Consider the following 288,358-nt stretch of genomic DNA (forward strand, 5'->3'; position numbering starts at 1 on the left):
GCATTTTTGTGGTAGAAATAATGCATCTTCTTGGAGAATGGGGATTGAAGCGTCACTGTGACAGATTCGTTCTTTTTGGCTCTTTTGACTTATATCTTGCCCTGTTCACCCTCAGCTGTGTATGTGCACCTCTCTCTTCTCTTCTCCTTTCCTTGGAGGGTACCTGCTTGTTATCCACTGACATCACAGTAGGATCAGCAATTTACATACTCACCCAGGCTTGGGTCAGCTCTGCTCTCATCACTTCTGTCCATCAGTCTCAACAAGAGTTGGGTTCAAGACACATGATACCCCTGGGAATTACTCATGATCAATCTAGGGTTCAGATAATACTTGATCAGGTTTAGGATAAGCAATAAGGAGGAATAAACTATAGCCATGCATCTTTGACATTAGTAGTCAAGAAGCATCCCAGAGTACTATTTCATTGATTTCAGTGGAATTATGTCATGCATTAATTTGAGCCAAAACCACAATACATATTTCAGTGCTCCTGAAAGCCCTGTTAGAATTTATTCTCCAGTGGATGTTCCATTAAAAGAAAAATACACGATTTTTAGCCATTGATCAGAATATATTGTAACACATCCGAGCAGAGAGATTACAGAATACCTCATGGAAGAATGACCTTTTGATGTGTGACAGAAAGATTGCTGGAAACGAGGGAACAATCCAAGAGTTATTAACTGAGAGCACCCAGGGGCATTAAAATCACTGCATTATGGCAGGCTTGGACTCTCGCCGTGCCCTTTATGTGCAGCTAAAAGAGACTTGCAAAAGAAGCTCCTCTGAAGAAATAGATCCAATATTTTTGCAGCCAGTGACAAGAGAGTTTTGACAAATTTTAGATCAGCTCACTTGGAGGGAACAAAGGCTGCCGAAGCGAGTCAAGTTCACTCTTCAGTAGCCATGACAACACTTTCAGGAACTCACAATTTAGGGAAGAAGAAAAGGAAATAAATACTGATTGGAGACACAAAGCTATCTATTATTGCTTGTACGTTATCTCTCACCATCCATATGGCTCTGAATGTATGAATCCAATGCTTGGTAGCATCCTGGGGGCCAGGCATTATGTGCTATATCACAGCTGAGGTCAGAGCTCAGCAACTGCTGGGTAAATGTAGGATTGCTGAGCAGAAGTCTCATGGTCAGAGCCTGGGATGTTGTGGATCCATCATGAGAGCAATGGAAGAGGCCAGTTTCAGCTCCTTCCAGCTCTTCACCTGCATCACCATGGGAGACAACAGCATTGGTGGACAAAGGAAGGGCAACTGATGGCTACCTGATATCCTGGCTGGCGACCCTGTCCACAGCAGGGGGTTGGAACTGGATGGGCTTTAAGATCCCTTCCAACTTAACCTTCTTTGATTTGATGTTACGTCTCCCAGGGTTGCATCATAGGAACACACTGGCCATCCTGAGATGGTGATAGTCCAACAGGTAGGTCCAAACTGCTGTGGCTAATGCAGAGCAGTCAGACTTCACACTGAGGGCAATGAAGAATGCCAGGCATGCTTCATCCTGCTGGCCCCTGGCCTGGCCACAGTGTGGTTACAGAAGGCTGGAAGATAGGAGTATCAGAAATGACTCCAATTGCTTGCTGAATGGAAGTGGATCTGTGCAAGTGCTTGCCTTGCAAGTCACATCTGCTCTTTGAAAGTCTATTTCCCTTTTTCCCATTCCCCCAGGAAGTTTGCTAGAGCAGTATTAGATTTTCTTTTTCCTTTCTCTCGCTCTTGGTTTTTTTTTTCCCCTTCATCTCTTTAGATGTAATAGCTTCCCTCCAGCTAAATCTCTTCTTTGCTTCTTATCCAGACAGCTTCTGCTAATGACCAGCTGGACTAATTGAAACCAGAGCCCTCGCTGGGCAGTGATGGGCCAGTGGAAGCTGGAGAGGCTGCATGGCGGGGGAAAGGGGGTTGGGATTGATAGTCATGGTGTCCAGGTTCCCTTTTGCAACCCCTAAATGGAGTTGGAAAAAGAACAAACATACAAAACAACACCAAAGAAACAAAATCATAACAAACCAAACTGAATAACCGCTACCCAAATCCCAAACTGGAACAGGTCACAAGCACAGGCTCTGCAGACTGGTTTCCATGGAAGATTCTCATTTCCTCTGCTCTGCTTCAGCACAGCTCTGACACCTACCTTCAGTGTGCTACAAACAGATGAAACCATAATTTCCGTAGGCACCAATTATGTTTACTATTATATTGATCTAGAACATGAAATTTTGACTACCTCTAAAATGCTTGCTAACAGTGAGTTTAAATCTAGTCCTCAGGCAAACAAACAATACCCTCCCCTTCTGGTGAGTCAACCAACTTGGCTGTACATGGAGGTAATTCTCATCACCACAGTGAGAGCCAAGGGGAAAACTATTGCTATAAGCTATACAGAAATCTGCAATTCTGATACTGAGTTTTGTTCCAGACAGGATAAACTTTCCAATCTTACCCACAAATAAAAATGCAAGTTTTCCATCAGGCCAATGAAAACTTCCTCCTCTTCACTCAAACAAAATGTTTCACTTCAATTTCAGTCTTTTTATAGGTTGTTCTTTATCACGTAAAAAGATAACGCAGATTTCTTGCAGTTAAAATTATATTCAGCAGCAAGAAAATAGCCTATTAGAGGAAAGACATGGTTATAGGTATTATAATGCCTCTACCAACACCATAAATGTCAAATACCTTCAAATCCACGCTGTATTCCAAGAAGCAACAAATAGTATCTTCTGTGAATGTCACCACAGAGAATATGGCTGCATATGGCAGGGAGAGAAAAGTGCTGCAGGGCTGGGAGAGCCACAGGTGTTCTCTGGGTGGTGTTAGGACTCATTAGCCCACTCACTGCCGTTTTAGCTCAGGTGATTCAAGTTTTAAGCACAATGTTTTCCTATCAGTAACAATGCCACTTGTCTGTCTGCCTGGAGCTTTGCAGCACGTGGATGGACTCTGGGTTAGCTCAGAGGGGGTCGTTAAGGTTAGAAAGGATCTCTAAGATTACCATGTCCAACCCCAACCCATCCCATCATGCCCACTGTGTTTCTCAATGCCACATCTCCATAGCTCTGGAACTACCCCAGGGATGGTGACTTCACTACCTCCCCAATGCCCAAACAATCTTTTGGAGATGAAATTTTTCCTAATATCCAACCTGACGCTCTCCTGGTGCAACTGGAAACCACTATCTCCTGGTTTGGAAGAGAAGGCCTTGACCTTTCTGATGCTTTTGTTGAAGGGATTGGTTGAAATGAGAAGTGGAGTTAATGGCCTAAAAACTGCCAATATTCTCTACAAATCTAAACCAGGAAAGATCTGCTTTTCTCCATCTTGGAGTCACAATAATAAAAATGAGACTGAGCAACCAGTAGACTTGATTGTGCTTTTTTATTCTTTCCCCCTCTGTACCTAATGACATCAGTGAAAATGTCAAATCTTATAGCAGCTCCTTCCTCCCTTTCCTGTTTTATAATCCAACGTAAAATGCAGTTAGAGGAGAGTCTAGAAGCTGGTTTCCATCCCGACACACCTATCCTTGTAATTTTCCACACAGAGCTAGTATTAGACAGCAAGACTTGATATTTTAACCCAAAGTGCTCACTATTTCATCTGCCTTCACCCATGCCCAGCAGCTGTGGCCTCCAACCTTTACAGACCAGCAGATTTCTCCAGTGCTTTTGGGTACATATTCTTGGCAACAGAAATAACTCATTGGGGAACATCTATTTTTCCAAACCCACGACCCAACCTCAGACTGTGGTTTGGAAACCAGATCCTTAAACAAAACACTTCCAAGCCTTGAAATCCCTCCTTGTGCCTGGGGCTTTGCAAACCTCCACTTCCTCTTGGCATCCGTCTCCAGATTGTGTCACTTGCCAGCTTAGTTAAGAAGCTGATTTGAATATTGTTTTATCACACTGTGCTTCTCAGACAGCATTGAGTCAGCTTAAAACCAGCGCAGTGTGTACTGGCTCCCAGTTAATTATAGTCATAAAACATAATTTACTCCAGCAGAAGGAAATACTTGAATCTGGAGGGCTCTTTGCTGCAGACGCCGGATCCTGAGTTGGGTTTTCTTTTCCCCTTTTACTACATGGGGCATGACGTTAGGGAGTGAATTTTCTGACTGTGGGATTACAAATCACCAAGGTCCACGTCCAGACTACCCACAGCGCATGGCTGATGTTTTGTCTCCAAATATCTTTAATGCAGCCCTGGGGAGGAAAGAAAAGGAAGCTGCGCCCTCAATAATTAACAGTTTGCATCTTTATTGGAATTTCTTGGCAACCACCAAAGTCCCCAGGTACCCAACCTCCCTCTAGTGGGACCTAGCTCAGTCCCCAGTGGAAACCCTTCACAGGGTTGGTGTTTCCACCCATTTTAGCTTTCCAGGGATCTGAATCATCCCACTGCTAGTATTCTAATGGAGAATTTGTTTTCCTAAAGGCCATGTTCTCTCAGTGCAAAGAGCTGCATCCTGTTTGTTGTCCCTACCACAGCTGGACTGAATCATTTCATTCAACCTATCCCTTACATCCATGTCATTAAGCAAATCCATCTGATTAAGGCACCTGTTGGTTTGAAAGCTGAAGGTGGAGATAAGGAGAGATCAGCGCCCTCCTTGCTGTAGACGTAGCTCTTGGAAACATCTCAAGTACAGGACTCAGGGTTATTTTAGGATCATTTGCATGCGTCAGAATCTCTCTGCCATTGTCCAGAAGGGGATTTTTGGCCAGAAACCAGGTCTAAGTTTTACACAAGAGGTTCAGGCTTGCACAGCTCAGTGTTTTCCCACCAAGAGGTTGCCTTGGATGAGTGCCCAGCTACAAGGAGGCAGCTGGGGAAGGAGCGTGGTGGAGGACATACGGTAGAGCTGCAGCAACAGCAACCCACTCTCTCCTTCAAGTTGTCATGAGCGTTTGAAATAGGTGGGAGAAGTGTGGGCACAAGCTGGAATATCTTGTGGGAACTCCAATGGGAGCAGCTACTGCTGATGGGTGCCTTGGAGGGGGCAGCTTGTTCCCAACAGTGTTTGAGGCATATAGGAAGGGTGAGAGCAAGGTGGTCGTGATTTGCTGATAGAATGACATATAATCAAATTCCTTATCCTCACCTCTTTCTTTACTCCTCACTGCTGAATGAGAAAATCATCTCATCCACCTGCTTTTTTAGCTAGTACTGCATGAAACTGTGGTGCTCTCAGATTTCTTCCCTCCAGAGCCCTCCCAAACCAGAAGGAAGAGAGGCAAGTAGAGGATGTGTTGGCCATGACATCGTGATGGTGAGCTTGATCCTCTCTAAATATTCCAACAGATTCCCTCCTTGTTTGTTTCTCTAGCACTGATGCAGGGGTGGTGGGTGGAAAAGCAGCTGTCTTGGGTCCATCTGGTCTATATCTTGTGTCTGTCTTCCTCAAATCCCAGTAAACCCTTAGGAGATCCCAAATAGAAACTGCCACTTGTGGATTCAGCAAGAGCAACCAGCCAGACACTCTCTTTTATGTTTAAGTGCTAACCAGCCAGAAATGTGGATCTCTTCCTTATGGATATACACCCAAGTCCCATAGTGTCATTTACCAATGTGTCCTCTGCACCTTCATCCAGCCTTGTTGGGGATGAAAGGAGTTGCAGGACAAGTAGGGAAATAAAAGCAGCTAGAAGAGAAATGCACCTCATATTTCCTATTTATCATCTTTCCCCTTCTGCTTTTTAATCCAATACTAGGAGATGGGAAACTTTGTTCCGAGTTTGGACAGAAAAGACCCTAAGGATGTGAATGCCAAAAGGAAAGGCAAGCCACCTGCAAGCCAAAATCCAAAGGGAAGCTGTGGAACTGCAGGCAGATATTTGCAGAAACAAAGCAAGGGATAAAAATAAAAACAAACAAACCACCAAATTTACCCTTTATTTGTTGGTTGGTTTCTCTTGCAGTTGGTTTTTCAATTGCAGAGGATTTTGAAGTTCTCCATTTCCTGGGTGTGTTACAGGAGCAGCAGAGTTGAGACACAAGCTTTTAATGAAGTTTATGTAAATTTGGGTATGTTTATATTTAGCAAACCAGATTTAGGAGCACTAATAAAGCAGCAGATGAAGCGTAGAAAAAAGCTGGTGCAGTTTTCCACCGCTGTCATCTTTTAGCTTCCTCCCACCATCCCCAACAAAAAGAGTTTGTTTCTGATGCTGGTTTCCCTTGCAAACAAGTGATTTAAAAAAAAGCCTTTTATCACTGAATGCTGTCTCCTGAGAAAGCAGCAGGGTCCGTATCTGGAGGCCATGGTGAAAAGGAATGTGAAGAAGGAGGAAAATTTGGAGGTGCCAAGAGTGGTGTGACACCAGATCCTCATGCGTTCCAAGGGAAAACTGGGTAATTAACCATTGCAATTAGCCTAATGACAGACATGAGGTGTGCCCATCCTGTCCATCTGCACAGCACAACAACCTGGACATTCAGTTCTTGGATTCTGGGAAGTAAGTGTAATTGGACAGACTGAAGAATGAAGTGAGAGCCTACAACGACCTACGTGGGGCTGAGATGGAGATACTGGGGAGCCCCATGGTGTTCTGATGCCTTGCTGCAACTTCTTTGAAATACATAATTCATCCAGTCCAACCATCGACTCATCAACACCATACCACTAAACCATGACACTCCATGCAACATCATCTACTCTTCTTGAATCCTCCAGAGATGACCTCGTGGATAAGAACCACAAAGTGCCACTTGGCATATTCATGCACTTGGGTGGGGTTTCTAAGGAGCAAAGGGTGATCCCACATTGAGCAAGCCCTTCCTTATCAGAAAAGAACAGCACTCCTTTGTACACACTGAGGAATTCATGTTGAATGCATCTGCCAGTCACAGACATAAGCCAAATGAGATTTATAGGCTTGTGCCTGTGTTGGCTTGATGACCGGTGCTGTTTGGGCTGCATCCAACCCATCTTAGCCATTTATCTGGTCCTGTTGGTTCCCTCTCTGCCACAGGGATCCCTCACTGTGACCATAAAACTGCTCCATTTGGGGAAAGAAAAGAGTCATTAGTACTAGAAATTTCTACATTCATCAGAGGTTGGCATCAGATGCGGTATGACAAAGATTGTTACAGAATACTGGGCAAAAAATGCTACAGAAACGCAAATAATTTCTCCCGTTTATGCCATATCCAGCTTCTTATTTTATTAACAAAAGGGACAAAGTCTGATTTTAGGATTAGCATGGTCATAGCTTGGGTTTGAGATGGAGCTTACCCACATCCCATCTCAAAAGAGAAGCAGTGCAGTACAGCTGGTGATACAAAACAGCAAAACCCAAGCATTTCCTATCTGCTTCTTACATCACAGCAAGGCCAAATTGCTGCCAGGCAGACAGATAGCCAACAGATGGGAGCTATGCTTCTTGTCTACATGATTTAATGGGCAGTAGACATGCTGTATGAGAAAACCACAGCCTCTTTCCTTGAACCCAGCCTATGCTAACCAATGGTTCTCATGTTTTCCTTAGGGATCCCATTCCTACAACACAAAGAGAGTTCTGAAAAACAGTTTAAAAACCTATATGTTGGCAAGCACTCGTGATATATATACATTTTACAGGGACCAACCATCTGCTTTAACCGCATTCACTGGTGCTTTAATGCTCACCAGGGAGGAAGCTTGCCAATGCTGTGTGTTTTAAATCAACACCACCAAGCTGAGCATTATATCCATATTTTGGCTGAAAGGCTCTGACATAGAAACAGAAGCATAGAAACATAGATTTGTGTGAACTGGAATGGAACTTTAAAGGTCATGAAGTCCAACATGAGGAGAATGGAAACAGGCTCCAATCATCATTCAAGTATCTTGACCAGGGAGCTTTGTTTCTAGTTGAACTTTGGGTCATACAGTGGCTCCTGGGTCCATCTGAAACCTCCTCTTCCCTTGTAGGACTTCAAAGACTCAGTGCATCTGTGCCTGTGTGGCCCATTAATGGATGCAATGTGGTCACCTCCTTTTTGCTTCTGCTTTTCTTCATCTTATCAGGGAACAACCAATCGTCCAGCTGAGTTGGTCACTCTGAAAGGGCTATCTAACATCCACATACCACAGGTAAGTAACCATGAACATGTTTGGTGCATCTGCCATGCTCTGAACAATTTGAACTCATGGTGTTTGTAAGCATCTCAATTAATAAGCATCACTTCCTTGGAGTGGGAGGTACAGCCCAAAGGTGTCAGGGGAACCTGGGTGGGCATCTCTTAGGAATGAGGGTTTCTTGCTTAATATAAGGCATTTTTTTGGAGGAAATGGGCTTTTCCATGCCATCAGCACTCAAATGTGGTCTTAGACTCTTGAGTGATCCAATTGCATGTGGTGATGTGGAGATAGGAAAACAAAGTGCTCTCAGGACTGACAGACTCACAGCATATGGACCAAATGCCCAACCTCACTTGATTTTTCAGCTGCAGGTTTTTTTTTCTAATGCATATCTCTATGTAATATCTCTAATATCTCTATTTTCTCTATATAATATCTCTAATATCTCTATTTTCAGGTGCTGGAGGAAGAGGACACTTCTGGAAAAGAAATTTTGGATCCAGGAACAAGCAGTGATTGCTGAACTAGAAGATATGGACAAAAAAGGGGAAAAAAAAAAAGCCAAAAAAGCCAAAAAAGCCAAAAATACAGCCCAAAACACAGGGTCTGCCTAGGAGCTGTGTTTCATCTTTAGTTACTGTAGGCTCATCCAACACAAGGAAGAAGGGCACTGCCATCACAAAGCAGACCTACAAGGTTAATGCCTATCTGAAAGATAAAAGAGAGCAGGAGAGAAGCCAGAAACATCCCACCTGGTGACATTTGGCATCTGGTTGTGGTGGTCCAGAAGGGAAGGAACAGGGGGAACTAGTGGACATGTTGGCCTGGTGATGCAGCAGATTAATGCCTCCAGCTCCCGACATGTCAGCAAGTCTCGTTAATCCAAGTTTACATTTTAAACAGAGAATAGGAGCTTCCAACCAAGAGGATTTATACGCAAGGACTTAACAGTTAAATTTATTCATGGCTAAACTGAAAAGCCCAGAGTTATTAAGGCATGAAATTGTGCCAGTCAATTAAAGCGTCAATCATAGCCAGGCTCATTTAGTAGAGCTGCTTTAATCCCAAGAAAGGAACATTTTTTTTTTGGCCTAGTGAGAGAACACACTGACTTGACTTTGGTTTTAGTGAAATAACTGTTCCTCAGTTACTGCTTGCAGATCTGCCAGTTTTTCATTTATTAATTCATGTCGGTGATTCTGTGATTCTGATATTCTGCTGCCAAGCTCTTTCCAAGGTGATACGTACCATGCTTGTGTAGAGACATAGGTGCAGTTTGAGATGGAGATGGGGTAGCTCCATTGAGCTACACAGCAAATAAACCAACAGACAAGAAAACGGAACAAAGAGGTATTTAAACCAGCAAATATTGCAACTTTGGGTCACTTTCTGCTTTTATTCACATAATGATTCTTCACTTCTGTTTCAAACTGAGCAATTTGATTATTCTACTTGTCGTTTCATGCAAAATCTGTTTGTTTTATTTCCTCTTCAAACATTTTTTTTTTCCTCTCTGATCCAAAATCCCAGAATGCTGATTGCATTCATGGTAAGGTTTTAACAGATAATGACTGTCATTTGGCCTTAGGTGAAGCACAGCTATAGAGGGCAAATCTCATAGCATATCGTAATGAATTTATGGTCAGAAGAAACATCTCCAGAGGTGGTTTACATGGAAATGCTGGAAGAAAAAGAAATAAAAGACCATATTTGGCATCTGGGCTCACATTCATTTCTGACTTAGGGCTGGAGAGTAAACAGGAGCTCAGGGAGTCCAACAGCTTGGCCAGGCTTGCACTGGAAGTTTGCAACTGGAAGTTGTACATGGAGCTTGATAGAGAGATGGTTCTGCTTCCAGTGCATGAAGCTTATGTTTAACATGGAGCCAGCACACATCTTTAAGCAACTGACAGAGCCCTGCTGGCAATGCAGCAGTCTCTAGGACCACATAAACAGTGAATTTCGGTGACTTGATTTGAAAATTAAGTTCTCAGGCTTAAGGAGGTCATTCTTCTCAATATCTACTGTTGGAGTGGAGCATGTAGTTGAACCAGTCCCACCTACAATAGTAGGGTCTGTTGTAATAGGACCAGAGGAAATGGCTTCAAACTAAAACACGAGAGATTTTGATTGGATGTAAGGAAGACGTTTTTTATAGTAAGGATGGTAAGGCACTGGTACAGGTTGCCCAGAGAAGTGGTGGATGTCTTATCCTTAGAACCATTTGGGTCAGGCTGGATGAAGGTTTGTGCTTCTGATGGAACCGTGGGCATCCCTGTTCATTGCAGGGAGTTGGACTAGATGGGCTTTAAAGATCCCTTGCAACATGATTCTACCTCCTCCTGCTTGTTCCAGGGTTCTGAACAGCTCTTGCCCACATCATTGATAGATGGGTTTCCTCCTCTTTCTTTGGGAAATGGTTTAAAATACTTAAAATTTTAAAATACTTAAAATACTTTTAAATGCTACCAAAGCATGGCACAAATTAAAAAAAATAATACTAATAAAAATAATTTACACGTGTTTTACGAAGTACTACTATAATTACATACCCAAACTCATATGTTTATGTGCTTGTTACAGCCACATAGTTGCTATATGAGTCCCACATAAGATCAAAACCAACAGTTGTACTGTGTGGGCACAGATGTAGTAACACTGAAGAGATTCACCTTGAGCACTGTGGCTATGAAACCTTGGCACTGCTTGGCTAAAGGGCTGAAGATGCCTTCCAGGAGTGAATTCATAGAATCATTAAGGTAGGAAAAGACCTCTAAGATCTCCAAAACCAACCCCAACCCATCCTACCATGTTCATAACCACAACCTTCAATGCCATGTCCCTGTGGTTCTTAAACACCTCCAGGGATGGTGACTCCACCACCTTTCAGGGCAGCTCTGCTAATGCCTGACCACTGTTTCTGAGAAGAAATATTTCCTAATATCCAACCCATATTGTTAAGAACCCTGGAGGCCTCCCCAGTCCTCCATCCCTGCCTCCATAATGAAGATAATAGCCCTTCAAGCCTTGCAGGGGGATGAAGCACTGAGTACATTACAGATGGAAGAGTGCTGAGATGTGACAGTGATTGGAGCATTATATATACCTGAGAAAGTTGCATCTAGCTGTAATTTGCAGAATTAAAATAAGCCTATTTAATTACTAGGCTGCAGACTATTTCTTCCTGTTCCCACCTACCATGAGATATTGTGAGGAAAAAATAGCACATGTGCATAGAGAGCCTTAATAAAAACTTGGGAGAAATTTAAGTGGGTCTTATCTCCGTAGGTATCCAGGTAACTCCTTTTAGTACTAAGGAAAAAATACTGAGGTAGGCAGTTTGATTTATTGTCTGGGTCTTAAACTAGAACATTTCTGTCTTTAGCTCTGGCAGTAAGAACAGAAGTGCTAAGTATAAGATGTCCACATTGTGTTTTCATTTTGCTGATGGATGGCTTGACAGTTGAGAGACTTGTCACTGTGATCTTTTCCTACCACTGATTTTTATAGCAAGTTGGCGGGGGGACAGAATTAAACTTCCCTTCAGCTGGTGGCATCGTGTCCGTCAGGTTTTTTGGGTTAAATCTCAAATAATGTCCTGTCAGCTTTCTAAAAGCTGCGATGTTTTTCAAGTGCCACAGCCTTACATTCTTTGTGGCATGCAAAACGTTGTCTGTGTGCATCTTTAATCACTGACTTAAGTGAAAGTTCTTCCTTTATTTAGGATGACCTTGTTTAAATCCACTTGGACCATCCTGGGTCAGGTTAGCAAGGCTGAGTAAGCTAAATTTGCAAGCAATGAGACTTCAAATTCAAGCAGACACATCTTTTGGGTCAGTGCATCACTGAAGGGAAGACTGGTGTCCCACAGTCCCTCTGGGTACATTTACATGGCCAGCTAAGCATTTGAGCATAAGCCACACTCAAATTAAATCACAGAACTGCTTTAAATGGCCACTTCAGCCCAAGACCTCGAGAGTGGGCAAAGAAAGGGGAAACCAACATGATGGGCCATGACTCCCCCTGTGTCTCACTGTACAGAAGTAGGGGGAGATATATGTACAATGGATGGACACTGCAGTTGGATGCACTGGCTTTACCAAGGACCAGCCCTTTGAGTGCCCACAACTTCCCCATCAATTTAAGGGCCTATATTTGTTATATCTCTCTACTTTTCTTTGTTATTTACTGGATGGAAGGTTTCTAACTGATACTGCTGTCTGATTTTAACGACATCACGGACACAGACTATGGCAGTCCCTGTGTATGTGCTATTTCTGAGTCACCACCAGACAATTCTGCCAAGTGTTTTGACACAGCTTTCCAAGACATTGAGATGTACACAGGCAGGATAGAATTTATCCATTCAAATGCAGGTAGCTCCAGGGTAGCCATCTGCTCTGGGCGAGTCCCTGTGGGCTGTTTTATAGAGCTTGGAAACAAACAGGCAGTGAAATGCATCTCATCTGCAGCAGACAGCTGATTTTGGTCAGAAGAATAACTTCCTTAAAAGCTTTTATTCCTCCACAGCAGTGGCAATAGAAGCATTGTGTTACTACCTCAAACACAGGCATTAGGCTTAGATGACTCTGCCTCATTGGTCCGTGGGCAGCTCTAAATGGAACCTTGATGGAGTGTTTTGGTGACCCTGGGTGCCAGAGAAGTCAGTGGAGGTAACTGTTGTATCATTGCACTGCATGGGATTGGGAAAGGTAAAAGAAACTTATTTTCCAGCCAGCTCTGTTCATATTCTTTTGAAGCATTTCCTGAACGAGATTCAAGGAAGCACACAGCCTTTTGTGTCTAGAGATAGTCCCCTATAAGTTTAGATCCTAAAATGCTCTCTTGGGAAAAAGATGTGGGAAGAGATGGCTCTATCAGACTGTGCCATGACCCAGAAGAAGAAAGAGAGTGCAGCCTCTTTGAAGAAGTTCCCCTTGTGCCCTTTAGTTCTGTTTTACTCTGCTGAATTATTACTGCTATTCTAACAAAGCCCATTTGGATTGCCTGGACCGAGTGCTTTAATTCTGTGCAATGGGAGTGAGGGCTCAGCCATGGGAGCTATGCTGAGGAACAGGTTGTGGCTGCTCTCTGTGCAACTCTTGGTACAAGAGAAGCTTGGATGGGTGACATTTGTGTGACAGTTCTTAGGCAGAGAGGTTGCCAAAAGAATATCCCCCCAGGCTACAAGTGTCCTCAGTGCTGTCTTGTGAAATCATCCATTAGAGCGTGGGCTGTGCTGAATTTTGGCTAGCAATTGGCACATGGAAGTGGCCATGCCAGGCATCTCTCACCTTTAAATCTGAGCACAACTCATTTTTATCCCTTATTGCCATGTCTCTCTGGAGTAGGGGAAGGCACAATTCCCCTCCCCGTTCTTCTTCCTGCCTCCTCTTGCAGCTCTGTTTAGTGATTTAGGAGACTGAGCCATGGAATTCAAACCTAATAATGGGGTCGTGGTGATGTATTGATTTGCTCTACATCTGATGAGCAGTGCTGCTTCATTCTTCTCTGGGCTCAGCAGTATTACTTGTAGTTCATCTTCGATGAAATGACTCTCCTTGAAGCTATTTTGAAAAATGTATTAGTGAGCATCATAAAATGCACATGCAATATAAAAACACGGGGTGAAAATGTACTACATCACACTGATTTCCAAAAGCAACACATCCTGGGTTGTTATTCGCTTCATTTTCTTTCCTTGATCTTTGGTTCTTGCAGCATTTTCTCACAGCGGTGCTTTTGCTTTCTCTGTAACATTTCTATTACTCCTGCTAATGTTTTTCCAAGCATCTTCCTAAAAGAGGTATTATGGAGTTTTCTCTATTAGAAAACAACCTTACCTTGTAATCTGATGGGACAGAGGAAGTCTGAATCTGTTATTGGAGGGCATTTGGGCTAAATTATTATTATTGATGTTATTCCTATTACTATGATTATTACTATTGTAAAGAGAAGGAGGAGTATGGTTAGGGCCAGTTCAGATCACTACTGGATGCCTAAGAGAGAGAAATGTTTCTCCTTTCCAACACTCTCAAATGTTTCATAATGTTTGTGTTATTAAACTGAGGACTCATCATCATTAGACTTTTCTCATTGGTTGTTATGTAATTGCCAGTGGAAAAACATAAAGAAGTAAGTGAGGAAAAGCAGCCAGCCAAACTTTAGGCAATTGGTGTCCTGATAGGGATTTTAAATTAATTTGGCATTGAAACTCGCATGGGGTGGTGTGCAATGAAGTCTACACCTGCTGGGGACAGATGCCTCTTCAGTCACAATATCAGAAGTACTTTCTTTTCTCCCAGACAGACACAAACATCTCCTTATAGAGACAAGTGTTTCCTGAATCGATTTGATTCTCAGCTATTTTGAAAGCCATTTCATCCCCTTGGTTTGATCCTGCAGTCGCGAACTCCATGCTAATTACTCTTCATTTAGATGATGTATCAGTTTATTTATACCATACAGCCTTGAGTTTGGATTTCCAAAGTTTGGCAGCAGCCTTGAATACTCAGAGAATCTCTTCACCCTTCTTCTCCTGACAGCCCCCCACAACACCAAACCCAAATACCTCCAAATACCAAATCCAAAGGGCTGATGGAGTGGTTTCCCCATGGACTGTTGTGTTGGAGGTCACGTATGGGTGGGTTTGGAGGTCTGGATGAGCTGACAGTGAATCCCAGGGTGCTGGGAATTTGGATGGCTCCCCAGGGCATTCTATCTGCAGGCACCATTGAACTTATCTGTCTGTTAGTGTGTTGGATTTGTTCTTGCTTAAGGCTGTTGGCATTCTGATGTTTTTTGAAGATGTAATAGAGAAATGAGTCCCGAGGAGTGACAGCACTAAACTCTGAGTAACGTCTCCGAGGACCTAGATACTGAACCAGAACCGTTTTCTTTAAGCTGCATCAATTTCCATATGCAGCTCAGATTTTCTGACAGTGCTGTAGGAATATCATGCTTGGTTTATTATGAAGAATGTTTCCCCTTCAACTGTTAGGAAAAGGCAAAAAACCATCTGAAATCCTTGACAAATAATCCCTGAACATTCTTTCAAAAGTAATTAAGAGGTGACATTCCCACCCACTCCCATCCACTCTCACCTGAGCAATATCAAACGCCCTCAGCCTGGAGACTTGCAGACAGTTGTGAGATGAAAGGGAAAAAGGAGAGTGATGGGAAGGTAAAGACTGGTGGAAGCCACGGGTGATCATAGAATCATATCATAGAATCATAGAATGGCTTGGGTTGAAGGGGACATTAAAGACCATTTAGTTCCAACACCCTGCCATGGGCTGGATGCTACCCACCAGATCAGGCTGCCCAGAGCCCCATCCAACCTGGGCACATGGAGCTTTACTAGGACGTTGCTGCTCCCAATCTGCTGTAGCTTCTCATGTCAGGAGAACATCTTCCAGACCCATGGCTCATCTGGGTGTGTTCATGCCAGGCACATGACGTAAGCTGCTGCCCAGAGCTTTGTCTGTGAGTCAAATGGCTGAGGCATTTAGGATTCTAAAAATGCACATTTGGCATTCAGATTGTCTGCATTCAACCAGGAAAATCACAGGCTTGGAGCAGAGTCCTTGTGAGCTGTGCTAATGGTTTACAAGCATGAGGCTGTGTTACCAGGTACTGTCACCAAATGTCTGGCATGTGGCCACTCTCTTCCTCCTTCTTCTCCTAATTTCTGTATTAATAGACCACTGAAGGCATTCAAAGGCTCAGAGATATGAAGCTGGGAATTAAAGAGAGGCTGAGAAATAGATCTAAGCAGTGTGGTTCTTAGGCAGTCTTATCACCTGGAAAGAGTTAATGTTCATCACCTTTTGCATGGGCTGAAACAAGGGAGGTGGTGGAGGATGTCAGACCCTGTTCCAGTTCAGGATGCACCTAGAACCACATAGACTGTGACACCATGCCATACGACACTCCCACATTCCCTGGGCTGGGATACTTTTGTCACAGGGAAGCAGATATCTAAGTAGGAAATGCATGGAATCAGCCCTGATGGGAGTTTTTGTACGTTGTGAACAGCTACTTTTTTCCTTGTGTTTTGCTTAAGCTCTGTCTCAGAAAGATGCACAAGATGGAGAAAAACATCCGAGTTCAACGACTGAAAATCTATCATGCTGAATATGAAATATTTGCAAATCAAAATGGCAATAAAACAAACAAATGAAAATCATTTCTTATGTAAGAACACAGGCGGAAAGTGTCACAGTGCTGACAGTCGTATCAGATAGGCAGCTTAAATATTGCTAAGAGAAGGTTCAAAACAGAAGGAGCTGTTTCACAAAGCAGGTAGGAGAACTCTAAATTGTCTTGCCCAAGAACGGGGTTGCTAAATATTTACATGAGTTTGAGTGGGAGAGCAGGCAAATCATCCGATTCAGGAAATAACTCGGTTGGAAGGGAAAGCTTGGTATCTCTGGTCTGATGAGCTGCTCAAAGGAAAGACAGCTTCAAAGGTAGATGGAGTTGCTCAAGGTCTGATGCAGCTGAGATCTGAATGACTGCAGATGTACCCTTGGGTGCACCAGGCTCAGCACTGTCAGCTGGTAGAGCACTGAGATGCATCAAGTGAAGGTCAGATGGGGTTTATGGAAAGGCACTGCTCCATAGGGCAGTGGGCACAGCCCCGAGCTGCTGGAGCTCAGGGAGTGTTGGGACATTGCTCTCAGCCATAGGGTTTGGGTGCTGTGGGGAGATGAGAGTTGGATCCAGTGATCCTTGTGGGTCACTCTCAGCATCCCACTGATTAGGGCATCCTCTGGGAGAGGCAAGACATGCTGTCCCTCTATTTTTTGCCCAAATACAACTGGGACATTCTGGCTACTGGGAGACCAAAAGGAGAAATAAGACAGAGGTCAGCAAAACCATAACTGGCCTGGGAATGGTATATGGAGATGACTGGTTCCAAACTTAAAGAGGGTAGATTTAGGTTGGATATAAGGAAAAAGTCTTTTACAGTGAGGGTGGTGAGGCACTGGAACAGGTTGCCCAGACATGTGGTTGATGCCCCATCTCTAAAGACATTCAAGGCCAGGCAGGATCAGGGCCTGGGCAGTCTAATCTATCTGTGCTGTCCCTGTTCATTGCAGGGGAGATGGACTGGATGGCCTTTAATGGTCCCTTCCAGCTCTAAGGATTCCATGATTCTATGATCACTCACTCACCTTTCTAATGGCAGGTCTTGAGATGAGATGAAGAACAGCTTTGCTCAATGTCATCGAACATCTCCAAACCCCAGCTGGGGGGTGGACGTAGGGGTTTGTCAAAATTGTCTTTTCTCCCCAGATCTCTCCTCTGTGTTTGTTTCTGCACATATTTCCACTGCATGCAGAGTGGGATAAAAAGCTGACTTGAGACCTACTCATTTTATGCCTGAATTACTCCAATTTTCTCTGCCCGAGGCTCCTCATTCTTTTCCACTGCGTTGCTACTGGTCTGCTGGGAATCTCTCCTTTGCTGTGAAAGTTTCTTTTCTCCTCCAAAATGGGCACTTTTCCCAATGACCTCCAATTTTTTGCCTCTTAAAATCTTATGCAGATCATTCAGACACTTGTGTGCGCACGCCCAGTCTCAAAATGGCTCGGGTTTATGTTAAGCCAGTGATGCATTGATTCCTATCTGATATGAAAAAATACCCAACAAAACAAGGGTGTATTTTCAGCATGGTTTAGCAGTGCCTCTATGAGGATCTCGAGTTGCTTAACTAAATTACTGATGCTCGCTTGGGTGTGGAAAAGGCCTTGGTGTCTTTGGATGCGTATGACTTTATTTAACCTAAGTGCAGTCAAAAAGCAGAAGGTTGAAGTTATGTTAACACACTTTGGGATAGCACCATTGGAATGTTCATACAAGATGCCTTACTATTTCGAGCAAAATGTTTTGTTTTAGTGAAGTTATCTCCAGAGTCTGGGATTCTCAGAAGCCAGTCTTAGCACTAAAGAATGAAGCAAAGAAGTTATTCAGCTGCTCCACCTCATTCAGAAGCAGACCCCCATTTTCCCTGGTCTTCCTTTTGCTATTGACATACTTAAAGAAACCTTTCTTGTTATCCTTGATCTCCTTTGCCAGATTTAATTCCAAGTGGGCCTTAGCCTTCCCTGTCATATCCCCGATGGCCTCACAATTTTCCTATATTCATCCCAAGGGCCCAGACCCCTTTTCCCTTGTCATTCTAAATACTTTCTTTTTCCACTTGAGTTTTTTCTTGAGCTCCTTGCTCATCCGTGTTGGTCTTCTGCCACCTTTGTGTGACTTCTTACTCTTCAGAGTGCATCAATCAGGAGCTTGGAAATGGTGTTTAAGTATCAACCAAACATCTTGTGCTCCCTACCTTCTGGTTTTGACCCATGGGCATTCCATTCCAGTACAAACACTGATTTTAAGACAAATCATTCTTCATGACCCTTAATTTACAAGAAGTTTTGTACTGGATCATCCAGATTCATATTCTTTGCTCTTTTTTCCTCCTGAAGAACCATCAGTTTGAAAAATGAAAAACCCCCACCACTTTTCATATGGTTCCTTTTAACTCTTCATAACCCTTAGCTCTTCTTAGCTCTTCCACAATCTGTTTTTAAGCAGTGATAGACATACCACCAGAACAGGGATGTTCAGTGGAATTAAGCAAGATTATGTATTTTGAAGACAGTTTAAGAACTCATAACACAGAAAATTAGTATAAACTTGCCACTAACACCTTATGCATATATATATTTACCACAGCAGAACAAACCATACTTTTGCTATGTGCTGAACATTAAGTTCTCCATCTTGGGGGTTTTTGCACCCTGGCAAGACATTCTGAATTAGCATCTGATTAGTTTTAATCCTGACAGTGCAGTCAAAAGGGCATCATTATCTCTATGGCAGAGAAGGAGATGGAGAGCTTAGGGAGGAAATCAAACCCTAAAGCAAACACACACCCCTGTGGCCAGCCAGATCCACTGACCAGCTGCTGCTAAAATGTTGTGACAGAGCTGATGATGGCCCAGAGTGTTTTCTGGGTGGAGAAGACTTGTTTTTGATAAGTCAGTCCAGAAATGGGCAGTTAAAGAATGAATCTGAACAGTAGGACTTTCTTTCTGTTCCAACATCTGACCCCATGGAACAGACACTGTCTACATCCTCTTTCTATTGATGCAAGTTTGATGCAGCAGGGTTGGTCAAGAGCAAAGATGAATGCAGAAAGACAAACCCCACCAGTGCATAAACACAAAGAGACACCTTATAGCCCAAATACCCTGAGAAATCACACCGAAATAAAGAAACCAGTCTTGTATATGCATTTTTTTTTTAAAAAAGATACATCACTTTTAGTGTATTTGTTCAAGCTGGCTGGACACCGTACTGAAGCACTGTAAAGCTGTCAGAGAAATCATATACTCTTTTTTTTCCCATTGTCAACCAAAGCGTGCTTTTATGGAGTCAGTTAGCCACAGATTATGAACACACATCACTTGTCTGAGAATGAATTACAGCATACCCTAATAAACATATCCATCTTTGCTCACTGCTTATCCCCATGATGGGGATGGCATCAGATTTTCCTATCCGACCAGAAAGGAAACTGTGTGTTTATTTGTGTTTCATCCTCCAAGTGTGCCTCCTTCAAATGCAGCAGTGCTAAAGTGTGAGGGGAAAGAGGGTCATTGGTGTTACTGCTCTGGCGTGCAAACCTGGACACGAGCTTAGTGTGAAGACTGCATTTACACTGGTGGAAAGAGTTCGTATAAGCTGGTATGGCATGAGTGCTTGGATCTACAATGGAGCCTATAGCTGCTGTTGTATCTGATAGAGAATTGCAGTCAGCATCATCTTTACATGGTATATCAAGTGGTTTCCACCGACCTTAGAGCCCTTTATGAAGGTGGAGAGCCACAGTCCTATCAAGATACTTTTTTTTGTTTGGGTGGGGGGTTGCTCTTTCTTTCCTCTCTTTTTTTCATTTTATTTTTAACAGGTGGGGAAACTGAGGCACAGAAAGGTGGTGTGATTTGCCCACAGTTGGTGGTAGACCTTGAAACCCCCGGTCTCTCTCTCAGCTGCTCAACTCCCACCTGAGTCTTGGTGGAATGGCTGCTTGCTTGGTTCTCTTGAGGAGAACTGCATCTCCTCCAGGAGAGGGGGGAAAAGTGTCACTCCCAGTGGCAATGTCTGGCAGAGGGCAACAGCACCCATAGTTTCTGCCAGCCCCAAGAGGCAGGAGAAGCAAGGAACCTGAAATGGATGGGCAGGAGTTTGCTGGTCAGGCACTGAGTTGGAGGACATTGCTCTACAGGATGCATTCGTGTCTCTCTGTGGCTTTCAGGGCCTCGTGCATGCTGGCGGCAGAGAGTCTCCTGTTGATATTCCTGTACCTGCACCTCAGGAGGTTCCAGAAAGTAGTCCTCAAGTCTCGGTTAAAGAAAGCATAAATTAAGGGGTTGATGAGAGAGTTGGTGTATCCCAACCAGAGCAGAGTCCTCTCCAGCCTCAGGGGCAGGCAGCTGCAATGTATACCACAGATAAAAGGCCGAGCTGTTGACATAAGGAAGAATGGAAGCCAACAAAATGTAAAAGCCCCCACAATTATACCAAGGGTCCTGGCTGCTTTTTGCTCCCTTTTGAAGATGGAAATATTCTTCCGGTCTTGCCGGAGCAGTTTGGAAAGCGTGGCACATTCCTCCACTGCCTTGGTGCGCTTGGAGCTGGGATGGCCACGGCTGGAGGCTTCCAGGCAGTAGACACCCTCCTCTTCGTAGTGTTTGGAGAAGTTCATGAAGCGGTGCTTCTCAGCACTCACCTTGGCAGCTTTGTAGATCCGGCTGTACATGACGAGCATGACGGCCATGGGGATGTAGAAGGCAACCCCTGTGGAATAGACCGTGTATCCAAAGTCCTGGCTGATCAGGCAGACTCTTTCCACGGTGACGTTCTTAGCCCAGCCAAAAAGAGGAGGGAGTGTGATGGAGGCAGACAGGAGCCAAACGATGAAGACCATTTTGGCCATCAGCTTCCCATTTTGTCTCACAGGATACGTGAGTGGCCGAGTGATCCCCAGATACCTGGAAGAAGAAGAGTTGCAAAGTGGGTATAGGTGCCTTGCTCTTTGCATTGCAGTTGAGGCACCGCTACTTCTTACAGAATCATAGAGTCATTAGGGATGGAAAAGACCTCTAAGATCATCCAGTCCAACTGCTCACCTGCCACTAATATTGCCCACTAAGCCACGTCTCTGTGTATCACATGTACACATTTTGGTTGGCATTGGGCAATTTTCATTCCTAGCTAGTGGTTGCACTGGGAACAGGTTGCCCAAGGAGGCTGTTGGATGCCCCATCCCTGCAGGGATTCAAAGCCAGGCTGGTTGTGCTCTGGGCAGCCTGGGCTGCTGGTTGGTGACCCTGCACATAGCAGGGGGTTGAAACCAGATGATCATTGCTGGTCCTTTTCAACCCAGGCCATTCAGTGATTCTATGAATTTCAGCCTGGAAACAGAGTAAGAAATGAATTTCCCAAGTGAAAACATTCCCAGGGAACTGCAGCATCTTCCGTGAAACTTATTTCACAACCCTTCAGCTGTCTTGCTTAGAGACCCTGTTTCAACTATTCCCTGCTGCTTTCTTGCAGCCTCCCCATGCATAACTCAAGAAGTCATTGAATTTATGAGCACAATCTGGGATCGGCACGGTTTCCTTGGGAATAAAAATAAAGCTTAGTTTTCCACCAGAGATTGATTGTACAGAGAATATGCAACAAATTCCAGCAATAAGATGTACACACATAGAATGGTATGAGTTGGAATGGACCCTTCAAGGCCATCTAGTCCCACTCTCCTGCAGTGAACAGGGACACCCACAGCTCCATCAGGTGCTCAAACCCCCATCCAGCCTGACCTTGGGTGCCACCAAGGGTGGCCCAATGAATGGAGATCCTTATGGGAGACACCAAAAGCACACAATGACCTGTAGGCAGGTGTGTTTTAGCGGCTGGAGTTCTGAGTTAATAAGATAACTGTGTGTATCAACCGCCAGCTCCTGGATCAACAACAGCATGTGATCTTGAAACATCCCCAGTGTTGAGGGGTGTTTGTATGACTAAGAAATTGTGTCAGCTGTTAGTTGGGAAATTGCAGTTGTACAAACGGGTAGGGAGTTAGCCACTGTCAGCAAGGGCTCCTGCTGGAAAGCTTCTGCTTCCTATTCAGCCCCAGTATATGCAGCAAAACCCTCCAGCTGTCGTAGGGATTTCTTTCAGGTTATGGCCTCTTTTGTACGAGCCCTGCCTGCTGTCAGGAATTTGTAGGCATTTTTTAGGCAGGATGGAATCACCTCCCAATTGTCTTGGATAAACTGGGTCAGGCTGGGAAGGAAGTGAGAACGGCAGCTGTACGGGCAGCTTTTTTTGCTGAAAGCTTTTCCAGGGAATAGAAAAAAAAAAGCCTTTTTTTTCTTTTTCTTTTTTGCCAAAAGGAGAATTTCTACAGAGATGTAGAAACTGATGTGCAGTTATTTCTTTCCAACACTCCAAACACCTCACTGTAGGTGTTAGCAGGTTTTTTCTTCCCTGATTCTTTTCCCTTCTCCAAACCCTCCCCCAAGAGTGGAAAAAGACAGAAATAAACAATAATAAATAATCCAATTCTCCCTTCCCTCGCCAGCGCCAAATAAATTCTAAGCTGAATTATTCTCCCCTGAATTCTAAATAAAATGGGTTTTATCCCCATTGAATTGTTCTTTACCTATTTTTCTGTATTTTCCTCAGCTGGCCTTAGCTGCAAAAAACAAGCCCAACCTTACACAACCACCTACACTGCTGAATGCCTCATGCTTGCACAGGCTTAAGGATGGTGTTTGTAGGCACAAACTCAGTGCAGCCTCAAACGAAAGCACTTGTAATTCCAACACGCCATGAGAACCTGCCTGGTCATTGCAGGGGAGTTGAACTCAATGACCTTTAAGGCTCCCTTCCAACACAAATTATTCTATGATTCTGTGCATTGAGAAGGATGAAGATGGGCAGTGGGACTGGATTTGGTGCTGAGCTTCCAAAAAAAAATGATCTTCTCCATCTTCCTGCCTGATCTGAGCTTGGTGAGAAGTGATGAGCTTCTGCTGCATCCCCAAATCCAGCACCAAAAGAACTTTGCACACTGATATATGCTGCACTGTGTGATATCCTTTGTTACGCTATTACCCAGCTCTCTTTAGAAGCCGATCCACTCGGGATTTGCTGAAACTTCAAGGAATTTACAGGCTAGCCAAGCAAAATGCACAGTGATGAGATCTGGAAGGCAGGCAAAGCCAACACATCTCAACTGTGCCATCCCTGCTGGAAGAAATGGGGCTGTTCTGAGGTCTACACCGATGGCTGCGATGAGAGTGGAGAGACCTCAAAATAGGGCAGCGTCTGCCACAGAGCAGAGACAGGCACTGAAATTCAGATCAGATTCCCTCGCTTTGATTCATTTTCGTGTGTCTGTCTGCCTTGTTGTTAATCACGTTTAGTGGTAACGAGGAATAAAGGGCAGTTCCCACAACAGGGATTTCCTCGTGATTTGTGTGACTTTGCTGCTTCATCAGTTGCTCCAGCCCCCTGAACTTCAGCACATTCATTCCGTGCCCAATGGCAGCCACTGGGTCCTTATGTCAGGGATTAAATAATAAAGGGAAGGAAAACCTCCCCAAGGTGTCCCCTATCTCCATGCTGCAGCTCCTGAAGGAGGAGAGGAAAAACAGCACTCACTTGGGTCAAGATGGGATCATTTCAAGCTGTGCAAGGGAAGGTTCAGATTGAATGATGTTTATCCTCTGGAAGAGAGGCTGGGCACTGGCACAGCTGCTTATGGAGTGGTAAGATCACCATCCCTGGAGGTGTTCAGGAGGAGATGAGGACCTAAGGGACATAATCAGTGGGCACGGTAGGGGTGGGCTGGGAATGGACTTGATCTTAGAAGTCTTTTTCTACCTTAATGATTCTATGATTCTAACTGAGCCCAAATGAGCCCAGAGTTGAGGTTTCTTGCACCCCACTGTTTTACCTGCCTATTCCTTGTGGCCAAATTCCAGATTCCAGGATGGTGCTTTGCCTGCCCCATCCTCCTAAGGGAGAAGGGACCTCCACATGTAGGACAGTGGGCAGCTGGAGGTTGTGGCTTCACACATCCATCCCCAAAGCATCACTGGGAGATACTCATCCTGCTGGTGATACACCACTGGGGCCTCCCTGGCCAGGGTTGTATTCCGATGAAGCACAAGGGCAAAGCAATGCAGCAAAATACTGTGCAAGTTTCATCCCACCAACACTTTCATAGCATCGTGAAGGTTGGGAAAGACCTCCAAGATCATTAAGTCCAACCATGAACATCACCCGTGCTCTCTAAACTTTCAAGAGGCATCCCTTCCATTGGGGGCTAAACCAATTCAGAGCTCATTAAGCTCATTATCTGATTTGGGGTAGAAAACACCAAGAAGAAGGGAGAGCCCCACAAGGATTGCCTGGGAAATGGATGGGGATTTCATCCTCCATTCCTCCACTGGGAAAATATACAGCGTTTTGAGGGGCTTCGTTTATCCACAGCTTGGATTCTTTACGGAGAGCTTCTTATATTCTGAATATCCAAAAGGTTTTTTGTTTAATTTTTGCCTTTATATATATATATATATATATATAAATATATATATAATAATGATAATAATGGATCTATAGCTTTGGCAGGCATTTATATAAGAAAAATGTAGGGGAAAGATGGATGTTTCCAGCATTTTTCATTTTTGATTTAAAGGAAAATCAATCCAACGCCGCTTCAGACAAGATTCGTTCTACCAGCTTCAATCAAGGGGCTTTTAGAAAGCGCTCTGCATTAATAATCAATAATAGCAGCCTGTATTTTATTAGTAGCCATCATCTTGGGCAAACCAAGCATCTTTTATATCTAAGCTAAGCAAAGCGTGAGGACACTTCAGCCATCAATAAAAGGGCAGAACCAGGCAGCTGCCCAGCAGTGCTGATCAGGTCAGCATTAAGCAGAGCACCAGAGGAAGAATTCATACACCATAGGACATGCCAAAGGAAGGAGGAATGGTTGCTGTCCTTTCTTCTTGCAGGGCAGGAGAAGCAGCTCTGTTGAAAATTCCAGTTAACCCCTCACTGCACAATGCTTTCATTTCTTTTAAAGCAAGTATTTCAGACTCTCTGCAAGCTCAGCAATCCTTGTGCTTCAGCCCTGCTTTGCATTAGTATATGAGATGAAATGCTCACCTTTGGAGCTGTTTCTATCAGGGGTTAAGCCCCAAATCCCACCCATCCCAATGTCCTGGATCCACTCTTTCCCTCTATCCACCTCCACCAGGTGCCTGACAGGAATAGAGCAGATAATGGCTTGATGAGGAGCAACAATGACTTAAAGGATGCTTGAGGCAATCCATGCAGACCACAGCACTTTCCTAGGGATTCTTAAGGGAGAAAGCAATGGGATGGTGCCTCAGTTTCTCCTCAGGGCACCAGAGGATGTTCAGAGTATTCCCCTTCTTTAGGCATGGGATAGGCTGAGCTCAAGGTGGGTTTGACAGAGAGGTTCACCCACCCATCCCTCTGTGTCAGTGGTCTGGCACTGCCACAGGCTGCCCAGGGATAAAGGAGCTTGGAGGCTGCATGAGATGGGTACAGGTGTGCTGCCCCCACTCCTGGTCTCTTCAAGCCCAAATCTACATGTCCAGTCCAATTTCAGTGTTGAAGGGCAGATCAGTGTTATCCAGGACATTTGCTTGCACTGTGCCTGCCCACATTGACAGTGGTAACGGGCTAGAGGGAAGTGGTTAACGTGTGGGATGAGATGCAGTGATTTTCATATAGGGTCTGTCCTGTTTGCTTGTGTGTTTGGGAGAGTGGTTGTATGTAGGAGGGAAAGAGATAAAGATGGAAGGGAAATAAGGAAGGGGAAGAAGGAAGGAGAAAAGAGACAGGGAAAAGGGAAGTTTGGAAACTGAGGCCAATCTAGTGAATGTTCAGCTGCTGCTTCACTCCTCACGCATCAAGAAGAGACATTCAGGTATCTCATTACTGCATTTGATCTCTTCCTGCTGACACAGACACACTTTTCTCCTGACCCTGCATACACTTGCTTTTTAGGAACAGCCTGTTTGTGAAAGCTACCAGCTCAGCAGCCGAGCTGTGAGGTTGGTGGAGATTTTGCTTTCTGAGCAGCACCCCATGCAGAGCAGCAGCTGGCAAAGGGCTCAGGAGCAAGGTGCAGCAGCCAGCTCGTGTCTGACCCTCCTGCTCTGTCACCACACCTGGATGAGCCACCAGGGAGCTGTTATCGTCACTGTGGCCAGGGCACGCATCTTGCCAACCCTTTCCCTTCTCAAGCTGCTTATCACAACCCAGCCTGGCTCAGTGGTGCCAGCATGAAGCCAAATCACCCCTTCCATAAAGCCAGCATGCGTTTCAGTTCTGGATCCGTCCCACCGGCTCGTCAGCACAATGTCCCTAATGACGCAGGCTGCTATAATTAGACCCAGGGGGTGCTGGCTTGCCCGAGTCGCATTGCTTTGCCAGACATGCTCAGCCTTTCCCTTTGCACTCCAGGTGTGGGAGCTCAACCCAGAAAAACCACACCGAAGCATGAACTGGGCTACACTATGGTTTTATTGAACTTGGGATGGGGTGGGGAGATGCCAGCACTGTTGGCCAAAGCACAGGCCCCGTGAGCAGCAGAGCATCCCATAGGGTTGGGCTACAAGAGCTCCATAATGTGGTTGGTTCTGAACCTGTGCACTTCTTTGGCTGAATAATTTCATTGAGTTGGACTCCATCATCTTTGCGGGTCCTCATCTGTCCCCTCCAAAATCAGGATATTCTATGATTCTAATTTTATGGGCCAACCCCCTTCCACGGTGATATGGATGGACAAAAGGCTCTGTTCTGCAAACCAAGAAAGACCAACATGCTGTCTGAAGGGGAAGGATGAAGCAAGAACTTCGAGAAGTTACTTGAGCTGCAAAGGGCACCTATTTCATACAGAAAACCCTCACTCACCCTGTACACTTGGAAAACACATCCAGCATCGCTGCACAGAGAAGCTGTGGATACCCCATCCCTGGAGGCATTCAAGGCCAAGTTGGATGGGATCCTGGGATGTAGTGTTTGGCAGCCCTACCCATAGCAGGGGGGTTGGAGCTCAACGATCTTTAAGGTCCCCGCCAACCTAAGCCATTCCATCATTCTATGATCTTGATTCTGGTGGCCCTCAACCAACTGAAAATCCCCATACCCAAACATGCAGCTGCCCCATTTTCCCTACCTGTCCACGCTGATGACGCAGAGGGTCATGATGGAGGCGGTGCAGCACATGACGTCCATGGCGATGAACACATTGCAAAACACCTTCCCAAAGAGCCACTCTCCCCCCACCAGGTCCGTGATGGTGACAAAAGGCATGACAGCAAAGGCCACTGAAAGGTCAGCAGCAGCGAGGGACACCACCAGGTAGTTGGATGGCTGCCGGAGCTTCTTGACAATGCAGACAGAGATGATGACCAGACCGTTGCCTGCGATGGTCATGAGGATGATGATGGAGAGCACGGCTCCGATGACGATCTTCTCAGTGTCCCCATAGAGCAGGATCTCCTCGCCGCAGTCCGTCGTGTTGGTGAGGTTGGAGGAAGGCAGGTCTGGCTCGGCAGGGATGGAGGGTTCCTCAGTCATGAATGGATTTGGGAGCAACTCCTGAGCTGGGTATTGCTGCTCTGCGTTCTCCACAAAGAGAAGATGGTGCTCCAGAAACCGCCGGGGGCTGCCCCTCAGCAACATGCTCTGAGCTCACCGCAGCGGGCAATGGCACGGGCTTTCTCCCAGCAGTGACACCTCCAGCAGCAAAGCAGAACATTTTATCACATGAAGCCTAAGGAAATAAAACACCACCCTCCAGCCCCTATCTCTTGCCTCCCGGAGCTGCAGATGGAGCTCATGTGCTCGATGAGGAGCTGTTTCCCAAGTCTGCTGAAAGATGCACAGTTTGTTAGATCTGGAGGATGCTCGGAGGAAGCTTGCTCCACTTCTAAAGGAGCACAATCTGCCCAATCTTCCTGCAGTGACTGCCTAATTGCCTGCATGCTTTTCCAGCAGCACAGATAGCAGCAGCTGATTGCAATTGCTCATGGTATTAAGCACTGCTGCCAAGCTGTGCTGTTGGGCTCGCGCTTCCCATGCGCATCCGTGTGCCCTGCACATACTAAAAGTGAATGCAAGAGAGCGAGTGACAGCACAACCCTCAGCCCCAGAATGATGCCCACACACTGCTGGCTGCATCTCCTGCTTGTGTCAGTGCACAAACTTCACCCTACAAATCCATGCAGTGCCAACATGCACACGCAGAGCTGCAGCGGCAGCACATGCAGCATCACTGCCACCAGTACTACATACAGGCAAAGGGAGGGCTGGGGCATCCCTGAGCTGTGGGGTACCCGATGTGAACACAAGCAAGCAGCAGAGCTCCCATCCATAATATTCACCCCTACAAATATTTCCCCACCACCAATGGGGAAACTTCGGGGCAAGGCTAACCCTAAGCAGAGCTCCGAGCATCGCGCACGCCCTGCATCCTCCTCTTTCTGCTTTCCCCTTGCAAGGAGTTTTATTTAAACCCAAGGAATCCCGCAGACCCCTTTTCGCATTCTCCCCTCCCACCCCCCCGGTTGTGACGGGGGTCCCACCTTACCTGTGCCGAAGGGGTGAGACATCCTCCAGTCCAACCCCGAGATCTCCAGGCGGGAGAGGAGCCGAGAGCCCCCGGAGCATCATCCTCTCTCCCCTCCCCGGTCCCTCCCACCGCCACCCCCCCCCTCACTCCTCTCCCCGTCTCTCCCAACCGTTCTTCCCGAGCCTCAGGAAGAGCAAAGAGAGCTCAGAGTTATGTCCCCCCCATAACAAAAGCAACGGCTGAACAGAACCAACCCTACCAGTGGAGAGCTGGGGGGGCACAGCTGGAAACTGGGCAGCCACCCCTGAGCGTGGTGCTATGGATGAAGCACAGCTCTGGGGGGGTGCAGGACCATCAGCATCCTACCCTGTTTCTTTCTGCTCAAAGGAATTACCTTGTAGGAAGGGGTTTCTATCCCTTTTCCATGCTGTTTTTTTCTTTTCCTTCCCTCCCATATATGTAGGAGGTCCCATATTCATACAGCTCTATGCTAAGGGGATGCAAACAGCTCAGACTGAGCCTTCTGTTAAGGAAATGGAAACAGAGGTAAATCCAGCCTAGTAAAAGCATGCAGCCACCTCTGTGGGTTCAGCCTGGGAGCAATGGGTGCCCCTTCCCTTGGGGGGGACAGAGTGGGTTCACATCCTTCTCCTTGCTCCATCCCACACCCCTTGGAGAGGAAAAGGAGCACACAGAGCAGTGTCAGAGCACTTTGCACACCTGGAAATGGATTCTCAAGGCCCAGCTTTGTGGAGAACACACTCTGGGTATGCAAGGTGCATCTCCTAGCATCCTCTCTTTGCCCACTTCTGCCCTATGCAAGCCCTCCCAGTGTGCAGCACCTTTGCTTTGATCATGGGGGAAAAGCAGCTTTAACCCAAGGTGCTGCACACTGTGGTACATCAGGTCACTGCTCCTTTCAAAGTGCATCTGAGAGTGATGCTGCATTGAGCTGAACCGGGGCTAAGGCTGAGTTTACCACTTGTGTTTCTCTTTGCTGTGTGTGTGGGAGGATGGCTAAAATAGCTGCCTTACCAGGGCAAGGCTGTGCTGAAACGATGGCTCTTTTGCTTATTGCAGTAGAGGAGTGGTTGCTGCAGCTGGGTGGTAGGATGGGATGGGGTCAGCAGGGGGCTTGGAACTAGATGACCTTTGAGGTCCCTTCCAACCAACCCAAGCCAGCCATGATTAGGCTCCTCTAGTAGAATATCACCCACACACCCCTCAGCAACCAAGAGCTTCAAGGTGAATGAATTGCAACAAAATCCACTTTTTGACCTTGTGGGAGGGAAACATGCACCAGAAAAGTGTCTCTGCACAGAACTATGAAGCACATTGGTTTTCCCCTTCCAGCAAACAAGAGGTGAAGTGAGAGCCCCAATCTCTGCCCACCTGTGTTCTTCCATCTTCACCAGTGGCCACTGAAGCGGCTGTTTTAATAGATATTAATTGTCAACATTCATCTCCATCATCTCTAACGATGAGGTAAAAGTTATTAATATGCAAATTCTGAGAGATCTCATTAACTCCAAGGTCTTCAAGCTCCCAAAGTTTGTGGGATTAGCATCCCAAATCAAGCTTTCCTGCATTGCAGGTGTTGATATTTCTCCCCCTGAGGAGGCAGAACCAGTCCAGAGGGATAAAATTATTCACTTGGCCCTATCAGTTTAGGTCAATTTATCAGTTAGACCTCCAAGACACGACACAGAACTGCAGGAAATGAACCAGACACTTGAGATGTCCAAGATGGTAATGGAATACAGCCTTCAAAAACCAACCTGCAGTGCTCCGAAGGGAAAAGAGTGTTTAGAGAGTCACTAAATGAGATACGTAGACATGGAAAGGGATTGGTTTTGGTTGGACCAGGACAAGATTTCTTGAACCTCTTCCTCAGCATGAAGTCCTCAACCCAGACTAGGATTCTTCACCCTCCCATGTCATTGGCTTCCCCTACAGCAGAAATACAGGGCATCACCTTTCTGCAGAATCATGGAATCATTAAGGTTGGAAAAGACCACTGAGATCATCAGATCCAACCATCAACCCATCGCCACCACAGTCACAAAGCCATGGCCCTCAGAAACTCATCCACAGGGGAGGAGATGGAGGCAAAGTGATGGGACGCTGCTCATAGAGCCCCATGAGGACTCAGGGTCTGCTCCCAAAGAGGTGGTGGGTTCCCACATCCCTGCAGACACCCAAGGTCAGGCAGGATGGGGCTCTGAGCACCTGATGGAGCTGTGGGTATCCCTGTTCATTGCAGGGAGTGGGACCAGATGACCTTTAAGGGTCCCTTCCAACTCAAGCAGTAAGATCCTATGAGATGGGTGTTATAGCATCAGGCATGGCCACACTCCCTCTGCTGGAGCCTGCACAGACAGCACTCAGTTTACAGCATTCAGATAGCCAAAGATGTGCATGTTTTGAGTAACCAGGAGAAATCACCATTGGGAGTTATCTGTGCCTCCAGCAGTGCAGCCAACCCACGTGCTGGTGGCATCACTGTCTTCCTGATGGCCTGGAGAGATGGAAGTGACTCATGGTGGGATGGGGATGAGGCAAAGGGACTTTCACTGCAGGATGAGGAGGAGAAGAGCCCCCAGCAGTGCCTGGTGGTCTGCAGATCAATAAGAGGAAAGAACTGCAGAACTTAAAGAAGAAAGGGTGAAAAAAAACCAAGTGATTTAGTTGAAGTTTCTAATGCAAACCCTTCAGGCGCACAGTATAAGGGCATAATCACCCAATTGCCAGCTTTTTATTAGCAAGCTGCTACTGTTACTACCCAATCTTTACTCCAAGTGGTGGCCACATGCTGGATGTGCAGCATTTCCACTGACCGCCCTCTAATACACCACCTCTTGGGTACAGCCTGACTTTAGATACCTGCAGTGCTATAGGGACTGTTTTATTTTGGGGTGCCCCTATAAAGAACATACCACCCTCCTCAGTGGTAGCACAGGTGTTCCACCTCCATCCCATCCAAACAAGAGACGGAACAAAGCAGGTGATGCAGAACACGGTTGGACTAGGTGATCTTGGTGGTCTTTTCCAACCTTATTATTCTATGACTCTCCTGGTTGACCCTCCTCTACATCTCAGCAGGATACGGCCCAGGAGGGAGGTTCCTCCAGGATGCCCCCACCAGATGGAACCAAAGTGATGGGGCTCACCATAGTGGTGTGGGCTGAGGATCTTTGGAGGTGGCGGAGGTGTTGGGGTTGAGGAGCAAACAGCACCGGTTTGGAAATAAAACCCTCCTTGTCTTCTTTGGTCTGTCCCCTAGATGGCACCTGCTCTCAGCAGATTAAATCCCTGATGGAAAGCAGTAGGAAAAGGGACGTTAAAAACAAAGCAAAACAACCCCAGAAAACTAAACAGCAACAAGTCGAGAAAGGCAAAGAAAGAAAAACCCAAATATCAGATATATATATAAAGAATTTATAGCTATTTCTTTGTCTCCTAAAGCAGGAATGTGACATACCTCGCCCCTACATCATCCCTGCTGCTTTTTCCTCTCTGAATGTTCAATTCCACCCTCAAAATGCCATTGGGAGAAGGCAACAGGCCTTATTCTGCAGCAGTGAGGGGACATTTGGAGGCAATAATGGCCCCCATCAGACCTCAGTGCCTCACTGAACACTTTATCCATATAGTTTTTGGCAGAAGGATGTTAACCCCCCCCCCCATCTGGTGGGTAAGGGAGGATGAGGTGCAGGGAACATGCCCCCATCTGACCCCTTCCTTCCCAAGCACTGAACGGTGCTGACATTCAGCCTGACTATTCTTAGATTTGCTTTGAACAGGGCACTTGGCACCCCATAGGGTTGTAGCCTTGCCAGGCTGATGCCCAGCAGCCGCAGCCTCATGTGGTGACAGCCAGAAGGTGATGTGTCCTGCCCACCTCTATCTGCTCCCCATGTATTTATGGTTCTGTTATAACACCAAGAACACCTCCACAATGCTTCAGTGTTTCTGCAGCTTTCCCAGTTCACCCCCTGCACCCAGAATGGACCTGAGGGATGTCCTGGTTGAAGCCTGGTTCTATGGGGCTGGAGGATGACAGCTGAGAGACCACAGGGGAGGCGCAGGTTTCCCTCTGGAGCTGCTGGATTCACAGAGTGACGCATGAAGGTCTGTATAGCAGCTGGATTCTCCTTCCTTGGAGAGCCCATCTGCTCTTGGTTAGCTCATTCATGCCTTCCCAGCCATCATTGCAACCTCACACATAGAAGAACATCATGCTGGACCACCAGAATCATCCAAAGCATTTGGCTTTGACAACCCAGGAAGTACATCCAGCTCTGCCCCCTCACCTCAGACCAGGGCTTCCAGGCTTTCTTTGGTAGGTTATCACTGCAGGAATGCCTGCTTTAGTAGAATCATCACACTTGGAAAAGACTTCTAAGATCATCAAGCCCAGCTGTCAGTACATCAGTATCACAATGTCACCCCTGTCAGGCTGGATGGAGCTCTGAGCACCTGATGGAGCTGTGGGTGTCTCTGCTCATTGCAGAGGGAGTACAGGTGGTTGGAAATCACCCCTTACTCCTTGTCTCCATTTTGGGCAATGCCAACAAAGTCAGAGCTATAAAGGCAATGGTAGCCAGGCCTTGACTCCCTCAGTGCAGCACATCAGCTGAAAGGTGCAGTTATTTCTTACTCTTCCCCATTAACCATAGAATATCCCCAAGTTGGAAGGGACCCATGAAGGATCATCACATCCAACACCTGTCTCCACCCAGGACTGCCCAATAAGGCATGAAGCAACCCCACTTAGGCTGCCCATCCTCCTACCTACAAGATAATGCATCTATTCACTGTCACAGTTGAGATGCTCAAATGCTGCAAGCGCTGGGGATTACAGAATTAATCTCAGCTATAGGGATTCCCGCAAATAAGCAATGAAATACATACAAAGATCCAGGCTGTGCTGAGAGCTGAAGGTTAAATAAGGGACACCGATTAGGCACGAAGTAGAAATATATAAACAGTATATTTCTTTTTATTTTGCTTTTAAATACAACTTCCTTACACAGTAAAGGAATTCCCTTTACCTCCCACCTTCCCCCCAACCCTCACATCCCAAGCAACTCTTATCAAAAGAAATCACCCCACTGTAAAATCAACACTAGATAGAGGCATGCGCTTTGAGAGCATACTTAGCAAGTGCAACATCTATAGGTCCTATCTCCGTAAATAGGAACGTGTGTGCTTCCCCTCGCTTACAATAGTCCCCCAGCAACCTGGGGTGGAAACCTCCCACACACCAACCAAACCCAGAGGGGTTTAACCAGTTATGTGCCATGCAGCAGGAGATGTGGCACTGAGGGATGTGGTGGGGATGGATTGGGGTTGGACTTGGGGATCTTAGAGGTCTTTTCCAACCTTATTAATTTTGACAGCAGAATGGGGGGAGAAATGAGGATGCGCATGAGATGCAGCCCCTTCCTCAGGTGGAACCAAGGGGAAAGGGGTTTGGTTTGCACTGCACATTGTAGGAGGGAGGGTTTCCAGCTGCTTTACTTTAAGACAATTCCTGTTTTTAAGGGTAATTCCCACGTGGGGAAAAAGGTACAGCCCCACATCATTGAAGAGGATGGAGAAAACCAGAGACTAAACACTTCTGAATGTTCTAACAGAGCACAAAGCCATCTCTGACTCATTGAACCAGAGCAGCTCCACCAAATGCACGAGGCTGAGACCTTCCAGGGGTCAACAGCACGATGGGTTCCTCACTCTCCAGAGGCTGCTGTGCTCTGCAGCTGCTTCATGCTATATGGGGCTCCCACCTCAGGCAAAGCAAGGGATGCTGATGGCCTCTGTGTAGCAGCAAGAAGTGCCACGTGGAGGGCAGAGATGCCCCCCTCCTCCTGCGAGCAGATTTCTGCAGCAGAGATGCAGATGGGGAGCAGAAGGCAGCACCGTCCCTTGGGACAAGCTCTTAATACTTAACACTGCATCAGAACTGTGCCAAGCGATCCGAGCTCATGCAGAGTTTTCTACAAGGGAGGGAGTCACAGCCAAGGATTGTCTTTGCTTGGAAGGAAAACACACAAAAGCTGAAAAGGAAAGTGCTAATTTGTAGTTCTTAAGCATGTGCTCAGGCAACTCCCTTGTATGTCTGCTCTTTACACCATATTGATGGCTCGCTCTTTGCGACTAGAGCCAGCAGTATAATGGTCAGGGTTGGTATTTAAATGCCTTAATTAGATATGAAAACAATTAGAGAAGACTATTCTCTTCTAACATCCACAGGCCTCAGCACAGATAGAAAACTGGGCAGACCCCACCCATACTGCCCATTTAAGTTGTTTTGGAAGCTTGACAGATGAAAAAAGACGACAGCCCAACTGGAACACTGTGCCATAAAGTAATCAACTAAAGAGATGCAGAAGACAGCACACAACAGCAGGACAATTACAAATCCTTCCTAATTGCCTATTATGGCAGAGCGAGCCCCAAGGGAGCAGACGCTGCCACGCTGCTGCTCAAACACAGTTCTCCAGAGAAAAATACCCACTCAGCATTTTGGCAGCATTCCTGCAGTTGGGGATGCCAGAGAGCATCACCAAAGGATGAATACAGAGAACAGCGAATACGATTAAGGATAAACATGGGCACGTCCCGACCCATAAAGCAGATCCTAACCTGTGACCCTTTAAGCATCCAAGTGGAAGGAGCTTGAGGTGACGTAGCATGTCTCAGGTCCCCTCCAACATCTGCAAGCTTCTTGACCAACTTCATGTGTTTTTGTTGTTGTTTTGCTTCTTTCCACGCAGAGGAACACAGTTCAGCAGCAGTTTCTGAAGCAGGGAAATACAACATGCAGTTCACAAGTCGTTTCAGTCTTCTGGTTCAGTTAGTGATGGGGACCTTTGGGGAATAATGGTTTGGAACCACAGTATATGGGTGTGTGATCATCTACCGTACTTGTTTTTGGAGCATCCCTGTTGACATGGGTCATCCTGAAGCGTGCATCACATCCCACAGTTGTTGGATTCATCTTGAAACACTTCACCAGATGGTACAAAACTAGTTGAATTCACTCACTCCATTCCTATCCTTCCACAATGATGCCTTGATACATCATCTGACTTGAGCTTGACGTTTATTAATAGCTTCAAATGTTGATGCCAGAGAATGTAGGGGGTTGTCGTTAGTGAAGCTGTCAGACTTGCTTCCTAAGCAATCCAGAAAGTGCTATATTGCCTGTTCAGCAGTCCATGTTTCAACAACTTCCCCTTCGTTTACACAGAGAAACAACTATTTCCATACATCAGTGCATCAACATCATCTTTGAAGGCAACAAAATGAGTCTCAGACCAACAAAACTATTCAGGTATAAATCCAATTTTAATTATCAAGCTAATTTCTAGCTCCTACATTCAGTGCAAGGATCAAAAACTACAAATTTGAGAAGTTTATTCTATTCCCAGTTCCCCATTGCTTTGGCAACTGTTAGAAGATAACTCCCAAAAATCCATTTATTTCAGAAGCATTCAATGACCTCTGTGGTTCCAGGTGAGCATCACGGACTCTCTCAATATCTACCGACATCCTTCAAACCCAACTCTTTGGCAACAGTTATACATAGCATTGTGCGTATATAAAGAGCTTATAATAAAACTTCTTTTACATTCTAACTGTCTTAACCTTCACAGAAGTATTAAAGTGCTCGATCGACTCTGAACAGTCCCTCCCTTCCCTAACTAGCCTACTTCATGGAGACGCTTACACATACATCAGCAAAACCAGAAGCAAACAAGAGAAAAGGTACTTGTAGAAGGAAAATCCTCTGCAGGACTATTGAGACCCCTTGACAGCCACGAGGCCTTGGTAGCCTCACATCTCTCTGCTACCCACATCTTTAGACACGGGTCCAAAACACACAGGCTAAACCAGCCCCATCACTTGATTCTTTGGCCCGTGCATTCTGTAGAAAGAAAACTTTGCGAAACAGAACCTTAGGGATGCTGAGAAAATGCAAATGCTGAAGTCATACTGGTAAAGCAACAGCAATGAAAACCCACCCAATAATTGTGATGGTTATTTCCTCCCCCCCCCACACACCTCCCCAGCCATCTGAATTTTAAGTGACCTTCAACTAAGTTTGACTCTGAAATTGACATTTTCAAGTTGTCATAGTCCCCTTTTGGTCCTTGGGAGCAGAGGGTTGGAGGGTGCATCTCTAAATTAAAGCTTCTTGCAACACCTGCACGCCAGCCCATCTCAGCTGCTCTGTATTGAAGGGGGATTTCATCCAGGACCTCTGTTCTTCCTCACATAAGACCAGAGGTACATCCCAGCAGGCACACTGTCTCCTCTTTCCAACCACAGCATCCACAGTACAGTTCAAACTACCCTGAAGGGTGACTTCTCCCAGCCAAGAGCTGAGACACCTGCAATATACTCCCAGGACACCTGCAGGTAACATTTTACTTGACCATAAGTTAATGCTTCGCATTCTAGTTCTGGTTAAATCTAACATCCACAGGAAAAAACACAACAACAGATTTAAGCATTGTTAATTGTGCAATTGCTCCTTCACAATAAGTATTTGTTGCTGTCATCCTGTTCTGTTGACTGGAGATCAGAGATGCTTTTACTACCTTTACAAGGTCCCCAAAATCCTGTTTGCTGATTGCTCACCTTCTCTTTCTACATGTTGGTAACAGACATCAGCAATTTCACCACCAAAAATGACTCAAAACCTACAAAATATTGATGAAGGCAGTCAGAAACCATGCACAGATTTTGCACTTAGTGTCAGACATCACATGAGTTACTCCTGCTGCCTTCTGGACCAACCGAAAGCCCAGTGTGTGATGGTTACCTGCTTTCATCTACTGGAGTGTCACCCTGACCTGGAGCCTTCTCAGCATTCATATGAGAATGGGCTGTGATATGAAGGCTTTCCCTGCTGCTTGGCTTGCTGTGAAGGCTGAAAGCTTTCCCTGTGATAGCTCTGGGACATTAGTGACCATGCCCACAAGAGCATACTCTTGGGAGCACATTTAATGCCCTCTTTCATTAAGATGAAGAGATTCCAGAAGAAAATAAACCTTTACACACACATTTTAACTGTAGGCAACTACACTGAGATGAAATACCACCTGATATTTAGCACAAAGACACCAAATCTTCAGTGGCTTGAGCCTGTTCATATCATATGCTGAGAGGTTTTCTCTGCAGCTCTCCTCCCTCGTTACAAAGTTGGCCTTCCTCATCATGCAGAGAAAGGCCCAACCTGTAGGGAACCGAGCAAGCAAGCAACATTTATCTCTGCTAATTCACAAAACAGTTTCTCCTTTCCTCATTTCTTTTTTTGCTGTTTTGAAAGCTTTTTTTTAATCTTCAGGACTCCACTTTTTCTTGAAGTTTTACCTGCAATCTGTAGCGTGCAGCAATGGGCAAGCATTGAACTAAAGGGCAGCTGGTTTCACAGTACTTCAGATAAGGAAACTGACCACTGTACAAGCAAAATTAAATAAACTGAAGTATAAAAGACTACAGAAGTTAGATTCATCCAGAAATATAATATAATGTCTGGGAGCGAGGGGAAAAAATTGGAGATTAGTTACAGAACAGAAACAATGAAATGACCAACAAATATTGATTAGGAGAAGGAGGAGAACTTTCACTGCATGCTATACATTAAAACTAAATGCAAAATTCACGTATCAGACCATCAAGACAGAATGATGAAGGTCTCGAGCCATGGGAAGAGGAAAGCAAAGAAATGTATTGAATAAGGAAATGTGGAAAAAAAACCAGTAAACAAACAGGTTCAGAGGGAAAAAAAAACAAGTGACCGTACAACAAATAAGGAAAAGCAGCACTAAAGCAGAGAACAAGAATATGGTCAAGACACCACAGGTAACACTGATTGCACAAAACACTTCAGATATTTTTTGAAAGAATCAGGCCTATTTGAATATCTATGCAAAATATATACACAAATCCATATGTATATATGTACACATAGGCACTACTGTACATATGTATATGCAATCGTTAACACAACTGCCCTTTGAGTTTCAGCATCTGACACCCGGTGCGAGCAAAAATGTTGCAGTTGTGCAAAACTACACTTCTGTGTTTGATTACCAAGTGGTAAAATTAGACAGAGCCCAAATAATTCCCAAGTAGCTCAGACCCAGATGCAGTTCCACCAACATCACCCATGTGAGCCCAACTGCTGAATGCTTCCAGGTCATCTGTAGGAATTAAATACTCATCCAAAGCTGTGGGTTGTATTGGTACAAACTAACTTGTTTCCGACCCTCCTGCTAATGAGTCTGAAGAAGACAGTCAGACATTTCCCCTGACACAGTTTACCATGAGGCCATCCCACCTGGAATACCAATATGGGAATACTGGATTAATAGGAAATAGAATTCAAAGGCCAAAATAGGACTGTCATCCTGTAAAAGGGTCAGCTGTTGTCCTTATAGTGCTTTGGAAAAAAGGGACATGATGCATACAAAAGGAATTTCTCCCCCACCCCTCAAACAAGGGAACACACAACAACTCTGAATGCATGCTCCAACTCTATGGCATGCTGTTCTTTGGGGTTTCCAGTTTCAGGATGTGAGAAGTGGCATTTCCATCGAGCTTGCTTGCCTCACAGCTCCAAGCAATCACTGGCCTCCCAAGTCCATGGCTGTTTTGGTCTGACACTTCAATGCTCAGTTGGTCTTTGATATGTGCATTACCAATGCCATATTAGAGCAGAAAGAAAGTGGTGAAAGAAAGAACTGCAGATAGATTGTTCTATGCCTCAGCAAAGATGCTCCATCCATCTAACTCCAAAAGAGCCATCCTCATAGCTCCACATGCAGCAGATCTTGTTTAGTGCTCTGCATCCATAGCATCCAAATACTTGGCTTCAATGATTCTCGGGAGCAGGTTATACCTAAGAATGAACCAGAGAGAGTGAATTAGAGCCTATTTAACTTAAGTGTTTTGTTTGTTTGTCCCAGGTCTGACCCACAGACATGCTCTTGTTTTGTGCATGCAATAGCTTCCTGCTGTCCCCAGCTTGCTAGTATATGGATTACTCATCCAGAAGTCACTGTTTATATCCTGTTTCTATTTTCTTAAACACTTTTACTGTGGTTTTCCAATACACAAACCATACCTGGTGCAGCCTTACATCCAGTACAACACTTTCAACAGCAAGCACTGAGAGCTCACAGGAACAAACCTTCCCAAAATTACAGGGCTGGCACAAGTGCCAGGATACAGGATACAAGGGATGTTTCTCTTGCACTTCCTCAGTCCTCCAAGTACACCAGGTCACTCTTTGCAGCTCTCCCCATGAAGAAGTTTCAATAGGAACCCAGCAGCTTCAGTCAGTCTTTTAACAAGCACTGAACACATCAAGACTTGAGATCAAGAGGCTGAGCAGGGCAGTGACATTCCAGCTTGTTGGTAAAGCTTCACACCTACCTGGCCCTTCACATCCATTTGATCATGGAGGTTATGATTCCCCTATTCCCCTACTTTCCTCTATTTTGGTGTGTGTTGTGTAATTTTTATGAACACAAACATCTTCATGAATGAATGTATTTGGGTGAGAAAAAGCCACTAAGAACATGGTAGGAGGGTGCTCTCATCAGATCCTACTGCGTATTTGTAGTTTGATACTTCTCTTGCTTAAGAAAGAAGCGATTCTTCAGCTGTTCTAACAGTGCATAGTACTAGAAAGCCAGTTTACAAGCTGAAGGGTCTTTTCAAGAGCTAGAAAAGAGATCCCAAACAGCACTCACTGCTGAGAAACACCCCACCTGCTTGGACTAACCTGCCATGAAATAAAATGCTTGAGATCCATGGAAGCACAGAAAAAGAATTTAGAAGAGATTCTTCCTCTCTGAGCAACCTTAAGTATGCCCCAGGGCAGGGATAGGAGTGTAACCAAAAACTGGACACCCTACAGTTTTGGTTCAATACTTGGAAACCCATTTTCTCTCAACAAACCATTACTGAAAGTCACTGAAATCAGTTATTTTTCACACTGACACTGGAAAAATATTGGACCCAACGAATGACAATGCAAAGCATGTGTTTAATGCAGTTGGAAGGAAGGGAATGCAGCCTTGAGACAAGCAAACCATATGGCAAGTTTGCTGGATGGGACACTGAGCTGTGACTCACTCAGCTGGGTTTGATTCTCGACTTTGACCCCTGGCTACTCTCCTTTTCCTCCCTCTGCTTCTTTTTTTCTTTTAAAGTGCATTTCTTCTTTTCTGCCTCATCAATTTAGAGTGCCAGATCTTCATGAAAAAGTCATTATTTGCTACAGAGCTATGCATCATGGTGCAGCCTTCCCAGCTGGAGCCCACAGACATTGCATGAAGGCAATGTGGAATTCAGAAGAAGGAAGCAGAGAGCAAGTTTCCATTCTGGGTAGTATCATTTTCCCCTTAGCAGCAGGGCTAATTACAAAGGCTATTTGGAAAAGCTGCTCTGGAAAGAGGAATGACTTAACAGATATAGCATAAGATGACAGTGCCTTGTTTACTCAAAAAAAGATGTATCTGCACCATTAAATTACCTATCTTTTTTGAAAAATTCAGGTTCTTTGACACAGCACTGTCCATGGTAATTTACCTTATAACTACATACATTAACTAAATATTTATATCTGCCCAGAGGCTGTGGATGCTCCATCCATCCCTGGAGGTGTTCATGACCAGGTTGGATGGGGCCCTGGGCAGCCTGATCTGGTATTAAGTGTAGAGGTCGGTGGCCTTGCCTGTGGGCAAGTAGGGTTGGAGATGCATGATTCTTGGGGTCCCTTCAAACCCAAGTCATTCTATGATTCTATGACTTAGGTAAGAACACCCTGGATTTTCTTTTCTGTACTGAGATACTCTGCAGAGGCTCAGAATTCCCACAAGAGCAGGGAATTCCAAGATGCCATTCAACCAGGCATCCCAAATACCACTTATGTGAATGAGGGGAGAGAGACTCCTACCATAGGAGCAATCATTTCAGTGCTTTCTACTGTCTGGTTCATCTTCAAATAACCTGCCAAAATAGCTCTAATCGGGATCCTGTTGAAAGCCATGGCAGCTGACATTTGCTTTTGTTTTGGAAAGAACTGAGCCCAGCTTCACCAGCCAAGAGGATTGCCACCATAATAACTGCCTTTGCAGATTATCACATCAGGAGACCTGAGCTTCTATATCAGATGGAAAACCTCCAACACAGCAAGCTCAAAGACAACTAGATATCACTGGATGCCATACAGGCCTAAAAATAATCAAATAGACTGGAAAGAGATCTGTTCCGTCCAAGATCTTATTATGGCTTCTCATTACAGCTAAAGAACAGAGAAGAAAGCATGAATGATTTAATGGAAGAATGATGAACAGTCACTTAAAGAACATTAGGAAAAAATTCAACTTCAATGATTCTCTTTCAGGGGTTGGACATGATGATCCTTATGGGGCTCTTCTAACTCAGGCACTGCAAAGGGAGACCCAGGTGCATCTTTGCCAGCTAGGTGACTAACCAGACCACATCTCTTCGCACAACACTTAATGTCAGTAAAGTCAAAGGCTCTCTGTGCTATTCTTCCTCAAGCCATCATCTACTCAGGAGAGCACTATTTGTCCTTCTTAACCACTCAGGCTTCCAACAGCTGGAAGACCAGCATAGGACATGGGAAAAAAATACAGCCAACAGTTTCTTACCTGATTGGGATCATTCCTATCATGATGAGAGGGAAGATCATCTTCATGTAGGGCAACGGTGACATGCCAAAACCACAGAGAATGAGGAGCTGCAGGACCTGCAAGCCTGTGAAATAGTGGATCTTCCTCTGGGGCACTCTGCGGATGTAATGTGTCGGAGGATAAGCAGTCTGGGAAGAGAAGAATGACATCTCAGAAATGCAACAACCCGGACTCGTGACTGCAGGATGCAGTGTGGGCTTCAAAACAAGGGTTTTAATGACGCCAATTTACACTATGCTGTGCATTAACTGTCCTTCATGTGTTCAACAGCTGAACGTAAGATCTGTAGGGTTAAATCGTACAACAAACTGACTGCATTGGCAACAACACACCGAAGATGACTGGGCATGAGAAACCCAGGGGAGAAATAACACACAATGAAGACTGCCTCAGGGAGCATCTGGAGCGCAAGAAAATATCTTGATAAGTACAGTAATGAGATTCCCCTGAGTAGGATTATCAGGGCTTTGCAGCAACACATGAAGTGCCTGAGGGGGGTGTGTGCAGAGGGTGATGGGAAGCAGAAATATTCATCCAGCAGCCCCCACCACTTGTTTCTGCACTTGAAACCCAGCTCTGCATTATTGTATAGCCTTTCTCCTGCTGATCAGATCATGCTTGCCCTGGTGGGTCCTATTTTCCACCTGAACCTTGGTATAGGAACAGCAAGAGTTGAGATTATAGAGGAGCTGAAAGAGGCTGGACTCCAACTGCCATGATTCTCCACTTATATGAACTACTGTTATTAAGAAAGAGCAAAAAGTGACATTAATAGGCTAAATATTACTCGCGGTTTCTTCTGACAGTTACTTGCTCATGTCTGAGCACAGGCTTTGACTCACTGTCTATACATCAATGAAGAGTATGAGCGACTGTCTGCTGGCACTGATACAGACTCAATGGATTCAGATTGTGCCATGACTCATTAAAAGGTTTCCACAAAAGTGAGAGTTCCATACTTAAGATTACTTTTTGCTTGGAAAATTCCACAGAATTTGTATTAAAACAGAAGTAATATCACTATTCAACCACATAACTACTCAATCTCCATAAAAAAAAAAAATCAACATGACAAAGGTAATCTTTACCCAGATTTCACAGTCTTAACCTCTGAGATGTAAAATCAGAGACCAAGACAGATTAACAGAAGCACCAGGCTTGCTAAGCCCTTGACCCATTACATAAGAAGAGGTGAGCTGGAGACTCATTACTGCTCCTAGGTACAGCCCACACTGCCAACTAGGGCCTTAATGCACTTGTCACAGAGATGGCTTGAAGGCAGATTTCCAGATTTGTTTTCATTCCACATCAGAAGCATTTCAATACTGCAAGTCATTTGGAGTATAAAATGCTTTCTAGAATCATAATCACTCAGGTTGGAAAAGACCTTACAGATCAAGTCCAACCACAACCCAACCATGCTACCCTAACTAACAACCCTTTGCTAAATCATGGCCCTGAGCACCACATCCAAATGGTTTTTAAACACATCTAGGGATGGTGATTCAACCACCTCCCTGGGGAGCCAATTCCAGTGCTTAACCTGATATCCAACCTAAGCTTACCCTGGCACAATTTGAGGCCATTTCAATGGTCACAGCTCTCCTGGTTCCACCCATGCACTCATTCCTACCCACCTGGAGAAAGGTGTTCTAGAGCAATCCTGAAGCAAACTGAAAGGAGTTGGATTATCTGAGACACTGCTCCAAGCAAGAGAGCTCAAATGCTTTCACAGCAGGGAAACACAGAAAGCAATTTATGCAGAATTTGAAAGGAATGAGATGAGGTGTAATCCTCTCAACAATTTAGCTACCACCTTTTCCAAACCTAACAATAACCTTGCCACTTCTGTTGCTTGACACAGCATTATTCTCTCACTTGTTCACCTGCCTTAATACAAAAGAATTATCTTGCTCATGTCTCAGTGACAGCCAGACTCACTAGAGACATCACGTTTCGCTCCCTCCCTTCTCTGCAGAAAGGTGAAATGGATATGCAAGGTGCAGGCGGAAGATGGAAAATGGAAATCAGTGGAAATCAAGATGGAATATGGAAATCAGCCTCATGAGAAAGTGAATTTGGGGGTAAGACCATTCCCAGCACCACCAGCTTGCCACACCGTGTTAGCTCTTGATGCTGGCTGGCCCCTAGGTAATAAATATGACTTATTTACTCCACACCAAGCCAGTGCAACAGTCTGTATTACCTGTTCTTTGAGCAGCAGAGCCACCCTCTCAAAGAGCTGGTTCCCATCAATGGAGGTTAATGCAATATAGAGGAAGAGGCCATAGAGGACTGGTTTGGGGATCCATTGGAGAGGGAAAGGAAGGAGTAGGAGCGAAAGGCCAACCAAGAAGTTCGCCACCAGACTTGTTAGCCGGGTCTCCTTCACGCTCACAATCCTGAAAGCAGGAAAACAGGAATTAGTGGAGAAGAACCCCAGTACCCACATAAGCTTATTACCGGGGCGCACGGCTCAGAGTGAGCTCAGGACACGTGCCACACAGGAAAGGGAAACTCATCTCCACCACACTGAGATCAGCACTTCTGGCCCCACGCTGACACTGAGAAGGCAGAGCTCTACTGGATCCAGGCCAGGCACTTAATCCACAACTCAAACAGAGCACCTGGAGAAAGGCCAAATTCCCCTTCTCTGAAGCTGCACAGATCCCATCCTGAACTAAATTGCCCTCTAAACTAATTCTATTCAGCACTTTGTGAGAAAATAGGCAAGAATCCTCTTTCTGGGCATTAATCCTTCCCTCGATTTACCCGACGCATATGCAATTGGCTTTTATCCAGAATAAAACTCATTGGCTTCTACAAGAACTAATGAACCTCTTGGAAAGAGAAAAAAAAAATGGATCTGCACTCTCAACTGGGAGTCAACGTTTTTGATGTATGTGAGGATCTCCTTGTTTACATGGAGGGAATGCTGGAAGCACTACGCAGGGAGCAAGACATTTACTGCTGCTGTGGATTACTGCAGTCATGCTGTGAACTGCCTACTACTGTGCAGACCTTGTAATTCACTAATGCAAATTTCATAGAGTTGATGAACAGTTTTTAACTAACGAGAATAAAAGACGGACAGGAAAGCATGCAGCAACTTTCAGAGTCTACTCAGGGGCGAGAGGAGGCGTTTTTGTTTTCTTTTCATTCCAAATAAGCCCAAAACAATGGGAGGAAACAAAACCTTCATCTCTCAAGGGTACTTAGAAAGGAGATTCTTAATGTAATTTATATGTATACACATATTTAGAAGATAAATCCACAGAACGAGCGGGTGAATAAATCCCCTATTATAGGTGAAACTCTTGTCACAGGCTCTCTAGGCATCATCTGGTGGCTGCAAGTCATTCTGAATTAACCCTCTACACAAAGCACTCTGAGGATTAGCACAAGATCTGTGAGAACGTTTCCCTCTTTTCTGTGTACTGCTGACACCTGGTAATCCCTTCTGTCCTAAAGAAGGTTCCCTTCCTAGTGAATTCTATCAATATTGAGAGCCTTCCTTTCAAATATGCTCAGGTTGAACATCTGAAGTTCTGCTTGTGCATTCAAGAACATAATGATGCTGTGGGGAAGATGGAATCTTCCACACCTGTCTTTAGGGAAAACACAACAGCCCAAGGTTTGCTCTTAGCACATGGATAACATAGAATTTACATGAGACCTAAGGAATAACAACAAATATTACAAACAGAACACCAAGTCCTGAGGAAAACACTTAAATTCCCTGGTGAGCATTGGGGCAGACTGTATATGTTATCCAAGACTACCAAAAGAGGATGTGCAGAAGAGACAGAGGAGTTATTAACCACTGTGGAACTCCCCCTTCTTCCCTAATCTCTAGATTTAAACAGTCAAAATCACAGCCTTCCTCCTTTCAAATACACTCTTACAAGTTTCCTAATGGGACATCCCTCCCATTGCCTTGAGAAGCCAGAGGAGGAGCACTGCTTCCCCCCTGTTATCTGCAAACTGCTCCACCAGCTCTGGAAGAACAGGAACATCAGCTGGGGGATATTATTTGGCATCATCTGCACAGCCTCCAGGCCTGCATCACTGCAGAACAGAAGTCTCAGAGAGAATCAAGCTTTAAGTGCAACTGCAGGGGCTATTTCAGATTAATCTGATAGTCCAATAAGGAGCAGTCAGACCACTTTAGTGCCATCAGAACCACTATGAGCCTCTTGAGTGTCGCAGTAAAGCAGGAGGGAAAGGATGCACTAAGTGATTCAGTCCATCCACGTACAGGAAGAGCTCCCCCAGCATTGTCTTTGGGCAAGCTACCAAAGAAGCATTTCTTGTTTTGGGAAAAAGAACATGTCCACAATCTGCAAACAGAGCATATACAAGGCTGCTAAGTTCCTTGTGAATGCAATGATGGAAACCGAAATGCTCGGGATCATAGTTAAATATTAAAACAGCATATTTCAATAAGATACAAGCCTGCAGTGATTGGAACAGCCCAGAGCGGCAGCCTTTTGGTAATGGATTTTTGAAGTTCATCACATTTTGCCTGCCTTCTTCTCTTGGAGATGCAGCAATCACAGCACTGAGGAGTGTCCAAATGTACACAAGTTCTTCAATAACTACAGTCACTTGCTGTTAATGCCATATAAAGCAGTCTGGAATTCCTAACCAAAACAGTTAAAATTGCTCATCATTCATAAAATTTGATGATTTTTAAAGTAGAACTTCCCAACATTTAGATGCTCCTTTGTCAACTCTGGCACCTTTCTTATTTCCAGGGTGAAGATGACAAGAAAACAAACAAAAAAAAACCAACAAAGCAGTTCAGAATCTGGTTTGTCCCTTGAGGAAGCAGTTCCAGAAAGCCTGCACTGCAATGGAAATGATGTAATTAACAGAGATTATAGAGCATAATCCAGGCTTGCTTCCCTGGGATCCTTTAATATGGTTAGCATGGGATTAACCATCCCTTACCTCCTCCCCCATATGCCTATTTGCAGATTGCCAGATTCCCATCAAATTCAAGTGGTTCACCCACAGGGGAGAGGAAGCAAATTTTGCTTTCATTGTGACAGAGCTTTTTTCCTGTTAATGCCATCATCTTCACAGAGCTTTGATTCGAGTGCAGGAGAGGAACCTGCCAAGGGAGTCAACACCAAAAGAACCCCTGATTTTCCAATTGAGCTACATTACGTTTTCTTTCTCAGCAGAACTAAGAGAAAAAGATGACAGTGTTGCTCAGAGCCTCCTGTTTATGGCTCAGTGCTCTGCAGAGAACAAGCAGCTTCAGTCTCTCAAAGGGAGTTCAGACAAGCAGGCAGCCCTCGTTCCTTTCTCTGCTCCCTATATTTGGTTCAAAGCACAGATTTACACAGAGGTAGAGCAGGGCCACAAGGGTAAGTACCTGGAGAGATTAGGTCATCTCTCAGTTCTTTTTAGGGTAATCACTGGACCTACATCTATGTTAACAAAGCCAAATAGGGCTCTGTGTTATTTTGGGGGCAGCTGGGTGACAGAGCAAAGGACAAGGACAGAAGGCGCTTAATTCACACAAGGAACCGAGCTTTGCCAGGAGAAAACAAAGCAAAGCATAAAGACAGTGGGTGGCAAAAGATGAAAGGAGCCACTAGGTATCTGACAGCAGAAAACAACAGGGAGGCTTGGCTCATGGGTTTCAAAGGGAAAATTGCGCATCCCCTGGACTACAGATGTCTATAATCTCTTCTGCAATACACCAAAAGAAACAGTATGGATTCTAGAAACATTTCTCCTCCAAAAGAGTGGTGATGCACTGGCATCACAGGGGAGTGTAGTGGTGGAGTCACCACCCTTGAAGGTGTCCAAGAACAGTGGAGATGTGGCACTGAGGGATGTGGTCAGTGGGTATTGGTGGGGGTGGTTTGGATTTGATGATCTTAGACATCTTTTCCAATATAACGATTTGATTATGTGAATACAAGCCTATAAAACTGATTAAAGAGACTCAAATCTTACTCTTCTTTTTTCCTTCTCCTCATAACATAAGGTTTAGCATGGCTCCAAAGCAAAAGATATAGTTGTGGGAACAACTAATACCAACACATTCTAATGGGAATACAAGCCCAGGAGCTGATATCCCGACAAAGGGCTGCAAAAGCACTGCAGGGGATAGACAGGAACACCAGCATATGGCTGTGGTATGTGAAATCTCCACCAGCAACCCAGAAAAGCAGACAAGCCCAACTAGTTTGGGGCAACAAGCACCAAGAACATAACAGAGAGATTGAAATTAAAAGGCAGATCCAGACAGATCCACTCCATTTCCCCACAGTAAATGACCACTTAGTCTCACTTTTGAGAAGTGAGGATCCTGAAAATGGAAACAAAAAGATAGCATAATTAAAACTAATGGCATGTGAGTGGAAATTACCACTTCTGAGGTAAAAGCGTTCAAGTGTAATGTACCGAGATCAAACAGATCAGATAATCTCTATTCTGGAGGAAGTTTCATAAGAAATTGGATTTTTTTAATTATTATTTTCTTAAATAGGCCTCTGATAAGAAAGCATTTGACAACTCAGAGCAGCAAAAAAATCCTGTCTTAAATAGAACAGCATGACCCAGGCATGGTTTCATTGCTGTTTTTGATAAAGGAAAAGAGAATTTAATAAGCCTCTCGCCTTTCCAAAGCATGGTGGAAGACCATGGGAGCTCTGAAAAGCCGCTGCATTTTTCCTACCCTTTGTAATAACCACTAGACAGGTCCCATGTGATGAATCAGACTGGATTTTTTCTGGTGAAGATATCTAGATAAGTCTGGCCAAAACATCTCCTCAGCTTCACACAGCAATAAAAGCAAAATAGGCCTTGGCTGACTCTCTGCACCTAAATTTGCTGAATTCCTTCAGGCTACTTCCTACCACTGAGGAAAGCACGCATCTGTGGCTCTTCTGAACCAAACGCTTTGTGGAAGGGGGATGAAGCAGAGCAACAAAACCATGGTGGCTGAGGTAGCTTTGTTTGCTCCATTTTCCCCTCCACCTTCATCTCCCACAGCCTTCAAGACTACAGCTACCTCCCCACCCATGATCTACATCCCACTGAACACAAAGGGTAAGGAAAGCACAAAACAAACCCAAAAGATCCAAGACAGCTTTGTGGTTCCTACTTACGTCTCATAAATGTGCCCATTTTCAACCCTCTCCTCCACGTAAGCCAGAGCACGGACATGCATTGGAGAGTGAGGGAAGGCAGCATGGATCCATGGAAGGCCAAAGATGGACAGCCCCGTGTTTATCAGTGCCACGAGCAGGAGGTCCCAGTGGTAGGCTGTTCCCTTCACCAACCTGAAACGGGGTAGAGTTGAGAGCCATCAGACCTGGTGCTTACAGCAGCAAGGCTGCTCTTGATGAACCTGAGCGTGAATGTTAAACCAAGCGCACTTCCATGCACAGAGCAATTTTACACACCTCCTGTTTTACAGCTAACGCTATGTGAACGCAAATGGTAATGAAACTTGATAGCTTTCTCCCAAAGCAATCACCTTCTGGAGAGAGCAACGCTGAGCTAAAATGCAACCTGCTAAAATAACAGCCCACGAGAATCACATCAGCATTTTGCCACTATGTTTGTTGCTGAGTCAACTCAAAATACACAGGTGTGCCTGCTAACAGAGCTGACATGGGCAGGGTGAAACTTGGGCATGGGTTGTCAAACCAGCAACATTGAAGTTTCCCCATCTGCCTTGCTTCTAACCCTGATCTCTCTCCTTCCCCACAGGCAGACCCAGGAGCTGAGCGCACATTTGGTACACTGCAGTAATCTCCCACAATTATTGCTTCTGCATGATAAGAAAATAGGACATGAATTCATTAAACTTCAGCTCTTCCTCATTAGTCAGCACAGGAGATATGCTCCTAGCTTCAGTTAACGCTGCATACTCTCCCCCTAACTCCCTTTAGTTTAAAGGAAACAGCCCTTAATCTAAAAAGTTAACCAAGGTGTTTAGCCACATCACATTCACTTAGCAGCTGCTCTCTATGAAGCCCATACACTGAACTCACACCTCTTCTAACATTGTCATTTTTGCTAAGGTCCCCCAACCAAACATACCCCATCTGGTACCATGTGCTCAAACAACTTGAATAAAGTTTAGATAAAGGCTGTGTGGGGAAATTCAGCCTTCAGACTGTATTACCTAACTTAAAGGTCTATCAGTCATAGTTCTGTCTCTGGGCAGCAGAGCAAGATAACACTTGAGCCTGCTCTGGCACAAGTAGAAATGCTCTGAAAGCATGATCCTTGCCCATGTGCTGATTTCTCAGAGCAGAGGCATCACCCAGCTCCCACAGGGTTATCTCTTATTTGTCCTATCTGCTGCTTTCAAAGGGTTTTCAGTGTAGAAAGGCCATATGCTTAGTAGCAGTATTATTTTAATACTTGTCTCAGTCACACAGCATTGGCTGCACTGTATACACACACTCCTGAGTTTCTGTCTAGCTCAATATACACAATAGCTCTAGGTGTCTTATCCTGGGTTATTCTCACACTATCCAACCAGTCCATCATCTCTTGGACTGTCCCATATCTTTCTTCTATTGTTCTTTAGCAAAGCAGTGTGCTCTCAGGTACATACCGCATTTTCCCAGCTTATTCTACAGGAAGAAAATGCTATATTTGGTAGGACACCAAAAACCATATTCTGTTTGGTTGCAATTGGTGATGGATTTTTTGTTCTGTGATGACACCAAGAACAAACTGTCAGGTTCTATTTTCCTCCTTTCCAAACCCTGACATCTGATCAACATAAGCTCAGCCTCGTACACAGCATTATGAAAAATGCTACAAAGAAATACAGAATGTTCTACATTCCTTAAGGGCTCCCTATAGGAAACAACAACCCATACTGGGATAAAGATGACCCACTTACATTACAAATTTATGTAATGCTTTACCTGAAAGGGGGAAGATATTAAATCAAGATAACAGGAATAATCATGTAGTCAACGAAAACCAAATTGGTTCAACTGAATTTGAGCTTGTCTTTTCTCCTCTAATCGTGTCACTCTAGCTACAGCATAAAGTGAATCAGTGTACAAGGAAAACCCTCCCACACACCACACCAGTGAAAAACCCTGAGACATGGTATTTTCTTGAAAGAAAGTCATGCACATTCAACTTTCAATATCATCTGATTGCAGTTAGAAGAAAAATAAATGAATATTTTCATAATCTTGTAAATTTAAACACAAATCAGATCTACTAGATAGAAGTGAAACTATGTCAGATATAATATTTTACTTCTCTTCCCCATTCTCAATTAGAGATTAATAGCTTCAAACACTTTCCTAACTCCCAGTTGCAGTGTATGATGCTATGACAGTTGTGCAAATCACTGCCTTGTCATTTACAAAAAGGCATCCTGTCTGGGAGAGCTGTGCACACATCTACGTGGACCAGATGCTCCATGAGCCATATGTGGACGTACATCCATAAACAAACCATACCAAACACCTACAAACTTTCTTACGGGGGGAAAGAAGGAACAGGCTGAGGCATTGAGCTCAATGCTTTGCATTATTTTTTGATTCAATGCTACAATATCAGGCTTTAGGGGATGGTGATAAGATCTGAAAGAACACATCCTGAATACCCCAATTTTCAGGCTGGATTTCAGATAAAGCTGTCAGAAGACAAATTTACTTGAGGAACAAAGTGTAGGACATAACTTGAGAATCTCCTTCTGTTGTTGTAGCACTAATTGAGATCCCATTGCTACCAGTCAATGGGTTAAGGAAGAGGTTTGAGAACACCCCTCCAACACAGGGACAGCAGAAAGTTGAAAGCATTACCTGTTCTCTGGAGCGTTTGTGAGCGATGCCACAATGTTCTGCTCTATGAAGAAGAGCATTGACAGGAGGAACCCCAGCCCCATTGCACTCATCACTGAACCAATGGAGAGGGACTGGACAGGAGCCAGCACAAACAAGCTCTCAGATGGGTTGTAGTTAAATTTGGACACTGCAAAGAGGAAAGGAATGAAATTAGGGTGTGCCTTTTTGCCAAACCATCTACAAGGACCCACACAGTTCTACACACGTTATGATCTACAGGGAACCAACACAGAAAATAAGCCGTGATGCTCTGACATATGGGAGGCAGAAGGCCATACCAGACAGGTCCATCTGGCTGCTATAGTTCAGTTTTCCCCCATCCCCTAAGAGCTTGGCTACCATCCTGACTTGTTGGGTTATGGCTCGTTCTAGTTAGGCATTCCATATTTTGAACAAAAAAAAAATTGGAAACATTTTCCACAGACATGAAGATTTTTTAGATTAGAAATTCTTCCTTCTAACAACTATCTGTAGCTTCCTTCTGCTCAGTTCATCAACTGGAAGGGGTATTTTACATAAAACTCCTCCACATGCAACAAGTTACGCCCCTGCTTTCTGCCAGGGGAAGAAATCTATCAGTATGGGTAAATTACATATGGCCAAACATCATTTTGCAATCCAACTGAATTGAATGGTCATCACAGAAAAAAAAAAAAAGCCATTTCTTATGCGTTTCCATACATTTCCTCACATCACCCACTCACGTCACCACAGGACAATGCAATTCCTGTCCCCATTATCACTTCCTGATGTGGAAAAGCTGATCTGTGTGGCCAGTGAATGGTGTATCATTTTTAGATTTCCTCATGTAACTTAAAACTGCCCAGATGCTCTGCACCGTTTCACCTAAATTAGGAAAACGTCAAGTGGAGACAAAGAGGACAGACTGGGATCATCAACTCTACGTCTGCACAACTGGCAACAAACCCTTCCTGCCTGCTAATTACTCTGCCCTTTGTTCTTTGCCAGAAATTGTTGATTCTCTTTATTGTAAGAGAGATGCACTTGAATTACAATTAAATGAAAAGATGGGCTGAAATAATTCATCTAGAGACTTTACTCAGTCCTGCTTGATTATGGTTCAAATGGCTTATATCTGATACTGATGAAATTAGGACTCCTGAAGTGGACAGCAGTACATTCAGTGCTCGTAATATTATACAGGGGATCGTAGATGTTTATTTTTCATTTACTTATAGCCAAACTTCCCCAGATTTAATTCCTACTTTAATTGCAGACTGAATAGCATCCCTTAGCATTCCAAAGAATAAAAACACAACTTACTTTCAATTTCCTTGAAGATATAGGAACCCACAACAGAAAAAGTCAAAACTGAAATTGGTAAGGCACAGTCGGACAGAATTTCACGGACTCTTGCGTGCAAATATGGGCTGTAATTTAAAGACAGAAAACTTCCATCAACACCACACTGAAGGGACAGGTGCCCAATCTAGATAGCATTAACATTAACAAATGAAAAGTAAGTCCAATCTTGCCATTCTAAAGAGACATTTGGAGCAAAGAAAGTCTTTAATTCAGCCTAAACCCTGCGGAACCTATCATCTTTGAAGGGTGATGGATACATAAGCAAAAACCCAGAAAGGAACAAGAAAATAAGACGAGCTGGTCCTCTAGCACCAACTGGCATCTAATTTCCACAGTAGTTTTAATTACACTTGCTTGGGCTTTTATAAGAGTTTTAAAGGCAACAGTATTAAAACCCACATTACAAGTGGGCATCTGACTTCCAAGAGCACAACAGAGGTACCTTCCCAATAGGTTTTCCTACACCATCAGGGGTTTTGCCCCCAAGAATGGTTTAATGCTTATTTACGAAGAGTTCCAAGAGTTCCAAATGTTCAATATGATTCATCCAAAGCTTTCCAAAAACTCACCTGTGATGCCAAATCAAATACGGAAGGGCATCAGTCAGTGACAGAACATTTTGTCCTGCTCTAACATTTTCCAGGTGGCCAGCCAAGGTCACGTCTGATTTTGGCTTCCACCACCACTAATGGGAGAGTTCCACCTGATTTCACCGGGTTACAAGATTTTGGACCTAAACCGTTATTGATTCCTCATAGGTAGTATTAAATAATCAGTAGTCTGAGCTCTAAGACTAAAGTAACTCACCTTTTCTTAAACTGATAGAGCGTATGACCAAGCCAAAGGGTACCCAACATCAACATGAGACTAAGGACGGCAGTTTCACGTCCATAATGCACATCATGCGTGCCTGTTTGATTCTCTAGGGACATGGATCTGCTCACTGATGAATTCATCAAGAAGGTGGTATTGATGCCGAGGCTTGGAATAGCATCAGCTCGTGCTTTTTCCAAGTAACTGTCTCCTGTGCGCCCATGGTAGTAATATTTCTTAAAAACTGTACAAACAACCAACAGGCAAGCATTAGGATAGGTTTGTGACAATCAGAGCAAGTAAAATAATGTGTTTTTTTCTTTTCTTGCTTGATCATGCAGTATTATTAACGTTATGCTTCACCAGGTTTATAGCTCTACCCCTCAAGCCAGAGAAAACAAATCAGGAGAGCTGCTTCTCTTACAGAGACAGCACTTGACAGATTTTTCTTTTCACTTCTTTTACAAAGTAAAAATTACACTCATCCAAAGCAACAGATACGAATTGTAAGAACTTATAGTGCTCGTTATTTATGTGATTTTGTTCCTCTCACTGGAATCACTGCTCTTAAACATAAACAGACATCAAATTTCAGCAGGCTGCTAAAAAATTACAACAAGATCTCCGAAAAAAATTAGGAGCAGACAGACTACTTAGACCCTTAAGAGGAACTACACAATGCACAGTAATTACTTTTCCTCCAGGGCTGCTCCAGATTTAAAGATAAGTGTTGATGATATGCAAAACCTGGCAGAACATTTATAATCACACTGTAAATTGAAATGGAGTTATAGAGCATCTGAAGTAAACCTGTACAAGTGAAACAGCAGTGCCTCTGGAACTGCCCATAAATGTATTAGATTAGCTCAGTTAAGAGTCATTTATACAAGTAATTAACAATTGTAAATGTACTCTTGCTCTTGAGTATTTAGTCAAGATCCCATTTGTATGGCGTTGTCTGGCTCTGAGCATACAAATGCAGTATTGGGATAATTTCACCTCTTTGGGGAGTGAAAGCCTGGAGGTGTCACAAGGAAAAAGTGAAAATAAATGGGCATTAACCCCTGTAGTCTTGCTACTTCCAGGACAAGAGATAATGGCCTCAGTTTGTTCCAGGGAAGGTTCAGATTGGATATTAGGAACCCAATAGAGTGGTCAGGCACAGGCTGCCCAGGGAGGTGGTACAGTCATGTCTCTGGAGGTGCTCAAGAAGATGTGGAGGTGGGCAAGTGGAGATGTGACACTAAGGGATGTGGTCGGTGGACATGGTGGGATGGACTGGACTTGGTGTTCTAAGAAGTCTTTTCCAGCCTTAATGATTCTGTTGTGACTGGAGGCCAGCAGACAGCACCTGCTCTCCTCCCCGACACCAATAGGAAAATACTGGAGGATGGAAACCACCATGTCAGAGCTTGGCAGCACCTCTGCCTTTCTTTGCTTTAGGCAAAATATCCCTTCAAGCTTCACAAGTAAAACTCAGAAGTTAGGGCAAGAGCATCTCCTTTAGACAAAAATACAGCAAACTCAGTTCAAAACAGCCTTCACAGCACTCTGTACCCCGCACCCTCTCCACTCCATGAAAAACCCCAAGCATTTCGTTTTTTTCTTTTTTGGTTTGTTTCATGCCATTCTCACATTGCACTTTCAATCATGAGAACCTCCCCCCCATAAGGAGCGATCCTGTTACCACCTCCCTTCACACCACGTACTTCTGCACTGTGTGCTACGGAAGAGGCTCTGCTGTTATTTCCTCCCTGTCCTCACAGCTGCATCCAACCCAGTCAGGACACCCACATTTGCTTTGCAAACAGGTAAACTGAGGCACAGAGCACTGCTGCAACGTGCATGGAACAGGTTGTTGGAGCATTTGCTGTTTCCAGCTTTGAATGTTAAAGGGTGCTTTTGTCATCACAGAAGTGATCATGGGGGTATTTCCTAGGGATTAGCAGCTGGCCAGGGCTGAAAGGCTGCTCACTGTCTAAGCATACCCTCACTACATACAGTCACTAAGTCCTATAGATGTACACAATAACTAAGCCTATGATAAACCAGCAGTTGCAGAATTGCATGTGCTGTGCAGAATACACTGATACGCCTCCATTTAGATTTGAACTCATACAAATAAAATTCAAGTTCTTTATATAGCCATGTTTTGAGTCTTGGGGATTTTCTCAGTTCCCCACACTATGCTGCATTTCCCACGTATTTTAATACATTTAGGGTTGACCACCTACGTGCACCAGCTCTTGGGCTGCAACTCAATTTGCACCCACCTCAAAACCTGGTAGGGCTGCTCTAGTTAACCCTAGATATAAGGGGAAGAAGCTTTCTGGCTTATTTACTCTCATTTTACTTAGTGCACAGAGGATGTGTCAAGACAGTAGTGTACTGAGAGCTGTTCCCTGAACAACTTGCTCTAAAACACTAAATTGCTGCAGATTTTGTCATTTTTGGTTGTTTTTCTAACTGAGAACTATGTGGATCTTGCTGCCCCATTCAGAGCAAAGCAGGTGGTGCTCCAATTGAAACAGAGCCATCCTCAAGCCCAGCGCACGCTCAAGTTCCTTCCAACAACATTAACTTGTGTTGTTTGCTTCAGCTGGTTGGTCATCGTTTCCTGCAGAGTGCAGATGTCAAGATCAAACAAATACAGCTTTGGTGGCTGGGCCACACGCCGAAAACAGTGTCAGTAGGGATGGCTGGTGCACCTGGCCTAATTCCTCTGTACAGGGTTGCAGCCCTCCCCCATCTCTTTCCTGCATGAGGGAGTAGAGCATAGTACCTTGCAAAATACAAGGCATGTAGAAGACTAAGAAAATCACAGACCCTTTGTGAACAAAAGAAAGTTCTACCGAAGCTTAGGAAAGCTGCTGCTGATAGCTTTTACTAGTATCAACTTCCTCCTTTTACCTAACTGTTCAATCCTTACATTGAGAGTTAAGCAAGCAAGTATCACCTCCTGCTATAATACTGGAGCGGAAGAGGAAAGACAAACACGTAGCTATACTGGTGTCATCTGTTTAAATATGAGCACCAAGAGGGTTTAAGATCAAGGCTGTGCCTGCCAGCATCACTGCCCTTTTGCACCTGGGAACCTGGCTGGACATGGGGTCTCATCTGCTGATGAATTCAGTGCTCCCAGATGCAGCTCCAGCCAACAGGAGCTGGCTTGATTTTTATTACCATTGTTCCTACAAACAGCCCTTTCCAAGTTCAAGGGAAAATTAGACTAATAAGACTAATTCACTAATCACATTAACATCCAGCCTCCTCTACCGTTCCCAGTGCAATACACTGATTGAACTAATACTCGCATGCTCCTTGAAAGCCTGGTAGCAGAGATAAATGGATGCTTTCCTCACCTTTAACCCATACCCCATGCCCTTGCTGTGCAGAATTACTCTGCTCTGCAAACATGTACTGATTTTCAAAGAGCAACTGAATACTGCCGAGTAACAACCTAGTGCTATGGGAAGAATGCTCCATGCCTTCAGAGCAAGGCACTGACAAAACACACTTCAAGTACCACACAGCTGCACATTAAGCATAAAGGCAGCAAAGTATCCCAGAGCAGCTCCCTCCTTCACCAAGCTTTGCCTTTACAAGATATTTGATAGATTCTTATTAAAGCCAGGAAATGTCTTGCCTTAAAAGTGCTTTGCAGCCTCATCTTTGAGGGTGTTCTCCTTGCATACAAGATACCATGAAGAGCCAAGCCTCAGGGCCTGGAGAACACGTTGCACGTTCAATGTGGTTAAGCACATATTGAAGGATATCAAACTTCAAATGGTCAAACAATTGATCATGAAAGCAACATAGACTTGCTCGTTTCTCATTGGGATGAACAGAAAGGCTGGCATCCAACATGACACTGCAGTCACTAGGTTACCCTCAAGGGAGAAGGAGATCTCAGCTCATAAGGATGGACAATCCCAACACATCTTTTGCTTCCCATTTAACACATTCAACAATGTGGCGTGGAGCAAATTCTGCATTTAAATAAGACTTCTATGTGGAAGGACCATTCAAAAAGAATGGCATCACAGAAATGTTAATATGGTTTCTCTACCTAATCCCATCTCAGTCAACTGAAATGAGAGCTAATAGAAGTGTTGCATATCCAAGTAAACTGCTGACACAGAGCTGCGTATGTCTCAAGCACTTTGATTTTCTCCCAAAGACTCTGAATGAACACGGATCAAGGCAATGTCATGCATATTTGCAGCCTCATATTTCCCTGTGGCAACAAAGCAAAGCAGAGATCTGGACTGAAGAATACAGTTGCAAGACTTACCTTTAATAATGCCTTTGAAGGCGTCAAGCACAAAAGTGATTGATATAAAAAGTGCAATTATTTCTTCTGTTGACCTGTGGAAAAATTGCATGAATTAATACAGTTATTAGCAGAGCGTGCATTCAACTCCATTCAAAGAAAATCAGCATATTCATGCATTCACATCAAAATACACAAATTATAGTCAGACTCCAACTCAGGAAAGAAAACCCAGTGAATCTTTCAAAGCTTCTTTCAAGCTGGAACAATAAGCCAAAATGATACTCACTTCATCTTGAAAAATACATTTTTGCAGCAAGATTGTAATTAAGGAGCTTGTGGAACGTGCAATTTTTCCATTTGCTGAATAATCTGATCAAAATATGACTTCTTGAAAATAGCTACCTTTTAAAGAGCTTCATCAGAAGACTGAAATTAAAGAGGGAGTACATCACAAGGAAAAAGCTGTTCCACAGTCCAATCCAAGCGTAGAAAGCACTGAAATCCAAGTTGTAGTCATCACAGATTCCTCGAATGACTGCAGAATTGAAACATTCGCACATCAAATTAAGATGAGATTCTCACTTGCTTGATGGCAAACAAGAACTAATTTTAAGACTTTGCCCAACCACACCTGTTGTGGACACCATTAAATTTGTTCTTATACTCCCTGTATGAGCACTGGACCAGTCTTTCTGTCTCCTCCCACTAGCCACTAGAAATAGGGCAAAAAAATAATGCATGAAACACAGTCTTCCACACTGCTCAAAGCATCCTTCCTACGTATTAAGGCCACAAAATCCCCCTTAAATTTACTTGTTATGACAACTCAGGTGCTGTCGGAAAAAAAGGATCTCGTGTGTTTTTGAACCACGTTTACTCTGTCACTGCACTGCAAACTAAATCTTTCCAACTTAATTGTAGTCCATTCAATTGTTTTTAGATATACTGAGTGAGTTTGCTCCTTTACATCTCTGGCTCAGTAGCGTAATCTCCCAGCTGTAACTGGAAAGCTACTTATCACACTGTATCAGAGTGATAAAGATCCCTCATTACAGGCTCTTATCCTCAAGGTGCTGAAATGCAGCTCTGTGAGAAAATAGCCAGGCAAAAAGATTTCTCCCTTGAAGCAGAAACGTTTATTCTCATGACTCTTTCTTTTCCCGGGATCATTCCATTCAAACCAAGTTCCTTTAACTAAACATGAATCAAGCTGCTTCTCTCAGCACCAAAAGTAGCCCTTTAAAATTGACTTAAAGAAATGCAACTAGAACTCTAGTAGGGTTACAAGATTCTCACACAGAGCCACTTTTCACTAATCTCAACCACATCAGCCTCCAGTGTACATGCTTAACAGGCTTACCATTAATGTACAGTGCTAAAGGAGCTGTAGTCAGGAGCACGACGAGAGGTTGCCCAGAAAAGAGTGCATAAAGCAACCCTCCAATACACTGGCCAACGATTGTCTTCTGCACATCTGTGAGTAATTGGGAAGAAAGGAAAGAAACATTTCTTATTCTAACCAAAGAATTCTATGTTCACAGAGCAGACACTCACTGATGAATAAGAGGAATACTTAGAATGCGTAGAGCTGAGACATGAAAGCATGAAGTAACCCCAATGCTGGCAAACTAGTATAACCAAATAGCCAAGTGCAGGACCTACAAAAACCAAGTCTAACAGTGCAACAATTTAGGATACCAACAAGTTTCATCCAGAAGATCATTAGAACAGAATTTTAACTAAATCTTATGAACTTCTTCAGAGACACAACTGGGACAGAACAACACATCCTCCACTATACTGGCATTTTGGACACTGCTAATCAAATCTGTATTAAAACCCAGGAGCCTGCCTTGGGAAAATGTACATGTAGTACACTGCATAGCTACAAAGCAAGTGCTATTTAAATAAAACAAGAGTATAATTCTAGCTGTTCATGTCTGATATTACCCCCAAATCGTCAACTTCTCAGAAAAACTGTGAACTTAAGATCAGTCAGTGATGCTTTACTCAGCAAAGAAAAACTGTAAAAACTGAGTGATCAGAGCTACCCAACTTGAACACATTGGATCCCTAAAGAGACACAAAGAGCATAAACTTACCAATCGCTCCTCGGGTGTTTTCATCATTGAGGGACCCAAATGCAATAGATGGAAGGAGGCAGGCAAAATAGAGAAAGATCATAGTTGTGATGTATTTTCCTATAGCCTTGTTGTTTCCAATAATACCTAGTGTAAACCCAAAAAGTTGTTAGTGCTGCACACTTGGAAATCATTGAAACCTTGTTCAAAAAAGGTGTATGTGCTAGATCTTTTAATACTGAAACATGCCAGGAGAAATGTAGCCCACTTTAGTCTAAAAATATAGATAGTCTTTAGCACTTGCTTTTGCACAACTGTATTCCTGTACACCTAGTACCAGAACAAATACCACCAGCAGCACCACCATAGAGGCTGCTTCAGCTGACACTTCTGGCATCACCAAAACAGAAAATCCCAGGAGCAGCTTGTTCACTTTCACAGTTTAAGCTCAAGAAAAGACCAAAGCAGAAGCCAGAACCTTAGGGTTCATAAATCCCCACCTCCTGCCTTTTTAATGCTAACTTTATAGGTATTCCGTGCTATATCCCTAACAAGCTTCATGATAATCATTCGCCTTTGCAACTCACAATGCTCAGGGCAAGAAAACATGTAGCACTTCATTTTTCCCTAGGTAGAAATCTGAGATTATAAGGCTTGAATCAATGATGTGCTTTTCTGAGCCAATTAGTGCTAGCGGACTTATCAAAACAAATAGCACAAGAGGTCAGGAATGCGTACATTAAAAGTTTTGCTTTAAAAAAAGCCCTTCTGAAAGAATGGCTTCTTTTCCAGCCACTCACCCCTTCTCATCTCCATCGGAAAAAACATACCGAGCCATAACAAAAGCAGCCAGAAAGAGAATTAAAGTGTCATAACATGAATTTAAGGGCCTCTGAAGTAGCTTCCCTTCCCTTTCCTGTTTTCAGACTGATGTCCATCCCCAGTGAGCTTATATCACCCCTAAGAGAAAGGATATGAGATGAGAACAACTGACATTGCTCAAGAAGAGCAAGAAGCATAAGTTTTTGTGAGTTTTTTTTGGGGGGGGGTTGTTTTTTGCATTGAGCAGCCTTAGAATGGTTATAGCAGAAAGAATCTCCTCCAAAATAACTTTTAAAAGCCAACACAACCTTCAGTCTGCCTGTATCACCATCCTCAACGATGCCTCTGCTGAGTCACTTGGGCAGATTAAGAGACATCCACACTCCCCCACTTGTGGAAGCCACATGTGTAGGGAGTTCCCTTGCACCTGCCCCTAAGCTCCCAAATACCCATCTAAGCCTCTGCTACCATCAGGCTCTTGCCAAAGGAAGATACTAGCACAAGAGCTGGATCTGAATACAGCGTTTTTCATCTGAGGCTGTTGGTGTCACACATAAAATCTGGGCACTGCCACAACTGACTGCTCTTCACTCCAGCAATTGTCAACTACTCAATGACTTCCAGACCTTATCTAACATCTGCTTTATGCACTGCTTGTAATGCAGAGATAAAGGCAAAAGGAGGATGTAAAAGGAAAAAAAAAAACAACAGAAAATGTGTAATGATCAAGCAGCCACATGAGTAAAGGACACCTTGTGAAGGCTCCTATTTGCAGACCTGAGAAGTAGACATGAATAGGAATGATGCTCAGCATCCTTAAAAAAAAAGTAATAAGAAAACAGGGAGAGCTGAAACTTGACAGGAGACATCTCAAGCATGCAAATATAAGCCTGACCTTCCAAGAGTCATGGGACCAGCTGTTTCAGGGCAGATTCTTTTAAGTTTACTGTGAAGATTCAGAAACCACAGACCACATTCCTGACCACTCTTGGCAACCACAAGGCCTGAAATGTCCTTTTTTCCAGATAAAGTGTTCTCATGTGATCAAGCTGAACAGCTACAGGCTCCCACCTCACACCCCCAAGTGCCTGAGACCTTTAGAAAGGACAAAAGGTTCTGCAAGGCAAAGAGGAGACTAAGCATTAGTTTTACAAGTAGAGATTATCACTCTTTGTTTTGAGAATGATGTGGCTCCAGAGCACAGGTTTCTCTGAACAAAGGAGCCCTTCCAACATGAAAGATCAGAAGCAGCAGTGCCTGAAAGCTTTGCATTCATAAAAGGACAGGCAACCAGGACTAGAGAAGCAACAAATGAAAGAAAAGGCTCATTTTCTAAATACAGAAAGGTTTGTAAGTGGTAAGGTGCTGGTAAGGTGCTTCCTAAAATCTCAGTTAAGTTAAACTATGCTGTAAGCAGATGGAAGGAAGAAGCCTTGAAGGGCACCGCTAAAACTTCTGCATGGCTTTTGGTTTCAGCCTTATTTTGCAAGCAAACATTAGAGCAGGAGTCTTTGCTGATCACAGAGATCCTTATGCAGCATTAAGGCTGAGTCCAAGATTCCCAGCAGAAGCAAGCTTTTAGTCCATTTTCAACCACAGGAGATCCAAAGAGCAAAGAAACCCTTCCGGTGGCAGAAAAATTCATTTCATAATGGAGATAACTACATCAAATTTAACATACCCTTTCATAAATATTATTGATCACTCTCTACTTGCAGTTAAAATCATGAGCAAGTACATCCTCCTTGTACAGGCTCCTCTGAGACAAGCACTAAATTCCAGCATTAGTCACAATTTACCTTTTACCTTTTTGAAATCAACATCTGGCTAAACATCATCAGGGTTTATTAGCAACCTGCAGACTGTCATTACTTCATTTCTGAAAAGGTGGGCTGCGTTACGATAGCATTTCACCCGCAGCAGGCTCATAAAGCTATTGAAAAATGTGTCATTCCAACTGCAGCACATCAAATTGTAGCCAAAAATCAACTTAGTTCAGCTGTGAAATTTGAGTAATTAACTATTACAGAAGCAATCCCTTGAAATTAAGGTACATCTACGCACTGAAAGGGGAAGTGATTACATTCATCGACATGACAGTTCTATTTTACTTGCTTGAATTTCAGAAGTGACTTTTTCTTTTAAAATGACAAGGTTAGAGTTTCAGAGAATAGCACGTGGTTGGCCTCACTTTGCCTGGTAATCTGTAACAGTAATTTAAGACTTACAGGCCCAGGGGCTGGGACTGAAGCTCCTCACATCTACTAATTGTACACCTACTGAATCCAACTTGAGATGGACAGTCCATGATTCATCTGACTACTGAAGTTCCTTCCCAATTCTCAGAAACATTTAATGCAAAGTAGGTTTAATTAAACCGATTTGCATCACAGCAGCAAGGATATGTCTATTCAAACCTTGACAAAAGAAATACCTTTCAGTGGTTAGAAGCTAATATTAACACTATCTATAGCTTTCCATGTATTAAGCCATAAAGAGGCAAAACATTATAAACTTCCACTAAAGCCCTCAAGATGGGTTTTCACTTCTGTTAGCAGCCGCTGGACTCCACTCAACTTCCTAAGGACATGCAGAAGATGAATCTTCCATAAGTCCTACAAAGAGTAAATTATATTACAACAAGCAAGACTGAGAACTGGAAAAGTAGATCCAGCTGATCTTGGGGCAAAGACAAGAATACGCTCAGACTAGGGAACAGTGAATAAATCAATTTGTACAAATGTCACCAACTCCTGAGGATGCTGCTGGCAGAGGAGCTCACAAGAACTGATGAGGGACCCCTGCAGGACCAAGGACAGGGAGAAGTCAACAGTTTCAGCCAACTCTCTACCCAACACACAGCTAGAGGCAAACAGGGATGACAATCAACCTCACTCTTATCTCTTCTGTTCACCTTCCTTCCCTGAGAGGTGAAGGTATACAGCAGAACCCAGCGCCAAAGCTCATCTTAAGAGCTTCAGACACCACGTGTTCCCCCCGAGAACTCCATAAACTGTTTTTATTCCTCCATGTTGTACCAGGAAATATAAACCAAAGAATAAAAGTAGGGTCTTCAAGGGGTGGCAAGAAACTTGTAGCTGAGTCCAGGTACCTTCTAGGAGTCCCTTCTTTCATTCAAACCAGCCTCAAGTTCCAAAAGTTTCAAGAAGCTCCTAAGTTTTGATTGAATTTCAAAGTAATAAATAATTGGTAACAAGTGTTTTAAAACTGTTGACAAGATAAGGAGGTTCTGTACAAGTTTTGCTTCAAGAAAGAAAGCAGAGCCTTGAACAACACAGTCATTAAGAAAAGACTACACATCAAATTGACTTAACCCTAGCTTTAAAGGCAAAATAAACGTTTTCCTTAGACTCAGCATAATCCACTTTTTCACCTTCAGATGCTCCTGCTAAAATCCATTTACGACAAGCAACTTGTACCATCAGTTCTGGAGCAAACCTTCAGAAAGCTCTTTGATCTCTGAACACTCAGAAGTTGAAGACTTCTACAATCCAAAGCAAATTTAAGCTTAACTAATTCCTAATCTGGGGGAAACTAAAAAAGATGACTCCTTTCTGCCCTCTCCCACATCACGGTGGCAAAGGATAACTTAAAGGCCAGCTTTCTGCAGCATGTGAATAAGATTAATCACACAAAAAAGTCCAACTGACAATATACTTGCTGGCCATACAAAAGCCTTATTTATCACTCAGCTTCTTAATCGGTTTATCTATCTCAACCAAAATCCCAGGATGCTTCTCAGATTAAGGATTTAGATTCCAACCATTCAGCAAAGAGGCATCTTTGCTATTCAAAGTTCTTTGATGATGCACGTGTGATTGTCTGGAGTGCAGATATTTGGATAGCTCAAATCCCCAATGTTTTGGAGCACTGCTGCTTTGAGATGGTCCAGGAATTTCACATTCTTGATCACCTTCAGATTTGGTGGTTTATGGCAGATACTTTCTACTCCATCTGGTTTTCAATTCACAGCAATCCTTAAAGAATTTATCTTAATTTCCAGTTTCTGATAAGTAGCACATTAAAATACTTCCAGGTTTTTAGACTTTCTCCTCCTTTCCCTGTATCATACGTGGAAGAGAGGATGATTCCTTCTAAGGTGAACTTCACATTTGAGCTGCCAGAGTTCTCAAGTTCTGCTCAACTCTCTTCTGTATATTTTCTCTCCAAGAGCTGTATAATGCAATAAATGACTATACACTATATCTACACTTTACACCAGAACAGTTCTCTGCAATATTTACAATGCTACATTCTCACCACAACAGTATTTCACCAGATGCAGCCAAAGGAACAGTTCTCCCAAGCCAGCCAACCCCAGCATCTTGTCTAGGGCAGTCTGGATCTACTGCATGCATTGGTGTGTAAAAAGCTTGCCAACTTGGCTATAGTTGGCAGGGTCAAGGCTGAGAAGCAGAACACAAAAGGTTACTTTGGACACATGCAGAGCAACAACACGAACCCCAAAATGGGTTCCCAAACCTGCTGTCAGCCTGTGTTGGTTATATGACTATCATATAATGCACTTCTGCCTGTCAACCTGCTGTACACTCAGGATATGGACAGCCATAAGCATAGCAAGAAGACACAGCTAAGAATCAGCATTCCTAAAATGATGCTTCTCTGTGCTGCAAGAAGCCTATTCACTTCCCTCCCCTTTACAAACAGTTGAAATCTGGCAGCCCTACAAAGCAATAGCCATGGAGACGACAATCATCCTGAAACCACTTCAGCCCTCTAGCAGAGCTGATGCTAGTGATGCACTGGCTAAGAAATCATGTTTGTGTTGTTAATCAGGCTCCTTGCTGCTACTGTGAAAACAATTTCTTAACATTTTTCTTCCTCAGTACTTCACATAGAGATGCCCTCTGTTCATCTTAGGCCTCATAGAAACAGTTCCATTCCAGCAATTACAAAGCTCCTGTAGACAGTACCCAGCATAACCACAGTATTAAGCTAGCAGCTCATTCTGCTTCATTCTTTCTAGAAGAATGGGTGCCACCAACTGCAAAATGCTTGTGTATGCACCTTGTCTTCTTACGTCACACCTGCTCTTTAGCCCAAGGCTCAATTAACAGAAGAAAGACATTTCATCTCTCAAATTCTCCTTGCCTACACTCTACATCTTTCTTTTATGCAAAGTTTTTTTTTTTGGTGTTGATTCCAGATGATTATTAATCAACTCCCCAAAAAACTGTAAAGAACTGAACAAGCTTTGATGCCTGGTTGAGGCTCTGAAGACTTTTCATGGCTTAGAAGAACCTCTAGAAGTAAAATCCCAAAAGTAGAAATGGGAGCAATTCTGGAAAGCAACACTGCTATTGTGGGAACAACACAGAGCCCCACACCTGTAGCTCAGTATAAACACCATATTACTGCTTCTATGATCTGACTATAGAAGACAAGCCATATCCTGTTTTTAAGAGGCACTGAGCTGAAGTTACTGCAGCTCAGGTTTTGTTTAAGCACTCTCCACTCCCACTGCATCACCATAATTACTGTTGATGGTGGCTTGCAAGGACAGCAGAAAGGGTCTATTAGGCCGCTACTGACTAATTAGGTTGTGTTGAGTTGAACTGTATTTGCACACAACAATAATCAATCTATTTAATCACCTCATAGCTTAATAGGAATTAAAATCCTCATCTACATACAGCTATTATCTTCATTAAGGGAATACTGCAAGCTTCTCATCTATAATGTGCGCTGCTGCCTATTCATAGGCTTTAATCAACATACTTGTTTAAATAAGAAATAAGAGAGCTATTGCACATATCAAAGAACATATTCAATGCACACTGTAAACAGGACATCGTATCACAGAAATTCAAAATCAGGCCAATGTTTCCATAAATACTGGCCAACATACCGTCAGTGAAGTCCAACGCGTACACTGGAAATCTTCGTGCAATGTCATCAAAAATCCCCTTGCCAACATTGAGAAACTCATGCAGCTAAAGAAAGGAAGGAAGTGCTGTGTCAGTTTAAAGGCTCATGCATTGTCAAAGAGATTAACCTCCTTATTCAATACTGATAGGAGAAAAACTGGTCATTTTGAATAGGGCATTCAAATTGGATTTCGTAACGATAATAAAAATAGACCCTTCACTCTTCATACTATATCTTGAAAAGCATTGTAAGAGAGAAAAATCCCCCAGACCACCCTATTATCCTCCCTTCCTTCCCTCTTTCTCCTCCTATTCATATCCATATCCCTGCTTTGTAGATGAGGGAGCTGATGTACAGCATGGAAGAGACCTGTCAAAGACACCCCTTGGCCAACAGCTGGATTAGACCTCAGGGCATAGGGATAACGTGGGTACCCATAGGATAAACACAAGGATAAGGAGCTCTCCCCACTGCTCCAGACAACTTGTTGATATATCCCACCAAGAAATTCTTCACAAAAGCCATGTGAAGTGTCTGTAAGAGGGTCTGCACAAAGTGTTCTTTCCTTTAGCACGGCCACAAATGAGAACGCCTCAAACTGGTATAGACCGGGAGCTAAAACTGTCTACATCCCCACAACTCAGCTCAAAGGGAAGATGCTGAAGTAACTTCACACAATCAAATGGTAGTTACTGTCTATTAAAAATCAGTAAGATCATTGTGAAACAGTTCCAAAAACCTGACATATTCCCTTTTACTTGTGGTCTGAGGGCCTGCAAGGTGCAATATGCTTGTTTATATGAACTGACACATAACACAGGCAACAAGGAGATTTATAGAAATGCAAGACAGCTGTTATTGACTTACAGCTTCCCAGTTCTCAACTACATTATTAAGAAAAGCACATGGAAAGCATCAATGTAGACAACACTTTCGTTTCCCTGTTACCCTCAACTCAGTACACGTCCTACTCCAAAATGAAAACACAGCCTAATTAACACAGTGTTAATCACCCCAACTGCCTCTTGAAAAACACTGCAGGCTGCCTGCAGAACACGGGACACAAGATGCATCACCACTGCTAGGACAGTGTAAAGGGAGAAGAAAGTCACAGATCAATTCTGCATTAACAGACCACCTCAAAGCAGCACAGAGGCCATCTGTCTACAGGTTTGGCTGTTTTATGTAGAAATGGATGGAAGCTATTTGTATGGGAAGGATTGACCCTGCCCTGCTCTCTTAACAGACACACAGCTTTGCTTTTTCTTACCTGCCTTGCAGTAACTGGAAATTCAGTCATGTCACAACATCAAACGGAATAAGAAAATGCCTCTTACAAAGGGAATACACCATAGAACATCAAACACTCAAGGTTTTTGGGTGCAAAAGATCTCTCAAAGCTCTAACTCCTTTATCAGCCCTTATCACATCTTACGTTCCACATGTCATAGTGTTACATTTTGCCAATATACCTTTATTACTTGTAGAGACTTTCAGCTCTCTACAATGAACAACCAGGCGGAAAGGAAAACAAATGGCAGAACATATCTGCATTTCAAGTATTTCTGGAAAAATACCAACGAACTATGAACTCAAATCAACAGGCATATTTGGACATCAAAGCCATATGCACTTAAAAAGCAATTTAATTTCTCCCCCCAGAAAGACATTCCTAAAGGCACGAGTCAGCCAGAGAATCACAATGGCTTAATGACTAATATGTTTACTTGTCTCGCTGCAGTGACTATGGGAAAAGGATGCTCAGAGCTGCTCACCTTTGGGGGGAAGAAGCCACATACTCACTGCTTGCCTGAGGCTGAGCAGGATGGGGACGCTCACGTGTACTACCTGCTTATAGGAAGCAGGAAATGCAAAAATGTACTGATCTTAGTGTCCCAGAAGGCATACTGAGGCAGATTTGAGAAAAGGTGAGGCAGCAGGTTATGTTTGAGACCCTTGAACCCTTCTTTACGCATTTATTTCTTGCCTGCGGGCAAGTTTGGCTTGGAGTGAGGATGTCAAGCTAAAGCTCAGTGCTGTTTCTATAGAGACCACTGACATCAAATCTGTAGCTAAATATGGGGAACACTGTTTATCCTGTACAACTTAACCTCCTCTTGCTCTAACTTAACACTCAAATCTTCTGAGTTTGAGGCTCCCAAGATTTAAATATATATACAAATAAAAAGGACAACGTTGGCATTTCATTAACTTCATACTTCAAAGAGGGAGCACTTTGAGTTGCTCCCTCACACCCTCAAGAGCTGGTGATTTCTTGGGTTGCCATTCCTTGCTTCTTTCCCTACTAGGGGGAAGAGTTTGGCTGGACCTCTTTTCCACTCCCATTCATGGTGGCAGCTCTCTCATATGGCCCTATCATCTTTTTGACATGACATACAAATCCCAGGTGGCCTTATCCAGAAAGATTTTTCTTACCAGAGCTGCATCCCCACAGCAAGCTCATAGCTTTACATCTTCAATTCTACAGCCCCTTCCATGCTTCTTTCACAAGCTACCATCACTTGAGTTAGCCTATTTCTCTGAGCCAGTAATATAAGGGATAGAAGAAAATATTAATTGTGCTTCTGTTCCCTCAACCAACCACCCTAAAGCCCAATTTCTCCCCCATCACTGCAGGATCGAGAGAAAAAGGGAGTTAGGAGGCAGATTTTTATGCCATCAAGACTTCACTCTCCTACAGGCTTGCTTGCTATTAGAAGCAGCTTCAGATTAGGGCATTTATTTCAGTCAGGGGAGTTTCACAGGTTGAAATTACACCCTTGGTCTCATATGAGCTTGTTCTCATATTAAGTGGTTCCTTTCTGGAAGACTGTCACACAGGGCAGACAGGAGGGGAGGGCTTCTGCATAAGGCTTTCATTAGAACTGATGAACGCAGGCTACAACCTCAACACAACCTCACTTCTCCAGGCAAAGCTTTGCCTACTGGGGACATGGAAAGGGGTTCACAGCCCATCTTCCAAAATCAATTCTGCAAAGTCCCATTTCAGACAAGGGCAGTTTCTTTCAAGAGACACGAGAAAGCAGAATTACTACTGCACAGCCTGCATCCCTTGGGAGCTGGAACATCTCTAAAAGCAATGAATCACTTAAGTCAGACCAAGAGCAATCAATGCCAAGAATAAGTGTTAAAGAAGCAAGTGTCAGTGTTCCCTGTGCCAACTCAGTGCTGTGGAAGCTCTGCCTGGACATGGTTGCAAGCCCAGCAATGCAGGCAGAAAACACCACTTCAGGGTCCTCACCTACAAGCACTGCATCCAGCCCTCCTGCTCACCAGACCAGAGCAGAAATGCCTCCACATTTTAAGTAGGCTGCTCTTAGAAGACAATTTCTTTTGTGGGTATAAATCAGACACCTAAAATTCTCCACCAGCACCACATTTTGGAAGACCACATGAAAAGAGTCAAGATGGCTTTACCACAATTACTCCTAAAACCACCACTCTGAATGACCTGTGCTTGAGAGCATTGCAGGACTTGTCCTGCAAACTTAAGGGCAGGTATAGAGTCGAGCAAAATTAAGTGCTACCTATAAGCAAGGGGACTATGCTGGAAAAAGAGAGTTGCTCATTTCCAGATGTGCAGGTCAAAGCCCCTTAAGTCTAATTCAGTTTAAGAAGTTATATGTTAACCAGCCTCTGCACTAGAGACAACCTCAAGGTTATTTGCAATTCAAGGACAGGAACAGCAGGCTAGGGATGATACAGTTTGTTTTTCAGGTATGCTGCTTGTAAAGAATGAAATTCTGAACAGAAAAGCAAAGCAGGGACCAATACACAGGAAATTCCAGAAAAGAAAGTGGAGTTACAGCATTTCCCTCGAACTTTAGAGTACAAAGCAAGTAACGTTTTACAGAGCTACAGATCAAACAGTGGGAAGTCAGGCCAAGAAATGACAGGCAACTTTTAAGTGAAATTACTGTGCTGGGACAGCCAAGAAGTCTTTTGGCTGCAGGAAAGACAAGCAGCAGCTTCTTCAGAGACTTCTGATTGTAAGGATTAAGTACCTTGGACTGACAGCACACAGTGATCCATTAATCCCATCCACAACTAAGCATCTGGATTCAAAATCCTGTAACCATTTCAACCCCCTACTGTTCTGCATCCCCTCAGCACCTGCATCTTTGAAGTGTTTTCTTGAGATTTACAGCAGGAGCCGAGAAAGGTAGATATGCACACTGGAAACACAGCAACCTCAGTCCTGAGAGACCACTGAGAAAGCCTGATGGATGCACGTACCACAAGTGCTTCATCTCCTTTCCTGAAAACCCATGAATGCATTCATTTTGACACCAAAACAATGGGAAGACTGTTGGAGATGCTGGCCAGCCTTACCTTGAGTGGCTTCGAACCATGCGGCATGTGCCCGTCGCTCATTGCTGAGGGTCTCTGATTCACCACCGTCAACAAGTGGCGTTGGTGGACTAAGGCTTCCTTGAACTCCTCTTCAGTTTTGGTTTCTAGCAGTTTCTGCCGAAAGGTTATATCCGAAAACATCGTGGCAAAGGTTCGGCCCACTTCTGTGGCTGTTTTAGTACTTTTCTGAATTAAAAAGAGAGAAAAGCTTAACTTAAACTCAAAAGCTATTTTGTTTCAGTTCCAGAAGGTAAAGCTGCTGTTTTGCACCATATTCCAGGATCCCTGGGATACTCATAGGAAAATGGCAGACTCCCTCAGACACACCAACCAATGTCTAGGCCCTGATCAGAAATACAGATCAGCTTGTCTTGATTGACCTGAAACAAATCTGAATCAAACTGAGCATTAATTTTATCTCCTAGTCCTTCCCTTCAAGGCTGAGCAGACAAAGTAAGGGTCTTTGCTAGCCCTAATGTATCTCAGCATTACTGCCACTGGAGTGTAGGGACACTGGAGGCTGCTACAGGTTGAGATGTCTGATCTGTTCAACTGCTTGCATGCTTTGGGTGAGGCAGAGAAGTTACCTAACAAGTTACAATCACAGCTCCTTAAGAGCTTCTTCTTGAGGAACTGTTTTTAACCCCCACTTCTCTCAACTATATTCAACAGCCATAATGCGGCCTTTGCTTGAGATACCCAAACAATCACCTTCTTTTAGACATGTTCTTAACTTCTTGCATTGCTGTATGAAGCAGTGGCAAGCACGTGATTAATCTAAATCAGTTATCATGATACATAACAAAGTAGATGAACAATTTCTTCACCAGCAATTCAGTGCTGCTTAATGCCGAGGCGTGGAAACACAGGCAGCACTACGCTAGTCCTAGTCATTACTAACACTATACTTGCTTTGTCACTCATGGAATCATTATGCTTGGAAAAGACCTCACAGATCCTCAAGCCCAACCCACCACTCCATGCCCACTGATTATATCCCTCTGTACCACATCTCAGAGATTCTTAAACACCTCCAGTGACGGTGACCCCAGCACTTCCCTGGGCAGCAGTGCCAGTGCCTGACCACACTGAGAAGAGCTTTTTCCTCATATCTAACCTGGATGACCCCAGTACAACTTAAGCCTACTACCTCTCATCTTCATGTTGCCCTGTGAGGGCTCAAGTCTTTCCATCCTATGCGTTAGAAAAGGACAAGGAACTGGGTTCCTCAGTACAACAGATGCTCGCTCTCTGGGCTTTTTCTCCCCCCTCCCCAAGCAAGGCTCATTTAATCTGTTAATGTCAGCAGGTTAATTATTTTAACTGCTGTACCAGAAATGCGTACTTAGAGCTGGCTAGATACAATGATTTAAAATAAAGCACATTGGCAACCGTGGTTCTGCTTGGCGTCCCCTCCCTTTCCTTAATTTGATGCTGTCCATTGGAATTGGAAACTTCCAGGATACGAGCGGATGCAGAGCTGCTTGTTTGGCTTTGCACGTAGTTGGCTGGAGATAAGCTCACTCACCACACATTAGAAGATCAATGCAATTGCGAGCAGGTTCAGTTTTTTGCCTGCTGTTTCTCATAGGGAACGTCAATATGTTTTCAGCCTGCTGGGTTTGAGATCTATGCCAAAAGCACTGAACTGCTCAGTTGAGAAAGATCTGCCAGAAATGAGGAAACACCACTATTTCCATTTAAACAAGGGTGACGGTGGATGCACAGGAGACAAATCAGACCAGAATGTCCCAGGGTCACTCATATCATTAAAGGGCAGGAAACTGGATCTGGATTTGTCCTGTTCCCAACAAGGTCCCAAACCTCCCCAGTACCTCTCAAGAGCACAGACCTGGTAACCCCAAGGTGTGAACAGCCAGCTTAAGCATGAAAAGGTCTTTAGCTTTGAACCTTTCAATCATTAGTTCACAGGACACACTGATTTGATTAAGCCATTGCTTTCTAGGAAGGGAAGATGCTGATCCCCAATTGACCTTGATGTCTTCCCCCAATATGGTAATAAATGAGCACATTAACAGGTTATTAGTTCAGCGTGTCTGTGATGGAGAATTAAGCACACCCAAGCAAACTTTAACCTTGCTATTTTAAGCACACAAAACTAAGGAAACACTTCCAAAACACCTCAGCATAACCTGACCTTCCACAGCACTCCTACTCCACATGTACACTGTTTTGAATAAACAGTCTGGGAAACCTCAGTCTTTCTGGTGTCCCATTTGCCTTTAAAACAGTGCACTGTCATTGTCTCTTTCTGTACAGAGAAAGAAAACACGATCTTGGGAGAATCCTTTTAAAGTACCAAAATGAAGAAGAGAAATAGTCAGATATCATGAAGATGATCAAAGGGCTGGAGCACCTCCCCTGTGAAGACAGGCTCTTCAGCCTGGAAAAGAGAAGGATCCAGTGGGATCTTATGGCAGCCTTTCAGTACCTGTAGGGAACCTACAGAAAAACTGGGGAGGGACATTTTATAAGGGCATGTAGGATGAGGGGAAATGGTTTTAAACTCAAAAGAGGGTAGATGTACACTAGATATTAGGAAGAAATTATTTACTGTGATGGTGGTGATGTAGTGGAACAGGCTGCCCAGTGAGGTTGTGGATGCCCCCTCACTGGAGGTATTCAAGGCCAGACTGTATGGGATTGTGAGCAATTTGGTCTAGTGGGATGTGTCCCCACTTGTAGCAGGGTGTTGGAACCAGGTGATCTAAAAGGTCCCTTCCAAACCAAACTGTTCTACGATTCTATGAATACTCACCATTTTAGGAGGTGCCAGGACTAATATCACAAATCTGACTTCACAGGAGTTCTCACCCCAGTTCTGAGGCCTCTCAAGGCGACTGATGCAAACATGACGCCGCTGAAGGGACTTTATAGTGCAACTGTGGGGAAAGATGGCACAGTTACGCACAGCACTACAAAGCACACTGAACACAATTCTCCCCTTCCATCTGCTTTCTAATAACCAAAAAAATAAAAGAGAGCAATGTACCTTTTATTTGTAGTACTGTACATACTGTTTGAATGGCTTTCCCTCTTTGCTCTCAGCTGTTATTTTCTTATGAACTGTACCAAGCCAGCTGTTAAGTTATCACCAGCCCAGACTGCAGCTCTCCAGCTTTAAATAAAGTCTCATACTACTTCCTAGCTCTTCTGGAAGACACAGTGATATATATCTGCCTATCAATACTGAAGTATGACTTCTCATATCAGAGCGGCATTTTTTTCTTGTTTGAAGTCACTCTCATTGCTTGTTCCATTCGATTTGTCCAACAAGAACATATTGCAGTCCTTAGACCATCTTCCCTTTCATTTCTCTGCCATTAAACCAGCCCATCTTTCCTTTTAAGATATATTCTAATGCTTTCACATCCTGATAGTCATTCCTAGTCATGGCAGCTGAAGATCCTTGGCTGGATAAGAACTAGTTAGAAGCACATTACATTCTTCATGAAGCTCATAACTTGCATACCAAATCAGCCCAGCAAATAGCTCCATACTGAGTTTACTTTTAAACTGTCATCAGGAAGCCAAGTCATCTACACAGATTAGTCTCACAAAGGCACTCGTCCTAAAGCAACCCAATAGCTTCATTATAATCACATGTGCTGTGATTCTGAGGTCAATATTTCATGTTTTCTGTTTCCCTTTTACCAAGACCTCTTTACTTTTTCCTACTCAAATCACTTGAAGCAGCCTTGGGAGAGGTAGCAGGAATAGAGCTAATTACAAACAACCCAAGCAGGTCCTAACAGTAAGAATAAGTCCCTTTCTAAGTCATGAAATAGACTTATAGATAACACATTATCCTTTCCACTAGACCTGCAGTTCAGAGGCTGCCGTTGGTCTCCAATGCAATTTAGAATTGCAGCAATCTTTGCCTTCCCAAAGGAAGAAATAAACACTAGTTTTCATGAGAAAACCAAAGCCTTCAGTAGCAATCATGCTGCAGCTGGACAGCATACAAGATTATTGTGGTTCAGCAAGCCAGTGGAACTAATGCATGAGCTCTGAACTAATACGGAAAGCCATCAAGTGGCCCAACACTTTAATTCTTCTTACCCCACCTTCATCCACTGGGAAAAGTGCACAAAAATGAATAGTTGATACACTAGGAAAAAAAGAGCCTTTTTTGTCCTCTTCTCAGTTGACAGCTGGAACTGTTGATCTTGTACAGCTTTCCCCAATCACAATGATTCTATGATATCCATTCTCGAAATGGCCACAGGCAGATATTAGACACCTATTGCTCACAGGGCTGTAACCAACACTTAAACAAATCTTTCCGTGCCACATCTATCAAGCAGCTCCCAGCATCTCAAGAAACTACTGAAGCCAAAAGCAGAGCCAGAGAAAGCTTCCTACAGATCAAGGGCTGATCGCATCAGCACATGGCCCACTGCCAGAAGTAGGATAGGATACCAAGACATGCATGTGAACACCTTGTCAAGTGATACATGAGTGCAACTAATCATTATCTCCCAGTAATGCTGCTCAGCAGTACCTGCTTGTCTGCTCCACCACATTTGAGTGAATCTTGCTAAAAAAAACACTGAATTTTTGCTCCTACCTGAGGACAGAAAGTCAGTGTGTGGGAGGCCTGCTTCCCTGGATATGATATGTGAAGTCATGTTGCAATAAAGTTATTTGAAGAAATAAATATTATATAGGGCTATAATTAAGCAAGCTACTTGTCCTTCAGATGAAATGCCACAGCTACTTTTCTGCTTCAACTGGCAGTAAGATGCTTGAGCTCCATGAAAGGTGCCTTAAGTTGCAGTGAAAAAGGTTCAAGTTAGATATTAAGGAGAAATTCATCTTGGAAAAAGCAGTCAGGCATTGGAACAGACTGCCCAGGGAGCTGGTAGTGTCATCATCCCTGCAGGTGGTTCAAGAAACATGGAAATATGACAGTTGGGGTTAATGAGCACAGTGGGGATGGGTTGGGGTTGGACATGATGATCTCAGATGTCTTTTCCAACCTTAATGATTCAATAAAATCAGAATCAAAGCTACCCAATTGAAATCCAGCTTTGTCTAACACTTATCCACTTCTTTGCTTTAATTCTTTAGGACAGATAAAATGAACCCAAGCTGGAGCCCTTTCTAGAACTGTGCAAATAAAGTCTATTTGGTTCACATGGAGTTACCCTAAAAGCTGGGAAAATCTGTAAGTAAAACTGTGCAGTTCAGGCTAAAATAAAGGCACTTGAGTAAATTTTCACTTAAAGAGAGATATCTGGACAGTAAACAGCCAAAGCTCCTTCAGAAGCCTGAGGACTGGCAAGACATTTTCAGCTGACTAAATCAAGTATGGTTTGGCCAAAGCATCCAAGTTGCTTTTTGGTTTGGGTTGAGCTAAATGTGGTTCTCCTCTGGTTTGGCCAGCAAGCAGAAAAACCTATTTTCAACCCATTATTACTCACATAAGAAAACATTTGGTTATGATTTAATGAGATGCCAGTTTGCATTCTCAGCAATTTTATCATTATTCTCCAGTAATTGAGCTTATAAAAAAAGAAAAAAAAGCCATTTGAATTATAGCACAAGTTCCTGCTTTACTGTCCTCCTCCTTCTAGGCTGCATATCTTGAAGCAACAAACTTGGCACCTGAATGGTGAGAATGGGCAGCACTCCCCCAAAATCACCAATATACAAAGTCACACATGCCACAGTTCTGCCCCATGCCCAAGATGTTATCAGATTAATAACATCTCTCAGAGAAGTCATAGAATGGGTCAAACTATGGAGACTCAAGAGTAACAAAAACCATCTTTAAACCGGGCAAGACAGGAAGTCCTTTTAGAAAGAACTTATCCCCTGCAGTAAGAAAAAATGCCCAGTAGAGGTAATCAGCTAACCAACCTTTTCCATTCCCAGTGTAGAACAACAGTGACACTGCTTGTTCTCATCCACTGCAAATAAATCATTGGCAAAGCAGCTCCAGGCACAGGGCTTTCAGAGAGCAGAATTTACAAGCGAGGAATGGAGCTGCAACCAGCAGGCCAGCTCACCAACAGTTTGGCACCAGGATGGCTCAGAAGTACAGAGCAAAATCACTCCAGGATGAGTATTATTTCTGAGTGACAAATGCACTGTGCTCTAGAAAGACACATCCTCTCTAGCGGTTCATCTCTAGGGGAGTTAGGGAGAAAGCATTTCCTACAGGACAGAGCAGCAGAATCCACCCCTTCCTCCCTGAACACACTTGTAGGCACTAAGACTTCTCATTATTCTTGCCAGCAGCTCTCCTTCAAGATACAAACTCCCAATGAAGGGGGCTTGGATTTGACAAATCCCTTTCACAACACGGCATGCACAGGATTTTTGACTCTAACACACAAACAAGGGTAGTTATAGGTACATTAAAAACCACTGCTTTGAACCCAAGCAACACTTAAAGATGACTGCTTAAAGTTTGGGGGAAAGGTCCTTATTCACAGAACTCAAAGCCTTGCAGACATCTGTTTAAAAGATTATATATATTTTTCAACAGTTGAACCATTCAACAGCTGTCTTGTTTGATATCCAAAAGAACTTCAAACTACTAAGTTTTGAAAGGCTACCTGGTATTTTAAATTAACCCCCTCATATGCATTTTTGCAGTAAGGTTATATGAGAATAAACAATTTTATAGCAACACGGGACACGAGCCATTACATCTTTGGTTGCAGAGAGGTTTCTTCCCTGGCTTCCCCTGTTCAAACAGCTCTAGCAAATCAGTTGAATGCACTGAAATTAAGTCCTTCACCAATCCACATGCCAAATCAAACCAAATTCCAATCCAACCAAAGGAAATAAGCCTTCATTTACTCAATACAGACTACAAAGCAGGCCCCGGTTTCATGTTTGTTGGTTTCTTTTTTTAAAGGATTCAGTTCTGGAAAGCAGAAATTATATTCATCTCCTGGCAAGAAGAGTATTACCTGGAGATGGTACTGCCTGAGGGGACCCACTCTGCTCAGGCAGTGTTTAATAACACATCAGCTGGTATTTCTTATGGAGGATACCAGCACTTAACTGGCAGTGACTGCAATATCCTTAGACTTATAGATTCTACATCACATCCCAGGAAACAAAAATGTTGTGCATTCACATCTCCACTTGTCACATGATAAGGGCAGCAATTGGGCTTGTTAAAACATAGTTGTGATCAAAGCCACTTTTCCATATAATGCCTGCTGGAAAAGGGGGAGGCTACCCTTTGGCTTTCTGAGCCATGAATGTTGACAAGTCTAAACCACAAGCTCTTATAGTGGCTTCTTCCCCATCTAGTCATGCAAAGCATCTACTTCACCCCTTTCAGACACTGGATCACAATGAATCCAGCTGGTTCCTCAAGAAAGCAGAGCTTCTTCCCAGCAGTACATGCACCTACTGCAATCATTGCTTGCTAGAAGACTAGCACTGAGTCTCTACAAGCTCCTACCAAAAGCAATGCTTCCTCACATCAAATGCTCAATGAAGCAGGATGGATGGGGCCCTGGGCAGCTTGAGCTAGTGCCAGATATAGTGGTTGGCAACTCCAGCAGGGGAGAGTTGGAACCAGACAGTCTTGGAGGTCCCTCCCAACTCAAGTCATTCTACAACTTTATGATATTCAAATACCCAGCAATCTTCACTTCTTGGCAGGTGAACATCACTTGCTAGTGGGGCATGCAGCCCTGCATTGCTCTCAGCTACACAGAATTTCAATGAAGGAATCTCGAAGGTTTTCATGTGCACAGGTACCACCCTGGGTAAGGCTGTGGTGAGATCAGTTATAGGTAATTCTTCAAATAAACAGAATCTCTGAAGTCTACTGCGAATCAGAAATCAGCTCTTTTCCTGGACCTCACTGGAGCACTCAAAACCTTGAGATCGTTAAGTCCCAACAGCTTATTCCGTCCTGTGGTTGTGGCTCAGGCTCAGAAAGTACTTCTGACCTTGACAGTGGTTCAACAGACCTGAAGCTGCCAGGAGAGTATTAACTGCAGCAGAAGCAGAATAGCTACTTCACCCTAGGTTTTCCCCACCTCTCTTCTAGTTGAGGTGTGAGTGGAAAGAAAGAACATGCCCTCATTCTGACAAGAAGAGAAACAGAAGCAAGTTTTTCTGTCTGTGAAGTAACACTGCTCTGCAGAACTCACTGAAAAACCCACAGAAGCATTTTTGGCTTCAAGAAAAATATAGACATTGTACTTTTGCATTGACTCTGAGGAGAAAAAGTACTGCCAAAGCTCTATCTCTGAGCTGCACCTCCTCATTAATATAACCTTATTATGATATCCAAACTTTGCTAGGTAGAAAATGTTAAGGTGCGTAGGAAACAGCAGAGCTAATTTGAATCTGAACTGTTAAATTTAAGTGCAATAAAAATAACAGTAAAAAGCTACCTTAGATACTTCCCACTCACACAGGAAAAAACAACAACAAATTCCTTTTACTTCAGAGTTTGCAATGTTGTTTTGTAATCTGCCTTCAAGAAAAACGTAAGGTCTAAAAATCATCCTCAATCCACTGCACAATAGATACAGCAGCAATACAGTGCAATAATTATATAATTACAGTTAATAACTCATCACTCCTTTCCCACCACTTTCTTCTCCCTCTTCAGAGTAACAAAAGGAAGAAACAAGGAAGTTTTGCACAAGACACCTTCAGGCTATAAGCTTGTTTTTCAGATCATGTCTTGTCATGGATGCTAGCATTACTCACATGGGTATATTCAAACTTTCGTCTCATTTTTTACAGAAAGACTGATCCTATCCTTTTCAGCTCCATGTATATAATCACAGCATTCATATCATGACCACTACAAGTGCTTTGTTATTAAGTCAGTGCTCTCTAAAGCTTTAGAGCCGTGTCACATGCCACAGTAGGCACTCCCACCTCTGCTCTCCCTGAAGTTACATGCACATTCCCTACCACATCTGTGGCATGCAACACAATGAAAAACAGCTCAGAATCCCTCTATGTTGAAGCATAGGAAGACCATTTTTGCTATATGAACTCATCTTCTCACTCAAGCAAACTACTCTGTGCATCCAAGGGATAAGAGTAGAGGCTGAGAGTAGTACACATGGCACAGCCATTATCCTTGCATCATAGGCCAGACCTCTGACACGCAGGAGTTTTTTTATAAGTGATTAAAAAACTCAAAACAACAATATCCATCTCCAAGGAAGAATATTCTGCATTTCTTCCAGCTATAGATAGAAACACTGGTAGGTGAATGAAAGCTATTGTGACACTTGTCCTACAAACCAGTTGTGAATTTTGCTACAACGTGTGTCTGTGCTCCTTGAGAGCCTGTAGGCATGTTTGCAACACAGGTTAATCCCATTCCCAGGTAAATGACTTGGATATCTCATGACAACTTGACTAGAGATTACATATGAATACAGAAACAGAGAGATTGAAGTTAAACTGCTTAAGCTCAGTGACTCAGGCTCTGGCATTTCTCCATGAAGGGACAGTTTTACTCACCCAACATTCTTGACTCTGGGACAATGATTTGAAAAACCAAGCAACCCAGCTTCAGTCAAGTGGAAACTGGGGTGAAGTCATCCTGGCTTCTGAATCCCAAGTGACAAAGCCCTTACTGCCTTATGGGGCTGCTCCAAAGTTTAGCAGTGTTGACAGTGTCTGAATTAATTGCCAGCAAACAATCAGTGTCTGAATAGCGTCTGAATTTCTGACTTCAATCTCTAGTTACAAGGTTTTGATGTTCGCAAAGGGCTTAAGAAGTCTTTCAGTACAAGGCCTCAGATTTTGGCAGTCAAAGTAGCTCATGATCAAGTTCACTTGTCCTATTTTTCAAGAGCTCCTAATTAGCATCTGTAGTAATTAGAATAACCGGGCTCTGAATGTTTTCAGCATAATTTGTTAACCCTAGATTTAGACAGCATCCAGCAATTTAATGCATTGTGGAGACTACAGTCATCTCTGCCCAGACTGCTGCTTGCAATTCATTTGCAAATGAGCCCATTGCTCAGAGAGCCCACCAGGTCAAGACAAATGGTCAGAGAAGACCTCACCACCACCTCAACTTAAAGAGCATATTCTCAGCTGCTTTTCCTCTCTGCAGTAGAAATAGTTGCAAGTTTTAAGCAACCTACACATTCTGATAATCAACAACCCAGGTACTTACATGATACAGAGCCAGGACTGCTGATACTGCACCCCTGTGACTGTCGCTGTGACCCCTTGAATTGTATCTGATAAGAGGTGAACTAGGGAAGAAGGAAAGAAGTGTTACAAGCCTGTTCACATTAGTATGCAACTACAAATCACATTTTCTTTCAAACTGAAGCTAAATGCTAATACCAAGCATATTTAGCTGCATACTGGATGGATGCAAGGATTGAGGATGACAATAGGAAGAAGTGGAAACATTTGAATTGATGCCTTTGAATTCTGCCTTAGACTATTTGCAGCTTGAAGAGACAGCTGTTTTCTCCCTCTAACATCACTCTACCACAATATTAAGTTATTAGAGCAGCATTATTCAACACACACAGGACTAGAAGAGACTTCATCTTCCAACTCCCATGCCCTCTCTCCCCTCTTTGTAAGCATTGTTCTCTCAGATTGTTTGATGGCACTGCTTAGTTTTTCTTCATTGGCAGAAAGCCTAAATTCAAGATATAAATGCAAAGCACTAAGACAGGCAGCAAGAAGTAACCAAAGCATGAACATGCTTACTACATGCTCAGGACTTGACATAACTGTTAAACAAATTCACTCAGGCTGTGACAGTTACATTTGAGGTGCGATGTACATGTTTGTATATTCATTCCTGTTGGCTCTGAAACGTCATGGATGCCTACAGAGAAACAATGCTTAGTTAAGCTTCTGTACATCTCGGGCTAAAAGGCAGTGTTTTAGGCTATGCTATGACATTCACTGGTAGATAAAGTGACACTTAAGCCAGTGTTTAAGTCTACCCCACTTCTGAGTTTTCAGAGTAAACCAATGAGCCTCTTGCCCCTTCTAGTAAGCCAGGGTCAACACAAAGGCTCAGCCTTCCCCAAAAAACTGCTGATTCAATTCAGAATTCCTCAGCCTGTGTGAATTCAGATGGAGAATCACAAGGCAAAGGAGCCACTTCTGAAGGGACACCACAAAGCATCTCTCTGCAGAACATCTGACACTTCTCTAAGGACAATCACTACTAACATTATAGTCCAACAGACAAGAAATTCCAGTGCTGGAGGCCTCTCCCTAAGGAGAGCATCAGTGCATCACATCTAAATGAAACAATGACAAAACTCCACTTCAACAAAACTTTGGAGCCTAGGTGACAAAAATCACCCCCCAGGATTGCATGCAACAGGCAAATTCAGGAAGCATGCATTAGTGAGTGGTCAACCCGCCACCAATGAAAAGGATAGCTAATAACCATTAATTGGAAACTAATCAAGTATGGATTACCATTCCCTTCTCGCGGGGTCCCTGAATCCGTGAATAAAGTGCTCATGATTTTTTCAAAGTTACAGCTTGGCTCCGTGTTCTCGGGGTCTTCGGCAAAATGTTTCAGCATCTCTCGAAGGACATCATCCAAACTGGTGGCTGTTTCATCCAGGATGATGCTGGCTCTGGCCAAGAACCCATCCAGGTCTCTGTGGGCTCTGACTTCTTCCTCAAAATTCTTTAATTTCAGGTACTGTATTAAAAAGAGGTCAGAGCATTATATAGCTGTACCAATACCAGACAAAGGATTAAGGTTTCGTAGTTTACAACACAACAGCTTTTTCTGATGCTACTGCCAACAAACCAGTGATTTTACAATCATTCTTTTTCAGATCACACTGCAAAAGTAGTTTTGTATATTGTTAATGCATTAAAAGGCAATTTCAAGGCTTATGCTAATTGAGTCACCACGGGTGATTGCCTGGCCACAGTTTACACCCCGATGTTGAACGCAGTGATGAATAAACAAACCAATTTCATTTCATAAGAAAAAAAAAGACACCATGGTTACAGTAGCATCTTAATAAGCCTCCTTTAGGTTTGAACAATTCAACGTGTTTGCAATAACATGGGCAAAGCTATCAGGAAGAAATCAACCCCCAGCTCAGCGGAGTGAAATACAGCCAGCGTGCATCTCTGGGCATCCTACATCAGCTCTTTCCAGTGAGCCATCTCTCCATGTTTCCTAATTCAGGAGCTTAGAGAGGGAGATGGGGGAATCCCATGCAGCCCAGTGCTCTTTACTCTTCCTACATTCTTATTGTTCCCACTTATAAGCATATTTTCTTCCTCTCTGCATAACATTTAGCTTTGAATCAGTGTGTGAGAGGAGGAAAACCAGATGGCAAGAAAAAGGCCAGCACTGCCTCAACTCTGCTGGTTCTGTCTGCTGTCCCAGTCAGATTTGTAGACCTTGAGACAGAAGAAACAACCACGCTGTATTACAGAAGCTCAGTTCCTTTCTTCATTTGTCAGTTATGACATTTGTTAATTGAATTATCAAACTGCAGATTTGTTGTTCCCATTTCACAGTTCTTAGAAATCCACGCACGCAGTTAACACTCTCAGTAATGAGTCAAGGACTGACAGTCCTGTCCTCTCCTTCAGCAGCTTGAGAGAAAACAAGGAAATGGGACTTGCATTTCATTATATGGATCTTCCATCCCACAGGAAGCTAAACGAGACATTATGAGTCTGCAGACCAGATTTTAAAGATGTATTTAAGCCTACAACTCCCTTTAAACTCAGTAAGACACACTCTCCAAATTGCTTTAATAAAACTGAAACCATGCTGCCTCTACAGCAAATAACTTGGCATGCTGCCCCCATATTATAGGGACCACTACACTGCTTGAGTCATAGATCCCTTCCTCTCACGCATACCCACTCCACCTTTTCCATTTATAGCCTAGACACTAAGAAAAATGCTAACATCTCACTAATTACTGTAATTATCACAGCAACTATCAAGTTGTCAGTACACATCCATTGCAATTAACACTGTTTTACTTTGCATCAATCATTTCTTACACAGCCTTGGAGGACGGAGACTGAGGATTCTCTGAAGGATTTCACTGCCACCCCCAAGGCTTTATTGCCATCTGCTCTTTGGAGAGAAGACAGTGACACAACTGTGTCACCATCCCACAGAAGGTGAGAGGTGGTAGAACTGCAAGTGGCCAATCCATCTTAGGCTATCACTGCACAAGAGCAGGTTAAACACCTATCACCACCTGTAATACTTATGCTCATAAGGTCACCAGGTGACCACAACTTCTCTCTCAAAGGTGCCCTGTTCCAGCTTGTTTGGCACACAGAGTCCAACCTAGGATGGATGTTCAAACATTGGAGAGATTAAACAGTCTACTGAGGATTTAGAGGATGTTCTAGCTGGATTTTATTAAACAGCTCTTTCCCTAAAGAGTGGCCAGGCACTGGCACAGGCTGCCCAAGAAGGTGGTGGAGTCACTGCCCCTGGAGGCATCCAAGAACTACAGGGATGGGGCACTTGGGGCCACAGTCAATAGGCGTGATGGGGATGGGTTGGGGTTGGACTTAGTGGTCTCAGAGGTCTCTTCCAGCCTTAATGATTTTATGATTTAACAAAAGTGGGAGAGTCAGGAGCAAAAGAAGTATCAGGAAAGCTAAGGACAATCAGAATGCCACAGCATCAAGATGAGCTCAAGAAACCAAAAATGGTTTCACACCATCAATTTCTCACATGCTTGAGAGGAGTCAGCAGCAGCAGAACCGTGATAACAAAAAGTTGGCTGATGGAAAGCAGAAATGAATCAGAGGCATTCAGCAGATGGCTATTATCTGCCCACATCACCTCAATCAATGCTGATCCTCCACTGATCTGCACAGGACAGCACCACTTGTTTGCTGTGTTAGGATAATAATGTCAGCAGCTTTGATGCAAGTCACAATGATTCAACTCAAACACAATCTTGCACCTGGGTTGAGACAATGTTCAGTACCAATATATGCTGGGGGATGAAAGGATTGAGCACAGCTTTGCCAAAAAAGACCTGGAGGTACTGGTGGATAGGAAGGGGGACGTGAGTCAGCCCAGAAGGCTGCATCAAAAGGTGCATGGCCAGCAGTGCAAGGAGGTGATCCTGACTCTCTACTCTGCACTGGTGAGGCCTCACCTGGAGTACTGCATCCAGATGTGGAGTCCTCAGTACAGGGGAAACACAGACCTGTTGGAGAGCAACCAGAGGAGGGCCACAAAGAATAATAATCATCCAAGGGGCAGAACACTTCTGCAAGGACAGACTGAGAGAGCTGGGGCTGTTCAGCCTGGAGAAGAGATAGTGGCCTTTAAGTACCTAAAGGAGAGCTACAGGAAAATAGGGAACAGACTCTTTAGCAGGGTCTGTGGTGATAGAACAAGGGGAAAATGATTCAAGTTTAAAGAGGGTAGATTGAAGTTAGATATAAGGAAAGTTTTTACAGTGAGGATGGTGAGGCAATGCAACAGGTTGCCAAGTAACGTAGTCAATGCCCTGTCCCTGGAAACCTTCAAGGCAAGGCTGGAAAAGGCCCTGAGCAACCTGATTTAGCTGTGGCATCCATGTTCATTGCAGGGGGGTTGGACTAGATGACCATGATTCTATGATAAATCCAGTTCTGCAACAACCTTCTAGTAACACATTCTGTATCATTTTCCATACCTCAGCCCTGTTTTATTTCCCTGCTCCTGTTCTATAACAATAACTACTCTTATTATCACTCCTATAACTTTGAGTAAGATATACACACAGAACACTGCAAGGCAGCATGCCACCACGAGAGGATATAAATATGTTGCTTGCCCAGATGAGACAAACCAAGAGCAAATTAGTTGAATTGCTGGTACAGCAACACCTCAGAGATAGCTCAAACAGAACCTGTTCCAGTCAGGACACCCACTGTTTTGAAGAGAAATTAATGACTACTCCTTCACAAATATTTTTAGCCAGATAGTCAAGTCACACCAGGATACATGCATGCTGGAAACTGCCTAGCAAGAAACCCAAGACAGCTACTCAATAGTCATTTTAATAGTGTTGTGCATCCCTAATTGCAAAGCTGTACAGTGCATCATGTCAAGAAGAGAGGCTGTCATACTTCAGGAATAAGAATGCACTGAAACAGCCTCCCCTAGCATAATGCAAGCAGGACCCCTGGCCAACATCCATTAGACCAAGAGGCACAGAATCCATGCATAACTAAGCTTTCAACACTCAAGAACTTCCAAAATCAATGTCATATGCTGGCCTGCTGCTCCATAGACTAAGTCTACTTATAGAGGCTGCAAAAACCTCAGGAGAAGGTGCTCCCAAAAACCGCATTGTCCTGAGCACAATCCCACCTCTGCTGCTGCCAGACTCTCACAGCTGTTTCCTCAGAAGCATACTGAGATGGTGATTAAGTAGTTCAGACTGTGAACAGATTCCCTATGCACCCATCAAGGGACATAACAAACTAGTCCAAGCCATGTACTGCCTTTCCAGCGCTCCTCAAGTGGGGCAAGAGCCATGGACTATCATCAGAGGACAGGGACAGTCCTGAAGAGAATTATCTACACACAAAATGTCTGACTGAACCCTTTTTCTTCAAGTGATGCCTTCTCCTGTGACCCAGGACCCAAATTCCTTTGTGTTTGAAGCACAACAATTTTACTTGTCCACCATGGCATTTTTTCCCCTCTAGCCTTGCTAAAGCATGCTATCCCTCTGGTATTTGTTGCTCTATAGCACACTAAGATGCTCATGCACAAACCACAGGCCAGAAATGCAGGAATCCTACAGCTCTAAAGGAAAAAAAAAAAAGCAACCCAAAAATCTGGAAGACAAGACACTCTGAGCTTCCAACTATTTCTTATCACAAGTAGATCATGCATTTGGACTCAGTTTTCACCTTAAGTGATCAAGTTCTTAGGTTACTTTCAGTCGAGCACAACCAGCTCAAAGCAGCTTAGGCAGTCGTATTAGATAAGACAAATTAAACAAGCCTGTAATATTAAAGTTGGCCAACATCAACGATGTCACAAGATCACACAGCCAGACCCTCTCATCCCAGGTGGGACAAGAGATGACAGCCTAAAGCATCACAGGTCATGCTTTAGCCCCCAAAGATCAAGACTGCAAGTGATATTTAATATCAGTTCATTTCCTCCTTGCATGCTTTGTACTTTCATAGTTGGAGGTCTGCAGTAACAAAGCCTATGGGAGGTTTCTCATGTTTCTGCCTAATCGTTATCAAGTTACTGTCTCAAGAGTAAACTAAAGGCTGTTTCCCAATTGTCCTCCTAAACCCAGCGTTTCCAGGGAATTCACTCCTGTTGTACCTCATGGAGGCAGATCTGATTAGTGGGAATAAACAGGAAATCAAGTCACAGCAGTGTCTATGGGGTGTTTGTGCTTTCAGCTGGAGAGGAACTAAGCAGCCTGAGTCTCTGTGGTGTATGTTTGGATCCCTTTGCAGGCAGCTGCAGAAGAGAAAGTGATGAATTAACATGTCAAGGAATTGTCTGGGACAAAACAAAGTGAAACAATCAGAATTTGCAAAGAAATTGCTTGGAGAACAAGCAACATATTGGCTTTGTATTCTTAAATGAAGACTGAGGAATTCAGGGAAGAATATATTAATATATCCTGCTCCGACCAATAAAAAACAGCTCCCCACACCCACAGAGTGTTTCAAAATCCTGCTTTCTCTGCCTCTAGATGAAGCCTATCACCCGGAATCCCTACTTACCTTCCTTGATGTGTGTAGCAATACGCAGCCAGCACTTTCATTTTCAGCTGGAAAAGAAAAGAAAAACAGCGTTACTATCACAGGCGTCTGACAGGCAGCACAAGGCTCAGGACAAGGTGAAGTATCACTCTTGGCAGACAGAAGACTATATCTAGCGAAAAGCAAAGATTCAATTTTCACAGTATTTCCCATTTAGGAAATACAAACCAAGTGCAGAAACAGCCTTTTACTGTTCAACCACAATTTGAGTCTTGCAGCTTTCAGTTTTGTTCTTTCAAATTTCCTATGTGTTTTTACTCTTTACTACTCACCCCCCTCCCCACTGCTTCCCCCAAATCTAATTCTTAATACTTTAGGTAATCATTTAATCCCATGCATCGCTGCTTGATAGATTGAGGCTAAGATTGCATGAGTCATTCTCGTTTGGAAACCATTCTTGTCCTCGTTAAAAAGTCAACAATAACACCCAGGCACTTCCAAGGGAGCAGACTGTGAGAGATCACACGCAGTGACTCGAGGATGAGCATATTAGCGTCCCATCAACTCACCACTCTGCCTCCATAAATCAAAGCGTAAAGCAACAGAGCTCTTGAGAAAGAAAACTGCTGTTTGGAGACTATTAACTGTCACTCACTATGAAGTTGAGCTGCAGGGACAGAAGTGTACAAGAGCTGCTGGTTCAAAGAATAGCGTTAATGTTGTCTTAGGGTGTCTACGAAGCAGGTTTTGTAATATAAGCTAAAAAAAACACAACCAAATGAAATTTCATTGTTTTTGCCATGGCCCCCCTCTTTGCTGCCACGGTGGTACAGGGATGTAATAAGGAGTTACAGACATTCATGGGCAGACTTGTTTCTTCTACATACCTGGATTTTCCAAGCCTCTCAGAACTACTTCAATCCTACTCCACAGGATGATCTCACTACAAACTCAGCCCTGCTGCCCTCTATACTCAGCACTTTGAGTGCCATGCTCTGTTTTGTGCCCTACTCTACAGCATAGATATTGAGGACCTGGAGTGTGTTCAAAGAAGGGCAACAGCTATGAAGGGTCTGGAGCACAAGCTTTAGGGAGAGCCAGAGGGGAATTGGGATGGATCAGCCTGGAGAAGAGGAGGTAGTATTCATACGTAAAGGTTTAAAACACTGGGAAACAAACTGGAGACAGAGTTGACTCCACAGTAGAGGAAAAGAGGGAGAGGATTGCATTCATCTTTAAATAAAATGGTTCAGAGGCTTTGGTTACATCACTCAACTTCTTCTAAAGTTCACTTGGACACTCTACATGTGATTAAGAGCATCACTTAAATCTGCTGGCACAACAATTCCAATTATAACCGCTTTTGACACATTCTTTGGAAAGCACAAGCTGTTTTATCTTGAGAATGCTATTTATTATTAAGAAGTAAGCACGCAACTAAACCAGAAACATCAAGCATTTTCCCCAGGCTTTTACATTTGTAGTTCTTCAGCGCTCACTTACTCAATTTACAGCCTAATTACACATGCAGAAGTATGCTGGAAAATTTGGAAGCCATAAATATTCATTGAAGGGAAAACATGTTTCGGTTTTTCAGCTTTTGCATGAAATAGTCCTAGAGAAAAAACAGTCTTGAACAATAGCAAGCACGTGCTAAAAGCTGATATCTGTTCTCTGTCCTTCACACCATGCCTTTGTGTGCATGCAAATGCAACACAAATTCATGTTGTCCTTTTATCATGCAGCATCTCTTGGCTCCTCTTATCAGCTTCAAGTGCATATCAACCCTTTCTGTTGACAGCTCTCTCAAGTATTCATCATGAACCAGCTCTGAGTGCTGCTTTATCAACACAAGCAAAAACATCTAATTATGTCTGTTGGACCAGAATCTTTCAAACTTCACACACACACACCAAAAAAAAGCTATTCTGAACACAGAGGTGATGTTTTGGGAGCCTCATTCATCATTTCACCAAAGCAACGCACTGTTCAAACTCAGTCCAGGAAGAGGAGACTGATAGATATCACCATCCCAGTCCTGGGCTATCATCTTGAAGACCCATTGGAGTGCTATAGCATTGTTGAAGGACGGCTGCAAACTAACAGCAATATGGAATCATGATAGGACAAGAGGTAGCAGCCCTAAGTTGCACCAGGGGAGGTTCAGGTTGGATACTGGGGAAAATTCCTTCTCAGAAACAGAAATCAGGCACTGGAATGGGCTGCCCAAGGAGGTGGTAGGGTCACCATCCCTGGAGGTATTCCATAACCTTGAGAAGTAGCATCTGGGGATATGGTTTAGAGGGCATGATAGGGATGGGTTGGGCTTGGTGATTGTTGAGGTCTTTTGGAACCTTAATGAATCCATGAAGAACAGGGAAAAATACACACATTTCCCTATTGTGTTTGTGACTGACTTAAAGAACATCCACTTATGTACCACAGACAGAAGAATGTGATAAGCAAACCAGGATAAAATCATGCAGGAGATTGCCCATGACTCGTCTATTAAGTGATGGCTATACTCAAGCCTAAAACCAACATACATCTAACATCTATTTTCCTCAGCCTCCTGTACATTAATTGTCTTCCCCCTCCAGTTTTGGAGGAGCCATAAAGATGCAACACTCTCAACCTCTGCACTCAAGCACTTCACTGGGGGCAGAAAGGGCACAGAGAGCCACAGATTCACCCCCTATCTAGAGCAAGGCAGATTCTACCTACCAACCATCAACTACACTTTGCAACCAGGAATAATTTCACACCTGGGCATCAGGATGAAGTACACTTAGAGAGGTCAGGGTCACATAGTATTTCCATTTCTATTTTCATGGTTCTGCATGCTGCCAAAAGCAGGCTGCACAAGTTTATGTTAGGCAAGCGAGTGAGTTATGGGCATTTTATTGTCTTTGTCCTCTCACACAGAAAGAGCAGAGCTGCCAGGGCTGCTGACCTTATCTGTTAGGCTGTGCTCCAGGTTCCATCCAGAGGATAACCAAAAAGTCAGCAACACATCTCTGACATCCTCTGGGATCACACCAAGGCAACACACAAAGCTCAGATTTCTAGGAGGCGTGCATCCGTGCACACAGCGTTACCAAGTGCACTGTAAGCAGCTCTCTGGGAGTTAACATCAATGCTAGTAGTGGTGATGAACTGTCAACATTTGACTTGCTCTCATATGTCCTTGTGTGAGCACACTCAGAGCCCTGGAGGGACAACATGGCACGTCTCCATTTTTATCTACCCTTCCACTTGCAGAATCTGGATGGGTCCTGGGTGTGAACAAGGCAATTTCATACATGGAAGCAAGAAATGCAGCAGGAAATCTATTCCCTGAAACTTGAGGCAATTCCACCCTGGCTGCCTTTATGTAATATTACTGATAGCGACATAGACAAATGAAGTCTAATTGCCTTTTTTAGCCTCTCTTACATAATGACATCTATGCAAAGGCAGCCCTGGAAACAAACCCACAGAAGCCTTATGCCAAAGTTTAAGGCTATTCACATTGACATGGTAGATGCCCCTCCTTGAAGACACCCAAGGTCAGGAAGGACAGAGCTCTGAGCATCTGATGGAGCTGTAGATACCCCTGTTCATTGCAAGGGATTTGGAGTGCATGGCCTTAAAGGGCCCCTTCCAACTCAAACAATTAAGTGACTCTATGATCTCCTTTCCATTTCTTTCTTGCATAGGTTCACTGTGCTGCCCTTAACACCTGAAGAGACCGAAAGCTGTTGGAACAAAGCAGCCCTATGCAGAAGATATTTGCAGTATCTTTTCTTTGGAAGGTAGGAAAGCAAATCAGAAATCAAGAATGTTTTGGCTGTAGAGATGTAAGCACACTTTATATTAGATTTACATGCACTCTGCATATCCGGTTGAGCAGGCTAATAAATGACAGCAGAACACTATTGTAGCATTTTCGTAGTCTTAAAAAAAATACGAGGAACTGATGTAAGTGGAAGTACTTGAGCATGGATTGTTCTGTTTTATAAATGAAAAAATTTTGTCTAGGTATTAGTGATTTCTCCTGGGCCCTAAGCAAATCTAAGCTTCAACTACTTGTGTTGAACAACACTGCAAGCAGCAGGAACTCTTGCTTTTACCATTTTTTGCCTTTAAAACAAAATTAAATCCCAGCAACACACATCACGAGAAGAGCTCATTAGCAGTAGCAGAGGTTCCACTTGCTCCTTGCTGACAGCAAGGTATTGCACAAGCAGGATCTCAAGGGAACCCTTTGCTGCTCTACAATAACTGCGTTAAGTCTGGCCTCATTCCCATCAGACCTGAATGATTTTGGTCAGATATAAATGTTTGATAATTGTGTCTCAACCATCCCACATGCCCAAGATAGAACAGAGGGCAAAGGTGCAAGAGAAAGCTAAATATCATCTGAGTTCGTCCCTTCATCTGACACAGGTTAAAGGCAAGTGGCAATAAGAAACAGGCTGCCTGTTTCTGGTTCAGAGAGCATGGGGAGGAAACCCTCATCTGAATACTGCTCAGCACAGGCATTGAAACAACTGACCATTGCATTGAATTGCAGAACAGAGGCATCTTGCACAGACAGGACAATGGAGTTGAGTACTGTGCCACTCATCACACCTCCTAACTCAGAATCATACAATGGCCTGGGTTGAAAAGGACCACAATGATCATCTGGTTTCAACCCCCTGCTATGTGCAGGGTCACCAGCCAGCAGACCAGGCTGCCCAGAGCCACATCCAGCCTGGCCTTGAATGCCTGCAGGGATGGGGCATCCACAGCCTCCTTGGGCAACATACACTCCAACACGCATGTAACACAAAAGTGAATTTTCAACAACAGCAACAAAAAAAAGCTATGGTAGTTTTTGTGATTAAATTAGAAGGGGGGAGGGGGGAGCTCATTCCTATGCCAACTCGAGAGATAAAGCACTTCAAATTCTGGGGAAGCTGTCCCAAAGCAAAGGATCCAGAAAGGTGATTGTTGCCTTTGTGCAGAGCCGCCTGCACTCCCATCCCCACCTCCCTCAGCTTTGTGAGTGCTGCTTTGAAAACACCCCAGCCAGGAAATTGGGAAGGAGGCCATCCATCCCCCCCAACACAATCGGTGCATCCACTTTCCATTAGAGTATAGGAAGCTTCAGGAGTCCAACATCCCACCCTGACATCAAACTGCTAAAACAGGAGTTATCAGATGGAACGCGTGGGTCAGCATTGTGCCTCGAGACATAAAAAGGACCTTGGTATTAATGTGAGGAAATGTGACTATTGTGTACAGAATGATACCCATTCAGGCCCAGACCACTTGTCTCTGGAAGCTACTCTCTCTGGAATATCCTTGGCGCCAGCATCCAGTGTTTCTCCTCATCCCTTTTAGGAAAAAATAAAAAGCCATCTCTGCAGGGGCCAGCCGTGAGCCGGAGCCCCATGTTTTGCAGGGAGCAGCGGTGCACGTGCGTGCCTCCGGAGTGCGTTACAGGAAACCGTTCATTCCCCGTATCTAGGAATGATCAATTGTCCAGAGGGTGGAACAGGCTTTCATTTCTCACGAAGCGTAAAGCGTGTTCCGTTATTTGCCCCCCAATTCCTGCTCTAACAAAGCCACATCCTGCCTCCCCATTGGCTTTGGGCTGCCAGCAGGATTTTGCATCTCCCCCCACCCAAGCCCAAAAAAATGTTCCAGGCACCTCTCTGCAGCCAAAGCCACTGATACAGCCACCAGCTGCAAGCAGAAATGCATGGTGCAAAAGCTGAGAAATTACAGCTTCACCTGACAAACTATGCTTGGGTTCAGGGAAACACTACAAACCCCTCTACAACAGTCCAGTAAAGGGAAGGCAAAGGGGAAAACAAAGCCATTTCAAAACCCCAAGATGTAAAAAACAAGATCTCAATAACAAAGCTATTTGCCTAGATGATTAAAAAGACCTGCCAAGCAGGTGAGAGTGCCACAACTGCCTGCAATGTCATCTCCCCACACAATGTGCAATAGTCAGACTTGAGCTACCCACACATGCCAACCTTCAGAGTCCATCTAAAACAAACTGCTTTACTAATTTGTGTGGATTTATTTCCCAGGATGCTGCAGATGAAGCTGGAAGAAAGCAGCTGATCCACTGAGTTTGATGTTTCGGCAACAGGTTGAAACAATACCTGCAGACTCAGCTCCAGGGGAATTCAGGTACAAATTTACATATAAAATACACAAAGACTTCAATGCAATTCTAGATAGCACTAAGACAGAAGGCTTAGCACACTTCTAAGCAAGACGGTAAGGAAGGAGCCACAAAACCATGCAAGAGTGCCTGCAAGACGATACATATCTAGCCTGGTATGTACTTCACAAGTTGGACTTGAAGCTCCTTACAGATGCTTTCCAGCTCAGGGTATTCTATGATTCTACGAAATACCCATAGCTTGTAACATGCAGATCTAGAGAGGAAAACTTCCCCACTGCACACCAACTCATTGATGCCCCCCCATCCAATCTGGTACCAGTTCCCAGCTGGATCTACTACTAGGGGAAATTTCTCTTCCAAACAAGTGGCTATGCACTGGTACAGGTTAAATATCAGAGAATCATAGAATATGGAAGTGGTGAAGTCACCACCCCTGGAGGCACTGAAGAACTGTGGAGGTGAAGCACTGAGGAACACAGTCAGAGGGCACAGTGGGATGGGTTGGGCTTGATGACCTCAGAGGTCTTTTCCAGCCTTGATGACTGTATGATTTTACTGCACGCCTTCACTGCTATCTCAGCTCACCTCTCAGTCTCTTCATAAACCATCCTGATCTTTGCTCAGAAATGCAGACTTCAGACACTAAAACATCCAGCATCAGAGAACAACCCACCTTCATGGTGGTGCAGCCAATACTGGAGCTGGACTTAATCCTTACGAGTCCCTTCCAACTCTGGATATTCTATGATTCTACATTTGCTGAAAACAGATGTCTTATCACCAAAATGCAAGCTGGAAGACTCAAATACAGAGAGAATAAACTAAGTTTTTAATGGTTTCCACAAGGAAACAATAAAACACCCAAGATAAAGGACCCAAGTGTCAAGACGGAGAAGCATTTTAGTGCCTGTGCATCTGCACTGGCTTGGGCTCAACACTCAATGCAACAACAGCCAGTATTAGCTAAAAATGAGACAGGCAATACCTTAAGCCCTAGATTTCTTCAGGTTATCCTGTATTAAAACACATCTGTGCATGCAGCCCAGCATTTCATGACAATGGCTAATTGTCAGGGTTTTATGGGCTGTGCTACGTTTTGTTGGCTCAATGTTTAATCCCACCCAGAGGTCTTTTTAAGAACAGAATTACAGTAAAGTGCATCCAATTATGCTTGCAGTAAGCTGTACATCCATCATACCGAGATTAACAGCTCAACAGGACGATGGCAAAGCTGTTATCATGTCTGCAATTTGATTTAACATTACCAGCACCCAGCCCCTGGGGCATCAACTCATCCCCTCTGCAGGGGGCATTTTTGGATTGTTGGACCAACGCTATGCTAAGGTAAGTGGAAAGCTTGCAGCTTGCCATAAGATCTCCAAAAAGAGAGAATCTGGATATCACCTTCAGCTAAGAGCAAACTGCAATGACCAGAAGAGGCATGCAGAGGAAGTGATGGACCTCTAGGAGGTCTTTTCCAACCTTAATGATTCTACATGAAAGAGGCCTTTAGACTCAAGGGCCTCATTCACCCAGCTTGAAGAAAGCAAGAAAATAAGATGAAGATGAAAAAGATTCATTCTCACATTCACTTTTACACTGGGTTTAAAGAATATCAGAATCTTTGGTGCATGAGCTCATTTTGGAGTTGGAAATGAACTGTATAGGGAAGGTTCTTGCATTGCCTGGAGAAAACCTAATGCTTTCCTCCCTCCCCAAAGCTGGAAACGTGTTATAAATTTACAGCATTCATGGGTTAGGGATTCAAAGCACAGATATAGAACCAAGTAACCAGAGAGCAACAGCAATGCAAGGGAATTTCTGAACCTCTCCCCTCCCTTCCTGAGTTCAGCAAAGAGCATTACATGCAGAAATGCCTTGGTCATGGCATAGTTAAACTTAATTTCTGGGAAGAAAATAGATTGAAAGCAGGGCTTGTTTCCCCATTGCAACCTCTCCACCCTTAGCAGTTCAGGCTTCTTTCACAAGTCAAGGTGAGCCCCCAGAGCTCTTTCAACCACCCAAGAAGTCAGCTACGCCTGCACATCCAGATTTGGCATGTATAAAAATCAACTCTTAAAGATACTCCATCAAAAGAACCTTTAATAAAGAGCTGAGAGACTAGGTAAGCTAAACACACGGATTTTGAGGAGCTCTATGCTTGATAATCACTAGAGAACCTGGATTTTTGACACCTGGCCCACTTGGTCACCATCAAGCAAACAAACCTCACTCCACACCTTCTCTTCTTAAAGCCTGGTTTTAAGATATGAACCCTCGTGTTTGGAAAGGACACTCCAGCACATCAGAAGTCCGTTTCTCCTTTAAGCATCCCAAACAGCTGAAGAAAAAGGATACAACTAATTCCACCTCAAATATCACTGCTTGAGGCAAATAAGCAATGTTTTTTGGTTTTTTTTTTTGGTCCTCTTTTGAATGGGACAGAAAACATTTACAAAAAGTCCAGGAGGACACACAAGGAAAATCAAACTTTTTCACATGCAGAAGAATCCACAGCATGTACATTCCTTATCCCCCAACAACACCCCAAGGCATTAAGTCCAGACTCATCACAGCGCAGCGGTTCATTTTAAGTCTTTCAATTAAGATGGCATTTGTAAAATTGCAGGCTTGCAAATTGCTAGATATTAACCTTAAGTCACCTTAAGTCAGATTCAGAAAGCAGACCTGTGTAGCCAGGCAGAGGTCTGCACCACACCACATGTTCACTGCATCAGCAAGTGCACTCTGTAGATATATCAGGATCTGCACCTACTATGAAAGCCAGGTTTGCTACCTCGTCTTCTTTACCACTTGCACATGCATTGCAAGCTTAAAATCATGTGATGGGGTGAAAACACAAAGTGAAAGTTCCAGCATATGCTGCACTGTTCATTTGGCACCAGTGCCAACAACCACCATCCCACAGAGCCTCCTCCACTGCACAAAGCTGTTCTGTCTGTAGCAGACACAAATGTTGAAGATGATTTAAGGAAATTTGGCACTTGGGGGGCCAAAATTCCTAGGGGCAGGTCACTATGTTTACAAATAGAGCCTGGCACACAACAGTATTTCTACACATTGGGGACATACTAAGGATCATTTAAATGCAACACTGGATACCCACACACAGTTGATGCTTTTTTGTTTCTACTGATCAACTAATTTCTCAACAAATTGTCTCCCCACTACAGCCAAAAGCAACCAAGCTTCACCAACACCATTCTGTCCTGTGCCTTGCACCTCCCCTAAGAGCCAAGGGCAGGGACCAGCCTCACTTAATACACTTATCACAACAGAACACAACTTACGGCTGCAGTCCTGGATTCACACACTCAGCAAGGCAAAGCAAATAGGAACATCCATTATATTTACTGATGCAAAGCTATGCATGCAAGAGGGAATCTCCTTCATTACACTGTAGGCTCCATCACTCACCAGCAGTGTTGGGTGGCACCTCCAAGTTGACGTTGACAAAAAACCGTATGCTGTCTCCCGAAACGATGGAGGAGTTCACGGCATCAAAGAGCTCCTCTCCTCCCGTCTCCTCCTTGGTCTCACAGCCATCATCAGTGTCACACTTGAGGTACCCTGCCAACAAGAAGGACATGCGGTTACAACCACACCAGGAGCTGCGCTGGGCCCACAGCAACATGGGCACACATACGAACCCACGGCTGCTGATAAGGGCTGAAGGTGCTCAGCCTTTGTGGCCCCACGGCCTCGCAAGGGCCTTCTCCTCGTCCTCATGGGGCAGCTGCCACAATGAAGAGCTAATGGGCTCTCACAAGGGTCCCCAGAACAAGCAGCAGGGCCTGTATCCATCACAGCCACCCCACTGTCTGGCCACATGCTTGTGGTCTGCATTGGGTACAGTAAGGTGGGGAGCTCCAGCACCAAACTGTGTCACCAACGGCCTAACGGCATCAACTGAACCCTCCCTACAGCTCTGCACAAAAGCATGGAGGAGAAAGGGGGGTTTCAGACTTTAGGACCCCATTGGTGACACACAATGCACCACTGAGCAGCTGTGTATCCTCACAAGGATGTGGACAAGTTAAGGCCCTGCCCACAGCAAGCCAGGCCTTCAGCAGAACAGCACTAAGCGATGGGCTCTCTCAGGTCCAAAATCTGGATGAAAGCTTGGCCTGCAGACCCAAAACATTGGTATCTTTCAGCTGTGCCATTGGTCTAACCCAAGGTGTTCACCCACTCCACATATCAGGTTTTAAACCAAGGGAATACAGTGGTTTCCAAGGAGATGCAGATGGACAGACTGACTTGGAGCTCCCCACAAGCCAAGCAGCAGGTTACAGGAGGGGACAGCACAGAGGAAGAGAGACAAGTTCCTTAATTACAGCAGACAACTCCTCACCCTCTTGCAACATTTTAATTAGAGTTTAACCTAGTTGCGTTCAGCAGCAAGGCTGGCTTGCTGTGATGTTTTCTTGCAGAGCAGCTGGAGGATTCTTGCGGTGCGCTCTAATTTTGTTCAATTAGAAGAATTAGTGACATTATAGAATGTCATTTTTATTACTATTATTGTTATTAACACGTTGCTAGGATTATTCAGCAGCTCCTACCCATCCCCTGACAACTCTTTGATGCAGGAAGGGTATATTTCATTAGCTTGCTTTGGGCACTGCTGCAGAATGAAGAGGGTGAGGTTCAAGGTAGAAGGTTGAATGGAAACTCTTAAATATTGATAGCTTTTAAAAAGCAAACATGAATGCAGTGGCACCAAAAGAAGCAGCTGAGAGCAGTGCATGCAGTTTTGCAGTGATCTCAAGCCAGTAGATCAGCACTGCAAAACAAGTAAGACACTGTGAGCAAGGGAAGCCACAAACAGGAACTCTGCAAGGCAGGACAGGGGCTGCAGCCCTTCCTGCTGCAAGCTGCATGCCAGCACGCTCCTCGTGAGTGCTCAGCATCTCCCAGAGAGGACTTGGAGGGGGGACAAGGGGCTCAACAAAGAGAAGATGTCAAAACAGGTCTCACATCTTCATCCTTTATGCTGAGTGGGTCGGATAAGAGGTACCTGAAGTGGGATTCAAGCACACAGCACATGGTTGACTTCCCCTTCCCCTCCCCCCCCCAACCCATCCCAGTGTAATTAAGGCTCGGGTAAGAACGAAGCAGAAAAGCTTATATATTTGCTTTCCAAGCCCTGAAAGCAAAGAAGGCTGGAAATGGGAGATAAATGGTGCAGGAGCTGAAAGAAGGGCAAGGGTGGAGTAAGATCTCAGGGTTGGGCAGAGGTCAGCAAGGACTCTGGCAAGGGAAGCATCCTCAGTTCCTCCCTCCTTAGGGGAGGAAAGAGCAAAACAAAAGGCAGCCGAGCTGCATGTCCCTTGGGCAAGGGACGGACAAAACACACTGCTTGCAAATAACCCCAAACCTGAGCTGTACAGGAACTGCACTCCCAGACAGGTGTCTGCTTTATCACTAAACCCTCTCCTGTTTTGAAGCCAGCAGCTTATTCAATCTGCCAGGTATTATAATGAGAGCAGCTTATGCCTGTTGAGTGCAGAACCACCTCAAGGTGTATGTGTGGCAGATGAACCTTTACTCCAAAGACAGCACAGGAGCTGTCTCCAGCCCTAGCAGCTGCTTTCTCCCATCACCCCAAGGATCATTGCATCACCCTACATGACAAGGTCAACGCATCAGACCTCTGAGCACAGCAAGTGTCACTTCAGCCTCAAATAGAGGGTAGAAGCACCACAACAACGATTTTGCTAGGTCTGAGCCCAGAGTTAGGAACTGAGGTCAGGCTGCCTGTGAAGATCAGCCAGCAGAGCCCACCTGAACCTTGAAGAACAATCTACCGTCAAGAAAATTCCCCTCAGCCCTTCAGGACTCATTTGATAAGGGACAGAAACAGAAAAGCATGAAAAGCAGTAGCCAAGAACAGGTACCATCCTGCTGGAACAAAATCCCCTCTTAACTGCAGGCAGCCAGAACCAGCCTTGACCTCAAGTCCCTCTATTCTTCAGCCCATTGCCTGCAATGTGAAAATAAGCCACTACCCCATTTTATGCAGGTTCTGGGAAGAAAAATGCAGTTTTTTTCCCCTCACCCTTCTTTACTAAATCATCACCCTGCTCCCTGTAAACCATGCCTGGCTCAGATCTGACTTCTTCCACATCAATATCCATCCCAGTCCTTCTCTTTATTCCCATCAGTTTTGTCAGAGCTACTCCAGTCCTGCTGCTATCAACTATCCAAACACAGACAACATGATTACACTGCAGCTTTTCTATTACTATTTTCTTTTGAGCTGGTTTGTGAGAACCCTGGGTTCTGACTGGGAGAGCAATGAATTGGCCTGCAACCATTGGAGGTGGCAGTACCTCTCCTGCTGATGTGTTAGGAGCACCTGGCAGCTGCAGCAATGAAATCAGGGACAGTTATCAGAAAGTACAACTTCACCCCCATATATGTTCCCTAGAAAGGCTACAGACTCCATGGAACCGAGTGCAGACAACTTTTCTAATGACATCCCAGGCTGGATGTGGCTCTGGGCAGCCTGATCTGGTGGTTGGTGACCCTGCCCACAGTCAGTGAGTTGAAACTGGATGATCTTTGAGGTCCTTTTCATTCTATGATTCATACTATGACATTATCCCATACCCCAAGCTACATGACTCAAGCCAGACACAGCCATATCATAACCCTCTTCATGCCAGAAAGCTCAGTTGCATTAGAAGGGACATGGTTTAGTGGGAGCTAATGGTAATAGGTGAACAGTTGGGCTGGATGATCTTTTAGGTCTCTTCCAACCTTGGTGATTCTATGATTCTAAGAAATCTTTTGAGCTCAGAGGAAAACAGATGATTTTTAATGAAACTTCTAGGCACAGATGGTAGCTAGTTGCAAGACAGTCATTTTTTTTTCCAATGCAGCACTGGTCACCTCACCAGAATATCAATAACAGTATTCTCTGAGCTCCTGGCAGATTCAGCCAGACATTTTACCCTGGGAAATGCAAAGACTTTCCTTCCAGCTTCACTGACTTGGATGTTTTTTGTCACTAATACTAATCCATTCCAAACTGAAATCAAATCGTTTGCCTCCCACTTTGCGTTTCAAGCCATGCACTTCACATAAGCTGAACACACAGCTTTGCCACTGTTTAGATTCAGAGAATCATTAAGGCTGGTAAAGACCACTAAGATCACCAAGTCCAACCATTAACCCATCACCACCACATCCACTAAACCATGTCCTTCAAATCAAGCATAGGAGTTCATAGGTTCTTGTTTTGAATGAGTCTATAAATGTACCCACTTTCTCAACAGGAAACTCAGATTAATTGTGAGATTAATTATGGCAAGACTAAAAGGAACAGTAATAATATACATCCTACAGCTTTTAAAAGTAAGGGGAGATAGACTCATAGAAAGGTTGGGGTTGGAAGGGACCTTTAAGATCATCTAGCACCAGCCCCTCTGCTATAGCCAGGGACACCTCCCACTAGACCAGGCTGTTGAAATAGACATCCACTGGGATATGGGCATCACCCATATCTACCTACAAACTAGTTCTGATGCAAGCATTTAAAACAAGTCACTTCATTTGATTTTTCCAGTCCTGGGGATTTTCAGCTTGCTTTAACCAACAATAGGCATTAAGTTTCAAGAAGAGCACAAGGCTTTAATTAGCCTAAAGCAACATCCCCCCCCAAAGCTGCAAGTTAACAGGTTTGCTTTGTTGCTTCCACCTCTGTATTGACCCTTTACACACTGCACACAAAAAAAGGGGGCTCATGTTGCCTCCAGTGGGCAAATAACCTTACACTTGGTTAACACTGGAAAGGATAAAGTAATCAAGGATGAAGGAGATGGTTAGAAGCACTTTGTACAAGCATTACCAGTTCTCCAGAAACAAGAATTGAAATAGCATCCTGCACACAGACACAAAAATGCTAAATCAGGGTGAGCTTCCAGTCACACATCATGCTGATTTAGAATCATAGAACCCTGAGAGTTGGAAAACATCTTTAAAGGTCACCTAGTCCAATTGCCCTGCAATGAACAGGGATACACACAGCTAAATCAGTGTAATTACTTAACGCTAAGTCATTTCAGATGGAAGAGCGATTGTATGGATGTAGGAGCAGGTTCTCAGGTAGATGTCTGCCTAGATTTTATATCTTCCTCCTGAGGTCAATCTTCAAAGCCAGTTTGGTTTGGTGGTTAGTTTTGTGCGTGTCTTTTGGTAACTTACAAGTCTGAAAAGCAGTCATGAAAAAATTCCTTCTTCCTAACAAATGGGTTTATATCAGACAAGCCAAAAGTTAGTGCTGTAGCAATAGAACACCACTCTCCAAAGGCTGCTATCAAGTCACATTATGCAAGGCTCTCTCCAAAATTAAAATTTTAAGCCACACTGATTAAACAAAGCAGTTCTGCATACAGCTGGATGCCTGATAGAACAACATTAAGCTTTTCCTTTGGTTTACAGTTGAGAGATCCCCTGGCAAAGCTCACTATTTGCAGCCTAGGAGGTTTACCCACCCTGCGGCAGGCAGCCACATGGAAAGGTTCTGCCAACCCAATGCTCAGGAGCTGTCCATAGCCCATGATGTTGGACTGCTTAAGGCTTGCTGACAACAAGTTGGCAAGAAGGGTCCAGATCTGACTCCTGTGCTTATGTAAGGAGATATCCTTTATTACACTGAATGCTTTCTGCTAGCACGAGCATAAAGAATCACAGAATCATTAAGGTTCCAAAAGGTCTTTCAGATCGTCAAGTCCATTCCTCCAATCCATCCCCACCATGCTCCTCAGTACCATGCTTCTTGATATGCTACATTCAAGATACTCTAGTTTCCCAGCACCTCCAGCATGGATCTGGGAGGAGAAATACATTTTCTCTATATAACACTACTTGAAGAAGACCTATAGAGTAGCTGTGCTCAAAGAGGTTTTTTCTGTGCTTTTTTCTTATTTGAGTGGATGTGATTCTTGATCCCAACCAAGCTGGGTAAATGTGAAATTAACTCAGTACACTATAAAAGTAGAGATGCCCCGCTAGGAAATGCATTCAAAACATTTCAAAGCATTTGAATGAGCATACTATGTCATCATTGTCAGCTTGCACATAGCTTTTTAGACATACTGGATGGTCACACTGACTTCTCTAGATCACTTACATGGGATTTAGAGAGCATCTTCCAACTTCATTCCCTCTACATGTAGAGATTGAGAGACAGAATAGCTGGGGAAGTGTTGATGATGTTTCTTGGCTCTAGCGTAACTATTAGGATCCCGACAGGTACAGGTTTGCAGACTTCTGTAGTAATGGCCCTGTGCTATGTAGATGTCAATGCATTACCTAAGCATCCAGGGTGCTTCAATACCACAGACTGAACCACAATTTCCTCAGGTAAAATTAACAAGTTAAGTGTCCAGCAAACGAGCTATTAGAAATGACCCCATATTCTCTACGTAATAAATACCTCCACTACCGGCCAGCCATAATTTCTCACTTCCCCACTTCCAACCTTATTTCAAAGTCTGTCTTTTGTCATGAAGAGCCAGATGGAAGTATAAACTTTCCCCTGCCTCTTCAGTAATAATTCATAACAGAGCTGAAAGAACAGATCTGCTGCAGAAAACACCCAGGCACTTTTGAATTAATTCCAGTATTGTATTTTGCAGCCAGATTTCTAGGAAACGTTGTGAATAATCCAAGTAATTCAGTGGGGCTTTATTTTGTTTTGGTTTTATTCTTTAAAAACACAGCAGCACGTGGAATTTCAGCTCTGTATCAGAACCCACAGAAATCAGGAATGTTTGTTTTATTCTGTGCCTCCTGATAGAGGGTTCTTAAAGTAACCATCTGAAGAGATCCCCCTCAGTCTCTCTATCCTAGTCTATGATTATATCTATAGGTAGCAGAAGTGCAATTCCTGCCCTTAAACTGAGCATCTCACCAGGGGAACCCATTGCAAAGGGATTTGTTTCATGAAGGCATTTAGATTTATCTCCTAGCCAAGCAAACAATTCCAAACCAAAAAGAAATCTGAAGAATACACAAATGCACTACACATACTGAACTAACTGCAAGCTGAAAACCAAAAACAAGGAGATAAAATATATCCAAACATCCCAAGCCAGACAGGGGCCCTTCAGCACAACTGCAATTTCTTCTGCCAGCAAAACCAATTAATAAGTCAGAGGAGACCAAGCGGTGAGGGATTTGCTCCAGAAGACAAAAAATTGATGCTGCAATGGCTGTTGAGCCAGCTTTAAAACAATGCAGCAATTCAGATATCCCCAGCACTACTCTGGGACTCCTTTCCTGGGATTTTGCACTAGAAAAATTTCATTCTCATATCTTATCGGAGAAAGGTCTTGTGTCAATTAAGAAGCTCATCACACATTGGCAGAACATAATTGCTTGCAGCTAATAATGATGCCTTTAGAGCTAATCCACTTGTGGGGAATGCTGGATGCTCACCCTCCCCATTCCCTCATTACCTGGGCACAGGAGGTTGATAGACAAGAAACAAGGCAATGCAGGGTTTGGCAAGTCATTCTCAGAACTGATTGCCAAGCTGCATTTCATCAAGACTCCAATTATCTTTAAGTTTGGATTGAGTCTACTCATCTCATTAGTTACTTAAATTTGCCAAGAAAACTCATTTGAGAAAACAGCCCAAAGAGTCAAACGACAAATGCACAGCCTGCATCAACACATCACCACACTGTGCCAGAGTTTTTGTTCTTTTTATGTGAAAAAGGCTCAATTCAGACAAGAGCGTGAGTAGAAAACAGATTTTCAGCAAGAGGCTGCTGTCAGAAGACAGCTACCAAATGTAATGAAACATAAGAATGAAAAGCAGGACGTGGCCAACAGCCACCACCATACCTGCTGTCACACCATGCTCTCCATTACCAGAAGCTTCTAACTGGGCAGATATGAAATTATTTCCTCATTTTTCCTCTTAACATTACTACTGCAGAGCAGCTTCCCATTGGGTTCTTCTAGCAGTAACTGAGAACTGGAGGATGCCATAAGCCTGCAATTTGTGCCCAAAAGCATGGGCTCCCTTTGATCATCATTCCAGATGTTATTTTTTCCTCAACAAAGAAGTTGAGCATATTAACACATACCAGGAGACCATAAAAACCCCTCTGAGCTCTCAGAATAACCGCATATCAGCATCCATTCAATAGAAATTTCTTCCTGAGCCTTTTTCAGCTCTTCACTATCTAATAAAGTGAGCTACAAATTACTAAATACCACACTTTCTATCCAGAAGAGTGTTACAAAGCACCGTGTTGGTGCCACAGCAGCCATTACCCTTGACACAACACCTTAAAAGCTGACATTTCAACTTTAGCTTATGCCTTAATATTGCTGCACTTGTTATTTAGAACACAAGAGTAAGAAACACTCGCTGGCAAGATAATCTTTGAGTAATGCTTAAGATTTGCCCTGAAACAAAAACATCCTTACTATAAAATATACAAAAAAAAACCCCACATGTACACACAAGATCTCATGAGGAGATAAGGAGAAAGATGTGCTGTACAAAGAGAGAGTATCAAGAGATGTTTATCAACCACTGAGGGGGGAAAAAAGAGCGCTAAGTAAACCAAAGGAAGAGTTGATTTTGGTTTTGCTTTTTAGTTGTATATTTTTGAGGTTTGGGTTTTTTTCCTTTAAAAAAAAAAAAAGCTTAATTTCTTATTCTTTGAAACTTTCAGGGTGGGGCAAGAGCATATGTTGGTCTCAATGCCAAAAGAGGCTGATCTAAACAAGTGGTGCCAAGAAGCAGCTTAATGATGACAGCTGCCAAACAAGCTGCTTTAGGAAACATTTCTTCTCCATAGGAATGGCCAGGCACTGGCACAGCTGCCCAAGGAGTGATGGGGTCACCATCCATGTAAGTGCTCCAGAACCATAGAGATGTGGCACTGAGGGACGTGGTCAGTGGGCACAGTGAGATGGGTTGGGGTTAGAGATCTTAGAGGTCTCTCCCAGCCTTAGTAATTCGATGAATATAGGCATCTTTCTTCAACCTATGCAACATCCTATAGAGATATCTATACAACACAGTTCAACTAGGGAGTGGAAGGTGACTGATCACCAAGCACTACATTCTTTCTGAAGGTCAAGCACTGTTTTCTGCCCTTCCATTACTTCATCCAGTGAGCAGAAAGAATCTCTTAGTAGAGCTGACAGTACTTGCTTCCAGTTTCATCCCTTTACTCCTAGAGACTGGCTCTGTTTAGCCCTTCCAGAAAAGGTGAATGAGCCCAGAGAAAGTGCTGACAACAATAATGCTGGATCTACTGCAGCTGCATCTGGCACATACTCTGCTTCCCCTTTCCAGATGTTAACTTAAAAGCTTGTCCCTGGAACACAAACTATGAGCCTTCTGACAGCTATAAGCATCCGCAGGCCTCAGCAACAGGAGTATTTCAGTCCTCTGACTTTCACCATTGGGAAATCCAGAGCACTTGGTGTACTATTTCTCAAGGCAAGAAATCCCATACCTTCATAGAGTGCATCCTACTGGGACTGGCCTTTGGTTGGTACCTCAAAGCCATCTCTCCTTAACAGCATTTCCCCAAAAACCAAAATAGAAGTTGGAACTTCAGTGCACTTCGGGTTCAGCTGTATGCAATTTCTGCCCTTCATCATTATAATGCCTTTTAGAACTCAGCCACCTTTGCTAAGGCAAATGATACAAGCTTACAAATGCCACAACTTAATCTCAGTTCAAAGAAAAATCCTTGAGAGCATCCTGCACTAAAACACTCATTTGCTGAGACTCTCAATGTTTGTTTGATGCTTTTGGCAGAACATCTCCAAAGGGATCTGACACTTTTGCTTGATCTCCACTCCAAGAAGACTGAAATAAATACACTCAGACTGCAATACAGGAAGCCATCCTAAAAAGGACTGGGAAAACAAAGAGCCACCCTGCGTAGTCAGTGCTGACAGCACGAAGGTGATTATTTACTGATTTGAATATCTGAAACATCTACAGGACATAAAAATGCAGAGTCTGCTTCCAGTACTAGATTACACAACCACCGTGCAAAGCCTGCATCCGCATGCTCCTTAAGCTACATGAATTTTGCATCACCCGTTTCAAGTTCTTTGCTCTCCTTCCAATAAAGTGATACAGCATATAAGTAAGTCAAACAATACTTGCCACTCTCTTCAAAGAAGTATCCATTCCTTGACATCGCTGCTGGTGGAGATTCTACAAAGAGGAGAAAAAAAACAGGAAGCACGTGAATCATTCTGATGCTGGACACCTTCACCTTATTGCTATGTTCACTCGAATTACAGCCTCAAAATACCACAGGCAGAGATCTTATTGAATGTGGCAACTTTAGCACTTTGTTTATGGACTTCAGCATTTGCCTGAATAACTCATGCAGTTGCAGTTACTGCAGGAAAACAGGCAGTCTCAGACAACCTGGTCTGGAACCACTGTATCAGAGTGACCTATTGAATCCAAACAAATGCACGCACAAATAATAGATGCTAAGTACCCAAGAGGTTTTTTAAAAAACACAAGGCATAATGAAGTTCAGTCTGTATCTTACACATGGATAAAGAGAACCAGTTCAGTGTAGCAATAAATTCAGATAAGAACAGGACTTCACAGCTTATTCCACTACCCCTTATCATTAGGACATCCCCAGAATAGTCCTTGGTACTATTCAAAGACAGGCACCAACATCTGCACTAAAGGAGTCTTGCAAGGACATCACAAATGGGAGATTACACCAACCAAGAGCAAATCCACTCATAGCAGCAGCACAACCAAATCCTGGCAATTCATTTTGGAGCATGTTTTGCTTATTAGTGAGTTAGTCCTGCAATTACTGCTGGTAAATTGGGTGCCTAGCATGCAGGGAGATATTTCAATAGCATGGGAACACCTGATACCAAGTCTGGTATTACAGTCTGGGCTGGTTGTTAGCAATGTAGAACCATTCAAACTGTCAGCTGGAAATATCAACTTCTCCCTACAGGTGCATGACGTTTTACAGCAAGTTAACAAAGCTCTTTGTTTCAAGCCTTATGAGTCAACTGAGCAGTCCCTTGCTAAGCAACTCCAAGATGCCACCTCATTGTGCGTAGCTTCCCAGCCAAAATGCAATCAAAAAGAGGAATAGATCTGCTCCATCTTTCCCCACTTCATTAGGCTAATCAAACATTACCTACGCAAGCCCGAGATGAATTTGGGCCAACAAGGAAAGAGGCTTTGCCTGCTTTATTGTTCTGCAGATTAGGTTTCCTGCTTTTCGTTTGAGGTATGAGACTATATTTCCCAAAGACCCTCTTTATATCCCATAACTTTTGGCTTACAGGTTATATGCATGATATCCCCCCCCCCCCCCCCCCCCCCCCCCCCCCCCCCCCCCCTCCCCATTTTCCCTTTGTCCCATTTTCAAGCAATATAATTCATCCTAGTCCACCGGGAGCCTTTGTGCACCAGACAGACTTAAGTCACACCACTGACGACAGCATCTTCCAGCTCTATTGCTTGTTACAGCTCAGCATGGATCAGAACAGACAGCATGAGCTGCACAGTTCCATGAGAGACACCCTAATGGTCGTTTAACATCACATACAAATCCGAGGGCAATTCAAATGTCTGGTTCAGGAGAAACACCATGTTCCAAGTTCATCCTAGAACAATGGGCTAGAGGAACAAAAGCACCTTGGCCAAGGGGCACCCATTACACGAGTCAATTGTTTCCCTCCACCTGGAAGGGAAGGAGAAGATCCATCCAGGCTGATTAGCATGCTAACGATCAAAGGAAAGTTGTTGATTTTTTTTTGAAGAGGTTCTTATTGTGTAATGATTGCATTTACGTATTTCAAAGAAACAAACAAAGTATGCCTAGGCAGACAGATTACCCAAGGAACAGAGGCCAGGAGTTCCCCCTGGGATAGTATATCAATTTCTCACAGTCTATTACACCTTCTAAGGGAGCCTGAAGCAATATGTTCATCCATCCCTAGGTAGAGTGAGACACAGCTTGTTCTTCCTTTAACACACCCATTTCTATGGGTCAGATAACACTCAATGAACAGGATTTCAGAGTCAGACACCTCCTCCTTTAGAAACAACTTCAACTGCAGTACTACCTTGGGTTGATGCAGCCCCTTTATAGGACTCTGGTCAGGTGGCTTCTCATATTCAGAAGAGCAAAGAGCGTGGTGTGGGATTACTGAGGGCTGTGCCATTTCATTACATGGAACTCATTCCTCTGAGTCACAAATGAGCTATAGTCCTCTAGGCAACACTCTAAGGCCATTATTTTGAGGTGCTGTTTGTTCAGGTGAGTCATAAAACAGAGGCCTTAACCTTGTAATTAAAGATGCAATGGCACATTCAGGAAAAAAAAAGTTGGGCGTTCACCCTACAACGTCCTGCCCCATTAATTTGCCATCTTCCTATGTAATACCGTCCCACAGCTCCGATGGGATTTCATCTTCTAAACAGTTGTGCCAGAGCCTTTTGACAAGTTTCTGCATCCTCCACGGAAGGGGTTACGCATATTGACATCAATAACAGTGTGGAACACGTCCAGGAGGCTAAAGGTGATAGGGGTGTTTACACAAGTCCAGATGCTTGCTATGGGACTAGATGAAAGGTCAACACATTCACAGAGGTGGAGGTAGGAAGGGTGAATTGAGGCCACATTACCTGTATCTCACAACACTAGTGATAGCAAGGTACACTCAACTTTTTAACCACATGGAATGAAGGAGGCATTTGGGGAAAGAGGAATATCTATATCTATCTATACACACACACACAAACACACCAGGCTCCCCACTTTGACCATTCACACTGTTTGGCACAAGCAAAATAGCGTGCCATAAAAAGCTATACTAAGACCAAGGTCAGCTCAACTGTAGTTAAGTAGATGCTCGGTAGCCACCAGAAAGGCACATATATCAGCAAACTCCATATGCCTCTCCTTTCACAAAGCTTATGGGAATTTAATTGCTGAGGTCTCAGCTCCTTAGTCATGTTTTGCTCAAGACTGGAGCAATGGGTTTGAGCTGTGCAGAACTGACAGCAAGGCTGTTATCTTTTCAGTGTGGCACATACCCACGTCCTGACACACAGAACTGCATTTCCTCTCCCCATCTCAACTCCATCCCTTGAAATTAAATAAGCTCAACCAAGAGGCCGTTATGAAACACCGCTGTAATCAATATATTCGCTTCGCTGAGGATAGCCTGGCCAGGGACAAGCCTCCAAATACATTAGAGATCAACATTACAGTGCCCCAGGGTTTGCCTGGAGTTGCAGAATTGTTTCCATGGAGTATAAATCAGTCCCTGCTCCTTTGCAGACCACAGGAACAGACGATATGGGCAGTACTTTGTTATTACAGGGCAGGAGTTCTCTCCCCATACCACTTCTATCAGATCCAAACCTGTATTGCTGTTCTCCCAAGTTTTCCTTTAGATTTCAACACTTAAAATCCAAGCAAAACCATTTCAGCAAGACATAAAGCTAATCTTCTGAGTACAAAGCTGGAACACATTATCCTTAGGGGATAAGGTACACAACACAGCAAGTTCCCTCTCATCCAACACCTACAAGGGACAATCACACTCCAGTTTCTTTCCCCATCTGAAGGTACAAGATGCCATCACCAATTATCTGCCAAAAACATGGAATACAGCTCTTTTAGTAACTTGCTGTTTTTAACAGAGTTTATTCCAACAGCAACACTTTCACCCCACCTAATTCCCAAACAAGGATGTCTATTAAATATAACCCAACTGCACAGGCATTAAGGCACCACAGTCACTTCTTTAAAGATAAGCTTCTGACTAGTACCTCATCTCTTTAAGAGCATTGAATTCAAAGGCACAATAATTGAAGTGCTGCAAAGTGGAAAACAAGGCTTATTTCTCTAGGCTCGGGGATACAAGCTTGGATTTCAAAAGCAAAGCCACTGCCCTTTGACTCAAAGCCACTGCAATGACTTGGAGCCACTGAGGGGGAGATGAAGTTCACAGTGCTTCTAACAGGTGGGACATTGAGTTTGACATAGCATGAGGCTCTTGATCTTCAGGCTAAGACAATCCACAGTGGGAAGCAAGGGGCAAAAAGTGGTCGTGCTTCCTGATTTCCTGCATTCTTCCCATTTTTACATTTGCATTTAACAACAAAAAACAGACAAAACCCTACCGTGCCATCTCCCATTATTAAATTCCTGCGGGAGATACTTCTCAGATCTCTTAATAACCCATTTTAAGTCTCTTGTTTTAAGGTTAGCAATAAGCTCTCTTAAGCCTTGCAATATTAGTGGATTACAAATAAAAACACATTCTCTGGATACTTTGATAACTCAATTAAAATGTTCCACTCCTGGCATCTTCCAAGTAAACAGCTCTCTGCAGCTCAAGCCTTATATTGAAGCAAAAGGTAGCTCTAACAAGCTTATAGTATGGGTATTTCTACAAGTGGTACTACAGCCTCATGACCTCCTATATCCCACTTCTTACACCACTTGCAATTGATCAAGACATCCACCTGCTGTCTAAAGAGAATTAAAGAAAAGCAAATCATTTGAACAGACTTCTTGTTTTAACTTCTTGCTTAAGCACTCCGTTGAAAAGCCTTTAGATCATCCCAACTTTCTCTCTGGAGAAATTCCCAGTCATATTAAATAACACTGTATAGCTTGGTTATCTGGAAACAAGTGCTCTGTCCATAAGACATGAAGCATTTCAGCTTTGAAGAAAGGTTTTAGGTCACTTCAACTTGAGCTCCATGAACATGTTTGTCAATGGACAGCGATTCCACCACTGCCTGGGCAACCTGGCCCAATACCTGCCTACTCTTACTAAGAGGAAACATTTCCCAGTACCCAATCTGAGCCCACTTCCCAACTTCATCATGAGTCACATCTTTCCTATGCAGTGAGGAACCTTACAGTTGCTTGCCCTACTTCATACGGAGATCTGGAGCAAGGTCTGTTTTAATCAGGTGTAAGGTGCCAGTCAAAGCTTAGACCTGACAAGAAAACAAAGCTTTCCCTACATAGGGTTCCACTAAACCACTTATTTTAATATTAACTGCAGACTCAATCATCATTCTTCAGTTCTGTCCACCCCCTCCACATATTAAAAATCACTGAAGAAGGAACTGCAGCTGCGCAGGTGAACAGAGAACTGCACAATCATCTGTGTGGTCTGAGAAAGGGAGAAACCATTACTTTCACGTGCCCACTAACTAAATTATACTACTTCCATCCTCCATCTGAAGGCTACAGAGAAATCAGAGGTGTGAGAAAGGAAACCACAAGAAAAGAAAGAAATCAAGAGAAATCCACAGGTTTTTTTTCTTTTAAATAAAGGTTATTTGGAGCATTGAGTGAAAGGAGCCTGCAGTTGGGAGTCTGAAAAATCTCAGTGTGCAGCAAGAGCTCAAACAGCAGCCAGAGGAAGGAAGCCTCAAACCTCTTTCATAACAACTGCAGCACCGCAGAGGAATAGAAAACAAGCTCAACAGGCTGCAAAGTCTGATCACACCGACTCACTGATCAAGTTCAAAGGCTATCGATACTGCAGGATCTTCCTGCATAGCATTGGCTCATGCCTACAAAATAATTCTCATGGAAGAAGCGAGCAGTAAGATCGTCTGGTGCAAACATCTGCTGCAAGTTATTTAAAACCACTCAAGTCAGCAAGAATGAATGGACAGCAGCAGCGAGAAGCTGTTTTGCCTCAAGTTACCACTTCCCATTGCCATCTACGCAGTTAAGTAGCTGATCTATTCCCACTTCAGCTGGAGAATGCTGGTGGGAACTCATCTCTTATTGGCAGACAGAGATGAGGTGTGCCCATATGCTGCTGTTCTTGACAATAATGATCAACCTCCAGGATAAAAGCTCAAAGGTTTTACCCATTTCCTCAACACCTGAGAGGTGTTTGAACAAAAATAGCCAGAAAAACACAAGAACTGATCACACTGATTAAAGGAGGGTAATGTAAGCAAAGTAACACTTGTTAACACTTGGCCGGGAACATAGCCGGTCAGCACAGCACACAAGCACTGCTGCCTGTGGCAATCCCAAACACAGGTTTCGCCTCCCAAAAGCATTCCTTTGCATTAATAAAAGTAGAAGAAAACATGTTATGAAAAGTCCGTATCAGTAAACATCAAGAAAAAGACCTTTTGCAATTCATTAAATGGGCAGTATTAATTTACCTCCTACATTTACTCATTTACCTCCTAAGGATTTTCTATCTTGAAGGGATAAAAATCAAGATCAAAAGACCACCTCTTTTTCATTGTGGTTTTACAGCTTTGCTCCCTGTGCAAGCAACACATAGAGCAGAAGCCTACCAGCATCTCATCCCAAGCAGAAGATGAGAGGTATAAATACTTTGAACATCATAGAATGGCTTGGATTGGAAGACCCCAAGGATCATTAAGCTCCAACCCCCCCACTGCAGGCAGGGCCACAAACCTCCATATCTAATATGAGACCAGGCTGCCCAGGGCCCCATCCAACCTGGCCTTGAACACCTCCAGGGATAGAGCATCCATAACCTCCCTGGGCAACTGTTCCAGCACCTCACCACTCTCATAGTAAAGAGCTTTTACAAGACAAGCAGAGGAGGTAAAGGGCTCCTGCTTGTCCTCTAGTGATCTGAGTGGCACAGCCACTTGTGCCTAGAAGTCTTCTTAATGCTGCTTTCTACAGCACTGTCCAAATAGATGCTATCGACTTTCAAGACCTCAACCAAATGGGTTTAGTACATCTGTGTGCAAACACCTATATTGATTTAATGTATCAACTCCTGAAGGTAATTCAGAAGACAGTCGTGACCCAAGGAGATTTTCATCAGTTTCAACACCCTTTACCTTAGTGAGCTTTTACATAAATATTGTCCAGAGCAGGCACAAAGGAAGTAATGAAGCCCAACCTTATGGCCAATTGCTGCTTTAGTTAAGAGACTCAGATCCACTCAGACATCATCTTTGCTCTTCTTAAATATAGGCATAGCCACCCAATAGCACATTGTTAAATATTCACACATATTATAAATACTCCTCTTGCAACAAACCTGTGTAGATGTCACATACTCTTCCAACTCCTATCTCTAACAGTAGCATTGCTAAAGGCTTTGCCCTGCTTCTTTGCTCCCCAGATAAGTTATAAAGCCCCATAACTCTTTTTTTGTTGTTGCTTAAACACCAAAGTCTGGATTACCTGAACTCTAAAACTCTTTGAGAAATCTCTATTTTGTTGGGTTTTGGAAGGCGCAGCATGAACAGTGAGACATCGCCTAGGGTAATCCATGGTGTGCTGGATTCACCTGGGTCCAGCTAAAGTATCCACCACAGTAGGATGCCAGTAAAGCAACTTTATGGCTCCATGGTTCAAGGAGCATTAAAGCATTTAATCTGGGCCCATATATGAGGAGCTGGATATTCTTCTGATGCAAAGAAGCAGCACGAGGAGACCTTAAACCATGCCATGGTCAATCCAGCAAACAAAACCCTAGAACTCATTTCCACAGTTGCTGGCTGTAAGAATAGAGAACATCACATTGAAAGAATAGAGCAGGAAGCATCCTCCTGCCTGCTCACTCCCAGGCAAACACCCACCCACACACAGGCTCAGGGATCAGACAAACCTGCTTTCAAAGCATTTCCCTTACTGCGTTGAGTAATTCCCCCTTCCGTTCACCCCCTTCCCCAGCTCCATCCAGAACACCCATTGCAATAAAACCACCTAATGAAAAATAGTAGTTGTCACTGTCGCAGCTGGCAAGACCTCCTCTCCCCCAAAAAAACAAGCATGCAGAAGGCTGGCACCAGGCTGCCCAGGTTGACTCATCACAATTGAGCTCACCCCAAGCAATTAACATCCAAGGGTGCCTCCCAGAGGCGAGGAGGCAACCTTGGGAATTAAGAGCAGTGCAGCTGCTTTGCTCTTCCTCCTTGGACAGGTTTCATGGCCATCATCTCTTAGGTGACCCAATGAAAACCACAGAGCTGGGGAACAAAGACACTCTGGGATTTGGCTGACAGGTGAACAATTTGGGCCATTAGATTTATTTTAACCCCCAGGTTTTGTTGGGTGCTCTAAAAAACATGGTTTAAGACTCATAAGAATTTCTTGCACGAGGGCTACACAGAGAGGAGTGAAAGCAAATACCTCCAGAGATCCCACGGGCTGGCATAGACCCAAGGACCAACCAGCAGAGGCTTTCCAGTAGACCTCTCCTGAACATGTAAATAATTCAGAAAGCTTTAAGTCTTACTGACAGCTTTTCAGATGGCTCTTTTCACTTGCAAGGCCCTATCAAGAAAAACTCATAGCTCATCAGAAGAGATAAGGCTACAGCCCTACAGCCCCACGTCTTGGCCAGGACTGGATATGGGTTGAAAAAGGATGATTTTAAAAGGTGAATGTTGTGTTTTTGGTTGAAATTCCTCCCCACACAGGAAGATCTTTCAGAGGCCATCAGTGCTGCTGTGTGAAACATGCCAACCTGGTTTAAAGTCAGTAGAAATTCCACCTGCTTGGGGCTATCCAGAGGAACAGAGCTGCTCCCTGCAATGGTTCAGCTGGGTTAAATACTGAAAAAATTAAGCTGCAAAGTGTAAAGAAGAAACTACACACCTCAGGTTTGGGATCCTGGTGGAAGAGGTGCTCCATCAGCAGCATTACACCCTCCAGCATCCCCCCAGGATACCAGGACCATGATTGGGAGTGTAAAGTACATTACTACAAAGTTTTTATTGCCACCAAGCAATAAGCTTTGTGTCAAAGTCCATCCTGCGCCTCTTCCCACCTCCACTGCCCAAAAAGCCATTTGGATGGATCAGAAGATCCACTCTCACTCACATAAAAAAGCCACAAGGTTGAAATCAAGATCTAAACTGGAAAGAAGAAGGGAAGAAAGTAGAGCAGTGGTCAGCCCAAATGATCACCAAGAATGTCAGATTTTCAGTTGTGGTTCCAGGAAAGATACCAAAAGGAAAATATCTCCCAGTATTAAAAACAGCCTAAAGGAAAAAGCAAAGGCAGGCAGCTGACTTCTGCAGCCTCAGTCTTCCCCACAGAAGTGGTGATTTCACATCCCAACAGGCTTGGCAGGATGGCACGAGCAACACCATAGTGCTTCTATATCCAGGAGCCACTAAACAGCAAACAACTGTGACAACAACAACAACATGGGTAAGGGGAGAGCCAACAGCACCAGATCAGTCCTTGTCATCCATCATCAACCCAAAATAAAAACGCTTTGGTCCAGTGATGAAATAATTACTGACTGACAACACATGTCAGAGTGTTTATCAGTAGGACACTGTTTATGGTTCGTCTACATGGCTTCCATGGCTACAGCATCAGGGACGATGCTTGCTAGCATTTTTCACATCACACGCATGCATTTTGTTTTCACTCAGCACCGCACTTTCCCCACGTGAAACATCAGTATGTAAAGCCTCTCTCTGGCAGGCTGGGAGGATGTTTCAGCATTGATTTGAGAGGGGGGAAAACAATAAAAGAACAGGCAAGACATGCATAAGGAGATGAGCGCAAGGTATCTTGAAACTAAACCCAACCCCTGAAAGGCAGCACTCTGGTTAAAGTAAACTGAATTCAGGAGGTATCCTCCATCCTTAAACACAGCACTGACATCCAGCACAGCAACAGACAACATCACCGAGCAGCAGAGCCCACTGAAAATCCATCAGGCACTGCCTTACTTTAGTGAATTAAATAATTCAAGAGCTGGCAGAGCAGCCTTTCTGGATTTCCTGTTCAAATGCATCACCCAGCATCAGCAGTGTTCCGGTATTGCCCCTTCAGACCACAACTTACCTGTACTACTTCTTCAATAGAGATGCTGTTCCCATCCAAACAGCCTCCAATCCTCTCCTGGGCTGCTCTGAGCCAGCGCACCCAATCTCCAGTGCCACTTGCTCAGGTGGCCGAGGCGGCAATGGCTCGTGCTTTTTCAGTGCCTCCAATATTAATCCAGCCAGAGCATCTTTCTCCCTCACTTCCAATTGGCGAGCGGCAGATGGGTGGAGTGAGAGCGTGACCCATTAGCTCCCAGCTGGGCACCTCCAGCCCAGCACCCAAACCCAACGCTGTGCAAGGGATGCCAGCAAGCTGCTAACTTCACACCACGATGGGATTCAGGTTTCCTCCTCCAACCCCCTCCCTCCCCCCCCAAGAACCGGAGCTTTCCCCTCTGAGAGCAAGGCAGAAAAACAGATTAAAGCAACCCTGCACTTGGGAGCTGGAGCTTTTTTGCTGGATGCTGTGCGGAGAAAGCTTGTGTGCCTCCTTAAAGAAAAAGGCTTTGTGGCAGCCAGGCTCAACCGAAGCGAGATGCTGTACCTTAGGAGAGAAGTGCAGGGAAAACAAGAGAACGCAAAGATGCGAAAGGAAGAGAGGGGAGAAAAGCTGCTGCCAAGAGGTGGATATAGTGAATCTCTTAAAGACATCGCTGCTCTACTGTGACTGCACAGCTGCCTCCTATGTCTTTTTCCCAGCATGGGCAACGGCAGCACAAGGGTTAATGCAGGCATTCAGCAGCCAACGAGGAGCCTTTGTAAGGGAATGGGAAACAGGGCAGTAAGTCTGGGCTGTTACAACAAGTTGCAGAAAACAGAGATGAAGAGAGCTCACCTCACCCAAGGAGGTTTACAACCCAGTCTGACAGCCCAGCACTTTGCTAAGCAGTACCCACAAAGCTTCGGAGGGGAGAAGATGCCACATCCTCTCCCTCACACTCCAGCCCATTCTGCTCCTGTCACTACCTCCCTTACTAATGCAAGATTCTCATTACAGCAAGGCAAGTATCCCCCAGCTGGATGCTTACAGCCCAGAGGAGCCATCTGTTCTGGCCAAGAAGAATGAGAAGGAATAAATCAGCTCCCCAGTAGAGCACCAGGTCAGCCTCCCAAAAGGTAGAGCCCCACAGAAGAAACAAAGCAGCAAGTTCTCCAAACACCATCACACAGCCATCTCCGAGTCCCTTAAATCACAGCAATCCGAGTTGCTGCAAGTAACAATCCCACAGCAACTCAGTAAATCATTATTTACCAGGAGGCAGCCAACACTTTCCATGCAGAGGGAGGTGGGGGGGGGGGAAAGGCATTGCTTTTAGCAGAGGGATTTCGGAGCCACATCGCCCATCCTTACTCCTCCTGTTACAGGCTTGTTTCCGCTGCATGAAACCACAGCTCATGTTTTTAAACACCTCCCACGCATTCTCCCTGCTGAGACTGCTCAGCTGCTCTCCTCCATTTCTTTGCATGCCACCTGATCAGCTTTGCCAGGTGAGGTGCACGGCTGCTGGCTTGTTAATAAGATGTAAAGCAAGTTTGCTTCGAGGTTGGGAGATCTTTGGAGGTCTCCAGCACAGCAACGTGCTCCAGGCAATGCAGCCTTATAGCCCTGTCAGAGCTGCTCAGGACCACATTTCACCAACTGCAATCTCTCTCCTGAAGAAGTTCTTACAGAATATAAACCTTTAGGATCAACACTTCAAGCAGTCTCAACTCTTACAACAGGATTTACTATTTTCCCATACAGAATCCTTGCAATAACAGTGTTGACAGCTCCAAACCAAGCTAACATGCATAAGGAACTTCCCTGTAGTGCTGAAATCTGCCATAAAGGATTTTAATCACCTATCCTCACACTTGATAGCTTTAATAACAGTTTAAAAGATAAAGCTGAAAGCAATGCAGCCCTAAAGGTGAAATGAGCCCGCTGAGCCTCCAGCAGGTATTTCAGGTTTTGGACACTGCCAGATTCAAATGAGTGAATGAGCAAACTTATGAGACAAAGGACTTGCCAAAGAATGGTTTCTATTTTTATTTTTCCCATGCTGAGGTTGTTTATCTGCTCCTCTGATTGAAGTACTCAAGCTGCTCCATGGTGGAGGTGGCAACAGCCAAGCCAGCATCACTAGGAGAGATCTAAGGAAGGGAGCACACCAACAACCCCACATCGGCACATCCACTAACCCTACGCGCATCACCTCCCTCTTCCATCCACCATCCAACTCCAACCATCTCAGCAGTCATCTCAGCTTCCCAGTGCCACCCTCCTAAGTCCCCAGCCCACTCCACATACCATTCACTGGCCCACTCCATCTCTGAGGCACTAAACGTTGAGGCCACGGGGCCAGGTCCTGCGAAGAGCCAGCACTCGCCCCAAACTGCCCATAGGGCGAGCGCAGGAAGGTGAGCTGGGGGTAGCAAAAAGAAGCTGGCTCCATGAGGACAGAGAAGAGAGGAGAGCCAGGTACGATGCAAACCGCGTCTGCCTTCGCCTCCTTCAGCTGGTACTGTTGGGACATGCAGTCTCAGAGCCTTCTTCCCAACAAATTCCTTTCTCAAGAGGAATTAATGCAAAAAGGAATAATAAAAGCCTCTTGAGAAGCCCCGTTCCTGCTGTCACAGCCTCACGGAGCGCACTGGAAGGCTGCGTCTCCAGCCTGTATTTAAACGCGCCTCTCAGAAAGCAGAGATGCAGCACAGGAAGAGACAAATTCCAGCCCTGCGTCGGGCTGATAAGCCAGGTTTATAATATTCAAGAAGTATTGGCATTACTACAGTTCCTCCCTCCACCCCTCCCCAATGAGGATCTCGGGCAGTAGCTTGTTGTGCACAATAAGCAAAAAAGCCCAATCCCTAAAAAAAATAAAAAAATAAAAAAAGCCTGTTCCGGTGGGAACAGCCAACACGTTGAATAAAACAAACACACGCGTGCTAAACCCTGGGGATGCAATTAGGCTCAGAGCAAGGGAAGAGGCATTCAGCTTCAGGAGATGGAGACGAGTGAGGGAAAAGGAGAATAAAGCTTAATCCTGAGGCAGTGCCCCATCAGGTGGGGTTTTCTCCACCCCAAGTAGGTGATCCTGAACTACAGCCCCCACTGCTGCGGGGTGCCAGCACCTGTACTGGGACTGGAAAGGAGGAAGGTCACCTCATTCTCAGCACCTCCTCTTAATTCTCTCTCCCACTCATCTGCACCCACTAGTAACTCACTCCATCACCTTTACTGGTCAAAGCTGGATATTAGGAAGAATTTCTTAAAGAGCAATCAGGAATTGGTACAGGCTACCCAGGGAGATGAAGGGAGTCACCAGCCCTGGAGGTGTTGTGAGCCATAGAGATGTGGCAATGAAGGTCATGGTAGGTTTGGGACTGGTGACCTTAGAGGTCTACCCAACCACAATGATGCTATGATTCTATATCTCAGAAGAGCTGCCCAGATGAGATTCAGATCAATGAATTTCCCCACATCACCAACTGTCCCCATGCACCCCACCATAAGGCACAGTGTCCTTATGCACAGTTCCAGCCTCATGACTCTGACCACTACAGTTTGCATCAGCACTTGGGAAGCTCAAAAGCACCCATAGGAAGAAAGTTCAAGTGTGAGATCAGTGTTATCCACTCCAGTGGCTTTTCTCCCCTCCTCTTCCCAGTTTCTCTGAATCAAAGAAGCCCAAACTGCCCTCTGTTCTCTGTGCCCTACCCAACCCACAGCTCCCATTAGGAACAATGACCCTTCCTTAACAACAGAGGGACATCCAACTTCTCACCTACTTAATCACAAGTCAGAGCCAGGGATGAATTTAGAAAGGAGGAATAGGAAAAACCCATGGTGTTAGAAGTGACAGCTGAGCGCTTTGATATCAAAGCCAGCACTGACAGATGCAGGGCTCTGCTCCTGGGCCAGCACATCACCATGCTCAGCACAAAGGCTTCATGGATAGCTTATGTTAGAACCATATTTAGAAAGTTGCTTTGCACTGAGAAAAGTCCTCCAATTTCACCCATCCCAAGCACAGATTACTGAAGGAGATGCTCTGCAGTCACAAAACACTGCTCACACTCAGATGAACTCGAAGGAACAACCTCAGCACTCTATTCCCAACCTTCATCATTGCAGAGGACCCCCTACTCCCAAGCAGCAACGGCACCACGCTGTGCTCAGCCACCAGAAAGGTAGTTGGGATGGAACACATGCTGGATATCTGCTGGTGCACTTGGCAGCCATCTGCGTGTTTACAGGGTGGATGACAGTTTCACGATGACGAGTCATTAAAGCATCCCAGGCTTGTTTACTCCCAGAGAAATCTCACAGAAGGAAATGGGACTTCTCCAGACATGGTTTTGCACTTGGAAGATATTCAGTAGCTCAAGTGCCACCTAAACTCAAGTTATGGAAAGCTTTTGGATAGCATAGCTGTCACTGGTTTTGGATTCTATCAAAGCCAAGACACCCTCATCTTTACTTAAATCATTGAATGGCTTGGAAGGATCCCCAAGGATATCGACTTAAAGATGAACCATTTATAGACCCCCATTGATTTATTATAGCTTTACTGTAAGTTCAGGCACTCCAGGTAACTCTTCGTTACCACTTTGGGAGTGAAGCGAGCACCACAGTGAAAAGCCCCACTCACACCTCAGGCTCTGTAAATGAACTGAAGTGCCCCAGCTGCCATGAAACAACATGAGAGCCAGAGAGGAACTTCCACTGTGTCATGGAGAGGCAACCATACTAAAGCCACAGATATTTCAGAACCAGAAGCTCTGTCCATGTTGGATTGGCCAATACATCCCAGTTATAGCAGGGGAACAATGGCACGCAGCGATGGCAGCAGCGACTGAGGCTGACAGGACTGAAAACATTGCACCACCGCTTCCTTCTAACCTAAACCTACTCAGGGATCTACTCGGGGATATGATTTAGTGTAGGGTTTTTAGAGTTAGGGTACTGGTTAAGCTGCGGTTGGACTTGATCTTCAAGGTATTTTCCAACCTGGGTAATTCTATGATTCTATTCTCTGATACCCAAGAACAAAACAACCCCAGAACCAACTCCAACACGTGAGATGGCTGAAATGCTGCTGGACTTTTGCACAGCTCTGGGTCAAGCAGTTCGATGCCATCTTTCACAGCCACACACTGTGGGATGGGATCTACACTCCAGAGAGACAAGGCTATGCTTACAACTCAAGTAAACACAAAGATTAATAGAGAAACCTTGCATAGAAAGGCATCAAGGTAGCTTGGAAAGGAGTCTATATGTTCCCAAATAGGCACTGCTTGTGTGTATCTCGCTGCTGGCCAGCCCTCACCATCAAGTCATAATGACAGCCTTGGACACAAAAAAAACAACATTAAAGGAAGTCTTGAGGAAACGCATCAGAACTGAAGCAACCTTTCTTTTTCCTTCCTTAAACAGAGGTACAGCCCTCCCTCCCCAAGCTGAGATCCCACAGTGAAGCCTGTAGCCCATTTTCCCCGATCACAGCTTCGCAGGCAAAGCTGTTGTGCCACCTACAGTTGCTTTTCCTCCAGAACAAACTTCCCTATGCAAACTCCAGTCATTTAATATAGTGATGAACCAGCACATGAATGCAGCCACGCTCAGCAAGGAAGCGCTCCCTCCCCACTGGGGGGTAACACTGCAGAAAGTAACTTTTAAAGCAGAGTAAAAGCCAGAGTGCAACTCAATGTGCATTTAAGACAGTTGCAAGCACTCAAATTGGAGCTCACAAACACACTACTGGGGTCCTGCAGGGCTCTCAGAGCATCTCTGCTTGTTCTGCTCAAGCTGCTTAACTTCATTCTTTTAATTATTATTATTTGCAATGCTGCCAAAGTGAAGCTGAACACAAACAGTGCCAGAGAGAAGCTAACAGCAAGCCATGTCCTTCTCCCATATGAGGTATAAGCAAAGCACACAAAGGGGGGGGGAAAGTACCCAGAACAACACAAAGGTCCCGAATTTAAGTTGCTCCTTTATCCTCTTCCACTCTGCACCCTCTGACTTTATCCACCCCAAATCCGTGCCCGCCCGGTGTAAGCAGCTCGGTGCTGTCCAACGAGCCCAGATGCAAAGTGTCATCACCTTCCTCCAAACAACAGCCGGCTCCCATCCAAAAAAACAACCCCAAAACAATGACGCAAAGCCGAGCTTCCCCCACTTTCCTCCCCCCCAGAAAACCCCCTTCCAAGAGCAGGGCAGCAGCACACATCCCATTGCATCCCATCACCGCACAGCCGGCATTTCCCCCCCCCACTTCCCCATCCCAAAAGTAGGGACAAACCGGAGACCCCCACCCTCAACCCCTTCTTCCCCATCTCATCGCACTGCCGTGGCTGCTCACCGCATGGCTGGAGGTGGAACACCCGCCTGGCTGCCATGGCTGCCTCTCTTTTTCCTCTCATCCCGTCTTCACCATCTCGACACTTTAAGGACTTTTGTCGCTCTTTCGGGGTCGGCGTTCTTTAATTATTTATTTTTTTTAACCTTGATTTTTCCCCCCCCCCCCCCTCCTCTTCTTCATCAACTCCCCCCCTCCCCTCCTCAAACCCACCCCCCCACCTTCCGTAAAATAAAAACGCAACGCAGCCAAAACTGAAAGTCCCCCAAAGCCGGAGTGCGGCTAAAGGGAAGGGCCGGGGCGGGGGCACATCCCGCCGGGTCCTAGCGCCCTCCCAGCCCGACAAGCAGGGCAGCTCCACGTGTATTCAAACGAGCAAGGTTTCACAGGCTTCAGTTCCTTTGATTTTTTTCCCCTCTGCTGAACTCTGTGTTGCTCAGGTTTGATGCTACTGGTGTGGGCAGGTGAGGTGCTGCCTGTAAGCTCACACAGCTGGGTTGGAAGCAACCAAGTGGGGAAAAAAATCTCACTCCCCCGATAGGAAGGGCTGATGGTAGAATGGAATAGGACCTCAGAAATCTTATAGCTATAACCCACTGCTGCAGACAGGGTTACCAATTGCTAAGCCAGACACCAGCTCAGGCTGCCCAGTGCCCATCCATAGACATGGGCACCCACAGCTCTGGGCAACAGTGCTGGTGGGGGGGAGGGGAGGGGTCTCACCATCCTATCATTGAAAAGTTTCCTTATTTATATTAATAAATCTCTCTTCCTTTAGTTTAAAGCCACCCCCTTTCTCCTATCACACTCAGACACATATAAAGTCACTCTCCCTCCTGTTTACAAGCTCCTTTTAAGTGCTGGAAGGGCACAGTGAGGTGTCCCCACAGCCACCTCCAGACTGAACACCCCCAGCCCTCACTACATCCATACAGCCTCCTCCAGACCCCTTCCCAACAGCTCCCTATCACAAAGTCCTTTTCCACCAAGCCCTTTCAGAACCAGAGCAAACCTCACTGCCTTTTGCCTCAGACCCCACACCCAGCATCACCTGAGTGCCATCACCAAGAGCAAGGAAAGGAATACAGTCTACTGTATCCCATAGGCTTATGGCTCTTCCCTCCAGCCCCATAGCAATGAAGGAGCTGATGGTCTATCCCATATAGGGTATCTCATCCACAGCAGTGCTGGCAGCAGGCATTGGAACAAATACCATATCCCAAAATCACAGGAAAGGGCCAGGCCAACTGAAAAGCAACAGATAGTAGAGTGAAATTCACAGTGGAAGAGCAGTACTGACTATTTCTTATCCACCCTTATAAGTCATAGAATAGCCCAGGTTGAAAAAGACCATAATGATTGAGTTTCAACCACCCTGCTATGCATGGAGTCTACCATGAAGACATCAAGACTTGAGTCAGCCAGACTGGTAGGGGAAAGGAACAAGTACAAAGTTGCAGAAGTATTGGAGGAATTCTCCAAACATCCTATAGACACGAAGGCAACTGTGAGCAATTGAGTCCCATATTTTCTTTTTATACCTCAGACCTTACCATACCTCACCATGATGAACAATTACCTAACAGCACATATCCCTTGCTAAGAAATACTACTCCACCTCCAGCACAGCTTTCTGGACAATGAACACAGGTATCAGCTTATCTGATTTGATACATGGCTCCAAAGAAGAGATCAGATACCTTCTGTCTGGCGCTATCTGGTCCATCCCAATGGCTCCAGCCCTGCTCTTTGACAGCAGACTCCACCAGCCCAGCTAAGCAGAGTCACACATCAGGAGCACAATCCAAGGAGCAGACGTTAAACCCAACCCTGAGCCTCAATGAGGAAACAACTTCATACAAAGACAGCCTCTCTTCTAAGTGAATATTTGTTTTCCTCTTAGCAAGTTATTTCTTTCTCAAACATCCGACTGGCTTTAAGAAGCTCTTTGTTCCAAGGCTGGCTTGGGGCTGCATTCAGTCCCTGACAGATATTGGGCACCTTCACCTTTTAGTGAGACACTTCTACCAACACTATGGCTTTCATAGTGAGCTAGAACCAGAGACTGCGAAAGTTTGGAGCCTAGAAAGAAACACTTGGTGGATCCAAGCATTGCAAAGTGACTCCTTCCAAGTACCAATGCATGAAGTGGTGCTGAGATTTCCGTGCCTGCAACACAGCCAAGGCTTGTCATAAGCAAAACCCCAAAATTGCTCATTGGATAAAATAAATAGTAAATTAAGTACAGCCTGCAGGTCAAGTTGACTTGTCCTGTTTTAATCACACCCAGAACCCCTTCAGTCCCTCCTGCAAACTGAAGTGAAACAAACTGCTTTGCACCAAGCTCCAGTGACACAGCCTGGTCTGACCCCAGCTGCAGGAGAGCAGCTCAGCTTGCAGGACAGTGCAATAAATGCTGCAGCACAGCAGAGGGAGCACAGGGTCCTGCTGGAAGCCCCTCCAGGGGAGCAGCAGCCAGATAACAGCTCCCTTTTTTTAACACCTTCATGACAAGGATTTCAGCATCTATCCCAGCCAGTCCTCCAGAACCCTTTGATCTCACCCCTGGAGCTGAACAGTGCAAATTGCAGCCACAGCACTAAGGATCACATTGCAGGACACGTGTTGAAGTCGCTCTAGCACAATGGTGTGCAGAGATCCACGCTGGGTTGGGGTACCAGGTTGCTTTGAGAAGAAGATTCAGTATTGGAGGCTAAGGTGACAAATGGCCTTGCAGGTTGAGACACCAGAGCAATCTGGCTGCAATCATCATTCAGTGCCTGTGCTCCATCTCACAGCAAAAGCAAGCAACCAGATTTTAGGCAGGACTGAACTGGTCCCTCCAGATGCAAGGATGAACATTTCAAGTTACCCTGGAAGAATCAAATCTTTTGCTCTTAGGGTTGTTCCCCCACCACCACCAGCCAAGGGGCACTCATCCAAACTAGTGATAAGATTTCAGAAGCGGTCACAGAAAGGTATCTCAAGAAAAAGCATGAAAGCAGCACAACAAACTTATTCCTTCATCTCCCTCCTGCAGATCTGCTTTCCTACAGCTTCCCAAACCCCTCAAGCCCTGCCAGCTCTTCCCTGCAGGCTCTGGAGCTCCATAGGGCAGCAAGGAGCAGAGCTGGCATCCAGCCTGAGAGCTGCTGGGAAGGGCAGGCTCCTGGAGTGCAGATTGCACCCAGATGGTGATTTCCTCCTGGCTCTGGTAGGAGCTGGGGAAAGCAGCCAGTCTCTCCAGCACGCTCTGCCAGAGGCAGAAACTCCCTGGCAGAAGTCATGCCAGCATGCCCCTTTTATTAGGGCCAGCCCCATGCAGCCAACTTGTATTGCCACCAATTGCAGGGAGATGCAAGCAGGAGCGAGCCAAAGATCACAACTGTATTTACTGCAGTGCTTTTCCTAAATACAGACTGAGGAAGGTGCTTTTACACCTTTAGAGCACACTGAAGATTTCACTGAAGTCTAACTTAAGCCTAATCCACACCTTGGAGTCCTATCACACCCCAAAAACCACCTCTAAAACATGGTTTAGTGGTGGGTGCACAGTTGGACAGGATGAACTTGGAGATCTTTTCCAACCTTGGTGATTCAATGATTTTTAAAGTCTTCCTATCTCTTACAGGAAGGCAGAAGAGCAATAGGCAGGAAGACTCAGTATGGCAAAGGAAAGCGTGAGCGGAGCAGCTTAAAGAGGAGAAATAGCATGTGAACTTACAGAGTTGTGTGCCCCTATAACTATGGTCAGCCTTCCAGCACATCCTACTCGAGAAAAGGACTGGAGCCTGAGTTTAAAGCAATATTTCTCATGGCTATTCCAGAGAACAGTGATGCTAAAGGACTGGTAGGAGCTGGATCTCAGGGCCACACTAAGTGAAGCTCCAGCCATCCACTTCAACACTTGAGTGTCACTTTTAGCTCTCTGTAGCAATTAAAAGGACAACTCCACAGAGCTTGTCAAAGCACAATGTGGCTCATGAACAGCAGCACACCTTATTTCTACCTCTACCATTGCTCTCTTGGTCTCATAGCAGCAGGTGACCAGGGGCTGGGAGCAATTACCAGCAGGAAACTTCCCCAGGTACCACTTCACCTTCCTGCATACGCCTGAGAACTGACACATCTCATCATTATAAGGCACAGCATTCACAGGCACAGCAGGATAGCTGAGATCCATCCACTGCAGTTGTAGATTACAATATGGAAAAAGGATGTTTTTCAGCTCTTTGCTTTCTATGCAGAAAAGATCAAGGGGAAAAGGATACCCTTAAGAGATGTTACAGCTATACAGTGAGCCCGGTTAGCCTAAAGTAGGTCTTAGGCAGAGATAAACACACAATAGCCTTGCACAGAGCCACATCTGAATAGCTGAGTTCAGCCTCAGAGCATTAAAAGACTGTTGATTCCAGTAGACACTTGCCAGCCTTTTTTTGTGCAATTTAAAGGAAAAAACCCTCAGTAACCAGTCCAGCCACAGAGAACCCACCCTCCCTCCCGCACTCAGCAGCAACTCAAAACAATGTGAATGTTTTCACTGCTGCTGGAGGCAACAGGCTGGTGATAAGGACTTTAGGTTAGTTATTTTCAGGGCTAATGGATTTAGAAATAAATGATTGTCCTTGCCCAAGACTCAGCTGAACATGTTATGAAGCTCAAAGAACAGATCAGAGTAGCAGATCCAGATGATGTCATGTAATAGAGCAATAAAGAATTACACAACTGAAAGCAATAGACAGACAGGAACACTCAGCAAAATCTAAAGGCTTAATTGAGGAATTACCTTCAATCCCAGCTATGCACACACCAGCAAAGCCCCTTGCCTAATTTCCACTTAGCTCACACTATATTCGCAGATGTAATTATTTACCTGAAATCTTCATGACCAAGAAGGGGAGGGCACCAGGGGTTGGTTTCATACCAAGCAAAAGCACACAGGAAGCAGCGGAGAAGAACACAAGGCAAATGAAGACCAGCATTTCCTAGGCAAAGCCATTTTTTGCAGACTCAGCAGCAGGTTCATGAGGACTCGCACGGGGGAAGTGGTAGTCAAGAGCAACTAAAGCCAGCTTTAAACAGCCTAAAAACCCCACTTCTGACACAAGAAAGGATCATATGCTGCGATGCGGTTCTGAAGATTCTTCACACTTTGGGATGACAACTTTCATCTCCCTGAGCAGATACAATCGCTGGCAGCGAACACACAAGAACAGAAAAAACCTCAAGTTCCACAACAGGCTTCAAAGCCCAGTAGTGTTTTACTTGCTACTAAAACAGATTCACAGTTTGCTATGCTTGCTTAATTTAATTTGAGTTGCATGAAAAGCCTTTTGCTTCTCCTTGAGGTGCCGCCCCTCCCAGCAGTGTACAAGTAGCATGCACTCATTTTCTGCCTTCAGTGATGATGATTCGGCACCTCCAGCTTTGACACTGCACAGATTGGAGTCAGGATTGGGTACTTGGGCAGACAATGCAGTGGAAGAGGCATTAAGTTCGCCAAACGCAAGTAGCCAGCAGAGGGTCTGAGCTGAGCACATGAAAGCCATAGAACCATAAAAGCTGGGAAAAACCTCTAAGATCACCAGGTCCAACCGCCTACCTAACAACAATATTGTCTACTAAACCATGTCCCTCTGAGCCATGTCTCCATGGCTCCTGAGGACCTCCAGGGATGGTGACTCCACCACTCCTTGTGCCATTGCATCACCACCCTTTGGAAGAAGGAATCTTTTCCCGATATCCAAACTGAACCTCCCCAGCACAGCTTGGGGCCATTACCTTTCATCCAATTACTTTTACCTGGGATCAGAGGCTGACCTCCACCTCTCCCAGACAGGAGGTTTGGGTGGTGCTGTATGGATCCAGGGGCTGGTCTTGCAATACTCTATAACTCCATACTCATGGATTTTTGCACCTGCTCATATTTGTGAACTACCAATAGAACAGAATATCCATTCTTGACAAGACATCTGTCCTTTAAATACAATAAAGTGGAGCTAGAAGCTAACAGCACCAACAGCCAGCAGGGGAATAACACCATATGAGATACCTCTCATTAAAAAGGGCACATGGAAAAGTGGTTACACCTGGTCTCTATTGGAATTGGAGTTCCTTTTGGCCAACCAAATACAGGATTTAATGGTGATCTGAAGACGCCACCAGCTATAGCTTTGTGCTTTAACAATGCATCCTCACAAATATGATCAGATTAAGTCAAGCTAATTAACAAGTCAATTTTCACCCCTGGACAGATCAATATGAAGCTTTACATCCCCACCACCAGCACAAGCGCAGCTTTCAGGCTGCAACTAAGAAATGAGAGCATCAATTTCTCCCACTGTTTTGAAAAAGCTTTCACTGCAGGAGCTACTAAAGTACCTTTAAAGTAGTTTTATCCCATTAGAATTTGTTTGGAACACAAATGATCAAATATAGATCTGTATGGCTTGCAGTTCCTTCCTTCTGTTAGGGAATGAAGATGCTGTTTGGTCACCTACGGGACAGCCATAAGGAGGTGTTAGCTTCAGCCCTGAGCAGTCAGGCAGCATTCACATCCTTAAAAGTTGCTTGAGTTTAATTAAAACCAATCTTCTTCCAGCCCTATAAATATAGAATAGAATTCTCCCATTTACAAGTGAGCCTTTCAGAGCTAATTAGAGCATGAAAGCAGTAGTGGGACATACACATTCCAAAGTACAGACAGTTAAAATTGTGCTCGTGTCACTCAAAAGCTTAAAATATTTGCTGATGATCAGGGCCATAACAGATTACAGAAGCCACTACCTGAAGATACAGCCACAGCTTTGTCTTATTTCCACACACAGGTAGGAAACATGGGTGCAGAAGGACCATCAGCTGCTGTGATTTAGGATGCCAGTACAGTCCTTGCCATCACTCCAGCATAAGCACTGGTTGCACCTCTCAACAGCAAATTCAAGATTTTGTAATCTAACTCCCATGCAAAGTTACCCTCCCTACTGCCAGATTAAACAAAACCAAGCTCTTTTGATGTTAAAAAGCCCAGCTGACCCAAATACGTGAGCTATTAGATAGCATTTGTTCTTTAAAACTAGTTTAGACCAGTAGCATTCCCACTGCTTGGAGAACTGGATAAATAAAGCCCTTAATGCCATTAGGGAGCAGCTCAGCAGCAGTAAGTTTCTGCAATAAATGCTATACATTAATGTCATCAAGGTCTTTCTGCTAAGCAGGAAAAAAATGTCTATTTGCAGAGACTGTAGGACTCCCCCTTGTTCTTTCATGGTTGTATAGTTCTGCACAGTTGCAGAAGAGAACTTCTGGTTGTTAATGCATATAGTCACAATGGATCTTGGTGGTAGCTGCAGTCAACTCAAAGCTCTATTTTGGAGGTGATGGGGAAGGGGGCTTCTCTCCCTTCCAAAAGCTGCCACATGTCCATTTTCCATGGGAAGGCTGTCCTCCTTCTCAAGGAAGACCCATACCCATACCATTCTTCAGATGATTAAGGTTGCTACACGCAACCCTGCAAAAGAACACCACATTTCAGGGCTATCTGAAGCTTTCTGTATTTCTTTTCAGTCTTTGTAAGGTGGAAGGAAGAGAGTTAAGCATGTAGTAACCAAACACCACATTTGAAGCCACCAGCCAGTCTACAAGGGGTTCAAGAAGAAGCTCTTCCATGAAAGCTTCCAGGCAGACCGATAGATTCCATGTTGTACATCATCTCTTTCATTGCTTACACTTGTTCTATTCATAATCAAGCAGCTTAATATTAACAGCCAGCATCTTAAATAACAGAGCTCCAATGTTTGGCATTAAGCGTTGGGCAGGTAGACTCAAAGCCTGCATTTGGAAGCATTCACTCCACCACTGTTGGCAGAACTAAACAGAATCCCTCAGAGCAAACAATAAAATGATTAAGGTTTCTCAGAAAACTGACCTGTGACGAAAGCAAATGTGGATGGGCTTCAAGACAGAGGAACTGGAAAAGAACAGAATGCATCCAAGCAAGGTAATTTTGGCTGTCTAGCAGGAAAGTTTTCAATGGTGAAGCCAGTTAGCCTACAATCTAGCTATCTTCTCCCAAGAGATTATTATTCCTGCACAAGCTGGAAAAACCCAAAGGCTGCCATATAGCAAACAAGCTCTTTTTGGTTTTTTTTGTTTTTTTTTTTTGGACAGCAGAGTTGGAAGGAAAACAAGTAGTTCTTATCTCTGAATTCAGTGTCTTACCTCATGTTCTGTGCCAGGATATTAAGTTACTTCCTCGTGACAGGAAAGATCTTTACATCTAATGGGATGCAAGATACTCACTGTAGGATTCATCTCTGAACCCAGCGTCTGCACACTATATAGTCACGTTCAAATGCACAAACACTTCAAGGCAAGCTTAAGTTCTGCCACTAAGAGCTTTTCTTACCTAGTCAAGAGTCTGTAACACATCCAGATTGTTTCAACACTTCATCAACATGAATGGGCACATTCAGCCCCGCTGCACAACACTCAGCCTACAAAATGTCTGGCCAAGCTTGAAAGCCACCACCTGAGTCTGGGACCCTTACCATGTACTTTTTGTTTGTTTTAATATAGTCCACCCATACTCTACAATTTTCCCTGCTCTTGCTTCATACTTCACGTGAGGCTGCAGAATTGAGCTTTGTGCACCCAACTGGGCCCTTGTTTTGTTTGACAGCTGCATTCAGAAACATTCACCATGATAGACACGCACACATCAAGTTGCAGAGCTTGTTCTGCAGACAGCTGCAATTACAACACCTACCCTCCATCCTTCACTTCCAGATTTTTTGGGTATCTGAGCTGAAAGATAATTAATAGACTTTGAAAGCCACCTACAGAACTGCTGGCACACCACCATCCATTCAGATGGCTTCCTCCTGCAGACAGGCTGGCTCCTGGCTGGGGATCCTCAGGAAGTAGATAGAAAAGACTGAAATTAAGGCTGAGAGTAGCCTGAGATTAATTTCCTTCTCTGGGGAGCTCCCACATGCCCTGCCCTTTTACACCAGCAAGCAAGAAGGTCCTGAAGTCCAAGGATGTGGCAAGCAATTACACTGAGAGCTTGAATAAAACATCTGGAAAGCAACTCCTTTGCAGCAAGATACCATACGCCCACCCAAAAGCAAGAGGAAGAGTCCACAAAATTTCAACCAGTTTGAAGCAGTCACAAAGATGAGCCCATAGTCTTCATGTCATTTCTGATCTCTCAGTACCAGCACAGCCAAATCTAGAGATCTATTTACAAAGAGTTTTCCCCATGTGCTGCCTTCACACTAGATACAGAACCACTATCAGGCCTCCAACTGAATTACCCAATATTGTTGGTAGACTGAACAGTTTGCTCAGTCCAATACTTGAGAGAAATCATGCACATTAAGCCTTCTGAAGGCTTATAGAACCTGAGAACACACCTACAGACAGATACAAAGGCACATAGCCAGATTAAAGAGAATGTTTTTACAGCCTGGTAAACCAGAGTGTGGTTTGATTTTGGAAATATTTGAGTTCAGAGCTAGAAACAGCTCCTCTATTCACAGTAATTCTTTTCTCCTGAAAACCTGCTTATCTCTTCCTGGCTTTCTCCAAGAAAGCGCCACTGTTTTGTCTCTGAACAGTGAGATCTTGAACTAGAGGTCAGCTTGGAACCAAATGAGAATTAGGGTCACGGAGTTGACATAATTAAACCAACTAATGCACGGTGCCTGCTGGACAGAGGATGTCCCTAAGTGAACAAATTTACTGTAATTTATTTGTATTCTAGGTTTTAGAAGAAGAGTGATTTCTCTCCAAATACAGCAAATGACCTCCCACTCCTCCTCTAGGTACCCAATATGTCAACGCACAAAAGACCTCATCAAAAAATAACCACTCCTAAGGAGTAATGCTACAGATATATTTGCTTTCGTATCAATGTGACAAGCACATACATTAAGAAGTTACCACGGCTCTTCTCCAAAACACTATGACCACATTTATTTCAGAAGCAGTATACACATCATCTCCTTGACCATACAGCTATTTCAACAGTCAACATAAGCTTTATTCCTTCAAATCTCTCACTTTCAGCCCAAGCTACCAACAAGTTCCGTACTACTTTCAGCTGGTGATAAAAGAGGGAAGCAAATCAAGGCAGTGCTGAGTGAGGATGACTTGGGCAGATTGCTGCTCTTGCACAGTTCTGTTTTCAGCTTAGAGACATAAAAGCAGATACCTACAGTGCATCTGAATAGAGGACTTGCCTGCCATTATAAGTATTTTATTGACTATATAGTAGAAAAATGAAACAACAGTTAACGCCATCCATCTTCCACCAATAAGTTCTCCAGGGCTCTCTCAGCTTGCTCAGGCTGTTTTAATGATTGCTACCTCAATTGTCACAATCAACATACTTTACTATACTCTGAGGCAATGCTATGAACACCACGAAGCACTGGGAGCCCAGTTGGGATCACTATTTGTTGAGAAATATCTCCCCAGGCCTCTTGCCTCTTCCTTAAGATAGAGGAGTCAGAGCACAAATAGCTTGGGACTAAGATGCCCATCCTAACCCACAATTATAAATTTAAGTGCTTTTGTTAGTGGTAGAAAGAGATCCTCACTGAAGGGTTGACCCAAGCTTGCTATCCACCTCCAAACAGCCCACCTCCACATTGTCTCTCTAGTTTCTGTATCACAGCAGCAGATGGAGAAGCTATTTAAGTCCAGATTTGTGCCTTTCCACACCAGAGACATGCCGTCTCTGTCTCAGTACCAAAAAAATCACTGTAGATTTCAAACTGTGCCTAAAAACAGGTAAATTACTTCTGACAGTGCTTGAGAAATTCAAAGCCTGTTGTCTTGTCCTTTATTGCCCAAGCTGAGTTCCAGCTCACAACTGTTCAACAACTGGCAGCCGATCTTAGTGCACATCAGGCTTATCACTGCCTAGATCTAGTGTGGATTGAGTCAGACTGCTTTCAGCCTCACTCATGAAAGATGCTGAAGTCACTAAATAGCACTGTCCCATTTCTAAACTGCAGATTCAAGCACTGAGAATACCATCTTAGCCAGATTCAAGGCAATTATCTGTCTTTCTGAAAGATGAGGAAAGTCATCATCTTCATTTCCACCAGAAATGCTGAGGTCATCAACAAGCAATAGAAACTGTGGGGAAGTAGTTCAGCAACTCCTATGAAAAGCTAAAGGTAGATTAGTATTAACTGGAGAAGATGCAGACAAAAGCCCATCTTACACCATATATACATACAGTGCTTCTGACAATACTTCCTCCAAAGACACTGTTCATGTTTTGTTCCTATAGAGAAAAGTAAGCAAACCCTGGGGCACTCTTACTGTTGATACTTTCAAACGTAAGGGGAATTGCTGGGGAGGTGCATGGGGCAAAGCAAAACTGTCCTTTCAGCTCTTTTCATGGACCAACAAAATCTACATCCAGAAAAGCACCCTAGTTGACCTAAAAACCCATCAGCAGGTACATGGGAGAGAGCTTTAGCACCAGCAGAGCAGTTAGGGAAGACCTCACACGACATCCTGAGCCTCCAACAGGTCTGATGACCAAAGCCTTCCAGTGTTAGAGATGGGTCTCCACACTTTGCAGCCTACAGCACCTTCCAAAGAAGGGGTCATCACTCTTTGATGCTATCTGCACTTCAGCACCTCCAAAACCCTGCAGCACAGAAACTCTTCTTATGACAATATATTTTGTGAACCAATACTCACACACTTTTACTTCCCACCTTTGTTCACTCTCTTTAGTCTCCAACTCGGAAGAAAGTTAATTACACATTATTCCTTGCATATAACCCATTTTTAAGGCTTTTTTTTCTTGCCTTTCTGGTCCCACCACCAATGCCTACAGCTGCTGTGTGGGCAGCAAAGGCACCATTGCATTTTAGAGCACTGTGTGTTAAAGCAGACAAGCCAGGTTCACAGAATGAAGGGAGCAAAAAGATGAAGACACTTCCCCTGGGCTCTAAGATGTGAGTACTTTTCCTCCCCTATCATCTGGGTAAGCCACAAATTTTTCACTCCATTTCCAGTAGCTAAGAAGCCCCAAGTCACAGAAAGATCATACCATAGGAAGCCATTCAGACCTCCAGCAGCTTTGAAACAGAATTAGCCATAGCCTGGAGGAATACAACTTTGATAAGCTGAGGTAGGCTAAAGCAAGCTGAGCTCAGTAACACATTCACATTCCACTTCCCTTCGCAATCTGTGCTCCAGTAATGATTCTGGAGCACAGGTTTGATGAAGACTGACTTGGTTAACAACTGTGAATAGGAGGAATACAGACTAAGAAGGTCAAGGCAGTCAGTAGTTGTCCACTGATTATCCTAACAGAATAGCTGCTGCTAACACGAGACTTCCAGAAATTGGGTTATTGTTGAGGCAGTAGCACCTGTGCCCCAACATGAGGTGATTTGCACAGCAATCACAGCAGTTTGGTAACATATTTTGAAAGGCACCAAACATGGCAGCCCACACAAACAGAACTGAGAACTCTGGGGGAAGAAACTGAGAAGCTTTGAAGCTTCTTTCTTCAGATAAATGCTTCCCAATCAAGTTGAGGTGCATACAGACTACCATGCAACTCCCCTTGTAACAGGCTGTGCATAGGAATAGGTTCTTGACACAAGGATCAACGTTTTCCCACACTATACAGTCCCCTAACTTTACAACACAGGCTTCCACATGTGTTGAAACAACACTGTGCCCCCAACGTGGTCTTCCTACTGCCAGTCTGTTGTGCTGATGGAAAATGAGTACTGTGTCCTACCAATGGCCGGAGACATGCACCCAAGAGACCCAAAGGCTGACAAGGGTATTCTTAACAAGATTAGAGTAATAGAATCATAGAGTATCCCAAGTTGGAAGGGGCTCATGAGGAGCAATCAGGGGTTGTGCTTGATATCTCAAGAACACAGTTTGTTGGCACAGTCTCAAAAAGGGTAAAAGCAACCCTTTTTCTATATGTGTCCTTTGGAGTCAGTTCTGAGGAATGGAAGTTTATGATGCATCTGAGACCAGCAGGGTTTGGGTGGGCTCTGAGTACTCACAACCATGGCTCCTCAGTGTTGAGGGTTGTGAACACCAGATGCTGCCAACACCATCTGCTTCCCACTTTGCTTTGCTATGAGGAATGAATGAAGCTGTGACTCCAACTGAGTTGCTACAGGACAAGTGCAGGAGCTCTCCAGGGTATCCTCAGAACCCTTCTCCCTCTTGCTCCACATGCGTGGACAGCAAAGTGTCCCTGACCACATTCTAGCATGCGGCACCTTATCCAACCTGTAGGGCATTCACCACACAGATGTACCCAATTTCCTACATTCATTTCAGAAGCACTGAGTGCTAATAATGAGTTATGAAGCAACAGCAGTCACCTTGCACTAGTAGAAGTTTTCACCACCCTCTTCACAGACCACTCAAGACCTCTCCTTCCAAAGGGGAAGACAGAAAGGCACTAACAAAGCAAGCTATCTCAGGCTGGCTTTACCTCCAACTTATCCACTTGAAGCCAATATCATTTATCAGCCCCACTGTCACCATTCTCCACTGTGGAGGAGGTATCCCACAGCCACAACCCACCCGACCACCTTGCAGCCTCCAGCAGACCCATTTCTTCATCCCAGCTCAGAGGGATGAAGGGATTTTTTTCCCCTTCCACACATCAGCCAAAAGAAAGAATGAAGGTTGGAAAAGGTGTCTAAGACCATCAAGAACAACCACCAACACATTCCCACTAACCATGTCCCTCAGTGCCACATCCCCACAGTTCTTGAACACCTCCAGGGAGGGTAACTCCATTGCTTCCCTGGGCAGCCTATTCCAATGTATGACCACTCTTTCTGAGAATAAACTTTTGTTTATATCCAACTTCATCCTCCCCTGGCACAACTGAAGGCCATTGCAAGAGTTATACAGGGCCAGGCTGCATAGCTCCACCAAAGACAGCTAAGAAAGAGGTGTTCCTGTGCAGGAAGGACCCCCTCCTCCACCCTCCAGAAGCAGCTAAAGGGGAAGTTCCTTGCTCAACAGCTTCCTGACCATGCAGGGGAAGTTGTTTGTGCTGTCAGCCCCAGCCAGGGGAATGTTGCAGCATTTTGGTTCAGCTTGCATCAATTACCCATGGCAGGAATAGCTCCAGGGCTGTCATGCAGTGAAGCAAAGCCACGAGAGTGGTAAGAACACTTGAAAAAGTGACTAGGACTTTCAGCATCTCCTGGGGAGGAGCTCCAGCTGTTTTTCACTCCTCCCCTCCTAACCCCAAAGAAAAAATGGTTGGAAACAGAGCCATAGATAGAGCAGTTTGCCTGGGTTCAAGAAGTGAATAGAACAGTAAGAGCAAAGCTTCATCCCACTCTACGCCACTCATGTGTCTGGGTGATCCTTCCCCAAATCCTCACACAGATAAGCTCAACTCCCCTCCATCTCTGCCCTTTATCTCTCACAGAGGGGCTGCTGCTGGGACAATGCCCATCTCTGCCAGCAGCAGCAGGGAAGAAAACCACAGCTGAGAACAGCACGTTCACTTGGAGCTTCCTGGCCTTTGGGGGGTAAAAAAATATAATTAAAAAAAATAAATCAGGAATTGTGTGCAAGAAGCACTGTGTTTTATTACTGAATGAGTTGGTCCATAAGGCAGATCCCAATTAAGAGTGTCACAATATTCCCAGTGCAAACACAGCCTGCTCACATCATTCAGTTCTTAGAAATAGAGGCAGGCGGCATGGGAGCCCACAGCACGCCTTTGAGGGTTGCTCTCTAGGTTTTCAGCCATCCAGAAGAAGGCAGAGGCACACAAAGCTCTTGTATCTGCTGACCTGCATGTAGATCTGTAATAGGCTTTCTGCAACCGCCCCAAAAAATAGTTGGGGCAAGATCCCTGAAAAACACATGAAATAAAGGAGGTCTGAGCAGATGTAGATGGAAGCAAGATCTCCACAGCTCTGCCACAAATTCCTCTTCAGACAAAACCTCTCTGTATATACAGCTCAGTTTTCAGAGCCTTTAACCCAACAGCACTGCCTGATGCCTCTTGGGCTTCTCATTAACTCTTGCACAACCAGGACCAGGATCTCAGTGGTCTTCCCAACCTTAATGAATCTATGATTCTAAGTGTATTACACCCAGCTCCCTCTGCCCACACCATCCTGGCATCCTTGCTCCCAAAGTACAAGGTGGCCAAAGTCAATGCATCCACAGCAATTTCAACAGGCATCTAGACTTTAACACACACTATAGCAAGGCCACACGTGATAACATCTTGAATTTATCAATATGGACTTGGTTACAACTGGAAAAAGACATAATAGTGAAACATAAGGAGAAACTCTTGGTTCTTTGTATAAGAGGCATCCCACAAAACCCCAAGGAAGTCACCGTTTAGCAAATGGATTTCCACTTCTTGCCCAGTGTGGTCAACTCTTCTGTGCCAGACTGTTTCTGTACTACAAAGTTAACTCTTCCAGACAAAAGAGGGAACAGTGAGGGGGTTATGACTTCCTTCTGTTAAGTCATTTAATAAGAAAGGAAACCCCAGCAGAATACACAGCACAGCATGTCTTGCTTTGTCCCACACCATAGGATCCCTGTTCTACACATCTTGAATTTGACTGAATTCAATTGCAGAGCTCTGCTTTTTTTCCCCCCCTATATGAGCATTTCAGAGACCTGACATCTCCCAGCATGAGTGCCTTTCAGTGTCTGGAGGCCTTTCTGGGTACATCATATTTCTACAGCCAGAAAAGCTATGAACAGTTTGCTGAGGATGCCGACCACCATGCAACAATCAGGCTTTTATAAGGCAACCAAATGAAGCCCAGAATAGGTATGCATGGTCTACTCTGCTCAGTTCTAGCTAGCACTCCTCTTGCTCTGACATTTGTTGCTTCATAGTGAAGTCTCCTGTGACATTACACATGATTCAGGCCTCTCAACCTTGCCAACCTCACACATCATTACCCCAGCCACTTCTCATGCCACCTTCATACCACCACCTCAGCCTACAGGCTCACAGCATGAGTTGGCCAAACACATTAGCAAGATGCCTTGACAAAAAGCTGTCTGAATTGGGCCTGAACTCTCACCATTTCAGATTATAGATGGGTAAGTTCTGAATTTTTCACGCACTCTAAGTTGAAAGTCCCTCAAATGTGAATGTGAACGTTCAGCCAGAAAGAGTTGCCAGAGGCCAAGATGAAAAGTCTCTCAGATCTGCTAAAAAACTGCCAATTTGTGTGACCCAAGAGAGAGTCCTGAGAGATTAAACACTCTGTGCCTCTGAATAAGGGACATTCTTGTGGGACATTTATCCCAAGGGTTAATTTCAGATGTTTTATTTTAATTAGCAGAACTCACTCACATGGCAGACCTCAATTCTCTGCATCTATCTTGCAAACCACCAAGACTTCTGCAATGCTTTAAGCCTAAGCTTTTCTTTCAGATAAATACCTTTCATCTGGAAGTTCATTTGGATTGAGAGAAATGCCATTACCAGAGAAGATGGAAGGATGCACTGGATTCCTGGGAACATCCTGCAAGATGTACAACCAGAGCTCATCCCTCTTCTACTCCACAAAGAAGGAAGGCTCACAGGCAGAGCAAAGCATCCTGAAGCCACCTCAGCACTGCTAGAGGGGATGCGCCAATAGACAAGAGAATAAGGAACGCTTTTGGTTTACAGCAGTCCACAAGCCACAGTGCTGATGCCTTCTCCTTCAAAAGACCAGGGACCAGAAGGAAATGTCTACTCAAGGAAAAATATCCCCAAAGTCCAGATGGCTGAGAATACTGAGGGACAGTTATTTAGATGGAGCAGGGCGGTTTTGGTTGGCAAGCCCTTGCTGCCTTTACCTGTGGGATGAACCAGATGTCAGCTACCCACAGGGAATTTCAGACATCCTGAGTACAGATACACTGTCCACAGCATATGCAGAAACCAAGATGATATAAGGGCTACTGAAGTTGTTTATGCTTCCCATCCACTCTTTCCCACATTGAAAGCAGACTTGCAGATATTTCAGTCTATCACCCAGTACCATTTATTTTATGAAATTCTTACAGACAAAACAGGGTGGGTGTTGGCTTCTTTCCTCCATCACCCTTTCTGCTTTTGCTACTATTTGCATAGAGTAGACAGATGGGTTTGTTGTGTTTTTTTTTTCCCCATACAAAACAGCATAAAAAAATCCTATGATAAATTTGATAAATTCATTTTTAAGCTGTTATTGCCAGATTGGCTCTTAGCTGGACTCCGGAGGCAGCTATGTAATGCAGCTTGTTTTATCTGAGCCCAGGCTGCATATCTATTAGCCCAAAGTCAGGTCGAGAAGACCTTGCTGCCCCATGTCAGAAGTCAATGAGCAAAGTGCTGTTGGATGGCTGTCACCTGGGGAAGAGGTTTATTCATCTCACCCCATGGAAGCAAAGCAGTGCTCTTTGCTTCTAGACATTCAAGCAATGGCTAAGGCTTCAAAAGTCACCAAAGACAATCAGAAATGAAAAGCTTAACCAGAAATGCAATTTAGCAAGAATCCAACAGTCAAAGCATTGTAAGGGTTACATGCATAGTTGTGTTTCTATATCCAATCTTTAAAAAAGAGCTCGTTAAATACACATTGGAGACTGCACACCCCACCCCACATCTGCTCCCAGCCACTGGAGCCATTCTATTAGTTGCTCTCCAAATTCGTATTTCACGCTACAAGTGGTGGGTTGAACAATCATCCAAGCAAGCAAATAAACACGCATTCTTCTCCAACACACACAACTACCCGCCTCCATGGATACATATTTAAATATCAAAGCAGCCTGCTCTTTAAGACTCCTCCAAAAACATGTCATTCTCACATTCTCTCATCTGCAAAGCTGGAGAGACCAAGTGACCATGGCATACGCATGACATTTTAATGCTCTCCAGTAAATCTTCATCTGCATGTGAATTTTAAGGCAGCGTCAGAGTTACCCAGGCCTCTATTCCACCAACCGTCCGTGCAATGCTGCCCACATCATTCTACTCATTATTTCTACTGGACTGCTGTCTTCCATCACCAACATACCAAGATCCACATAGCCATTCATGGGGTGTAGGAGGATGTTTTCTAAGTGAGCCTCAGCAGCCTGCCAACAGGCAGAACTCAGCTGGAATTTGTCCGAGTCACATCTCCCAGAGCAAGCCACAGGACCTCAAGTTGCTTTGCAGACCTTATTCCATTACAAGCACCCTGCTTCTGTCTCAAAGGAGGATGCTCATGTTGCACAGACCCTCAGATCTCTAAAGAGATTATGCTGAACTTGAACTACACCGTCTTATCGGTGGCATGGATAAAATAAAGTGCACAGTCTAGAGCTAGTCAAGACACCACGGTATTGAGGTCTTGGGCCTTGATGTCTTAAGCACACCCAATATACAGCAGTGCTGTTGCCTACTGGCATTTAAAGGTAAAAACAAAGCTATCCCTACTTCTAAGCACTTGGATTTTAAGAGACTCATCTCCCATCAGCTTTGTTTTAAGAGTCACACATCCATTGGTTTTCATTCCTATGGAACATGCTACCAGTTCTTAAAGGAGCTGTTCTACTTTAGGGTCATAATTAACATGTCTCCTAGCTTCTAGGTGAGCTGCATGCACAGCAGGGGAGAAATACCTTAAGAAGCCTGCAAATGATGAAAAAACAAATTAATTCCATCTAGTTAAATAATCCATCCCTCTTCAAGGAGGAGAAAACTGAAACAAACTACATTTCAAAGACTGTGAACAACATATGGGAGACCCACAGCACAAAGGGAATCCTATAGAGCCTGAACTGGAGGTTGTCTGGTGGAATAGGGACATCTGGCAAGCACAATTAAACTCCTCTGAGCTTGGGTTGATAGTTGGCCTCAGACATCAGAATTTAGTTCTGCAGGAAAGTGACAACTTACTTGTGTGTGTCAGCAGAATTCATATTTTCTACTAAGAACAGCTGGAGGAAGAAGAGAGGGACTTGTAGCATCACAACGCCCTCAGAGTGATCAGCACTGCAAGTCAATCCCACTTGAGATGGGGAAATCAGCAAGCACCAACACACAAGAATTAGTGCTGAATCTATATGTAATTGTTTTTAGCTTGCTATAGGAACCAAAAAGCATTGCATTCTCTAAAAGGGAATGAAAGCAAGCTAACTAAATGTTAGTACCAGCTGTCAAAAAGAGGTTACAACCATGGGAATGAGGAAAAACAAACAAGATCTGTAACTGCTTCCCACACTACCCTCCTCTGGGAGAAAGGATCTGTCACCCACAGACACAACACTGATGAAACGATGAGGATGACAATTAGACTAGAACCTTGGTATTTAAAGAAATCCACCCCTCCTTCTGCCAAAAGGAGATCTGCCAAAGGAAAGCGCTTGTGCTTGTTTAAAGGCAACTTGGGCATAACAAGTAGCATCCTCAGACAGTTTTTAATCTTCATTTTGGCACTTCTGGTTATAAGCCCTCATCTGCTGGGGGAGGAGCACACAGATCAGTGTAGTTACAGCCCTTCCCTGAAGTGCATTTATCCATCTCCGGTACACCATGTACTATTTAATATACCCACATAGAAGAGTCCCCAGACAAGAGCTACAGCTGAAAATTACTCAAGAAATAGTCACATTAATAGAAACCTGCCTCAGGGAATTAGTGCTCATCATTTCTAGTTTCCTATGCCTGTACTGGTCTTACTAGATAACTGTGTCACATTTGGGTTGCTTAACTACCTACCAGGCCCCCCCTCTTTTACTATTTTAGGTACAATGACTCAAATACAGAAGCATCACATTCAATTTCTGGTGACCACCAAAACTTCATTTCCTAAGAGTTACAGTAGAACCAGGTGTTCACTCAGCATGAGACAAAACATTATTGAAATGCCATCCTAAAGCATGCAGGAAAAAGTCATTTTTTAGAAAATCTCAGGTAAATCACCAGCAAAAACCACTGAAGTTCCTCAAGCAGAAAAGTTTTCTCATCTAAGTGCCTTGCCAAAAGAGGTATCTTTAAGTTTTTCATCCCCTAACATCAAGAAAATGATAGGCTGACAAATGGACTTGACAATCTTAATCATCTTTTCCAACCTTCACAGCTCTTTAAGATGGAAGTCATATATACATTTAGCCTGCTTGCTCTCAGTCCCTTTCCCAACTTGGTGAGCTTACTCTTTCTCTACATCAGCCCCACAGAGAGGACAGTATCCTCAGCCCAATCTAGCATGAGATTGTTTGAAAATCAAAACTCAGCTGTAGGCCCATGAAGAGCTGGTGGCATAATAGCTTGAGTTTGAACCCCAACAATACTAGATCCAGGCATTTGCTCACCCAGCTCCAGGGCTGTTATTTAAGAGCTAGCAACCAGGGGAACTGGCTATTTTGCTTGTTAATCCCATTGCTTGTTTCCATGGAGCTCTGTCGCGAGTTCAGTGCTGATCGCCCACGCCGTGCACCAAGGAACATTATCACAAGCAAGACCCTTCAAGGGGTTATAAGGGAGACACTGTCAAACCAAGACGCTAAGAGCAACATTAGTTTGTCAGCAAATGTAACTTAATTTTGAAGACATCAGGTAGAGAGACAAGGAAGGGAAGGCAAGCTTCACTCATCTCTGTTTGGCTTCCATGTATACCCTCAGCTGCTTAATAAAGACCAACAGCCCTAAAGGCTCAGTCCACTGTGAGTGAACGTGCATGAGATGATCATGGTCAGGCAGTGGCACAGGTTGCCCAGATATGTGGTAAATGCCCCATCCCTGCAGACACTGAGGGTCAGGCTGGATGGAGCTGTAGGTTCCCCTGTTCATTGCAAGGGAGTTGCACAAAAGAGACAAGATGGCCTTTAACGGTGCCTTCTAATTCTAAGGTTTCTATGTTTTTATGAAAGCCTTAGCATAGAAGAGAATCTGAGAAGGGATCCCTCATGTTCCCACAGAGCACCAAAAAGCAGCAAGAGCAGGAAGGGCTCCCTAAAATGAAAGCATCAAATGAGCATCATAACAGCAGGTTGGTTCTTCATTCTTCCCTCTTTCCTTCCAGGCAAGGGCATAGGAAGGTTCCATTGGAACTACCAAAGTCATCAACATGCTACAACATAAATTCTCATACAATTACCAAACAGGAAAAATAAAGTACTTGGAAATCACACTGAGAAGGAATGAACCACACACCCCTGCCCATGGTGGACAGGCAACATAAAAGCCCCAGAGCCTCACACACCTCTCCTTCCCCTCAGCCCCCCAAAATGAGGGCACGTACTTCAGCCATTGCAAAGCTCATGCACAGATGCCAGATTGACAAAGGTCACTAACCTCTCACAGGAAACATCTCCATTGCAAGGCAATGCTTTAACGGGTCAGACGAACACACTGCAAAGCTGCCAGTAACAGAGAGGCCAAGGAGCAAGTCTCAAGAACCAGACTCTGGTGTAACACTGATAAAAATACATTCAAAACAGTGGAGCCAGCCAAGTCTGGCCTTCCATTTAAAGAACCACTAGATCAACACCAGGCTTATTCCTTAAGATACAGACAGTAGGAGATGAAGTTTTTAAGAAGCTGTTGAATCACACCCATTCTTAAAAATAAATCAACTGTTAAAAGACACGCAGCTCTAGAGATACGTATTCCTCATTGTCCTAATTACAAAGTTGGCTGAACGCAGCTCTTTGAAAAATGAAACATGGCTGTTGTCATGCTGTTTCAGCAGGGTGGTGTGTCAGAGGAAGTTCTCCAGCAGACAATGTTCTTTCAGGGTCTGATTGTATATCTAAGGGAGGGCCACATGGCCCATGACCCCTGAAATGCATCCATTAAAGAAAATAGACTCGCAAGCACACAATCACTTCCATTTGTCTTTTGTGCTATTGTGGTAGATTCAAGAATACTGGGCTATTTAAACAGGAATTATGTGGGGTCTGTGCAAGAGTGTGGCAAGTCTGAATTCAATCCATCATGTTCTCAGGGGAATACAGCATGGCTTGATTTTTATTATTTTTTTTCAAATTTTTTTTAAAGGGAGACTTTTAAAAGAGATAATATTCCTTCCAAGACTGCATCTTTTGACAATATTACTAAAGCTGCCTAACCCTTCCCAGTACTGTTTTCAGTTACTTATAAATTCACCAAGCCCAGGCTGTTCAAGATAGGGCTTTGCATGCTAGCCGGCTCTGCCTCGGGCAGAGTTGTTTTGGAACATGTGCATTCAACTGCTTCTCAGAAAGCAGCATGGGAATAAACACATTGTTTTGTTCAATTTCTGGTGACTTTTTTTTTTATAAAAAAAAAGCCTTGGACCCATGATTTAGAACTGGGACTTTAATGAGCAAGGGCTAGCTTTTTGTGTCACATTTAATTTTTGTCATCACTGAAAATCTAGGCAAATTATAAGCCTTTTGAGGGGAGCAGGGGAAAAAAAAAAAAGCAGCTAAATTGCATATGCTCAACAACCCTTAGGACTTTAGGATTTAAGACTCAAGGGTTTGGGCTCTGATGAGCAAAATAGGAAGCAGGTATGGGGCCAGTGGGAAGTAATGAGGAGCTGGAGATGATTAATAACCATCAACAGTGGGAGATCTACTAAGAGGATCAGTGACCATAGAAGATTCAAAAGCCAGGTTTGAGGCCAGTAGGCTTTGCAGCACGGGAAAACTGAAGGCTTGTAACAAGGCATTAGTCCTGACATGCAAGGCATCATCTACAGGCTCTACCACTGGATGTGCCTCTGTCTTGAGGAAACACCATTGCACTTATTTCACTTTTTTAAACCATAAAATCATTTGAATTGGGACCTTGCCCAACACCCATGCAATGAACAGCAACACCCACAGATCCATCAGGTGCTCATAATCCCATCTAGCCTGACCTTAAGTGTCTCCAAGGATGGGGCATCCACCACCTCCCTGGGCAACCTGCATAGGTGCCTCACTGCCCTTCCTGTAGAACCTATTCCTTGTATTCAACTTAAGTCTCCCCTCTTCTTGTCAATTTCCCCTTGTTCTGTCACAATAGATCCTACTAATAAGCCTATCCCCTTTCTTAACACACCCTTGTCCTTTAGATACTGAAAGGCAATGCCAAACTATGCTTTCACCAACAGATCTCTAGAGCAGCCCAACTGTAGAAGACATGCAATTGGAGGTCTTCATGTTAAGGTACAAATTCTGCCCAGTATGTCTGGAAATGCAAACCTGCTGATGGAGAACGTGGAGAGACTTTCACAGCAGCAAGCAGGAATTGGTTTCTACAAGTTTCCTTATTTTAAGTGAAAGAATATAATCCAGTCTTTAATTATTCAACAGTAAACCAGACAGCATTAGTTCAATAATTCTGTATTTTAGAGTGCAGCATTGTGTGACCTGTACCTTATTTTTTAAGCAGTTTGGCACAAGGGGTTGTGTCTTGGGCATTTTGCTCAAGGGAAGTTGATCTGAAACAGAAGTGTCTGCTGAACCTTATTTAACATATGCATAACCTTGTATCTGATTATTCAGCTATTGTTCCCTATGCTTTGCAATAGAAGCAGAGAGCAATAGCTATGGGCTTTCCTGCTCCTTAAGTCAACCACAGGTGGTATTACCACTATAGGGATCACACACTGTAATAAGGGGTCTACGGAGTACCAAAAGCCTGAACTCTGTTGTACACAAGCCACATAGGGTGCAAAGGCTACTGATACAGCTACAACCCAGTGCCTGCCCAGCTGAGGTCTCCAGCATTTAGACGAAGGACACCAACTATGACACTCCATGCTTAAAATGAAACACATTGGCCAAGGATGATGCAACTGCAAAGATGTTGTTACTGCATCTAAGAGCTTCACCATTCGCTGGTGAAAGACATGCATGCCTACTTCTAATCTAAGCCATATCAATATTAAAAGCAGAAAGCCTTCCCCTGATCAGGAGCAGCACACCACCTCTTCCTGTAGAGTATGAGGGTTTCCTCAGAGTATTCAGCCTCTGTCCTGAGCTGAAGATGAAGAATTTTAACAAATGCCTTAAAATTTGAAGTGTAAACAACCTGGAGTGCACATGATGCAAATGTAACCCCAGTTCTGATCCTGTAGATCTTTCTTCCCTCTCTATCAGCCCACGATCTTAAGGCAAATTTTATATGCTTTTATCTTGTTTTGTAGCCCTTGCCAGCTTTCCATCCACACAAACACACTGTTTCTCATACCTTATCCAGGGGACAATAAAAGGATATGATAGCATCTGAAAGCAAGGCAGAAATGGATCTTTTACACTGCTTTATTGAATTAACAGACTGCAGAGAGGTAATGATGCCTCAATAGAATGGGAGTCTACCTGCTTTGCCCCTTCCAGTTCAATTTCACCATTTGCAAGTTCACAGAATTTGGTGTCATTTTACTGAGACTTTAAGAGCTGGTTTCCTAAATGAGGATTTTGGATCCCCAAATCAGACAGAGTCCTTGCTAGCAATTCTATAGCCCTGTTCTGTAAGTACAGCAGAGGTTAGAATAATCATTCTACCAATTTCTGCCTTTTAGGGGGGAGGTCTCGGCAAATACACAATGGTAAGAAAACTTTGATGGGTTCTTCAAGATCACCTCAGGCACAACAAGTCCCTTTTAAAACCTGCCTTGTAATTATGAAGTCAGTAAGCCCAGCAGAAAGGCAAAGAGGACACCCTCTGAGTCTTATTATGGCGATACAGGTACACTTCATCCAGCAGAAATAATAATCTCTTGGCTTTCCAGTCACTAAAAGTAGAGGGGGGTACTACTTTCACTCCAGGGGCAATAGAAGGGTGATGGTGAAGAACTAAGCTTTAAGAAGTACAGAGGTTCTGTGCTCACTAAATTACCCAATTCAAGCATAGATCAAGCTTAAGTGCTGCCCAGATCTAATAGAAAGATATGAGTTGGATGGGATTCTTAAAGACCATCCAAGTCCGACTGCCCTGCAATTTAACATGGACACCTACAACTCTACATCCACCCCCTTCAGCCTAATGAATATCACTGCATCTTACTACCAGCTTTTCCTTACTGTAAAGGGAATGAGCAGGAAGCTCTTTTTCCTCCAGTTGTGTTTTCTTTAACATCATCTTAGTAACAGAGATTTAGCTGCAGTGTTTTATGAATAGACTCGCTAAACCAAACTGTCACTTCCTCTGTGCCCATGTACTAAATTCCTAAGCTCATATTGTCTTGCAGGGTAGACAGATGCAAAGTTCTTCCTTTGCTTCCCTGTTTCTTAGAAGTGTACTGTCATCTACCCTAATTATAGGAGGTTCTCAGTCTTGGGAACAACCTCACCGACTTCCCGTTTTTCTTAAACTGATACTACCCTATCAACATTGAGAACTATTTGACATCAGACTCAGTGGAGGGTTCAGCTCTCAGCCCAGCCTTGTGTCACTTATGGTTTTACATGTACTTGTGTGCACAGAGAAAGGTTTTGCCATAGAATCACTGAATAGCTTCGAAGGGATCTCAAAGATTATTCAGTTCCAGCTTAGCCACTCAAACTTGATGAGTCACTTAGGCTTATCAACCTACACTCAGGCCTCAAAAGGCTTGGATGTACCCCATTTTCATGGTACATGGAGCCCACTAAAATGCCCTTTTTCCCAATAGGCTGTAGGGTGGTACTTGCTTGGTACACATGCTTCAATATCAGAAACTGAAGTTCACAAAGGATCCCCACTGTAGCTTCCTGCCCATCTCATCTCAACTGTTTAATATTGCAAGCTATGCTATACAGTCATATACCATCCTTAAACAGGAAGCATACCAGCAAAAGGAAAAAGGTCCAACTGAATAGTACTAAAAACATTATTCTGATTAATTGCTATCTAGACAAGGTGTCCTCCAACAAGGATCTAATATCACACTACAGCGCATTGAGGTGGGCTAGCTGAAAGTGTCAGCAGAATCTAAGTGAGGAATTACTGCAGTATCTGAGACTAATGACATGGGGAAAAGCAGCTCTGAGAAACAGAATAAAATCAAGTGACCAAATCAAAAAACCCTGGGATCAAAACCAAGAAAGAATTCTACACGTGAGTTCCTTAGTATCCAGTGCAGTGCAAGGAGCCTTCTTTAGCATGGATGCTACTTAAACATTTCCCTCCCCACACCTTTTTTTTTCTTTTTTAAAGCCCTGAATGAAACTTAACATATTTGAGAAGACCTGTCAAGTTTGGCTTTAGCTGACTGGTAGAAGGACACATGGCACCATTACATGAAACCTAGCTAATCTAAGACCACAACCTACCCTTTGATCGTCTTCATGGCCCTCACCTGAACTCACTCCAGCAATACTATGTCTTCCTTGTGCTGGCAGCCAAAGATCCACAAACCAGCAGCCCCTAGACTAATCCAAGGATCACTTTGCACCAGTAAGCATTTAAAGATACTGATGTACATTTGTGTAGAGGTTGTGACTAATTAAATGTCAAAACTTTACTGTAAATCAATGCTATCATCAACACCAGCAGACACCAACACACCAACATGTGCTGGCAGTTGGGATTGGTGGGACTGGTATGTTCCATCACTTCTGTTCTATAGGGACAACCTCTGACCCATTCCTTGGAGAAGAACTGTAGCAGAAACCCATCAACAATGGACAGCAAAAGGAAACGCTGGGACTGTAGAATGTTACAGAAAAACCATCTGGACAAATCAGGAACAGCTTTGTGCATTAAAGCCTCCTATGATCTGCAAGGACAAGATTACTCCAACTACAAAGGCTAGAAGATAAAACCCCAGTGCTCTCTTCACTTTTGGCTGCCCAGGGTGACTTAGCAAGATAATATAGTCCTAGCATTCACAAGTTTCAGCTGGCATATAACCTCCTCCAGCTGTTTTGGTCTATAGAGCACATTCCTCAACATGCACTAAGCCAGCAAGCCCAGACAGACCTGTGTTGGACCACTGAATATAGGCATATATGTTAATGTCTGAAACTCTCCTGTCAGAGATGGGCTACACCTGGAGAAAGAATCCTGACTTCCTCACAATAATAAGCACAGACAACCTTAAGGCATCTTTGTTCATGGGTTCAGACATCCTGTTATTGTCCTAGTGTCATTTACATAACACCACTGCAATCCTAATGAGATCTCTGACACTTGTACTTGAAAGAAGCCTACAGAATGCCAAAATTACCACCAGATCAGGAAACAAAGTCGAGCCAAGACAAAGTTACCAGGTGAAAGAGCCTGGCACTCTGTGTAGGAATCCAGGAAATCACCAGAAGAACCCTCTGCCCTCTGTGCTCATCCAGGTGAAAACCTATAACTTCAAAGTCAACAGGTTAATTGCCTGCAGAATCCAATTGTTTTAGAGGTAAAGCAACAGCTGGTACATAAAAATCTATGCTTTTCAATTATGACTAATCAGAGCTGGTACCAAGATAGAGCTTGCTTGCTATTAACTGAAACCTTTTGTTTATCATCTTTATGCAAGACAAGAGCAAGTTGCCTGAGCATCAGTTCACCTCCCTCACAAGCAAGTGCGTCATCCCTCCTAAAGGAGCACAGGAGGAAGCAAATTATTTGGGGAAATGCCAATATTCAAAATATACTGATGCCAAAGATGTAGAGAGCTTATTGTTATCCTTGAAATCAAAGAGAATGCCATTAGCTGCATTCTTGACTTTGCGAAATCCAGAGAAACAGCTAAAGCTGCTGTTTTCCTTGCCGTGGATGAGCTCTCTCTCAGTAGACACCTCCATTGGCATGAAAAATGGTTGTGGTAGAGGTACACTGCCCTCCGGCAACAAAGAACCCAAGGCACTGTCCTCTAGGAAAAGGCAAACCAGTATTATCCTTCCTTTGTGGATTCGTAGCAACTTTCATTCCAATTTCAGCCCTTTTTCAGCTCTGATGAGACCATGTCAAGGATGTATGTCTAGATCCTGAGCTCACCACCACACACAAGCAGCCAACTGGAGTGAAACCTTGAAGAAATGACCAAGGAGGCATCTTGCAGCTGCCTAACAGAAGGCAATATACAAGGTAGACTTCAGAGGCACACAGCAAGAAGACATAGGCCAACAAGCACTAACTTCTAGAAACTGACATTTCAGTTCAACATTATTTTCCCCAGAGACAGTGGCTGAGCACTGGACCAGGATTCTCAAAGGTGGAATAGTCTCCCATCCTCTGATGCACTCAAAGCCCATCAGAACAGAGCTGTTAAAAACCCACACTAGCTGTAAAGATCTTTCAGCTTGGAGTGAAAGGTTCCAACACTGTTCTAGAATTAAAGTAATGGAAGTCTTATGTTTTGCTCAAGAAACTGGAAAAAATTAAGTCTTTTCCCACTCAGTACAGCAGCCACATAGGTCAAGCACAATTCCACTCCAGACTCCTCAATCCTTCACAAATCAACAATAATCAAGTTGTAGGAAACGTCGTTTTCTTGTCATTCTGGCTGCTGGTGAGTCGTGTCACAGAAGGAGACCAAACAGATAATCTTCCAGAGGGATAATATAAAGACAAGCCAAACAAACTTGAAAGTTTACCTGGACTGACCTCAAGGCAGGTACTTCTATGCAGAACAAGGCTACAAAGAACATTGCCTGAAAGTTCTTGACTTTCAATTGCAAGGTGGCCAAAGAGACCTCACAAACTTGCTCCATTGGCATCAGCATTGCAAGGAAGCTGTCCTGGGGGTGGGTACTGGTAATGAAATGAGAGAACTGTGTGTTTTTCTTCATCAAGCACTGTCTCCAAATCAGGCAAACTGTTGCTGGTGCAGAGGTTTTTGCTTGTGCAAAGCCTCCCACAGCCTTCAGCACATCTCTCCTGCCCTTTCTCTTCAGAGAGCTGCAAACAAAGCAGTTTGTGTGCACCTTCCCACAGCAGATCCTCTGCTCTGAGCGCTCAGACTTGGAGCCAGTGGCCTTTCTGACAGCTGCAGATCATAAGCATTCCTCACAGAACTCAAGTTTCTAAACATAGCCAAATCAAAGACCAGCCTGCCTTCCCTGCCAAGAGATAGCAATCAGTGAGAGACAAAGCACAATCCTCCAAGACAGCAAGGGGAAGAAAACCCAGTCCTGCTTACAGAGAACATGGCAAGGTTGTGGCTTCTATTTAATCTGTTTTTGCACTCCAAACTGCAAATCCTCCATCTACATGTTGCATTACAAGATGCAAGTCTCCAGCAAGCAACAGTGACAGCGGAGAAATACATTCACTTTCCTAGGTCTTGTCACCCTCAATAGAAGGCGACACTGTTTCTGCTTAGGATAATAAACTTTAGGGAGAAGTGAGCGCTGCTCAACCAGGAAACAGATTTTAAGCAGTGGCATTTGCTCAGCTGAGCACCTCAATTCAAGGTTAGTCATGCAAACAGATCAAAACACATTCCCTTGCTGTGCTGCACTCAACAAAAGGAAACTTCCACTGTCTCACTGCCACCATGACCACATTTTTGCACCAAGAGCCCTCAGCTTCATCTCAAGGCTTTTGGTAAGCAAGAAAATTAGAGGCCCAAGCCAAATACCAAGCAGGTCTTTCAAAGAAAGAGCTATGCACAACCTTATGTTTTCCATTGAATGGCCTCTTAATATGACCTCCGTGTCATTGAGACCCTACAAGATGGGGAAGTCACCGAGTTCGAGAGCTATGGACAAGGGAACAGCACCATCCAACCTCAGACAAAATAAAGTCAGAGGAGATTTCTGCAGCCTTCTGAGGCAAGAGGCAAACACAAAATGAACTGACCTCTGGAGATGTGCATGGTCGCACTGGGACTGTCACAACTGCAGATCAAAGATCACAAGCAGCCACACAATTAGGGGCTGTTGTAAACACAGACATGAAACAGAAAAGTGTTAACCAAGGCTAGACAGTGGCTTGCTTGCTGTCCTGGAACCACACTCAACTGGTCTCCTGGGCATTGGTTCAGAGCACTGCAGTTTGCAAGCTGGATGCCAGCAAGAGCAGCTAGCTGGGACATGCTGTAGGGTTTCTGGAGCCTACCTATCTGATCTTATCACCTACAAGCATCAGGAGACAGGCTGCACAGCCAGATGATGCATTAAACACACCAGCTTGGTCCCTCCTCTGGGTGGGAATAGAGCCAAAAGATATTTACCCGCTGCTATGCAAGCCCATTTCTATCAGATTGCATCTGCAGCAAGACTGAGAGCCATTCAGGAGCAAGCGAGGCTTCTTCAGGCTCCAGTATCACATGTCCTGGTGTGATCACCCGTCCTTCAGATGAGACAGGAGTTGTGAAACAGTGGCTCTGTTGTCAACAGATGCCTGTTCTCGTTTCAACGTGACCTCACCACATCCAAATGGGGATCAGATTCTATCTCCAGACTCACCACAACCACACATCACTCTCCTGGCAAGGGCTGGGGTGCTGTCAGCACCACCCATCTCCAGCCTTCCTATGCGCATTGCAGAGATAGGAGTCTGTCTCCAACAGATTTGAGAGGCTGTTGAGTAGATATCCTCTGAACCAAGAAAGCCCAGCCCAAGTCGAGTTCAGATCTGCACTAGGCAGCAAGCAGTCATGCAGACAAAGGTGAGCCCTGACAGCTCCATCCTTAAGTGCTGTTACTGTCTATTCAAAGTATAGTTTTCTCTGCAAAATGTGTTTTTTTTCAGAAGGTGTTTTTTGAAGTCTGGCCCTTAGTTTTAACTACAGCAGTACCAAGGGTCCTCAGAACAATAAAGCTTCATCTGTTTTTGAAGCTATTTGTTGAGGTTGACTTCACCTTTCCCACATGGGGCAAAGCTGAGGTCATCACCAGTAACATTCCATCAGAGTAACCACTGAGAATGAGAGGAGGTTCCCTTGCAAGTCCCACTCAATGCAATTATCCAACAGAGGAACAAATCAAAACCATAAGAATATCAGGGTTTGCCCAGCAAGACTTCTCAAACAACAGTGCTTCAGAGGCCCATCCTAGAACAGGAGCACAAGAACAAGATGACAGCAGCTGCACTACTAACCAAAAACATCCCAGACAGCTTGGAGGCAATCACCATTTTCTTAGTGTACAGGCACATATACAGTTTCGCAATCTATTAAGAAATAAAATAGTATTTCCCTTAATTAAGTCATCATCCTGCATTCCCTGCTTCATAGCTGCACCTTTTAGATGATGTTTCACTTGACTGAGCAAAGCAAAGGTGTCATATCTCTCCCACAAGGTTCACTACCCCCAACTAAACAAAGGAAATCATTGCTGAGATCTGGGAACAAGAAAAGACATATAATATAAAAAAGGTAATATAATATAGATTAATATAAATATTAAATCATCTCCCAGCAACCTAAGAAGCCAAGAGTAGCAAGCAGACCAAAGCAAGTCCACTGCCTGCTAAACGTACTTGCCAACAGCTCACAGAAGGAACAGCAGAGCCAGGGTCAGGAGCTTCATCCATACATCACTTATGCTGTATTTCAGTTGGAAAGGACCCTTAAAGACCATCTGGTCCAACTCCCCTGCAGTGAACAGGGACACTCACAGCTCCATCTGGAGCTCAGAGCTCCCATCCAGCCTGACCTTGGGTGTCTCCATAAGCATGACCACCTCACTAGGCAATATTTGCTGGTCCTTTACAATAAGGGCAGTGAGGCACTTCTTCCTTATACCCAGCCTAAATCTCCCCCATGTCCTATTAAACATCATTTGCACCCACCCTCTGACCTACAGACTGCCTTGGCCAACTGCAGACAGGAGCTGGCAGTACTGATACCACTTGCAAACCAAAGCCCCTACTCAATTTGACTACACTAATTGCAATTCCATAAAGCCTTGGAAAACAAATTGGCATACCTTTTAGTTTTTAAAGTAGAAATGCTTGCAGTATTCCACAGTATTAAGATTTCAGCCACTATTGACGTGAATCAACAGCAGCGAAAACAAAGCTGAGAAGCACATGTTTTTCAGCCTTCTCAGATTCAACAACTGCTCTCAGTTTACACAGCAATTATTCAAATTTCATTTGTCACACTGAAAAACAGCAAGAAAAGAAACAAGCTGGTTGCCTACTCTCCATGCTAGGTGCAGACCAGCTTTCCCCAGGAGCCTTCCCATAAGGATATGCAGCTCAGCTGGCTCCAAAATCCAATTTCAGAACAATTTCAATATGCTGCATTGCTGTATAATCCATGCAGTGTCATTAAGAGGAAGGCATGAGTTTATTTTCTCTTTAAGTTCAGAATATATTTTCCTACTTGATGAGTTTTGATACCGCGCTTAGCAGGGAACCAGCAATAATCCATGCACTGGGTGAGAGATCTGGTGGTTTTGTACAGCATCTCTCACAAGGCAGATGTTAAACAGGAAGTGTTTATTGACTTTATGCTCACTTCATAAAACATTTACATGGCTAAGAGAAAGGGGAAAAAAAAGAGCTCACAACCAGTCAGCCTGCATTTCAGTTCTAGCAATGATGACTTTAAGCATTGTTCCAGCACACAAGTGATAGCAAACACTGGGCAATCTGAGCTATAAAGATGCAATACCTGCAAGTATCAAAACAGAGCTGTCCCATCAGGACTTCCTATTACTGAGGTGCTACAGTGGCTATTCTGCAGTTCTCCTTTGGGTAACTTAAATCAGTATAGGAAAAGTCACCAGGCAAAGCCTTTCTCTTCTGTCTTACAACACAACCTGAAAGGCTGGCTGTCAGCATCAAGTTCAACTGGCAGAGGTTGGATCCTCAACAGTATTCAACAGTGAGAAACACCATCAGGATACTGAAATTAGAATCATAGAATGGTTGGGTTGGAAGGGACCTTGAAGTCCACCCAGATTCAACCATAGGCGGGTTTCATCCCCCATCAGACCAGGCTTCTATCTGTGGCCCTTCCAGGGATGGGCTACCTATAACTCCTCTGGTTGACCCATGCTGAGGCCTCACCACCCTCTCAGTGAAGAGTTTCCCCCAACACTCAAGTTCTACAGCTTTCAGCTGGCCTGTTTCATCCATCCTCATTTCATCCAATACTCAGGATAGGGGAAAAAAGAAAAAATATCCCTCATCCTCTTTGACTCAAAAATACAGACATAGCAGCCCCATGCTGTGAGCTATAAGGATTAGTTTTCATTACAAATTATAAGCATATTGTGTTTTAAAGAAGATACCATGAAACCAACTGTGAACATAGAAGGCCTGGCCAGGTAATTTATTCATTTCACAAAGGAGATATTCCTTACTGGCATCAAGCTGAGCTACCCGCTCCCAGTCTGGCAAGGATGTGTGGAAATACCCAAATCTAATTGAAGGCATTTCCCATGAAATACATCGTTCTAGGAAATACTTCAAATGCTCTTGCCTACCACATGAATCACATCCCTACCTCCCTTCTGAGGTTGCTGACAGATGCCACATATCAGATCCCTCTTTGTTTCAATTAAATTAAGCAACAAGCCTGATTCGATTAGCATGAGGAAGTCGGCAATCAAGATGTTCTCACAGCAGGAGCAGTGGGTCCTGACCGGTCCCTTCAGTTAACTGCCTTAAACACACATTGCCTTGCCACTGGAGGAACAAGAGCAAGGCAGCACAAGGAGAGCTGCCCATCCACAGACATATGCTGCACATGCTGAGAAGGGATGTTGAGGGCTGGATACCTATAGGCTATTTTAGATTGGTCTTACAGGCACCACTCATAGCCACCATGTGTTATTAATATACCCCTTGCCTGGATGGATACAGCCACAAGCTCTAACACACCCATGTCAACATGCATTACGTCTTTAAAAACGCATTCATTTCTTTAAAAACCCAGTGCAGATTTCTTCATTTGGTTCTATTCATTAGCTGAGGATCGTTAAGGAAACACTCCTATAGTCAAATGGAGATTAAAAAAAAAAAGCAACACACACCATTGCGTGACATCTGGAGGCTTTGGCCTCAATTCTGTTTATGGGAATGGCTGATGTCATTTCTTTTCCCTGGGAACATACATCCATTTGTTCCAACTGCACAGAACTTCTCTAAAGGAGCCACACAAAGATCAGAGGGCCCCAGACATGAGAATGACTCAGCCCCTCGCCAGGACTTACAGGGGACATGCCAAGGGCTCTCCCCAAGCCTCAGTAGACCCTTTAAGCTGCTCTACCCATAGCATTTACATGGTAGATCCAATTCCCAACAGCATACATCATCTCATCTGCAACACCAGGTGTGTGGCTGCAGGCTCCCACACCCACATTGCTCTTCCACATGCACTAGATGCTCTTCCACATCCATCTCTACTCAATACATTGATAGAGGTCAGCAGGTGCCAGTTGTAACAACCAATGACACAGCAACCTTCCTTCCAAGAAAACCAACCAAAAAACCCAACATGAGTGAGAGCACCTGGGCTCATTTCTCTTCATTACGAACTTAATTTGTGGCTTGTTCTTCCCTCAAGAACCATCTCCCTATGGTCTCATGATCATGCCATCCTCCACTCTTACCCAGATAAGCCCCTGAGGTGCCAGCCCATATAAGACCCAGAGCCTCGGAGTCTCCTATATTCACATGCTTTGTGTGACTATATCAGCATGCCCCTCATCTCAGTTCCTGCCATAAGCATGCAGCTGATGTAATTACATTACACACTACCTCACCTGCATTTCACCCTGTTCTCTTCTGGGAGAGCAAAACCTGAAGAGTCAGTTCTACATCAATACCAGCAAGTTATGAGACTGGAGAAGGTCTTGGCTCCAGTTGGCAAGGCTTTAGCCAAGTCAGCTGCACACGCATTTGCATGAATTAGGAGCTTTTGGCAGGTGCTGCTGATCATCTAAGGCACCAAGTAGGAGCAGTCTTTGGGATTCAACCCTGGGACTCATCCCTGGTTGCATGGCCGTGCAGATTTGAGGGCTCACAGTACTGCCAAAGGTGAGTTGTAAATGGGAAAGAAATCAAGGAGCCAGCTCTGATTTCCCCTCTTTAACGTGAAGTCTTACAGAAAGATTCAACCTTGGGGATTAAGAATTTCTCTTACTGGATATAAGAACACAAATGCTTTCAAGACATCGGTGTCTGTCAAATATAGTTAAGATTGGTCAGTCAGTTAAGCATCAGAGCATTTGGAGTATGTTTTTCAGGCACAGAGCAACCAGGACAACAGGACTGGCACATTCAGACCAAGCAGATGATGCAGATGCCTTATCCCATTGGGAAGGTGGAAATTACTTTAAGGCTCAGCTTTTTATTCCTCTTGAAAAATAATCAAGAACAACAACCGCCATCACCAAAAAAAATATATAAACTGCCTCAAAAATACAACCACGCTTTAAGCCCTTCAGGGAAAACAAACAGCTTTGAACATCCTTCCTGCCTTCTCAGGAAGAGGAGCCCAGTTAGGCACACTTAATTAGAAGATTCCCAACCACCACTTCCCCAAAAGGGATTTTCCTGTGACAACCAATCGATTTATGAAAGAAATCTCTGCTCTACTTCCCAGAGCCTCTCCTAGAGATTGCCATGTGACTCTCACCCACCACTTGATCTGTGGGGTTCAGCACATGGCATCACAGGAGACATTCATCACAGGGAACATCCATTGCAGGAGATAACAGGGCCCAGTGGCTTTTGAACTGTAGCTCTCATTCACTGCAGGGCAGGGAGACCAATTAATATTCTGGGTCAGCTCCATATCTCACAGCTGCTCAGTAAATTGGGTTATTGCTTTGAAGATAAAGCTGTAGGGAAGTTCACTTTCACATTTTCTCCCAGGGCTGCACAGAGAAGATTTACAGCTCCTGGGAGGATAAGGACAGCTGGCTGTTCTGTAGCCTTTCCCCAGCAAGAACAGGGGACCCCAGAACAGCTCAAGGGCCTTGCTCCTACTGGCCAAGCACTCACATCTCCCTGCAGTTTATTTATCCCCTTGCAGCTCAGGGATTATTAGGAATAAGGTAAAAAACCCTAACTATCATAGTTGTCTCATCTCTTATCCACACACTTCTCCAGGGCAGAAAACCCTCAGAGTTAATTCATTTAGATCACGTATTACTCTGCCCATAAGCTCACATTACCACAGGAGGCACAAGGAACTTCTGTGAATGACAATGAAATCTCTTTCTCACATCTATTTCTGATAACTGCTGTTCCTCTTAAAGATGGCACTGTTTTAAGGAAGAAGACTCATAACCTTGGCTTCCCTACTACCCAAGCTGTAGCTTGTAACTTCTACTATCTAGAACTTATGACATAAATGATTTGCTATTTCCATTGAAAAATAAAGTAAATAACAACAGCTTCATAACAGAAAACTCTTCAGATGGTTCCCCCTCTTAACCTAGATCTTAAGTGCCTTTCTGCTTTGCTTACTTTTCTCCATACAAAACCACATTATTCTCACCACAACCTACACTGTCTCACTTCACTTCAACCATCCTTCCCCCAAAAAATGCATAAAAAGAAAGCAGAAAAAACACAAAATTCACAACTTACCAGCCTGAATAGCAAGTGCAGTCCCATTATCTGGAGCCTCCTCTGATTCATCTTTCATCTTCCCAGGACGCAGGAGATGGAGGGCATCACTCTGCCCTTCTCCCTCCTTATTGTTGGTTCTTACAGGAGTTAGCTCCATTCATCACCCTTACCACAAGCCCTAGAGCAGCTCCTTTCCAGCCCAGGACCAAAAATAGGGCACCCTAGGGGCTGACCAGGTCCTCTAATAAGGGTGAGGAGGAAGCCAACCTCTCCACCCACCCCAGTCTTTGCCCTCAGCTGTTTCCTATAGGCTCGTTTGCACTCTGGGGGCACTCCTCAGTAAACTAAGTTAAAGCCCTGGGGTCCATCAGCCAAGGTCTTTCCCATTTGGAGATTCCTATGCTGTAGTTCTGGCCTTTTAGATACTATTTCTCCCCAGTTGAGAAGATGTGTCAAGAAGAGGTAGTTATAGATGTGCAACTTGATCATCTGCTTATAGCAAGAAGAGTACTGAAGGCTTAACTGTTGTCTTCTAAAATCTCCAGAGGCTTGAAGGCATAATTGGTGCTGGGTTTGCACAGGTGATGCTGGGCAGCCTGATGGGGAACCTTGTTCAGCTGGGGAAATGGGTTGCCTCCTAGGTAGGAAAGTGCACACATACACAAATGATAGTAGGTGGCACATAGAATCACTAGGTTGGAAAGGACCTACAAGATCATCTAGTCCAACCATAACAACTTGAACATGTTCTTTTGTGTTTGATCCATTGAGGTTCTCAAGGTCAGACTGGATGGGGCCATGGGCAGTCTGATCTGGTGGGGGGCACCCAGCTCATGGTGTAGGGTGGGAGGCTTTTAGGTCCCTTCCAACCACAGCCATTCTATGATCACTTCTTTCTTACTCAGAGTCTGAAAAGAATAAATAAATTGAAAACCATCTTTAAATTTGCAAAGCAATGGGCTTTATCACAGCAGTAATTTTATTCCGTCTTTTCATTCTGATGGATTCAATTACAGCTATCAGTGTTTTTCCTCTTGCTGCAGCCTTTCTCTACACATGGAGTTATTTGCCAATTCTTTTTAATCTTCCATGCTTGCTGTGGGGTCACTTTAAGCCCACCATTCATATCTTGTTCTGAAGATGATGTGTCTTCCCTTGTAGAACAAACTCCACAATAGTGTTTACGCAGTGGTGTCTATGATAAGCTCTGAAAGCAACTCATCCTGATGCTGCAGTGAGCCTAGGAGATTAGAAGTATTCAGTCCTGGTTTTCTGCAGGTGGGTCAGCATCCCTGGAGGTCCAGAACCATGGAGATGTGGCACTGAGGGACATGGTTTAATGGGGATGGGTTGGACTTGATAATCTTGGAGATCTCTTCCAACCTTAACGATTCTGTGATTCACCCTGGAGAGGGGATATCCTCCAACTCATAATGAATGAAACGCAAGCATTCCACTGTGAAAATAGTTTCCACCCAGCAAGGAAATTACCTCAGCTCTCAGATATGTTGCCTGACATCTAGATTATGCTATACATCACAGCAAGTGCCAGCAGGGTGATTGGACTCAAATCAGAGATCAAGTCACCCATCAAGAGGGATTTCCTCTGGCTGACCTCATTATAGAGTGCTGATCAGAATCTGTCTTGCCATTTTTGATAGTAACATCAATGACTTCCCTGAGATGTTATTAGCACAATAGATGGAGCATCTTTCTTCCAAGAGACAGTGAGGCCAAGTGATGTCTCAAGAAGTCAGTACAATGCAACCACACATCTCGCTAGCTGAGACCTAAGCTGCTCTTGCATGAGCACTTATACTCACAGTCTGTCATCCACAGTCCCACCTTCTTACATAAACCAGATTGGAAAATAAATACCTGAACAGAGATGTCTGCTCTTCTATAGGTTTTGCAGAGGGTATCAGGCTGTAGGTTCCTTTGTTCATTGCAAGGGGTTGGACTAGATGGCCTTCAAAGGTCCCTTCCAACTCAAACTAGACCTTGATTTTATCCATGGGGATGTGAGACCTGGGAGGAAGGATGGGTGGGAGATTGCTAAATTCTCTTTCTTCCTCTCAGTTGTTGGTTTTCATCAAAGTAGCACGGAATTAGTAGTTCTGTGCCTCTGTCAGGTTGGAATTGGCCAAAGGTTTCAAAAGTTACACCCGGGAGGAGGCAGAAGGAGTAACGTGCACACTCACACAGGATGCTCCTCTATAGACCACTCCATTAGAAAAAGAGGGCTAGTAACGTTTCCTGTTTTTCATTTTTGACACCAGAAAAAACAGCACATTTCCCACTGTCTGAGAAACTATTGTTATTTGTTCCCGTAGCACAGAGGAGAAATACCATTGCAGCATAGAAATGAGTGGGATGGAGGTGTTATTGGCACCTTCGGCTGTCACCTTACAGACACAGCTCAGGTCTGGTCCTGCTCTTTGCATGGACTTTGCCTTCAAGCAATGTATTCTGCTGATACTGTCCTCAGTGCAGTTTAATCCAAAAAGTAGATTATGTTCTTTTATTATTTGTTGTTTTTTTTGTTTCTTTGTTTTTTTTAATTTACTTTTCAGGTCCAATGGATTTGGCTATTTCAGTTCAAACTTGTGAACAGGAAAAAAATATATTTTTTCTTTATTACCAAGGAAGGAGAGAGGTAGAGAATTAATTTTTGTTTTCCTAGTGGTGATTTTCCTAAGGAAATGAGGCCCATTACAGAAAGCTGTGTGTGGAGGGGGATGTCATGCCATTACACTGGTAGGGAATGACTTCTGCTCAAAATGCCTTATGCTTGCAATGAAGACATATGGTCAAGATCTGTGGAGTATGCAGGGACTTATTTTCCTTGCATACAAAGACTTGGGATGCAGAGTTGAGGATATTGATCTAAAGCTGGCTGAAACTTATAGCTTCAGAAATATAATATTTCTCATAACCAAGTGAGGGTGAACAAGATGCTGAGAAACTCAAACCTTCTAAAGACCCTAGAGAATCCACACACAGTGACATCACTGTGAATCATAGGAGAAGGTTCTACAGGATGTCTTGTACACCTGGGCATCAGAAGACAGTCATCAGACACAAATCTATGCAACAAGGAAGGGCGTTAAGCTTTCTGCAGTTCCCTGAACTGCTCATTTTCATCTTCAGTTTCATCACATAGTCCTGGAATGAGTAAATTCAGGCAGGTAACGGAAGGATAAGCACTCGAGCACTTAAGAGCAATGCACATTTACAATAACTGAATCATATAATAGCTACCCATGTATCCAAGGCCATAATCTCAAATGGCAGCGGCAAAAGACAAGTTAATAATAGTCATTGTTACATGATTAAATTAGGTAGACAGGAATAATTTTTGCAGGACTCATAATGGTTTTAATGATATTATTTGGTTACCAAGAAGAATATATCTTCTCTATTCATGAGTTCCTGGAAATCAAGGATGTTGAGCTGTAAAATATGTTTTTAAAGACAGACTTGTAAGCTACAGACTCTCTGGAAGTTACTTATACGCAGTACTGAAGTTCTACAGCTATTGAGTTGTGCTTAAGAAGTAAGCAGGATGCACTGAGGGCCTGGAGTGAGGTTTGTGTGAGAACACTGGGCCTTTGCATGACATCCTGAGTGAATTCGGGTTTTGAGCTTGGGTTCGTAGAAGGATTTCAGATAGGATGAAAGCTTGGAGGTCAATGTCATTGTGTTACAGAAAGCCATACTGTCATGGTATGGTTTGATATTGACATTTGGCACATGGCCACGCTGTATTCCCTATCCATCTTGGGTATTCAAGTTAAGAATCTCAACTTTGAGGGTGACAGAGCCCTGGCACAAGATGCCCAGAGAGATGGAGGAATCTTCTTCTCTGGAGATATTCAAGCCCACCTGGACACTTTCCTGTGCAACCCACTGTAGAGAACCTGCTTCAGGAGTGTTGGACGCACTGGAACAGGTTGCCCAAGGAGGCTGTGGATGCCCCATCCCTGCAGGCATTCAAGGCCAGGCTGGATGTGGCTCTGGGCAGCCTGGGCTGCTGGTTTGTGACCCTGCACACAGCAGGGGGTTGAAACCAAATGATCATTGTGGTTCTTTTCAACCCAAGCCATTCTATGATTCTTGATTCTTCCATTCTGTGATGCTCCTATACCTCTGTTGGTCACCCACCGAGCAGCCCACACGCACGCTGTGCCTCCCATGACATAGCATGGCTGTGTACTCTGCACCATCTAAAATATTTCTTGTCAACTGTCATCAGAGTCATTTTCCTACAGACTATTTTCCATTTTCTTGTGTGCATTCTCTTTGAACCACATAAAATGCACAAAAACTCTCCAGCAGTAGTAATGCCACAGTGACATGGTGCTGGCATATGTCAATGTCTTCGCACCACTGGGAGTTGTTTCATAGGACATTTAACTATGCAGTGTGGAAATGCAAACTGAAATCAGGGAGGCATATTACAACAACAAAAAAGCAGACATTGAAGCATATTGAAACAGGTCAGATAGCTTTACTCTTATGCTGGTCCAAACACGAGCTTAAATTCTTGGTTGGCTTGAGCTGGGCTGCACTAACAGATACATGGGTGCTGGTTCCATCAGTGTGAGCCTAGGAAAAGCAGAATTGGAAGTCCAGAAGAGTAGTTCAGTCTGCCCCCAGTGTAGGATTAACTGCATGTCTTAATAAGACAACAGATCAGCACCAGAACATGACTTCAGCAATGCCATCAAGGGGCCAAGTCAATACTTGTGCTTGAAGAATGGGATTGTGCAGGTGAATTTTCAGTGGCAGATGCAGATGTTTAAGCAGCTGAGCACCCACACTGAAGAAAATAATGGGAGGGGGGGAAAAAAAGTTGCTAAGCTAACCACTGGCAAGGAGTACAGGAGATGTGTGCCCTGACTTTGGAGTACTGAAACAGTCTCTCCATGTGGTTTGGAGAAACAGAGAATGACAGAAACATCTGTGGCTCCCAAACTCTTCCTTTCGTCACCTTTTAGTACAACTATATTTTGACAGCATTTGTCCCATTTAGCAGCCTGGTCGAGACCGTGAGTGAAGACACTTGCCTTTCAGCTCTTTGTGTAAAGTCCTACCTTCTCCCAAGAGTAAAATGAACTTTCTTTTGTTATATTAACCGGAATAGACATCCTCTCACAGAATAATGCTGCTAAATGAGTGCGTCACTGTGAGCATCTCCTCATGCCAGCCTTCATTGGCAATGAGAAAGAAGGTCCTGTGAGGCTGTATGTCGATTTGTCATCAACTCTTAATTAAGATAACTGCTTTCTTAATTCCATGATTAGATTCAAGCCTGTAATTCCAATGCTGCATACAATAGGAAAAAGAATCAAAGGGAGGAAGTCACAGTGAAAATGTTCTTGACAGCATTTACAGATGTCTGTTACACAAGAGGGTGTAGTCCTCTCCCACTGTCACCTGCTCATGAAGTAAAGGAAGAGCTCCCATTCGTGGTACTTTGCAAATTCAAGATTCCTAAGCATTGGTAGTTGACTGCAAATGAAAGTTACAACACGACGGGTGAGGGGTTTTTGTTTGTTCTTACACTGAATTTAATCAAAAAGTATTCATATTCTCAGGGGCCAAGAGTTTGAGAATGGCCAACACAAGCCATTCTATGATTCTATGATTTGTGTCTGAGAAAAGCAGGAGTAGCTGAAGTTATTGACTGCAAAGTCCTTGCGGTGTCATCCAAACTGAGCAACTTCAGCAGCATTTCTTTTTGAATGAAGGGCATTATATAACTTGTGAGTTTTAAGAGCTTCTCTTTTTTTGCCATGGAATGTTGGCAAATAGAACAGGCACCTCGTCCCACCAACTTGCCCCATGCTGGAGTGAATTGAGGACATGACTAGCGCTGAACTTCCAACCTCAGCTATATGACCTGATCTCTTCCTTGTGCTGAATGAATGCTATCATGCCTTGTATCTATTAAGCGTTATTAAATGAAACTACCTAGGAAAAAAACAAAACAAAACAGAACAAAAATAAAAGCACAGGAAAGAGGAATTTTTCAAGCAGATTTGGAACCAGCCCTACTTGAGAAAGGCTCAAAGAACCAGCCAAAAGCCCTCCAGGTGTGTCAATGACAAAAGCTCTTTTGTGATGTCCCAAAAAGCAGTGACAACAAAAAGCGTTACATAAGGCTGAGAAATCTGACAGCGCTTTCTGTTTGATGCCTTATTAATCCTCCTGCAAACAGCAATCACGTTCCATTTCTCTTCACTGCTTTTCTGTTTCTAATAAGGCTCTTACTATGGTCTTCTTATCTTTTTATTTCTGAAATCATATCTATAAATTTGATAAGCAAAAAAAAAGAAAGCATTGTCCCAGTAGGGATGTAAGACAGAAACAAACATCTCCACCATGTGCTCTGGTGATGTCCTGGAAATGTAGCATATCCAGATCTAAAATCCATGGGATCTCATAAAAGACTTTTGAAAGGCTTTGGTGTGCTTTAGTGAGAGCTCAGGAGAAGAGAAAATAACACTCAGTGACACTTGAACACTCATCTATGGTGAGTTAGAGGAGTGGAAATATTTTAGGCCAAAAGACCAGGTTTGTCTTAGCTTTATATAATAAAGCAACCTGACAACAGATGTTCTATCTCGCCCATCTGAATGAAGGTGGAGCAGTCAGCCCTCACAACTACAATCTGGCCTTGTGTAAATCTAAAAACTAAGACAGGGGAGGTTTAGGTTGGATATTAGGAGGAAGTTTTTCACCCAGAGGGTGGTGATGCACTGGAACAGGTTGCCCAAGGAGGCTGTGGATGCCCCATCCCTGCAGGCATTCAAGGCCAGGCTGGATGTGGCTCTGGGCAGCCTGGGCTGCTGGTTGGCAATGCTGCACATAGCAGGGGGTTGAAACCAAATGATCATTGTGGTCCTTTTCAAGCCAGGCCATTCTATGATTCTTGGGTTCTATGAAATCTGGGGATTACTCACTGATTTTAATGGTGTTGAGCCATTTTCTGGAGTCTGATGCTCATCAGCCCTTGAAGGCATGGGATCAACCACATTGTGTAATGGTGGCCTTCTGTAGCACTCACTTTGTGCTTTGCTGAGATAATCATTTTTTGTCCCACTTTTGCTTGCTGTCTATGAGAGAATTATTTCTTTTAGAAATCACATGTAGTTGGAGGTCACAGCTTCTGATGCAGTTCCCATCCCACCACCTCTGAAGCACAGCAGGAGCCACACTTTGTCTAGGAAATAATATCTCCGCCCCTCATTCGGAGGCCATCTCGGATGGAAAATCACAAATGCCATAATGAATAACCACAGGGTTGAGGAAACCTCCCAGCAGAGGCAGGCTCCACTGCTTGTTAATTAGTCCAATCATTAAAGTGAATTTAATGCCATTTCTGGAGTTATGTTCCCCGTTACTCCTGGCTTTGTTTAACTCAGAGCTGAAGAAGACACGTTTCTCCAGATGAAGAAGCTGAGATCAGATTTCCTTGCAGAGGGCTGATGATGCTAATACCCTTTGCATGAGCTTGCTTGGAAGACAATATTTCAGTTGTTCTCCAATGAGGATGACGAGCCAGAACAGCAGGGCAAGGCAGCACAGTGCACTGTGACATGTGCAGGGAGTGGAACACAGGACTGGGTATATTCTGGGGCTACACGGGTCACTTTGCTATTCTCCAAGCAGTAATTAAAGCCAGACAGTGGAATGGGAAATGAAGTCTCGATTTTTCACAGTGGATGTGAAATTCTCCAAGGGCAGTGGAGTCCTCTCTTGCTTCACTTCTTGAGATCAAAGCTAAGTCTTTATGAAAGAGATGCTGAAGGCAAATACAAGCTAGCAGCCTCTTTGCAGTGCTAGTAGGGTAATTTGAAAAGGCCTGTTCAGGTTTTTGAATTTAATAGCATTTTCCCAGCCTTTACAGTTATGATTGTATTCATAGAACTAAAAGTACTAAAGGACACTATCCCACAAACTAATTAAACATTGATTTTTACTCATGTGAAATCACAGAATCATGGAACATCCCAAGTTGGAAGGTATCCATAAACAGCATTGAGATTGAATCCTGGCTGCACACAGGCCCATCATGTCATCTTTAAACAGAAATAAAATACAACAAAAAATGGAGAAAAATGATAAAACCAAGGAAGGCTGACTACTCTTCTGCACGAAGCCTCACAGTGGGCTCTGGAGATTTGCTTGTTGCCTTTCAGATCTTTTATATACTTACAGATTTGGGCAAAGTCTCATGGGGACCACAAAGATCACAAGCACACCTGTAAACACAAGGCTTTGGAAGACAAGGTGAAGAACCAGAGTACTACCAAGATGGATCTGACCTCTTCCAACCCCCCAAAGGATGTGTCTGTTACGGTATGAGACTTACAGCTCCTCCAAGTTTAATATCAGAAGTGAAAGGATGAAAAATCACACAGTGATGAGCAACTCAGACATGGAAAAACTCAACATGGAGAAACTATCCTCCTGGGAAAAGAAGCAAAGGGGCTGGAAGTCTTAACTTTGATGGGGTTTGCCTCTAGGGAAAGGATGAGGGAAGAAATGAATCAGTCTGGTCTTCTCAAGAGAGGTAATGTTTGGGCACAACCAGTCAGAGCAAATATCAAGTCCAGAGCAAGAAGGAGAATGAACACTCAGATCACCAGATATCAAAGAGGCCAATTTAGGAAGCACATCACAGCCACATCTGGAAGAAAAAAGAGTTGACAGCTTTTTGTTGCTGTTGGAAATAGAAGTATAATGGTCAACCCTCAGAGGACCCAGACAGAATTTCAGCAGTTTTAGAAATTCATGGAATCAGATGAATTTCACAGCAAAAGCAGTGCAAGGTGAGCTCAGGCCAGGAAGAGACTTTGTGAGAGCACCATCTGCCATAAAGCAAAACAACAGTCTTCGGGAAAGCTTCTGCAGCCTTGACAACAGTGAGCAGGCTGAAGAGAGCCGTGAGCCCTCCCTTTTGATGGCCATGGAGCAGCTTTGATTTGGTATTAGCAGTGTTGCTCAGTGATGCCAAACATCTGATTCTCACTCCTGCTGGTTCTCAGGCAGGGAATTGGACATAGTCATAAGGTGGTGTGACCCCCCTGATGTAGTTTCTTCCAGAGTCTGAGTGAAGGAACTCAACTGTGTTGAAGCAACACAACAGGGAACGAGCCTTGTTGCACCTCTGTAAGAGCCCCTCCATGGAGAGCCGCTGACCTTGTGGTTCTGTTCTCATCATACTGATGGAAAGCCGAAATGAAAAGAAATCTGGGCAAATGGTCTGTATCGTCATTTCTCACCCAGGTCTCATCAGCCAGCTCCGTGTCCCTGGCTTCTGGGATGCCTCTGCCTGCCCTGCAGCCAGTGCATTTTGCAATGCTTTGTTTGTTTATACTGAGGAGACTTCTGTTGTCAGATCTTTCTTGGCTGCTCCGTGGGGGCATTTAGAGATTAAGATCAAGCTGCATCTTAACGTGCATCTTGGGGTGAAGGAGGTGCCCCCATTTCTCAAACTGGGGAATGACTCGGAGATACCTTGTTCAAGAGTCTCAGAATCTTTGCAATCAGCAGAAAACACAGGGTTCATCAGAGAGTCCACTTAGTGGCTTCTATTTAATGAATGCATAAAGTCCCAGGAGCACAGAAATGCCCTGTTTGTTCACTCAGAGATGAAATCCTGCAATCTCTGACCACTGGGCAAGTCTCCCTTTAGTGACTCAGCCCACGGCTCTGTCAGTCCTTCCAGTTGCCAATGTTTTCAGCAAGCTGTGACTAACTGAACTGCAGACTGTCCTCCAGTGCCTTCTCATTCCCATCTTCAGGAGCTGGACTCAGTGATCCTCATGGGTCCCTTCCAGCTCGGGATATTCAATGGTTCTTTTTGCTTCCATCTTCACAATGATGGACCTGGAACAGCTTACCCAAGGAGGCTGTGGATGCCCCATCCCTTCAGGCATTCAAGGCCAGGCTGGATGTGGCTCTGGGCAGCCTGGTCTGCTGGTAGGCGACCCTGCACATAGCAGGGGGTTGAAACCAGATGATCATTGTGGTCCTTCTTAACCCAAGCCATTCTATGATTCCATGATTCTATGATTCTATGATCTCATCAGCCTTTGGCCGACAAATGGAGGTAGGAGCCCTGGTTCACATGAATCCCACTGTATCCCCCCACTCCCCGAGCCTTTCCCAGCAACCTTCTCCATGAAGCCAGCCTGTGCCCATGCTTTTCTGTTGTCACCCACATTCTTGGCCACTTTCAGGTGCATCCTTTTGCGTGGCAATGAAAGAAGCAATATTTTTCTCTATTGCAAAATTCCTTCCTTGATCTTTTATGACTTCCCAGCTCTTTGGGTCATCTGAAGGGTTTTATCAGTGGTGAATGAGTGTTTTCTTCAGGTCATTAATTCAAACATTAAATAGCATGGAAATGCTCTCTGCCCAACCCCAGTGGAATCATGGCCACTGTATTTATTATCACATTTGCAATTACCCTTTGAATCTTATTTATTAGCTACTCTGCAAACCATTTCACATCTTCCTCATGCCCTGTGTACCATTCTAACCCTTATTCAAATTGAAAACAAGGCTAAGCTGAAGAACCATTTTCTGCAGTTTTTCTGACAAAACCCATAATACCAGTCTTGTTACCATTCTTGACAAAAAGAATTGGTAATCTTATTTTTTAAACAAGGTACCAAATTCACTTGACAGCATTACTGCTTGGTTTTAGTTTTGCTACCCTCCTTTAATTTCCTTCCTCTATTAATTATCCTCCTTTAATTTATTGCATCCTGTGTGAGGTTCTGTATTATTTTGCCTGGGACTGATGCCAGGCCAACAGACTTACCCTTTCCTAGGATATCCCATTTACCTTTTGAAAAACACGGTTTTGATGTTAGCCGGACTCTCGTCTTTCAGAACCAACCAAAACAACTGCAAGAAAAAAGCCATCATTAATATCCCGGAGACATTAAAAGGCTCCGGTGGCCCTTTTAAAACTCTTGGGTGCAGTTATCCAGATGCAGCCATGTCGGGAATTAAGAGCTGCCCAAGCCCCCATTAGAGGGTTACGGTTGGAATGGAAAGCATTTCACCATCTAGGTGTAATCCGTGATTACATTATATAGCTATTCCTGAGTACAGAGCAGAAATATTTGTGGAACTTTTCTGCCTTCATTACTATCGACACTGTTTTCCATTTCAATTATCTGGTAATGGCTCAATATAGTAGTTAAATTTTTGTTGTTGCTTTGCTTTTGCTTTTAATGTCGCTTTAAGGCTCCACGTTGGTCTCTACTGTCCTGACCCTTGATCTCTCCTCACATCCCCTGTGACCATGGGCTTAAGCTTCCTTTTCCACCAGAAAGACACCCAAGATGAGAAGTGGCATCAGGTTCTCCACAAACAATGGGGTCAACAGCAGAGGAGATGCTCTGCTTCTCCCTCCAGGAGCACACTTTGCACCTTTCCTCTCTGAGCTTTGATGTGGCTGGCCTTGTCTATCTGTCTCTGCACTGATGGTCCCACAAACACAGTCTTGCACAAGGACCATGTCATGGGCACAAGAGGTGTTACAGTCTCAGAGCTGTCCAAGAGGTGATAAAGAGAGAGATATATCTCGATGCTGGCCCTGTTCTGATGGATAAACCTCCTTAAATGTCTGCTGTGAGCACTGGCCTTCCAGATGGTTACTCCAGTGCAATGGAGCTGGTGTGCTTTTAGATCTATACTGTATATTCAGAGCAAATGGGTTCTCTGGGATGTGGTTTAGTGGGCAATATTGGTGGTAGTGAATGGTTGGACTTGTTGATCTTTTCCAACCTTAATGATTCTATGATTCTGTGATTCAAATATCTTCTTCCAGTGTTTGGGGTTTGGTTTGGTAAAAAAAAAATTACACTCCAGTTAGGAAATTGATATATCAGAAATACAAATGCTGCAATGGAAAATAAAATCAAACTGATTCACACTCAGCGTTCCACTCTTGAGTAGGAGTGTTATGAGTAAACAACGTAAGACCTCAGATGTTAATAGGAAGGGTTTATTTCTGTACAAGGAATAGCAACTAAGTTACCTTCAGAGTCCCTGGAAAATGATTGCAAGGGAGAAGGTATAACAGGCTCTTATTTGAAAGACTCTTTCATCTTCGTGTTTTATTCTAAGCCCTCCACTACCCAGATAAAGTAGGCAGATCTGCCTTGCCTCCTGCGCAGCCTTTCAGCCTGCTCTCTGCATGAAGGCAGCCCAGAGCTTCCCCTCGTAACAGCCCTCAAGCAATGCTTCTATCAACATAAAGGGAAGAGATGCTAAATAAAAGGAGACCAGAACAATGGCTAAGGAAAGTCACACGTCCCACTTAGGAGCTCTTGAGCAGCTGCTTTGCTGAACTGGTTTCAACCCTACAACCCTTGAGCTGACCAGCACATGGGAATTTGGATGCATGTGACACACTTTAATGTGAAGGCAGAACAAAGATAGGAGTGAAACTACAATAAATATAATCCAAAATGTTAATCCTGAACTTGATAATCAGACGGGAAAATGCAGAGGGAAAAAGGCTTCAGCTTTTACCTCTTTACAGACTACTTCTAATGTACCTGGAGAGACTCAAACCAACCCCATGTTCTGTGCTCTGGAAAGAAAAAGCTCCAGGACAAGTATGTTATGGGGCTGGGACACACTGCCAGGATCTCTTGCCAGTGGGAAGGAACTGACTGACAAACAGATGGGAAAGTTTCTCTCCAGAAGATGCAGGGCAAGGAGAAGATTCTCACTGTCCACCATATTTATAACTTATCTAAGTAGACAAGGTAGACCTGGAGACTTAAGCTCTCAGCATGCAGTGTCCACCCCTGAAACAGACCCATATCTGGACCTTCCTTTGATGAGGAAGGCCATCGAGAACAAAGGCAATGATTCAGAGGTTCAATGAGTTCATGTAAGAAGTCTCCATCTGGTTCCACATCCTGACCCCAGGAGCAAGAGGACTGTAGTGAAGGTGAGCAGTGTCCTCCTGGGCTTATTTCCTGCCATTCCTAAGAAAATGGTTACTGGATTGAAGGTAGAAAGGATATCTTAGATGTGTGGGTAAAGTCTGATCTCTTGGTGGGCTCTAGCTCCTTGTGCAAAGCTTTTCTAATGGAAAGATCTGAAACAAATACCAGGCTGGTAAGAAACCCAACACACAGAGCAAAGCCCTCCTCATTTTGATCTTCCCACCAGGGAAGTTCAAAGAGTGAAATGAAACCATGGCCATGTAGGTGCTTGCTCTTTTTCTTAGCATACACAGCTCTGCAATGAGCTTGTTCAAAGAACTAAGCAAAACCAGGAGACCTTATGCATGTGGCTACCACCTCAAAGAGCAAAAAACAAAGCAGCCATGTGCAGATAAAACCCAGCTTCTAGAAATGGAGAGCTGCTGTGCTGGGAGGTGTTCACCACTGTAGTCATTCCATGGTCAGCTCCTTACCCAGTGCAATAGGAGAGCTGGACTTGAAATGAATGCAAAGGAAATGAATATTCAAACCCCTTTGCAGCCTTTGGCTAACACCCTTTCTCAGAGTCTCATCATGAATGTGATTCTGAAGGCCTCTGTCAAACCAAGCAACACTTAAACTGCACCAATTATGTGTTTAAAGGCTAGTCAAGGCCTGAAGAAGCTCAGTAAAATTACTTCTCTGCCACTTTGGTAGGGCTGGGTCTCATTCCACCTCAGTATGGAGAGAGAGCTGCCTGGCAGGGCAATTTCTTTGCTTCCATTGAGACATTAAATCTTGGTTTTCCTGTGCTGTTCTCCCTGGATCCAAAACCCCCTGCATTTGTGGACATTCTGGGAAAGTGGCAAAAGACATCTATTCACAATAGGATTACTGGAGACAGCTGAGGGTTGATTTCCTGGAATGATGGAAAAGACTTCTTTGTGGATATCTGGCTGGAGTGTCTCTATTTGAGTGATGATTTGATTGCTCCTGGGGTTTTGCTGAAATACTAGTTATATGTAAAGACATGCTCACCCTCATATGAGCATGTTTCAGTCTTATTTGAATAGAAAGAAGCTGGTGAATACTAGGGCTGGAAAAAAAAAAAGGCAACAATACGTGGCTGAAGGCAAGTATATTCGGGTTGGGGAAGGGCCTGAATGGAAAGCATACATTCCTCCGTGCTTGGGTTTTAAATTTACAGTACTGTTGCTACAGTGCTGCATGTTGGAGATCTTGTTTCTCAGATGAGATAGAAAATTCAATTTAGGCTACCCTGTAAGGCACAGATGTAGAGCCATAGGCACCAACAGGATCTTACCATTTCTTCTACTTTTTGCCCTCCTTTTATTTACTTGGGCATGGAACAGGCTCTCCAGGGCAGTGATCATGGCCCTAAGCTGCTGGAGTTCAAGAAGAGTTTGGACAATGGACTCAGCCATAGTGTTCAGAATTTGGGTGAGCCGATGTAAAGCCAGGAGCTGGACCTAATGGCCCTTGTAAATCTCTTCCAACTTGGGATATTCTATGGGTTTATGAGTCAATGATTCTACTTTTTTCTATCCCAACAAAATCATCCTTCTCCTTCTATCCGAGTCAAAGATATCACTGCAGCCCTACTCATCCTGTGCCTCAGCAACAAGGAGTTGCATCTTGTCTGGCCTCAATGGCAACATCTTTCTCCAGTTGGTGTTTCCAGGCATATTCTTTTGGCTCAGTCCTACCACTACCTGTTTATTGCCCTCCATGGACTTTCTCATCTCACTGTCCTTGCATGAGCTCAGAAGAGAACTGCTCTTCCTTTAGGGTTGGCTGAGCTTCAAGCTGTCCATCAATCCCTGGCCAACAACAGCAAATGTGGGCACCAACCCTTCACCCAGCCACCCTCGTGCTTCCCTCACACACGTCCCTTTCTCCCTCCCCTACCGCCTCATCCATCAGGATCCAGCACACAAACAACCGCTGTCTGAAAGCAAAGAGGGAAAGCCAACAGCAGCTGCTTTGAATCTGTTGTAGTGCTGGCGGCAATTGCATAAGGCAGAAGTTCTGTTGACGTCCCCACCCCATTCCTGAGAAATATTTAATTTATTTGAGTGTTGCTGTGCCCGCTGCCCATGCCCACAGCACATTTGCAGCGCGGGAACCACCCGTCCACATTTGCAGCATGTTGCCAGCAAGTGCCAGCATCAAAGCCCATCTCTGGATTCACTTCTCCCCTGACACGATCCCACAAGAAAGAGACAAGATTCAAACCAGCCCACTCGGCCCAGCTCGGCCAAGTTCCTTGTCATGCCCTGGACGTGCAGAGCTTGGTAAACAGATGGATCTCACTGTGCCCAAGGGATTGGTGGCTCTAGGCCCTGACAGAGCAGCAAGTTTCAAATTAAATGAGCCTTCAGCAAGAGGGCCCAGCCTGCAGCAGCTCTGTCTGCTAGCAAGATGCATCGCTCAGCCCCAGGCACGGATCTGTCCCACAGCTCTGCTTTGCATTAAAGATTTTGGATGAAGCAGCTGCCCTGACTAGAAGGCTTTGCCTTGAGTGCAAAATCAGGTCTTGTTGTCTCCAACCTTGGGTGCTGAGATCTGCTGTCTCAAAGAGCCACTTGCACCACAGGGTGCAGATGGGAGAGGGATCGAGATGCTCTCCTGGATGTAATGTCCAGTGTTGGATGTAGTGGCCCTCTATGGAAAGTATGGAAGAGCTGACCATGCTACAGCTGAAAGACAGTCAGGTTTTCCTCTGCTCCCAGACTGTGCAGGCCATCTTTCTTCCTGAAGACATAAAATCATAAGATTTTAAAGTTGGAGAAGACCACTAAAACATTTTCAAAAGTGAAAAAATATCACTGTTAAAAATATATATAAAAGAAGGCATCTACAGCCCCATCTGTTATTTCTGAACACCTGCAGGAATGATCTTGAGCATAACCTTCCCTTGGAAATCAAGGTTAGGGAAATATCGGACCCATACTTGAGAGATATCATTGCTGCTGTTGTACAGTTAAGAATAGTTTGTAGGTTTTTTGAGGTGTCATGAAAGGAAGTCAAGAAATTTCCCTAAATCTACAGATGCTGATAACATAAAGCCAAGAGACTCCCAGGATTCCCAAAACCTCTGAGGACTGATGAGCAAAAAAGATCTCTCCCAGCATCTCAAATCTCAGTGCATAAGAAGTTATGTTTTTCTTACCATTTTACCCAGCCCTGTGAGTTACAAGGGGATTGGAAACGTGTTCATTTTTCAGGAAGAAGCTCCCAGCTTGGAACAGATGACAAGTATTGAATGAGAATATCTGGCATGCTCCAAATCTGCTGTTCCCATATGGACATCTTCCTCAGCCTCCGTTCCCACCTCATTGGGGACTTCATTCTCGTTCCAGGCATTAAACACCTCGAAAAGAGGGTAATGAAGCGCTCAGGATTGTGATGTTTAAATCCTCAGTAAGATTTATTTCCAAATGACTCGTTCAGAGCTACAGAGGGGATTTGTAACCATGCCAGGAAATAAATCCACATTCCCTGAGCCCCAATAATTTCTCTTAACAGCAATATAATTCATCCTGTCTCCCAATAGGGACATTTGGAGTCTTTAGTTTAGACTTCCCGGTCAAGAGAGATTTTTGTTCCTTCAAAAAATTTACCATTTCTATCAAAAATTGATAGCTGGCATTTTGAACTACCTCACGGGTATTTTATTATATTTTATTTTATGTTTAATTGAAGCACATTGGGATTAAAAAAAAAAAAAAAAAGAAAAAAGTTTATTTTAACTTCACAGCGTCTTGCTTCATCCTGTTTGGACTTGGTTTAGCACAGAAGTCAAAACAAAGTGGAATGACAGAGTCTGAATGCAGCTTTCTCCTTGCACCTCTCTGTTCCAAATGGAAATGCTGAAAGAAGAGTTCTCGTTTCCCATGACAAACACTGTCAAACTCAATGGGCCCCTGGGAAACAGAGATGCTCCTGCAGAATTCCTGGAGCTGTTGGCTGTTCTGCTGATGCACACATCTGATATTTGCTGTCTTTTCCCAACATCCATGTCTCTAAGGAAGGAGGACTTTTCTGCCTGTGTTTCAAAAGGGCATTGATAGGGCAAGGGGGGATGGTTTTAAATTGAGGCAGAGGAGGCTTAGGTTGGATATTAGGAGGAAGTTTTTCACCCAGAGGGTGGTGACGCACTGGAACATGTTGCCCAAGGAGGCTGTGGATGCTCCATCCCTGCAGGCATTCAAGGCCAGGCTGGATGTGGCTCTGGGCAGCCTGGTCTGCTGGTTGGCGATGCTGCACATAGCAGGGGGTTGAAAACAGATGATCATTATGCTCCTTTTCAATCCAGGACACTGTATGATTCTATGAAAAGGATTTTGGATTAGAAGATTGAGGAAAGCTTCACCTGCCTTAGGGACTCACAGCTTGTTGAGAGGAGAGGAGACGTGAAAGAAGTCTTATCTCTGGAGACACCCAAGGTCAGTCAGGATGGGGCTCTGAGCACCGGATGGAGCTCTGGGTGTCTCTGTGCATTGCAGGGGAGTAGGACCAGGCAGCCTCTAAAGATCCCTTCCAACTCAAACCACTCTATGATTCCAAGCGCAGTAAAAGTGAAGGACGTTTCTGAGGGAACAGACTGGGAATCCCTCCGTCATATCTAAAAAATGAGAAGAAAAAAACAACAAAAACAAAAAGCAAAACCCACCCAACAAAGTCAAAAGGCAAATAGAGCACCTCATCAATTTAAAATGTGTTATTACAATGCCTAATTAAGCTGTGGAACTCATCACCAAAAGCCATTATGCAAGCTCAGGGGTGAGCAAGATTCAAAAAGAAAAAGAAAAAGAAAGAAGAAAGGAAAGGAAAGAAAATGACATTCATCTGTCTAATGGAGCATCTACAGCTATGTTAGATGGCTTTGAAAAGGATATCAATTCTCATACTGCAGAGCACAAACAAGCTACCAACAGCCCATTAGGATGAAACTTCCCCTGTGGGAAAATTGCATAATTTATCAAGTGTAGAGCTTCTTACATCTTTCTTAGAAACAGCTGGAGATGATTAATGTCAAAAACGAGATCTGAAGGAAGATTGGCCACTGGTTCTGGCACACGTGGGCAGTTTTTGTGTTACCGAGTAATTAAACCTCTGAGGATTTCAGCAGGCCAGGACAGAGTTAAATCATTCTCATAAAATTTAAGGACCTCCCGTGTGGGTGCAGAAAGGGAAATTGCGTTCTCCGATGGCTGATCCCTGGAAAAGGAGGCCCTGTGGAACGTGTAGGACCTTCTTATGACGTGGAGGCAGATGGAAGGAAACGTTTCAGAGCCCAAAGGCAAAGCTGGAGATATCTGTGCTAGGATTCCCAAAGTGAAGGCAGTGGTTGCCTTGGTGACAAAATGATACAGCGATTACAACTCAAGAGGATGTTAACCCAAGGGAGCAATGTGAGAGAAGAAGAGAGGGGTTGCACTTAGTCACAAATATAAGGAACGGTGACAGTCTTTGTGTTTTCCAGGCTGTAACAGCTCTATAAATTGAATAAAAGAGGTGGTGACATCTGCCAACAAAGGTGCTAGCTCCATTATCAAGAGGTGGCAGTCAGGAACCTTCCTGGAAGCCACTTCGGTGTCTCTTATTTTGCTCATCAATTGTAAGCAGTATGGGACAGGGTTGGTCCTTCCATCCTAGACACAGAGCTGAGCTCAAACTGGGGCCATAACTGGTACTTTGTGTTTCTACAATAATACGGGTAATAAAACCAGACAAAAGACATTACAAACTTTTTGGTTTCTTTTTTCTTTTTCCCCCCACTCTGTTTCCCAGGAAAAGTGCCTTACTCCACATTTAAAGGTCCTCAGCTGGACAAAAGATCCCCTGATGTACCCTGGCCACAGAAACTCATCACATACCCTAAAGGGGAGAACGTGGGATGGGATAGGAAATAACACAAACTCCTCCATTTTAATGGAGGTGGCACACAAAGCTACAGCTTTAGCTGATATTTCCCAAACCTGGGCTTTTCTTTTTTTATTATTATTTTTTTTAATGTTTTAATTTTTGCCTTTTTTTTGGCTGAAATGTTTAATTTTTACTTTTTAAAATAAAATTCTTAAAGGTTTCCGAAGGGTAAAATTTTCACATCATGTCACAAGGAAGTCCAGATGGAATTGTAGAATTCATCATAGGATCCAACATAGAAATGCATCTAGATGGACTAGATGGAATCGTACAACCATAGAATGCTTAGAGATAGAAGGGATCTTTAAAGGCCATCTAGTGCAACTTCCCTGCAATGAGCAAGGACATCCACAGCTCCATCAAGATACTCAGAGCCTGGTCCAGTCTTGCCTTGAAAGTCTCCAGGGATGAAGCATCAGCCATAACTCTGAGCAACCAGTTCCAGTGCCTCACCACCCTCACTGTTCAACAAAGTGTCCCTTTTATCCAACTTAGGTCTACCTTCTTTAAGTTCAAAACCATTTCACCTTATCCTATCACTATACACCCTCCTAAAGAATCAGTCCCCTTCTTTCCTGTAGCTCCCCTTTCGATGTCCAAGTTTTGACACCCCTTTTTTCCTGTCCTTTTGTTTGGATCTAGTCAAGATTTTCTCAGGCATAGGTAGTGCTTTTTCCACATCACGTAAGGGCCTGTTTTCTTTCCCTATTTGTTACAACCCTCCTCCACACACTGAGTCATTCTTTCCACTTCTCCCCAAAATGCTGATGTAAGGCCAAATGTCACGAGCTGGCTGGAAAGCCTTTGCTCTTTTATAGCCTTTCATTTTCCCAGGGCTTAAGCTGCTCCTTAAACAAGAAGGCAAAGTCATGTGAATGCCTGGTGCTTGCATGGTAGCCCATTTCAACATGAAATTTTGGACTCCTCAATGAGGAGAGAATCACGCCAACATGATTTTCCCTGCCTGGGATCTTTTGCACAGAAATATCAAATACAGCTGGCTGCACTAATGACATTAGCACAGGCACCTACTCCAGCTAAATAGGATATTTAATTCCCATTAACGATGAGCTAATTAGAGCATGGTAAACAACAATCAAAGAAGAAAACAAAACCTTTGCCTCTGTGTAGAACTAGTTATGATTATAAATACCTAGAACACCCTTTCGTTCCTTGAGCTCAAAGGAGGATGTATACTCATTGATTAGAACAACCAGCAGAAATCTTCAAGATTTCATCTTTCATCTTTCACTCAGGGATAAATTTAACTACAAAGAAAAACTGTTAGGTTTTCATGAATGCAGGCAAAGACAGCCACATTAGTCAGAAAGCCTGCACTGATAAATACAGTGTGTGCACTCAGAGTGACCTAAATATCTATAAAATTACCCTGCCTAATTTCAAGCAAGAAAAAGCTACCCAGAATTACTTTAATTAGCTTAAAAGGATGCTGTCAGCCACTTTCTCACAGTGGATTTAATGCTTCATGTTATTCACTGCACACATGGTGTCCCATGGTAGGAGAACAAAAAGCTCGTCTACTCCTTGTTGTTAATATTACCATTATTTCTTCTTATCCTGATCTCCTTAGGAATTGCAGAACATAGTTTGTTCTCCATGGAGTGCTTCATCCATTCACACATTTATCTTCCAGCTTGTCTCCAACCCACTTGTCAATTCTAAGAAACTACAGGAGAGCTAGAATGGATTAAATTCCACATTATCTCCCAGAGAAGCCCAGATGTTGTTGACTGCCCAGCTCCATGCTGAATTGTAGCTCAGCATCTCAAGCAACATTCACTGAAAGCAAGAATTTGCAGCTCTCTTGATAAAGTCTGGGTTGACTTGACAAGCATCATGAAGGAAGAGTGTGGAGAATTTGAGTCTCCTTGGAAGGATTCCTACATCTTGATTAAGGAGGCTGTGGATGCCCCATCCCTGCAGGCCAGGCTGGATGTGGCTCTGGGCAACCTGGTCTGCTGGTTGGCAACCCTGCACATAGCAGGGGGTTGAAACCAGATGATCACTGTGGTCCTTTTCAACCCAGGCCATGCTATGAATCTATGATTAAGTGAGCTGGTCCCTTCCTGGGTTTATGGGGCACCTTAAGTCTCAGTTTCGAGCATTCAAATTTTGGACCAGATGGTGGTCATAGAATCATGAGTCATTGAGGCTGGAAAAGAGCATCAAGCCCAACTCCAACCCAACACCACAATGCCCACTGATTATTCCCCAGGTGTCATATCTCCATCATTCTGGAACACCTCCAGGGATGGTGACCCCATCACTCCCTGGGCAGATGTGCCAGTGCTTGACCATGCTTTCTGAGAAGAAATTTATCCTAATATTTAACCTGAAAAAGAGAAGGGAATCACTTTAGGATTAGGAGGGGCTTAGAGAAGGGGAACTAGGCATACTGGTACAAGACTGAGGGATTATCCTTTGAAACTATCTTGTGACTGGTGCAAACGTGAAGTTGAGATGTGAAGCTTCCCAAAGCCAGATGCAACCAGTGCTTCACATGTGTTCACAATGTAACAGAAGAAGTTTAGGGAAGAAAAATACATGACAGCAGGTGGCAGAGGTTTCAGTAGGTCCCAGCCTGTGGTCTGCAGCCATGAAGATCATGAAGCTCCATCTTGACAGCTGTGAGCAAACAAGTGGAACCTCAACATCCAGATGTGAGGTGTCATTTCTGCCTCAAGTGTTCAAGAGCTTGGTTAGAAGTCCTTTCACTTTTGAGTTCTGGAAGGAGAAGTGATAACAGGTCCTTCTTCCCCCTTTGGCTAAGGTAAGGATCAGAGAAATTCCCATCATGCTGACCAAAGGCTGGAAAAACAAACCAGCTTCAAAGAGAAAGGTAGTTTTCAGCATACCAGGCATTTGGAGCATCCTTCCTATCTTTGGTCTCTTCTGAAGTGCAACATGGCAGGGAAACCAGATTTGGAACCCATGAGGCAGTGGAGAAGCTGAGGAGGTGAAGACACTGCTGAGAACAGCAGAAGTAATCTAGCAAGAGCCTCTCTCCTCATCACTAGAGCTTCATTTTAGCCGAGTGAACAAGAGAAACCCAAACCACAGTCTCTGCCAACCCGGACAGCCCAGCGGGTTGTGGTGGGGGAAGGAGGAGAACTTTGTCTCATTAATCACTCCCAACTGTGTGAGACAGGCTGGGAGCAGGCACCCCGCCAAGGCGTCACTGGGTTTCCCAACCTGATGCCATTCTCCCTACTCTTTGCTCCCTGACACCTCCCTTCTGCATCAGATCCAAAAGGAATAATGTCCAAATCCAGGATGTGCAAATGGGGGCAAATTTTGCCCCTCACAAAAATCCAAACCAGAGACTTCCCCCATCAGGACTAACTTATCTTCTAGGCTATCTGAGGATGTTCACTGACAATTAAACCTGTCCAAAGGTGTTGGTTTGGGTGAGAACTGGGGGCTGCTGGTCACAGTGCAGGGGTAACAGGATTGTACCCATCATGAAACATGCAGATGGAGGAGAGAAAGACCTGTATCTCCATCCCAACATAAATAAATACCATATTGGCATGCCCTTCCTAGGAGCATGAGGGACTCATGTCTTTGAGGGCACACCAGACAGCTCTTATGCTTCAAGCACCAAAGTGCAACTAAATGGGAAAGAATGAACTTGAGTTGCTAAAGGCAACCCAGTCACACAGGGCAACTTAAAACACTGCATATCCCCATCTTTTTTTTTTACTTTTGGAGCTGGCTCTGTTCCTCTCCCATTCCCTAAATTTGGCTCCCTGCACCAAAACTAAAACTGAACAAATCTATTAAGAATCTTATCAATAACACCTTGCAAATTATATATGGTCCTCATTCACCAGGACCAAGACCTGTCCTACTTTTCATACCTGGACCCCCAAACATCCCTTTGGTTTCACAGCAGCACTCAGGAGTGCTGGGATGCGTGAGTCTACAGTGTTTTGCTTTCCTGGTGACACTGGATTTGACATAACTCATACACAATGCCTTTCACAGGAGGACTTTGGGGAACAGATCAACCCACTACCAGCCCCGCTGGCCCTTTGCTTTCTTTGCGATGCCTCCTGCTTGCTCCAGAATTAGGAAACCTTCCAAATGGAAATGTAAGGAATGCAAATTGATGTCTTCTCTCTGACATGAATTATCTGACTCCTGTGGCTGTCTCTGCAAGATCATTTGAGCTGAACTTGACTGTTGCAATAATTAAGTTCCAATCAAGCAAATTTGCGTAAATCTTCCCTTTAGAAATCTGCCTTAAATCAAGGGTTTAGGCACCACATTCCAGCTTGGTTTCATTAAAAATAGATTGCTATTGAAAGCTGCCAGCACTGTAAATACAGGCACCACGCCACCCTGCAGGATGGCTTGAATACACACTTTCCACATAATGAAAACCTGCCTTAAATGCCATCTCCATAGCAAATATGCCCTGCATCTGAGGGTTGCCATGTTGCTAACTGCAGCTCCAATGGTGTTTTTTCCTTGATGCATCTGATGTTGCAGGGCTGGCTTTGAAGTAAGAGGAATGAGGGCTCTGGGAAGAAAGAAGGTCTTGCCAACTTGAGAAATATCCTCAGATTTTGTGTGCAACCCAGAGCAGACTGCTGTTCTGAGAGGAGAAGAGAAACCTCTCTTCATAAGACATGAAAGATGCATCCATAAAAAAAAAAAATCTTTCTCTTTATTCCACGATCACAGAAGATGACCCTAGGAACATGGAGAGCCCATCCCAGCCATTTCTGGAGAGTGAGGCTTGACTCATTAAAAGCACCATCTGATGACATGCCATGCAAGGCCAACTCTTTCAAAGGCTTTGTCTATATTGTATTCGGCAAGATGTCCTAGAAGAAAGAAAATCATTCTTATTGATGTTGAAGTCTACACCCATTAAGTACAGATGAGGTCTCCTCCTTTGCACAAGCACTCCGGGCAACACTGAAGTCCTTGTCCCTGATCTGTCTGTGGCCAGCTTGAGGTTCTCAGAAGGGTTCATATCTCTGGTTGTTAATGATGTTTTTTCAAAGGAAGTGACTGATGTAGAAAAAGAGGAAGAAAATTCGGAGCCAGGCAGAAGAACATCTAGTAATCCTGATTTCCAGCTTCCTTAGCCACCAAAACCACAGGGAGGATTGGAAGTACAAGCCTGCCTGCTGGTTGAAGCACACCATGTATTCTGGGCCTGGGAATGAATGAGAAATCTCCTAGATGAACCAGTGTCTGGACATGTTATTCTGAGACCTACCACTGTTATTTATTCAGAGGAAAAGAAAAAACATCATCTTTTATCAGCAACAAGATACAGAAGAGGAACTACTTGTTTCAGGAGTGCCTTTTTTTAAAGATCTTGCATGCAGCTTTTCATTTTATTACCATATTATTATTTCATCTTATTTTTCCTGGATCATGCTGTTTAAACAAAGGAATAAAATAAGTAAATCAGGTATGCCTGCATGGTGCTCCTTGCTTGTCAGTCTCCCACTCTTCACAGCCCCCCCCCCCAGCTCATGTTTGAGCATAATGAGAATGGATGAGTGCTCTTTGCTGAAGGACTGCCTGTAAAAAGGTGGGAGACAAAAAGCTTGCATAGAGGAGAGTTCCAGCTTCTCCTTTATCCTATTATAACATGCTGACTCAGCAACAAGATAAAGGTGTCAAATAGTATCTAAACGCACTGGGCTTTGGGACCAGGAGTCCCAACACAAACATTTAGAGCAGCCTAATTTATGGGGACCTGGAAGATATGATTAAGATTTCCTGTATTTCTCTTTATTAATGGCCTCTGGTGAGTATAAGCATAATCCAGAATCTACCACTCCAGACTCTTGGCTGGCTGATTGATGTCTTTGGTAAAGACTAGGAACATTCCTTCCAGTGCATTTATGGTCACTTCTTGGTCCAGAATATAATCTGAGGATCTGGTTGAGGATGATCTCCTTTAGTGTAGAAGATGCTAAGACTGAAATTTAGCCCAGCTCTGCTGTGACTCCAGGGATGTGTGCTGATTCTTCTTTAGGGATGTGACTTAGTGGGCATGGATGATGGGTTGGTGGTTGGACTTGATGATCTTAGTGGCCTTTTCCACCCTTAATGATTAAATGAATCTTGGTTCTAGGAGGAGAGATGCTCCTTTTCTCCCTGCCTTTCTACAGCTCTTTCATCTTTTTATGCTTTCAGATTGGAATGGAGGTAATGCCTACAAACCAAGACAAATCCTACAATCCTATAGCCTTGGGGAGGTGGTCCCCTCTTTGTGTCCTTCAGCTCTGATGGTATCAACTGATTCTATCTGAAGGAAAGTACACTAAGTAAAGGCTAATTTACGGAGTTTTGAAGTTGCCTCAGAGAGGCATTTTATGCTCTCCTGTCAACACAGAGTTTCTGTTCAGACTTCTGGGAGAGAGAGATGGAGAAGTCAGAGAGATGGCATTAGAGAAAGGAAGAAGAGTTAGTTTTCCAAAGCTATTCACCACATTCAACACTTCCCCTGAAGCAGCATTGCTCCTAACAGCTACCGAAATCCCTGCACTGAGAGCTGAAACTCCTCTGCCATGTGCTGCTCTTATCCCACTGTCAATACTTAATAAATAACAGAGATTTATATTGAAGTCATTCCTGCCATTAATCACAAGCAAACCCACATCCCCAGTAAATGCATTGATAGCATATCCTGAATCAAGCTATAACATGTCTTACTTTTCTGTTTTGTACCTCACTGGCTGAGATGCTTAAGAGACCTCTGCAAAATGACTTTCATCAGCTGCTGTTCAGTTGGTCTCAGAATCTATTTTCCAGTCTCCAAAGCAAAATTACAGTCATTCAATATTAAAGTGTTTGCAGAGCAGCATTGTGCAGGGGTGCTGCTTTATTACGTACCATGGCAACTCAGGATGCTAATTTATCTTTTCCCTAAATATGGAAGAGCCAAGATACTCAGAAATACTCTGTTCTTAATGTGATAGCATGTAGTTCTGTTGCAAAAAGCTTTCTATGTGCACAGAGGAGTCTCCCTGCCATGCTCAGTCACAGCTGGGAAAGATGTTTGTCCACTGATTAGATGAGGTAGGATGTCCTGGAGTAGTCAGCTCACTTTGTTCATTACCTAGGACAGGGAGGAGAGGCCTACAGGAGGATCTGAACATCTTCAGCAGAATAATATGGGACACTTCTGCAAGAACCTCTCCCTGGCTTTTGCTTCAAGTTGGGTAATTCTGAGTATTTTGCAGTGGGTGTTTCCTCTTTAGCTCAGGTATGTCCTGAAACATCGCCTTCCAATGTCTACATTTCCCATGAAAAGCTTTTTCCTACTCCTATCACTCTTGGCTGTGTCTATGTTACAAGACAAGCAAGTCCAAGCCATGTCCAAAAGTGTTTTTCAAGGTACACCCTAATCTTTCCCTTACTACACCCCACAGGAGAACAACCTACAGTGAGTGTACTTTACCTCCTCCTATCCCTGCATACCCACACCTTCCTTAGAAACTCAGCTGGACAAGACACCATCTCCTGTCATAAAGTCAAAACATGGCCAAGATGCCCAGAGAAGCCTGGGGACTTTCATGAACTACTGCTGCCCCATAGAGTTGATTCAACTTCTGTTCAGCCTTCCCAAGGCAGGAGGCTGGGACAGTCTGTGATGTGGGAAAGAAACATATTTTGCAGAAATGGGACACTAATATGTGATTATTAGCAGAGATCTTGCCCACTCTAATTATTTGGTGTGGTTTGTGCAGTGTTCCCTTCACCATTGGTGTCTGAGGATTAGGCTGGAATGCTATTCTTAGCTTAGGTCTGCATTTACTTTGGAATTCCAGTATTTATTCAATGCATAGAGACAGACACGTGTCCACAGCCCAACGGTTTATGGCACTGAACCTCACATATTCCTCTAACCAAGCTTGTTCCAATTTCTCAGCCCTCCCTCATTAGTTCAGCCCAGCATCTTCTGCTGTTTGTGATCTACTCACCACCACCACCTCTAAACCTTCTGGACAGAAACAGGACACACAGAAGCTGTCAGATCACATCAAATTCATCACACCTTGGGCATTCTCTCCAGGGCAAGCACAGACCCCTCACTGAAAGGCTATCCTTTGTTGATGGAGTTCCTTGTGGTTATGAGTTCTGAACATAGCCTTGTGAAAATCATCACCACTTTGTCAACATAAACATCAGTGTACTGAATGAACTTTGGCATAGTAGGAAGCTCTGCTACATTAGAAAAAGGTTCTCAGAAAGATTGATCAGGCACTGGCACAGCTGGTGGAGTCACTGTCTCCGGGGGTGTTGAAGAACCATGGAGATGTCGCGCTGAGGGATGGGCTGATAATTGGATGTGATGATCTTGGTGGTCTTTTCCAACCTTAATGATTCTATGCATCCGTGATTCTACGCACCAGAGGAACTATTACAGAGTAAAGCAGAAAGGGCAACCTCTGTCCCAACGTCAGGACTGATCTTATCAATTTTGCAGGAGGCAGAGGACATTTTGTTCTCCTACAGCCCTCCTTATCTGCCTTTCACATTTCACTTCCAGACTCCTTTCCCTCTCCAGCCACCTCCGCCAAAGTCCCTCTTTTTCACACCTGCCATCAGCTTTCCTTCCTCCACATCCTATTCTAGCACAAATCAGAGCCCTGGGCCCTCCAGATGTCCTTAATAATCCCATTATTCAGCTGACCCTAGCTTACACCCCATACCCTGGAGGACACGGATCACCCCATCCATGGAGGTATTCAAGGCATGGGGCCCTGGGCAGCTTGGTCTGATATTAAATGTGGAGGTTGGTAGTCCTGCCTGCAGTGAGGGGGTTGGAGCTTCATGATCATTGAGGCCCCTTCCAACCAAAGCCATTCTATGATTCTATATCCATCTCCATTGCTGCTGCTATCACACCACTCACATCTTAATCCTTCCACCAGGCTTTCTTGTTATGAAATCCACCTCTCCTTCTCCAGCTCTTCCACCTAGACCCATACTGCTTCTAAAACTTCTTTTTCCACAAGGCACACCCCAACCCTACGCTTCTTTACCAGCCTGAACAGCAGTCACCTCTGCACTACTCCCTCTGTGCTGCCCCGTCTTTGTGACCAGGCACCCACCTCACCCATGCCCTTTTCAGTCTCTGCTGGAGCGTTCTTGCTGACAAGCAACACAAAGCCCTTTTACATCATGCCATGTGGTGGCCAGGAGGGACTTGCTTGGGAGAAAGGCAACAAAGTCCTTCTTTATGGGATCTGCATACACATGGCCCTCACAGCACTGTGGTGAACACTGCCAAGTGAGTGATCTGAATGGAGATGTCCCTTGCTGAATTACAACGGCACTACCAACCCCAACCCACAATGTGTAATGTAGTATAAATGTAATCATCTCTGCAGAATGAAAGGCATGTTGCCAGGCCGCACACAGCTTGGCCCTGGACAATAAAGACATAATTAAGGCTTCAGTGGGTTTGCTTTGCTTTGAGGTTGCCATCAGTGGTGAAATGTTGTTCCATCCTAACCTTCGGGAAGAAGATGATCTCATGAGCTGAAACTGCACAGGCTGAGCTTAACAGAGAGCCTATCGAAATGGGAGAGTCAACAGCCTTTCCACTGAGCTGGATGGAGCAAGCCCATGAGATGCTTTGCCCTCCAGGGGAGCTTGCTTGGCCCGTTATCTGCTGCAGTGCACAATTCTACTCCTTGGTTTTGGTTTTCTCCTAACCTGGTAAGTCGTGAAAGCCACCATCACTGCAGGAATGGCTTTGATCCCGTGTGCAACCCCATAGCTGTGATCCCCTAGAGCACAACTGTACCGTGCTCCCATCAGACCAATCTCCATCAAGCAGCATATCCATGCTCATACTGGGCTTGGCACTCAGTTCTTGTCTGCCATAGATTCCCTTCTACAAAATCCAGCACAGAAGGGAAGAAATACAGTGAGAACGCACCATTATATGGTGTTGAAAAGCAACCACCTCCCAAACCACGTCCAAAACACATTCCTCTGCAGCTCATACCACCAGTACTTGCAGCTAGTCTGCTGTCTTCTTTAACGTTTTCCCTTCCCTGTTTCTCAAACAAACCTCATTTCAACCAAGCTCTATAGAAACACCACAACAGGCAGAATCAAAATGTTGCTTAGCAAATCTAACAGGGCCAAGATGTTGTCTGGACCTGAAGATAAATGGGACAGTATGGGTTTATGTTCATACTCTTACCTTTTGCCTGTATTTCCTGCAGGTGATGTTCCCGGGCTTTATGTTGGCAAAGGAAGAAGGTCTGAGGCAATGGCCTGGACACCTGTGAACTGTGTTATTTGTCCCCACCACAGCCCAGGAAGCTTTGCACTTAACATAGCATGAGATTCAGCTGAGCTTCATTACACTACTGACACATTCTGCAGCTGCTGTGACCTGCAATGGCCTCTTGATCCCTATGGTTTTGCATGGAGCAGGGTTTTGGGTCCAGTTTCTTCTTGTGATGAATGGATCTCCAAAAGCAGGATGATGGGACATGCTGCATGTCACACAGCAGAGAATGGTTTTGTAACCCAGTTCAGGCAACTCCAGTTTGTTTCTAAGCTCCACATTCATTTTCAACTCCATCCTAAAGGACATGCTTTGTTGTAAAGCTCTTTTCTTTATATGACTTTCAGGGATTTTAAGAGACTACAATTAAACCCAGCTTTTACCAACAACGAGTTATTTCCAACAGCACGTTCATACACTCCAGCAAACATTCCCCAGCTCCAGTTCTCCTCTCTGGCTGCTTAAATTTACTCTGAAAACAATGTATTTGTCATGGCAAACCATTCCCAAGCTCTTCCCTTTCCACGTATCCTAAATACTTAAAAACAAAACAAAACAAAACCAACGAAACAAAAATAAAACCCCAACATAGAAAAGAATACCATTAAAACACCCAAACACTAAGTGGGCTGAACAGAACATTTTAAAGCCATCAGCAGAATGAGTACATTGCTTAACCAGAAAATACTTCTTTTTTGTTTTTCACCAACCCAAACTTCACATTTGTGCTACCTAGGTTGGTGAGGGAGAAACCATGGCAACTGCACATTTTAATTGGATGTTTGTTGGCTAGAGAGAATGGGAAAGATTGCATAACTGGTGCTTGGGAGCCGACATAAACATGACATGGTTTGGAGAGCCCAAGGATTCTGCTGAAGAGGAATGTGATGTAGCACATGTGGCAGTGGGGTGTATTGCTTTATGTAATGTGAAATCAGAGGGTGTCGGGAGCTTTGCACGGCTTCTGCAAAACAGCACAAAGGCTGATGAGTCAGCCATCCCTCATCACTCCGTCAGCCGCCTGACCCTGGGACCAGGCTGGAAAACAAAAAGGAGTGGCTTCTCCCAGGTCCTCTCCTCTGAGCCCTGCTTACTTCCTAGCAGGGAGAAACTCATCACCAGGCTCCAGAACTCAAAGCGCAGCTTCTTGGAAGATGGATTTAAGTGATGCCATCAGACCTTGATTTACTGTATAAGGTGAACCAACAAGCTTTGGGGCTGCTTAAATTTCTTCTTTCACTCTCTAGTTAAAAACTTCGGCTTTTGTTTCTTAGTTCTCCCCCTTGAATTATGTCTCTTTGCCTGTCTGGCTAAAACATTTACCTATCACAGTGACACCTCTATCACAGTTCAGCTTGAATGGGCAGCCCAGGTAGGTGGTTGAATCACCATTCCTGGAGGTGTTCAAGAAATGTTTAGATGTTGTACTAAGGGACATGGTTTAGTGGGAAATATTGGTGATAGGTGGACAGTTGGACTGGATGACCTTGGAGGTCATTTCCAACCTTTGTGATTCTATGATTCTAGTTCCTGTACACTCCCATCTCATTTGCTGCTCACACCAACAAATGGGGCATTGCCTTCAGCTTGGTCTACACCTGTAAGATGGGTCTTGGTGTCCTGGAGTTAAACTGTGTGAGAGACTTCAGAGATAATGTTTGCAGTGCTGATTGGACCACAAAATCTAATGCACATATTTAGATGCCACCACTGGAGCTCTGCAAAGAAAATCTCCCAACATAAAAAAGCATCTGGAACTTACTGAGGTACTGTAGGACTTCAGTATATGAAGTCTAGTAATGACAGCTACTGGTTGCTCTAGATGCAGTGTTTTGTCCCTTCTTCCCATATCTGAGGGCAGATGCATAAGAAGGACTGAACTTCCACCTTCCAGGCTGGAACAAGCAGCACAGCAGGAGAGGCTTTGGTGTACGTTCAGGATTTACTTTCTTTGTAGGCTCCCCAGACCTCATGGAATTCAAGAAGAATCGAGACAACACTCTCAGACATATGGTTTGGTTCTTTGGAGGTCCCGTGGAGAGCCAAGAGTTGGACTCAAGGATAGTTGGGGTTGCTGCCAACTTGGGACATTCTATGATTCTATGATGATCCTGTGATTGAGTGCAGCTCAGAATGGATGAATATGACCCCTCCAAGCTCACCGCAGTTATCTCTGTATATCTTCTCGTGGCCTTTAATCTCTACCTTCATAACTTGAGATCCCATTTGAGTTCTCAGGATCTTTCCTGCAACACAACAACATTTGAGCTAGATGGATGCTGGTGTTGCTGACAGACCCCCCCAAAAAGGCAGAATGAGGGAAATTTACAAGAATCAACAGACGTCACCAGAATCAAAAATGGAATGGAGAAAAAGAAGATGATCACATTGAGAAGATAAATGGCACACTCGACCTCGATGCAAGAATCAAACCCGTTCTGGTTTTGGGCTACTCAGCAGGTGTTCAGCCACCCCTTAACCCAATTATGGCTTTCCGACTGTGCTCTCTGCTTGAGGAGCCGTCAGAAACAAGCTGGAGTGCTTGTAGCCAAGCCTTGCGTGTTTGGAGGCTTAGCAAACCATGCTAAGTGGATTCTGGCTGTGCTGTTTGTGTTGCTAAAGAGCAGCACATGGGCACAGATTCCGCCAGTTGGTGAGGAAAGGCTGGAACCCAGCTGCATTTCGAAACACGAGACGTAAACAATGATTTGCCAATGAGAGTAAAAGTAACTGCCTCTCAGCAGATGCTATAAACAGTCTCCTGCACATTGAATCCAGAATCGTGGGGCCATTAGACTTGCTATCGATATCTTGGTAACGTGAACTGGGAGAAACAACTGCCAAATTGCTCTGCTCTATGGCAGCTCTTGCACATCCTCTCCTTACAAAGGCCACACCTCTCCTTGACATAAGCAGAAATTGCCCATGGCTTTCTGTGCTGACTGGGGTTGGCTTCTCTATTGCATTTAAAAAGTTGGCAAGAGGCCTTATTGAATATAACCTGAAACTGGACCCAGTGGAGGCACCCAATCCCTCTCAGTGGAAGATCAGATGCTCATGTCCACACCAGGTCCACATGCTAGAGCTGCAGATGACACTGGGCTAAGGGTGATCCCTGACAGCTCTCCTTTTGTTGGCCTTTCCTGTTCAACCTCAAAGATCATGGGCTCATGGTATCATAAAGCTTTCTCTCCACCTCCTGCTCTCTTCTGCAGGATCCCCATTAGAGCTAGGGCAGTTCAAAGCCTGGCAGAGAGCTCACAAAAGCGAGGGCTGCAGACGCACTTAGGAAACAAAAGAACAGAGAGCAAATTGCAAATAAAAAAATTCAATACAGAAGGAGACACAGCATTGAATCTCAGAGCTCTGAGCAGCCCTGAAATTGTTGGATAAGGCTTGTTATGACAAAAAATATCCCTTTAAAAAAAACAGCACTTGCTGGCTTGGAGCAACCAGACCATTCCCAGGAAGCTCCTGGGATTCCTGGAGAAGATGCAGGGAAAGCTAACATTGAGGACCAACATATGAGAGTGGCCTACAGAGATGGCTTTTCACATCTGCATTGCGGATCTCCTTGCCACTGGATCATGAGGATGCTGACAGTTTCTGCCAGCTCATGGGGAGAATGGATAAATTAATGGAGGAGAAATTAACTGAGAATTGCTAAATGTGTAGAGGCAACACTCAGCTTGAGAAGTGTCTAAGACAACAAGCCTGGGGGCTGGGAGGATCTTGCTAGGCTTGTATGAAGGCTCTGTTCTTGTGACTTTCCCTAGGACCCTCTGGCCATGGTCAGACATAAGGCACAGGGTAAGATGGATGTTCTGATTAACCCAGCACTTACACTCCTGTATTACATAGTCCTATCTCTGTCCAGATAGGTCAAGCAGGATAAATGGAAGGATAGATCTGCTCAGCCTTTTCTCCAACAGAGGAGTTCACTTAAATGTATACGATGACTAGGAAGCCAGAGACCTTCAGGCTGTGCTTAGCCAGTAGCACAAACACCGCCCCTGGGATTATGGTACTGAGAGTCCTCAGAGACAAAAGACAATTACAAGCAATCAGTCTTAGGCTGCTGGTTAGGAAGCAACACATTTGTCAATGCAAGGAAGGCAAGAGCAGGCTTGGTGCAGAGCACTTTGCCCACCAGAAACATATCTGAGAACCATGAGGCTCAATGGGCATGGTGGTGAAGGATTAGCAGTTGGACATGGTGACCTTAATGGTCTTTTCCAACCTTCATGATTCTACAAACATCCTTTCTAGTATCACCTTCCTACCCATGCTCTTTCACCTTAAACACACAATCCCCCACCACCCATCATAGCATCACATTGAGTGTTGGGACTTAACAGATTGACCTCAGATCCTTTTTGGTCACTGCTTCCCAGGCAGCACTGCTCGCTGTATGATCATGGTTTGCCTGATGAAGGCCAACATCACAGCTTTTTGGAAATCCACACATTTCATCCATGAGCTTCTGTTTCAGTGGTTTTCCTGAGGTCTCTGAGGCCAACCCTCTGAGCAGCTCTGTGTTCTGTGTTGGAGGACACCAAACCGTTTGCTGAAATATGCATTTGGTGATGCCATCACCATCACTCCCACTAAATAATGTCCCTTAAGAGACACATTCTTTGAGTGAATTTGATGAATTAAGGGTTTTTTTAAACAAAAAAACTATAGTTACTTTTGTACCTCAGCCCAGATTAAGCTCTGCCCACACAGCGCATGTGCTCACATTGCCTTCTCCTTCCATGTGTTTTCTCTTTGCTCATCTGTTAGCAGATCTACCTCCTGCTCAGCAGGACTAAACAAAAGGATTTTCCATCCCCAAAACATGCAGCCAGAAGGAGATTTCCCCAAAGCCACATCTGTTCACAGTGAGGTCCTGTGTCTCCCACAGCCAGCGGGCTTTGATTGCCAAACCCCAGGAGATGCTGCCCATTTTCAATGAAACTCACCCTTGGGCTGAGCTCATTTCGGTACCCCAGAAGAGTGAAAGGGTTGTGCAAGGAATGAGGTTTGGAGAAATCCATTCATTTATTTCCCCATCTGAAATCTTCAAAAGCCTGTGGCAGCTGGGGATGAAGGAAAGGGAACACTACAAATTCCACTTGCAGGATTTCTTTTTATCATTTGTTTATGGGGGAAAAAGGAAAAGAAAAAAACTGTTATTCTCTTGCAAGTGTTCAACATGGATAATTACAGCTCTGGTGTACAAGCTGATTTGTCTTGGGTGGAGGCCATGAGGCTTCCCTTCCCTTCCCTTCCCTTCCCTTCCCTTCCCTTCCCTTCCCTTCCCTTCCCTTTTCCTTCCCTTTTCCTTCCCTTCTCTCTCTATTCCTTCTCTTTCCCTTCCTTTCCTTCTCTCCCCTTTCCTTTTCCTTTTCCTTTTCCTTTTCCTGATATTTTTTTTTCTTCTCACTTTTACTCTTTTTTTTTCTTTCCTCTCCTTTTCCTTTCCTTCCCTTTCTCCTTTGCTTTTGCCTTTCCTCTTTCTCCCTTCCTTTTCCCGTACTTCTTCCTCTTTCTCCTTCAACCCTCGCCTCTTTTTTTTAAAGAAATACCCATTTATTACTGGCATCTGGGAGCAGACCCCTCAGCAGGAGGGTTACAGCCCCTGTGGGCTGCATGCTCTGTAGCACGGATGTTGCAGAACCTCTCTGTCCTCCACCTCCTGTTGACAGCATATGCCCAGGAGAGTGCCAACACCTCTCTGCCAGCAGCACAAATTCATCAGTGGTGGATTAATTATCTGACAACCAGCCAAATTCATTCCCTTATCATCTCACAGCACACAAATGAGGCTGGTGAGGCAATACTGCTTGGGAGTGGGCTTCGTTAGTGTAACACAAAGGAGCCAGCCCTGGAAGGAAAACATCCAAGGAAACAGAAAATATGAACTCTTACCCTGGTGTCTGCATCCTTTCTAACCGGGGTTAGAAAATACAATTCTGCCTCTATCTGAAAGACTCCTTAATACAAAAGTCAAGTTATTTGTCATAGGAGCCCTCAGAAACCTGTCAGCATGGAGAAAATGTCAATTAAAGAATTCGAGGCTCTGGGAAATTCATTAAATCTTGCTTTTCACCTCTCCTTTATCAAGAGGGTTTCTGGCACTACCAATTGGTTTGCACCCCAACAAGTATTTCACCAGCATTTGGCATGAACTCATTAATATTTTCTTCTTCTGGGGCTATAGAGCCTTGTGGGAAGGTTTACCTGGGACTCCAGTTTACATTGTGAAGTTGCATTAGGAGTGTTCTATGTACAGCTGTGCAATGCTGAAAAGATGTGGGGATGCTGTAAACATAAAACTACAGCACGTGTTTTATAGATATTACATTCATTTATAACGAGCATCAATAAAACATGCAGGGCTCTGAGTATCTCATTCAAGGCAGGAAGAATCTGAAAAATTGGGTGATACAATTAATTCTCCCAACCAATAGGATGGAAATTGGCTCACTTGAAAAATCACCAAGGCTGAATTTGGATCAGGACAAGGATAGGGAATAGAGTAGGTTATGAGATGATCCTGCCTATAGCAGGAGGGTTGGAACCAAATGATCTTAAAGGTCCCTTCCCACCCAAACCATTCTATGATGCTATGTTTCTATATTCACCAGCCAAGATATTTGTTAAGACTTAGCCTGGAGCAGTTCTTCTCAGCAGCTGCATCTTTAGTGCTTGTGATACAGACTAATCTCTGTTATCACATCAATAAAACCAGCACGTGGCACAGTGGTCCCAGACCCGGTCACATGAAGACTGCTCTTGGGAGATCTCTGCATTAACTTGTGGCTCATTCTCAGGTGGTGATGCACTGGCACAGCTGCCCAAGGAGTGGGAGAGTGACCATCCCTGGAGGTGTTCCAGAAATATGGAGATGTGGCACTGAGGGACATGGTCAGTGGGCATGGTGAGATGGGTTGGACTTGATGAGCTGAAAGGTCTTTTCCAGCCTTTATGATTCTATGATCATATTTCATTCTATGATAATATTTCATTCTTGCATGCATTACACCAAAGCAGTTCTCTCTCCTGAGCATGAGATTTTCAAGGCAGCTCTGTTGGGTCTTCCATCTGCACCGTGGCCTTTAAAACCAAGTAGGATGGACTACATTGTGATGGCTATTGCTCAAAAACATCACATGTTACCTGACAGCAGCTGTGACTGTTCTCTTCCCATACCTCCTCCCCTCACTCACTGCCAGAAAACAGAGTTTTCCTGGAAAAGCAAAATACAAGAGATCACTTGTTTCAAAACCTCAGTGAACTGAGCTATTTGTTGGCATCACGCCTGGCACCTTATTTACATGGTCCTGAAAAAGAGGATTTTTGTGAGAATTGTGAAGGTGGGCAAACACCAAGCTGAGAATGGGATGGAGACCACAAGAGTGTTTTGCTGGAGAGGAACTGATGGACTGATGGATAGGAACAAAGTTTCTAACCTAGTTCAAAGGGGAGCCATCATGACCCTCTTACGAAACACATGTAATAGCTCTGACTAAAGGAAGAGCAGGGAGTTGATGATTGCTGTAGGTATCAGAGATAATGACACCACAGAGGGTGTTCTCATAAACAGAACAAAACAAAAAGGCAGAATTTAAGAGCTAAAAAGGGTTGCGTACAATGATGCACAGTACAAGGATGCACACAGAGGGGATGAAACAAAATGTTTCTCTAAATGAGCAGAAATTATGGTTTGGAAGTAATGGAAGAAAGTGAGGGTACATGGGATACCTACAATGCAAGTAACTGAGCATGTGGGTAAATGACAGTCTATAGAGTAAGGAGTTTCTATGCCCTGTAAGCTGAGTTACCTGGCTCGACCACAAGTTCTTAGCAGCAATAACATCTTCGCATAGGACTTCATCTATTCTGCAGATGGTTTGTATGAATAGCTCCCATAACAAGGCTTTCTGATGAAGGTGCTGGTAACAGAGCTTGAGCAGAAATAAACTTCAGTTCAGGGTCTAGGTGAGGGTTGTGGATTTTTATCTTGCTGGTTCTTTCAGATTTTGTGGAAGGAGTGGGATTTTCTTTGTTCATTTTTATCGCTGCTGGGGGGGGGAGGGGGTTGGAAGTAGATGATCTTTGAGGTCTCTTCCAACCTAAGCCATTCTATGATTCTACAAGCTGAGCTCTTGAAAGAGAGGAGCTGCTACGTCAACCTCACCTCCCAAAGCAGACACCACCTAGAGAACACTATTATTCTTTCCTCCTGCTANGAGACACAGATGCCCCAAAGAGGAATCTGTAAACCCCCTGAGGAGAGCTGCTTGAAGCTTAAATAATGCTTTTGGGCAGCAGTTCCCACAGGCAGAACGGCTGCAGAGGACTCCACAGGAAAGGCAGCAAGATAGCTCCCTAGGAGTGGCAGGGAAGAGAGATTACAGATATTTCCTCTGTTTGTTACTCAAACAATATAGAGACTTTGCTTCTCTCCTAGCAGCACTGCAGAGCTGCCCTCTATTCATGCACAGTGTGCACCCTGCTGTCCTCAGTCCCCAGTGGTGACCCAGGGAGGTGGTGGGTGCCCCATCCCTGCAGACACCCAAGGTCAGGCAGGATGGTGCTGTGAGTGCTGATGTAGCTGTGGGTGTCCCTGTTCAGTGCAGGGAGTGGGATCAGATGGCCTACAAGGGTCCCTTCCAAACACTTTATGATTCCATGAGGATGGATGGCTACAGTGCTGTTTCTCCTACCTGTTTTTCACTCTCAGTCTGGTCCCACAAGTCCTCTGACCCTTCCTTGCTGCCCACATCCTTTGCACAAGTGGGTAGAAACTGTCACAGGTTGGAGCACATCAGGAAATCTGTCTTCTTTTCTTCTCTTGGGAATTCTCAACTTGTCTGAAATAAAACAAAATAATGTAAAATAAAATGGTTGTCATGCTATGGGAGCACTTCTGATCCAAGGCAGAAGTGAAGGCCTTCCCAGTTGGGCATTACCAAGACTGCAACTGCTCAGAAATAAAACCTTTCAGCAAAACTGAAATTTCTCTTGAAAACAAACAAAGAAATAAAGAAATAAACTGGTTAATTTGCTAGGAAGGGGATAAAAATGCACTGAATGGTCTCTCTGGGAAAATGGTTGGGTGATTGGGTTTCTCCTGCCTGCCTGACTGTCCGGCTCCATATTTTGTCTGCTTTTATTTAGGCCTGCGATCAGTTTTCTGCAATATTGAGAGCAGCTCCTGCTCTAATGAAATAGGGAGCTAGGAGATATGGTTTAATGGTTTGCTGTAGGTATGGTAAAGGGAGGACGGTTGGACTAGATGATCTTGTAGGTCCTTTCCAACCTTGTGACTCTATGATTCTATGATCTTATCTGCTCGTCCGAGGTGAGCCTCACTGCTGGAAGGGAATTGTTTGACACATTGAATTAGATGGTAAAAGAAGCTGTTTCTCTCAATACTAGTTAGATTAGCATTGAGTGTAAATTAAAAGAAAAAGAGAAGCTGATATCTTTTAGAGAAGCTCAACACCCAGTCAGATTTAAAGGAGCCAAGAAGGGTAATTTCTGAATTATCTTTTTTTTCTTCTCAGGATTCCTATTTTCCTACGAGTCTGTAATTCTGAATCACCGTTTTCCACAGAATTGGACTTTTCAGCAAAAAGGAATTTTTCTGGGTTTTGCCCAATGGTAACTGCAGAGCGTAGGCACTGCTGTTAATTTTCATGTTCTCCGGGGATCCTGCAGTTTACAATGGTGTTTAGTGTGTCTGTGGAAATTCATAAAGAATAAGAGCTATGATCACAGTGTTGCCACTAAGTGAACATTATTGTGGATGCATCTCAGTCCTGAATCTCAGCCCAACAGCAAAGGGGGTGGTGAGGCCCCAGCACTGCTGGGTGTTGTGTTGTGGTGTGGGTGCCCCATTCCTGGAGGTACCCAAGGCCATGGATGGGGACCTGAACAACCTGAGCTGGTGCTTGATTTAGTGAATGGCAGCCCTGCCCGTGATCTTTCAGGTCCCTTCCAATCCAAGCCATTCTATGATTCCATGATCCTTTGATTCATATGTGCTGCCTTGGTCCCCAAACCAGGAGAGAAGCAAATCTCCAGCAGTTTCACAGCTCCAGAACTGATGTGTGAGTTCAACCACTGAGGCCTTCGCTCTTTGCCTTTGCCCAGACATCAGCAAACCCCTCACTGTTAAGAAATTGTCTTGTTTTGTTGCCCCACTTCCCATGAGGGTTTGACTAGACAATGTTTACACTGAACATCCCATACTGCAGGCTGTACCTTTGCCTTAGTGCTGTGCGATAGAGACAAGGCATTTTATCGCCTACCCACTCAAAATGGAAGTACATTTCTGAGCTTAAACAGCCAGCCTGTTTGCAGTAGCATATCACCCACGCAAATGAAGCCAAGGCTGTCTTCTCCCTTCCTACACATCTCCAATAGATGGCATCCGTGGTCCCTTCTCTGTTATTTTGGGACCACCATGGCCACAAAGCAAACAAAGTCAAAGCAATTACAGCCAAAGCCTGCTGTACCAACCTGTAGAATGTGAATTGCACCTTGAAACTCTTGGAAGTGGGGTAGAAATTCATCTCAAAGCTTTCTCCTGCCTAATGGATGTGCCAGGGTCTGGAAACGAGGCATTTTCCTTGCAAGGCCATCTCTGAGATCAAAATCCATGTTTTCTTGTTTTCAAGCAAGATCATACATTCAAATACCATTTATTTTCTTCCTCTATCTAAATCAGAAAGGACAGATCATTTGTTCTTCCCACACACTCCATCCTTGCAAAGCAGGGATGAGTGAAAATAAACAAAAGCAAAGTGTTTCTGGAAGTGCACTTCTTATAACAGCCTGCACTGCTTGCTTTGTCTCAGACACGACCTACAATAGGAGAAAAGTAGTCAAGAAGCAGTGGAGGACTATAAGACATGACATAGTGAGCACTGCCTGTGCAGCTGGGATGCTTATTTGCCATTATTCACCTTGGGGAATTATGTGGCCACATCTGATAGATCTGCACTTAGAAGTATGGGCAGTTTGTTCCTGGCAGACCTGCAGGCAACCTTAGTATCTCCCTGTGTGCTAGCTGACCAAAAGTTAGGCAGGAGTTGGGCTCAGTGATGCCTGTGGATCCTTCATACTCAGGATATTCTACAGTTCTGTGGTGACTTTCTACATCCCAAGACAAATAACCAATATCCAAAATAATCTTAATGTTGTATGTATCCCCAGACCAACAGGAAACACTACAAGGGGCTACAGTGAGCTCTGTATGGTAAGATCATGGGGTCAGTTTGATCACCAAGTCCAACCCCAACCCATCCCACCATGCCCACTGACCATATCCCTCAGTGTCACATCTCCATGGCTCTGGAGCACCTCCAGGGATGGTGACTCCATCACCTCCCTGGGGAAGATATGCAACAGGGTAGCCAAGTATAGAAATGCAACCAGGACAGTGTACGCTCTAATCCTTGGCTGTGTTTCCCCACTGCACCTCAACACAAAAAGACCATTTACGTTGTTCCTTCACTTTGCAGAAACCTGGCATTTCCAGCACAACAATACCAGGCCCAGCTCAGTGATGTCAGTTAAATACTTATCCAAGCTTCAAAGGACTTGGTGGCAGATTGGTGCCAGGAGGTGGCGGCTCTTAGGGTCACCTCAAACACATCTTTGCTGTTGAGAGGTGCCAGCACTGGGAGCTCACAAAGCAGAACGTGCCCAGTCTCTGTAGGAGATTTTATGCTTTTGACTCGTTTCTGGTTCAAGTATTCACCTGAAAGGAACAGCAAAACAAAAGAGAAGGACATCATGGCATAAGGAACTGTCAAAAGCTTTGTGTTCTTCCTCAGGCTGTGAAAAATCACTGTTCATTAGAAAGAAAACACTTGAAAAAGCTCAAAGACAGTGATGCATAAGATGAAACAATTCGGTGACAGAACTGTCTGATTATTTCTTCTATTGTTCCTTAGAAAGTACCTTTGCACCAGCTCCAGCTTTGTGCTGCACATGGATAAACTCAACCACACATGCTTTAATCTCGTGTTCTTAAAGGCCAGCCCAGTGGTGGGTTCACCATCCTTGGAGAACCACAGAGATGTAGCATTGAGGGACGTGGTCAGTGGGCATGGTGGGATGGGTTGGGGATCTTGGGGCTCTTTTCCAACTGTAATGACTCTAAGATTCTGTGTTGTCCTTCAATCACACCCAGCCATGCCGGTTTCCAAAGCAGTTGTGGATTTTCCTGCCTGCTCTGTGCTGGTAATGCCAGATGAGGAAGCCAGCACAGACCTGCATCACTTGAAGGTGCTGGCCTGGAGAGTTTTAAAATACAGCCTTTGCTTTATTTCCATGTATTCATTCCCTCTTTCCAGGGAAATAAACTGGAAAAGAGGCTCTCTGCCAACATCTGAAGAGTGAGCAATTCTTCTGCGTCTCTTAAATTCTGGATTCCTGCTGAGTGCTTTATAAAATAAAAAAGTTTTTTTTGTTTTTCTTTAAATAATAAAATAACCTCCAAACCAACTCCCTGCTTTCCAGCCAAGAGACTCCCTGAGTCTGGAAGCCTTCACAAGTAAAATAAAAATGACAATTAAAATGACTTCTCAACCACGCTCTGCAGGAGAAGGCTGCAGAAGGGCTGCCACGATCCCATGCCTTGGCCAGCTCTGTGAATGCACGTTGCTGGACTACCATCCTGCTGATCCCACATTGCTCATGGTGAGGTGAGCACCATCTAGAGCAAGGTAGCTGCATGTCCACCTGAAATTTCTACTCGTTCTCCAATAGTGATGCTATTGTCCAGGGATGCATATGGCCCAAGGGCTACACCCAACCCAATGGGGCTATTTGTCAACCTTCTACCATGCAGCACAACCATGGTGAGGACATCATAGATCAACTTGCTTTGGCCCAACCCATGAACATGCAGCTACACCTCAACACAGATATCTGTTCTCTGCTTTTCTGTGACACACATGAAGATCTAATCAGAAACAGCGCTATTTGGAACGGACATTTCTTCTTGAACATCTGCTGCCTGCATTCTTCCCACATGGTGTTTGTATTCCATGCCCCCATCCACCCACACAGCGCTGGTACCCACACAGGGTCACAGCCGTCGCCTCTCATCTAGGCTTGGCTGATGCAAATTTGCCTTTATTGCACGTGCAAAACAACTCTCTGCAAGAGTATTTTTAGGTCCTTGGCTAGGTCAGCTCTTTCTAAATCTCGATTCTCTTTGCTCTCTTTCTGCTTCTGGGAATGGGCAATAAATGACTGGCTTACCTTAGACTTATCTGAGGTAACACTAAGCACCCACTCCTGTCTCATCTAGCAAGAGTCCCACAGCCACCTTTATTATCATCCTTTGCCTTCTGCAGCACACTTTTAACCTCTGGATTGGGTAGTGGTGGGTGGAGGGTCACATTGTAAAGTAGACCCAATTAACAGCCATAGGCAACTGGAAACATCTTTACCCTGCGGCAGTGCAGACTCTTACCCCAAAAATCCACCACCATCTTCTGCAGCTTCCGGGTGCCAAGTCCCACTCCTTATAAAAATCCCATTTTGAAACCATTTTCTACCAATTGGGGTGGTCTCAGTGCTGGCATGAGAATGAAACGTTGTGTGCTCTCCGGGTATGGGGTTGGCCACCTCCTAAGTGACACCAACCCACCACCAAGAAGGGGAGCAGGGGGAGATGATGCAGGAGGAAGCTGTGGGTTCTGCACCCCAGCAAAGGGGATGAGTTTACACTGAATCTCTCCTCTTTTGCAAAATAGATCTTTTTTTTCTCTCTCTTTTTCTTTTTTTTTCTTTTTCTCCCCACTTTCAGCCAAATACTGGGAATTTTCATTCCAAGAATAGGCTCCCATTCAGCTGGCAGCTCTATTTCCCCCCCTTATTATTTCCTGCTTGATCAAGAAAATTTTCAGTATCGGGAGATGGAACTTAGATGAGTGAGGCAGAAACAAGGGATATGATGCCACTTAGTGGAACATAGCTAGATAATAACCAAGAACAATATTCCAACATCCACGCTGCAAATTACTGCTCATCTCCGTGAGCTGCTATTCTTATTCCTGATGTGCACTGGAGATTTCCCAAGGTACCAAGTTAAGGAAAAAACCTACAAAGCAGCAAAAGGTGCCCAGAATAGGAACAAGGCTGCAGCAACACCCAAACCTATGGGCAGCTGCAAAAGCTGGCAGGCAGTCAGCCCCCCCTGCCCTGCCAAAGCTTGGACACTGATAAGAGAAAGTCTATTCCCTCTCTCCTATCTCCCTGCAAATACACTCCAGCCCATACGTTGTAGAAGTGCCAGGCTTTGGTTGGAGGCAGCAACCTTAGCACACTTGCCGGTGCTTTATAGTATTTTTAGCCCTCCTGACATGAGCAAGGTGCAAAAAACAGAGCCATCCTTGTGCTGGCACATGTATATAAGGGATGGGGCTGCTGGGAGCCGCCTGCCTTCTGCAAGCAGTGGGGAGCTGCAGCCGGGTCGTGAGCAGGGTGAGTAGAAACAGACCCGTATGGGGTTATTTCCCATCTTTTTTTTTGCCATTCTTCTGCACAAGTTCTCTTGGCTCCATCTATTTCCTCACATGCCATGTCCCCACCTGATGGGGATGGGATCTGGCCTGGCTCTTCTCTTCCAGCCCCTCTGATTCTCCCCATCCCCTGACCACTATCACCTCCTACCCCTGGCCCATGGCATTCTCCATCCCCTCTGCATACCCTGCCAGGCCTATTCCTATAGGAGGATGCTGCAGAGATGGCAGGCAGCCTCTCTCTGCTCCTATTGTGGAGATTCTCTATTTGACCCATGATAGCTCCCTAAGCAGCCACCATTGCAAATTTCCATCCTCCTGACATTGAAACTGCACAGAGCAGCCGGTGATAACACAATGCTTTAAAGTGACACTCATGGTCAGGGCAGTTCAGGGACAAAGTTGAGAGCCTGCTGATAGCACAACCATCCCCTGAGTTCTTCTCCCATTCAAATCAGAGCAGAGTGCTCTCATTGCCCCCTGCAGCAGCAACTCAGGAATGAAACAGCACCTCTGAAGCTTGTGTTTCATGGGTTAATGTGGTGGTATCACCGGGGTAATGGTGGGTGAAATTTGGGGTGAAAAATAAGAAAGCAGCAGTCCTCTATTCTTCTCTTCTCCAGCTACCAGTAAGCAATGATTTAGGGACTTCTGAGATGGGCTGTGCCTGAAGGATCCAGTTTAAGGCAAGGGGAGAGAAATCTTCAGAGAACTCAAAGTGATGCTTCTGCTTAAATTGCTTTTAAAGCCCTAAGTATATGAGTGACACAGAATTGAAATAAAATGTTTGGTTTCATCCCCTTCTCCAGTTTTAAGATAAGACCAAGCACATGGGGGATGTCCATCTTCTCAGTCCTATGGGTTATTCCACTGTACACCACAGCCCCTCTTGGCTCCCATCCCAAACACAAAGGCATCACAGGGAGGTGTCCTCAGAGTAAGAAAGAAGGGTTGAGGCAAAACTGGGCTTAGCAAACCAACCAGTCTCCAAGCCCTGACAAAGAAAGTAGAGAAAGGCTGTAGCTCACAGGACCTGCTGGGATTTATTTCTTGAGTAGGTCGGTGCTGGTTCATGTCAGGTAATGGCCATGAAGGGCTCAGAAGTGGCCTCTTGTTCCTCACTTAGAAAGTGGCAGGTGAAATTGCCTTTGTGCCTGTGACAGCTGGCGTCTGCGCATGCACAAGGACAACTTGAATGTGTCAACAGCTGGGCACTAACAATTTGTCTCTTCAGGCTGGGGCTAAACAGGGAACATACAACCTCAACAGGCAGTAAAGAAACCCCACAGCAGCCCTGCAAAGACACATATCCCATGCACAGGGCGTGGAGGATCTACCTAGGGTACAGCATCCCGCTGGGGCATCCTCTGCTTTTGAGCATCCAGCACCAGATTAACCCATTGCTGTTGTTTACATGGTCTTATATATAATACATACATAAATGAAAAGAAAAAAATAAATGGATAGACTCATAGAATCATTAAGGTTGGAGAAGATTTCTGAGATCACCACGTCCAACCCCAACCCACCTCACCATGCCCACTGACTGCGTCTCTCAGTGCCACATCCCCATGGTTCTGGAGCACCTCCACGGACAGCGATCCCACCACCTCCCTCAGCAGCCTGTAATTGGAAAGCATGGAGTGTTATCCCATCTGCATGAGGCTGTCCTACACTCACAAGCCTCATCCGAAGCAGAGAGAGGAAAACCAGGGATGAGTGACATCTTGCTTTCCTGGAAGAGCGAGGCCAGAGCCTGGTGCAGATGTTGAAAAGCCAGCATGGGAGAGGCTGGATGAGGAGAGTGACAGTTCTGGGCGACACTAAGTGGCTCACAGCAGGCTCTGCTATTTGCATGGCACAAATAGTCATTTTGTGATTAAAAACAACAACAGCAAATGGGAGCTAAACCAAGATAAAACCAGAGAGAGCTGTGCAAACATTAAGCGCACGTGAGAGCTGTCTCAGCCCACAGCTTTAACCCAATAACCCTATTAGCCCTGGATTGCACCTTCTACTTTGTCACCTGTTTTCCCCTGCAGGCTTCTCACTCATCTCAGCTGTATTTCAAATGCAAAGTGATAAAGTAAAGGGTGACGGTATTTCTGCAGACCCTGAGTGGCAGAAGCAAATCCCAGCAAATAAAGAACATTTTAGGTGGAATGTTGGGGAAGAGGAAAGATTTGCTGAAAGATGAACCCCTTTGGAGCACCTAAATACTAATGACATTAACTCCTTGGTCTCCTTGATTCCTGCTTCTGGGGGCAGGGAGAAATGCTATATGACCAGTCTGAGCTGGGCTTTAAATGTCCCTTCCAACTCAATCAATTCTATAATCCTACTTTTGGCTAACTCCTGTTGACCAAATCCCCATTCGCTGTAACTAACTACCCAACCATACTGACTGGTGGGCTTCTTTTGTACAAAACTCATCTGCTTTTCCATCCACAGACTTTGTGATTTCTTCCTCCCTTGCCCACTGCACAAATGAAGACAAGCCATGATGGAGCCAAGCCATCCAAATCCCACACCATCAAAGCCAAAGAGCTGATTCTCTCCAGGAATGGGGACCACCATGAAAAACAGCCCACTCAAATGACATCAAGATGGACCCATCCTAAGAGCCATGAAGGAAACCCAGTGCCATCCCAGGCAGATGACATCTTGCCTGATCAGACGGAAGCTCAGATGTCAGATGTCTGTAATGGCAACGTTAGCCTGGGAGATGTTTCTAAAGAGATCAACCTCAATAGCTCAGAGAAAATCCCCAACCAGGACAGCAGTGCAAAGAGGAACAAGGACGGAGTATTAAAGAAAGTCTCAAAAGTGAGAGATGAGCCAAAGGATTCCCCATCCAAGGATGTTTTCTTGTTTTGGGCCAACAAAGTTAACAACAGCAGTAAAGTGAACACCTTCCCAAAGATACTGCAGAAGTCATTTGTGACTGCAGGAAACTCCTCTCCATCTCTCCTTCCCCAGGAAAGACTCAGCTTAGAAGAAAAGAATCAGACTGAAAAACCCCAAAGAAAGACCAGAAGAGATCTCTTCTCTGACACTAAAGTGTTCAGCCATATAGACACTCATGTCCTCCATGTGAGCCAGCAGGTAGGTCCTGCAGTCCCTCAGCAGATCCATATCCTAATGTTCAACTTTTAGCATATGTTCTGATGACAAGATGGTGCCTATTGATCTCAAGGACCTGTGGGGTGAAGTTGTCCTAACTATGGCTGAAAGTCTCTGTGCCAGGACACCAAGCAGGATTGTATTAGGTTTCTACATGGAGACCCTTCTGGAAGGGTTCATTGAGGAGATCAATGGTCTGTGTGGTACCCCAAGGCAGGACAGGCTGTGTTGACCTAGAACGGTGACCAGGGTGCATAGAAAAACTGCCAGCAACAGCCACAGTCAAGCTGTATCCAGCAATCTCTTTATATCTGTGGCAGCCTGAGTCTTATTTTTCTCAAGCAGGAGGCTTCAGTTGTGTTCTTATCTCAGTCTGTGCCCTGTCATATGATGCTCTCCCTTTCTGGGTGCTTGGGAGCCCAGAAGGAGAGCACCAAACTCTTAATTCCTGTTACTTGAACCACACACTGCTGCTGTAATTTCTCCCCTGGGGGCAGCACAATTTGTCTGGGCAGTGAACTCACAGCTTACACATCAACTCATTAGTGAGAGTGAAGAGGTACAAGGAATAATTGTGCTCTTCGTTAGAGTTGAAACCTGCAATTTCTACCTAGCCCGAGGCTAATATCCCTCGGGAAGAAGGATGCTGTGGTGTTTCAGAGTCTACCTAGTCTATTAAAAGGAGAAGAGAGGGGGAGAGAGGTGGAAGAGAGGAGAGAGAGGATAATAAACAACCGAAAATACCTGTAAGGCAATAGGAAGCCATGGGAACAGCTTATTTCCCTGTTTATTCAAGGTTCTTGCTGTATTAAAATCTGATGAACCTGGCCTTTTCCCCCTTTTACATGGGCTTTACAAGTGTCAAGACCAGCAACAGAGCAGTTCACTGAGCACTACACCCCTGGTGATGGATGCTGCTTTGCTGGTGGTGCCCTGGCAGATGGGAATGTTTCCCATCTCCCCATGTATCTCTTCATTGGAGATTTGATGGAAGACCTTGGGCAGCAGAGATGCAGAGCTGGACCTCTTTTCTGGACACCTAGGAATAGCCTGGGGACTGTTTGAGTGCACCCACACCAGTGCATACTCCAAATATCTATGTAGAGCCAGCAGTTCTCAAGAACGGAGAGGTTCTGACCCATTCAAGAGTCTTAGGAGTATTTAGGACCAGGATTACCTGGGGATCTCTCAGTCTGGGACCTAATTTTGCCATTTCTGATTGAAACAGAGTATCATAGGCTGAATTTTGCACCAAGATGTGCCAGTGGGGAAGCAGGTAGCTAGTTATCTAATGGATGTGTATGTTTTTTCTTCCTTGGGAGTAATTATCATTACTAGTTTGCCCAGCAGCTGCCCAATCATGACAACCTCATAATAGAAATGCAAGGGAACAGCAAGAGCACTGTCATTTTAAAATAATTGCTCTTTAGTCGCATCTTCATTTTTAAACTCAGCATCACAAGGAAAATATTTGGCTGTTACAAATGCAATGTTTCCCATACACAAAGAAAGAGATTTCCAGCTTTGGTTGGGGCAGGAAAGTCATTGAGGAATGAAATAGCAGGGGCAGGAGGTTGTGGAATAGAGCTGAACTAAATATAGCCCAGTGGAAGAAAAATCTACTGCTAAAAACATTTGTGCTAGCACAAAAAAGGGAAGAGCCCAGGAATGTGGATGAGTGAATGGGAGGAAAGGGGCAGAAAGTCTTTCTTTGGATTAAGAAACAGGTGAAATTGTAGTGGTAGAAGCAATTCCTTTCATCCATTTTGGGGAATTAATTTGAGTGCTTTTATAGTGTCAAGAAGAGGAACTGAGCCACAACGATGCTTCTCTTCTGCATAAATTGACTCATAGAATCGTACAGGTTGGAAAAGACCTCTAAGATCGCCAAGCCCAACCCATCCCCACTGACCACATCCTCATGGTTGTTAAATACCTCCAGGGACAATACACTGAGATGTTATTTGGTGTGGGGCTGGAAACCCACATTCTCCAGTTCTATGGTGCAGATTTGCACCACTGGAGAGTTAACTATGACAAGACTCTCTGGACAAAGAAATAGGAAATGCCACCTTCATTTCCTCCAGACAGCAACTCCAGACCTTAAGATCAGACATAGGAAAATGGAGAAATGTTCTACCATAATCCATGTTTCTGGATTTCCAGTTCTAGAGGGAGAGAAGTGAAGCTTTGGGGCCTTTGTGATGTACCTTTTCCTTCCAGCAAGCCCACCCTGTCAGCAGTTACTGATCCACGCAGTTATGACACCAAGAGTGCCTTTATCTCACCTGTCCTCTCCATTGCAGCTGAAATCGGGGCACATCAGGATGTCGGTCCAGGCCATCGTTCCCCTGATCACAGCCAAATCCCAGAGCAAACTGGAGATGCTGCGGGCCATATGGTTCTGGCTCTGCCATAACATCGGTAAGTCTGGTTCCACTGTTTCACAGTAACATGGTGGATCTGAGAGTCTCTTCCTTGAATGCAAAATCCTGGATTGTGGCTCTTTGTGTCCTGCAGAATAGATTCTACAATGTTCTTATTGCAACCACAAATTGAAATATTCCCTTCTCAGCTTTGTATAGGTGCCTGGGATGGGAACTTGTTGCAAACTGAGAGCCTCCATTCTGAAAATGGCACCTGATTTAAGGCACTGCCCACTGTGTGGGCACCAGACCCAAAGAGACACCAGTAAAGCTCTCAGCTTCAATGTGTTGGAGGGCATTTCCCCAGTAATGCATGCATGGTGCAAATTCAAGGAAACTGAGCTATGTTTGTAGCAGTCATCTGGGGACACTGGAATCTCTGCACAATGCAGTCACTTCGTGCTACTTTACCCTACTACATCCATGTGTGCAAGACAATATGACTGTCACTGTACCTCACTTTAATGGCGCAACCGCTGTTTACATGAGCTGCAAACCCAATTCCCCCAAAGGCTTTAACAATTCTTTGCTCATATGGGGAATTGTCAAACTCTTGAATAATGACTGGGAGAAAAGCTGTCATGGCTTCCAGGGAGGGTAGACAGAGAAACAGGGTTGGGCAGGAGAAGGAATGGGATCATTTTGGAAATAATAAGTCTTTACGTTGGCATGAAATTGGGTGGTATTCTCCCTTTCCTAGAATATGATGTGGATGGCTTCCTGGGGCTCTCTCAGAAGATCCACACACCAGAGCAGGTCCTGCAGACGGGGAGAGCTGTGTGTTCTGGCTATGCTCATTTATGCTGGGAAATGTGCAGGTAAAACTCGCCTTGGGCTTTCTCCTCCTGCCCCTTTGAAGATACGAGAGGGGAACATAAAGATAGGATGAGCACTACCCCACAAATGACATGGAATTATAGAGCATCCCAAGTTAAAAGGAACCAGTAAGGATCACTAAGTCCAACCCCAGGCTCCACACAGAACCACACAAAAATCAGACCATGTATCTGAGAGCACAATTCAGATTCTTTTGAACTCCAGCAGATACTAAAACCACTTCCCCACCATGTCCCTGGGCACAGCAGCTGCCTCTCTTCTTATCTGCTTGGATGGAGGAGCAGATACGAGTTCGGCAGATCAACCACAGAGATACAAGGAATGAGGGTTTAGAGTGAGCAGGGGGGTTGCTGAAGTATGAATTTGACCAACATCTGGCACAATCAGAGCAGAGCCTTGGCTTTAAGGAGGTTGTACTTACCATGGAAGTAGGGTTGGTTTCCAAAAAGCAAGCACCAAGCATTGTTTGGTGTGTGATTACCTCCCCTACGGTCTCTCCATGGCAGGGAGGCAGGTCTGAGCAGCGTGGAGATCCCAGGGTTCGGCCGAGGTCCATGCACCCATGGAGGTCAGCAATGCCAGCAGCAGAAGAGCAGCCACATGTGGAATGCAGTGCAGCTGGAAGGACAGTGGTGGCTGCTGGATGCCTGCTGGGGTGCGGGCACTGTGGACACAGAGAGCAGGTTGTTCGTGCCCAGGTGAGACAACCTCTCCCCCTCTACCTCTGGAGACATGTTTCTCATCACAGGTGTGCAAGGCTCAACCTGACCTCAGAAATGACCACCCCAAACCTTTTAGTAGACCCTTACCTACCAGATTCACCAGCCCTTGAGCTCTCATTTCAGGTGCATCCCCAGACACCGCTTGCAGATGGTCCATTTTTGACCACAGTGGTTGATCAGGAACCTCATGCAAAAATAGACAGCCATAATACACATAAACACGCACTACATCCAATGCCTCATTCTTTGAGCTGTGGTAGCAACTTCTCAGGTGATAACCACCTCCACTCCCCACCGACTTATTGTCATTTGTGGTGAGTGTCACTTCTGACACAACAAATACTTGTTTTTACAGAAACTCCGCTCTGATGTGGCTCTGCACGTAATTACTTGAGATTTCTTAGCCCATGCTAAGCCAATAATGACTCTCACAGAGGTTATTTGTACAATTTAATAATTTCCATTAACTACATTATGGGACTGAGGTTTCTAATTCTTTTTTTTTTCTCCCTAATAATGCATAATGAAATAATTGTGGAATTTCTAGTAGGTAATTATCTTGCTGAGAACAGTTTATAACACCAGCGAGCATGGGCTGCTTTTAACTGAGCAGAAGCAGACTAAAACATCACCTATGGCAACAGGCAGAGATAACAGCTTCTTGTGGGTCCATCCCCTGGGTGATCTGGTCCTGGCTGGGCAGGTTGAATGTCAATGCTCTCAGAACCATCAAATCAACAGACACAACGTGGCTTCCCACCATGAACCCAACACAAGGGCGAAGGTTGACCCATTCAACATATGTCTAAGCAGAGGTGGTACCTAGAAGGTCAGGTTGAGCACATTCAATTTGTGATGCACCTTCCTTCAAAACAAAACAAAATATGGGTAAACTCTTGGGAGAGGTCACAGGACTGGGTATGTGGAATGCAAGACTATTAACTATGACCACATAGTTAATCTGGAAAGTCTAAATGAAAGCTTGGCCCTTCCTCACTGATGCTGACTCCACTCTGATGGTGTGGAAGCTCCCTTCTTGTACAGCAGCACATCATTATCACTGCCCTGGATGCAAAGTGTTTTCTTGCTCCCTTCACAACACCCTCTTCTCTCGCCTCGCAGACACGATGATTTCTTCTTCCTCACTGACCCTGAGCACTTCATAGAGACCCACTGGCCGGAGGACCCCACTTGGCAGCTCCTGCAGCCCCCCATCTCACGGGAGGACTTTGAGCAGAGAGTGTTTAAAACGTCAGAATTTTTCAGACTTCAGCTCTGCCTCCTCTCTCCAAACACTTCCCTCCTCAGAACAGGTAAATCCAAGTAATATAAAACCCAGCTTGCTTTTCAGCAGTCCAAATCGAAGATGTTTCTCATTCAATAATGAACCATCTGTTGACCTTTGAGGTCCCTTCCAATCCAAGCCATTCTGTGATCTGTCTATTTTTAAGCACATGTTTAACATCCAGTAGAGAGCAGAGGAACATATTTAAGCAATTTCTGGAGTCATGGCCATTGTGTGATACTGTGATTAGCAAACTGGGAATTAGGATTCATAAATCATAGCTAATGGAGCCAAATCACTCAGGCCCTTTTGTACATGGCTTTTCCCCTCTAAATTCACCAACAGTAGCTAAATAGTTTTAAGATACCTGAGACACAATCCTCATTGTGTTCACCAGATGGGGAGGGACCCTCCCAGACAAAACACGGCCTGAAACAGTCACGTCCCACATTCTGAAAGGGAGGTGGAGTTGTTTTTCCTTGAATATAGTTTTCTGACAGCTTTTTTCAGGTCATCGTGAGAGATACATGTATTTTTCGGACGCATATTGTACATCCATTGCCCTCGATGGTTTCACGTGCATATAGATTTCTCCTGCAGTTTAGTTTATCAGTAGAGCCAGACAGGAGATAAAGCTATCTCAGATTGTTGTCAGGCTTACAGAAAATGAATGTACAGCAAGGCCCACCTGGAGGATTTATTATTTACACAGAAGAGAAAATCCTCCAATATTCCCAGGACACCGGACACTGCTGAAATGGGCTGTTGCTACCTTTGGAACAGCAAAAATCTTGCACAAATCCAGTGAAATTGGGAATAGTCGAAAGGTTGGCTATACCGTTATGCAGAGGACTTATGGTGCCTCTCCATTGCAGAAGCCCAGAGTTAAAGAAGAAGACTTGGTCATCTTCTACCAAGGGCCATACAGCCCCAGAGTTTCCGAGGGGTTGGTATTTGGACCTGTCCTTTTCAGTATCTTTATTGATGACCTGGATGAGGGCTTGAGTACACCCTCAGTAAGTCTGCATATTGAGACCGACTTGGCTGGGATTGTTCAGTCTGGAGAAGAGGAGGCTCAGGGCAGATCTAATGGCTGTCTACAACTACCTGAAGGGAGGTTTTGGCAAGGAGGGGGGTTGACTTCTGCTCTCATGTAACTAGGAATAGGACTAGGGGGAATGGCCTCAAGTTGCACCAGGGGAGGTTATGGTTGGACACTAAGGAAAAGTTCTCTGAGAGAGTGGTCAGGCATTGGAATGGGCTGCTCAGGGAGGTGGTGGAGTCACAGACCCTGGGGATGTTCAAGAAACATTCAGATGTTGTACTGAGGGATGTGGTTTAGAGGGAAATACTGGTGGAAGATGGATGGTTGAACTGGCTGATCTTGGAGGTCTTTTCCAGCCTTGGTGACTCTATGATTCTAAATGGAAGGATGGAGAGGCTGAAAAACCTCTTTCAGGTCCCGGCCACAAGGGAGCTGCAAGGCATGCAACCAAGTAACACAGAGGTTGTAGCCTCAGAGGAAAAACAGGAGATCAACAGCCCAACCGGTCCCTTGATCTGCATGCCAAAGTGATAAATTGCAGAACATGGACTCTCACCAAAAATCATTAACTGTGGTAGAAAAGCCCAAGGGGAAGAATGAGGAAAAATAAGTATTTTGTTATTCTCTCTCCTCCCTTTCCTCAGTTCTTCATAGCCAAAAGACATAGGAATGGAGCCTAGCAGATGCTGAGGGCTTTGGCCCTTGCTGACCTACTAGATGCCATGAACTAAAATTTCCAGGGAAGAATATTTAAGGGTACAGAGTAAAGCACATTCCAGCACACCACTGCTCTACATCCCCTTGGAAATCCTGCCCCATAACCATAGAATTCACTGGCTGACCTGGACTATAGGCACAGTTTTCCTGTTTTTCCCTCTAAAACTCAGACAAAAAGAGATTTTCCTATTAGAACATTAAAAAAACCTGCCAACTCTCTTTTTTTTTCCCATTGATTTTTTCATCTTGTGGAGGGAACAGCTTTCCTGGGCCTAAGGCCTAACTTGAACAGTTTAACCACTGCCATTAGCCTCGACATCCAAAGCCATATCAGAAGTGTGCTTAAAACACCAAATTGCAAACCCAGATTGCAAACAAAGGCAGAAGTCTGCTTTTGTTGATGCAGAATTATGATTACATTGATCTTGGTCAATGGAAGGAAACCAGCATCTTAAACATTCAAGACAATCCGAGTACAAAAATACTCAAGATCTTTGGTGCAAAACCCATCTACTTTCCCTTGTTAGCTACTGTGGATCAATTCCTGCTCGATCACATTTGAGCAGTTCCCATCTCTGTAAAACACTGAAAAGCTTTCAGCCAGGATTCCTCCCACAGACCACTATCTGATGGGATCTGGATGGGGAACACCTTACAATGGGACCTGATTTTCAGGAAATACCTGGCATCCAGCCTCTGTAAACTCAGCCCCTTTAATTGGTAACATGCCCTGAGTCTTTAGAGTTGGTAAATCATAGAATCATTAAGGTCCGAAAAGACAACTAAGATCCCTAAGTACAACCCCAGCCCACCCCCACCATGCCCACTGACCATGCCCCATAGTGCCACATCTACATGGTTCTGGAGCACCTCCAAGGACAGTGACTCCATCACTCCCTGTGTAGCTGTGCCAGTGCCCTGACCACTCTTTTAGAGAAAAGATTTTTCCTAATACCCAACCTGACCCTCCCCTGGCACAACTTAAGGCCATCACCTCTCATCCTAAACTGCAGACATGGAGGTCATTTTGTCCTATGGAATTAGAGCTCTGTAAGACTTGTGTTTACAGAAAGGCAGTCGTCGGTGGTGTGCTGTAGATACTAGAGTGGGAGAGGGGCAGAGAAGACTTTTAGACAGAGCTTTGAGAAATTAGAAACATGCCTGTGCTTCAATGGTGTTTTTTCCCCCCCCAAACAATTAATACAACATACATTGACCTCCTGCGATGCTGCGGGTGCTGACATGGGAACCCACCCCCAGCTTCACCTGGCCTCCCTGAAAACCAGGAATTTTTAGCTGATGGTTTGAATTAACCCAATAAAACAAACTAATGTTTGTTTTAAATGTAGCCATTAATTATCTCCTTGGGTCCCCTTCCCAAAGCAAAGCGCTTTGCTGGCTTCCCTATCTCATCATCGCTGGCTCTGCTGCATACAATGTTCTGTTCTTTTCTTTCTTCCTAAAGATCCTAATATGATGCAGCCGGCCAGGCCAGCAGCTTCGGAAACTAGCATAGAGGGAATTTAATAACAAGAAAACCTGCAGTTAATAAAGTCTGTCATCAGTAATGTCTCCACTGAACGCTTGCCAGGAGAGAATTGTTTGCACTTACTGTGTGAGCCAAGTCACAGCTTCAACAGGCAAGGCACAAATAAAACCCAGCCTTCCCATTCTTTTCACGTCTCTGTTTCAACCTACCAAGAAATATCTGCTGGGTCAAACAATGAAAAAATCCAGATACAAACGAGGGGGAGAAGAGGGGTGGCCAGAAAAAGTTGCCCCATTATTCATTAGATTATGAAACATGTTTCGCAATCCAATAATTAGCAAGGGATGATTTTTTTCAGCATGAAAAAGGAGGCTTTTGTCATTTTGTGTTAGCACCCCAAACAAATGAACATCGCGCACAGCGCTGGTGCTGATACCACCCCCGGGCTCCCGCAGTGCCATCGCTCCGTACCGCTCGCCTCTCTCCAGTAAAAATGTTGTGGTGAGGACGGGACGACGCGGAGCAGCCACACTCGGGACATGAGATGAGTCCCCCTGGGTGCTCAGGGCCATGGGGTAATGAGGAGCAGGCTTGATTTCTACAGACCTTGAGGATGGTGGGTTGGAGAATGCATCGCGGTATGCCAGTGTCTGGGAAGCATTCTGAGATGCTCCAGGGGCAAAAGAACTCAACGTCTTGCTCTCTATGGTGGTTTTTCTCATCCTCTCCCCTACACTTAAGAGAAATAGGGTACAAAATAACATGAAAGTAGGGTTTTATGGCCATGCAGCCCCTGGTACATCCCAGTACATCAATAGGTTGATATAGCTCACCACGTGCTGAAAGCAGCCTGCTGGTTAGTTGGCCCCATCTTCTTTGAGGCTTGAGAAACCTTGCCCTGTCCCTGCTGCACAACCAACCAACCAACCAACCACCCTTTCTGCCCAGGAGCAGATGAAGAGTCTTTGGGAAGGTTTCTTGCACTAAGCAGTAGAGGGCAATGGGAATAGAACAGGCTCCCCAGGGCAGTGGTCAGCAAACCAAGCTGCTGGAGCTCAAGAAGCATTTGGACAATGCTCTTAGACACAGGGTTTGAATTCTGTTTGGTCTTCTGTGGTTGGATTTAGTGATCCTCACTGGACTCTTCCAACTTGGGATAGCCTACGAAACAAAGACGTGGCACACATGGAGTGGGGACAGCAGTGACTCTGCTCCTCCATAGGGACTTGTCCTGGAGATGCTTCAGTTTTGGGTACAAGCACAGGCTCAGACCAGCTGAAAGCTTCCTCCTGTCACTAGAGGCATCAGATGGCAATACCAACACACCCCTCCTGGATCTTCCCTTCTCCTCTTCTATCTAGTTAGGGCACACTCCAAACCTGAAGCCTGTATATGTTTGTTATTTACAGTGAGGCCAAAGTTTAGACAGATGTTATAATTATTATGAGGGGGAACATCGAAATGACCTAATTCCTAAAATGTAGTGGCATTGTGGGATCTCCCAACAACCAGGCTGGGAAATTCTGATCCTCCCAGTTGCTTTGTTGGATTGACACCACAGTAGAAGGCCTGCAGCTTAGGGGAACAACACCAGGTCAAGAAGCCATGCAATGATAACCTCCATATAGGAAGCTAGATTTATTCTGAGCGTCTCAGGACCCGAAGTACAATTCTCTGTTATTCTCTGCAGACCTAATATTATCAACATTTCTTTTTCAACAATGATAGAAAAATGGTAGGAGCTGAGGAAGGATCTCACTAGGGTCCCTTAACAGGGTTAAAATGAGAGGGAGAAACAGGTCTCAGCCTCCTGCACAGATAATTTCAGTCCATACCACCAAAGACCTGGGTCTGAGATACAAATGTATTCCACTGCTGATGAAGGATTGTAAAAAGTGTTTTGTTTATCCTCCTACAGCCCATGGAGAGGCATCAGTGACATTGGGGAGCACTCATCCAACTGAGTTCACCTACCAGCTCTCCAAACTCCAGGGCACTGTGACCAGAGAGGATGTAGGAACTGCTCACGGGATGATGACGGTGTCTGAGAACAGCGTGACTATCAAGGTGATTCCACCAACCAAGGGGCTGTTTGACCTCATGATCTTTGCACGTCATGCCGACTCTCTGGACACTTACAACTGGGTGTGCTCCTATCAGATCCTATGCCTGGAGCCACGCACTGGGGAGGAACTGCCTGAAAACCCTTTTCATTTCTGGGGCCTTCACCAAAAGGTGAGAGATTTTGGCATTGAGGAAAGCAGCTACAAAGGGGAGCTGCTTGTTGCTCCACAGGGGACTTTGCTCTTGACTTTCCGGACATCCCGACCCCTGCTTGCCAGCTATGAGCTGGTGAATAAAGATTTAGATTCCACTCTGAGCAAGAAATGTCTGGCCGCTCAAGCTGAGGACAAGAAACTGAGTTGCCACGTACTCTGCCCATTCCAGGGTTACTACCGTCTCTCCGTGTTTGTAAAAGATTTAGGAGGTACCTCCTTCAGGAACACAGCCAATTTCCTCATTCGTTGCTTAGGACCTATCAACCAGAACGAGCTCTTCCCCTTGGGGCTGAGCATGCACTGTGGGAGTGGGATCAGCTCCAGTGGCTGCGGCCTCTCCAACCCCAGCCACTCCGACCCCATCATCACCACCAAGATGGGCAAGTGCAACATCACCTTCCATGCACGGGCTGATGTTGAGGTGGCCGCCAGCTTGAGCAAAGACAAAGTCAATAACACTGAGTACCCCCTAGAGAGGTACGTGCTGGTTACCCACCTGAAGTCCAAAGTCAGCGTGTGCATCGTGCTCCCTGAGCCGGGCATGTACAAAGTGGGGCTTTACGGGAGAAACAAAGACCACAAGGAGTTTGTTCATATTTGTGACTACATCGTGCGCTGTTTCTCAGAGCTGTGCTGGCCTCCTTTCCCCAAGGTCTACAGCTCATGGAGGAGAGGTTGCGTGCTGCTGGAGCCACGTACGGGCCTCCTCCAGGAGCAGAGCTGGGTCCATTTCAGAGTGAAATTGCCAAAAGCCCACAAGGCTGTTGTCCTTGGGGAAGAGAAGACGGTGCTACAGCTGAACCCCAGCTCTGTTTGGGAAGGGGAGGTGTTCAGTGGGTCAGAAGGGATGCGGGTCCGACTGGCTGCCAGCTTCAGCCCGTGCTGCTCCTCCATGGAGGTCCTGCTGGAATTTGAGGTGGGATGTAGCCCACCTGCCTCCTCGGGGCTCTCAGGGTAAGCTGGGTGCTCCGCAAAGCGTGTAGAAAGCCAAGGGAGGAAGCAGAAGCTCTTAAAACTGATGGACGTCGAGACAAGGACAGAACTCCCAGAATGTTATGGCACATCATGGGGAGTCGGGGTGTCACACGCAGAGCTCCTCTTCCCGCAGGATATCCAGATACTTGCTGGGGCCTCCCATCCCTCTTAGAGACCTTACTGCCACGTAAATCAGGACCAACATATGGAAGGCTCCTAATATTTTGCTTCTGTCAGAGGAAACCATTGTTCAGCTTCTCTACAGGAAGGATGTCTCGCTGCTTATTACCAGCTTGAATAATCGTTTGGAATGCTTCGTTTGACATTTATTCAGGAACTTGGAAACCACACGGTTTCTTTCTCTGGAGAGGATGACAACAACAACAATTAATGAAAAAAAAAAAAAAAAAAAAAAAAAAAAAGCCCACACCAGAGCCAACAGCATCAAAAAATGTAAATATATAGTAAAGAAAGGAGGACCTCCTTGCAGAGGAAATCTGTGCTTGGGCAGAGGAGAGAGGAAAGGAAGGAAGGACATACTGTATTTTATCAACCATCTCTTCAAAATATCTTTCAGGTTTTCGTTATCAATGCTGACAAGTAGATATGCTCTTAAGAGCACCAAGGGCTTGAAATTAAGAGAGGGAAGAGGCAAGGAAGATAATCCGCAGCCAAAGCTTCTAACTGCAGAGTGGAAAGCACAGACAATTGCTCTTAGATTCTGGCATTATAAACAGGTCATGGGCAGGGTCCTCACAGCATCCAGGGGAACACATTTTCGTTGTCTGAAGAAAACATGCTATAAGAGTCTAAAGTAAAAGGCAGGAAAAGCAATTACATCATCCAGTGCTTAGAAATGGTGCTACTGTCGAGATAAATTTAGAGGCCACAGGCTGGAAAATATGCTGTAGAAATACTTCTCCATGCTTGCAATGGGGTTTCTGGCTGCAATAACAAAGAACTGCTGGTTAATTTTGGATGCTGCACAATAGATGAGGAAGGGAGACTGTTTTCTTCAAGTCCAGCAATTTAAATTTGACTTGTAGCAAAAGCTGAAAGAGATCTGAACCTGGAAGCCAGGCAGCACAGCTGATGTGCCAGAATCTGCATTTCATAGCAAACTTGCTGGAACCACGCTGATGTGTTGGAAGATTCCTTGGAAGAGCAAAGTCCAAGGGTTGCTCTGAACAAAGGGAAGCACCTGCAATGGTAGGTACAGGAGAAATGCTTGCCTGCATCTCTAAAGAGCAATGTAAGAAGCACAGATCACCCTCTTCTCAGCTGTAGTGTTGCAGCTCCCTGTTATGAGCTCGTCAGGGCTCTCCAACCTGTACATTGCCCACGGATAGCACTGCTTGTGAAATTATACCTGCAGAACCAGAAAACTCTCTAAGACTGCTGCTTTTTCTTTATTTTGTGGAAGAATTTTGGCACAGCATACCAAAATGGTCGACAAGAGAAATGACTCTCAGTCCCCACTGCCATCTTCCCCTCCAGGGAGAACTCAGCTTTAATTAATTCCTCTTAATCCATCATAACGAGGTCCGGGTTAGAGTTACCTTGATTTGGGGTCCAAACGAGTTATGTCAGCATATAATTACCAGAGGTGCTGAGAATTTTAACCATACTCCCACGGGGGATTTTTTTCACTTCAAGGATCTGAAGTCAATCCTCTTACATTTCCTTTCTATGCACGCTTGGGTACAGCATGCAACCCATCTTAAATGTCACTCTGATTTAGGTGTACGTACCTCAAAGCCCACACCCCCAGCTCTGAGTGCCTTTGCAATAAGCACCAGCAGCCTCTCCAACAATAACAGCCCTGGAGCAAGCATCACTCATGAAAAAACAATGGGAAGAGAAAGAACGCTCCTGCATGTCTCTCCTCCTCTCACTCCCTCTGTCCATCAGGATTAAATGAGGTAAGGATGGATTACAACACATACCTGCAGCTACAAAACATGCCTAGCTCTGAGCTAACTTGGTTCAGAAAGTCACTGGGAGGCCTCCAGGTGTGCATGGAGCTGTGGACAGCATGAAGACAAACAGAAGGGCTGTGCTCAGCTCTACCAGCACACCAAGAGGATCCTGCACAGCCAAAGTCAAAAGAAGGTAATACAAGGATGAGCTGAATCTGAAACCTCCATGCCAAAAAATGCTAACCTCTATGGAGTCGTGAGATGTCAACCAAATGTGGTATCCAATCTCTTTGCCTTTACACAATTCCCTGTGCCTCATCTGTGTTAAACTGGTCAACAGGGTGAACCACATGATGACTCGTTTAGTTCATCCCATGAGGCTGTAACAGTTGAGGTGCCCATACATTGTGTGTGTTCTTCAGCTTCTTGTGCTGCTCTTGCAGCTTCCATAGCAAGAGTAGGGCCAGTCTGCAATAGGATAACCACACTGGGATAGGAAGTGATGACTTCAGAATCATACTTGTTGGAAAAGACCACTAGGACCCCAGCTCAGCCCACCATGCCCACTGACCACATCCCTCTGTGCCCACATGTTCATGGCTCTGGAACCCAGGGATGGTGACTCCATCACTCCCTGTGCAGCTGTGCCAGTGTCTGACCACTCTTTTGGAGAAGAAATATTTCCTAATATCCAACCTGACCCTCTCATGGCACAACTTAAAGGGAGGAGGAGGTGATGAGCAGAGCTTTTTGCAGGCATCAGGACAGAGGACTTGCAGAGATGGAGACTGATGGGAAAGCTGCAAATAGCATTTCTATAACGGTAGAGATTAGCTCCCGGGCAGGCTAAGCACCACGCAAACACATCTCCCAAATCCCACATTATTAAGGATTTAAGCTACCAACCCATTCTACCAAGCTGTCCAACCATGGGCACCCTGTTAGCATTTTCATGACAGCAGCCAAAGATGTTCCACCTCCAGGGCTGTGAAAACAAACAGCCACGGGACACGAGCAGGACAAGAACAAAGGAGAGAAGGAACAGTTTCTCATTGTACCAAAGAGCTGAACCCTTGAACAGACTCACTGAGAGCACTGGAGTGATGCTAAAACCATGACATCATATTTCCAACACTTTTACTTGCTGTACCAAAGTCTTCATTGTTGTGTCTCTGCTGCTTTACAGCCTTGGGAACACTGCGTACTCAGTCTATATATAAGGAAAAGACCTCTGCTATCAGCAATTCTGCTTACCATAAATAAAAGCACGGTAACCAAGGTTACTCAGGTTTTGCTCTTGTCATTTTTGTTCCCAGAGAAAGCAATGTTCTCCCTCCTGCATACGGTGGTGCATTGACAGCAGCCTTCCCATGGAGGATGGATTTAGGCTCCTTTTGGTGGTACCCACTGACGGGACAAGGGGCATCAACTGGAACCCAAGAAGTTCCACCTGAGGAGTTCTGAGCTGAACTGCATTTGAGGTTGCATAGGGCTGTGAGCAACCTGGTCTAGAAGGAGGTGTCCCTGCCCATAGCAGAGTGGTTGGAACTAAGTGATCTTAAACGTCCCTTCCAACCCAAACCATTCTATGATTCAGTGACTGCACAAAGGATACACGTTGGTTTCTTGTTGTTTGGCACTCAGTCCCCCATGTCTCACATTATTCTGATGACTCTAGCTATCACCATGCTTCCTTTCTTCTCCTGTGCCCACCCTGTTCCCCCACACTGCCCACAGCATCCCATCCCAGGCTCAATCCTTCTCTTTGACCTCTCTGCGAGCCCAATGTGTTCCCAGGAAAGCTTATTGTTAGAAGCTGCTCCCACCTATCTTAACCAAATAAACAGCCGCCAGCGGAAGGGACACCCTTCCCAAACCAAGTCAATTTCATAACAGCTGTATTCTATTCACTGTGCAGCAGTGATTTTAATCTGCAGCACAGACCCAGAGTGGGCAGTGGTCCCTTCCCAGCTCCCCTTGCCTATTGTAGGGAAATCTCCCCCTAAAGTTATTTCTCTGTTCTTGCAGCCAGAGAGAGAAGACATCTCCCATATCAACCCTGCTCCACCATAACCACTATGGCAAGGGACAAGACCTCAAGTAGGGGGACAAAGCAGCCTTTGGGCAAATCAATTTGGTTAGGGGGTGGAAAAATACATCACTGAACATGAGAAAGCTGGAGCCAGCTCTCCTGCATCCCTGCCCTGGGCTGGATCACCAGTTGGAGGCACAAGAGGACACGAAAATGCTTTAACTAGATGATCTTTAAGGTCCCTTCCCAATCTAAGCTATTCTACACTGACTAAAGGGCTGCTGGGTGGTGAGACACTGAACAGGCTGCCCAGTGAGGCTGTGGATGTTCCATCCCTGAAGGTGTTCAAGGCCAGGCTGGATGGGGCTTTGAGCAACCTGGTCTAGTGGGAGGTGTCCCTGCATATAGCAGGGTGTTGGAACTGGATCATCTTAAAGGTCCCATCCAACCCAAACCATTCTATGGTTAATTCTATGACTTGGCTTTCTGCTTTCCTTCATCTCCTTCCCATAAACTAAGTGGAAGCCTTCCATTCCCTCCACAGCACCTTCTCACCTGTAAGCACTGATGTAGATGTGCCTTAGGAAGATGCATGTCATTCTGGCAGTACATTCAGGACAGAATACACTGAACTGGGGCAGGTCACCTCTGACAGCACAAGGCATAAGGGAGGCACCTTCATTTGTAATCCCCTCTTTGTGTTTTTCTTCGTGCCAACAGAGAGAAGGGATATGTCTGCTGGTACAGGATGAACCTCAGCCTTTATCTCAAGAGGTTCCATGGGGAAATACAACAAAATCCTCTATTGTTATGCAGGAAACACATCTTTCAATAGCTTTCGGCATCAAACCTGTCTCTGGGACCTTCCCTGTCTGCTGCTGACATCCCCTCTGACCTCGAGGACGGCGCTTCCTCCCCATCTCTCCACATTGCAGTGATGTTTTGGAGCATCAGCAAACAGCATGCACGAAGCCTCCGGGCCCTACGCTGGGTTAGGGCAGAAGCAGCTCCAAGAAAGACAAGATAAAGAGTTAAAGCAAAGCAAAAGCATTGGAAGAAAAACGGTTATGTAATAAATCATAGATTAGAAGGCAGGAAGGTGTGCTATATAGAGGAATCAAAGTCCGGAACAGGATGTATATAAAGCAAATATTGAACTAACTTTGATAACAGAGAAAAATAGAAGATTTTTGGTGGGGTGAACCGAAGGCTCAGTTTTAACTACTATAAATTTCCTGTTTTACTCGTGTCGGGTGGTTTTTAACAGTGATCTATACAATACATTGTGTGCCTAATGATTTCCTAGCCATGAATGGGTCACTCAGATTTTACTTTCCATGTTCTCTATTTTTTCTGTCTCTCCAATAGCAATCATGCTATTGAAATCTTCCAGGCCTTGCCCATTGGGTGTTTTCTTTCCTACCAAGACATCAAAACTAGCATGAAGGCTTTTTTTTTTTTTTAAAGCAAATTCAATAGAAGGGATCACACAAGCACCTTGTTGGAAGCGTACAATGGGAGCCTAACCCAGGGCTATTCAATTAACAAGTGCTCCATTTTCATGCAATTCCTGTTGTGAATTCATTACTTTAATCGGGCTGGTGAATGGCGAAGCTAACACGGCACCATTTGTCTGCAGACACGTAGGCTAAGAAATTCCACATCACAGAATTGCCTGGGATGGAAGGGACCTCAAGGATTATCAATGCTCCAACCTCCGCTGCAGGCAACAGAAGCCAAGGATATGGTTTCAAGATCAGTTATGAAGGCAAGGAAAGGAACAGGATTTAGCTCTTGCACGTGGGTATGTGCAACTATCAACTTACAGTTAAGCAGAGTTAGTTGAAGGACTGAAACAGCAAGCGTGAAGCCAAACAACATCCCTCCTCCGACCCATCTTTGTTTTTTACCGCATTAGAAGTCCATGTAAGAAGGTCTAAAAGAACAGCTTAAAAGCAAAACACAACAATTTTGTTAAATCTAGAGATTTTTGTTGACTATGAACCCATCACCGTCCCGATCTTCTACTATCCTCTTCACTTTTAGCTTAGAAAAGCAATAAAGTTTTTAAAGGAAACTCCAACGATCAGAAATCCAAGCTGAGGAAATAATGAGCTTAATTGAAGGAGCCAACCAGACAACAGCAGATGGATACAGTTTATTGGTTCTTTCCATCACATCTGAGTTACGGGTGTAAAAGTCACACAAACCGCAGGTATAAACATGTAAAACAATACAAAAATAAATGGAAAGGTAATTTCATATTTACTGAATCAAGTTGTGTAATAAATACAGTAAGCAAACAAAGCTTCACTCACACCCATTCAGTTTAACTGAAGTTACAGTAGTGTTTGGAAATGCACGTTTTTTTTTTCGCTTAACGTTGCAAGTATTAAAGCATTGACAACTAGTATAAAAGTGAATTTTGGCACGTTGAACAAGTGAGAAGTGTTAAATCAGCATCGGGCTCGTGTAAAAACGGAGCAGTTTCTCACTAGCTTTCTGAGGTACGTTTGCAAACCATCTAAAATTAGATCAGCAATGTAGTTCTAACGACTCACAGTTCGCAATTCACTATACTAGTTACAATTCTTCCCTTTTAAGAATACACAATGTATTCCAGAGCTTAAATCTGTGCAAATTCTGAACAATTTTAATTAAAAAACAATAATAACTAAAAAAAAAAGAAAAGCAACTTAGTAGGGAACTTTTACATGCAACTTAAGCCCTCCCTGCAATGGGTCTTGTGAATCACAAAGCTTAACACTGCGCTACCTCCACATTGCATGGCTTCCTATCAAACGCTCTGCCCAAGTTGCAGACGTTCCTCTCCTAAGTTGGTCACATTTTTTCTCCCTATAACTTCAGTAACTTCTGATCACACTCATTCTCTGTGAGGGGGAAGAAAAAAAAACAAACGACATCATCACCACCACGAGCTGCTAACATGAAGGTCAGCAAAGCATGTAAACCCCTTGAGGACTCTCAGCGTTTCTTTCCCATCTCAGAAATGCCTGGACACAAAGTTACTGTTACCATACTGGGGTGGGTATTTTTTCCCCCCCACCCCAAAATACAGTAAGAGATAACAGAACAGTGTAATGGCACTTTTTTTCTGTATCCAAACATTTGTGGTTTAGAAACGGTGCTTTTTTGTATTTTGTTTTAGTTTTACAGTAGCTAAAAAGTTTTCAAAACTAGATCCTTTGGAGTAACTCCATCCTCACCCTGACTCCAAAAGAGTGAGGAAACCATATTTCCAGCTTATAAACACCTCTGATCAGAGTACAAAAGTTATGCTCTCCTAAAAAAAACAACAAAATAAGAGAGAAAAGTGCTGCTGACTGTTACAAATAACCCCCAAATAATCAGCAACTGCTAGCAGCAGCATCAGGCTTTTACACCTCTGAGTCCTCAAAGAGCTTCCTTTTAGACAGTATTTGTGCTAATATTCTTCACTAGGTTAATTTTAAAGTCCTTTCACCAAAACTGTTCTTCTGTTTAAAAAAACAAAGAGGTTGCAAGTCATACAACCTCATGATGTCCATTTATTTTACGCTTTTGGGCATAAATGGCATCATCTGCAAGGCACTGCTCTGTTTCAAGGATACCTCTGTCACAGTTTCACTGTTTGGGTAATTTCTCAGTTTTGAAGTCACAGTTAAAAGCTAAAAGAAAAAAAAAAATTGAGGTAATCAAATCGTTTCAATACCAAAATATCATCGTTGAAATAGTACCAGTATGGTGAAAGGTCTTCCTAATACACAGCTATCCTCACATAGCATGCAGTACGGTATACCTGTATACTAGGCCTTTGTTCTGAGCTCTTCTGACCTGGTTTTTGAAGAACACCTCAATGTGCACACGTTGCACACTTATTCCATGTTAGTTCACGGGGTGCTGTGTTTGTGCCCATCAGCCCCGTGAACTCATGTTCAAGCGGCGCACAAATTGGGGCTCTTTAAAAAGAGTTCAGCAGAGCAAAGCAAGCTACAGCATCTTCACCTATGGTTCAATCAATTGCACTTAAACCTACACGGTTACTGACTTACAGCCATTCAGCCACCGCTGTTCCTTCCGACGTCGCGTCGTCACTCTGCTATCCTTAGATATATGGCTTTGCAGATTAGATAACTGGTACTGAAGAGAAGCACGCGGGGTTTACGCTAAGTTGGTTGGCAAAGAATCCCACCTTATGAAATTTTCCTAATGCCCCTTTTATTGCAGTATTAGCTCCAGAATTCTGTTCCCTTGTAACCCTGGTCTGATACATCGCTTTGTGCTGCCAACTGCACTTAGTCTGTAAACGCCTGCTGGCCCCCTACACCCACTGCTAGCTACATTTCTCTACCAGGCACTACAGTATATTAAGACTAAACCATAGCCATGCATAGATAAACTCACGAGCCTTATCACGATGCTCTACACCTGTAATAGGGATACCCAGAAAGCCTAGATACACAACTATAGCTGGCTTTTACCGGCCTTAACAGGACGCGAGTCGTTTATAAAGCCTCGTGGTGTGCAAAGAAAAAGAATCCTTACGTTCAGACGACTTCTTAAATCTAGGAGGAAAGCTAGAACGAAACCTTACCAACATCTACATCCCAGTCTGCAGCACCTGGAATTCCACACCTGCATCACCACAGGGCAGGCATGGAGCCAGCTAGTAGCAACTCACACTGAAACTTTGCCTATGAAAGTGTTTCAGGTTCTGATAGGCTTCTTCAAGTTTTAGCCATGTCAGATTCCAAAGGTAAAAAATACATTTCTTAAGTATGCAGCCCCTAGGTATTATTCTCATTTTTCTCCCATGGAAAGAGGCTGGATCATGTATAGGTATTTTAGGTGTCCTGTAAGAAATAATTCAAATCACCGCATTATATGTGTCTGACTAAAACCAGAACTATTTCTAAGGCTGTGAAATACAAAAGAGAAATTAAATCCCTGGACTGTTTTCACTTGACTAAATTCTGAATGTACAGCAAGCTACGACAATCTGCTTATTCAATAAGCTTCAATTAGGATGTTCAAGTAGCTGCTAAGGTACCACATACCAATATTCCTTCAGCTACAGGACCTCGCTTCAAGTTGTACCAAATTAAGTTAAAGGACACGCTGCCCAGGTTCCCATCACAGAACCCTTTTCGTAACTGTAAAGATCTGGGTGCATCAGTTCAGTGTTACAGTGTGCAAAGCTTCCCAAATTCCTTTAAGTACATCTTCTGATATTTTTTACCTTTGGAAACAAGAAGAGCAATTCTTTAGCTAAAGAATCCTGGCTTTTCATGCTCTCCTCCTTTGCTTGCTCTGCTTAGTATTTACTACTCAAGTAGGAATCATTTAAGCAACAGCAAGTTTTACATTCTAGAAAACGCATCAGCTGCTAGAACAGCACTGGAAAGGAAGAGGTATCCCACCTGCCCCTCCTTTCACCTTGAAAATGTATAAACATCTTTTTTCTTTAAATAGTCAAAATTTTGACTGCAGATTCAAACCGTGCAGAGGGTTTTGTAAGACACACTGTCCCCTTGGTAGCAGAGCAGAGGTTTGTGTGTTCCCCCATTTCTCGCTTTAGGAACACCCTTACAGCAGCAGGACTGGATACTCCTCAGAGCTTTTGAAACATTCCCCCATTTCTCGCTTTGGGAACATCCCCCAATCCCACATACTGAAGTATACCACTGCTCATGGGCAATACGGTTCAAGGGACATCCAAGAGACTGAAGCAGTTTGGTCCTCTGCACGTTGGACCAATTCCATTCCACATTCTGACCTGCTAGGAAATCCAGCTTTCCTTTTTTCTTTTTTTCTTCTTTTCAAGACATTTCCACTACTAGCCAGAGATTCCAGGTGATGCTTTTTACAGTCTGGAATTAAGGTGAAGTGGAAGCAAACCTGACAGTACAAACAGCTAAGCAGTTACCATAGTAAAAATGCCAACCTTACAGGAATGATCTTAGTTTCAAAAGAAGTGCAGAAAACTGATATTTCACTTAATTTTCTAGTTAACCAGCAAGGACAACAGCATTTTTGGTTACTGACAATAAGTGGTCTAGAAGTCCACAGAAAATACATGCTTATGTCTTCTGCTCAAAGAGATCGTGATACTCTTGCTCTTCTAGTTCTCTGTTGTACTTCTCTATTTCCCTGTTGGCTTCTTCCAAGTAATCATTCATGAATTGGTCCATTACTGATTTTGAAAAGCTAAGGAAAATAAGAACATTTCTTCAGTGTTCATTACAAAAGACCAAACAGGTTGGAAGGATCTGCCAGTTTAGGGACACTGACTGAAAGTAAATTCAATGCAATGGTTTCCAGGAGTCCCACAGTCAGACCCAACCACAGCTATTCTTCATTAATGAGGAATAGAAGAGCTTCCCATGAGAAAGAAAACATGACAGCAAAGCTACAGCAGGTTTGTAAACGTTGATAGCTACTTTAGTAAGTGAAAGTCAATCAAATCAGCCCAACACAGACCTGCCAGAAGTGTCTGCACAAACCGCACGTCCTCCAAAACACCAGGATCCTGGTGGTATAAAGGCTGAGCAAAGAGTAGAGCTGAAGTTCACTGTTACTTCACTTTCTGCCAGTGTTACATAGCCAGGAACAGCCAGAAGTCTGCTGATAGAAAAGGTAACCTTGTCCCATAGGAACATAAATGTACCTGTTATCCCAAACAGAAACCACTCATGTTTTTGTGACGTTTATCTAAGCTGAAGTGAAGTCAACTGGGAATTTAAGACCAATGTAAGACTGAAATTCCAGTGATAAAACAAAGGCAAAAAAACAGTAGGGATGCAGAGAAACAAGAATAGAAATACACTGGAAGATGAGTATTACTATGGAGTTTCTTGCCAGAGACAAGAATACGGTCAGGTTTAAAAAACAACAACAAAAAAAAAGAAAATCAATATGGTTCTAGAAAGAAAACCAGAGGACTCTGCTTTGGCTCTAGCTCTTTCTGTAACTGATATCAAACAATACCAGTAAGGACAGAGCATTTGCAAACAAACTTATATCACCATTAGATAAGTACACCATAGTGCTTGCTAAGCTGAAGTACTTTTAAGCAAGTAAAATCTGATTTTAAAAGAGTTTAAAAAGTGATTACAAAAAAAAAATGCAGCTTCGCATATTGGTCATATTTCTGCTTTGCATCCAAATAGACCTCACTGTAACCTTCCAGTACTTGAAAGCAGCATATAAACAGGAGGGGGGGTGACAGTTTACGAGGGTAGACAGTGGCAGGACAAGGGGGAATGGTCTTAAAATGAAACAGGGGAGGTTTAGGTTGCACATTAGGAGGAATTTTTTCACAAAGAGGGTGGTGATGCACTGGAACAGGTTGCCCAAGGAGGCTGTGGATGCCCCATCCCTGCAGGCATTCAAGGCCAGGCTGGATGTGGCTCTGGGCAGCCTGGTCTGCTAGTAGGCAACCCTGCACATAGCAGGGGGTTGAAACCGGATTATCATTGTGGTCTTTTTCAATCCAGGCCATTCTATGATTCTATGACTTGAACTTCAGCTTTGCCACAAAGACACAGGCAACACCAAGAACGATATCACAGCAAAACAAACCAACCTGATCACTTTTACTTCAATGCAATAATATCCATTCAGAAATGTTATCAGTCGTAACCAAGAATTAAGCAACACTGCACAACTAATTGGTTTGAGAAACATTCCCTTGACAAGCTGGAATCCACAAATTATCCACTGCACATGACCATTTGCAGCAATGTAGGGGGTTGTTTTGTTGGTTCTACTTTGCTTCCCAGATCATGCCTCCAAAAAAGTGTTTTAATACGAAGCTTTAAAAGGCAAATACCTGCAAGCAATCTGGCTCTCCAGTGCATCATCTGCTTTGGCAGCCTACAAGTCAGATCTGCACAGTCTGTAGCCTTCCTACCTAATCCTTCACCAACAAATGCATTTTAAAGGATACATGGATGGTAATCCATTTTGTCACCAAAAAAGTTCACAAACTGACTCCCATTGTAAAAATAACCAGCTGGAAGTGGATCCAAGTGGCGTTTCACCTAAAGAAAGAAAGAACATACTGCATAATAAGCACTTGTATGTGAAAATTGCTTAGATACAGACCTAGCAAGCTTAAACAGAGAGGAAAAATTCCCTTTTTTAAGCAGCCAGGCAAGAAGTTACAGCACCTGGATATAAAGGAGCACCCTGAAAAGACTGTACGACAAGTGATATTTACACCAGCTACAGGAATTCAATACAGCAATGCTTATCACAGCCATGCCAAACTTTTAGTACTCCATCTCCAGAGACAGCACTTACATCCCAAAGTTAGTTAATAAGGGCAGGATGAGCTATTTGGGATTCTAGTTTGGAAATAATAATCTGCACAATACAGCACAGGAAGAAAAGATGGGTAAAGCAGACCATTATATCCTACGCTCTCCCCCGCTTTCCAGGGCTTACTGAGATAAATGCCTGCACAACACCAAGAGTTATATCTCAAATCCCTCCTGGACAGCCTCATCTATGTTTTGAGTATATAAAGAGACAGTAAATGCTCTAATTTAGTGTTCATCATGCTTGTTATGGCAGACATGGGAGGTGCTCTATTATATAAACAGATTCTTGAGAAAATCATTGCTTCTACTTACGTGAATGTTTTTTATTTCCTGAAGGGTTAGCATTCCTCTGGTTTTTAGGGCTTTCCTCTGAGGTTTCTGTATGAAGAATCAGACCCCAGTTATATACCTTCTGTACAACAATGTGACATTACAGTTCATTTACATTAGCAAAACAAACAGCAAAGTACTTCCTTGAAATGCAGATAAACTAATTCATGCTTGAGAGGTGCAATTCATTTGAAGTTCCAGCCTTTTAGAAGATTAAAACAGTATTTCAAAGAGTGCTCTCTTACATGGAAAAAAAGGATCTGTCTCTATATATTACCTGTATGATATATGCAGAGCATGAAAAATCATTACAGAAAATGTATACTTCCTTGAAGTAACCTGCAGGAAACTTATTTCTCTTCCCACACAATGTTCTTGAGATACTATGCAAATCCTAAACCATTCAAAAAAAGTAATTATGAGCATCTTTTAATTAAGATGCTCCAAAATGGCATCATAAAAGGGCAGAGTTGGAACTACAGATTCAGGGTCCAGCTGAAGTACTAAAATAAACTATCTGCATGGTTCAACAGCTTCTGTTCAAGTGGATTTCCAAAGCAAAACTTTCAGACTCATTTCCCAAGACCTTCAACCTTCAGTCTGATATAACTGTTGGTATTACTTGGCTGGGTAAGAGAAAACTTCTCATCCCACACTCCAGGTCAGGCTGTGCCAGTCTGAGAAGTTAGAAAGACGCCACTGCTGCAAGATGTGCCTCCAAGGCTTCTTATGTGTTGTGTATGTACACTAACCACAGAGGAACACATGCAATCTTGCATAGCTGTACACTGAAATATAGCAAGAACAAATGAAAAATCTAGACCCTCTGTTTCAATGTGTTTCTTCCAAGGAGGCTCAATTTAGGGAATCAAAACATGTTTTCAGCATAGTTCATCTACTCCAAGATTTATTTCATACTACATATTAGCTTTAGGCAATCACATCTCAGCTTAATCATCTCGTGTTTATTCTGGACCTACTCCATTTACTCAAGTGTTCAAAAGCAGATCAAATCCATGAATATGCTATAGCAGTTATTAAAACAACACACACTTGCAAACTGTTGGTCTTCTGTTTGAAATACAATTTGCACCCTGGAATGCTAATACCCTGGCAGAAGAGAAAGGAGATTAACAAAAAGGTTTCATCAAGGCACTCAGATTTCACCTTTCATTGTTTAGAAATACCAAAGAGATCATGCTGAACAGAAGTAAACATGCCCACGAACCTGTTTTGCAGTTTCTCTAAGCCAGTCCTTTATATCCTCTTCCTTAAGGGAGCAGCCAATGAACACAAGGAAGTACTCCTGTTGACCGCTGCAATCTCTGCTATCATTTCTTGAATCAGGAGGAGTTGGCCCCTCCTGAACAGGCACAAGGCTTAGTGAGTTGGAGGATGTGTTGTGACAAACTTCAATCACTTTGTCAGAATCTAATGAGGAGAAGACAAAAAGTGCCTTGATAACTCGCTCATCTAATTTAACGCCAACACACTGGTGTGTTTCCAAATACAATCACATGCAATACAACCCTTAGACACTGCAGAAGTAATACCTTGCTCTTACCTGAAAACTTAACTTTGCCCATGATGTGATATATGTTTCCAGAAAATGGACTTGGCTTGAGCAGTGACTTAATTGCTGTTAGAAATGGAGGACAAACACGTTATCTCACTTACTGCTCTTCTCCTTAGGGCAGCTTCTCATCAGTCCTATGCTACAGGTCTCTAATCCACATCCTAATGCTTCAAGGGGAAAAGCTGCATTGTCCCCCCAGAGCTCCCACTACAGAACATTTCTACACGTTCAACTCTCCTCTATGGGGTAGGTGGGAAATAATGTGTTCAGCATAGTGAACGCTTACAGTGCGTGTGGAAAGTAAAGTGGTGCTCCTTAACACTGTTTTGCTATGGAAAGAAGGAAGGGCATGGTTATACATCTGGTCTAGGAGCCTAACATGCAGCTGAGCCTATTTTCTAGTAACTACAAATAATTGCTGGGCACGAATAGTAGAAACTGATGCTCTTTTACAAACTGCATTTCCATACTAGCAAATGAATGTGAATTTACAATAAAAAGCAAAACACATGAAGATAACTGCCTCAGCCTTTAGAAATTACATCTTTATCTGAACAAAATCATGGGTCAGCTTTCCAGGGCAGATGCTAAAGGTCATTTACTGTACTTCAAGGAAGGAAAGCTGCATATTCAATTAAAAGTTTGCTTCAGCAGTAATTAAAGGACAGTGCTACGTCAACATCTTCCTTTCCTTCTATTCCTCGGCCTCTTAAGCTTGGATTCAAATTAAGTAATTCAAAGTTCATTTGTACCTTTACATTTGGTCACAAATCGTGTTTTTTCTAGAGGACGGCTAAACCACACACAGATCTGAACCATTGGAGGAAAGACAGACCCAGCTCCATATTTACCTTCATACCTTGAGACAAAAGAAACAGATACACCTTCAACAAAGAAAACACACACATCTGTGCTTTCCACCTAGCAGATCTCTTAAAAAGAAGGTCCATTATTTCACTACAGGTGGCTTTTCCTCATCGCAAGAAAAACACTAAGCTTTTATTTTTTTTCTAAGAAAAAAATCCATGAAAGGCACTGAAAGAGGTTGCCCAGTGTTGTGGTTGATGCCCCATCCCTGGAGAGCCAGCCTGAATCAGGCCTTGGGCAACCCAATCTAGCTGTGCTGTCCCTGTTCACTGCAGGGGACTTGACTGATGGCTCTCAGAGGTCCCTTCCAATTCTAAACATTCTATGAAAGGACAATATGAAGTCTGAGGTTATACAAAGAGCTTGGGAATCATTTTGACAACCTTCCCGCTGCTGGTTTTACTTTTTCTTTAGATGCTACCTACTTCCATGCTATCAAATACATTAACTGCTGTCCAAAGGTTTTCTCTCCCTCTTCTTTGGGCACCATGCAATTTGCACACTCCAGGCCTTGTGCCAATTCACTTTAGGAACCTTACTTCATTCCAGATTTTGATCAAGAATTGTGAACAAAGAACATACACGTGCATAAAGGACTGGCAAGGCAAGGAACATAAATCATACTTCCAAAACTATCAACGTAACCAGAAAGCAGCCAGCCAGGAGTTGTAACAGCTGACAAGCTTACGTTTCCTGCCAAATAGGTGTAGTGTAGATAACTACAACAAGATGTGCAAAGCACCCCAAAGAATGAAAACTATCACTATCAATTAAAAGCAAAGCTTGGTACCACTTATTATTGAGCCCTCAAGCCCTTGCCAAGACTGTCAATAAAGTTGCAGCTTTTTATTTTTTTTTAAATGAATAATTGTTCTGCTAATAGCAAGTTCATTCCAGTAAGGCTGAATAGCTGTCAGAATGAAATTACTCTCATCATTATTGGCCTCACCCATCCCAAGCCTTCCCAGCTTATTCCCAGAGGGTTCTTTTCTATTCTTCTTAAAAGCAACAGTAATCCTGCCACTGATTTAAATGGTGTCCAGAAAGGATCCTGTTCCCCTTAAAAGGACAGCAGTTGTGTATCTGCTATGAATACTCATCAGCTTTCTCTCAAAAATGATTTACAAAGCTATTTTCTGTTCCAAATGAGTAGTCTTAAAAAGAGGATAAATTAAGTTAGGGAGACTTTTTAATCTTCAAGTTAATTAGAAAAATAGTTTTAATATTTCTCAGTCTAGATACTTGCCAGCCAGGATACATTAAATATCGAGCTCTAATCTTCTGAGGACTTGAGAAACTGCTTTCTGAGAGAATTAATTCAATATCTTCATTCCTATAGAGGGATAAAGATGAACATCTTTAATTTATGACCTCAATAAAATGGACACTATCCGTATTCTGCTTAAATAAAACAGAATGCGTTAGCCACACTAAATTAAAGAGTATCTTCCCACCAGTATGACAGTGACAGTGAGATAAATCACCCTCTACAAGCAAAAACATACGTTTCCTAATCTCTGTATTTATACAACCATAAAGGTAAGGGGAAGATGCCTTTTACATTAGAAGCAATTAAGAAAAATGGGCATCTGTGTAAGTTACCAGAGTAAAACAAGAGAATACAAGCTTCTAAAGGCATGTGTCCCATCTGCCAAGAGTGACAAACGGTGGATGGTGATTAACGTTACCTCGTTACAATTCCATTTTCTGCCAGGATGAATGAAACAGCAGGATTTGCTGCTCGGATGAGGCTCTGCAGTTGCATAAGGAGTGGATGCCTCTGGTCTGTAGCATGACTTGTGAATATCACATTACTCACCAGACCTGTGTAAAGAAATCAGAAGACAGTGTATACAAGTCAGGCACACAGCAGAGACTAACAAATGATTAGGAGATTTAGCAGCCATTTCTCTCCTATTCTCCCTCTACCTTACTGCATGAAAGTTATTAAGGAAAGCAAACCCACAAGCAAGAAATCTGGAGTTGGACTCAGTAATCCTTGTGGGCCCCTTCCAGCTCAAGACCTTCCATGTCTCTATGGTTCTATGGGTTTCTGTGTCAACCATTCTAGGTTACCATTATGCCATATGCTCCCATTAACTGTGAGCTGCATCACCAACCTTTCCAAGCTAAGATTTTAATAACAGATGCCAATTGCCATCATTAGTATTTCTTTTTTCTTAATCCTCCATAGAATTTTCCACTCCATTTTCAGAAACATCTATAATCTACTGCACTATACGCTTCCCTTGAGAGAGACTAGGGAGACGAACAGCAAGCACGCTTAGGAGTTTAAGTCACATAAATGCTTGAAATTACTACGTAGATCATGCAATTAAGATGAAAATTATGAATCAGCTAATCAACAACCACCACATTATGGGTGTGCTAAATGCAGTGTGTTGTGGGTTTTTTTCCCCCTCCTTTTAGCAGCCTCAAAATTGATACTGATTTTAAAGCTAAGTTTAATTAAAATGCTAGTTATGCTTTCGGTGAGGTTGGGACAATAAATAGGCTGTGTCACAAAAATACTTTACAGTTAGAATAGCTGTGCCTCGGAGAGATAAGGTAATCGTTAGCATCTAAGCTGGCAAAGCTTGAAGTTCAAAAGATTCAAGGAATAAAATATCCAGCAGATCCAAAAAATAGAGAAATCTCATCCCATCCTTCTCACTTTCTCTACCACTCCCTGCTTCCATTGCTTGTCTCTAAAGGGGACAGCTCTAAGGTGCTAGCTGTTATTCCTGTTGTAAGCTCACACGTAGCATTGCAGGAAACAGAATCTGTGGAACCCAGACAAAAAATAGCTGTTGAAAGCAGCCCATGCAGCATTATAATCATTTTGACCTTTACTATTTGAGTTGTCACCACCACCTCTGTATCTGTTGCCTATATCCATGTGTATCCCTTCTTTATACTTGCACAATGCCCAATGCAATGCTGCCTCAGCCTACAGGTGCTACAGTAACACTAACACTACTGGGGTGCAGAAGACAAAGACATCAGGACAAGCATCCTCCAGTGAAGGTCTTGCTGAGTATTGCTCCTGTTGAGCCAGCAGCCAAGACTCTGAGCTGTGCATAAAGCTGGATCTTGCATTCCCTCTTGCTCTTTTCCTTACTGCTCTGCAGTGACACATCTGTAGCGTTTGCATGTCTACAACCTACAAAATGCTTGATTTTCTGGAAGTGGTGATAGAAATAAAAGCTTTGTTCATTCCAAGCCACTTTACATTTATTCTACTATAAATGTGATCATAGAATGGCTTGGGTTGGAAGGGATCCCAAGGGTCATCAAGTTCCAACCCTCCTGCCACAAGCAGGGCCACCAACCTCCAGATCCAGTACAGACCATGTTGCCCAGGGCCCAGTTCTGTGTTTGTGTTACACTCTCAAACTCACCAGAAATCTCAGTTCAAAGCAGTTTTCCTCCTAAAACTTTGCAGACAGAGATTTGCTTTGCATGATCTGACCTCTAGGCTATCCTGATGTCACATTTTGTATCTGCCAACTAGATGACAAAACCTTGCCACATGCAGAAATAATTTGCTGCCAGAGGAACATTTTTCTAAGTCTCAACAGTTCTTTTTTTCTGGGTTTTGTAGGGAAATCAGCTATTCTTGTTCTAAGCATGTTTTTTTTCTTTTTAATGTTTCAAATTGCTAAACTAACAAATGTGAACAAAGCACTGATTTACGTAATAGCACCCACATACTTTCCAGTCTGCTCGTGTCTTCATTCTTTTGGTTTCATTTTTTTGGGGGGCCCCCCTTCACACTCACAAATAAAAAGTGGCATAATTCCAGCAGTGAATCAGAGCATTGCAGAGTCTGAACAGCCACAAGGAGTGCAGCACCTCGCTTTGACAACTGCATTTAAAACCAAAACGTACAGTCCCGGAGTTGCGACAAGATCAGAAGGTCATGCCATGGTTAACTGCGGTCTGAATGTGTCTTGAAATCCCCACTGTCCCTGGTCTATCTGATTTCAGGTTGCTTAAAGTTAAGATCACTTGACCTGTAAAGGTGCTACTGCTGAACTTGCTTTTGCTATTGCAAATTCTACTACTTGATGGTAGGGCAGGAAACCCAGTGGTGCTAACAGCTGCTCTAGGATTCACATTTGAGAAGGAAAATGATACAGTAAACATTTCATTTCAGAGTCAGGACATAAAACCGAATACACAGGTAAGAAACAGCTCTTTTGCAAGTGTGCTCGTCTGTTGTAATGTCAAATGAAACTCAAAAGGATCCACAATATGGTATGAAGAATTGGATATGGGAAACAAGCTAACTAGTTCACTTTTCAAAACAGGAGGAATGGAAGGAAAGCTCCATTTCCTCATACTTATCCATAGAAAAGATGGGTATGTATGAGGAAGCAGAGCTCTCCTTTCAAACCCCATTCATTTGGCAGCAAGATTAGCAACACATCTTGAGTTACAGCAGCTCCAAGGAAACAGTTTAATTTATGGTCTTAGGAAATCTATTCTCCGGGAGAGAACAGTTAGAATGCACCAAGCTACAGGTTATTGTATCTTCACCATGCATCTACATAGAGAGAAACTGTCACTTCTGCACAGAGAGTTCTTACCTACAAGAGCTTATCGTGACCTCTGACTGTATGCATTTACAGTGTATCTACCTGGCCACACAGCTCAGCTACTTGTTCTGTATAGCTTAAATTCAAGAGTGATGACACATACCTTGTGAGCATTGGTCCAAGAACTTGGGAAAAAGAAGTCTGCAATACAAGAACAAAATTTACATATAGATGATTGGTATTACTTCTAAAACTCCCTTCAGTTCAAATGCTTCCATTCATTTGGACACTGTCAGCTGGAGTCTTACTAATCAATCCACTGTCATGTTCTCTTTCCTATATCTATATATAGGGATGGTCCAGTTAGGTTAGCATTTTGAAGAGCTCTTCCCCCAGAACTTGCTGAAGAGCAAGTAGCCACCATGCAATCTATTCTATATTCTAGGAACTCAGAAAGGAACACGAGTAATATTGGAGTCTGTTTATTTAAAAAAAAAAACACCCAAAAAACAAAAACAGGAATTGTGTTAAGCTTGCCCTAAAGAACTGTGCCTTCTGAATACAGAAGGGAATTCTTTCTGAGAAGATATTACATAATGCTTTCTGGCCATTTTCTACCACATCTGCTCTTGGATCAGACAAGTGGCAATTACTTGTATTAACTTTATCCCACAGAGAAAAGCTGTGAACAGGAGACAAAACCTTACCTGTTCATATTTAGCTACCTATCCCCTGTCCTGGCCTGCTGTTCGACACTGCAAAGGGGATTACCCTATCATATGAAAGAGTTGGATCTCCAGAGCCATAAGCTTTCTGGGACAGGAAAGTGTTTTGCTTCTCTTGACTGTGAAAGTCGTAAGTAAAACATCAAAAATCACTTTTCTTGTCACTTGTGGTGAAACTGCCAAAGCTTTCCAACTGAAAGATTTGTCATTGGCAGTTATGCGGCTCATTTGTAAGCTCTTATCAGCAGAAACTTCAAAGTGAGACATAAATAGTCTACAGCACAGGCTAAGCCTCTTCCTTCAATTGCTACTGCACTTCAGTAGACAAACAATGTTAGTCAAAGGGTTGCAGGCTACTGCTGCTATAAATACCACTCAGTGCCATGACCACAAAACACTGAGGGAAGGAGCTGGTCTCTACTATAGCTCAGGAAAGAACAAGTTTAAAAGAGCACTCCAGCATCAATTCACCAACATTTTACGTAGTTCCTACAGCTTACAGTCTTGGCTATGAAAACCCAAAAAAGCAGCAAGGTAACATTTATCACTGGCTAGTGTAAAGCACAGAAGTCAATGGTTCACGTTTCAAGAACCACATTACTTTAAAGCGTTACCTCCTTGGTTTTGTAATGGATTCCTCATTTAACTTTCCACACAATAAACTTCTATTAACATTGCGTAATTATACACCTAGTCCAAATCAAATTTCATCATTATAAACTGAACACTGAAAGTTCATCCAAGCCCAATCACCTAACAGTTTTGAGGGATTTAAGAGGGTTATGGCATTTAGCCATCATACAGCCTGTTATTATAACAGTGACCTCAAACTCATAAATAGCCCATTATCAGACTGCTAAAAATATTACTTAGTGTACCTGTGCTCTATATAGCAGCTCAGTGGCTCTACGCAAGTATTAACTGCCCCAATGATGAAAGAAGACTTCACATCTGGGTCAGGATGAGTTTGTAGAGCCTGTACAACATCAATAACATCAGTGTATCTGTAAGAAAACAAAACAAAACAGGGTTTCAGAGAAACAGAGCAAAATCATTCAACATCAGCCCTCCTTCCTAACTTTCATCATCTAGAATGTTGAAAACTCACAACACTTCTTTTTGTAACAAAAACACTTGAAGGATTGAAATAAGAACAGTCATGTTGGATGGGACCCTGGGCAACCTGATCTACTACTACTTCTGGGGGTCAACCTGATCTACTACTACTTCTGGGGGACAACCTGATCTACTACTACTTCTGGGGGTCAACCTGATCTACTACTTTGTATCAGAAGAGTTTTAGACTGGACATAAGAAGGAACTTTTTCTCTCAGAGAGTGGTCAGGCACTGGAATGGCTGCCCAGGGAGGTGGTGGAGTTGCCATCCCTGACAGTGTTCAAGAGACGTCTGGATAGGAAGCTAGTAGATATGGTTTAGTGGTTTGCTGTAGGTATGGTAAAAGGAGGATGGTTGGACTAGATGATCTTGTAGGTCCTTTCCAACCTTGTGATTCTGTGATTCTACTACTACTGGGGGGCCAACCTGATCTACTACTAGGGGGCAACCCGCCCATGGCAGGGGTCTGGAATGATACCACATTTAGCATCTCTTCCAAACCAAACTAATCTTTTTTCTACAAAATGGAAAGAAAAAAATACAAGAAGGTGGTAAATACCAGAGGGGAAAACAAAATAAGCATTGGTTCTTATACTAAATGCAGCATGCTCATTCTCTGTTAAAAAGAATAAGCAAGACACACAGCAGCTCAAGCTTTCAAGTTTCTATTTGGAAAAAAAAAAGCATTGTAAACTGAATGGGCCATTTACTTCTGAAAACTATAAATTTGTTCATTAATGACTGTCTAGCATTCACTGATCTTTCAAAAGTTGATGGCACTGTTCGAAGCCAGGAGAGATAATTATAGTCTTTATTTCATACCATATCACACTTCTTGAAATTAAATTCAGTTCTGAAGCCGCACAAATTAGAAGTTACCAAAACGTTCTCAGTCTTCCAATGCCTTAAACACAATAGATCTTCCTCTGAAAGAAACAGGGAGGTGCTCCACCCTCATTTTTCATCAAAACAATTTCAATATTTTTGCGACCTTACAAAGAAAATGGTATGTGGAAGGTACACCACAAAGCCAGCTAACGTGCTTTTCTGCATTCTTTAACAAGTAAAACCTTTATTGTGTGTTTTACTGTTTTGTTAGTTGCAAAGTATAGGTCTGTTGCCAATAATTCATTTGTGTACCAACAGGAACTACAATATGCAACCCTCCCTCTATGCATTACAATAATGCCATAGAGGGACACAGAATATTCAACAATATTCACCTGCAGCTCTAGAGTGAAGCTGGCAATATAATCTCATGTTGTCTGTGCTCTACTGTTCCTGCCTAGACCTATGGCTTTAAATGTGGGCAACCAGGGCTCTTACAGGTCTGCAGGAGATGTGAGAATACAAACATGAAGACAATACTGATGAATGTGAGCATGAACCAGCCTTGGAAGGACCATCACCTCTCTATCTAGGATATCTGGGGAGCTGTTTGGTGGGGGGCACAGGGATATCTGTTCCAGTGGAGTGCTATTTAACAACATGCTAAGGTCCAGCTGGAAAGGATAAGAAGCCCAAAGTCAGTCTCTGAAACAGAGGATATACACCAAATTCAGTCCTTCCTCCCATGTAGAGGAAGGAAGACTTTATGTATTTGTGGGTAATTTTCCCTGCAATGGAGCAGCAAGCAATAAAATTAAGAAGCAGCAGGAAAGATGAGTTTAGTGCGCACATTAAATGGAATTAACAGAGAACCACACATTAAAACAGAAATGTGAACGCCTCCAAGTGATGGAAGTAGTTTAAAAATGCCTTGGAAATAAGAAGGGAACAGAAAATCCCCTATTCTATGCTACAGTCCAAACAAAGTTCAAACATTTACCCTTGCAAGACCACTAAGAGTCGCTTGCTCTTCCTGGCATAAGTGGACTGACGGACACTGTGCTTTTGCTGAGCCTCCAGGACACCAGAGAGATAACGCTGGAAATGGGCTGCACTGAAACATTCAGGGCTATCCATAGTCTGGCGATAAACTAACCACCTATAACAACAGAAAACAACAACACATTTTCTATGACATCATATGTTTTGACCAACCGAAAACAAATCTGACAACCCTCAGGGCTCCACATCTCTCATAACACACGCAAAAGAGAAATTTACTTAGTTATTCTATCGTTTCAGAATGAGCACATTCCTTCAGTCAGTGCCAAAAGGGTTTGTGGTTTCTCCTTATTGTGTTTTTGTTTCTGTTTGTTTGGGGTTTTTGGTGTTTTGTTTTATTTTTTAAACAAATGATGCACATATGAGTAATTCTGATCTTTGTTCATTCTGCAGTAAACAAATCTTACACTAACGTGATTTAAGAACAACTCTGGACGTGAAAGTATTTCACTGCAAGACGTAACGATGACATTTGTGTGGAAAACGTACTGAAATTTGGTATTACAGAACATTCAAAACTCACCTTGCACATTCACCCTATAAAAACAACCACCATGATATTCCACATCAGCTTGCTAATATGAAGACTCTGAGTTAAAAGTGACACAATACAACAGTCCAGAACCTTATAAAGATTCAGCTCTCTATGGTGCTTGGCCATAAGATTTAAAAGACTATGAATTTCTTGCTTCCCAGATCAAAGATCCATATCAACACATAGAATGGTAAATCCCTACAGCGGATTTGTCTTTTTGCAATACAATACATGTCCTGAATATACCTCCCTGCTGCACAAGCAGAATGAAAAGTAGGGCAGATTAAAAACAATGCTGTTGAAAGGACCATTAATACAGTGTTTTCTCCAAGAAGAAATGATGCATTACCACACAAGTCAGTAAATGGGAGCTCCTAACATTGTGACAAGACCATTTCCATGCTTCAGACAGGATTAATTTGGACCTTTTAAGATTCAACTGTCCACAGCATCAGGGGCAGTTCCAGATAGACCAGATCTATAATGACACCTCTGATATTTGTAACAAGGAACATCAACAAAGAAATCTGTGACGTTTTTCTTCTCTGAACGCCCAGAAAAAGAATCTACCTCACACTGCAGTTAAATGAGATACCTGAAATAATAGAGCTGTACACATTTAAATGCTTCCCAACCAAAAATACAGCCTACACTGCACTGTGCAGGACTATTTAAAGTACTTGTTAATAATTAATGAATTTATTCTTACAGTAGACCTAATTTACAAATCAGAAACAGAGATATTCTTTTAAAGAAGTGAAGCATTCATAACTCTATCTATGCAAGTCCACTGCTGTGGACAATAAAACCAGAACCATACGAACCTCCCAAGCTCCTTGTTAAAAGTGATGAGGAAAGCACACAGATCACTGGAGCGACATCCTGGAAGACCTGTTATGATGGTGATAATCACCTGAAACATGTGGGAGGAAAGGGAAGAACCTTTAAGAGCAGAAATAAGCCAGCAACGTATACACATAATGATCTATCTCCATCAAGCCTCAAATCAAAATACAAAAATCAAATGGCATTAACTCATACAAACATAAAACATACAAACATACAACAACATACAAACAGTGAACAATATGACTGTATAACGTTTACATGTTCAATCAGATAATGCATCATTTAAGGAAGATGTTTTATCATTGTTCTTATACCTTAAATAAAATGAAAGGATAATCAAATACAACAGAGTATTACCAAAACCATTACATTAAAACCAACATTAAAAACGTACCTTAAAACCTACTTAACTATTAACGCAAATGTGAGGCAAAACACTGCAGACACCAAACAGGTTATGATGAAAAGGGTGAATTTAAATACATACAACAGTATTTGAGAAAACAGCTCTAGGGAAATGATGGTGTATTTTGAACAGTCTTAATGACAAACACAAAGAGAAGCTCTGAGTTTCTGATACTGAACACTGAGTGCGCTGTAAGAAAAACTAATGACAGCTTTAAGCAAAGTTCTATGCAGCTTTGAGATGGATTGGGAAGAGGCCGCACATTAACAGTGCCAACAAGGCAAGAGTTTTTCTGCATAAAGCAGCCCTGCTGTTGTTCTTTGCATTCTTTGATGTGTTCAGAGAGGGATCAGAGCAGAGAAGCAGAAAGAAGAAGCCAGAGTGCATCTCCAAAGCGTATAGAGCTCTAAACCATGTAGTATGGAGGCAAGCAAATGAGCTCTGGAAACACGGTTGAAAACAACTCTGTGCTGAAGTTGACTAAGGAAATTACTCTGGTAACAGTTTCTGTTACAAACAGATTAATTATCTCTTCCAGATTTTAGCCACATTATAGCTGAAGACAGTCACCTGTAGGTTATTTGCCTCCTGTCCTATTTTGGATGCCCACAGGCACTGAGTATATATAATAGAGATAGAGGAGAGACTGAGTGTTTTATAGCAACTGGTATGAATGTCAAAAGAATCTTTAAATATTAACAAAGACATTTAAACCAACCTTAAAATCAGATCTAAAAACACAATGAAGTGCTTATTATTTAATACTTAAGTGTCATATGGTGGCTGAACTAGACCCTAGGAAACAAGGCTGCCACCATATTACATTATCCAAAGACAAAGGCCACATTTCTGCTGCCTTGGTTTTCTTGCTGACAGCAGACTTCAAATGCTGGAAAGTTACAAAGAAATAATTTCTACTAAAATCCTATTTAAAGCACCCCGTAAGTTCGACAATTGTTGTTGCTCCTATAGAGAACAGAATGTTCCACAGATAATATCAGCAAATGTTAAATATCATGTGCTACCTCCATGCTATTTAAAGGACTTATGTTCCAGAGAACAATTCAGTTAAATTATTCAGCAATTCATAAAAAACAAACTACTGCTTCGGGGCTGAATCTCTGGACATGAGAGAAAAATGTTCAGTTGAAGATCTGCTCCTCATTTTCTGCCTCTATTTTATCAGGCTGAAGGGCCATCAGCACTTCCAAAAAGATTGTTTAAATGAAAAAGAAAAATAAGTCATGTAAACAGGGAAACGGGACAGGGCAATTCATTCTAAGGAACAGACTTGAAGCAAGCTCAGGATCAACTGGTGGTATTGGAAAGGAGGCAGAGAGGGTTTACATCAGTTTTGCACAGAATAACACTGTATCATAGAATGGCTTGGGTTGGAAGGGACCTGAAGGATCACCAAGCTCCAACCTTCCTGCCACAGGCAGGGCCACCAACCTCCACATTCAATACTAGACCAGGCTGCCCAGTGCCCTGTCCAACCTGGCCTTGAAAACCTCCAGGGATGGATGGGGCACCCACAGCCTCTGTGGGCAATTATGCGGTAAACAGCACTAGGGATAGGAGGCAACACTGTGCTGCTTACTTACCTTATCGCTTTCTGCTCTGCTGTCAGGAATGGTTTCTGACTGTTGCAACAAAATAGGAAGATGTGCTGACATTACTGGCTCACGACTGACGCTGCTGACAGCAAAGTGCTGCATAAACCTTTCAAGAAAGAAAAGAAACACTATTCCAGTCCAGAGGAAAATACTTCATTTCTGTGATTCTGTGATTTATATAACTAGATGGGAAATAACTCCAGTCAAATTGTGAAACAGTCAAACAGAGGCTTCCCAAAGAGGAAATAATTCATCCCAAGGTAAAAATATCAAGTGGGAAGACAAACTTACTATGTAAGCAATTTCTAGTCGAGCATTACATGTACCAAAATATTTTCGCACTGTTCCTTTTGAACCTAATCCCTTAGAAACAAAAATCATTTCTCACCTCTCTAATTCTGGGAGGGCAGCAGATATTTTCAACTCATTGTATCTTTCTCCAGAAGTAGCAGACAAAGAACTGAAAAACTTCTGAACGCTGGAATGTCTAAAAAGAAAAAGCACTGAATTAATTGGTTAGTTGAAAGAAAAGCCTAGAAGTTTCCCTTCTTTAAACCAGATGGCTAATAACAAGCACAAAAAAAAACCCCAAACAAGCATTGTATTAAGAATGCAGCAATCTCTTCTTGAATCATTATCAAAATCTGACTGTCAGCATTTTTCTGATGGCAGCACGTAGTTAACATCTAATTACAGCTGAGCATGTAGCGTGAACTTACAGTCTCTTTTGTTCCACAGACAGGAATTCTTCCTGGACAACCCTTAAAGATAATCCTGAGTTTGTTTGGTTTTGCCACGAAGAGTAAACCTGCAATAGACGAGGCCAACTTGTAAGGATCATTACTTTGCAACATTTGTTTTAAGACTTGCTTTCATTCACCTATAGGATACATTAATTTTAGCTAAAATCGTCCTTCATGACACTGGTTTTGTTGGAAGCATTCAAAACATGGAGTGAGTCTCCACAGATCAGATTTGAAAGCTTTAGCTAGACTGGAATGACTTTAAGAAACAACCTGATTGAAGCATCCCAGTCTCACATTTATCACTCAGCCTTGGCATGCCTTGCTACTAGAAATGCAAAGCACTTATAGTCTAACTGCAGTGCAGCAGGAACTGAATTCAAATACATCTCCTTTAATTACTGTTGTAATTACCATTAGGTAAGACTGTATTTCTAGAAATATAAGAAAAACTTTATTTTTCACAACCTAAGTCCACATTTCTCTAGGGAGCAGCATTTTGGCTGGCATCCTATTGCTCTAGCCAAGTCACATTAATATGAATGGCATTCTGAAACTAGAAATCAGATTCAGATGAATCATGCAGCCATTTAAGCATTCGGTATTTCCCTCCTTTTCCTAAGTAAAGGCAACAGCCATTGTCATTTTTCACAATAATTTTCTGCAAGACGAAACAGTTTGGGCAGAGCGTGAGGGGGAAGACTGCTTGCCATTAACAAATCGGCATCCTAAACATGCTGAACAACGAGATAAAAAAACATCAAAATCAAGTTCTGATATTAACAAAAGACTGAATTGCTCCTGTAGAACGAGCCATGCAGCCAAAGAAATGACAGCTTCAAAAAACCTGGCTAAGAGACCAAGGAAAATGTCTACAAGGGATGGATGGCAAGATAGACTGGTAGACAGAAAAATGTCTTTAGAAGTCAAAGGGCTGGGGATAGAGTAAAAATGCAGGTCAGATTGGGTGAGAACTTTTAAACCAGTTTTCTTGGGTTCTTTCTACAAGAAGTGTTCCTTTTGTATGACTTAAAAGAGGGGGAAAATGCTGCTACAGTGTTAGAAAAACCAGAGAAATCCATAAACCCCAAAGCCAACTCAACTATCGATTACAGTGAAGATGTGAAAGGAGTCGCACTGTCTTTGGAGAATCCTCCAACCAGATTCCATTGCTGCATGCTTGAAGTCTCGCAACCAACACTGCAGTTACAAGGAATAGAAAGCAGTGAGATCTGGAGGGATGGGGAACTGCTGTGTCCTATTTCAAGGGGGGCTTGAATTAATTAGATCATATTTACAGGAAGTCTGTTAAACAAGGCATTGTGTTATACAACTGCAGAAGAGTAAAACCACGAGCTGCAGCTCAGTGAATCCTTGTAGCTACTCGTCTGTTTAGCAACAGATGTGTCTACATAACTCCAGTTTTACGTGGTTTTAGAATAGATTTTGGAGAAAAGCAATAAGCAGCTGAAGGAAGGCACTAACAAAATATAATACCTGATTCATATGGCTTACATGCTGAGGAACACACTTGGTCTCATGAATAGTCTTCATTCATGACATACCATCTCCAGGTGGTATCACAGAATCATAGAATGAATTATGGAATGGCCTGGATTGAAAAGGGCCACAACGATCATCTGGTTTCAACACCCTTGCTATGTGCAGGGTCACCAACCAGCAGCCCAGGCTGCCCAGAGCCACATCCAGCCTGGCCTTGAATGCCTGCAGGGATGGGACAACCACACAGGCTTGGACAGCCTGTTCCAATGAAGTAATAATGCAAAGTCAAACTATAGGCAACTCTGAACTACTGAAGAGCACTGCTACCCTGTCTGTACAAGAAACAAATACCCTTCTCTACAATATTGCACACAGTTTGGATGACTACAGCCAAAAAAACAAATCAAAAGAGAACTATTACAATGATTAGAGGAAAGGAGAACATTTTTATAACAGCAGACTAAAAAGGATCTGGTTTTATTTCATCAGGCCAAATAAGCCAGAAAGAATAGGTCTGAAATCTCTGAATAGCTCATGCATTCCCACTGGGAAAACTAAATAATAACAGGTTTAAAAGTAGACCTAATAAAATCAGTTAGAAATTTAAAACCAAACAAAACATTCCCAGCCACTCATAGTGGAACAGTGGGAAAAATCTAAACACTTAAGATAAAAGGAGGAGAAATTTTATGGAGTCATTAATGCTACCAGTGGGGACTGTACACATTGATCTAGGTGGTCTTTTCCAGTCCAGGCTTATGATTGCTTGCTAAAACCCTTGTGAAGTCCTAAAATCTCCACACTCACTTCCTCAGAAGTGCTATTGTTATAAAGTTTTGTTTATTAAAAGCCTCTGCATTCGAATGCATGAGGCCAATTTACTCAGAAAACAGTACAATGCCATACGGGATACTTAAAGACTTTAACAAAACTTCCCTAAGGATCACGATCCAAATGTGTCTAACCACAAAAAACACAATAGAACCTCTGCCACTACATGCAATTGCTGTAGCCAATTACACACTAGTGCTACATTTAAAATGCAACTACTAGAAAACAAGCCTTAGAGCAGTCACCAACTTCAGAAGACAAAATGAAAGCACATGGTGACCACTAAACCCTAACAAGCACACAGTCACTAGAAATGGGTACATACGTTGAAGTTTCACACACATGCAAGTTCCTAAGACCAGGAGCAATCAGCTCTTGGGAAGGACTACAAGGCAACTCCTTTGTAGAGTTAAGGTTGCCACAGCTCTTGCAGAAAAACCAGGTTCTTGGTTGGAAGAGATGCCTCTGGAAGTCTCCAGACCAACCTTCTGATGAAAGCAGGGTAGACCAGCTTAGCTACCAATTTGCTCAACCAAGTTTTCAAAACCTTCAAAAGATGGAGATTTGCTTTCTGGGTTGCTGCAGCACTCTTTGCTGAAGACCACCCTCCTAATATTCAGTTTGCACCTTCAAAGCTGCAGTCTGGGGTTACCTCCCCTTGTTATCTGCCACTAATGAACAAGATCTCTGCAAAAGCCCCTCCAACAGTTGCAGGCTGATACACCTGGGTTTTATATGAAAGACAATAAGCAGCTTCAAAAATCACAGCCCCTTTTCAATGCCCTCCATCAATCTCATCCATCTTCACAGAGGCTTTCAATCTATTTTCTAACCTGTTGCTCCATCAGTATTAACCATCTCCTCTCCCACACTGTGAATGAGCACGAAAAGGCAAGAAAAGCTTTTGCTTGTGAAAAACAACTGAAGATCAAGCCCATACCTTAAACTTTTCTGCATCTACTTACCAGATGACAAGCTTTAGCAGCTCTTTTAATGTGAGAAACAAATCCCTTTTTCTTTGTAAAGGTAATTACTCAAGACAGATGTTAACACATTCAACTCTTGCCTAGCAAGCATGAAGGATAATTGCTTTGTGTGTGGGGGGGTGGGGGGGAAGAAAGCTTCCAACCTTTATTTACTTTACCTGTGAATAAAAAGCTTTATAAATCTTGGTTTTGGGAAAAAGTGCAATCATCAAAAAGTTGTCTCGGGTATGGAATTCAATTGGTAGATGAGCAAGCAAGGAGCTTTTGAAGTCTACAAAGAGAGTAGCAACAACGCCAGTCGAATCCTAGAAAAGGAAGAAACAAGACAATTTGTAATGAACAGTTATTAAAGTGAGAACAAAGCTTAAAATGTTAAACAGTGCGTACCAAGAAACAAAAGATAAAGTCACAGCTGACACTCATAAAGCTCTTAACGTGTCAGCTTCCATAGGAGTGGTGTGGAACACTAGAATTACCTGCAGCCACTTGCAGAACTTCTCAGTTTCTACCTTGCAGCTATTAGCAATATCATATACTTTAAAAGAAAGCATCTGAGATTGTGTGTGGATGTTTTTAAGGGTTCAAAGCTTGCAGGAACACACACAAAACACTTCAGTTTTAATATCTATTTCATCCTACAAAAGCTAGAATTTGAGGCCTGCTGAAGCATTTACAGCAGAGCCACCCTTATCTCACAGAGTCAGAGAATCACCAAAGTTGGAAAAGACCTCTAAGAGCATCCAGTCCAACTGCCCCACCTATGACCAATATTCCCCGCTAAGCCATGTCTCTCAGTTCAACTTCTAAACGTTTCTTGATTACCTCTATATCCATCCATCTCCTTTGATCAAGAGAAGTGGGTGAAGAGCTCTCCTTACTGATTTTAAAGGAAAGCCCAAACTGGGGAACATTTACACAAGAATTGGTATCAATTCAGTGACATCTGCAAACAGGCTCTCTACCCTGTGCTGACTTAGGGATTAATTACACCCTTTGCTGACTCGGGGATTAACTATAAAAGTCACCTCCTGAAGTCATTGAGATTATTGAACAACAACAGAAAGGCATTCTAGGAGAATAATTTCTCTTAAGAGAAAATGGGCCCACAGATCCAGATTTGGATTCTGCAAAGTAATGAAGATTTCATGAAGAGCAACTAAAAGGCAAACTCACACGCTGCAATCTGCATGTGAAATGCCCAATCTAAGTATCACTTCACAGTATTTATTCACTTGATGACTAACGACCAAAACGAATATTGGATTCAGGTACTTACAAGCATCAACACTTGGTCTTAAACAAACTAAGCATTTATTCTCTAAGATTTATACAATTAGGATGCCTTGCTAAAATTCACTGAGATGCTGAACGTCTATAGAAGAAAAAGAACTAAACTTGGAAGTTTGGAGACTGGGGGACAGAGTAGACTGCTGGAATTTTTGTTTTATTTAATATACCCTTTAGGATGGCTGGTATTACATTAGAACAGAGCAGAGCGATGCTTCACATCCCAGGAAACCAGAGATTGTGTTTGGCTCTCACAAGATTCTGTGAAGACTGGAACAGGGTGTTATCTGCTTTCAACCTTCACAGTAGAGCAATGTGAGCAATCTGCCCTGCCCTCCAGTGCTGGATGTCTATGATCCCCAATGAGTCCAGTAGCGTAGTTGGCAGCTAGGTGCTCATGCTCCCAGAACAGAGAAGCTTACAACACGTTAGAGGCAGAAATACAAACTTTACCAAGTCAGGGAAAGAAGCATCTCACAGGCATCATGAGACAGCTGCTAAGTGACCGTACTTTGCATCACTTCAATTCTTTGTATCTTTTATTTTAATCCAGGCGTTTAATTACCCTCTACTTTCCATCAATGCTGTTGTCACAATAACTTGAAGAAAAAGCATGCTAACAATTACCCTTCTTCTCCTGACACTTCTCAACATTTAAGCTCTCCACCCTTGCATTACGCCAAGTCAGTTGAACAATAAAATGCTCCCTGTCAAGGTTTAGCTTTACACAAAAATCTGGCACCAGCTCAAGAATGATAGCCAGGCACCATAAATAGCAAGTTTTATGAAAGTGAGTGTCTTGAATCAAACAATAGAAGGAAGGTCAGTGTTAAAATAGCTTCTTAAACTACCACGGGGCAAGCAATACGATGTACAAGACAAGGCAGCTAAGGTAAGAGTCTCTCCACCGTTTTGAATAACACACTTTTATTGTATTTTACTGTTTTCCTCCATTATACGATGAAATGGAGGCTACACAATGCCTTCTGGAGGTCACTAAACAAAAGTGCAAAGCTGCACCTGAAGAATACAGAAATTAAAGGAAACATGAGGGGTGCTTAAGAAACAATAACCTACCCAAATAATCTCTTTTCCATCCGAGAGAAGCAACAGTTAAGGCAGCATGTCTGCCTTGAAGAGGAAAGCAAAAAGCTAAGCTGTAGTCATTAACCTAACTCTTAATTTCCACAAACTGTTAGCATGGCAAGTTAGCAAACTAAGTAGAGAGATATAAATTGCTCATAGGAATGGCAGAAGTATGTGCCTCACAGCGTGTCCTTTAGCACCATCACTTGGCATGTGCACAGTCAAAAGCAGCACAGTCCTTCTGTCTCATCTCTCAGCCTGGAAAACACAGAGCAGTCTCTCCCTGCACCCTGTCAGTTACACGACGCCCTACGACATGAGACAGACGCTCTTGTGACCCCTGGAGATAAGGAGCACACTGTCACCAATGTTTGCTTGAAGGTTAAATATCTTTTGAACAGAATGCAGCATTTCACCCTCTGATACAGCACAGGATTTCACAGTGTTTTCAGCTCCTCTGCCTGGTCTGTACGGCCACAAGGTGTTTTACAAATGCTACATCCAGCTTTTTTCATTAAAGAGCAATTTTACACAGTTAAAACATTGTCTATTAACTCACCCTAATAGAAAATCCTCTCTTCTTTAAAGCTTCGCAGACCAATAATTGGCTTAGTTAACCAATGCTAAAGCTACATTGGGTTAAAAAGGAGCACGGTGATCATTTAGTTTCAAACCCTCTGCTATGTGCAGGGTCACCAACCAGCAGCCCAGGCTGCCCAGAGCCACATCCAGCCTGGAGATATATTTGGAGATATAAGAGGCAACTGACGTTGAACACTTTGCATCAGTACCCTCAAACTAAGGCAAAAACTCAACTTAAAAGTTTATGATAGAAGGAACATACAAAAACACTCACCCCATCATACAGAGTAATGGAACTGATATGGTCCTTTGAAATGGAAATGCTGCCGTGGTGGGGATCGCAGAACAGAATGCCGTCTGAGAAGAAGTACAATTTGCCTGCAATTTGAATGGGGGAAAAAGAAGTAACTTAGAGATATATCAAACTCAATGCACGCTGTGCACGCGCTGCCATAAATGCTTTATCGCTGCCCTAGATTCACAACAACAGTGTCAGGATGGCCAAGCGGTCTAAGGCGCTGCGTTCAGGTCGCAGTCTCCCCTGGAGGCGTGGGTTCGAATCCCACTTCTGACAAGTTGTTTTCCTCAATGGGTCCCAGCACCCCGCTCTGTTTGAGCACTAGCTGGCCTACAGAACCTCCTCTCTAACGCTATTTATGCTGGAGTTCTGAGACAACTTTCTGCACCAGCAATTTTCCTGCACGCAACTGATCAAGCTGCAGCCAAGGAGACAGAACTCATTTATCTCCTTTTTTTCATGTCAGTCTTACAGACTGATTTCTAGCAGCTGGGAAGACAAGCAGCAGCAAGGCTCAACAGCTTCATGGATAAAAAGCCAGCTCCATCAAGGCCCTAGAAACTGATATAGCAAATAGCTTGTGTCTGGCTGGCATAGGGAGGATGTAGGAATAAGTTAGGGCTGCTCACTGGATGTCTTCTACCAGTGCTACATTGCATTAAAAGCAGGACCACATCCCATAAAGGGAAGCACATGATACAGCCAAATGGAAAGGTTATCTCATTTGATAGAGCAGCACCATTCAGAGCTATGCTCTAAGAAAAAGCAAAGCTGAGCAGCAGAACAGCTACGAGATAACTTGACTGTACACCCAGCTCAATCTATCAAATAGCAGTTAGGAGAAACAATGAAGAATTAGACCATTTTTCTCTTGAAATGGTAACTCTGAGCTGTTCAAAACAGTTTTTTTGTTGTTGCTGTTTTTGTTATTATTAAGCCATAACATCGAGAAGAGCTTGATACGACTCGAGTCACAATGTTTAGGTAGCGATTCTATCAGTCACCTAAGTAGCAGAGTCTGTCGGCTATAAACACAGCTGTTTTAGAGTGAAGCTTTCAGTTAACGCTAAAGCTGCATTGGAAAGATGACTAATATAACACACTGCTATTCCAAGTAGGGCAATACTACCAACATGAATTCAAGATCTGAGTTCAGGGCAAGTAAAACGGAGACAAAGCTCAGGTGTCGACAAATCCACCACGTTGTTCAAGACACCAGAAAGCTGCATGTAATGAAAGTGATGGGGAGAGGGAGAAGAAAGGCAAAATCCAGCACTTGGGATAGTGATTTTTATCAGATCTCATTGAACATCACAGGCTGTGTATTCTATGAGGAAAACAGGCAGAGAAACCAGATTTAGTTCTTTCATGGAAGCGTTTTCCTTTTTTAAGATAGGAAGCCAAAAAGAACAGTAATTAATCCAAACGAATAGGGCCTCTTCTAACACTAAAGGCAGTCAAAGGAACAACTCGATGTGCTACGTATGTATTTTTCATGAGTCATCAATCACAGAAGCAACAGCTTAATTGGGAAGAGTGATTGACTCACCCTGCAAAAACACAGCATGGATGTATTAACATGACAAAGAAAAGGGTTAACAGCCTGCTTTTTTTTTTACATGACTTTTCATGGTGATGTAAAGCTTATTATAGCAAGGCACAATTGGTAGAGAGATGTGTGCCCGTGCCAGCACCTTTTTCCACCTAACCTTTCCTATCTACATGGCTGCAACCCCAGCAGGGCTCCAACAGGAGCAGAGCAAACTGCACTGCACATGAAAGGGAATGGCATCGAGTTGATTTTCACTTGACACCTAAGGAAATATCTCGCTTGTTGAAGTGTTACACAACGGTCTTTCTATCACCTACTTATAACCCTCCACCCCAAGAGTTATGGAAACATTTCAGTTAAATGTACCAAAAAAAGGGGTAAAAGTCCACAGCTCGAGTGGGGTAGACAGTACTCACAAAGCAAAAATTCACTGTTCAGCCTTCTGATTTTACTGAGTGAGCCTGCACAGCCAGCAGTGGGCTGCAAAACTGCTAAGTATGTTATTCTGTATTAACCTTCCTCTTAAAATGCTTAGAATGAAAAATCAATCCTGTCATGTGAAAGCTGCTGTTTAATTGCCTCGTGTGTCGTTTATCCTCAGCAGTCACCTTCTGTAGCTTTTCTCACTTTCATTTCTGTAGCTGAGTATTTTCTCCCAAAGACTGTCAGCTTATACTAAGCACTTTGATTTCAAATAGTAGTCACTGTTACAACTGCTGTACATCCACACTGTGACAGCAGTACCTTCTCTGGACAGAGGAACATAGGAGTGTTATGCCCTAATATACCACAAATCAAAACATTTATTCTGCTCTGAGTTTTGTGAGAGCAAAGCCAGGGATATTAAAGCAATGAATGTGAAGAGAGGGCAAATCCAGTTCTTCAGAGTTGTCTTTAGTCATATTATTGGGATATTTCTACATCTTAAAGAAAAAGGTACGCTGTGTTCAAGCCTGGGTTGGATGGAGCCCTGAGAAACCTGGTCTGGTATTACATGTGGAGCTTGGTGGTGGGGGGGGGTTGGAGCTTCATGATTATTGGGGTCCCTTCCAAGCCAATCTATTCTATGCTACAAACAGACACCAGATTTGTGAATCCCAACATGTGTGCATCTCTCATACTTCAAAACACACCAAAAAGTGGGCTGGTGCTGCAGGCAACTAAAAACCACACTCACCTTCTGCAGGCATGGCCTGTGGGTTGCTAGAATAAATATAAGCTCCATCATCTCCAGTAAGTAAAGTGCCCAGAAAAGATTTGTCTTCCTAAACAGGAAAAACAAACAGTATTATCAAAGACCGCATCACGGAGTAGAACTCAGATAGAAATATTTTCTTATGGTTTTACTTCAAGAACTTTTAAACAGCAGCTGTCAGAACTTTGCGAGAGTAGTGAAAGACACAGCATGTCAAGAGCTTAATTTCTAAAAGCACCACCCGGGGCCATTTGGTTTTGCCAATAGCTATTAACTTGCAAGTTATTGTCACAACCACAAGGCAAAGCTTTTTGTTTTTAGATTGTCAATCTACTGAACTTAAAGTATACGCTACAAGAAAATAAATCTATTTGTAATGAAGATTCTTGGAAGCCGCAAATTAAACCAGAAATGTGAAACTTGTGTGGTTTAAGATGTTCCCAGATCCTAAATTCTTTTATTTTTCATACTGCTTGAAGTGTTTTCCTTTAGACATTTTAGCATCCTAATTAAGTTATAAGAAAGTTGCATGTAGAGCGGCTCTGAGGTTTGGTTTTGTCGTCATTCTTCTTTTGGAACACAAGAAGCCCATGGGTAATGCTTAGTGAGACTCCCATGCAATCTCAGCCTTACTAAATCTTTGTGCTCTTGTGTTTTGTCATCCCTTCAATGAAAGCAAACCACCAACCTGTACATATGATATATTTACTTCTTCTGTAGGTCAGGGTTTGAAAAGCACAAGATAGAACAGACAGCTCTGACATAGAAGAGGAATAAGATGCATATTTGATGCCAACTTTACTAGCAAAGTTTCTAGAATATCAGTTCTTGAGAAAAGTAATCTCATTAATTTAACTGAAGTGTTTAATTTTACCTTCAATATTAGCTGGGCCTTTTCAGACAGTTTCACATCGCTATCTTCGACCTGTAGCCAGAAAACATTCCCATTTGTGCAGTGAGTAGATAAAGTCAGGTTAATTTAAAATGCAAAGCATTCAAGAAGGTTCGGGGGAAAAAAAAGACCACAGTTAAAAGTCCAGAGACAAAACTGCTTCAAAGACAGCCCTGTGATTTTCAATACCACAGGACTGAAGTAGTTCTTTGAGATATATTCAAGGGGATATTCCCCATTAAATTCTCCCACGTGGACTAAAATTGTGTTGCACAGACACACAGGAGATCATCCTATTCAGTCTTTTTAAACACACTATTATTAAAGTGGTTCAGAAGTAGGGATTGCCAACATGGTGTCATCCATCTTCTGAACATTCATAATGTCAGAGGAAATATCTCTCTAGCAGTTCCTACAGTAGAGGTCAAAAAGCAGACCTTGAAGTAGAGGCAGACACCGAATTGACCTTAAGTGCCCCCACAATAAGCAGATTTCTCTTAAGTTACACCTTTTTGCCTTCTCATGGCTCAGAATTGAAGCAGTGGCGAAAAGGATTTAAACTTGTAATGAGTGGAAACAGCAGCCTGTGATTCTATGATTCTGTTTCCACTTAGAAGTTACACGCTCCTTATCCAAACAAAAAAACCAAAGCATCACAGAATTCTGTTTCAATGCATGGGTTCTATACATTCCCCTCCATATATCCATACATTTAAAACGAGTTTTCAGTTGTCAATTCGTATTTACAGACAAAAATTGGAACAAGTTTTTGCATACTGACCAGCCAAGATGCGTATCGCGGGATAGCTGCGGTCAGTATTATGTGGCTGGTTTCTGATTTAATACTGCCATCTGCAGGGAAGTAAATGGAAAGCAGAGTAGTATACACCGTCCATATACTTCAGACTGTTTAATGTTAACAACTGGAAATTCCTCTGTAGAACACAAATTTCCTCATTATGACTCATTTTGTAAATGAGGTTTTCCCAGTGGAGCAGCTCCCAGTCTTCCTGTGTAGTAACACAACCAGAACCACTATACGATACCAAAAGGAACCCTGGTGTACCTCTTACCACAGGCAGCTTTTCAGCTATTTGCTACCCCTTTCTAGCTCACAGTATGGCCTAAGATACAGGTTTTCCCCCCCAATTCCTGCCTGCAATCCATCCCAAACTGCAGTCAAAGACTTCTATTTGAAGATGGACTACACAGTTCTAACCAATATATTCATAATAGTAGTTTTTTACAACGATATGCTTCCTCCTCTGCTCTCTTTCCTACCAAAGGCATCATCCCATCTCACACAGTTAAAAACCTCACAGCATATCTGGATACAAGAATTCATAGATGTTATCCAGACTACCTTAATAACTATGCTTCTCTGAGATGGGTAAACAGTCTGAGAAACACACACTTGGTAAAGCTATCACTCAATGCTCTGTATTTTAAACCAAGATTATTCCAAAACCAAGTGAGGGAGTATGACTGTTTATGAGGGTGGACAGCGATAGGCCAAGGGGGGATGGTTTGAAACTGAGTCAGGGGAAGCTTAGGTTAGATATTAGGAGGAAGATTTTCACCCAGAGGGTGGTGACGCACTGGAACAGGTTGCCCAAGGAGGCTGTGGATGCCACATCCCTGCAGGCATTCAAGGCCAGGCTGGATGTGGCTCTGGGCAGCCTGGTCTGCTGGTTGGCAACCCTGCAAATGGCAGAGGGGTTGAAACCAAATGATCATTGTGGTCCTTTTCTACCCAGGCCATTCTGTGACCATATCACTTTGTTTCATTTTAGCCTCCCAGCAAAAAGCAAGTGAAATTAAAGCATATCGTATAAGAGTGTAACAGAGTGATGAAAGTGAGCCACAGCAACAAACATTCACTGAGACTGAAGGAAATTCGGGAAGGTTACTACACTTGGATTCTGTCACCCCAGCCCTATCACAGGACAAGGCAGCTACAAAACCAAAGACATTTCAGTGAGCTCAGAGAAACTGACTTGACAAAAGACAATCATTACTACAAGCTAAAACATTTAGATCTTTTCTAAACCTAGATTAGATGTAATCTAAACCTATGTTTAGATTAACATAGGTTAATTAACATCCATCAGAAGCCACTTTGCTACTCCTCAGCAAGAAAGTTCAGAGTATGACAATGTCAGCATTAAAATTCCAACTACTTACCTTTCTCTTTTACTTGTATCTGTGATGTTAGGAATGACTCTGAAAAGACAACAGATCCCAAGCACCCTCTTCCTGTGAGCAAGTCTGGAATGTCAAACACCATCATAGACGCCTGTAGCAATCAAACAGTTGGACAGGAAAGGAAGAGAAAGCAGAACTTGAAATATTTCAAGGGAAGCAGCAGATCCTGTGTATTTTTTACTTCCTTCAACACAACGCTTTTATTTTGAAATGGAAAGATAGAGATTTTAACTGTATGTTAACATTTTAATCCAAATTACACCATCTGACTTCACATTCAAAGTCCATCTTATCTCAGGTTCAGCATCTCAAATTATCTCCACCCAGAAGAGCCACTCAAGCTCTGTTTTCTAATAGAAATGTATAAGGCAGATATTAAACAGCTTACTTACTGTTTTAATCAAACTCAGGCTATCCTCATTATTTAATGGAGTAACTCTAGAACAAAAAGGATAATTAAACATTTAATGACTGATCATTTTGAGTGACTTTATGACAGACAGTAAAACTGTTTCATCTTAACATATGCTCTTATTTGTGTAGGCCATTTTAGTTAATTAGACAATATGAGGATCAAAAAGCACAACCTTGTAAGGTTAAACAAGTTAAAAGCACTATTTTAAATGGAAACTCATGATGTGCTCGTGCTGCTTCTACTGATTAATGGAGTAAATAAAAATATTCTGCTCACTTGTTTAATTATTTTTAAGATGTTTCTAAGATTTGATGGGCTTGGAGATAGAAACGCATTCAACTGACCCCAACAAAAAAGCAATTGGGGCATCTGGTACAAAATAATCAACTGCAATGGTTTTTCAGTCTCCAAAAAGGAACAATGAACTCATTGGATTAAACAAAACCCACAAACTTAGTCTATTAAGACACTCATTAATAACAAGAAATGATACAAACCTTCCGTGATTATTCACAGCCTGAATTTGAAAAGCAACTTTGGAGCTGTAGAACAAAAAGCAGTAACAGATTAATAATTGCTGGAGTGACTAAATAAACAAAGTACTTATCATGATTGTAAAAGGTTTTGAACGCATTAGGAAGTCTCAAAATTCACCGATCATGCAAATTTAATTAACATTGTGTCTATTTTTTTCTCCCCCAAAGCTAACACACACAATTTGTAGATCAACAAGTACTTGAAAATCCTTACCGCAATGCAGCTTTCATTTGTGTTAGATGCAGGCTGTCCATCACAGACATCAGCATCTGCTCTGCTGCCTCCTTAGCCTGAAAAAAGGAAATTGGGAATAAAACACCTTTTCCTGTGCTTCAACATTCCAGCAACTGCAAAAGCACCTGTAACATACTCAGAGACCACACAGCAAGAAATAATACACAGAAGCACCCAGAGAAATTTGTTCACAACTCTAATTTTTCTCACTATAAAGTAAGGAAAACTCATGAAAGATAAAAAACAACTGTAAAATAGTAAGATACTCTGATGTTTCTCTAACAGAAAGCCTGGTTGGAAGCCACAATATTAACCTTAATTATGTTATTATGCAGCTGATTGAAATGTTTCGTGAAATATTTTGGGGACGGGGGGGTGTTTGGATGTAATCTTACATTGCAAGTAATCCAAATCAACAATGACAACATACAGAATCAGTGCTTCATTTACCTTGGATTCAGTGGAAGTTTTAGCATAGCACTCAATGCCAGCAAGCACAGCCTCTACAACAGCAGTATATATTTGCGACAACAGCATACTGAAGAGAAATACAAACACAGCATTTACTAGATGGATAGAATTTGGTTTCTTCCACTGTTCAAAAGGAACATTTTTATATAGTGTTAGCAGTCTTTCAGTACAGGGGGACTGTAAAAAAGGAGGGGGCAGACTCTTTAGCAGGGTCTGTTGTGATAGGACATGGGGAAACGGTTTCAGACAAGAAAAGGGGAGATTTAGACTGGATATAAAGAAAAAGTTCCTTCCTAAAAGGGCAGTGAAGCACTGGCACAGGTTGTCTAGGGAGGTGGTAGACATCCCATCCCTGGAGACAGCCAAGATCAGACTGGACAGGGCTCTGAACACCTGATAGAGATGTAGGTGGCCCTGTTCACTGCAAGGGACTTGGACCAGCTGACTTCTAGAGGTCCCTTCCAACTCACACTCAGTCACTTAATGATTCTCCAATTCCTCTTAACACACAACTCCCTCATGTGGAACCAGTCCTCATTCAAATGATTATAGATGCAGCTTGTGCTAAATATCTCAGCTTGAAGAAAAAAAATGAGCAAAAACTGGTATTGCTCAAAGTGTAGAATATCTTGACAAGAAACCCTTGGCAAAAACGTAGCCCTGCTCTCATCAGTCGAGGAAAAAAGACGTCTTATTCTTGACTTCCACTGGGATTGTGTTGAAGATCACACCATAAATATTCAAACAAAATAGAATGGTAGCCCCACATTCTGCAAAAAGCAGACTGGTAAATAGAAGGAACCAACTTTGGAGACTGTCTCCTTCTGGAGATTGTCAAGCAAAAGACAAATCTACAATGAGCCAGTCACCACCTTTAGAAAACATCTAAATAAAGCTTAGGCCAATTCTCTTTGGAGTGAATACTACACTGAACGAAATAAAGATTATGTGAACCCAACTAAGAACCATCGGCCCCTTGTCTTGCAGCTAAGCTGAAAGAGCATCAGCTTTTTGTCTTGGTTCCAAGTTGGAAAAGAAAGATGAAGAGGTCAACAACACATCCCTACTTCTGCTAACCTATACTCTTCTGCAACTGCTATGAGGGAAGGATGGAGGGGGAAAAGAAAGAAAACAATACAGCATTTAAGCCTATGCAAAGCATTTCTGAAGGATGGGAAAAAAGCACCTGAAGCTCCCAAGCATGACCCAATATGAAGACACCTCAGAATGCACCAAAACTTGCCCAGACAGACACTCATAAATTCAAACAACCCCTATTAGAGGTACTGTTCTTCTAACCTCATCCTTCAGAACAGTTCCAAGAAATCATCTCACAAGGGGCTGCAATTCGAACTAATCTTCTGCCCATATTAAAATGGTAACATTAAAAGCAAAAAGATGTGCTGGCTCCCTCCAACACACCTTTTCTTTCTTGCTAAAATGAGGTTCCTGAAAATATCCTAACCAGTAAGGAGGAAGAAGTTTCTATGGCAAGACCTGGTTTGTTAAGACTGTCAGCAGTCCCAAAGTAGATTATCTACTGTCTTCTATGGAAGAAAAGCAGGAATCAGTGTGGATAGATCACGTTACCTTCTAAAGGTCAAAGTCTCTGAAAGCTTTGTAGCTTACAAAATATATATATATAAACATATACAAAAGCAGAAGTTTACTTTCCACTCAACGTGTTTGTAAAGGACACAAAATGAGAAGGCTTGGCTGACATGCCAAGGGGTGGTCCTGCCATCCAGAGCGACTTTAGAAGTTTGCTAATACTGTCTTTCATGTTTCATTGTGGAGGTGATGGGATGTCACACCACGTAACAATTCCTGTTTTGCTCATTAGCAACCTTTGCAACCTTCTCACACTCATGCTCTTCTAAATAAAAACGTAGCTCTGAAAATGCCAACAGCCACTGCTGACTAAAAGGGGTTTGACCTACAGCAACAAAACTGAAAGAGCAAAGAAGAGTTAAGGAATAAAGTTGGCATCTTACACTTGTTCAGGTTTCTTGTGTACCTCGTTGTCGTTTCCTGTAAAGAAAGAAAAGTTTATTCTGAGCACTTTTGGAAGGCATTTACACAAAACCTCTTGGACACATGCAGTTCTGCTGTATATTCTTTGTGTAATCATCCAATGCTTTATGTAATATCAACTTGTTTGTAGATTCAAAGATCAAAGCACAGATGAACTCATCTCAGTAGAGCCTGTACATACAGGGGCAAGAATTAAGACCTGTACTCCCAGCACAGCTCCGCTGGGTCAGAACAAAGATGACTCTCATGCTGTGTCCTGTCTCCTAGAGTTGCTATTACTGCAAGTCTAGGAAAAAGCATGACTAGCACAGATACATGCTACAGTTTTTTCGGTCTTTCGCATCTCTTACCACCTTCTCTTCTAACACTTTCTGAGCTGGATACAATTTGGAGGGGTATACTAACACTAAAGAGACTGAATTTACCTGAAGATCCCTCCATAGACTCCAAGCTAATTTTAAATTCTTTTTGTTTAGCTTGTTTTTATTAGGGAAGATTAATATTACAAGTGTATTCAACCATAGAAAGATGAGTGAAAATGACTCAAGGAATTCCCTATTTCTCCAAAGATCCTTGGTTTGTCCCTCCACTTTTGCCCTCTGTGAAAAACCCACATAATCAATCACTGAACAAAGACCACATGGCCTATCATTCATAAAGGAATCAAAGCCAACTTTTAATAACTGGAACTCTTAAATAATCAAAGGGAGGTACTACCTTAGAATATCAGTTGGTATGCTTAATGTACTTACCCAGGAAAGGAATGTGAGTGGTTCCAAAAAAATAGGTCCTTGAACATGCCAGAGGTCCCTTTGGAGATACACACTGCACTACCTAGTGGTCAGTATTAATGAGACATTAATGAGACTTCAGCGAAATAAAGAATTGGTGTAATACTTAACAATAAACTAAGTTCCCCTTAAGTATTCTAACAACTGATATACTACAGGAAGCGTACAACACAGACTTCACTGGTTTAAAGAGAGCTACTTACGTTTTCAAAGGTAAATTTCATTTTTGACTTGACCTGAACGATTCAAAGGCTTTGGAAGGGAGATGAGCTCTGACTTCCATAAGTGTTAAGAATGCGTTTTCAACTTCCTATGCCAACTGCTCTTCTCATGAAAAGGGAAGTGTGTCAGGTTCCGATAACTATGCTCGCACTTGGCCTTATTTACTATTTTCATGACACCCTATTAAAACAGTTTCACCTGTACCTGTAAATAAACCATCTTTTTTAAGAACAACATCAGAATTGCAAGATAAGAGATGGAGCAGGTACTGCATCATAAAAAAATTGTACTTGCATTATGAAAGATCACACATGGACTCAACTGCAACGTTCACATGGGGAGAAAAAAAAACAAAATTGGAGGTGTCTTCAAAGAAATAAAGTCACAGCAGCAAATGGTGAATGAGATTTCACTGGAATGCTAACACAACTCTTTCTCAGGCCTCTGACACGTGTGAAGTGTCAGGAGTATTCATATCCATCCATCCACCAGGCAGCTATGTGTGAAATGTCATGATAAGATCATAACATCAATCCCTCAATCATACGTTCACTCCACGTGACCTGTACTCAACCACATCCACCTTCTCAACAGCACAAACTCTGGACTCGCACAACTGACGGACACTCCCAGAGGCACAGAGATGAGCCAGCAGGGAGAACTACACAACGCAAGCTGCACTCTACCTCTCCTCCTTCGCTGCGAGTTACCTTCTTGATGCACCCAGCCCAGCCAGGCAAAGGATCTGAATTCCCTGGGGCCGCTTCCCCAGTTACGTCCCCTGCGCAGTAGTGCAACAAGCCATCGACCTCATGATATGTTTTATAACTAAGCTTTTACTTGAAAATGGAAACAAGTTAATCTTACAGCTTAATCTTAACATTCGTTGAACACCAGAAAGATTTTTTGAAGTTATGAACTGTTTGGATCCTGAAACATACACTGGAATTTGGATATACATATATACACCCTTGTGTACTTATGAAGCCATCATAAAAAAAGAAGCCCAAAACAGCTAAATAATTGAGATTCAATTGAACTCTGTGCGTCAAAGTTAGTTACAGTATGTGCCACTGTGACAAAGATTTTACATCTAGGATGAGTGTCACAACTATAATTTCCTCTCCCTCACCCACACATTTACAGCAACACAAGTTTAGAAGAAATAAAAAGTAGTGTTTAAAGGACTGCTTTCAGGAGTCCATGATTAAGCAGCCAGTATATTTTGAATGGGAAAAAAGAGGAAAAAAGCATCTGATTGTTAAAAATCATAGAATGTTTTGAGCTGGAAGTGACCTCAAGGATCATCCAACTCCAACCTCCCAACACAGGCAGGACCATCAGCCTCCATACCTAATATCAGATCAGGCTGCCCACGGCCCCATCCCACCTAGCCCTGAACACCTCCAGGGATGGGGCATCCACAGCCTCTGTAGGCAGCCTATCCCTGCATTAAGGCAATATATGCTCTTACAGAAAGGATTGGGTCCCTAACTAATGGAAAACAAGTGTTTTAAGAGCACAGAAATATACCAAGGAAACAACATATACGGCTTTAAAGTGTTGGATAATTACTGAAAAACCTCACCATGTGTTTAGCTGTGCTCCCACCAAGGCCAGTGTTTCGAACAAGGTGTCCTTCTGATGGAAAATTGAAGTTACCAGAATTCAAGTTTTCCTTCGTTGAGTGGCTACCAAACAGAACGAAAGGCTGCCGGCTGGGGCTGAGGAGAAAAGGAAACTATTACTACCCAGACACTGGAGGAAAACTAGAAGCAACAAATGAAATCAAAGCTTTCAAGTGTGATGGACAAACTGTTCAACTTCTCCCATTCACAGCAGGACAAAAATCTTAATGCAGCTACAGAGATGAAAGTCACAAACCTTCCCACTGAAAAGACCAAGTTCCAATGGAAAAAGGACTTGAATTAATAAGACTAATTTATTTTGTACACAATAGCATACCTCAGAACCCTGAAATAAGTACAGTAGAATGCAACAAATTCAGTTTGTTTTTAGTTCTGTCTTGGGGCCCGTGACTCAGCTGTTGAGATCAAGGCTTTTCATTATTTAAATGCAAAATAACACACAATTCTGAGAACAATCTACAGTGGAGTTAGTTCAACATCATGGAATTCCAAATAAAGAAGAATCTGCACAGATGCTGAGGGGCTAAGCAACCCTTATTTAGCTCTAAACAGCTGAATGCTTGGTTCTGCAACAGAAACCTCCCTCCTCTCTCTGCTGAGGATTCTGGGCTGAAACAAAACTAAGATGACCTAAATTCAACCACTTACATAGGCTGAGATTGGGTTTTTAACTGCCTTGTTTTAAACACTGGTTTTGTATTGTAACATACAATAGTACACTGACTTCTTCAGCCACCATATTTCAGCCGTGTATATCAGAAATGAAGATCCAATTTTCAAACACAAATATCCTGAGCAGCAAATTCATGAGTTTCTTTTCATATCTGACCACAAAGAAATCAACTGTATTAGAAAGAAGACTTGATCTTATAGTGACATTCTCCACGTAATATTCTACAGAATTAAAACCCATGAAAATTTGAGGTACCCCTTGTAAAAGTGCCTCTTCACATATGCAAGGACAAAAAGTAATATGAGAACAAGCCATAAGAACAATTATAAGCATTCTTATGGCATCAGAAACATGGAAATAACTATCAAGAAACTCCAGACACCACAATTTCACAAGGAATAATGACTAATACCTGTTATCTGTTATATGGCTTGAGATCATTCCGTGACTGAAATAACTTCTGAAAGGCTGTGGAGAAGAAGAAAAACAAAAATGATTCTGATTAACAAGCAAATGAATAGGATGTGATTTAGCCTCATTATTATCAAGAGCCAACTTGAATTTTCCTCTAAAAGTTATGCCTGAGACTCAACATGTGAAGCCTCAACTCGTTAGGGCATATACAGGAACTCCCATTGAAATGATATTTGATCCACCTACAGACAGAGCTGTGTCATGCAGACCTAAGGCAACTAAGCTGAAGTATCAGTGAGCACTCAGCTCTCAATTACATCATGCAGTCCCGTGCCACGGATAGATAAGATGGGTGGTGAACTTTAACTATAGCCTTTGATTCCGCAAACATAAAAGGTGAGAAGGGGTAGGCAGGGAAAACATAGCAACAACTCAGAATGCTTATTATTACCTCTGTATAAACTACACCATTATTTCAAAGAGTAACTGAAGTAGACATACCTCCCCTGCCTGAGATTCTGATAGCTCCAGAATGAAGGGAATTTCAGTGTCAAAATTAGCAAAAAAGTTGGTCCACTGATGTTCGAAAGTCATTAAATCCTAGAAGAAAAATATTCAACATTAATTGTTGAGTGCTACACCAGAGTAAGAAGGCACTGATGCCTTCTCAATGAACCCAAGTTACATTTCTGTATGCAGTACAGAATACAATCTGTTCAATGACACAGCAAGAACAAAAGAACATAAATGTCCTCTAGCTATTAACTAAAAAAGTAAAAATGTATATGAAATGCTCTAAGTTCACTCGATTTCATCCTTACTTTGCTGCCAAGCTAGAAACTGAAGAATAAATTAACAACCTTAATTCCTGAAAACCCGAGTTACGTTTAGAGATGAGATTGCCATAAGCTGCTGTGCAAGAAGCCCTAGCTGAAATAGCATCCTATTCTGAACACCTGAACATGTGCAAGAGGTATTTTAAACTAAGACAGGGGAGGTTTAGGTTGGATATTAGGAGGAAGTTTTTCACCCAGAGGGTGGTGACACACTGGAACAGGTTGCCCAAGGAGGCTGTGGATGCCCCATCCCTGCAGGCATCCAAGGCCAGGCTGGATGTGGCTCTGGGCAGCCTGGGCTGCTGGTTGGTGACCCTGCACATAGCAGGGGGTTGAAACCAGATGATCGTTGTGCTCCTTTTCAACCCAGGCCAATCTGTGTTCTATGACAGTTCACAGAATGCAGGAAGTCCATCATGAGAACTCGTGAAGACCAATGATATTCATGGCTCTGTTTTCTAGCACTGAGATCTGCCCACCTCAATCAACTGAGAAATCCTTTACAGTGTGTGTTTGTATTTCACTGAGCTCCCAGGGTAGCCACTGTGTGTCACTGTTATCTGCTTAAAGCAATTATGAAACAATCACAGAAACGTTCTTGCCAGTAAGAATGGCTGCATGTATGGCAGTTTTTCCCCCTTCCACAAAGGGAGGATTAATGCACGCAAACATACAACCCTCTGTACTTCATATGCAGTCCCATGACCTAAATAATGCCATTTAGGGACTTTCCTATGTTTTTAAGACTCTCAGGTATTTTCCTATGAAGAAAGGTTGAGGGAACTGGACTAGTTTACCTTGGAGAAGGACTGGGGAGATCTCTTTGTGGCCTTCCTGTACTTGAAGTGTATAAACAGGAGGGAAAATGACTGTTTATGGGGGCAGACAGTGGTAGGACAATGGGGAATGGTTTTAAACTGAGACAATGGGAGGTTTAGGTTGGATATCAGGAGGAAGTTTTTTACCCAGAGGGTGGTGACGCACTGGAACAGGTTGCCCAAGGAGGCTGTGGATGCCCCATCCCTGCAGGCATTTAAGGCCAGGCTGGATGTGGCTGGTGACCCTGCACACAGCAGGGGGTTGAAACCAGATCATCACTGTGGTCCTTTTCAACTCAGGCCATTCTATGATTCTATCATTTTAAGAGTTGCAATATATTCAAATTCTGTAGACTCTGCAGCTATTTGCAGTATTACCTCAAAGAGCAAATCCTCCAAGGACACAGGATCCATCTTGCTGTATGTTTTCCACAAATCAACGCTGACATCCATTAACTGAAAAATATTTTAAATGTAATTCTGTGAAGAATGCCATGAGAAATGTCCGACGTACAGATCCGAGCTGCATTGAAAACAGATCTGCAGCACAATGCCCAGTCACAGTCCTCTTTAACTCTGCATTCAGAAGTACTTTTCCACTGTTGGTTACAAAGGAATGGACTGAGAAGGATGAAAATATTCTGAACGCTCATCAGCTTCAATATGCGGAACATTTTGCTTGCATCTTTCAAACAAATCTCCTTTGAAAACTCAGTTAAACAGGAATAATGGCAGCTGGTACAACCAGAATGGAAAAGTCAGTTTTCTGCAGATCCCAAGTGCTATACAATAGCCAATTCAAATTACATGCAAAGTTGACATTTAGACAAAGCTGGTTGAACCTGGCAATCAGCACTGCGTTCTTCCAAGCTTTAGGATGATGCGTGCAATAACACTCTTCAAAAACTTATTCCTGAAGGACACCTGCATCTGAATTGCTTCTGCATGTACTATGTGCCCTCCCAGCCTCAGTGCTTTACAGAGTCATTTCAACTCCTCATAACATGAAGACAACCGTTTCCGAAACGTAACAAGAGAATGGTATCTCAAACAAATGGATTGGATTTCAGATTTTCTAACTTAGCAGCACTGAATGCACAGCAGAGGGAAGGAAAGTCTGAGGAGCTACAAATGGGTCAAGAGAAGCCATTCCATTTTAATAATTGAGAAAGCATTAATTTATAGGTCATTTACAGCAATCCCAAATGCACCTCTCTCCACAGATTGTTTTTCCCTTCCCTGCCTGTGACACACAGCAGCTGCTCAACAGACGACCATGCAAAAGCAGTTATGTAAAAAGTTAAGAATGCCACTTCCCACTTGAAATCCCCTTATGATTTGAAGGAGGAAGGAAGCAAGAAGTCATGCTGGAACATGGCTTGGAAGTGAGGTAACATGCTCACTGCTCTGACTTTCTCAGCAACAGCCATTTTCTCAGCTCATTTTACAGTATTCATTACTAAGTAGCTTCTCTTATAGCACTCAAAGATCTGCTCCCAGCTAGCAGAGCTGAAGGAGCTGTGTGTCTGCTATTAGGACACCACAGAACATAAAGAAAACCATTCTAAATCACAGCAAAAGGCTCCAGGTTGAATAACAACCATTTAGCCAGGACTGAATATTGGACAGCTCGTAACAGTCTTTTGGTGAGCCTTGCGTCTCTATCCTTGGGACACTCAAAACACAGCTCGGAAAAACACCCAACTTAAAAGTTCAGCCTACTAAGAGCAGCAATTCAGAAGCAAATGATCTCATAAGGTACTTTTTGGCTAAAAATGATTCCATGAATCTATTTCTGTTTCAAAAAGGATGATGTAAAAAAATGAAAAGCTTAAGTACTCACTTCATATTTCATGGTAAAGAAACCATCACCACCAATTCCTTCCAGTGCAAAAGCCTGCACTATCGGCCACTTCTCAACAATGAACATATCAAAGATCTGTAGATGACCTGCAAAAAAGAAGAGTCACGTAACCATTCTCTCACAGATACTGTCAGCTCCTGTATGACGTCAGAATGCTTTGAGATTCTAATAAGGGCTCTTGATTATCTCATTTGTCCAACTTCAAGTATGTGATTAGAAGCGTGTTTTGGTGAGGAAAGCAACTTTTGAAGACTCCTTTTTCCTCCACAACTCACATTTTGTCCTCTTTTTCCAGCTATCAGCCTAATAAAAGGTATTGCTCCTCCTTGAAAATCTATTTCAAAGAGCATTAGCAAAACTGCACTTGTTCAAATTCTAGGTAACAGACAAGAAGCAGTGCTTACTCCATAATCTTCTATTCTTTGGCCATAAGTTAAATATAATCATAATTGTCCCAACTTTTGTCAGAATTTTAGGCTAGGAAGTGGAAACTGTTCAGTCTGGCATAACAAAACTCATCAGCGGAGCTGTAAGTCATCTGAATTGAAGCATAATTACCGTCCCTAAGACATGCACCTTCCGTAGGGATTTCCTAACAAAAGGCCTTCATCCTTCACAACTCATTAAGGATTTCACAGGCAGTGAGAGCATATTACCTTTTCCTTAGGGGAAGCAAAGAATCATAGAATGGCTTAGGCTGGAAGGGACCCCAAGGACCATCAAGTTCCACCCCCCTAACACAGGCAGGGCCACCAACCCCCAGATCTGGCACTTGCCCAGGTTGCCCAGGGCTCCATTCAACCCGCTCTTGGACACCAACAAGTTTTTCAGATGCTGTTTAAACTTCAAGAACACATGCAGAGGGAAAATGTAGGACTGTTACTGAGAAAACAAAGCTAACTAAAGTAGTCTGGTTTGGATCTGAGTCATTGAAAAGAAAAAAAAGAAAAAAAAAGAAAAAAAGCCAATTTCTCCAATTTCTTCTTAAGAGAAAAAAAAACCCAAACCAAGAAAACCACTTTCACCTACTGTACTACAGACAAAAAACCCCACAGTGAAGCACACACATTGCTTTGCTTCATTATTCACCACTGGGGATACAGCAAAACACACTTTACTAAACAATACAAGATTAAATTGTTCAGAGTGCAAGGCTGGCTACAGATCATAACAGGAAGCTACACAGCCCAGTTTCTTCAGTGCTAAAATAGGAAACTTGCATAACGAAATGTTTATTCTTTCTTTACATAAAGGAGCATTTATCAAGCTCCCATCTGAACAGAGAACTTCTGTAGTAGCAGAACACACTCCTCCGAATGCAAATCACTTCTCTGTCTCACACTGAGAGCATTCACTCTTCAGATCAAGTCTGTGGGCTAACGTTTTTCAGAAAGAAACCCAATTCCTAAGCAGGAAAAAAGGACAGATTAATCCTTATTTCTTACCAAAGGCAAAGAAATCTTCCTTCCCTGAAATGCTTGTCTTGCATGCTGCAGAACATTTATTCCGAGCATAAAGCAAGTTAACCTACCTTGGCAGCTGTATGGAATACCAATGCGACTGCAATCTCGAACCATGTCTACGAAGCTGGAAATCTTGAACTCCTCTGCAGCCTCTTCATCTTCATACTGAAAGACAACATTTACATTAGTTGGACCATTAGTTTTACTATGAAGACGACATATATTGTAGAGCTTTAATCTCATGGCAAGCGTCATATCATGTAATCCACCAAAACATTACCTACAGCTTCCAAAAAACTATAAGAACCTCTTTAACCTCCCTGTTTTGGAGACTACATCATGGCATGGGTACATTCAAGCCAATGGAGACTTTATTTTTTAATCCAACTTTACAGCAACACTTTTAATAAGGTTATATGAAGGCATAAATGCATACCATATTTTTCCAGAAATTGGTGAAATCTTTTGAAAGTCAACTGATTGATAATTTTTCAACAATAAAAAGATATTCTGAGTATCACTTGGTGTGCCACAAAGAAAATGAAGGGGAAAAGAAATGTCTTCGTAGATTAACAGCATTAAACCAGGAAAACAGACTAGTTACGCCTCAGGTCACAAGCAAACAATAGGAACTAATTCCTGACTGAAGGAGCAGTATATGGAGGAAAAGCAGGAGGAAAGAAGACAAAGCCAACCTCATTTCATGAGACACCTGCCTTTCAGAGCACGATCAGAAGGCAGAGGTGCTTTGCTTACCTTTTATCTTATTTTTACATTGCAAAATGTAAACTGTACGATTAAGAACTTTCTGTATGCAGCTCTTGGGAGCTTCAGGGTATACCCAAGACATTTATTTTAAGAACAAGTTCATTTCAGACAAGCCTGAACTTAAGATGCAGCCCAAATTCTTCCATGATGTGTTCCTTACTCTGTCCCAGAAAACCAGATCAAAGTTTGAGGTCAAAGCCAAACACAAAACAACTGCCAGTTTCTCAAAACTTGAAATGCCAACAGAACAGGAAGTGTTTTTTTGGCAGGATGCTAAAGGCTTGCTATCTATTATTGCAGATATATAGAAACAGTGCAGTATATGCAGTCATGATACTCAGAAAGCTTATACAATTCCTACCTTACTTGGCAATAAACTCCTATCTTACCCAGCCATTTTGAAAATAAGCATTCCTCAGTTGTATGTTTGTCCTTTCACTAAGGCAGGATATTCACCTTAGAGTAATAGAATGGTTTGAGCTGGATGGGGCTCCTGAAGACCACCCAGTCCAACTCTCCTGCAACAAAGAGGGACACTCACAGCTCAGAGCCCTGGCTACACTTCTTTGGATGCAGCCCAGAGTCCAGTCGGCTTTCTGGGCTGTAAGGGTACATTGCTGGCTCACATATAGTTGCCATTCACCATTATCCTCAGGTCCTTTTGCAGCAGGGCTGTGCTCTGTTCTTACCTCCCCCAGCTAGCACTGATAGCAGGGACTGTCACTACCCAGGCGTAAGACTTGGGTTTACTGAACTGCTTGAAGTTCCTGTGGTCCAGTTACAAGCAAACAGGAAAGGAGGAAAAACAAAGGCTATGCCAGATTTATCAAGAGCTACATAGCCAGGTATGGCATCACTTGCTTTATTTCCAGAACAATGTTTCACTTTTTAGAAGAGCAAGCAAAAATTATTTCTATCACTGCCAATAAAAGAAAAAGAAGGCTGCTTAGAAGTCACTCCAGGCAATCTTAGTGTAAACAGGATGTATCTAAAGATTAACACAGCAACGGACTTTTAATTGTGTGGGTTGTTTTTTTTTTTAAAATCAGAAGTAATCTAGGAAACTGGCAATTCTTATACTTAAGAAATAACAGGAAATGCTGCTGCATGAATGAGCTGTGTGATGCAATGAAATAAACCCTGTATTTTCAGCATCAGAAAACCCAAAGTCTTCCATTTGTTTCTGTACAGTTTACCTTTCCAGTTGGATCATTATTTCAAGCTAGCACTGTGTGATTAAGGTGACTGCTTACCAGGACAAATCACACAGAAGCCCATAAGCAGATGCAGCTTATTTTTAAATAGCTTAGACTGCAGTTATGCTAGCAGCAGTGTGTTAAGAATGCCTCCATTCTTCATTCCAAAAATGCATGGTTGACCGAATTCAGGCACGCTGCAAGATTGGTCCTTTCAGCAGTGGGTTTCACAATAGAAAAACCTTGTGAGGTCAAGGTTTGGGATTTTGTTTTGCTGTGTTTTAACCTGCGGTTCAGCTGTTTCTATCTTAACAGCAAGCAGTTATCCATCCAGAACTCACGGGACCCTATCTAGAATACTGCTTGGGACTGGTATACAAGTTTAGTGGAGAGCCACCAAGCACACCAAGGGGCTGGAGAACTCATCCTATGGGGAGAGACTGAGATTCTGTTATTGCTCGGAGGCTGTGGTTGCACCTCAGAGCTTCCTTTCAACATCTAGAAGAAAGTTATTGAGATGGCAAAGACAGGGTCTTCACAGTGCTATGCACTGGCAGGTTGTATAACAAAGAGCATGATCGAAATAAAGGACATACAGATTGGATAAAAGAAAACACTTTCCCCATTAGGACAGCCAACTAATGGTAAGCCAGGCAGCCAAGAGAAGTTCTGATGTCGTCATCCCTGGAGGCTTTCAACACCCAGCTATAAAGACTAGATCTGATCTCACTGCTGACCCTGTATTACGCAAAGGGTTAGTCAAGATCATTTCTGAAGGTCCTTTCTAACCTAGACTATTTCATAATTCTGGATACAACCTCAGTAGAAAGCAGACCCAGAAAAACACTATTAATTGTAATCACCATCAATTTCAAGCTGGAAGAAGGGAACAAAATTACTGTCTCCCTGACCTCCCCATTTATTCTTCCACTAGTTTCACCCTTTTTCATCAAGGCTCCTGAGACACCATCCTCAGATTTCAGCATCACTCTAATTTAGAAAAGTAACTAAACAGAACTTAATGGGGAAAAGAAGCTCGCCTTCACAGGACTGAATGAACACTACTCCAGCCTCAACTGGAATACAAAGGTTCATGCTCTGCTCCTCAATAAGCACCAGAACTACCTGCAGAGTAGCATACAGTGATAGCAGAGTGCTGCTTTGTAATCTTAAAGTGGCACAGTCCCTGGCAGCTAAGCAACTAATTGTCTACTAGCATGAGCCCTCATGTCATTCACTGCAAGAAATGAGAATGGGCAACTATTTTCATTCTTTACCCCTCTATCATTACTGGAATAACTACAATACATGCAGCTTTTCTAAGAATACCTTGGCTTTTAAGTGGGAGATGAAACTCTTATCCAGTAGCCACAGTGTGATTGAAGTGAGTGTCACAACCCAGCCTTTCTCATTACTGAGATTAATACCACTTGAAAGGAATAGTTGAAAGTTAAAATCAAGATAGATAATAGAGTTTGCTGGTTGTAAATGCCTAACTAAGCCAATCTTTCCTAATATCCCAAAACTACTGGCATACAGTGCATTAAAACACTGCTTTGATAGCAAACACAGCTATCACTGGAAACCACAGTGCTGACTGATGTACGTGATTCAGATCCTGCATTTCTTCTAGCCCACGTTTTTCCTCATTGAAAGACCACTGAGTCATATAAAAAGAAGAGTAAATTAGTGGGGGAGCAACTTCTTTTTGCGTGCCAGAAAATGCCAAGTATTCAAAACATATTTTCCTTGCAAACATTGGCAAAAGAAAATTAAAATCCACACGTAAATGCAGATCATTCCCTATAGAGTATGAAACTGAGAAAGAAGGAATGTAAATAAAAGTTCCATTTCGAATGAGTTCATTAGAAAGGTATTACTGAAATGCATTTCTTATCTGCATCCCTTTTCCACTTACCTCATTTTCAGTTAGGCAGTGAAAATGCAAGTTCCTCCAGCAAGCCACGTATGGTAAAAGATGATTATAATTCACAGGGTTACAGTACAGATGGACACTATCAGGTTTTATTAATATGATTATATCTGCAACAACCAGAACAAGCATTATTCCAGCATCAGGACTCTAGTTGTACAACCACAAAATGAACACAGGAACTGAACAGAAAGCACTTTCCCTATACAGTACCTCATTAAAAGAAATTGTTTAACTATTTAAAATAAACAATCATTCCCTACTTCTTTTTTTTCCCTTTCTGAAAAGGATCAGTTGGCAGCCATACACTGCTCCAACTACAACAGTACTTTTCACTGTTTGGAACAACTGTGGGTTTATTCTGAAGTCTTGCAAAGAACTTGCATCAGCCTGTCCTTGGACGAGCCAAGAGTGTCAGAGATGAGCACTCACACAGCACTCTGAACTGTAAACCACAGCTGCTCTTGCCTGATATTACATCAGGAGGTTGCTCCAACTGAAAACCAGCCTTGCAGCGCACAGGATGGATACTCAAAGCTTTGTGAAAATAAGGGAATAATGCAGGGTCACAGTGACTGGCTGCCTCTCAACTATTACAAAAATGGGTAAATATATTCAAGTAAAAGAAAAAAAACAACCAAGAGTGTTTTAAAACTCCACTGGTTTTATCACACACTGATTGATAACAAAGGTACAAACAAACTGAACCAGGACTTCTCATAATGGGCACATTTCTCCACATTTAAAACATCTGAGTGGGGCACATTTGATAACAAGAGCTCTTTGGGAGTGCTCTCAATCAAGTTTCCATACCACTAGAGCGAGCTGAGTCCCTTTTTCCAGCCCATTCCATCTCCAGAAAGAGGAAAGAATGGGTAAAAATGCTAAACACGCTACTTACCATCAAGAACTTCTTCAGGAAAACCAGTTCTTTCAAAGTCATTGTTACTCTGATTATACAAGCCAAAAAGCAGATAGTTGGCCAGCTCCCTGCAGCCTTCATTGTATCGACTGTCTATTCCTGCAAAAGCAAAATCACATGTGAGATGTTCTGTCTTAATACAGTAACATTTGAAAAGCTTGGGTTCTTCCCAAAGAAGAAAACTGTTTAAATAGGAGTTTTATCTGAACTCCTTCTCACGGTCACGGAGCATTCTGGTTTAACACAGTGGAAAAGCATGGGGAGGGAATAGGGAGTTCTTCCAAGTTTGTTGCTACATACTCTCACTCCTCCCTCGACCTAAATCTACAGGCCCTGCTTTAAATGAAGTCTATTTGTTTGCAGTATACTGAAGCAACAGAATTTCAACTTTAGTGACACAAAGCTGACATCTGCCTGTATGCAGTGCTCATTCTAACAAATATGTTCTTGATTGAAGCTTCCTAACAAACTAATCCCGTGACCTAAATCTCCTGCTTTGGAATACATGATTAAACACTATCTTGCAAGTATTACAGTATAATCCCTGAGTCACCGAAAGCCACTGCAAACTTCGAGCAAATAACGAGAAGATATTCTGACAAAATATGTAGTGCACAAATTGGAATTACATGACCTGACTGAAACCATTCCATGATGCTCCAATTCCACACATCAGGAGGTGTTCCCTAACAAAAGGGAGCCTTGGCAGCTCATCTGGAACTCAGGTCACAGCACAAACACCACTCAGCTCAACAATCCTGAGACTCAGTCCTCTGTTCTCCCTCCCAGGAAGCAACCAGCCCTTTGCTTGTGAGAACTATTGAAATGCAACCAGTCACCTTGAAATCTAGGATAGCATTTGAAAGCTAGCACACACAATGTGCTGAAGATAATCTGGTTTACTGCTGACTTGCCTAACTGAGGCATCTTTTGAAGGCGATCAGTTGAGCAATCAATTCAGAACAAAGCAAGAATTAGGATGGTCCCCTTCAGAAGCAGCAAGCTGTTAGATCAGTTGTTCTGCAAGGGGCATTACTGATGTCCCAAAAGCAAACATCACTTACCATACAGAACGTTAATCTAACAAGACATCACCAACTGTGGGCTCAGCAAAAGAAAAGGGGTAAAAGTCACAGCCACTTCCATCCAGCCAGGCTCATGACTGTGGTCTACAAGGCCTAAGGAGCCAAGGTGGTAAGCAGCAGGGACAGGCAAAGAGAGTAACAAGAGCTAGTAGGAAAAAGGTGAAATAAGAAGCTTGGAAAAAAATAAGAAAAATGAGGAAAGTCCTTCCTAAAAAGGTGTGGTAATCATAGGAAGGGTCTGAGAGAAGCCCTTTTTGAGCCAGGATTTTTTATGCTGTGGCTTTAGCACTGTTCTACAGAGGTAGATAAGAGTTAAAGGAATAGATACATTCAGTGGAAAATAAACAGGAAACGAAACAATGACAAAGATGCATCCAAAAAGTCTATCAGGAGCCCTCAAGAGAACAATGGGGAAGGCCAGCAACTAGGAAACCCCCACGCCTGGCTCCAGCTGAGCTGCAAATTTAGTCATCTCTGTTCCCAACTCATCACACAAGGGCGTTGCTAGACAGTGAGTCAGGCCAGCAGCCCACTGCTGCCCAAGAGCCAGTGCTGCAGCCAGAGCTTATCTGGCCTCTCCGAGCTGATTCAGTTATCAAACAGGGTATGGAAAGGCCATGGGCTCAGCAAGATGGGTGCAAGATAGGAGAAAAACACAAAGAACTGATGCTAAATAAATAAATACAAAGAAGAGCAGGCTTGGATCAAAACTCCTTTTTCTGCAACAAAGGTTATTCAAGCTCTACCATCTCACATATTTGCCATTTCCCAGTTGCTAAGCTGACAAAAACAACCTAAAGAGAGAAGAAGTGTTGCTTTCTGTGTCCCAGCCAAGCATTTGCGGCATGCCCTTCTGCAACAAAACCAAGAGCTGTGCTGTAACACACTGAATGCCCTCAGGGACATTCAAAACCATCACATAGCTGTGGAACTGCCATGCAAGATTTACTGTCCCTGAAGAGGATGGGAAAAGTAAATGTCAAAGTCCATTAAAAGGTACTTAACTACACTATAGATCAAACTAGAGATCAATCAAAAGAGTTACAACCTACAGGCAGGTTTACAGATACAACCTCCTGTAACCAAACACACATCCTTGGGAACCAGGGTAACTTAATGGACACACTTCTCTTCTGATCTCCACATTCCTTCTTCTTGTAGTTTGCAATGCCTTCTGTCCCCTGCAAAGACTGCAGGAATGCCACCATTCCACACTTTAGAATATCAGACTTAGGATTATTTGCAATTAGCCAAACTAAATCTGGGGGGGAGAGAAATCCATTAAGCCCAGCTCATTAAATACAGCCAGGAAAAATATAACATACACTTTATAAGCAGTCAGTGCAAGACTATCTGCTTTGTACACACATCAAGAGGAATCAAGACATTTTTGTCGTGCCAAGTGTGAATTTGAAGAGTGATTTAAAGCATTTGCAAGAAAGACATTCTTGCTTAACCAGAAGTTACGTGAGAAATTCTTCAGACTACATTAGTCAGGTCAGATTAGACAACAGCCTCATTGTGGGTGCAGAAAGAGATTAAGGCAGAGCACAAGTCTAACTACAAAACACTTCCTATACTTCCATAAGAGAAATGCTTATTAAGAGGTATGGTCTTATGCATGGTCTTAAACATTCCACATTACTCTGGGGCTTACACAAAGAGACTCCTTTTAACTGCAGTGTTTCTCAAATAAACAGGTCAGTCTTTTGGTTGGGACTTACTGCAGCTTCAGCATTACTAACAGTCAGGGAGTAACACAGAGCCAGTGGCAGAGATGGCACGACTTGATGTATTTTATGAAGCTAAGCTGGCATCAATAGCAAAACTCTTTATCTTGTATAATTAAGCCTCATTGACACAGCTATCTTTATAGGTCTTCTAGCTGTGAAGCTACCACTAACCTTATATCTCAAACTATTAGTGTAGGAAATGTGGGTTAGGAAGAGTCATAATACACAGACAACATCAATCTAAAGAGAAATAGGCTTTACTATTTTTTGTGGCCCAAGAAAACATCAAGTTTTCTTGCTGCTCCATTTATATATATATATATTTAATATATATAAAATATAGATAGACAGATATAGATAGACATGTAAAACAGGCTATGGCAGGAAATACTTCCTAGCACCACTTCTTAATGCAAATCCATGTAACCCAATTCCCCCTGTAAGCCAAGCAGGAAGAAGAGCCATGCTAGTTCTCAACCACCATTCTCCATTAAAATGCACATCATCATTACTAACTCTGGCACTCATGGGGTCCTCTCCAGTCCCTTCACTTCCCTGAGTTCATGGAATAACCAGTTACTGTTTCTGAAATTCATGGCATCTTAATCAATACAATGAAAAGAAGGGAGGGGTGGGGGGGAAGAAAGTAACACTAACCTAAAATGCAAAGGATTCCATCAGGTTGAGATTTGCTGCTTTGTGTCAGGATGCTCTGGATGTTTCGCAGGCGGCTGCAGCTGCAAAAGAAAGAAAATCGGTCCTTAAAGAGAGAACTAGAACCTACAACTATTGATTCTAAGCATGTGCACAAAATATAAGACTGCAGACACATTTATTTCAACCTCTTAACATTCAACAGCCTTTGGCAGGATGTTTTTCCTTGCTTCAGTTAAAGAGGTGGTTTCTATGAAAGAAATCTTTGAAAAAGCTTCTCCGGAGACATTTTCAACATCATTTCAAGTGTGCATCAATCATTACATTGAAAGGCTGACATTAAAAATAGGCGACTTTTGTGTCTGAAGAAAGATTTTATTCAGAAACACTGAAGGGAATCATTAGAACTCTCACTACACGCTTTTCAACAATACAGGCTGGACTGTGTATGAAGTCAGAGAAAAAAAGGGTAGTTTCTTGCATTTCACATTAGAAACAGAGCAATGGTCCTGGGAACAGAACCCCTGACTTTTCCACCTCCATAGTGCTGTACATAGGGAACTGAGTCTTCATTTTGCCCCAGTAACACGATTCCAAACAGAACCATAGAATGGCCTGGGTTGAAAAGGGGCCTCAAGGATCATCTGGTTTCAACCCCCTGCTATGTGCAGGGTCACCAACCAGCAGCCCAGGCTGCCCAGAGCCACATCCAGCCTGGCCTTGAATGCCTGCAGGGATGGGGCACCCACAGCCTCCTTGGGCAACCTGTTCCAATGCATCACCACCCTCACTGTAAAAGAATTTTATTGATATGTATCCACACAGCTTCACGTTACAGTATCTCAGCGCTGAAGATGAACATTAGGTAGGTTTGAAAGCACAACTTACTGAGCCCTTCTAAGGCAATCCTTCATTCTTGGACTTCAATGAGCTTCAGACAAGACCTGAACTGCAAGTTACCTACCTATACCTACTACAAACATGCCCAGAAGGCAAACACGGGCAGCCAGGCTGCTTTCAAAGCAGGTAAGGAGCTGATGTAGGTGAAGGGAGAATGTTTCCACCACACAATTCTTAACAGCAGATGCAATTTCTACCTTGCTTTATATCAGAATAAGAGCCCTCGTTGCTGCAAGGCTCTGTCTCTCCCTTTGTGTGTGTGCTAACGATCTTGAAGCCATGTGTCAAGTCAGATGAGCTTATGGATCCAAACAAACGCTGGAGCAGGGATTAAAAATACATATAATGCTTTCAGCCATTGGCAAGCTGACCTGACTGCTGATGTAGGGGGGGTCAGAAGGCAAACCACAATGTTGGGCAGCATCAGGCAACAACATGCGCTTAGGCCAATTAAGAAATGGTTACTGTACTGGCTTGATATTGGAATAGATGTCAAAAGAGGGAAAAAAAACAGAAGAGAGGAAAAATGATCATCATTAACTTCTAAGAATTAGAAATGCTCATCTGTTCACACGTCTCCATACTGATTATGCAAAATCCCTTTGTAACAGCACTGCCTCTCACTACCCGGTGAGAGACACAAGCTGTGCGTGCCAGCAAATGAACGCAATTAACAACTGTGCCTTTCTCAATCAGGAAAAACAACACAAATAGGTTTTTTAAATGATGCCACGCAGCATTTAACATCCATTTAATTCGCGTTTCCACGGTGCTTTCTGCACTCCTTGCTACCAGCTGAATTCGTTCTGTGCACAAGCTTCTTCCCTTGTCGTAACCCTATGGCATCAATGCAGCATCATCAGCATCGATCTCCTGTCGGTTCCGTGTTGATCCCTATCAACGTCTGAGATGGCACAGCTGTGGTTTCTATGCTGTTGGGGTGATGGATGTGATTTCAGGGCAGCACTGAGCTAAGCATGTTTTGCTCCACATTAGCAGATGTTACACTCCTCCCCCACAAAGGCTACAAACCCACACGTGATAAAAGCCCGAACACAGAGCAGCCAACATGGGGGTGCATTGAGACAACCCTTCCAAGACCCTGCAGACCTTCACATTAGCAATCAGAGAACGACGTGAATAGATGTAGGCTACCTAAGAAAGATACAGTTTTAACTTAATAAAGGAAAGAAAGAAGGGCTCCTCCTTTCTCCCAGCGAGCTGGCTGCTACCACCATCTGTTTCCACTCTAGATGCCAGAAATAAAATACATCAAGTCTGTTCTTTGCAAGGCTCCTCGCTGACCTTCCAGCGCTGTTATTTGCTGTGCTGGATTTCCCACAGCCTGACACGATCCCCATCTTAAGACATATATGAAAAGAGGAACCAGAAGCAAGGCTGTGCTAAAGGCTCTCAGAAATCCATCACTTTCAATAGCAGTTTATATGAAACCCAATACCCAGCTTCAGTAAGACTTGTGGGTTCTTAACTCACTAAAATAATTCTGTTTTACTGCATGAAGTCAATGGAGCTCGCTCATCTTCAACGCATCACAATTTCCCATCTATTTTCAGAGCTGCCCTACAATGAACGCAGGTAATTTCATCGCAAATAGGAGACCCAGCTCCTTTAGAAAAGGGATGCTCAGCAACGTTAATTAGTATTTAAACTGGATCTGGAGGAAGAAACTACAACTCAACATGCATTTTACAGGACCAAACTCCCCACTTCTTGACCTTATCTGGACAATAACGTAAGTAATGCTTATTTACTGTAAGCAGATCCTGCTTCATCAGGCTCTGAAATCAGAAGTGCCATGACATTAAGTTTAGTTTCCCAAGACCAAACTCACTTTCAGAGCCCATTATTGGACCACCAGCATTGCAGCCACGTGGCCACACAATACCAAACCAGAATGCTCTCCATCAGCTTGATCCCAATGACCAAAGGCTAATGGCGGCTGGAGCACCACATACAGCTGAGTTCATCTCATAGCTCTACCTCTCACCTTGTGGGCTCTTCTTTCTTACTCTGTCTTTCCACTTCCATCAACCACACAGCACCAAATCCTTTCCAACTTCGGTCCCAGTTCCGTTTAAAACCATACCCCCTTGTCCTATCAAAGTCCACCCCCATAAATATTCCCCCTCCTGTTTATACACTCCCTTCAAGTACTGGAAGGTCACAACGAGGTCTCCTTGGAACCTTCTCTTCTTGAACTTGAGGTCTCTCTTCTTTGAGGTCTCCTTTAAAACAAAAACAACCCTCTGGAGGTTAATAGCCCTGCTATGGCAGGAGGGTTCTAAGTTGATGATCTATGGGTTCCCTTCGAACCCAAGCCATTAAAAACAATTAGGTGAAACAAATCCGAACCCCGTCGTAATGACAAGAGGAACACATGGATACAAACTGTTAATCTTTCAACACAGAGACATCATCCCCAGCTACAATTGGTTGGGAAACCACAACACACCGTGCTCCCAAACACCCCCACCGACTGCTCTTACGAAGCTGTAGGATAAAACCCACACACTTCACCACTCAGTGATTAAAACCAGAACGGTTTAATATTAGGTACATAGGAAAAGACAATGTCAAACGAGCCCAAGGACTCATGTTGCACTTCCCCACACATAACACAGATCAGTTCTTGTTGGGAATCTGTTGCAAACATGGGTAACTAACAATGGGGATCAGCCCATTCTATCTCACACAAAGGTAATGCAAAATGAACAAGCTCACGTGGATTTTAAATGGTGGCATCTACCCAGCACACCCAATGGAGGCTTGGTACAGAAACACATGTATTCACAATTAAAACACTCATTCTCTGCAAAAAACAGACACACGAAGCATGACATCACCTCCTAAAAAGGCATATCCTTCTTTGGGCATTACTCATCTTTTAGTTAAGGGGGTGATTTCTTCCTCTTGGTTTTAATTCTTTTTTCTGGCAGAACCTTCATTCTTTTTGTTGTTGCGATGCTGAGGGTCCCTGTGCACAACACCAGCTCCCAACATACCATACAGCACAACAGAGCTCTATAAAGCATATGGAAGAACTCCAAGAATCATCTCCATCCGTTTCTCTATTCTTTATATAGTCTTAAGAATTTTTCCATTCCTGTTTGGGACTCGAAGCAGGGGGGGGGGGGGGGGTTGGGAGGAGGAAGGGAGGGTAACGGATTGTTTTGTTTTAAGTTATTTTTATTAACTGCCTGGTATCTGCTGACCGCTGGGGGAAAATTTATTGCAAACACCGACCTCCCTGCCTCCATCTGGGCTGCAAAAAGGCAGCATAAGAACCAATGTTGGAGAGGGAAAGGAGGGGGGGGGGGGAAATAAGGAACAGACGACATGCCTCCTACAAACACACCACATTGCAGATGCTGTCCGGATCTCCCAACGGAGCTTGAAAGCTTGCAGATGTTCTCATGACAACTCTGAAACAGGATCTCAGATTACAGAAATGGCTCAGAAAAGAAACAGGGCTTGAGTGGGAACCATTTTCTCTTCCAGTTTTTGTTGGCTTATTGTTTTTTCTCCTGCCTGTTGGGTGTTTGGCTACTGGTTATGAATTGTGAGATGCATTCTAAGCTATTTCTAAGCAAGCAATGAACTTATTCATTCAATATATAGATTTGAATACAGTCAGCCTACCCTCTTGCCTTCCCTCCTGTGATCAATTTGCTTCCTAAGCACAGGCTGGGAAGGCACACAGCCATCACCCAGCAGCCATATTCACCTATATCAAGCAAACAGAACGACCTCCATTTCTCTCAGTGCCCAATTTCCTCTCTTCATATGCATGAAAAGCAAAAGCACCTTTATTCCCTCCTTGTACAAAGCCAAAAGCCTACAGCTAACACAGCATTTTAACAGCAAGTAGCAGGGCCAGCTCTGCAGCATCACAGTATCACAGTCTTGTGTGGGTTGGAAGGGACCTTAGAGATCATCGAGTCATCCCTATTTAATACCTGATTTTTACACCACTGGGTGCTCCTATATAGAGTATTACAAACGTCTGCTGTCCTCATTGCCCTGGGTTGCAATTCGTGACGTTGAAACACTTCAGGTAACACACTATAGCTTAACACACTATAGCTTAACACACTATAGCTTAACACACATCCCTCGAGTCTTTATATAGAAACAACGCTCTAGTAACCTACTGACACCTGAGCTGACATACAAGCCATCACCTCACACAGCCCCACAGCCCTCCCCACTTCAGATATAGGACTGTAGAGATAAGACTGTGCCTTCCTGCCCTACCTGTCCTTCTCTCCGACCCCGTTCCCCATCACATCACACCGTTACCTGACGAAGGATTGGGCTGCCTTAGGGCGGCGCTCTGAGGGACTCGGGGACGGCCGGAGGAACGGCGAGCGGCCGCACAGCGCCATAGCGACGACGATGCAGCGCTCCCACAACGGAGCCGGCAGCACTGCGGCCACTGCGCCCCGCCTCGCACCTACCACCTCATTCCAAGGGGGGGGGAAAGAATAGGAAGGCACATAAGCCGCTCCCTGATGCAACGCATCATCCTCGCTTCTATTGTAGGACTTAGAATCGCCTTTATTTCTAAGTAGAACTGGGAAGATTTGATCAGCTTGGTGCAAACACACCGAGAAATATGACTTCTTCCTTCAGCCCCCCCCCTATGGGGGAATGGACTCATCCAACGCCTGCCATGGGCGCAGCGCCCGTTCCGCCTCACAGGGGCGCGTCTCACCACACACACACACATACAGACACACATTCACCTCCCCCTTAACCCTCATCGCCCCCCTGTGGGTTGTCGGATCGCTTGGGCAGCGATTGGTTGAGGTTTCTCCGTCCCTTTGGGAACGGGTATTTTGAAAAAAAAACAAATATCGACGTGTTTGGAAGCCGTCAGCTGTGCGGAGCGCGGCCTCCTCTTCCCTCATGAGCCGAGCTCTTCAGCGTCCTCCTCTTCCCTCAGCTCTTCGTTCTAAGCAGGGAATGAGACGGGACCGTCGTATTTTGGTCCTAATCTTCCTCAGCTGTGCCATGGTGATGTTCTCAGCCATGTCAGTTAGGTTTCTTCAGCCTCAGAGTCACAGAGAGAGATGGCTGTATCACTGATATACCCTCAGCCATGTTAGGGGAAGGACAGGCTGGCTGTGAAGAAAAGGCTCTGCCCCGTAGGGTTTTGGCCATAAAACAGGCTGCAGGAGCTCCCAGCCATAGGGTTTGGGCTTGAGCATGGTGCAATATAGACCCTTGATGTGGTTCCCTTGCAACTTGTGATTCTCTGCTCTCTCAAGCCATAGTGGGAGCAATCGAGGCTATAGACCCCGCTATCACCTCATTTCAGGTGACGGTTTGTTTTGTGGAGTTGTTTCCTTTTTTCTTCGAAAACCAAACTGGACTTTGCTCACTGCCATAGGGCAGAGAATACAAGATAAATGTGCTGGGCTGTGACCCAGCTGCCCTGGGCCAACAGAGAAATGCAGTCTCTGGCCTCACTGGTACAGTTCACATAGCTTGGATGGGCCAGTGTCCCCAGGTTGTGCGTCACATCTCCCAGCCCCTCCTCGTACGCTGACATCAAGAGCTGAATGAAATCCATAACAGCTGCCAAAGAAGGGAAGATGAATGCAAAGTGATGGGGAAAGAGGGCAAGCTGCTGCTGATGTTCCTTGGAGGGTTCTCCTGACCTAACTTGCGTCCAACAGTAAAGCACAAAATCTGGGTAAAGTCTCTGTTTGCTTGGCCTGGATAGGGCTTTCGCATTATTCATTTCAGCTCAACATTGGCGTCTGCCTATGGAAACAGCTGCCTTCCTACCATCACCTGTGAATGCATCCTTATTTTTAGTAAATCCCTTCTGCACCAATGGAGAAATCAATGCTAGAATGAACATAGTGTCCAAAAATAGCTTTTGTTTGACCTGGAATATGCACCTGGAGAGATCTTTCCTTCCTCCTTTTAGGGAACACCTCAACTTTACACCCAAAACTGGTGGTTGCTCATGCTACTGGGATGTGCCAAACACTTCCCACCAATATGTATGTGCTGCTCATTTTGTTGGCATGGGAGCTGGTGGCCACAGGAAGGTTTGGATATCCTTGGCCCGTGCCAGCTATGATTCATCATGGAGAACTTCCCAGTGTGGTGGAAGCCCCATTTTGTAGCTGGAAGATGTTTCTCTATCCCTTGTGTTCAACCAGGCACAGCCAGGCAGAGGCAGCTCCAGAAACAAAGCTGGAAGGCAGAGCTCTGGCTTTCCTTCTCTCTATGGTGCCAGGCACAGCTGAAATGCAGCTGATAACTGGTGGCACTGATAGCACAACTGTTGCAAGTAACAGCAAACAGAAAAGCTTTATGGCTTACACAGATCTTGCAGTCAGGCCCATAGAAGCCAAGGCTACGTCTGTCAAGGCTTTCAGTTTTATTCTTTCATTCTATTGTATTTTTTTTTTTATCCCTGTGTAGCATCATAAATACGAGGAGCAGCTCTCCTGCTGGAACAGCACGTTTAAGGAAATAGTTCAAACTTCCTGGAGAGAAAAAGCAAAGAGTGCCATGCTTCATGGTAAGCAAACAAGGCAGCCACCTGCTGTGCTCTGTAACAATTGCTTTTCCTCCCTTCCATTTCGATTTATGGGATCCTGTAGTCTTTCTGGGATCCCATAAAGGTTTTAGCAGAGTCCACCTTCCAGGCAGTGCCCTCAAGGCAGCGTACATGTCCATGCCACAAACAGATGCTCTGCCTATAGAACTCTTGATGAAACATGAATAGCACCAGGCAGGGATAGAACAAGACTCAGAAGGGAAAATGAAATAATAAACAATGCTGGTGATAAATACTTCCTACTCCATTTATCCAACTTCTCCAGGCTAAATCTTAGTTCTATCCAAGTGTTATTTTGGGAAGACAGATAGGAAGATTTCCTCTACCCTGAAGTTATTGTTTTGTTTTCCTTGTAGCCCTCAAGTCAAAGGCAATAAAAAGGCGAGTTCATTCTCCACCAAGATGAAGACTGTGTGTTTATAGCACTGGGAATCCGGCGCCGAGTGCCCATGAAATACAGGGTGGGGACACAGGAGATGATGGATATGTGGCACACCAAGATCCTGCAAACACAGGAAAGGCAATGCAAAAATAGCATTGCTAACCGTGAGTTACCTGGGTGTCTTTGCTGCTGGTCTTTGTAAGTGAAGGGTTCAGCTAAGTGTGATACCAGGCTAAGGGTGGCTGTGAGCTGGAAGAGATTTATGGGGTGTAGTGTTGCATCGAATCATAGAATATAGTGCATTGGAAGGGACTCATTACCCCGTGCAGGCACGGAAAGCTGAATTTGGGGCCGTTGGTGGTAACTGCTGAAGTTGCCTTTGACTTTTCTATAGGTGGTTGGAACAGGGAGATGTTTACTGGTGGATGGAGGAAGCCCTGTCCCATGGATAGTTCAGTGCCACGGTTTCTTCATCTCCACATCATGTGGGACATCTCCAGGTGCTGTACTTGATGAAAGAAGATGCCAACACTTTCTTTTCTCTTAACCCGCTCATCTTCAGTCCCATAGTGCTGTTTCTGTCTGTCTCCATCAGTTAAAATTCAGATCTGTATTTACTCACACTGTGACCCTGGAGGTTGAAGGCAGATTTACCCATGGGGTATTTTTTTTCTGATGAAAAACAGGAAATAATTGTCAGGAATGGTGTGCTAACTTCCTTCCTCTAACCCTGGATGCTCTGGAAAGACTCTGTAAGCGGAGAACACTCTGGATATGCCTTAGGATCATAGG

At 43.7% G+C, this 288,358-nt stretch overlaps 4 protein-coding genes and 1 non-coding gene across 14 annotated transcripts; 2 read left to right on the top strand and 3 right to left on the bottom strand.

Annotated features, from left to right (window-relative positions):
• Window positions 1-19,373: 19,373 nt before the first annotated feature.
• On the bottom strand, window positions 19,374-28,892 carry LOC107314079 (5-hydroxytryptamine receptor 7-like). 2 transcript variants are annotated; one of them, XM_015862957.2, is made up of 3 exons: window positions 28,799-28,892; window positions 27,383-27,945; window positions 19,374-21,143 (listed from the first exon to the last, which is right to left on the bottom strand). In XM_015862957.2, the coding sequence occupies exons 2-3, from the start codon at window positions 27,889-27,891 to the stop codon at window positions 20,372-20,374; spliced, it is 1,281 nt and encodes a 426-aa protein (XP_015718443.1). In that variant the 5' UTR covers window positions 27,892-27,945; window positions 28,799-28,892; the 3' UTR covers window positions 19,374-20,371. The 2 variants fall into 2 exon arrangements, with proteins under 2 accessions (XP_015718443.1, XP_015718442.1); XM_015862956.2 differs by having other exon boundaries at window positions 27,383-28,077.
• Window positions 28,893-36,114: 7,222 nt separating this feature from the next.
• Window positions 36,115-160,653, bottom strand: SLC4A11 (solute carrier family 4 member 11). Of its 8 annotated transcripts, none has more exons than XM_015863019.2 (21): window positions 160,448-160,653; window positions 108,026-108,076; window positions 98,287-98,439; window positions 88,698-88,744; window positions 83,412-83,643; window positions 82,741-82,803; window positions 82,129-82,210; window positions 74,755-74,878; window positions 71,955-72,161; window positions 67,582-67,666; window positions 60,891-61,016; window positions 60,149-60,262; window positions 59,191-59,323; window positions 58,807-58,880; window positions 54,507-54,756; window positions 53,658-53,764; window positions 52,332-52,500; window positions 49,653-49,826; window positions 44,729-44,924; window positions 42,481-42,650; window positions 36,115-39,695 (listed from the first exon to the last, which is right to left on the bottom strand). In XM_015863019.2, the coding sequence occupies exons 1-21, from the start codon at window positions 160,584-160,586 to the stop codon at window positions 39,632-39,634; spliced, it is 2,760 nt and encodes a 919-aa protein (XP_015718505.1). In that variant the 5' UTR covers window positions 160,587-160,653; the 3' UTR covers window positions 36,115-39,631. The 8 variants fall into 8 exon arrangements, with proteins under 8 accessions (XP_015718505.1, XP_015718510.1, XP_032300098.1 ...); XM_015863024.2 differs by lacking the exon at window positions 160,448-160,653 and adding an exon at window positions 132,250-132,312; XM_032444207.1 differs by lacking the exon at window positions 160,448-160,653 and adding an exon at window positions 128,906-128,933.
• Window positions 160,654-204,029: 43,376 nt separating this feature from the next.
• LOC107314097 (kyphoscoliosis peptidase-like) lies at window positions 204,030-225,721 on the top strand. The gene is made up of 7 exons (XM_015862982.2): window positions 204,030-204,148; window positions 206,638-207,291; window positions 209,616-209,733; window positions 210,436-210,553; window positions 211,079-211,270; window positions 212,417-212,607; window positions 217,749-225,721. The coding sequence occupies exons 2-7, from the start codon at window positions 206,674-206,676 to the stop codon at window positions 219,065-219,067; spliced, it is 2,556 nt and encodes an 851-aa protein (XP_015718468.1). The 5' UTR covers window positions 204,030-204,148; window positions 206,638-206,673; the 3' UTR covers window positions 219,068-225,721.
• Window positions 225,179-285,037, bottom strand: C4H20orf194 (chromosome 4 C20orf194 homolog). 2 transcript variants are annotated; one of them, XM_015862980.2, is made up of 37 exons: window positions 284,904-285,037; window positions 279,687-279,766; window positions 276,191-276,310; window positions 275,275-275,399; window positions 271,461-271,557; window positions 269,909-270,015; window positions 268,444-268,521; window positions 266,913-267,011; window positions 266,410-266,465; window positions 265,264-265,399; window positions 263,415-263,496; window positions 262,623-262,659; window positions 260,608-260,695; window positions 260,137-260,213; window positions 259,884-259,928; window positions 259,364-259,409; window positions 258,951-259,062; window positions 257,548-257,618; window positions 256,749-256,799; window positions 255,857-255,944; window positions 253,104-253,207; window positions 250,033-250,179; window positions 246,531-246,619; window positions 246,200-246,298; window positions 245,800-245,917; window positions 243,765-243,853; window positions 242,344-242,502; window positions 240,277-240,402; window positions 238,837-238,874; window positions 235,821-235,956; window positions 235,379-235,465; window positions 234,018-234,124; window positions 233,254-233,328; window positions 232,918-233,120; window positions 231,672-231,737; window positions 230,984-231,077; window positions 225,179-229,228 (listed from the first exon to the last, which is right to left on the bottom strand). In XM_015862980.2, exons 1-37 carry the CDS (start codon window positions 284,987-284,989, stop codon window positions 229,116-229,118), a joined length of 3,531 nt encoding a protein of 1,176 aa, XP_015718466.1. In that variant the 5' UTR covers window positions 284,990-285,037; the 3' UTR covers window positions 225,179-229,115. The 2 variants fall into 2 exon arrangements, with proteins under 2 accessions (XP_015718466.1, XP_015718467.1); XM_015862981.2 differs by lacking the exon at window positions 284,904-285,037 and adding an exon at window positions 284,859-284,902.
• On the top strand, window positions 253,321-253,403 carry TRNAL-CAG. Its single transcript has one exon. It is a non-coding gene; the product is annotated as a tRNA-Leu (tRNA).
• Window positions 285,038-288,358: the final 3,321 nt, after the last annotated feature.

This window comes from Coturnix japonica, chromosome 4 (genome assembly GCF_001577835.2).
Source record: "Coturnix japonica isolate 7356 chromosome 4, Coturnix japonica 2.1, whole genome shotgun sequence".
NCBI lineage: Eukaryota > Metazoa > Chordata > Aves > Galliformes > Phasianidae > Coturnix > Coturnix japonica.

What these genes read in the sequence shown, in the direction of transcription:
- LOC107314097 (XM_015862982.2), top strand. Translation starts at nt 206,674, where the DNA reads ATGAAGACAAGCCATGATGGAGCCAAGCCATCCAAATCCCACACCATC. An exon ending in AGCAGGTTGTTCGTGCCCAG is followed by an intron (nt 211,271 to 212,416) that starts GTGAGACAACCT and finishes CTCGCCTCGCAG; the next exon opens with ACACGATGATTTCTTCTTCC. An exon ending in CACTTCCCTCCTCAGAACAG is followed by an intron (nt 212,608 to 217,748) that starts GTAAATCCAAGT and finishes ATCCTCCTACAG; the next exon opens with CCCATGGAGAGGCATCAGTG.
- LOC107314079 (XM_015862957.2), bottom strand. Translation starts at nt 27,891, where the DNA reads ATGTTGCTGAGGGGCAGCCCCCGGCGGTTTCTGGAGCACCATCTTCTC. An exon ending in TGCGTCATCAGCGTGGACAG is followed by an intron (nt 21,144 to 27,382) that starts GTAGGGAAAATG and finishes TTCTTCTTCCAG; the next exon opens with GTATCTGGGGATCACTCGGC.
- SLC4A11 (XM_015863017.2), bottom strand. Translation starts at nt 120,204, where the DNA reads ATGTCCCAACAGTACCAGCTGAAGGAGGCGAAGGCAGACGCGGTTTGC. An exon ending in CAGTCCTGGCTCTGTATCAT is followed by an intron (nt 74,879 to 82,128) that starts GTAAGTACCTGG and finishes CTTTCCCCACAG; the next exon opens with TTGCACTATAAAGTCCCTTC. An exon ending in ACAAACGCTCCAGAGAACAG is followed by an intron (nt 49,827 to 52,331) that starts GTAATGCTTTCA and finishes ACCCCGTTTCAG; the next exon opens with GTTGGTGAAGGGAACAGCCT.
- C4H20orf194 (XM_015862980.2), bottom strand. Translation starts at nt 284,989, where the DNA reads ATGGCGCTGTGCGGCCGCTCGCCGTTCCTCCGGCCGTCCCCGAGTCCC. An exon ending in CGCGATACGCATCTTGGCTG is followed by an intron (nt 256,800 to 257,547) that starts GTCAGTATGCAA and finishes TTCTGGCTACAG; the next exon opens with GTCGAAGATAGCGATGTGAA. An exon ending in TTAGAGAAACTGCAAAACAG is followed by an intron (nt 231,738 to 232,917) that starts GTTCGTGGGCAT and finishes TTCTTCATACAG; the next exon opens with AAACCTCAGAGGAAAGCCCT.